The following is a 288,358-nucleotide window of genomic DNA, read 5'->3' as shown; positions in this document are numbered from 1 at the left end:
TGTCTGGTATAGACATATAGTTTGCATATAAATTCCTATCTCATTCCGTACCATCAATGAGCTATTTAAGAAAGAGAGATACTAAGGTGGCCAATATTGAAATTCATAATAAGTATAATCATAGTAAATAGAAGGTTGGGGTCAAGTGATAGAATATTGATTAAGGGACCCCTCAAAACTTGTGTGGTCAACCTCCCACATCCAGCAGCGGAAAAAGCTGAGGCCCAGAGATGTGAAGGGTCCTGCCCAAAACCACATAGTGCCAAGATTAAAAGTCTGGAGCCCAGCGTATAGTCTCATGCTAAACTATAAGATTAGTCTAAGGTTGCAGGTGATAGAAATGTACCTCCATAGCATCATATCCTCTAAGCCACAGCTGCAGCTGTCATAGGACAGTTTCACCTCAAATGTACCCCTGCCTTCCTCTGTTCTTCCCTTTCAAGAGTTTCTCTAAAAACCCAGGAGCCCACTCAGCCCTCGCACAGGTTCTGTAGGAAGAGAAAGTGGTTAAAGCCCCTGGAAGCAACTTTCAGCCAAAGGGAAATGGGAGCCATTGGACAGATGCCCCAACCTCCTGTCTGATGGATAGACAACTCTGGAAGCCATTCTGTAGGCCTCAATGGTCCCTGCAGAGTTCAGCCCCTGTAGCCAAACTCAGTGACTTTGATAATGCACACTAGACTGACTTTCCTTCTCCCTGTGCACATATTCTCTCAGGGAATTATTTGGAATCACTTCCCAAACAATTAGATCCCTATCTGAATGCTTGACTTGGGCTCTTCTTTTGGAGAAACTTAAATTAAGAGATCAAGCTATTAGTAATATAGAAAAAAAAAACTGAATATGCCTTAGTTATTCAGAGATTGGTCATTTAATCTCTACCTGCAGAAGGTAGGGATTAAGTGAGATTAAATATAAATAGTATCTCTCTGAGTCCCTAACCATGGTAGATGCTTCCTCCTAAATTTTATCTATTCTAAGACATACCTTCTCTTTATTTTTTTTTATTTTTATTTTTATTTTTTTTTAAGATTTTTCTTTCTTTTTTTTTATTTATTTATTTGAGAGAGAGAATGAGATAGAGCATGAGAGGGGGGAGGGTCAGAGGGAGAAGCAGACTCCCCGCCGAGCAGGGAGCCCGATGTGGGACTCGATCCCAGGACTCCAGGATCATGACCTGAGCCGAAGGCAGTCGCTTAACCAACTGAGCCACCCAGGCGTCCCCATACCTTCTCTTTAATATTTAGCATTTCTAAAGACAAGATATATCTTAAAATCAATGAAATCTTACAACTATAATTAGGAGCACTTTTTTCTTTCTTAGAAATACACAAATATTGGGTGCATCTTGGATTTATCATTTTAGAGCCTTTGGAATTTGGTAGTTCTCTCTCAGTTTCTTCTTATGGAATCTGGAAATTAATTGGCAAAATGCAAAGAAAGTATGTGCAACAGAGCTGGTCAAGAGACTCATACTCTTCCAACACCTGATGAACCTAAATTTACTCACAGCCAAAAGGGAAGGAGACAGGGAGGATCCAAAGGTCTTCCAGACGGATGTTGGAACTCGTAGCTCATAAAATTAGACTGCATTTCATTCATCTCTAACACCTGAGCATTTGCTCAAGGTGGAGGCCTTGTAAATGTTTATTTATAGAAATAAAGTGAGTGGGATGCCAAGGTGATATGTCCTACCTGTCCTGGAAGCACACATAGAGAGTGGGGTAGGTAGGGCCAAGAGGGGCATCTTTGGAATTTAAGGAACACTAAAGTGCTGGTCCAACTGAAGAGGGTGAGCCAGCCCATCAGAGTGCCTTCTCACACCTGGGAGAGGCTCCATTCGACTGGGTACACATTGAGGGATGCACACCCTCCCAGGAGTAGATAACTTGTATCTACTTCATGACCTGCCAACTTGCCTTCACTTCCTGTGGCTCTGGAGGCCCCCCATGCAGAGCTCTCACTGCTTTCTCTTTCTCCTCCTGGCAAGCAGCCCTTCCTCCCCACCCCCCCACCCCCGCCAGCTCTGAGTCCCATAGCACTTTATAACCTGGGCTTTATCTCCTTTTCCCTCCATGCAAATTGAACCATCCTGTGTTTCATCTCTTTAGGCTCAGACCACTCTCCAACAAACCAGATAGATGCATTTGGCTTTAGGGGTTGATAGAATGATTTATATCTTAACAGAGACTTTCTGTGGCTTCAGTCTACAGTGACAAACATGTGCCAAGCATTCCACAATGAACTCACAGGGGTACTGTGGGACATTTTAAAGTTTGGAGGGAAAAAGACATTTGCCAGACTCAAGATGCCCAGCCTTGTTGCCAAATTCTTGGTCATAACCTAAGTGACATCTGACTCCTGTACTGTCAGCCCCCTAAAAGTGCAGCCTAACAATGGCCCCATGGACAAAGAGAATATGCTTAGGCATCATGAGGTTTGGTAGTCAGAGATGGGAAGAGCCTGCCCGGTTAGCCCTTCTGGTTGGTGGAAATGACCAGAGCAGAAACCAGCTGCGTCCTGGATCCATTTCCAGATGGTCTGGCCTTCCTAGATCATGTTAATGTCCTCCCCTGCCCTTCTACTATCCAAATTCCATCCCTTTATTCAAGACCCAGGCAGATAGCATGTATGTTCTTTATATACATATAGAGTGTATGTGTGTGTAAGCTCCATGAAGCAGGGACTTTGTTTTCACTGCTGGATAACCAGTGCCTATAAGAGTACCTGACACATAGTAGACATTCAATAAATATATTGAATAAATGAACTGTGGTTCCATGCGAGAATTAAGTCCTAATGCCCCATCATCCACCGTATGAATTAACTTGTCTCCCAAGCATCACCAACGACACTAGCTATGTACCAGTCTTAGAATGAGAAAACATTTGATAAAACAGTCACTCAAATCAGTTCAAAAGAGAAACCCTGGTTGAGAAAGGCCGAGTTCATGAGGAAATGAATGGATCAAAATCCTACATCCTCCACATTGCCTCCTTTGACCATCCCATCTTAGGGTCAGTTAATGATATGTTAACACAATAAATAGAACTTTTTATTTCCACACAGATTTGGTAGCTCTCCCTGAATCTATTAGATGTGTCTTGGGTTGGAAATGGTTAAGAGTGAAAGGCTCCTGCTTAATGACTGGTATGCACTTAGGAGAGGGATGCTCAGCCATCCCTGTAAGGCGACTTTTGGGACCCCGGAGTAAATGGCTCTGCAAGCAGATCTAGCCTCTTAAAGGCTTCACAAAAGGGCACACACACAGTTGAGGCTGCAGTTCTGAGTACTGTCTGGTCCTGATAAGGCCGGCTGGGAATGCCCTGTTCTATCCTTTCCCCAAATCAAATGCTCTTTGAGAGCTGGCCAAGCATTTGAGACAAACCAAGCAGTACTAAGTGCATTATCTTGTCGAAGCAAAGCATGAGAAATAAATTAAGATCCTTGCTGGCCTCACCAGCTTAAAAAAAAAAAAAATCTCTGCTTTTACCTAATGTCTGGTCAAAGCCCTAAAGAGAATCTTCTTCCTTCCCTTAAATTGTATTTAGGCTAAAGAGATTTGGTCTTTTCTGCAGTAAATCCCACTGTACAAGGACACTTCTGTTTCAGCTTTCTCTGGTCATTTCTAAACCAATCACTAGCAAAGGGAATGGGATTATCATAAGTGGCTTAGATCTATAGGATCTACCCCAGGAGCTGGAGATGCAGTTCCAGAAGTCATAGAGGGAAAGAGTAGATACCTGAAAAGCAAATCCGGGTTTTCTTTCTGAGTTGCATACTCAGCCCCGAGTATGCAACCTGTAGTGTCCATTATGAAGGATTTCAGAGATAGAACAGATTTTAGGGTGAAAATACTTTAAGTACTAAATAAAAGAAAGAAAAATTATTTTGCTAGGGTTGCACTTCCAGATGTTCTCTGTCAGCTGCAATGATCCAACGGTTAAAGGAAAAAACATTTTTTAAACTAGTTGCTTCCCTGAGGTGTTGCTTTTTAACTACTGCATGTCACCTATGTGTGAGGTACGCGTATCAGACTTCATATACCTAACCGCATAAGGAAAATTCATGACGAATGAGTGATTATACAGCAAGCTGGAAGTGCAAAGCTATGGACAAAGCACAGTAGCTGGTTAGAAGAGAAAGGAATTCTTTCCAGCTGGGAGGACTTGGGAGGCCTAGCACAGTCCCTGCTACACAAGACTATAACATATTGGGCCTCTTTTCCTATCTCATCCCTTTTCACCTTCCTTTTGGATTTCTTTTGTTTATTATTTTATTTATTTTTTACAAAGTTTATTGGGGCACCTGGATGGCTCAGTGGTTAAGCGTCTGCCTTTGGCTCAGGTCATGGTCCCAGGGTCCTGGGATCGAGCCCCGCATCAGGCTCCCTGCTCCACAGGAAGCCTGCTTCTCCCTCTCCCACTCCCCTTGCTTGTGTTCCCTCTCCAACTGTGTCTCTCTCCGTCAGATAAATAAATAAGATCTTTTAAAAAAATAATAAAAAGTAAAAAGTTTATTAAGATCCTAGCACTTGAGGTGAGATGTGCTGGGTCCTGGGGTGACCAAGACATTTAAGATATAATCCATGTTATTGAAGAGTTCACAGACTAATAATGGAGGAGACCAAATGTAAATAAACAATTGCCCTGCCATGGGAGACATCCTATCATAGATGAAGTGAGATAATTTTATGGGAATCCAGAAGACCAACATACCCTGCTTAGAAAAGTTAAGGGATTAACATTGAGTAAATCCTGCTTTGTTCATGTGGCTTAAAGTCCTTCATGGGGTTTTCAAAACCTTTTCCAATCTGCCTTCTTGTTCATTCACCTGTCCAATCTACTTTCCTTCTACTCCCAGCAAGAGAGATATTAAATCTTTTCAGGCTGAGCCAGGTGGCCCAAGTTATTGTCCCTGCCATTCCATTGGTTCCTTTCCTGAAGTGAGGCTGGCATATTATCATCCTGCCACTGGACGCATTTGGTACAACCTCAGAGTCCTTGCATGTGCTGTCAACATTGAACAAATGACCAGATATCCTTTCCCTGCCTTTCACTTTGAGCCTTCCTGGTGAATACCCAACCCAGACCCACTTCAAAATAAACTCTTCAGATTGTTCCAGCTTGACCTAGACCCTGCTGAATCCCCAGAGCAGTTTTCTTCATATTTTCTTGCATCTTCCTTTACAATTTTAAAAAAAATAATCTATGTGCACCCTACATGATTTTGAACTGATATGGAGATGTGTTCATCACATGTTTAATTTCCAACATATTCTATCATATTTTTTGATGTCTATGGGCTCTGAATCTGTTTTTTGTCAGAATCTTGGAGCTGCATGCTTAATTCATTTAATTTATAGACAATATCTATCATATAAATTAGAAAATCCAGTTCTCATTGTCAAACAAATGATCCCAATCAGAACCACTTTCTGTCAGAAAAAGTCTTACTTTATTTTACAGTTCAAATAAGCTCCATGTTAATGCTCACTGCTGTGACAACCATCTCACTTTTGAATTTTGACTAGAAGATGGATGGATGGATAGATGGGTGGATGGATGGATGGATAGATAAGCAAGCCCTCAGCTTGGCAGGAGTTTGTCTCTTGGATGAAATAAGGACTGCTTGCTCCCTTCAGTATTTCCTGCTGGCACTCACAGGACTCCCCTCAGGAGCAAGGTATCCTGAAACTGTCCCCTTGTTTGGTACCCTGGGGCAATATACATTCATAAGACTTAAGCTGGGTAAGAGATTTGTCTTTCATTTGCAAGAAGGAAATTTAAAATAAGAGGTGACAGGGCGCCTGGGTGGCTCAGTCAGTTAAGCATTGACCCCTGACTTCAGCTCAGGTCATGATCTCAAGGTTGTGAGATGGAGACCCGCATCAGGCACCCCGCTCAGCAGGGAGTCTACTTGAGATTCTCGGATTCTCTCTCTCCCTCTCCCTCTGCCCCTCCCCACTGCTTGCTCACGTGTTCTTTCTCTCTCTCAAATAAGTAAATAAATCTTTAAAAAAATAAAAAATAAAATAAGAGGTGAGAGGAATCAGTCAGCAGAACACAGACTTGGCAGATCAATTTTAGAAAAGAGTACAGTTGGAAATTGAAGATCTAGAAATTGTTTCACTTAAAATTAATTTAAGGGCCCCATGGAAACTCACTCATTCTTCTCCAGTGGGTGGCATTCCCTGGGATATACAGTGCCATCTTGAAGTCCCCCAAGGAGGACCAAAGTCTAATTCTACACATGGACTTGGTTGCATTAGAGTATTGATCTTGCCAGCTTTCTGATCCACATTTTGGTTTTCAGAAACCCTCTCAGTGTTATACACTCAGTCCTCTCAGTTTCCTGTTGCCCATTAACTGTGACTTATTTTCATCTTCATTCCTGAACGGAGGTCTAAATTTCCTGAATGAAGTGAAAACTTATTTTAGCTTCTCTTTTCCTTCCATCTGAAAAGAAAATCCTGGCTGGGGCAATTCCTTCTTGGTTGAAAGTTATCAGGGAAACCACCTTGGAAATTTAAGGGTGGGTTGGTGAATGTAGAAACTGAATTTGGAGTTGGATGGTCTTACTTACGAATGATGGTCAAATAACTTAAGAATTTGAAGTTACTTGCTGCAGCTGTGGAAAAGCTTGAGCAACTTCGCCTGCCCCAACACAGACCACACACCCCTCTGTAGTGACAAAAATATTCATAGGGAAATACACTTCTTATTCCAGGGTGATTTTCAGCCTCCCATTTTGTGAAGGTTTCCTATTGGACTTGCAAGAAAGTAGAAAACATTATATTCACTACCGTCTATGGTAGTGGGACATGGCCAGCCGTCCACTGAGTTCAGTTCAGTTCTGTTCAGTCACGTTTATTACACTCTGTACACCTACTAAATTAATGAAAGAGACAGGATCTCTACCCTCAAGGAGCTCAGATTATAGGTGAGGCTGAGGTTCATACATACAATTGCAGTTATCATAGCTGCTACCCGATCCATCTTCCCAGGGACTGTAAAATTTCCAAAAACTTGAAAGTGGTTTTCATGAGACATTGGGAGTGGGCCACTGGGTGCTGCTCTCTGGCTGTTGCCTGGTTCTTGCCAGGCTCTGCCCACCCTGAACCAGGGTCTGACTAGACTTCTTTCAAAAGTTAATCCCTCTGAAAAACGTCACGGTGGTCTCATAGTGCTGCTTCATGACATGTTCCTGGCAAATTAATCTCTAAACTAATCTATCCTGATACAAGATATTATGTCTTTACCATTCCATAAACCAAATCCAGATTTTTCATCCCACTCTATTATATATCATGAGTTAAGCATTCTATGTGATTTCTGAAGCATTTTCCCTTTCCTGAGGGCTTGAGAGAGGCAGCTCTGGGACACAGTTCCAGAGCTTCTGGGATAAGCAGGTGGTCCTGGGCCTAGGTTTTGAAATAGTGACAGTCCTGTGGGCCAGCTCACAAGAAGTTTGCTTCCTTCCAACTAGGGGCACTTGGCTGTCTTTTGAAGTAGAGGAAGGTTTAAGGAAGTAAAATCCTCTTATTTTAAGAACCTAATCAGAATCTGAATCAAAATACCATCTGGCAATACTTTCATGCATGATTCTGTAAGGCTAGCAAAAAAATTTTGAAGAAACAGGTGAATCGTTTATACTTTCCATCTAGATAAATTTAAAAAAAATACTGGAGTCATAGTGCAAAGAGTAGAATACAAGTATTTATGACCCTGGATATCCCATATAAAACAAGATTACTACTGAGGGCAGGAAGGGATATTTCTACCTGGAAGGTCTGAAACATCAAATGAATGAGCCAGATCTTGGGCCTTCATTCTGGCTGCCTCTCCCCACCACCCAAGGTATCAGATATTTCAGGGTAAATTTGATTTGGTTCAAGCAAAGTGGAAAAAGTCAGGAGGAAAGATATCTCCTGGCAAAGATCTTAGCCTTTCACCAGAAAGACAGTCTGAAAGCAAAAATGGGATTTTCCCTCATTTCTTGAGAAAAAACATGTGTATCCACAGGAAGAAAAAAAATGAAAGCATTCTCTTAACCAGCACAGCAGCTGAGAAAGAGCCAGGTGCAAGCTTTGGCGACAAGACAAGCTCTCTTTCTCTCCTCCTTTACCTCCATCCTTTCCGAACACCTGCACCCCACCCTTCACTCACACACTTCCCCCTTCCATCCCCTTAAAAATCAGCAAAAACACTGGCTATGCTTAATGACTAAAGGATGAGAGCAGATGTGCAATCTTCATACATTTTTGGTTTGGATCAAACTGACTCTTCTGAACTCCCCTTTCTAAAACCCCCCACAATAATCCTTTGCCATCCGTCTCCCTCCTCCCCTTTCTTCCCTGAAGCATGCTAATTAAAGTTCCACCAGTGAAGGAGGACTTGAGCTGGCTCTCTGCGACAGATCCCTAACTGTGTCCTGCCCCTCCTTCCTAATTGGACATGCCAGCAGAAATCCGTGCAAAGCAACTTTTGTGGGAGCAGCCGCTGAGGCTGACCCCTGCCCCCATACCCATCAGCCCTCCTCCAAAGAGGATATTTTTCTGTCGTCACATCTTGGGCAATATCTCAGAAGCTTACTCCTCCCGCCGCTCACTTCCCCCACCCCTACCCCGCTGCACCCAAACAAGACATTAGGAGAGAAACATGAGATTTTATTTTATCCTAATTGAACAATAGCCCTTACTTCATCTCAAGGAAGATAAATGGGCTGTCCAACTTCACTCCTCACTTTATCTGTAATGAGACTTCTCTCTCAACTGTTTACTAGTATTAAAAAGCACTTTGCAGCACCTGCTGGTATATTCCATCAAAGAGAGTCAATGGAACAGATGAAGACATATGAGAAAGTCGGAGAGATACGGTGCCTTTATGAAACTTCAGATTCCAGACCTATTAGAAAGAACTGCTTTCCCCACTATGAAGTCAGTGGCAAAAAAAAAAAAAAAAAAAAAGCCCTTTTTCTTCTTGGCAGCAAAGTGGTTTCTATTGGGCCAGGACAGCACTTGGCAGGTTTTTCCCAGGGTCAGACCAAGGTGGATAACTGATTGCAGCCATTAATGTCCAGGTGGTAAGAAATTGCTTAAATTTCGAGATCCTAATAAGTCATTAGCATTTCTATATGGAACGCACTTTTGTGGACCCTTCTCTCACCCACAGTGATAAAACCGGTGTCTGCTCTTGCTTAGGCTCTGTCTCTGGCTGTTCTTTGAAGAGATGGGCACTTTCAGATGTTGATGGCTACAACGGTGAGCACGCAGGATGGGGAGCCCAGAGAACAGAGCCTTGCTAGGGTTTTGACACTGAATGCTGTGTGACCTTCCGCGAGTAACTAAACTTCCCTGCTACATAATTTCTTCCCTTACAAAATAAAGAGGCAACATGTTCAACTGATAAATATCCTGGTACAGGTAATGAAACGTCATCTGCTTGATGTTCTGAGATTTTTAGGTAAGAATTAAGTGTGGATATTTGATTGCGTTATAGCCACAGTCCTGTTTGAAGGCTGCATTCAACAATTTGGGGGCCTACTGTGCACATACGTGGTGGGGGGGAGGATAAGGCATAGAAACGTACAAAGTGGAATAAAGGCACAGCTGTATGAGTCAAGTTTCTACTCCTCCTCCGAGACTCCACCAACGTCCCCTCCTGACTGCCTCCTCAAGTAACTAAGGTAAACCGTTCATCCCGTAGCAGAGCAAGCCTTTGTCACCTCGTCCTGTCATCTGCCTTCATAGTCTCCCCTGCTAGCCTGTTAGCTTCCACAAGAAAGGACTGTGTCCTATTCATTTCTCTGGCCCCAGTCCCTAGTGCAGCTCCCAAAAGTTGACAGGCATGCCATGTTTGTGCACAAGTAAATGGATGGAGTGAATAAATAAGTATCAAAATCAGACCCTAAGTTCTAAAAGAGAACTTTTGTCCTGTAGTGGGGAAAGTCTTAGACTAGGAGCCAGAAGGCCAAGGTGCAAATCACCAACCTGTCGTGCTATAAAAGTCAGACTTTGGGCTCTCTGAGCCTCAGTGTCCACATCTGAAAAATAGGTATACGAATACTCAAACAAAACAGGGTTATTGTGGGCATTAAATGAGATAACAGAGGGGAAGCTCTACTAAATACAGTTTTACTCTCTTATCCAGTGATCCTTCCTTTTCCCTAAGCAGTTGGAATACAGCACTGGAGTTCAAAGGAGAGACCCAGGTGCAAGAGTCAATTTCTAGGTTATTGAAGAAGTAAGAAGTTGTAAACCATAGGTATAGACGAATTCTCAAGGAGGAAGGGAAGAGAAAGAGGCTGATCACAACATTCAAACACATTTCCACAATTACAGAGGGGGGTGTTAAAGAACAAGGTATTCTGACACTTGTTAAATGTTAAAATAAGGAAGACTTTATTCAGGACTCTTGTGATAGGTGTCAAGACTATCACCATAGGGGAGAGCCTCAATCTGAATGCAGCAAAGGCAGCTGGGGATTCAGAACCCAGTGCGTGGAGGACATGCTGGATGGAAAATTAAATCGAGGGTAGGGGGATTCTTGCTAAATGGACTCAACAGGATTCTTTCCACAGCTGGACCAGGCAGGCCAAAGACAGGGCCCAAAGGCAAGGCCTATTGGAAAAGAGCGCTCTCTCGCTCGCTCCGAAGAGCCTACTCAAGTTTGGTCAAGGAGAGAGTCTTTGCCAGTGGGGAAATCATGAGCTAAAAATAAGATTAAAGAAAGAGAATGTTGTGTCCTGGAGGCAATTCAAGAACAGAATAGTGAAATCTGTGGAATGTAATGACAAGATCCGGGAAAAAGAAGACCAATCTCTATCCATGAGTATTTTGGCTCCTGGGTCTTATGACTGGGTCATTGTTTAAAACTTCTGTTTGGGTGATTATAAAAATCCTCAGTGCGTTCTCAACAGTCTATTTACCAAGAAATGAAAGACATACTTTATGGAGGAATAGGGAACTTATGACTATATTCTTCTTAAACTGGTGCTGCTCAAAACCACTCGTGATTCTTTCCAAGCAAGACTAGACGTGAGGGGCGCCTGGGTGGCTCAGTTGGTTAAGCGACTGCCTTCGGCTCAGGTCATGATCCTGGAGTCCCTGGATCCAGTCCCGCATCGGGCTTCCCGCTCGGCAGGGAGTCTGCTTCTCCCTCTCCCACTCCCCGTTTGTGTTCCCTCTCTCGCTGTGTCTTTCTCTGTCAAATAATAAATAAATAAAATCTTTAAAAAAAAAAAAAAAAGACTAGACGTGAGCAGTTAACAGTGGTGTAAAGGTTTCCCTTGTTCCTGCACATCCTCTAGCTGCCCTCATGTCTGGGGCAACCACATCTTGCTCCTAGCTCAGACTGAGCCTGTGGTTGACTAAAACAACCTTACTTTAAAAATAAATAAATAAAAAATAAACAAATCAGAGATGGTTTAACAGTATACTTGCCCAATTATTATTTTGACTCTAAGTTAAGGTTCAACTTGGACATCATTGATTCGGATATGTCAGAACGTTTAAAAAGTACTGATTCAGATATCCAACCTTTTAGTTACCCATCCAGATTTTTGTCACCTAAAAATTTGATAGTCGTGCCTTCTGCGTCTCTATACCTTTGATTTTTTTTTAAGTCGAATAGCACTGTACTAGAAATAGAAATCCAGTGAACTCTTCATTAATCCATCTACCTTTGCACTATTTGTGTTTAACTGCTTAGAATCACTCTAAACAAAAATCCGCTACATTGAGAGTTTCTTGAGGCAAGAACTGTGTATTCTTTGTATTTCTTCTCCTAGAAAGAATGAGAAGAAACACATTTTTGTATTTCTTTGTATTTCTCATCTTTGTATTTCTATCATCCTTCAGCCCACAGTCTGGCAGACAATTGTCTCCCACTCACATTTCTCTCCCTGTGTCATTCAGGAAGTCCTGCCCAGCTCCAACACCCAGGCCTGCTGGGTTTGCAACTTCCCAGTCTCTAATTAAGCAACCAACTTTTTTAGTAAAGGTATAATGTGTCTGCCATGTTCACGCTTGCTCTGAGATGGACCGCTTTCTTTTCTTGGTCTTCATAAAACATCTGCTTAGCAGTCATACTAGCCTCCTGCCAAAACTACGGGTAACCTAATACCTGTAGATATAGACAACTCAGAAATATTTTTTAAGAATGAATTACTTCCTAGCTTTATACAGTTGAGCCCAAGTTTTTCGGGGATTCCTTACTTTGTTTTACTTACTCCCCCAACAACATTCCTCACAGCTACCTGCTCATCCTGGGCTTAACCCATGTCTGCAGAGAAGATGGCAGCCAGTGGGCAGTTAGAACAGGGCATGTGAAGGGGACAAATTTCATGGTGCCCACAGCACCCTCTTCTGCAGAGCCCTCAGCCCATCCCTCGCAGTCCTCCCCTGGGGTTAGGATGAGTGAGGACAATGGTTTCCCGGCTCCCCTTACTCCCACTGTCAGATTCTGCCCCAGCACTATCTCCAGGCACTACCTCATCCCTGGACTCCACCCTCAGCTGCACATGGACACACTAAATCATAGTTGCTCATTCTGCTCATGTCCTAGGGGTCATGGACACACGTCTGCTCCAAGCAGAGCTCATAAGCAGGAGCAGACGTGGGCACTTCAGCAACTCCCCTGTCAGGCCTCTTTGGCCAGGTTCTCGTGGCCTAACTTAGAATTTCAGGCCTATCCCTGAGGCCAGCTCAGCATAGGCAGGGAGTGACTTTTTCTGGACACAGCCTCTACCTTATCTCTCTTTTGGAAGTAGAAAAGCAATGTTCCGATTACTCATCAGGTACAATAAACCATTATAACTGACTTTTATACAGGAATGCAATTCAGCTGGAATTTTCCACAGAGTTGCAATATATTCATACAGTGATTTAATTTCCATTTTTCAGGTATAAAAACTACTCCACTGCAAAGTCAATTGACCTACCCAAAATCACCTAATTGGTAAGTGGCCAAGTGACTGACTCTGATCTGTTTGACTGCTGCTACCTTGTTCTTCCCATAACACTACCCACATTACTATTCATTCAGCAAATATTTACTGGGCCCTGATGATGACAGGCCCGAGGCTGAGTGCCAGAATATACGAGTGAACAAGCTATAGAGCTCTCAGTTAAACAGGAGAGACATACAGTGAACAACTACTTGTAATTGTTCTATGTGCTAAGAAGAACAATTACTACATAGTGGTTAAAAATTTAGGCTCAGGGGCGCCTGGGTGGTTCAGTTGGTTAAGCGACTGCCTTCAGCTCAGGTCATGATCCTGGAGTCCCGGGATCGAGTCCCGCATTGGGCTCCCTGCTCGGCAGGGAGTCTGCTTCTCCCTCTGACCCTCTTCCCTCTCATGCTCTCTGTCTCAAATAAATAAATAAATAAATCTTAAAAAAAAAAAAAAATTTAGGCTCAGAACCACATATCTGTGATTGAATTCTTACTAGCTGTGTGATCTTAGGGAAGTTAACCAGCTTTTCTATGTCTTGATTTCTTTATCATAAAATGTGGATGACAATATTACTATCAATCTCATAGGCTTTGAGGACTAAATGAATTTATACATATTAAGTGCTCATAATTTGTGCCCAATTTATATTAGCTGTGATAACAGAAAGCTCTGGAAAAAAGGGGATCTTAGCCTATGGGATGGTGTGGGGTAGGGGTTAGTGAAGGTTAAGAAAAGTTTCCTGAAATAAATGGAGTTTAATCTGAGGCCTGTAGGATGAGTAGGAGTAAGGCTTGTAGGGCGGAGTGATGAGAGAGGGAGAGAGAGAGAGTGGAGTGGGATGAGCAGGGGTCAAGAGAGAGCAGGGCAGGCAAAGGGAACAGCACATACATAGGATTCATCAGACAGTAACTGAGCCAACAGTTGCTGTATCTTATGATTGGCCGCATTCCCAGATCTTACTAAAATATTTGTCAGGGTAAATACTAGGGAGTTTATTGGGGAGAGAAAATATAAAGCTTTTAGCCCTTGCCCAATCAATCAATCAATTCCTTTCTCTCTCTCTCTCTGTCTCACTCTCTTTACCTATCTCAGTAACACATAATGGAAAGAGCACCAAACTCCAAAGGAAACACTGGGCTGATTATCTGGGTCAACCTCCTACACATGACTCTGGCCATCCCGCCTCATCTCAGGGCCTCAGATTTCTTCTCTATAGAAAAGTGGCCACAATTCCTATGTCAAGTGCTGTGAATTCACTTTAATATATTAAAATTGTGTGAACCTACTCAGGTTGAATTCCCAGCTTTTCTATTGTGTGGCATAGAGTAGGCTGCTAACCACTCTGACCCTCAGTTTTCTCATCTGTACGGTGAAATGGTAAAAATATCTTGACACTGGTGTAGCCACTCTGAACAACAATACAGAGGTTCCTCAAAAGTTAAAAATAGAACTACCCTACAACCAGCAATTGCACTACTAAGTATTTACCCAAAGAACATAACAATACTGATTCGAATGGATACATGCACCCTGTTATTTATAGCAGCATTATCAACAATAGCATATATATCAATATACATCACATCTTCTTTATCTGTTCATCAGTTGATGGACACTTGGGCTCTTTCCATAGTTTGGCTATTGTTGAGAGAGAGACGAGAGAGAGAGAGAGAGAGAGAATGGAATATTACTCAGCCATAAAAAAGGATGAAATCTTGCCATTTGCAATGACATGGTTGGAGATAGGAGCTAGAAAGTATTATACTAAGCAAAACAAGTCAGTCAGAGAAAGATAAATACCATATTATTTCATTCATATGTGGAATTTAAGAAATAAAATAAATGAGCAAAGGGGAAAAGAGAAAAAGAGAAATAAACCAAGAAACAGACTCTTAACTATAGAGATCACACTGATGGTTACCAGAGGGGAGGCGGGTGGGTGGGTGGGTGGGTGAAATAGATGATGGGGATTAAGGAATGCACTTACTGAGATGAGCACTGGGTGATGTATGGAAGGGTTGAATCACTATCTTGTACGCCTGAAACTGATATATCATGGTATGTTAACTAACTGGAATTTAAATAAAAACATTTAAAAAAAAGAGTACCTTGGGGCGCCTGGATGTGCAGTTGGTTAAGCATCCAGCTCTTGATTTCAGCTCAGGTAGTGATCTCATGGTCATGGGATTGAGCCCCATGTCGGGCTCAATGCTCAGCATGGAGTTTGCTTGAAATTCTGTCTTCCTCTCCCTCTGCCCCTCCCATCTGTGCTCTCTCTCTGAAAGAAAGAAAGAAATCTTAAAAAAAAAAAGAATATCTTGATGAAATAAAATGTCTCATAGGGTTTTCATGTTTTTCTCCTCAACTTTTTATTTTGAAAAATAGATCTATGAAAAGTTTCAAGAATACCTTGATAACCTTTATATAGATTCACCAACAGTTAACATTTTGTCACATAGTTGCTCATTCTGTGGGTGTGTATACTGTAGATTATGACATTTCCCCCTTAAATATTTTAGCATCATCTAACAAGCATACCTTTCTACATATTCACCATGTCATTGCCACACCTAAGATATTTACTATTGATTTTAAATAAGCAGTAGATGTCCAAATGTCCTCCATTATTCTCAAAATGATTTTTATGGCTTTCTTCTAAAAATTCAGAATCTAATCAAGCTTCATGTGTTGGACTATCATATCTTTTGTCTCCTTTAAACTAGAATACTCTCTCTGCTTTTTTTGAGGGTGGAGGAAGATTTTTATTACATTAACACTTTTGACATATGCATGCTAGTTGTCTTCAGATTGCCCCTGGATCTGTTGGATTATTTCCTCATGTTTAGATTCAGGTTAAACATTTTTAGCAAAAATACTGTGTAGGTTATGGAGTGACATAGCAAGATGGCAGAATAGGAAGCTCCAGACCTTGTTCCCCTATAAAGACACTGACTTAGGGGTGCCTGGGTGGCTCAGTCAGTTAAGTGTCTGCCTTTGGCTCAGGGCATGATCCTAGAGTCCAGGAGCCCGCTTCTCCCTCTCCCTCTCCCTCTGCCCCTCCCCCTGCTTGTGCTCTTTCTCTCTCTCTCTCTCTCTCTCTCTCTCTCTCTCTCGCTCTCTCAAATAAATAAATAAAATCTTTAAAAGAGAGAGAGAGACACTGGCTTAACAACAACTTAGCCAAAAAGCCTTTATGAGAACTCCAAAATCAGTTTGGAAGTCAGGGTACCCAAGGAAAGTTCAAAGCCAAGAACAGCCACATTGAAATGAGCAAGAAAAGCTGTTTCATTTGAACCAAATCAGCAAGTATAGTGATGATGAATTCACTCAACTTTTGTTTATCTGGGGAACTTCCTTGTATGTGATGAGTTGCTTTCTCAAGAAGACAAACTGTCCTTCAAAAATGAAGGGGATGGGGTGCAGTCAGTTGAAAATCTGACTCTTGGTTTTGGCTCAGGTCATGATCTCACGGGTCATGGAATTGAGCCTTTGTTGGGCTCTGTGCTCAGCAGGGAGTCTGCTTGAAGATTCTCTCCCTCTGCCCCTCCCCCTGCTCATGTTCCCTCTTTTTCTCTCTCATTCCCTCTCAAATAAATAAATAAATCTTTAAAAAAAAATGAAGGGGAGGGGTGCCTGGATGGCTCAGTTGGTTAAGCATCTGACTCTTGATTTTGGCTCAGGTCGTGATCTCAGGGTTGTGAGATGGAGCCCCTTGACAGCCTCCATGGAGGCTGCTTAGGATTCTCTCTTTCCCTCTGCCCCTCTCCCCCCCACCAAAAAAATGAAGGGGAGATAAAGAAAGACTTTCCCAGAGAAACAAAAGCTGAAGGGATTCATCATCACTAGACTGGCTTTTGCAAGAATTGCTAAAGGGAGTCCTTCAAGTTGGAACCAAAGGATGCTAGACAGCAACACAAATGCATATGAAAATATAAAGGTATAAAGCTCTCTGGTGAAGGTGAATACACAGACAAATAAAGAATATTATAATACCGTAATGGTGGGCCATAAATCACTTTTAATTCAGGTATAGAATTTAAAAGATAAAAGCATATAAATAACTATACCTATAGAACTGTTAATTGATACAAATTGTAAAAAGATGATCAGTTTGCACTATTAGTGGTGATTCACTGTTCGTTTGTCTTGCGTTGGAGATAAGGTGCGTTGATGCTCGTAAAGAACTATGCTGCCGCAGCCAAGACTCTTTTTTTTTTTTAAAGATTTTATTTATTTGAAAGAGAGAGTGAGAGAGAGAGAGAGCACAAGAGGCGGGAGCGGGAGAGGGAGAAGCAGACTCCCTGCCGAGCAGGGAGCCCGATGCGGGACTCGATCCCGGGACTCCAGGATCATGACCTGAGCTGAAGGCAGTCGCTTAACCAACTGAGCCACCCAGGCGCCCCGCAGCCAAGACTCTTTAAAGGACAACTGTTACGATGACAAGGATGCTTTTGAAGGCTTCCCTGGGTGAAGTTCCCCACTTCTTTCCTTCCATGACCATGGTATAGACTCCTCAGGAGGATTATCCATAATCATGTGGTTGTGTAAATCAAAGTCCTTGGGTTTTGCCTACGCATGTCCGCAAAGAGGCTCTGAAACATTCTGGTAACAAGAGAATAAAGATAGCTGAGCGGGAGCCTGGGTGGCTCAGTTGGTTAAGCGACTGCCTTCAGCTCAGGTCATGATCCTGGAGTCCCTGGATCGAGTCCCACATCGGGCTCCCTGCTCGGCAGGGAGTCTGCTTCTCCCTCTGACCCTAACCCCTGTCATATGCTCTCTCTTATTCTCTCTCTCACAAATAAATAAATAAAAATCTTAAAAAAAAAAAAAAGATAGCTGAGCTACCTTTGCAGCTGGTCTGACCAGTTGGCTATGGGAATAATTGATCTGGCAAATGCCTTGGGTTACTTGGATGCTGGCTGAGTTTTTACATGAAGCAATCAGTCTTTCTTAGCCATGTAAATTTAGAATCAAAGACCTCATCAGGGCTAGGTTAGGAGATGTCTTCATCCCCTCAGTCAGCAAAAGTGTATCAAGAACCAGCTGAAGTCTGGCACTAGGGTGACAGTGCCTACCCTCAGGGCCTCCCCGTCTTGTGAGGGAGACAGACTTCTCACGGGGCCCTCCCAGCAGAGCACAAGTGCTGAAGGCAGCTCACGTGCCAGGGTCCAGGGGCTGAGGGACACAGGCAGGGCGCTGGTCAACAAGCACCCACCGCCCCTCCTAGGCTCAGCCCTGTGCTCATATTGGTCCTTATATTCCCCTCTAAGGTGATTCCCTTAAATAGGAAAGAGACTTAAATAAACAAGATGCAAATGAAGACCTCTCATGGAGATAAAAGGGTCCAGTTATGGAAGTGCCATGGGGAAGTGTCAGTGGAGGATGGGGAAGAAGAGCTTGAAGTCAGAGCTGTCTGGTGTCCTGCTCACTTAATCTTTCTGTGCTTCAGTTTCCTCATCTGTAAAATGAGACAGCAGGACCTCCCTCACAGGCTTGTCAGGAGGTTACCCGAGCTACTGTGAGAAAACTCCTCTAGCAAGCATAAGCACTGGTTGTTAAACGTTATTTTTATTATTGGGGTCTCGGCATGGTCCTTTATCTAAATTGTAAATAATCTAAAATAGTAAGGCCCTGGGGGCACCTGGGTGGCTCAGTTGGTTAAGCATCTGACTTCAGCTCAGGTCATGATCTTGGGGTCCTGAGATCAAGCCCCGAGTCAGGCTCCATGCTCAGCGGGGAGTCTGCTTCTCCCTCTGCCCCTCCCCCCTGCTTATGCTCTCTCTGTCTCTCTCTCAAATCAATAGCTAAAATCTTTAAAAAAAAAAAAGTAAGGCTCTGGCTTCCTTTGGAGACATGTAGAGAATTTCTCATGCTAAAATGCAGAGCTGGCCAATGCCTGTATAAAGAGCCGTGGCTCAATTCCTTCCCCGGTGCAGAACTGAAATCTTTTTATTTCTGATTCATGGGTGATTTGGGCGTAATTTTCTGTCCCTTATTATCCCCTGCAGTTGAAGACAAAGCTGCTCTTCCCACAGCCCCCAGAAGCTCAGCTCAGTGGCTTTATCCTTTCCTGGAGCTATGCTTATAAAAATAGCACCACCACACCTTTCTGTTTCAGTCCAGATTTCCTTCCGGTACTAAATTTTGCTTTATCAAATTTTGCTTGAAATAAGTAAGTATGCACTGGAACCTGGATATCCTGTAGCTATTTGATTGTTTTGGTGATGAAACTTGACCAGGAAAGAACTTGCTAGACCACATTTAAAAATCAAGTCATACAAAGTGATGAGAAAAACAGTAAGATGAAAGAAACAGACTATCTAGTATTTTATCTATTGTCATTTTACACAGGGTAATGGGAATAAATGGAAGGTGCTAACTTTCAGAGAAAATCATACAGGTTAAAGAAAAATATAGGGAGAAAAGAAATGTTTAAGGATACATATTTCATATGTAAATATGAAATAAACATCAAAGAGTTTGATAAATACATGAGGTAAAAACAATTAAAACTGTATTGAAGAATTTAAGAATATTGGAGGGAAAGAAAAATATAAGAATATTGGAAAACTAGATAAATAGATTTATAAAAATAAATTGTTATTAAAGCAGAAACTTCCTACATTAAATCCAATACTGAGGAATGACTTCTCTTCAGAGCTTTCCAGGAGGAAATTAATAACAAATCATTTTTGAATTAGCAATTGCAGAAGATTATATTTCTATTTTGAATACAAATATGATGTTTTCAAAATTAGGAAGACAGTCAAAGTTTGGATTACTTAGCTAAAAGACTGTGTAATATTTTTTAAAATCTAAAACTAGGGGGGCACCTGGGTGGCTCAGTCATTAAGCATCTGCCTTCAGCTCAGGTCATGATCCCAGGGTCCTGGGATCGAGCCCCACATGAGAGTCCCTGCTCAACGGGGAGTCTGCTTCTCCCTTTCCCTCTCCCTCTGTGTACTCTCTCTCTCTCAAATAAATAAATCTTTAAAAAATAAAATAAAATCTAAAATAGGAATGAATTCTGAAAACAAGAAAAACGTGTTAAACACTAGCTTAAGAAAAATCTCACTACATTAAAATAGAACAATTAAAAAATGAAATTTTTTTAATAAAAATCAAGTCATAAATCTGAGAAGGCACTTAAAATTATATCAAGTCCATCACATTACCTAAATAGTGCTCTAACCTTTCAGAAATAATAGTACCAGAAAATTTGATAAGTTGGACTTCATCAAAATTAAGAATTTCTGCTCTTTATAAGAACTGTTAAGAGAGGGCGCCTGGGTGGCTCCGCCGGTTAAGTGACTGCCTTCGGCTCAGGTCATGATCCCAGGGTCCTGGGATTGAGTCCCGCATCAGGCTCCCTGCTCCGCGGGAAGCCTGCTTCTCCCTCTCCCCCTCCCCCTGCTTGTGTTCCCTCTCTCGCTGTGTCTCTCTCTGTCAAATAAATAAATAAAATCTTAAAAAAAAAAAAAAGAACTGTTAAGAGAATGAAAAGACAAGACACAGACAGACAGGAAATATTTGCATAGTAGATCTGATAGAAGACTTATATCCAGAATACATAAAGTACTTTCTTTTTTTCTTTAAAGATTTTATTTTTAAGTAATCTCTCCACCCAACACGGGCATGAACTCACAACCCTGAGATCAAGAGTCACATGCTCCATGGCCTGAGCCAGCCAAGCACCCTATTATTTATTTATTTACTTATTTATTTATTTATTTATTTTTTAATTTTTTTTTCCAAAAACTTTATTTATTTATTTGACAGAGAGAGACACAGCGAGAGAGGGAACACAAGCAGGGGGAGTGGGAGAGGGAGAAGCAGGCTTCCCGCAGAGCCGGGAGCCCGATGCAGGGCTCGATCCCAGGACCCTGGGACCATGACTTGAGCTGAAGGCAGACACTTAACTGACTGAGCCACCCAGGTGCCCCAGTAGCTTTATTTGTAATAATCTGAAACTGGAAACAGCCAAATGTCTATCAATAGACAAATTGACAGGTTGTGGTGTAGCCACAAATGGGATACTACTCAGCGATAAAAAGAATGAACTACTGACACACACAACCACGTGAATAATACGCTGAGTGAAAGAACTCAGATTTTAAAAAGAGCATATAACGTGTGATTCTCCTTATGTGAAACTCTAGGAAGTCCAAAATAATCTTTAGTGACAGAAAGCAGATGAGGTCACCTGGGGACGGGGAAAGGGGTGTGTGGAAGGGCTGGTCACAGAAAGGAGGGCTTCCAGAGAGGAAACTTTTGGAGGTGATGATCCTGATTGTGGTGATGGATATGTCAAAATTACCAAATTGTACACTTTAACCATGTGCAGTTTATGTCCATTATACCCCAATAAAGCTGTTCTCTAAAAACAAAAATTATCAGAGGGTTTATACTATTTCTTTTTTTTTTGATACATGTCTCCCTCCTTTTTTTTATTATGTTATGTTAATCACCATACATTACATCATTAGTTTTTGATGTACTGTTCCATGATTCATTGTTTGCATATAACACCCAGTGCTCCATGCAGAACGTGCCCTCTTTACTATTTCTATTGGAGAATGGGCTTCACTATGTTTTCCTTAATACTCAACCTTTTTGCCTAATGTATAATATATAATGTACTAGGTACCCTAAGCAGAAATCAACCCCTCCCTTTTTTCTCTTCTTATTGTGCTGATATTGCCCTCAGTTAGTAACCAGACTTGTAGAGATCTGCTCCCACTCTCACAGTGTATCTCAACAGCTGCTGGGGGTGGAGACCACTTGAGCCCTTGAGCAACTGCTCAGACAGCTGAGGGAAGCAGGGGGCTGGGGGCTTGGTGCAGGAGTTAGTGAGAGTGGGGGGGACAAGAGTGGCACACACCTGCCACAGGATCCTGGACCAAAACTCAGCCCCCACTTGTGCTCAGATAAGGATGACTTACGTTCCACAGTAAAGATGCGGAAAACCCATCTTTGATGGCATTTCGGCTCCTTCTCTTTCCGGTCTGATTGACCTCTTGGACTTTATAACCTTTTAGGGGGGAGCCCGTTATATATATATCTGTCTGCCATTCTCAAAAACTTGCTCACAGATAAGGGCTGGTTAGCAAGCCTGTCCCTTTGTTCCTTCAAGTCAGAGAAAGAGGATCTTTGACCTCTGTTTCTAAGCACTGTAAACAAAGATCTTCTTGGCAGCCAGTAAGCTCAAAGTGCTGGTTAAGCAAGAAGTTTTCTGGCCAGTGGTTGAAATGACATCATGCTTCCTCCTGGAATCCAACTAGACATAAAAATCAGGTCATTCAATATACAATGAGAAAATGCTCCCTTCTGCCAGGCTTCAGGGGTTGCTGGCTTTTAAAGAGATCAAGGAAGAGAAGAACCTATTTGAACTCAGGCTTTGAGAATGTCTCCTGGACTACCTCCACTTAATTCCTGATAACATGCAAGAAAGTTTTCCACTATAAATTGCCTGGTGTCAGAGAGCAGGGGTGCTCCTCACTGATCGTTTCTGAGTTTTCAAATTGAGTGTTTAACCAGACTCAGCAGTGGGCAGGTGGGATTCATTAGCTGACAATGGCCCCCTTCAGGGCTAACAAAGTACAGGGGGAGGCAGAAATTCATTATCTTCATCTTTTTACATCATTGACCACAATTTGACATGGGGAAGAAGAATGTATTGTGAATCCATTCAGATTCCTTTAAGATTAATCCAAAAAAAGAGTACAATTTTCAGAGGATGCTGATGTATGTCCTGTGATATTTCTTTACTTTTTAGACCACTATAAAGATCTTACTGGCGTTGTTCAACTTATGAATCAAATTGCATCCAATCTAGCAGACAGAAATTCAAGAAGATACATGCACCCCCGTGTTTAGTGTGGCATTACTTACAACAGCCAAGATACGAAAGCAGCCCAAGTTTCCACCAATAGATGAATGGATAAGGAAGATGTGGTATCTTTATATGATGTAATATTACTCAGCCATAAAAAAGAAGTTTATTTGGGCAAAAATGGATTTGAATTGGGCAGCACCAAACCAGAAGTGGTTAGGAGTACTCCACAGATCGGAGCTGGGGGAAAGACTTTTATAGAGAAAAGGCAGAAGCCAAGAGAAGGAATTATTTGATAAGCTATAGCTTAAGTAGTTGCATTCTTTGGGAAAGCGTAGTTGGCTATTTGTGATTGGTTGTCTTTAGTTTTTTATCTTAGGTAGGCTTGAAGCATTGCAGCCTTAGGTTTTGGTTTGCTTACATGGGCCACTAAAGTGTTAGAACCTCTCTTTAGGGGCATCTGGGTGGCTCAGTCAGTTAAGCGTCTGTCTTTGGCTCAGGTCATGATCCCACAGTCCTGGGATGGAACTCCACGTCAGGCTCCCTGCTTGGAGGGGGAGGTCTGCTTCTCCCTCTCCCTCTGCCCCTCCTCCCTATTTGTGTTCTCTCTCTCTCAAATAAATAAATAAAATCTAAAAAAAAAAGAATAACCTCAGTCTAATGGCCTCCTTGTTTAATTAGAGTGAATCATTAACCCTACTACCATCGTGAGTGATGGAGCTTAATCCCATAAGGAAACTGCAAGAAACATTATAAAATACACATGTCAGAATTATCCCACCCAAGGAGGCTCAAGCTTGGGTATTTACACACCACTTTCTGTCAGTCATTTATTGAGGACTATTCCTGGGTAGTATTAATTCTCCAGTACATCCTACCTGCTAAATGGCAGTTGGCCTCAGTTCTGGAGAAAGTTCTCAGGCACGAAGAGACAGACACAGGCAGTTGGAAATCTTGGAGTTCCCTGCAGTGGTAGAGTCCAAGGCCTTGGGCAGGGCACTTAAGGACTTTTTCTTATTTTTTTAAAAAAAGCATTTCCACTTATCAAAAGAAATAATGTCATCCTCAAGGTAATAGAAAACAAGATAAATGCACCAACTTCCTCATAAAACAAAGGAGCTTTTATTCTATGGCAAAATATCCAGATTTGAATCTCTTCATCAAAGAAATTTTCCTCAAGATTAGTCAGATTCCAAGTATTCAGAGCACAATACAGCTGATTTTCTAAAAGAAACATCTATTCCCAAACCATTGAGGATTTTCATGTAGTGCATTTGCCATCAGAAGTAAACTCAACTACATAAAATAGTAGATGATCTTTTTGTACCATGAATGGAAATTTCTGGTCAAATATTTCATTATCAGTTTTTTATAGAGTGTATTTAGAATTTCCCATAATTAAACAAAGACCTTTAGAAAGTATTGTCCCAAATTACTTTTTAAAATTAGGAATATAGTGTGGCTTTAAAAAAATCTAACAAATATCATTCACCTTAAAAAAGGGCTTCTAGATACTACTTCTAGTTTTATAAAAAGAAACGTCCTATCTTCTCTGATTGGTAGAAAATGCCCTTGTGAGCTTGCGGGAACTGTACTATGGTCCAGCTCAGCTGCGCTACTCTGAGGCTTTTGGAAAATCCACCGTGAGGCCAACTGGCAAGGTAATGTGTCCCATGGACCCAGAGAGTTAGCAAAAATACCCCCACTCAAGTGATGTGGAAACAAAATAATAAATGCTTAAATCCTTGCCTGGTATGTTTTTGTTTGTTTCCTTAACACCAGATTGTCTGGTTCAAATACCGGGCCTCCAGCCTATGACTAGAAAATGAGATTTCTTTACAGTTCTGCCCAAATTACAAGGGCACACATGAACGACCACCCCACCCCTTGCGTATACACACACACACACACACACACACACACACACAGAAGCAGGAGCTCAGCCCAGCCCTTCCCCTGAAGTTCTTCCCCTTTCCCAAGTATTTCTAAAAGGGGGTCCCAGGTGGTCCATGAAACCCTCTATCAGCTGCATCACCCACAGCAGCCACCATGTGCTTTTCCTGCTTGGATCCCACACAATTTCCTGTGAATAGCTGGCCTCTGGCCTCCACCCCCCTCCCAAGCCTCACAAAGACTCGCAGGAAAATAATTCTTTCTATTTCTTTCAACCAAAGAGACCACTTGGGAGGGAGATCTCTACCATCCATCCATCTTTCTTCCTCCTTCACTTCCCCTCCCCCTTCTTCTCCTCCTCATCCTCTCCTCTTCTTCTCATCCAATTGCCTGTTCACTATTCTGTACCCTTCATCAAAGTTGTAGCCTCCTTAAAGGCAAAGACTGTTTTATTCATTGCTATCCTATTCCAAATAGAGCGTTTGATATATCATAGGAATTCAAAAACTGTTTTTTGAATCGTGGTAATAGCTGTACTTACTGTACATTGTATACCCTAAGAGATAATTACTCTTTTATGCCCATTTTAGAGATCAGAAGATTAAGGTGCAGAAAAGTTAAGTTACTAGCCCAAGATCACACAGGTAGTAATGACTAACCCAGAAGTCAAGTCTATACAATCTGGCTCCAGGGATCATGCTGTCAATCATTGGGTCCAAGGCCTCACCATGGTTACCAGAAATAAGGCAGGAAGGGGATGGAACATAGCCCCTGTTCTTCAGTAGCTTCCCGAATTATTTTCAGTCTTTCCTGTGGTTTTTCATGTTTTGGGTGATACCCATTTAGTACTTTATCTTATACAGTCACATCTAATATCTCTTATATTCCTCTCCCATATTGTTCTATTTATCCTATAAATGTCTTATCTTCCCAATCATATTGGAAGCTCTTTGAGGGCAGGGACTGAGACTTACACTTCTTGTTAGTGCCCCTGCTTTGATCAAGACACTCTTATCTGCAAATAAGAGAAAACCCAACTAAAACTCGTTTACACAATCAAGGGATTTTGTTGATTTCATAGCACTGAAGGCCCAGAAGTAGGTCTGACTTCGGGTAAGTCTTGATTCAAGACAATAATGTCACCAAGGTCCCTGTGTCTTTCCTTGCCCCATGTCTGCCTTTTTTCTTAAAGATGGCTTTTTTAGTGGTCCCAAATATCTGCCAGTAGCAACTAGGACTTCTTGCTTCCTTAGTCACATGTAGCAGAGAAGAGAAAGTATTTGTTTTAAACGCCCTAGAAAATTCTTGTCATTTAATGTACAGGGACATGGCCAGTAAAGACTGAACTAATCATAGGTGTGTGTGGGTGTATGTGCGTGTGTGTGAGATGAGCTAACGGGTATAGCCCAGGCCTCCCACTAGCTCACACAGAACGGACTCCCAGAATCATGCGGGGTGTCCAAACCACACTAGGGGGTGTTGAGAAGAGGAAGGAAGGGAACAGAGCCGTGGCACCTCTCTCCTTTGCTCTTTACAGAATCTCAAGATTGAAAGGGACTTTGAAAGTTGACCAACACGACCTCTCCTATGATGCTTCTACTTCCAAAGATAGTCCTTTTCTTTGACAAGTCAGCTGTTTAGAATACAGCTGTGTATTCTAAATACCTGCGGCCCTCAGGGGCCAAGTTCATTTGGAACAAACCTAATCTCTTTTCTTCCTAACAACACTTTTCTCATTTGAAGACCACTGTTCTGCTTTCCTTCAGCTGTTCCAAGTGGCAGAGTTTTATGTTCCTTCACCACCTGCTTGCTCTGCTCAGAAGTCAAGAAGCCCTTGTGCTGGGAATACTGGAGCCTCCATCGGAGTGAGCTTCATCTGCCCTCCCCGCCCCCAGCTCCAGGCCCTGCTTTTGCTGGAGGCAGGGAGAGTTCTTTCTCACTGCCCTGGCCCCTGAGGTTCTCCCTGGGGTTGTTGATATCCCGACTAAATCCTGTCAGGGCTGGCAAGTGTCAAACTTTCAGAAGCGTATCTGTGTGGCTTTAGGAGCCGCTTGCAGGGGGCATGAGGGTAAACACACATTGCTTAGGTTCGTAAGCCCAACCAGGTCCTCAATTTTTCCCAAAACTGCTCCCCTCCCATGACCTTACCCTAGGCTGCAGTCAGAGCAAGGCGGGGCAAGTGAACATACAGATGGGAGTGAAGGGTCGTGCCGGGAGAGCAACAGGTCGCCTGGAGTGGGGGACAGCTGTGTTTTGTGCCTGGGGCCACGGGGACTTGCCAGCAAGATTCTGCGGCTGGAAGCTGAAACTCTTCTGGATTCCAGAGCAGACAAGAAGGGGAGAACGGGGCCTTTATCAGGTGAAAGGAGATAGCAGACAAGGTTTGTTTTGTTTGAAGCATCCTCATTCCTTACTTGCTTTTTTTTTTTTTTGCTTTTTTGCTTTTTTAAAAACTGAAATATAACTGTTGAAGACAAGAACCAGGTTCTAGCTTAAAAACTGGGGGACGGCAGGCAGGATTCCACCCGTTTTCACAGCCTAGAAAGCGATGGAATATGGCCTTGCCATATTCTGCTTACACTGGCTTTTTGAGGGGGACTCTGAAGAATAATGTACGAGTCAGCCAGCTGCTTAGGATTCAGAGGACTCATAACCCAAATTGATCCATCCGGAAGCAAATGATGACAGGGCTCTGGATGGAGTCCTGCTGTCTAGGGAGGACTAGAGCCCAAACATAGGCCCCTCTCTCACTGAAGAGTAGAAAATTAGATGGATTTCTGGATTTATGGTTGGTACCTTCTCATCAGCTCCATTTTACTTTGTTAAGACCCCCCCCCCTCCTCCAGGAGCCTTCACTCACATTCTAGACACACCTATTACTCTCTGCCCTTGATTCTATTTAGCATCCTGGCCTCTGAACCATCTTTTCTAATTCCTTCTCCTTACAAAACCTGTAAACTCCCTGAAGGGAAGGGGCTAATATTTATTGAGCACTCCCTATGGACTAGGCACAGGGCTTGGTACTGTTAGATCCATTGTCTCTTTTCGACAACACCTCTGTGAGATATTTCCTCTTATCCTGATTCCACAGAAGAGGAAATTTTAAGGTGTTCACAGGATTCTTACCCAGTCCCCAGGGCCTTTCTCTCCACTCTTCCAGCAGGATGACCTCATGTTCTTAATATTCTCTTCAGCATGTCTTAGGTATGGAGTAATACTTAACCATTGTTTATTAACTACACATTTACCATGCCTATTTGAAAATTCTGAGTTGTAGTTAAGAGTCTTTATAAATGGAAGAGGGTAAGAAATAATCTTCATAATATCTAAGGATGTCTTAGAACTCATTTCACATTATTTACTTGCCTAGGTAAATTTTTGTTCATATCCATGAGTTCTACCAACTTAGTCTATTTCCAATACCGCAGAGGAAGATAACAAACCTGGATGACTTCCATTCCTGATCTCTGCATTTTCTTATGCCTTTATTCTAGTTGTTCCTGGGAGTAATAGAAATGGCTCTCAGCTATCCTACCCTAAAGATGAAGGATGGATAGTAACTTCACCAGGATGCAACAGACTACAGTAGACTCTGTGTGTGTGTGTGTGTACATGCATGTATGCATGAACACGTGCATGTATATGTAGCTACAACCCAGAAAGCAGTTACTATGGGCCATGCTAGGGTCTTCACCTTGACCTTTAGCTGTGAGGTAGGTACTGTTGCCTAATGTAACAGTTGTAGAACCTGATGTTCAGAAGATTTTAACTTATTTAAGGTCCCATAGTTAGGAAGAGGCCATGCCGACTCAGACCCAGGCCTGCCCAATTTCAAAGGCATGCTCTTAACCGCTGTTTATATGGCTACCTCATTTCCCACAAGTAGTGGTCATCAATCCCTTCAGACAAAAGACATTGAGAAGAGTCAAAGATAAAGCAAAACATCACAATAGAAGAGGTTGACAGACAGCATATTTAAAACTAAGAGTGTAGGAAAACATTTCCCATGTGTAAAAATATAAAATCACCTTCTGAATATTAAGCCTTGTACAAAGAGTTTTGTGAAACCAGTAACTGATAGAAAACACATTAACATGTAGGACAGGCAGCAAGTTAACCTGCATTTTAAAGAGGCACTTTTTTTTCTGATAGATCAGAACTGTTTTATAAATTTTTAAGAAATGTTAATAGGTGTCTGACATGAATGATTAAAGGGGAACTATTTAGGATTGCAAAATGAATTAAAGCTTTAAAATGTCTCTACACAATTATGAGTAGAAGCAAAACTGCCAGAATTGGAATAATGAATTGGGAAATTGCCACTTCAAAAAAGAAGAAGAAAGATCTGACAGTTCTCCCTCTGTAAATAAAACACTCTTAAGTGGGATGAGCCTGGAAGATGTGGCATTTAAACCTTAACATGAAGCATTGATAGAAAATGGAGCCCAGGGGCGCCTGGGTGGCTCAGTTGGTTAAGCAACTGCCTTCGGCTCAGGTCATGATCCTGGAGTCCCAGGATTGAGTCCCGCATCGGGCTCCCTGCTCAGCAGGGAGTCTGCTTCTCCCTCTGACTCTCCCCCGTCTCCTGCTCTCTCTCTCTATCTCATTCTCTCTCAAATAAATAAATAAAATCTTGAAAGAAAAGAAAAGAAAATGGAGCCCAAGCCTTCTAACAGGCACCATGGTTTGTGCAAAGTTTCGGGGACAGCATCTTGACTCACTACCGTGGCCTCCTCTTTCTCCTTCTCTTTCTCCTCTTCTGGCTCCTCAGCCTTTCTCTTCCCTCTAGAAGTGCACTTCTGTTGAGAGTATTCACTGCTTCTCACAGGCATGATGACTCCATCATATATGTAATGCTGTTTTCCAAAATTGCCACCTCATAAATGTAGTGCGTTTGGAATCATCGTTCTCCACGGAGAAGTACTCATGATGGGACCTACTCTATAATAACTTCATTCTTCAGAGAACATGAAGTGAGCTTGAGTAAATGGTTATAGCACACGGTGTTTGTTCTCTTCATTTTCTTCATCTGTAGCTAACTGTATAATGTAGAAACATTGCTGATACCAAGAACCTCATTCTGCAATCTAGAACAGAAAAAAAAAAAACCAACCTCCCAATGCTCCAAGTTTCTTAGGAAAACACCTTAGAATTGTTCACTCTCTGCCTTTGGAAGGAATATAGATATTCATCCACAACTCTGAACTCATAAGGAGGAGCAAAAATGGCAGTTATTCATTAAATGTCACTATTTTCTTTCCCCAAGTGGTTATTTTTCATGGAGGTGAATTTTATAAATTAATTGATAGAGAAAGAAACTGAGGTGCTCACAGGACCAACAGTCTTAAGGAGTCTTTAGGAACTGAAGAGTTTTGGATTTCATTCTTGTAAAAGAAACGTGACAGTGATGGGGACAGTGAAAACTCTCTCAGCTGATGACCTGTTGTTGCCCTTTCCCAGATACGTCTCTGAAGACAGACCTTGTCTGATTTGGGGCGGATAGTTTGACCAAGTATGACCCGTCTATAGACTATGAAGCCATTAAACATGAAGATGCAGAGCAGTTGTTTTCATGTCTTTTTAAAGCAGCTCTGTGTACCCCACTCAAAATCTCATGCAGAACCCTAAATGCTAGTGAAAATTAAAGGGAACAGCTCTGGTGTGATCCAAGTGGAGGATCTGAAACACCATCCATGTATTCTCTTGGGTGCTGCGAACTAGACGTGTCCGTGTTCTGAGGAGCTCTCTCAGGCAATTTGACAGGCACATTATACATCAGAGTGTGATTAACGGTTACCTATGGAAAGCGAGATGAAAGGTGATTTTTATTTCATTTTTTTCCTCTATATCTTTTTAAAATTTTTCACAAAATGTATTTTTATTTTAAAAAATAACACTTAATTTTAAAAAACACACTAATAAAGAAACAAGGAAGTATAGAACTCGCGTTTTTTACTCCTAGTGGGGGACAAGGAAGTGAGAAAATAAAGGTCTCATTTTGATCACTTTTGGGCCACTTGAGAATGAGGAATGCTAGAGAGAGAAGCTTGGTCTTCCCGTGTTCAAAGGCTCATGTTTTCTCTTCCTTCACCTGGACATGTCATTGGTAAACAGACAACGTTTACTTTGACTCTGGCCCGGATGCCCTGCAATGGCCACGTCCGCTCTCCTGCTCTTTAACATCCAAGTGTACGTCCGACTTCATGCTGGGAACTCCAGAGCTTTTGTTCCTTAGCCTTATAGGCACCAAAGCTGATCACGTTGGGGAGTGGGGTGTGACCTGCCTGCAGCTTTTTCCAGCTGAAGGCTGTTCTGCCCTTTCTTTTGTTAAGATACCACCTCTGACTCTGTGCCAACCCTTTGTTTAATCAGACTATCTCATCTCCGTGCTGTTTCCTGGGCAGTTTCCCCCTCGTCCTGATTTCCCAGCTGCCCCGGCCAGACCGCATCTTTCATGTGATGAGGTTTAGGTTGACAGAAAGCTCCAAGAGTCAGTAGAATGATGGGGTCATCCCACCAGCAAATAACCCAGTAGTTCTCAAAGTACCAGCTCTGGAGTCAAGCAGTCAGACCCAAATCCCTGCTCTGCTGTTTCCCTAATGCAGGACTTCTGCTGGGTAACATAAGCTCTGTAAGATTCAGATTTTTCATTTTTAAAATGAGGATAATAAATAATACTTGCCTCACAGTGTTGCTTCACAGATATGCTGTAAGGATTCAATAAAATCCTTTATGTAGAACACTTAGCATGATGTTTGGCATATAAGAAAAATTCAAATGATATTATTATTATCATTATATGTTTAATATTTAGATTCTAAGGGTGCCTCACTGGCTCAGTGGGTGGGGCGTATGACTCTTGATCTCAGGATTGTGGGTTCAAGCCCCACATTGAGAGTAGAGATTGCTTACAAATAAAATCTTAAAAAAAAAAAAAGTAGTTAGAATCTAGATTCCAGAGCAAGGGTGGTGATGACAGTGGGGGTGGAAAAGGCACTGGGCTAGTCCAGGAGACTTGGGTTCTAGCTTCTGTGAAGTGAAAACATGGTTCTAGAAGAGAATCTCATCACACAGGGTCTCAGCAAGACAGATGATGCCCTCCAAGGGTGACTTAAAGAGAGTTTAATCAGGGAATTATTTATAGAAGTGTGGGCAAGGTGAAGTGAACCAGCAAGAGACAAGAAGCATCCAGGGACTCACAGCAGCAGGAAGCTATTACCCCCACAGCCTGAAAGGGGCAAGGGTAGGGAATGATGTTCCTAGGAGCTGGTGAGAGCTGGAGCCCTGGAAGAGAGGCCAGCCCAAAGGAAGTGGGGGTATGGAGGAATTCGGACGCTACCAAAACCCTAGCCCAACAGGACACAGCCAAGGAATAAGAAGTCCTAGACTTCTCTCTCTCCCAACCTCCAATCTCCTTTTGGTGCCTCTTATTCATTAAATCCAACAGGAACCCACAGGGCATGGAAGCCAATGTGATGCACAGAGCTGGACAGAGAAGGGTAGAGAGTGCGTGTACAGGAGCGAACAGAATAACCAGCCCAGCAGGTTTGTAATTCCACAAGTCTCAGAAAGTCCTCCACTGTGTTGGCCAGATCAACCTGGCCTGGAGGACTGAGTTAAGTAGATGTATTTTGCCTAGGCATAGATGCTCTCACCCGCCCTGGAAAAGTGAAAGCCCAATTGCTGATCCATAGTCAGGAAAGGAGGACCCGCATCCTTGGATGTGAATGATGACTGACAGTGATCTGAGAGGCAGTTTTGACAAGGCAAAACCCAAACTACAAACCAGGCAGATCATCCCACAAAGTTGTCAGCCTGAAGGAACTGAACAGAGAGTCAGAATCCAGGGAAGAGAAACAAGAAGAGCCCTTCGGCAGCTGGACTGACGACGAAGTTTGAACAGAGGTACGCGCTGGGACTGAGGACTTTCTGAGATGCTGAAAGGCAATCTTCAGGGGACTTCTGGGGCTCCTGTAGGTCAGGCACAGATGGCATGGGATTCATTCGCTCCCTCATCAATCCATTCCATCACAAGTATGTATTGATGACCTGGCCTGTGCTAGGCAGAGTGCCAGGTGCCGAGGATAGACGATGAGTAAGTCAACCTGTCCTGGAGAGCTCAAGTCTAGTGGGGTCAACAGCCAGTCAAAACCCAGTCTGTACGGTAAGTACAGAGGGAGCACAGGAGAGGGATACCCACCTAGGCTGGTCGGTGTGGGGAAGCTTCCCTGGGCGGGGCCATCAAGGCTGACCCTGAAGACCTAATGGGCAGAGAGAGCAGGGTGAGAGAAGAGAGGTGAGAACAGCTAGAGGAAGCGTCTCTGTATTTAGGGGATTGCTACTAGTTCAGTGTGGACCCGTGGGGAGTGATGAAAGTGATGGAGGGACGGGCAGAGGGCGCTGCTAGTCAGGGTGGAGCACTGAAGACAATGGGCAGCCAAGAGGAGTTGTGGGCAGGGGAGTGGGCTGATCCAGAGGGAATTTCCTCGGGATCAGTCAGGCTTTGGTGTCAAGAGCAGATCAGAGCAAGGCGGGCCCAGCAAGGGCAGAGAGACCAGCAAGGAGGGTTTCAGCGATCTGAGAGAGGCGGTGGTGGTCGGGTAGAGCCAGGGGACAGACGCCAACACAGGGAAGGTTTGGCAGGACCTGATAACTACCTGGACGTCCCTGGGTAGTGGCAAATGCTGGTCCCTGAGATTGGAGCCACAGATGAGTGAGACACAGCTGGGCTTAGGGCAACGCAGGGAAATAACTCTGCTAAGATGTGTCTCTCTTTCTGGTGAGTCTGCGTGCCTCATAAGACTGAGACTTAATAGTTAGATTACACTTTATATACGTGCAATAGAGCTGCTGGGTCGGGGAGAAGGGTCCCCATCCTATAAGATTGGAAAACCATGAATTAAATAAAATGAAACAGGGGCACCTGGCTGGCTCAGTCAGTAGAGCATGTGACTCCCAATCTCAGGGTGGTGAGTTCCAGCCCCACAGTGGGCATGGAGCCTACTTAAAAAATTAATTAATTAGGGCGCCTGGGTGGCTCAGTCGTTAAGCGTCTGCCTTCAGCTCAGGTCATGATCCCAGGGTCCTGGGATCGAGTCCCGCATCGGGCTCCCTGCTCGGCAGGAAGCCTGCTTCTCCCTCTCCCACTCCCCCTGCTTGTGTTCCTGCTCTCGCTGTCTCTCTCTGTCAAATAAATAAAATCTTTAAAAAAATAAAAATAAAAAATAAAAAATTAATTAATTAATTAAAAAAATGAAATGATGTTTGTTACCTCAGAACTTCTCAGAGTCCTTAACAGTCTAGGACCCTTGATGGCCTAAACTAGAAATATAGTCTACCATATTTATCAAATCTATTTCATTTCCTCTCCCACATACAACATCTACCTATAATTCCTATAATGGTGTTTCTAGAACACTCTTACTCAAAGTGTGGCTCACCGACCCACCGACCAGCACTGGTTCCCAAGCTGTTAACAGTCCATAAGTACAGAAATCAAGACCATTTAGAAACTTAACAGCAATTATGTGACTTTCGATCTAATAATTAAAATATCTGGGCTTGTATTTTTTATGTCTGCTCTTTAAATCTCATTTTTTCTAGTGATGCATTTTTTTTTAAGTAGGCTCCATGCCCACTGTGGAGCCCAACACGGGGCTCGAACTCACAACCCTGAGATTGGGACCTGAGCCGAGATCAAGAGTCAGATGCTTAACCGACTGAGCCACCCAGGCGCCCCTCTAGTGACGCATTTTTATTGTATTTTACAAAATTATCAGCAAAGAATGAAAAGTTAAAAACAAACAAACAAAAAAAAGCTAGTCTTTCACCACAGACAGCTGAGAAGCACCATTTCAGAAGACACTGGGAAACACTCAAGCTCAGTGGTGGTCAAACTCAGCTGCCCATTTTAATCTCCTGAGGAGCTTTAAAAAGATACAGATCCCGGATCCCATCCCCAGAGACTATGATGTAATTTACCTGGGGAGCAGCCTGGGCAGTGGGATTTCAGAAAGATCCCTAGGTGATTCTATTGTGTGTCAAGGGAGAGAACCACTGTGCTGAGGGAAAGCGTATGCTCCCTGGTGTTCCTGGTTTCATCCTCACACACCCAGACAAGGACAAGGGTGGGGATGGTGGTTCTCAGCCCTGGCTGCACCCAGGAACCCCAGGGCCACTTTCAAATGGACTTGGGCCTGAACCCCACCTAAACCAATTAAATCAGAATCGGTGGTGGTAGTTCCTGGACACTGGGATTTTAATAAAAACGATTCTAGGCAGCCAGAGTTGAGAACCACTGGGTTGGGAAATCTGGTTGCAAAGGAGACAGTTAAACGTGGAGAGGTCAGGTCATTGCTTTCGCCAGGGCCTGGAGTGAGAAGTAGCCCTCGGGATTTCTAATCCTTTACCTTTCCTGGGTCTACACAGCCAGGCAGCCATGGCCGAAGCAGGGGACCCTGGGGGTGGTGGTGGTGGGGTTCACCACAGAGACCGGCGAGAGGCTGAGTTCTTGCACTCAGCCCCCCTCCCGCTCCTCGCTGATGCTGTGGCTTCTGGAAGGCAGCACCACTTCTGTTCCTTATCCACCGAACCAGAGTGACCCCTGAGAGGCAGATTTTCTGAGAGAGGGAAGAAAGTATGGCTCTCTATGCTCAAAGTTGTAGCCCTTTGTGCTTCCAGCCCTTGCAACAGCTGTTTCACCCTGTTCCCTCACTTCCTGACATGCCCTCTGAGAGAGTCCTGCTGTTCATTTCCATCAGTCACTGAAAAGGACGCCTGTTCTCTGGGAAAGCACGAATGCATTAGGACGGAGAGGCTGAGAGGAAACACAGAGGGGAGAAGGGAGGCTCTGTAGAGTTAAGACTGTCTTTGACATTGGCTGGCAGAAGCTGGGGACAAATAATTACAGTTGTTTTTTTTTTTTTAAAGATTATTTATTTGACACAGAGAGTGACAGCGAGAGAGGGAACACAAGCAGGGGGAGCGGGAGAGGGAGAAGCAGTCTCCTGAAGATGGGATTTGAAGCAGGGGGCCCGATGCAGGGCTCGATCCCAGGACCCTGGGATCATGACCTGAGCCAAAGGCAGACGCTTAACGACTGAGCCACCCAGGCACCCCTACAGTTACTTTTAAAAATGCTTGTAGGAGAATGATGGGACAGGCCTGGCATGAAGGAATACGCCCGTTGTGTTGGCACAATGCTAGGTAGGATGGCGGTTATTTCTCACAACGAAACTCTGGAAGACTCCATTGTCTTGCCTATGCTGCCAACATCAATTCAACCAAATGCTGCAGGACAATGATTTTTGAAATCGTCTTATAATACTACTTTGCATTGAAATGCTTGTTTAAAAAATCTGTTTGAAATAACAGTAGAATCCAAAACCAAAGAAATGTTTAATAACAATAAAGTCTCAATAAATGGGATCTCTTTATCCCGGGGCACTCAGACGCAGAGAAAATTCTAAGAAGCAAATTTATTTAAGGTGTCAATATTTGGTTTCTAGTTGAAAAAGGTCACAGGTGATTTGGGCTATGTAGACACTGGTAACTGTTTAGGTGGTGGGCCCTTGGTTGTGTTATAAACTGTTCAATATTTACAATTTTGCTCTTATTGCTTTACATGACTTAATCATTTATTTTAAAATATGTTAAGTGCCTACTATGTGATAGGCATTGTGCTAGGCCTTGGGGATTCAATCCACAGTGAGCAAGGCACCCATGGTCATTGTCTCCATGGACTTTAAATTTTAATGGAGAAAATAATATTTAAACAAACAATGAATTACAAGAGTGGTAAATAAGAGATGACCATTAAAAATGTGTATAACTGTCTTTTCCTCTTTCCCTCCCCTCCCGTCACTTAAAAAAAAAAAAAAAATCCCTGCAGGTGTCTTTCTTTTTTCCTTTTCCCCCAAAAAGCACTTAGGCAGATACAAACAGGGTGAGCAGGCTGAGGGGAGGAGGCAGGCCTGAGCCGGGATCGTGGTCTACACAAAATGGGGAGCTCGCTGTAGCGGGGTCAGGAGATCAACTACATACAGGAAGATTGAGCAAATAAACCACGTAGATTGAGGGTGACTCAGTTTTCTCACAAAGGCAGCATAAATATGCAAAAAAGAAAACCTAAAATGAATCCCGTGGTGGTAAATTAGAATTGTAGACATCATTATGAACTCTCGGTTTTCACTCTTTACAGGTAGACAGAAATAGAGAAATGTAAATGTGTATTTCCTAGCTCTGCCCCCTGAAAGGAGTTGGAAGCAGTGATATTCCAGTAACAATGAGCACATGTACTGCCCAGATCTTGGATTCTGAGCATTTCTCTCCACTAGAAGGAACCAGGGCTCCTTGGAGAAATGGCTGATTTCAGGGTTGGAGCAAAGAAATGACAAGATGAGCCTGGACTATCTACTTTTAATAGAAAGTAAGGAAGAGCCCAAAGAATGACAGGGAATGTTAAAAGGACATAAAAGGCAACTTCAAAAGGCTCCCACTGGCCAAATCCGGGACAAATACCCATAATAATGGATCCTAATCTATGAAACAAAATAAGGAACCTAAGAAGTCCACACTGATATAAGTAAGTGAGTGAATGGATAAATATATAGAGAAAAGAGAAAGCATCCCCTTACAGTAGAACACCAACTAATAAATGTGGAAAGGATGATAGAATTAGAAAATCATAGTATCAGTAATAACTATAGTAATAATTAATCAGGCAAGAAACATCAGTGGATGCTAAAACTCAGGGTGAAAGTAGGATAAGTAACAGAAGTTTCCATAGTCTCAAAATATCTCTCCATGAAATATTGATTAATTACCACTGGAGGCGGCATTAACAGCCCCTCAAAGACATTCACATACTATCCCAGAACCTGTGAGCGTGTTTTCTTACACGGCAGAAGGTACTTAGCAGATGTGATTAAGTTAATGATCTTGACATCAGGAGTTTATCCAGGTGGTCCCAATGGAATCACGAGTGCCCTTATAAGTGAAAGGGAGACAGACAAAGAGGTATGAGAGAGGGAGCAGGGGTCAGAGTCAGAGAAAGATTTGAAGATGGGAGGAAGGCCCATGAGCCAAGGAATGCAGGTGGCCTATAGAAGTTGGAGAAAGCAAGGAAACAGATCCTCTCCTCAAGCCTTCGTTGGTAACATAGCCCTGCTGACACTGATTTAGATCCAGGAAACGCATCAGATTTGTGGCCTCCAGAAAGGTAAGATAACACACTTGTGGTAATTTGTTACAGAAGCAATAGGAAACTAATGCAATTATAAAAAAGAGTAACTTCACAGTAGAGAAATCTGACAGATACTCTTAATGAAAATGACCAAAACGAACACCATCAGAACCGATGAATAGACAGTGTGCCAGCAGATAGGATACAATGAAAAGACATAGCATGTGTTCTATTTTAGCCCCAAATGCATAAACTGGGTTTTATCCTGAGACAACATCAGATAAATGCCAAATTGAAGGACAGTCTACAAAAATGACTGGCATGTAATTTATTTAAAAATGCCAAGGTCATGGAAGTCATAATAGACCTTCAAGGAAAAAAAATGAAGAATGTTCCAGACTGGATGATACTGGAAAAACATGACAACTGGAGCAACCTGTGATTCTGGGTTGACTCCGTTGTTATAAAGGAGCTACCGAAACAACTGGGAAAACCTGAGTGGGGCCTCTAGGAGAAGGATATAGGGGACTTCTTTTACTATTCTGATAACTTCTCCAGTGGAATGGTTGACCACCCCCCCCCAAAAAAATTCATAGATGATCATCTTGGTAATCTGAGTCTTGTGCAAGTCATTAGTGGGGATGAAAGAATGTCAGGGAGGTTGGTGGGAGATGGGGGGTGGGGTGGGGTGAAGGGGGTGAAACACCTGGCCCCAGAAACGATGGCACAGCTGTAGGATGGGAGGAAGATTCGTTTAGGGATAATGGTTTGAGAGGTCCCCTGCCTTCACCTGTGAGGTGAAATAAAAATTCACCTCTGTGTTCCTGAGTGGGAATCTGCTGTCAGCCCTGTTTGCCTGAGCACTTTAGCCGGAACTGAGGCCCGCCAGGGCTAGCCCGGCTGGTGGGTCCGCTCACACTGCGTCTGGGGGTGGCCCCTGTGCTGAGAAACAGCCGGAGCTTCCTTCGGGAGCTCGGAAAACATCAACGCGGTTATTCTAACTTAATTTGGCCAGCAGATGGCAGCAGGCAATTCAGGGAACGAGCAAAACCGAGCGCCCTCTGGAACGGGGAGGTCCGACGCTGCTGCTAAGTCGGCCGGCAAAGGGCAAAGGCGGGGCGGGCTCACGCAGCGGTTGGCGGTCTTGCAGTTCAAGGGCTCCTGCCAGACAAAACCTCAGGCGGTCCGACCTCACTCTCTGGAAATAATGGGGGAAGGAGGAGGAGGACCGGAGAAAGTCTTCATTGTGTTTTTAAAGAAAGAAGCTTTTATTTCTTCCTCATAATGCAAAAGAGAAAAAAGAGACGCCCTCATTGAACAGACCCTGAATTAGATGCCTTGAGGGGCCCAAACCTTAAAAAGAAAAGAAAGAGTTGGACTCACAAGTCTTGGGGCCTAAAGCAGCATCACGTATTTAGATAAATGAATTGCAGCCCTGTTTTTATTATTATCTGTAAAATGGGGAAAGGGGAGGGTTGAGAATTAGGTGAATGAATATAGAGAATGTTTAGAATAGTGATAGATACATTGTAAGCATGCAATAGAAATTAGCTGCAAATATTATTTACTGAGCACTTACTGTGGGCCAGGCATTGAGCTAAGCGTCTTATATGTATTGTATCCTTCATTTCTTACAATAGTCTTGTATATTATCTCAGGGTTTTTTTTTTAAAGATTTTATTTATTTATTTGACAGAGAGACACACAGCGAGAGAAGGAACACAAGCAGGGGGAGTGGGACAGGGAGAAGCAGGCTTCCCGCGGAGCAGGGAGCCCGATGCGGGGCTCGATCCCAGGACCCTGATTTCATGACCTCAGCCGAAGGCGGACGCTTAACGACTGAGCCACCCAGGCGCCCCTATTATCTCAATTTTTAAAAAAAATTCAGGCTTAGAAAACTTAAGTCATTTGCTGGGGCGCCTGGGTTGCTCAGTTGGTTGAGCGTCGGACTCTTGATTTCGGCTCCGGTCACGATCTCCTGGGTCATGGGATCAAGCCCTGTGCAGGAAGTCTGCTTGAAGATTCTCTCCCACTGCCCCTCCCCTCACTTGTGCACATGCACGCTCTCTCTCTCTCTCTAATAAATAAATCAAGAAAAAAGAAAAGCAAACTTAAGTCATTTGCTTAAATTCATTCAAGCATTTACTGACTGCCTCTTAGGGCCATTGTAGATTCAGCAGGAATGAGGACAGGCATGGTCCCTGCCATCCTGAAGCTTACTGTATAGCTGGGGTCGTGTAACTACTTTAGGAGCAGAGTCAGGATTTGAACCCACTTCTGTCTGATTCAAAAACCTTGTTTCTGGGGTGCCTGGGTGGCTCAGATAGTTAAGCATCTGCCTTCGGCTCAGGTCATGATCCCAGGGTCTTGGGATTGAGCCCCGCATCGGGCTCCCTGCTAGGCGGGGAGCCTGCTTCTCCCTCTGCCTCTGCCTCTCTCTCTCTCTCTCTCTCTCTCTCTGACTCTCATGAATAAATAAATAAAACATTTAAAAAACCAAAACAAACAAACAAAAAAAAACCCCTTGTTTCTGTGACCCTCCATAATAAAGAACTGATGTTCACTGAATGCGTGTTCTGTGCCAGGAACCTTCCATGTTAGTGTTCTCATATTGACCCAACAAAGTGGGAATTATGGTCATCAGCATTTTACAGATGAGGAAATATTAAGTGACTTGCCCAATGGCCATACTGTTAAGGAGTAGTCAAGTGTTTTATGTATTTGAAGCCCATGTTCTTTCCATGGCAACATACTCTAGATGTTTCCTAGGATCAGAAGAGATCTGTACCAGAATCATCTCATTCTGTCCAAAAGTTACATCAGTTACAATACTGATAGATCATGAAACCAGAGAGGTATCTTTGTGGTTGAGAATCCTCTGAGATCTTCAGATTTAGCACTTTGTACATATTGGTGAGACAGCTTTGGTATTAGCATCATGGATTCAGAATGAAAGATCCAAGATGGAGGCTTTGCTTTCTTTTTCATGAGCTGCATGACTTTAAGCAAGTCATTTAATGTTCCTGGGACTCCATTTCCTTGTTCATGAATTGTGAATAATATGTATTGCATTGGGTAACTAAAGATGCAGTGAGAAATTTGTGTGAAAGTGCTTTGCACACACTGAAGGAAAATCTAAGAATTATGTCCATCCTTGCAAAAATCCTTGCTATTGAATCTAGTCCAAAACCTGGTATTCAAGGTCTTTTGTACTGTGGTTTCAATCTCTCTTTCCAGTCTTCTCACTCTTTTCTTCTACATGTAGACCCAGAAATCCCAGTTAAAACTGGCTTAGGAAATAAAGGGATTGTATTGATAAATGTAATAATTGGTTGGCTAATGGAATATGCAAGAATTTCTTCAGCTTCAGCAGTACATCAGAGATCTGTCTGTCTCTCTGTCTCAAAGATGCTTTATCTTCTCTGCTAGCTTCATTCTTAGATTTTTTCGTTCCCCCTCACTGTCACGAGCTGACTGCAGTAACTCCTGCCTCTACATCCTCTTAACTTCAAATCCAGTGAAAGAGAACTCTCAAAGGTGAATTCTTGCTAGATCTCTGCCACATTCAAATAGAAGTCCAGCATTTGATTCTCATTGATTCAGTGACAAGTATGTAAGCCAATTTAGACCAATCACTTTGGCCCGTGAGCTAGATGTGCTGATTAACTGAGACCAAGCAAGGCCCACCCTAGAAACGGAAGGTTTCAACCTGTCTCCCATCTAATCAGATAACACTAGGGAGGGTTATTCTCGAAGTATAATATGTAGAATCATTATTTACCACAACTACATGAATAGCTGTGGTTGTTGAGTGGTTAAAATAAGAGATGTCTCCCACACGTGCATTATAGTCAAATAGAACTATTTATAGTGTTTGAAGTACATTCTGTAATTTCCTGCTAGTGAGCTTATGGTCCTGCTCTTCTCTTGATCTGGAACACTTCTCTCCCTCTTTCAAGCTCTATCAACCAATCCTCCCTGGCCCTACAATTCAAATATTATATCCTTACTGTCCTTCTTTCTCTGAGCATAATGCTTCTCACAGTTCTCCTATTTCTCCGTTATTTTTACATTATTTTAAATTCTTTATGTATTTGTCTTAATCCAACTAACCCTAAAATTTTATACTGAATTCCTTAATGAAAAAGGCTCTGATAATTTGCAGAGGAAGGAATTACCATATTTAGAAATTCCAATCAGTGTGAAGATGAATATTTTAATGAATTAAAATCTAAATCAGTAGAATCCAAATGAATGAGAATTCATTTTAGAAACCTATTATATATTAACAGTAAAATTTATTTCCAGAGTTGCTAAAGTTAACCAGACACATTTTCATTGCAATCCTTATTGAAAGATTGATTCTGAGGGGCGCCTGGGTGGCTCAGTCGTTAAGCGTCTGCCTTCGGCTCAGGTCATGGTCCCCGGGTCCTGGGATCGAGCCCCGCATCAGGCTCCCTGCTTAGTGGGAAGCCTGCTTCTCCCTCTTCCACTCCCTCTGCTTGTGTTCCCTCTCTCGCTGTATCTCTCTCTCTGTAAAATAAATAAATAAAGTCAAAAAAAAAAAAAAAAGATTGATTCTGAGCCGTCTTTGATGCTGCAAGATATCTCTGCAAGTCTGAAAGCGAATCACGAATATGATAGGTAAATTTACCTCTTTCCTTCATGGGTCTGTAAAATCTCTGACATTTGTGCTGAGCCTATATCTCCAGAGACAATCCAAATGCCTAGAATACAGGTACGCCATAATGTTTGTTAAATGGAGGAGTTAAGAAATAAAAGCAATAACAATTGGGAAAAGTATGTGCCTACTCTTTTTGATATTTGGAAAGAAATCCCCAGATGTCAGTTTATTTTTCTATCTTTAGCCTAGTTCTGCTTTAAAAAAAATTTCTGATAAAGGATTTTGAGTCAAAGGCTGAAAGAATGGTAGAGCTAGAAGAACTATCCAGTGTCAAGTGTGCCTGGCATTTAGCAGACATTTAAGTGGTGTAGGAATAGATATGGGGTAGGTGAACCTAAGTTTACTATGCATAGAATCATAGATTAGATTATACAGTCAGGGTTCTAATGGCCCATTCAAAATGGACAAAGGAGGAATATTTAAAGAAGGGGCCATTTACAAAAGTATGGACATAGACACATTTTTTCTTTTTTTTTAATTTTTCTTTCTTTTTTAATATTTATTTGACAGAGACACAGCGAGAGAGGGAACAAAGCAGGGGGAGCGGGAGAGGGAGAAGCAGGCTTTCCGCGGAGCAGGGAGCCCGATGTGGGGCTCGATCCCAGGACCCTGGGATCATGACCTGAGCCGAAGGCAGATGCTTAACGACTGAGCCACCCAGGCGCCCCGACATAGACACATTTTCATTGCAATAGGTTTCCCAAGGATGGTGATGTACCCCAGGATTAGCAACAGCAGTGAGCCATTACCACCTCTAGATCAGATGGGGCCATAGAATGACACATTCACCCAAATCTGAAGAGGACTACCCGACAGGAGCTGTAGTCTTTGAACTTAGCCACTGAGAATTAATACCCCAAACTCTATCTCCTTCCATCATTTGTTTTTCTGGTACTCTCTTTTATTGGCCAAACCCAGTAGGAAGCCAGAGGACAGGGAACCTGTTGGTGCAACCCGTACAGATGAGTCTCCCAGGACATAGAGCAGGGTGGAGAAAAAGAGGGGATTTGCAAAAACAAGCAGAGAATACTGGCAGAGATCTTGGAGATCTACTGGTCTCATGGTTATTTTTTTTTCTCAATAGAAACCTTTATTTTTGTATATTAAGCTTAACAAAAAGCCTGATAGAAAGCAATGGAAATGACGCTATGGAATGAGTATGGAGGGAGCATCCCTTCACCCACTATTGCAGACTCTAAGGCATTGCCATGCAAGCCTTTCTGCTCTGTAGACCATAGTTCTACGTAGTTCTAGTAGTTGAAGCTATTCATGACAGATGAGAAAACGGAGATTCCAAAACCTCAGTAAGTAACTCGTTAAGTCTCCCAGTGACTTAGTGGCAGAGCAGTCCACTAGAACTCAGGCCTCCTCATCCCCAGTTCTGTACTCAAGTATTATTCAGGCACTGAGGGTGTGATAGGGGTTTCTCAGAAATGTGAGGATCTACCAGGCTGGGAGGGAATTCACAACTCAAGTTCAGAGTTTGATAAATCTAGGTTCCAATTCTGCTGCTGGGACTTTTAGGACAAGTTGTGATTAAACCTCTCCTCCTTAGTTGCTTCATTAGTAAAATGGAAAAGACCTAATTTTTAAGATTTTTTTTTTTTGACAGAGACACAGTCAGAGAGGGAACACAAGCAGGGGAAGTGGGAGAGGGAGAAGCAGGCTTCCCACGGAGCAAGGAGCCCGATGCGGGACTCGATCCCAGGACCCCGGGATCATGACCTGAGCCGAAGGCAGACGCTTAACCGACTGAGCCACTCAGGCACCCAAAAAGACCTAATTTTTAAGAGCTGTTGGGAAGATCAATGAGGATAATATTTATTAAGTGCTTAGAATAGTGTTTGGTGCTGGAACCTCATCAATAACAACTGGTTGTTATTACTAATAATTCTTTAAGTGTCTATGAAATCACAGAAAGGTCTCGGTGACAGGCCTTGAGAAATGTCCAGGATCAGAATGTGCCCAGCCATGAACTGGAGGGAGAAGTTTTGTAATGGGCATTTGTAGGTTTTGCCTTCCTAGCATCTTTCCCCTTGGAGAGCCTCTCCCTTGTTCAGTCCCTGTGGCTTGGACGTGGCTGACCCAAGCCCAGCAGCAGGGCTAATGATATGACCTAGGCCTAAGCCAATCAGTGTAAATCCATCCTCTTAGCCTCAGGCATCAATCCAAGGGTGGGAAACTCCCCAAGCTGTCAATTGAGAGTAAATCCTAGGACTTTTGCAAGAGTTACTGGAGTTGTTGGGGACATATATGATGCCCAAAAGTTAAACCATTTCAGACAACTGTCACAGCCAAGAGATAGAGAATCCTAATGACATGATTTGAGCCCCAAGGCCAGAGGCTGGCAAACTTTTCCTAGAAAGGGCTACATAGTAAATATTTTAGGTTTTGCGGGCTATCAGGTCTCTCTTGCAAGTACTCAATGCTGCTGTTGTAGCTTGAAAGCAGCCATAGAAAATATGTCTGAGAACAAGCATAGCTGTATGTCAGCAAAACTTTACTTACGGAAGCGGACAATGGGCCATAGTTTGCCAACTTCCGCCCTACGGCCAAGCCTAAAGTCAGACAACATTGGGGCTTCTCAGTGAGGTTTGCCACTAAATTCCCTTTTTGGCTTAGGCTAGTGTGAGTCAGATTTATAGCAATCCAATGGAAAGAGTCCTGATAAAAGCTTCTATTTGATCAAATATGACCTTAATTAATCTTGTGTGTCACAGATTGATTGCCTAATGGTAGAGAAATTGGTCATTTCTGTCATTGAGCAGAAACTTGGGGGGGGGGTCGGAATTCCCTTTCTAAGTCCATTCTGCAGTTGCTAGTGGTTTAGGGTCACTGGTGAATATCAAAGAGCTGCCAAGTAGAAAACAGGTTAATTTCTTAGCACAAGGAAGCATGAGGTCTTTTAGAAGCCACTAATGCATTTTCTTTTTTTTTTTTAATTATTTTTTTTTTTAAAGATTTTTATTTATTTATTTATTTGAGAGAGAGAGAATGAGAGAAAGCACACGAGAGGGGGGAGGGTCAGAGGGAGGAGCAGACTCCCTGCTGAGCAGGGAGTCCGATGCGGGACCGATTCTGGGACTCCAGGATCATGACCTGAGCCGAAGGCAGTCGCTTAACCAACTGAGCCACCCAGGCGCCTGCCATTAATGCATTTTACCTGATTGTTTAATTTCAGGAAATCCTGACTCACTCTCCCTATAGAATAAGTAGCAAAGGCTGGTCTCAATTTACAATCCTATAAACCAGCTTGGAGTGGAGCAGAGATTATTCTTGGCAGATATAGGTCTATTTGTGCCTATTTTAATTTGAAAATGTTCTGGTATGTGTATGTTTTATTTTCTTTGAGAAAAGGTAGGCTTTATTTGGGATGTTCTGGATATAGTTAAGATTCCATGGGCAGGGTAACCTCTCCAGGCTTAACTTTTGAATGGAAAATGGGAATACCATTACCAAGTCTATATAATCAGACAAGCATGCCCTTGAAAATGGCACAGGTGAAGCTTGAATAAAGAAAAAGGAGTTAGAACTAGTTAGCTAAACCAGGGTACTAGTGTTGAGTAAATCAAGAAACAGGGGGTGCCTGGGTGGCTCAGTCAGTTAAGTGGCTGCCTTCGGTTCAGGTCGTGATCCCCGGGTGCTGGGATAGAGTCCCACATTGGGCTCTGTGCTCGGCGGGGAGTCTGTTTCTCCCTCTCCCTCTGCCTGCCTGTCTGCCTACTTGTGATCTTTCTCTCTGTCAAGTAAATAGATAAAATCTTTAAAAAATAAAAAAACAAGAAACAATGCTACTAATGTCACTGAAAATTAAGCCATTTTCTTTTTTTTTTTTAAAGATTTTATTTATTTATTTTTAGAGAGAGAGAGAACACATGAGAGGGGGGAGGGTCAGAGGGAGAAGCAGACTCCCTGCCGAGCAGGGAGCCGGATGCGGGACTCGATTCCGGGACTCCAGGATCATGACCTGAGCCGAAGGCAGTCGCTTAACCAACTGAGCCACCCAGGTGCCCCTAAACCATTTTCTTATTTAATCCTCACGGTAATGCAGAGTGTTCACATAGCTATCATTAACCCTATTTCACAGATGAGAATAACACGAAAAATAATTAGATAATGTAGCCAAACTCACATAGTAGGTTAGTGAAAATACAGGGTTAGACTCCAAATAGGAAGATCAATGCAACTCTAGATCTGTCCTCCATCTGCTATTTCTTCTACTTTCCTCAGCAACTCTTCCAAACCTTTTTTAACATATCCACTATGTGTTTTGGTCTTCTTTCTCAAATCCTGATGAATGCCCTGGGCCTTCTATGTCACCGAGAAAGCAGAGGTCCCTAAACTTTCCATACTGTCTTCCTACCACGTTGTCTATGTGCTTGCTTGTTCTTCTCACTTGTGGTCTAGGCTTTCCCTTCTGGTCGAAGCCAAGCCTCTCCACACATTCTCTCATTTTACTTCTTCACAGGCAGCTTCCCCTCTGTGTATAAATATGCTCAGGTTTCTCTCACATTACAACAGAACAAAACAAATCCTCCTTTGAAGCTCCAATCCAATCTTGCTCTTTCCTGTCTCACTGAAGTTTCTCCAAACAGTTCTACTTCCCACCTCCCAATTTCTCAACTCCCTTCTTTCCTTACCTGCCTTGAAAACAGGTTGCTGACATTGTTATGGGCTGAATTGTGTTCTTCCTTCCTAATTTATATGTTGAAGTCTTAATCCTCAGTACCTTGAAGTGTCATGAGAGCATGGAAGAGATAAAGCTCTTATGCACCCAGCAATCAAGAAAAATCAGTATGAGGCCAAATATAAAAAGAAAGGGCAGAGGGGCCACTTTCATAGATGACTGGCACCAAGGAGTGTGAGACTGAAGCAGATTATAGTCTAGACCAAGGGAAGTCACAGGGCGGGCAAATAAAAGTCAAATACCAATGGAAAAAAAGATAGGGAGTAAGGGAATCTCCAGTTGTCTGTACTGTTTATTTTATTTAAATTATAAATATAAATATAATATAAATAAAAATATAATATAAAATAAATTTACAAAATTTTCTTTAAATTCAATTTAGTTAACATAGACTATATTATTAGTTTCAGGGGTAGAATTTAGTGATTCATCAGTTGCATATAATACCTAGTGCTCATTATACCAAGTGCCCTCCTTAATGCCCATCACCCAGTACCCCATCCCCCCATCCACCTCTCCTCCAGCAACCCTTGGTTTGTTTCCTATGATTAAGGTGGTTTGTCTCCCTCTCTGATTTCATCTTGTTTTATTGTTCCCTTCCTTCTGCTATGCTCCTCTCTTTTCTTTCTTAAATTCCACATATCTGTGAGATCATATGATAATTGTCTTTCTCTGATTGATTCATTTCGCTTAGCATAATACCCTCAAGTTCTATCCACGTCGTTGCAAATCGCAAGATTTCAGTTTTTGATGGCTGTGTAATATTCCATTGTATATATATACCACATCTTCTTTATCCATTCATTTATCGATGGACATCTGGGCTCTTGCCATAATTTGGCTATTGTGGACATTGCTGCTATAAATACTGGGGTGCATGTACCCCTTCAGATCACTACCTTTGTATCTTTGGGGTAAATACCCAGTAGTGCAATTGCTGGGTCATAGGGTAGCTCTATTTTTAACTTTTTGAGGAACCTCCATACTGTTTTCCACAGTGGCTGCACTAGCTTGCATTCCCACCAACAGTGTAAGAGGGTTCCCCTTTCTCCGCATCCTCGCCAACATCTGTCGTTTCCTGACTTGTTAATTTTAGCCATTCTGACTGGTGTGAGGTGGTATCTCATTGAGGTTTTGATTTGTATTTCCCTGATGCCGAGCGATGTTGAGCATTTTTTCATGTGCTGTTGACCATTTGTATGTCTTTTTAGGAGAAACATGTGTTCATGTCTTCTGCCTATTTCTTGACTGGATTATTTGTTCTTTGGGTGTTGAGTTTGATAAGTTCTTTATAGATTTTGGATACTAGCCCTTTATCCGATAAGACATTTCCAAATATCTTCTCCCATTCTGTTGGTTGTCTTTTTTTTGCTTTCGTCGACTATTTCCTTTGTTGTGCAGAAGTTTTTACCTTGATGAAGTCCCAATAGTTCATTTTTGCCTTTGTTTCCCTTGTCTTTGGTGATGTGTCTAGCAGAAGTTGCTGTGGCCGAGGTTGAAGAGGTTGCTGCCTGTGTTCTCCTCGATGATTTTGGTGGATTCCTGTCTCACATTTGGGTCTTTCATCCATTTTGAATTTATTTTTGTGTATGGTGTAAGAAAGTGGTCCAATTTCATTCTTCTGCATGTTGCTCTCCAATTTTTCCCACAGCATTTGTTGAAGAGACTGTCTTTTTTTCCACTGGATATTCTTTCCTGCTTTGTCGAAGATTAGTTGACCATAGAGTTGAGGGTCCATTTCTGGGCTCTCTATTCTGTTACATTAATCTAAGTGTCTGTTTTTGTGTCAGTACCATACTGTCTTGATGATTACAGCTTTGAAATATAGCTTGAAGTTTGGAATTGTGATGCCTCCAGCTTTGGTTTTCTTTTTCAACATTTCTTTGGCTATTCGGGATCTTTTCTGATTCCATACAAATTTTAGGATTGTTTGTTCCAGCTCTGTGAAAAATGCTGGTGGTATTTTGATAGGGTTTGCTTTGAATGTGTAGATTGCTTTGGGTAGCATAGAAAATTTAACAATATTTGTTCTTCCAATCCATGAGCATGGAATGTTTTTCCATTTCTTTGTGTCTTCTTCAATTTCTTTCAGAAGTGTTCTGTAGTTTTCTGAGTACACATCTTTCACCTTTTTGGTTAGGTTTATTCCTAGGTATCCTATGGTTTTTGGTGCAATTGTAAATGGGATCGATTCCTTGATTTCTCTTTCTGCTGCTTCATTGTTAGTATATAGAAATGCTACAGACTTCTGTGCATTGATTTTATATCCTGTGACTTTGCTGAACTATGTACAAGTTCTAGCAATTTTTTGGTGGAGTCTTTTGGGTTTTCTACATAAAGTATCATGTCTGTGAAGAGTGAAAGTTTGACTACTTCTTTGCTGATTTGGAAGTCTTTTATTTCTTTCTTTTGTCTGATTGCTGATGCTAGGACTTCTAGCACTATATTGAACAACGGTGGTGAGAGTGGACATCCCTGTCATGTTCCTGACTTTAGGGAAAAAGCTCTCAGTTTTTCCCTGTTGAGGATGATATTTGCTGTGGGGTTTTTGTAAATGGCTTTTGTGATGTTGAGATATGTTCCCTCTATCCTTATATTGTGGAGGGTTTTTATCAAGAAAGGGTGCTGTATTTTGTCAAAAGCTTTTTCTGCATCTACTGAGAGGATCATATGGTTCTTATCCTTTCTTTTATTAATGTAGTGTGTCACATTGATTGATTTGTGAATGTTGAACCACCCTTGCAGCCCAAGAGTAAATCCCACTTGGTCGGGGTAAATAATCCTTTTAATGTACTGTTGGATCCTGTTAGCTAGTATCTTGGTGAGAATTTTTGCAACTATGTTCATCAGTGATATTGGTCTATAATTCTCCTTTTTGGTGGGGTCTTTTTCTGGTTTGGGGATCAAGGTAATGCTGGCCTCATAGAATGAGTTTGGAAGTTTTCTTTCCATTTCTATTTTTTGGAACAGTTTCAGAAGAATAGGTATTATTTCTTCTTTAAATGTTTGGTAGAATTCCCCTGGAAAGCCATCCAGGCCTGGGCTCTTGTTTGTAGGGAGATTTTTGACTACTGCTTCAATTTCTTTGCTGGTTTTGGGTCTGTTCATGTTTTCTATTTCTTCCTATTTCAGTTTTGGTAGTTTATGTTTCTAGGAATTTATCCATTTCTTCCAGATTGCCTAATTAGTTGGCATATAATTCCTCATAATATTCTCTTATAATTGCTTGTATTTCTTTGATATTGGTTGTGATCTCTCCTTTTTTGTTCATGATTTTATTTATTTGGGTTCTTTCTCTTTTTGATATGTCTGGCTAGGGGTTTACTTAATCTTCTTAGTTCTTTCAAAGAGCCAGCTCCTAGTTTTGTTGATCTGTTCTGTTTTTCTGATTTCAATATCATTGATTTCTGCTCTAATCTTTATTATTTCTCTCCTCCTGCTGGATTTAGACTTTACCTGCTGTTTTTTTTTTTTTTCCAGCTCCTTTAGGTGTAAGGTTAGGTTGTGTATTTTGAGATTTTCTTGCTTCTTGAGGCTATATATTTCCCTCTTAAGACTGCCTTTGCTAAAAAAAAAAAAAAAAAAAAAAAAAGACCACCTTTGCTGCATTCCAAAGGTTTTGAACTGTCGTGTTGTCATTTTCATTTGCTTCCATGTATTTTTAAAAATTCTTTAATTTCCTGGTTGACCCATTCATTCTTTAGTAGGATGTTCTTTAATCTCCATGTATTTGTGGTCCTTCCAATTTTTTTTCCTGTGGTTGACTTCAAGTTTTAAAGCATTGTGGTCTGAAAATATGCATGGTATGATCTCAATCTTTTTGTACAAATCAGGTGAGTCCTGATTTGTGACCCAGTATGTGATCTATTCTGGAGAATGTTCCATGTGCACTCAAAGAATGTGTATTCTGCTGCATTAGGATGAAATGCTCTGAACATATGGTAAGTCCTTCTGTTCCACTGTATCATTCAAAGCCCTTGTTTCTTTGCTGATCTTCTGCTTAGATGATCTGTCCATTGCTGTGAGTGGCGTGTTAAAGTCCCCTACTATTATTATATAATCAATGAGTTTCTTTTAATTTTGTTATTGACTTATATATTTGGCTGCTCCTACGTTAGGGGCATAAATATTTACAATTGTTAGATCTTCTTGTTGGATAGAACCTTTATTATGATATACTGTCCTTCATCTCTTATTACAGTTTTTGGTTTAAAATCTAGTGTCTGATATAAGGTTGGCTAATCCAGCTTTCTTTTCCTGTCCACTAGCATGATAAATGGCTTTCCACTCCCTCACTTTCAGTCTGGAGGTGTCTTTGGGTCTAAAATGAGTCTCTTGTAAGCAGCATATCGATGAGTCTTATTTTTTTAACCATTCTGATACCCTGTGTCTTTTGATTGGAGCATTTAACCCATTTACAGAGTAATGATTGAAAGATAGAAATTTAGTGCCATTGTGTCACCTGCAAAGTCACTGTTCCATTCTGCTCTTTGTTACTTTTGGTTCTCTATCCACTGAAAGGGTCCTCTTTAATATTTCTTGTAGGACTGGTTTAATGTTCACACATTCCTTTTGTTTTTGTTTGTCTTGGAAACTCTTTTTTATCTCTCCTTTTATTCTGAATGACAGCCTTGCTGGATAAAGTGTTCTTGGCCACATGTTCTTCTCATTTAACATGTTGACTATATCATGCCAGTCCTTTCTGGCCTGCCAGGTCTCTGTGGACAGGTCTGCTGCCAGCCTCATGTGTGTACGCTTGTAGGTTAAGGACCTCTTGTCCTGAGCTGCTTTCAGGATTTTCTCTTTATCTTTGTAATTTGCAAGTTTCACTATAACATATCAAGGTGTTGACCTATTTTTGTTGATTTTGAGGGGAGTTCTCTGTGCCTCTTGGGCTTGAGTGCCTGCTTCCTTCCCCATATTAGGGAAGTTCTCAGCTATAATTTGTTCAAATAAACCTTCTGCCTCTTTTCCCCCTGTTCTTCGTCTTCTGGGACTCCTATAATACAGATATTAATTTGCCTTATGGAGTTGCTGAGTTTCCTAAGTCTGCCTTTGTGATCTAATAGTTTTCTTTCCCTCTTCTTTCATCTGCGTGATTTTACATAATTTTATCTTCTATATTACTGATTTGCTCTTTTGCTTTATTATTTTTAAAAAAGATTTTATTTATTTATTTGACAGACAGTGAGAGAGGGAACACAAGCTGGGGGACCAGGAGCAGGAGAAGCAGGTTCACTGCTGAGCAGGGAGCCCAATGTGGGATTCGATCCCAGGACCCTGGGATCATGACCTGAGTTGAAGGCAGATGCTTAACCAACTGAGCTACCCAGGCGCCCGACTTCTGCTTTGTTTATCCTCATTTTTATGGCCTTGGGACTACATCTTGGTTATAGCATTTTTAATTTTGGCCTGACTAGATTTTCGTTCTTTTATCTCTACAGTAAGAGATTCTCTAGTGTCTTCTATGTTTTCAAGCCCAGCTAGTATCTTTATAATCATTGTTATAGATGTCGTTCAGACATCTTACTTATATCTTATTGATTGAATCCCTGGCTGTGAGTACTACCTCCTGTTCTTTCTTTTGGGTTGAATTTCTCCATCTCATCATTTTGTCCAGTAAAGAAAAGAAGAAAAAGAAAAACAACAACAACAAAACAAAACAAAAAAACCCCTAGATTCTGGGTGTGTTTTGGTCTGCTTGTTAAAAGAAACTAGATCCCAAAATAATAAATAAATATATATATTTATATATAAATTTATATGTATAAATTTACTTACATATATTTATACACATATATATTAATATATAAAAATATATTTATAATAAAGTATAATGAAAGGAAACAAAAATAAAATATATATAAAATAATTTAAAAATAAAAAATTGAAAAAAATCACTGAAAACAGTAATAGTGTGACTAAAGAATAAAAATAAAAGAGTGCTATATACTGTTTTCCCTAAGAGCTGAAGCTTTGCAGAACTCTGTGATCAGTAAACATGGTGCCAGCGAGTTGTTTGTGCTGGTCTTCTGGGGGAGGGGCCTGTTGCAGTGATTTTTCAGGTGGACTTGCCCTAGTGGAAATGCAGCTCCAGTGCATAGGGAGGCAGGGCTTGGTGTAAGCAGCTCCAGACTCCACTAAGTGGCGCTGCTTTGTGCCCTGAAGTCTCTCAGCACTGATGGGTGGGGTATGGTGGTACCCCACTCTCTAGCTCTGGAGCTGAAAATTTGTGCACCCCACTCTTCTTTGAGCCCTCACAGAAGAGCAATCACTCTTGTCTCCCTGGTTTCTGTCAGAACTCTCTATTCACCCTGGCTGTGTCTCAGCGTTTTTATTTCAGGTACATGACTGAGTTTCAAAACTCCAAATTTTAGGGAGTCCCTGTGCTCTGTGACTGCTTGACCTATAGGATATGATGGAAGTGACACCATGTCATATTTGGACCCAGGCCTTAAGAAATGGGCATTTTCAGTTCCTGCTTCTTAGAAGGATGCTTGTTTTTTAGCCCAGGCACCACACTGTGAGGAAGCCAAAGCTGCCTAATGGAAAAGAATGGACAACCAGGGCCAGTTTGTCAGGTGTATGAGTGATCCATCTTGGAAGTGGATCCTCTTGCCCTAGCTGATGCCTGGTGGAGCAGGAATGAGCTGTCCTCACTGAGCCCTGCCCAAAGTATGTATTTGTGAGCAAAATAAATAGTTATGGTTTTAATCCATTAAGTTTTGGAGTGGTTATGCAGTAAAAGAAACTAGATGTTTGGCTGGGATCTGGGCTGGGCCTGTGGGGTAAGATTTAGCTAACACCAAGCGGATAGGCAAGGAGTAGAGATGGACAGAGATTTCCTTCCGTATGGGAAAGAACTGAGAGTTCTGTATTGTTGGACTAAGATGCAGAGAGAAAATATGTGGATTTAAAGTAGATGAGTTAGTCAGGAAAAGACAGAAATCAGATCAGAAAGTCTGGGTTAGCGGTGCCTGGGTGGCTCAGTTGGTTAAGCATCTGACTCTTGGTTTTGGCTCCAGTCATGATCTCAGGGTCATGAGATTGAGCCCCATGTTGGGCTTTGCGCTAGGCATGGAGCCTGCTTGAAATTCTCCCTCTGCCCCTCCCCCTACTCATGTGCATATGCTCTCTAAAATAAATCAATCTTTAAAAAAAAAAAAAAAGTCTGGGCTATAGATGAGTATCTAGATGTTCAAGCCAGGAAAGAAGAATGGAAACACAATTCAGGCCAATAGTAGTAATTTCAAAATCTTGAATGGCAAACAAAATAGTTTAGTTGGGCATTTGTGGGCATATGGGCATTCATGATGTGAAAGATTAGGCAATAGGAACTGGGGACTTAGGTCAAAAGTCTGAGTATAGAAGGAGATCAAACCAGTCCCACCAACTCTGGTACTAGTTACTATACAGGTGGTGACAGAAAAGACCATCTTAGATGTTGAGTCAAATAGTTCTAAGACTGGAGCTCCACAATGGAACTAGAATGGAGATTGGTGCTTAAAGATGGCAAGGAAGAACGCCTGAGTGTGGTATGAATAGTCACTTCCTATTAGTTCACCTAACTAGTGAATATTTTAAGAATCCACTTAGTAGGTATACAAATGAATATTGGACTCTCATAAAATTTAACATTTATGTTTAGGCTTGTCTTTTTTGTCCTAAAAGCAAGTTGAATAATTAATTTTTTTGTTTTTTTTTTTAGGGGGGGTGAGGGGCAGAGGGAGAGGGAGAATCTTAAGCAGGTTCCATGCCTGGTGTGGAGCCTGACACGGGGCTCCATCTCACCACCCTGGGATCATGATCTGAGCTAAAATCGAGTTGGACCCTTGACTGACTGAGCCACTCAGGTGCCCTGGAGAAATAGTTTTAAAAAGCAAGTAATATACTAGAGGTTTCTGAAGCGGTTATTAGTCTTAGTTAAAGCACAGATAAGGTATTTGTTTACATAGGCATAAATGAATATTTGTTCATTGTTCATGACCTTTAGAGTTGACCATACTGGATTTTGTCTTGCCCCTGCTCAAGGTTTTATTCTGAAAGCAACTTAGGATACAGTTGAATTTTTAGGATGATATCTATTAGACTTTCTCAGCCTACCTTCACAACTTCATTTCCTACTACCCTTTTCCCTGGGTCACTAGTTTCCAGACACACGGGCCTTCTTTCAGATATGTGAAGTTTCCAGGCTTTCTACTAAGTCAGAATCTTTGCACATGCTCTCCCTTCTCACTGGAAGGCATTTTAATTCACTTTACCTGGATAGTTTGTTTATATTTAAACTGAGGCCTAAAATATGTTCTTCAGAGATCCCTAAGCTCATTAGTTCCCTTTGTAATTCTCTTCTAGTAACTTTTTCATTACTTTTACCGTAATTGATATATTTGTTGCAATTGTTGGCTTTCACTGGAATGTGACCTTTACTAGACATGGGGATACTAGGCATTAAAATTTTTTTTTTTTTTTTTTTTTTTTAGAGAAGGAGTGTGCGTGCGTAAGCAGGGTGGGTGGGGAAAAGGAGAGGGAGAGAATCTTAAGCAGACTCCATGCTCAGTGCAGAGCCCTCCCGAGGGCTCAATCTCATGACCCTGAGATCATGACCTGAACCAAAATCAAGAGTCGGACACTTAACTGACTGAGCCACCCAGGTGCCCCGGGGACGTTAGTTTTTTTAATAACTAAGGTCGGGGAAGAGAAAAATGAAATCCAGTAAGGTGACAATAGGCAAAAGAGGCAGGTAAAATTGAGAATAAAATATACATAAAGAATTAAACAACTGCAGTCTGATGACCAGTTAATGGAAAGCAAAGTATTTAACACATCTCAGTAGCCCCTGATGAGTACTCTTAATGAGAGATCAAGAAACTTAGGATGTACAGACATTGGACTCCTGTACATGGCTGGTGGGAATGTAAAATGGTGTAGCCACTTTGGAAAAGTCTGGCTGTGTCTCAAAGAGTTAAACATAGATAGTATGACTCAGCAATTCCCTTCAGACTATAGCTGCATTATTCATAACAGCCCCAAAGTGGAAACAACCTGGATGACTACCGAATAATGGATAAAATGTGGTATAGTCATACAAAGGAAAATTAGCTATCAAAAGCAATGAAGTACTGACGATACATGCCGTAATATGGATGACGCTTGAAGACCTACTAAATGAAGGACCCCAAATGATCACATATTGTATGATCTCATTTATATGAAGTATCCAGAATAGGCAAACCCGTTGGGACAGAAAGCAAAATTAGTGGCGGTCAGCGCTGGGGGTAGGTGGCTGTGGGAGTCACTACTAATGGGTATAGATAAGATTTCTGTTTGAGGTGATGAAGATGTTCTAAATTTAGATAGTGGTGATGGTTGCGCGGCTCTGAATATACTAAAACAACATTGAATTGCATACTTCGTGCGTTTTAAATGTGAATTGTATCTCAAAAATGTAAAAAGTTATAGTCCATTCTCAGTACTCAAAGTAGTTCTATGAAGTTGCTGCAAACACTGAACTTTAACAGACCATTGCTCTCAGGGGACATACAGGGAGGGTTAAGTTCCTGGAAGCCCCTGGTCACAATATTTTTGTCAACCTATCTATCATCTTGTTTTATGTGTTTCTATTTAAAGACACTTTAATGTATATTGTTGATTTATCATCATTGAACTCATGGCCCACAAGTCATGCCTCAACAAAACTAAAATGCGTTTTTTTCCATAAAGCGCATCCTAGCCTTCTTGCTCTTATTAGGAACACTAGACAGCACTTTAGCACTATGCTTGGGAGCCATTTTAAAAGGCTAAATCACCAACATAAAGCACAAAAATGCAAAAAACTAGAGCATGAAAGGATATTTGTTTACAGCATGAGAGCTGAAACAAGGCAGTGTCCCGTTGTTTGACTTTAGCTGGGAATGTGTGCACTGAGGGACTCAAATTTTTTGTTCTGCGCCCACCTGCGAATGACTTCAAAAGTACCCTGCGTATTATGACTGTGGGGTTACAGATAATTTTAATGAGTATGTGTATTTGTAAATATGGAATTCATGAATAATAAGGATTGACTGTAGCTTAGTTTTTCTACTAAACTTTTTTTAGGGCTAAACTTCAATCTCTTCATAATGCTGGACAGATAAAATGGCTGTATTTGTAAAATACGTTTCAAGAGTGGCTAAAATGAAAAGACTAGTTATAGAGGCTGCAGACGATTCTTCTTATTTCCTCTGCGTTTCTAAATAACCATGTCTCATGTTACTGATTTCTGGCAAAGGGGCAGTTTGAAGGTAAAATGTTCAGCAAAAGCCTACTCTGAATTTTTGATCACAAATGCAGGCCTTTTCCCAGAGCAAGTCCTCTGTCACCACAGAATATAATTAAAAGGCATTTTAATTTTCAAGTAAAAGAAATACTTACCTAGTTGTGCTCATATCTGGAATCTCTACTCCTCCTTCCCATGTATTTGTTTTCACATATAAGGGAAGGCCAATTTTAATTTCCAAAGTTTTGCAGGATTTGCTTTCACAAGTGTTTTTTTGCATTTTATTTAATTTTAGACTAGCTTTTAAGCCTCAAACCCTCTTAAAACAGGAAATAATGTTTGTGTTCGTAGTTCCTTTTAAGAGGCTTTTGCCAAATTCAGGAATTTACAGATCAATTAACTGTTTTACATTATAAGTAACATTTTGGCAGGGGGAACAAATTTATAATTATCAAGTATTACATATCCTTATTTGTGAGCCAGAATAAGCTTAATCAAATATCAGAACTGGGCTACAAAATGGCCCTTTTTGGATCAGTATTTCTCTCTCCTGGTAATCATTTGTCTTTTTTAAAAAGAGCTTTTAGGTATTCTTTGATTGGAACTAGTGAAAAATAGTTGGAATTGACTGATTTGAACCTCCCAATTAAAATAGTAGAGCTTGGTGGATACACGGTTATTCATCAACTCAAGAACTTCAAGCTCTAAGCTACTATGGGGGTTCTTTAGCCTCTTTTGCTCTCTCATAATAACTTGAAGAGTTTTTAAGCTTCCTTTCACTTTTTTTTTTTTAAGCCAATGCCAGCACTCATTTAACTGGCTCTTCCTGCCCAGACAGCCGTCCAATTAGCTTCCTGTGCCAATCCCAGAAGTTTTGAAGTTTCATCCCTTCTATCCTACTGTTCATCTGTATGTGGTGGCCCCTCCTCATGCTATTTTTCCCACTGTCCCTGACCAGCTTCATCTCCCTCTTGTTCTGATAACGGCCACGGGGATAGTGCCACACCATCCGGGGTCTTGCACTATCAAAACGATGGCTCGCTCCATTACTCTAAATAAAAATAGAACCTAGTCTGCTTGCCAAGACTTCTCATAGTGTTTTATTTTGTTAACCAACTTGCCTAGGGTTTATTCTCTTCATGGCTTTACAAATATACTTAATTTAAAATATGACATAATACAAAATGCTAGTAATAATAACCAATCTCTTAAAAATATTCTATAAACATTTCCTGGTAGTATCTTTGAGGACTTCCAAATATCCTTCATTAATATGGTTTAATTCTAATTTATTTCTGAAGTTTCTAGATTATAAGAATGTATCCTGAGATTAAGCAGACATAAGATTAGACCCATTTGATAAGAGGTTTAAATGACCTAAATTCATTTGGATGAATGTTGTTCTTAGTGAACCACCAGAGGGTCAAGCAAGAAAAATAATTTTTAATAGCGCAATAAAAATTCTGCATTTTAAGAGCTATTCCTTAAAGGAGATATCAATACAAAATGTGTTCACAGATAAAAGCACTTTGAGAAACTGCTAGACAAGTATAAAGTAATATCACCCACAATAAGTTTGAAACACTATAGCCATTTTAACATTTTGGATAAAATAGGGCTTCTATGAAAAAATAAAAATGCACTGAGAAATGTGTCATTTTTAAACACGAGAGGACAAATCAGAAGAATTTCAAATTCTTGATTTTTTTTTGAAACTTTATTTATATTTTGGTCTTAAACAAATGATCATTTTTTATTTTTCTGTAAGAGCGTGAAGCACAAAAGTTTGCTAAATATCAGAACCACACAAATCCTCCTGAAGGTTTTCTGTGTAGTCTTCATTAATGCAAATCTCTGTGAATGTTTCATTCTTACTGTAGATCTTGAATCTGTTTTACAATAATGAAGCCATAAAGTTTTAATGCAACACATTCATTATGAACTATAACATTTCTATTAAAAGGAAAGCTGGGAAAACGAGAAGCAGGCAATCTGTTGAGGCTCAGTGGCTCATACTTTGTAGTTTTTGCTGTTGCTTTCAAAGAGCACACAGCACGTGCATGAGGCACAGTAGGCATCTCCCTTATCACCCGCCTACTCTAAACATCTGCTGTTCCTAAAACTGGACCAATTATTACAAACTATCATTTGCATAATTAGCCAACTATTACAAAGCATTTCGTTAGTGGTATCAACAAATGGGGAAGGATGGAAATTTATGAAAACTGGGTTTTGTTAAGCTTGCCAACTCCTCAGATACCATGGGCTGTGCTGCCACTTCAACTGTTAATGAGCTGTTTAATGCCTCACAGAAAGAAAGATCAAAGGAAGGAGGCAAAACTAAAATATTCTCTAGGTACTGTAATATTTCATTTGATAAGGTAACAAAAGGATAGGACAAAATTGAAGCAAGATTTATATGCGTTCCAACTTTTCACTCAGGAATTCTTCCACACTGTCTGTGTTCCATTTGAGGATGCTTAATTCTTCAGCAATGTTCCCGTTGTCATCCAAGAGCTTTAATACAGGATCTGAACCACGAACATACTACAAAAAGAAGGACATCATTTTTATCTGCTTAGAAGAGCCTTCTCAGCCTCAACCAAAAACCAAACAATTTAATCCAGCTTTACCCTATAAAAAAGGCATGTAGATATAACATAATAGGTCTTATAGGATTTCAAAAAAGAACTAAATAATTACATTTACCTCTAAAAAGAGAAACACCTGTTGGTATCAAGACTAAGATATAAGATTATTGAATGTAAACAAACATTTATTGTATATACAACAAAGTCCACATGAGCTTAAAACCTAATGGAGGAGACAAGTTCAAAATGAGAATGACTGTGCACACAAATTATCAAAATTCTGTATTGAGTTTTAAATTTTAAGAAATCAATTATTTTTTATTGTAATTAGTTTATAATTAGGCTGGATTCTGAAACTTCAGACTCACTAGTTGACCCTAATAATATGACAGAGAACTGAGGAAATTCTAACAGTGACCAACATGATCAACAAACATGATTCCAATTCATTAAGAAATCCATCTTCAATGCTAAATTAAGTTGAATCACATATCTAAAAATGCAGCAGTGATGATGAAGGCAGCTCTCAGAACTTCTTTCGGCAATTTATGCCTCAGGTGTCTAGTCTGTGAACTCTACAGAGCTGGAGACAAGCTCTGGTGTGATTAGCACCTGGTATAGTCTCAAGCCATTTGTAACGAATCAATACCATTAATAAACCATTTTTGGTTAGATTATCTACAAACTATTTTAAAAGATTTGACTTTTCAAAAACTCATTTTAGTCCACAAAAAGAAAAATTTACATAGAATATAGCTGTAAAAATCTTCAAAATATTGTCAAACCTAACTGTATGAAGGAATTACATACCATGACCAATTAGGATTTATGCCAGGTATACAAGCCTGGTACAACGTTTGAAAATCAGTTCCTATAACCCCACCAATAGGCTAACTAAGAAAAATATTATCAATAGATGGAGAAAAAGCATCCTGTCACACGCTTCAAGGTAGATGAACCTTGGGGGACTCATGCTAAGAGAAATAAGCCAGCCATGAAAGGACGAATACTGCATGATTCAACTCGTATGAAGTATCTAAAATAGTGAAAATCACAGAAACAAAGCAGAAGGGTGGTTGGTCAAAGGGCTGGGAGGAGGACAGGGGGAATTAGTGTTTAATAGGTATAGACTTTCAGTGTTGCAAGATGAAGAAATTTCAGAGATCTGTTGCCCAACAGTGAATATATACATATATATACATACATATACACACATATACACACACACATACATATACATATACACACATATATACATATACACATATACATATACACATATATATGTGTGTATATATATATATATATTTTGAAAGATTTTGACAGAACGAGAGACAGCAAGAGAGGGAACACAAGCAGGGGGAGTGGGAGAGGGAGAAGCAGGCTCCCCGCCGAACAGGGAGCCCGATGCGGGGCTTGATCCCAGGATTCCAGGATCATGACCTGAGCTGAAGGCAGACGCTTAACCGACTGAGCCACCCAGGCGCCCCCAACAGTGAATATATATATAACACTGCTGAACTGTATGTTTAAAAATAGTTAAGATGGTAAATTTAATATTATGTATTTATCACAATTAAAAATTTAAAAAGTGGGCTAAAGATCTGAACAGATACCCAAAAGACCTACAGACGGCCAATAGGTTTATGAAAAGATGCTCAATTAGGGAACTGCAAAATAAAACGATGAGATAATATCATGTACTTATTAGAATGGCTAAAATGCCAAGCACTGACAATACTTAATGCTAGTGAAAATGGGGAACCACAGAAACTCTCATAACTAGTAGGAATGCAACATAACATAGCCAATTTAGAAGATAGGTTGGGAATTTCTTACAAAGCTAAACAATCTTACTATATGATCTAGCAATTGTGCTCCTAGGTAATAAGTTGAAAAATGTGTATGGCAGCTTTACTCGTAATTGCCAAAAACTGGAAGCGACCAAGATGTCCTTCCATAAGTGAATATAAAAACTATGGTACAACAGAATGTTCATATTATTTAGTGTTAACAAGAAATGAGCTACCTAGCTGTAAGGAAGATATGGAAAGAACCTTAAGTGCATATTGCTAAGTCCAAGAAGCCAATTGAAAAGGCTACATACTGTATGATTTCAACCATATGACCTTCTGCAAAAGGTAAACTACAGACAGATCAGTGGTTGCCAGGGGTTTGCGGGAGGGGGTGAGGCAGGAAGAGGTATGAAGAGGTAGAGCACAGGATATTTTTAGGGCAATGAAACTATTCTGTAAGATACTGTAATGGTGTATACGTGGTATTATATACATTTGGTAAAACTAGAACTATGCAATACAGAAAAAATCCTAATGCAAGCTATGGAATTTAGTTAATAATGTATCAGTACTGGTTCATCAATTGTGCCACATAAATGCAAGATGTTAAGGGAAACTGGTGGGAGGATACAAGGAGGGGGTATATATGGGAACAGCGTACTTTTGGATCAATTTTTCTGTATACCTAAAATTACTCTAAGGTATTAAAAAAAATACTGGAAAAAAGGAATTCCATTAAAATCCTCTTACCTTGATTTGTAGTCCTCTGAATAGTTTGGGTTTATCACTCCTGACAAAAGCTTAAGAAAAAAGATTCCAATTATTCACTCTGAAACTCAAGCTAGCTACAAAGATTAATACAAAAAGTACAAATACACTCAATAAAACATTAGATCCTACATAAAAAAAACTAAGGAAATTCAAACATATAAATAAATGGAAAAGGCATATCATACTATTCAATAAGAATAAATATTTTAAGATGTTAATTGTTTCAAACTTAATCAAAATCCCAAATTCTAATGGGATTCTGAGGGCTTGGTAGTAAAGCTCTGTGATAAGAGTAAATGTGTAAGAAGTCTGGGTAGTTTAGAAAAAGTGAAATACTGGAGGGGAATTTGTTCCATTGTTAATAGACAATGTCATACCAGAATAGATAAAACAGATTAGGAGATCTAGAGATAATCAAATATCCGCATGCATTGTTTAATATGGTAAAACTATCAAATCAGAGAGGGAAGGAGAAAATGATTATGTGTTTGTGTCTGGGGGTGTATGTGTGAATTATTTAACACACTGGAGAAAATCTGTCAAATTATTAGGGAAAAATAGGATCTAGGTACCTGTTTTTCTATCTTGTATCTAAATGAATTCCTGATGGATTAAGATTTTCAATTCATTCAACAAATATTTATTGCAGACCTCACTGTACGCCAGACGACAGAGATAAAACACGATTCCTGCTCTTATGGAGCTTACAGTCCAGTGAGGAAGAAAGATGCTAAACCAGTAGTCACACTAATAATTTCAGCTGTGGTAAGTATTACAGAGAAGTTAACATAGACAACTTCAATACGGAATATAAAATTCTTCTTCCTAAGTATGACCATAGAGGAAATGCTTTATGGATATGCCTATACAAAAATGAAAACTTCAGGACAGTTAAACACCACTAGAAACAAAATTAAAAGTAAAAATCTCTAACAATGTATAAAAGTTCTCATAAATTATTAAATACATAATAGGTGCACAAATGGACTAAAGAGAGGAGCATGTAATGTACAAATATACAAATGGTCAATAAACATTTGAAATAAATGTTCATCCTCACTAAAAATCCAATGTCAAAACAATGAGATACTCTCACTCAGAGTGCCAAAAGTTAAAAGGAATATTTAAGGTTAGAGAGGGGGTGAGGAGAGGGATTTTCCTGGGAGTTACTTGCGGGAGAAATATAAATAGACATGTATTTCCAGAGAGGTATTTAGCAAAATGAACACAGTCTTAAAATGTACATATTCTTCAAATCTGAAAGTCCCCTGCTGGGTATTTCTTTATTCTGAGGAAATAAGTGTACAATATAATGCAAAGATACATAATATATAAGGTCCCGCTAACCACATCTAGAAATTTGGAAAAAATCTAAATGTGTAAGAAGCTACAGGTTAAATAAATTAATGTGGACCATACCGCAAAATGCATACAATCATTAAAAACTAATCTATTTACTGACATAGAAGCAAACTCATATATAAAAAGCAAGTTTGAGGGGCGCCTGGGTGGCTCAGTCGTTAAGCGTCTGCCTTCGGCTCAGGTCATGATCCCAGGGTCCTGGGATCGAGCCCTGCATCGGGCTCCCTGCCCCGCGGGAAGCCTGCTTCTCCCTCTCCCACTCCCCCTGCTTGTGTTTCCTCTCTTGCTGTGTCTCTGTCAAATAAATTAAAAAAAAAAAAAAAAAAAAAAAGTAAATAAAAAGCAAGTTTGACATCAGTTTGTTTCCTCTGGTTGTTACAAAAAAATATTTCAATATATTTATTCAAATATCTTTAAAAAATTAAGCTAGAAAATATAAAATACCTGGTACAATACACATAACCTTTAAAAAATGTTAACTATTATTTTAATAGGGGGTTATATGTGGAGCACGGGGTTTGGGAAGTTTTACATTAATTTTTTTTTTTTTAAAGGTTTTATTTATTTATTTGAGACAGAGAGAATGAGAGAGAGAGAGAGCACATGAGAGGGGGGGAGGGTCAGAGGGAGAAGCAGACTCCCTGCCGAGCAGGGAGCCCGATGCGGGACTTGATCCTGGGACTCCAGGATCATGACCTGAGCTGAAGGCAGTCGCTTAACCAACTGAGCCACCCAGGTGCCCCCCCAATTTTTTTTTTTTAAGATTTTATTTATTTGACAGAATGAGAGAGAGGGAGAACGAGCACAAGCAGAGGGAGAGGGAGAAGCGGCTCTCTGCTGAGCAGGGAAGCCCGATGTGGGGCTTGATCCTAGGACTCTGGGATTATGACCCAAGCTGAAGGTAGATGTTTAACCCACTGAGCCACCCAGGTGCCCCTTGGGGAAGTTTTAAATGAACGTTTTCCCTTTTTTGGACTATTGATCTACACTCTACCAATTTTTTAGCAATCATCATATAAAACTGTTTAGTTAAATTTAGAACACATTTTTCTAAAATAATACTTGATAGTTCTTAGATTTTATGGTGACATACATGCTTCTGAGAACTTATTTCTTAAACTTACAATTAACTAGCACTGGAATTATAGACATGTTTCATTATAAAGGTCCTTATTTACTATTACTCTTTGTTTTATTGTCCTAAATGCAAGTATATAGTTTTTCTTTTTAAGATTAAGAACTTGTGGGAAGAGACTCAGATATCCTATATCTATAATTCCCCTACAGAATTCAGTTCAAAATAAAGCTGATTGTTAAGTCTTTTTATTAGAACTTCTTATTAACTCCATCCTTTAGGATTTATCCAAATACTCTGCAGACTCTTGAATCCCCAAGCAAAAAAGATCTCATGATACCTGTTGCATTTTATACCATCCCTTTGGCAAATGCTATATGTATACTTGTACAAAACACCGGTTAACACTAAGTGTGTTGTCTAATGCATAAGAAACTACTCTAGGGGAAAAGGACTGTTCTTATATATTTTTTGTATCCCTTAATAGAACCTAGCACATTTAATAATTTTCATTCAATAGATTTTTAATAGGCTGAAATGAATAAACTTAATATGAGTCACTAATGACTATTTTCATCAGTTCTTTGCTTTTTAACCATAGATCTACAAAGCCCCCTAGTCTTGAATGAGGGGAGTATCTGTTCAATACCCTGTAGTAGCGAATCACATTTTACAAGCCGTGAATTAATCTTCCAACAGATACTTGGGTGCTGTTATGTACACATGGCACTGGGACAGGCTATATGAGAGTATAAAACTTGCAAAAAGACTCCTAGTAACTTCTTTTCTAGTTTACTTTCTGCTGTTTTAAAAATAGCTCAATAACATCAGTTTGATTATTCCCAAAGAAATCCAGTCACTGGGACTCCTGGGTGGCTCAGTCAGTTAAGCGTCTGCCTTCGGCTCAGGTCATGATCCCAGGGTCCTGGGATCAAGTCCTGCATCAGGCTCCTTGCTCAGTGGGGAGCCCTCTTCTCCTTCTGCCTGCCACTCTCCCTGCTTGTGCTCTGACAAGTAAATAAAATCTAAAAAAAAAAAAAAAAAAAATCCAGTCATTCCATTTCTAGAAAATGTTCTTATGCCAACTTATTTGTCAGTTATAAAGGCAGTTTTGTGACTAGTACTTTAAAGTGATCAAATATACAGAAGTGATTAGAAAACACATGAAATGTTTCAGCTTTTCACTCTGGATTCTATCAGCAGGGCATTTGCACAGCTCCCTTGGAGAGGAGCTTGGTTTTGCTATATGTAGTACTTAGAAACTAGTAGGACTCTTCTTCTAATTCAGACTCTTCAGAGGTAATAAACAATATTAAAAACAAAATCTATCCTCCTAGTTCCAAAGAGAGGGTAAAATTGGGGATGATGAGATAACAGGAAGGGTATGTCCTGAGGTTAAAGGAAAATGTTTGAATTAATTTATTTTCAAAATAAGTGAAAATATAAATGAAAAAGACAATATACTTGGCTAGATGTAATGATATACTCTTGATCACATCACAATTAGTCAGTCATACAATGTACTTTACTGGTTTTAAGATTTAATTTGATTATAAGGGCTTATAGAAAGGATGGTTAAGACTTGTGAACTATCACATAAAATTATAAGAAATGACAGATGTTTTCCTGTTGATAAAAATAAACATTTGAATCAGAATATATTCTAAATAAAAATGTCGTATATCACACCCAGAAACAATACAATGAGAACGACCAACAACAACAAACAACAGAACTGAATTCTCAACAGTGCTCCAGCAAGCTTCTGGGTACCTAAAAGAGTATCTCTAAAATAAGAAAATTTACTCTTGTATACAAACCATCTGGAGTGTAGAATTATGAGTCATGTGGGTCTTCCCAACAAGACCATTTAAAAGCACTTGAAAAAACATTCAGAAAAGAGCAACTTAAATAACTGAAAGAATCTGAGGAGACTGGAGGTACAACAACGAAGACAAGACAAACTAAAAATATGACTTCTTAGTGTGGAAAGATAAAGAAAAAGAATGTTTGAAGACTATAAATCCATCAGGGATATATTAACCAACACAAACACAGGCTTTTCACCCGATTCCCATTTGTCAAAAGTGGGGGCACCCTTGAATTAGATACATTTTGTAATTCCATTCAATAAATATTTGAATTCCTCTTAATACGAGGAGTAGTGTTAGATAGATTCTGGGTAAATTAATGACAAAAAAAAAATTCTGGGCTTTAGGAGTTCCTAGTTCGGTAGAGGCAAAAGACCAATAAAGCAAATAAGTACATTATAATATTATGTATATATTATAATATTATGTGGCAACTGTGGAATATAAAGGATAAAGTGAAAAATTCTGTCTAAAGTCCACAAAAAACGTTTGGACTAAATTTTGAATGAACAGCAGTTTGCTACAAGAACTGGAAGGGGCATAAGTCAGGAGGAACATGCGGTGTATGTAAAGTCTTAGAGATCAGAGTTCAGAGAAATGCAGATAGTTGTGCACGTGAACTAGGGGTGTGAATGACAATCAAGAAAAGCATGTTGTGATGGGTCTTGTACTGTGAAGCTATTGAGTTTGACAATTTATTCTGTAATGGGGAACTATAGAGGGCCACAGAAATCAAATATGTCTACCGGAAAAGGTCTTTTTGGTAGTTGTGTAGAGGACACAACAAAAGAAAGAAAAGGGAACATAGATACCTAGACCAGATAACAAATAACTAATCCTTCTAGAGAAAGATGCCAAAGGCTTAATTTAAATCACAGAGAAGGCCAAGGATGTAAGATTTGAAAGTTCTTAAGGAGGGGAAGAGATACCATTTGGTAACTGAGTATAAAGTGAAATAAAGGTTAGTCATGATTCCTGTGTTTTATGCTTTTGCTTGGTGATACTGCCATTTGTGGAAACAGGAAAGAAGATGGTATACTTTTCTAAGAGAAACCCAGCAATTCAGTTTTTGGATATGCTGGGTTTAAGGCCTCTCTACCAAAAATGTGGGCCACAGCCTGGAGGATTACTAGAAATGCAGAATCTCAGTATCCACCCCAAATTTACAGAATTTACTCTATATTTAACAAGATTTTCAGACGATTCATAGGCTTAAGGTATCTACGAGATTATACAAATGAAAATGTCCACTTGCAGTCAGAAATGTGATTTCTTTTTATTTTTTTAAAGATTTTATTTATTTATTTGAGAGAGAGAACACAAGAGGGAGGAGTGGGAGAGGGAGAAGCAGACTCCCTGCTGAGCAGGGAGCCCGATGCGGGACTTGATCCCTGGACTCCAGGATCATGACCTGAGCCGAAGGCAGTCGCTTAACCAACTGAGCCACCCAGGCGCCCAGAAATGTGATTTCTAACAGAGAGATGTGACCTAAAGATACAGATTAGGAGTCATCAGGTAACTAAATTGGTACCGAGGGAGTAGGACATTCAAGAGAGTAAGAAAGGAAGGAAAATATAAAGATAGACCCTGACTATAACTAACATTTGAAAGGTGGGTGGTAGATGAGATGCTAGGAAAGGAAAATGGAAAGCTTGTTAGTTGTAGGAAAAACTAGGAGGTAACAAATTCACAGAAGTGAAGGGAAGAGTTTCAAATACTAGAGTCGAGTAAGATTTAAACATCAGGAGCTAAAATGGTAGAAACAGAAGCCAGAATGTCATAAGTAGAAGAATGGCTGGCAGCAAATAAAATTCTGCTACGGCTTTAACTGATATACTGATTTGAGCTGTTTTTATTTTTTAAAGACGGCAAATAAAGGAGTACAGAAATGCCTGATGGTTACTAATGGAAATTTATTACCTGAAGAGAGTATGTTATAAAAACAATACCCACCATTTAATATCCTTGGTACTGAAATAGTGCTTGACACACAGTAAAGCACTCAGTAAGTATTCACAGAATTAGTGAATGGTTTACTCTGTATTTGGTGGTGCCACGCACATACTAAGTGATGTAGGTGTGTTATTTAATCTTCAAAACAATCTTATAAGGTGTGTTTTTACTGATTTTAAACCATCTATTACCCATTTTATAAATGAGAAAAACTGATGAAGTGAATACTAATGAATGATACTACTTCTAGTAAAACTCTAATGTAGCCTCATAATCCTAGGCATTACTACTGGCATGAGAAGTTCGTAGAAGTGAAATCATCAACGTGCCTGATCTCGTCTGACCTCAGAAGCTAAGCAGAGTTGGGCCTGGCAAAAAAACAAAAAAAAAACCAAAAACACTTTTTTTATTTTTTTTGCCTTCAAAAGTATATGATTTTAATAAGGAATTGGCAAACTATAGTCTGAGGTCCATAGTCTAGGCTGCTGCTTTAGTAAGTACAGTTTACTGGAACAAAGCCACACTTACTTAAATATTGTCTATGGCTGCTTCTATACTACAGAAGTAGCGTTCAATAGTTCTAGCATAGACCTTGGTTGCCTATCAAGCTGAAAAATTTTATTTAGCCTTTCACAGAAAGTTTGCCAAGACCTACATAATTAGGGAAAAAATTTTTTTTGAGACACACACATATGCTTAACATTGTAAGACTCATGCTTAAGAAGGAATTGTCTTTATTACTTTTCATGCTACTACAAATGATAAAACATTAGGTCCACAGGGCCACTCAAAGTGACTCCTGCCCTGGGGAGAGGGAGAGCGAGCCCCTCACCCCAGCATGACTGCAGTTCATGAAGCTGAGCCCCTTAGCTGGTTGAACAGGGAGAAAGCCCTGCTCTTCTGTGTGCTTGCAGCTGTGGCAGAGAGGCTAACTGTGGACAACTAGGATGACTGCTGGCTCCACCCTCCAATGACCCCACATCAGCCACAGGTGGGCCTCAACAGCACAGGGAGCAAACTCTGCCCAGTGTGCCCACAGGAGGCAAAGAGGGTGACTGCCTTCAGTGGGTAGCTCAACCATAATAGGACGACACATGCAGCCCACAGAGGGGATACCCCTGGAGCACTGAGTTCTGGTGAAAAGAATGGATTGTGTTCTAGGGCACCACAAGACCATTTCCTTACAAGGTAACTACTTTCTTTCTTTTCTTTCAAAGATTTTATTTATTTGTGTGTGAGAGAGAGCGAGAGCGCACGCAAGCAAGCACAAACAGGGCGGAAGGAGAAGCAGGCTCCCCCACTGAGCAGAGAGCCCGATGCGGGACGCGATCCCAGGACTCCAGGATCATGACCTGAGCCGAAGGCAGATGCTTAACTGACTGAGCCACCCAGGTGTCCCACAAGGTAACTAATTTCAAGACCAAAAGCTGTAGTTGACCTAATACACACAAACACAGAGTAAGACAAGGTAAGAAGACTGAGGCATATGTCCCAAATGAATGAACATGACAGAAATCACAGTAAAAGAGCTAAATGAAACAGATAAGTAATATGCCTGATGAAACATTAAAGTAATAGTCATACTCAGTGGACTTGAGAAGAGTAGATAAACACAGTTACAACTTCAAAGACACAGAAAATATAAAAAAGAACCAGAGTTGAAAAATTCAATAACTAAAATGAAAAATACACTAGAAGGAATCAACAGATGACGGAACGCAGAAGAATGGATCAGCAATCTAGAAGACAAGGTAATGGAAAGTAACCAAGCCAAATATCAAAGAGAATAAAGAATGAGAATAGGTTATGGGAAATATGCAACATCATCCAGTGTAACATATTCACATTATAGGGATACCAGAAGGAGAAGAGAAAAACAAGGGGTCAGAAAACTTACTTAAAAAAATAGTTGAAAACTTCCCTAACATGGGAAAGGAAACAAACATTCAGGTCCAGGAAGCATGCAGAACCCCTAACAAGACAAACCAAGAGGTCCACTCCAAGACACGTAATAATTAAAATATCGAAGATTAAAGACAGAGAACCTTAAAAGCAAAGCAAGAGAAAACAGTTACAATCAGGGAGGCCCCATTTTTCACCAGAAACTGAGGCCAGAAGGGAGTGGCATGATAAATTCAAAGTGCTGAAAGGAAAAAAACCTTCAAGGATACTCAGTGAGGTTATCATTAAGAATAGAAGGAGAAAAAAAAGTTTCCCAAACAGAAGTTAAAGCAGTTCATCACTACTTAACTAGGCTTACAAGAAATGATAAAGGGAATTCTTAAGTAGAAAGAAAAGGCCATAATGAGAAGAAAATTAGGAAAAAGAAAAAATTTCAAAGGTAAAAAGCAAACATAGTAAAAGGAGTAGATTAAGCCAATGTGGAGATTAAAACACAAAAGTAGTAAAATCAATTTCATCTAAAAAATTAGTCAAGGGATACACAAAAAGATGTAAAATACGAAATCATACATAAAATGTAAGTGGTCATCAACTTTATATAGACTGCTATACACAAAGAATGTTATATATGAACCCAATGATAACCAAAAATAAATCTGTGATATACACAAAAAATAAAAGGAATCCAAGCATAATGTTAAAGCCATCAAACCAAAAGAGAATGAGAGAAGACAGAGAACTACAAAAACAACCACAAAGCAATTAACAAAAGGACAATAAGGACACATCCATGAATACTTAATTTAAATGTAAATGGAATATGGCTAAGTGGGTTAAGTGCCTGACTCTTATAATAAATTTTATTTTTTTTCTTTTTAAGGATTCTTATTTATTGAGAGAGAATGATAGAGAGCATGAGAGGGAGGAGGGTCAGAGGGAAAAGCTGACTCCCCGCTGAGTGGGGAACTGACGTGGAACTCAATCTCAGGACTCCAGGATCATGACCTGAGCTGAAGGTTGTCGCTCAACCAACTGAGCCACCCAGGCGCCCAAGTGCCTGACTCTTGATTTCAGCTCGGGTCATGATATCAAGGTCCTGAGATCGAGCCCTGCTTAAGATTCTGTCTCTCCCTCTGCCCCTCCCTGCCTGTGCGTGCACCTGCGTTCTCTCTCTCTCACAAAGAACAAGTAAATAGACTAAATGCTCCAATCAAAAGACACAGGGTGACTGAATGGGTAAACAACAAAAAAGACCCATCTATATCGTGTTTACAAGAGACTTGCTTCAGACTTAAAGACACATAAGGAGTGAAAAGTGAAGGTATGGGTAAAGCTATTCCATGCAAATGGGAGAGAGAGCGAGAAAAAGGTAGGAATACTTTTACAAAGACTGTAGCAAGAGATAAAGAAGGGCATTACAGAATGATAAAGTGATCACTTCAACAAGAGGACTTAATTATAAATATCTCTGCACCCAAAATAGTATCACATAAATACATAAAGCAATTATAAAAGGCATAAAGTAAGAAATTAGCACTAATAAAATAGTAGGTGACTTAAACACCCCACTTACATCAATGGGTAGATATTGTGAACAGAAAATCAACAAGGAAAAAGTGGCTTTGAATGACACATTAGACCAGATAGAACAGATACACACAGGATATTCCATCCAAAAACTACTGAATATACATTCAAGTGCACATGGTACATTCTCCAAGGCAGCTCCTATCTTAGGCCACAAAGAAGTCCAAATAATTTTAGAAGTCTGAAATCATATCATATCTTTTCCGACCATAAAGGTATGAAACAAATAAATTACAAGAAAAAAAACGTGAAAAAGCAAAAACACATGAAGGTTAAAAAAAAGACGCTACTAAACACAAAATCAAAAAGAAAATAAAAAAATACATGGAGAGAAATAAAAATGAAAACATAATGATCCAAAATCTTTGGGACACAGCAAAAGCAGTTTTAAGAGGGAAATTTATTGAGATACAGGCCTACCTCAAGAAACAAGAAAATCCTCAGAAAACCTAACCTTACACCTAAAGAAACTAGAAAAAGAACAAACAAAGCCAGTGGAAAGGAGGGAAATTAAAAGATTAGAGCGGAAATAAATGAAATGGCAACTAAAAAAACAATAGAAAAGTTCAATGAAACCAAGAGCTGGTTCTCTGAAAAGATAAATAAAATTCAAAAGCCTTTAGCTAGACTCATCAAGAAAGAGGACTCGGGGCACCTGGGTGGCTCAGTCAGTTAAGCGTCTGCCTTCGGCTCAGGTCATGATCCCAGGGTCCCGGGATAGAGCCCCTCTGTGGGGAGCCTGCTTCTCCCTCTGCCTGCCACTCCCCCTGTTTGTGCTCTCCCTCTCCCTGTCAAATAAATAAATGAAATCTTAAAAAAAAAAGACTCAAAATTAGAAATAAAGGAAAAATAACTGACACTACAGAATACAATGAATTGTAAGAAAATATTATGAAAAATGAGTAACTTCCCAGCAACATACAATCTTCCAAAACAGAATCAGAAATAGAATATTTGAACAGACCAATCATGTGTAATGAGACTGAATCAATGATTTAAAAACACCCAACAAACAAAATAAAGTCCAGGACCAGATGAATTCATGGGTGAATTCTATCAAACATGTAAGGAAGATTTAATACTTATCCTCAAACTATTCCAAAAAATAGAAGAGGAGAGAAAGGAAAGCTTCCAAATACACTCTATGAGGCCAGCATTACCCTCACATGAAAAAAGAAAACTACAGGCCCGTATCCCTGCTGAACACAGACACAAATATCCTCAACAAAATATTTGCAAACCACATGCAAAAAGACTTTGAAAGGATCACTCACCATGATCAAGTGGGATTTGTTCCAAGGATGCAAGAGTGGTTCAATATTCGCCAATGTGACATACATTAATAAGAGGAAAGATACAAACCATATGATCATCTCAATGGATGCAGAAAAGGGCATCTGACAAAATTCTACCTCTGCTTATGATACAAACTCAAAATGAGGTGGGTTAGGAGGGAATATACCTCAACATAATAAAGGCCACGTATGAAAAAGCCAAAGCTAACATCATATTCAATGGTGAAACACTCAAAGCTTTTCCTCTAAGATCAGGAACAAGAAAGGATTCCACACTTACCACTTTTACTCAACATAGTACTGGAAGTCCTAGCTGCAGCAGAGAAGAAAAAGAAAGGCAACCAAATTTGTAAAGAAGTAAAACTGTTATTATTTGCAGATGACAAGATACTTTATATAGAAAACACTAAAGACCACCAAACCCGATTAGAACAGATACATTCAGCAAAGTTTCAGGATACAAAATTAATACACAGAAACTGGCTTTATTTCTATACACTAATAATGAAGTAGCAGAGAGAGAAATTAAGAGAACAATCCCATTTAAACTGCACCAAAAAGAATAAAATACCTAGGAATAATTAAACCATGGAAGTCAAACACCAATATTCTGAAAACTACAGGACACTGATGAAAGAAACTGAACATGACAAAAACAAATGGAAAGATATTCTGTGCTCATGAACTGGAGGAATTACTATATATATATTTTTAAGGTTTTATTTGAGAGAGAGGGGGGGGGGAGAGAGAAAACATGAGTGGGGGGAGGGGCAGAGGGAAAAGCAGACTCTCTGCAGAGCAGGGAGCCTGATGCCAGGCTGGATCCCAGGACCCTGGGATCATGACCTGAGCCGAAGGCAGATGCTTAACCGACTGGGCAACCCAGGTGCCCTGGAGGAATTACTACTATTAAAAATGTCCATACTACCCAAAACAATCTACAGATTCGATGAAATCCCTATCAAATAGCATTTTTCACCGAACTAGAACAGATAATCCTAAAATTTTTATGGAAATGTAAAAGACCTTCAATAGCCAAAGCAATCTTCAGAAAGAAAAGCAAAGCTAGAGATAATACAATTCCAGATTTCAAGATATACTACTAAAGCTGCAGTAATCAAAACAGTAGGGTACTAGCACAAAAACAGACACATAGATCATGGAATAGGACAGAGCCCAGAAATAAACCCATGCTTAAATGGTCAATTAATCTATAACACAATATACAACAGGAAAAAGACAGTAACTTCATTAATGGTGTTGGGAAAACTGGACAGGTATATGCAAAAGAATTAAACTGGACCAGTTTCTTAAACCATTCACAAAAATAAACTCAAAATGGATTAAGGACCTAAATGTGAGACCCAAAATCATTAAACTCCTAAAAGAAAACAATGGCTATAATCTCTTGGATACTGGCCTTAGCAACATATTTATGGAAATGTCTCCTCAGGTAAAGGAAACAAAAACTGTTGGGACTACACCAAAAACAAAAAGCCTCTGCACAGCACAGAAAACCATCAACAAATCAAAAGGCAACCTAGTGAACAGGAGAGGATATGCAAATGACACGTGTGAGAATATACAACTCAACACCAAAAACCAAACAATCTGATTAAAAACTGGGCAAAGGACCTAAATAGACATTTTTCCAAAGAAGACATACGCGTGGCAAACAGATACATGAAAAGATGTTATCACTGATCACCAGGTTAATGCAAATCAAATCCCAGTGAGATCACTTCACACCAATCAGAATGGCTAATATGAAAAAGACAAAAAATAACAAGTGTTGGCTATGATGTGAAGAAAAGGGAACCCTCATGCACTGCTGATGGGAAAACAGTATGGAGGTTCCTCAAAAAAATTAAATAGAAAAACCGTATGATCCACTTATTCCACTACAGGGTTATTCAAAGAAACGAAAACACAAACTTGAAAAGATACAAGCACCCCCTATTACTGCAGCATTACTTACAAAAGCCTAGATGTGGAAGCCACCCAAGTGTCCACTGATAGATGAATGGATAAAGTATATGTGGTATAGGAAGGTTCTGGTCCAAGATGGCAACTCAGGAAGACCCTGAACTCACCTTCTCCACGGACACATCAAACTTACACCTATTTATAGAGCATGTCCTCCTGAGGAACTTAGGGCCGACTGAAAGTTTCTGTACAACAAAAGATAGAGAGCACAGAGAGAACGGCAGGAGAGAGGGTGGGAACGGCAGTGGAGAGGGATAGTACTGAGGGTGAGCAGATTCATCTGTCCTGTGGCATAGTCTACGGCACTGGCCCCTAGCCCACTGTAGCCCTGGATGTCCTGGGGCACAGAAAAAAAAAGCTGAGGTTTAAAAGAGCAACTAGAACAGAAAGGAACTAGCCCCAGAACCTTGCCAAATAGTGAGAAAGCTGCTGGAACTCTCTCTGGGTCAAAAGAGCAGGTGAGTACCATAGGTTACATTCCCTCTCTATTGTGACAGTGCAATCAAGAACAGGGCCCCCAGCCCACACCAGCCTGACATCCTGGGCCACGGGGTAGGGGTGGGGAGGGGAATGAGGGGAAAGGTGTTTTAAAGTTCAAGTAGAGGGGCGCCTGGGTGGCTCAGTCAGTTAAGCGGCTGCCTTTGGCTCAGGTCACAATCCCAGGGTCCTGGGATCAAGCTCCGCGTCCGGCTCCCCGCTCAGCGGGGAGCCTTCTTCTCCCTCTCCCTCTGCCTGCCACTCTGTCTACTTGTGCTTTCTCTCTCTGTCAAATGAATGAATGGAATCTTAAAAAAAAAAAAAGTTCAAGTAGAATTTAAAGATCCAGCACTAGAACTCTGCCAAATGGGGGGAGAGCTGCTGGCACTCTCTAGGTTGGAGGGGCTGGTGAGTGCCATGGTTTATGTTCTCCCTCTACCCTGATAACTTGGATGGCAGGAGGGTCCAGATACCCTAACCAGCCTGTTGCCTCAGTGAGTCCTGGGTGCCTCGCCCACATCAACCCCAACCACCCCACCAAGCAGCTCCAGCACAGCGCACACCAGGACACCCCTGGTCAGTGCTCACTGTAGAGCCAGCAGCTGTGCCAATGTGACACAAACACAAAGCACTCCCTAACACTCCAGCCCCACACCTCCCTGGCTCCTAAATGCTTCCTAGGACACCCCTGGCACAGAGAGTACTGGGACCTTCTGGGTCACCTGGTTCAGCTCCGGGAACGCCCAGCCCATGCTGGCCCAGTTCTAGTCCCCTGCCAGGATACTCCCTGCACTGAGCATTCTGGGATACCCTGACCTTACCCACTTCAGCTTCAGCTATCCCACAAGGTGCTTTCTGCCTGGAGAGCGCTGCGACAGCCACAACCCATATCCACTGCAGCTTTAGCTGTCCTCTCAGGGCTCCCTGGGCACAGAGAGCTCCAGGACCACCTTGGCCCATGCCTACTTCAGCTACGGATGTTTTACCAAAATGCGCCCTACAGAGAGTACCCTAGGACCCCCAGGCCCATGCCCCACCTTGCATCAGGCTGCCTTGCCAGGTGCCCTCTAGATGTAGAGCCCCAGGACACCCCAGCATGCACTTGATCAGCTTCACAGTCCACCCAGGGGACAACCATACACAAGACCATTCCTCCAAGTTTAGAAGTAACTGTTCTGCCTAATTCATAGAAACAAGCAGACTGGAGAGACAGAAGAATATGCTACCAAAGAAAGAAAAAGACGTAACTTCAGGAAAAGAACTAAATGAAACACAGATAAGCAATGGTCTGATAAAGAATTTAAAAGTAATGATCATAAAGATGCTCACTGGACTGGAGAGAAGAGTGGAAGAACTAAGTGAGAACTTCAACAAAGAGAAAATATAAAAAAGAACCAGAGTTGAAGAATATAATAACTGAAATGAAAAATACACTGGGGGAATCAACAGTAGGTTAGCAGATGCAGAACAATGGATCATAGATCTTGAAGACAGGCTATGGAATGCAACCAAGCTGAACAGCAAAACGAAAAAAAGAATTTTAAAAGTGAGCAGAGGGGTGCTGGGATGGCTCAGTCTGGAGCGTGTGACTCTTGATCTTGGGGTCATGAGTTCAAGCCCCATGCTGGATGTAGAGATTAATTAAATAAATAATACTTTAAAAAAAAAAAAAAAGATGAGTAAGAGGTGCCTGGCTGGCTCAGTTGCTGGAGCATGTGACTCTTGATCTCAGGATCAGGAGTTCAAGCCCCATGTTGGGTATGGAGCCTACTTAATTAAAAAAAAAAAAAAAAAAAGAGTAGAGTTTAAGGGATTTCTTTGACAACGTCATTTGCATTATAGGGGTCCCAGAAGGAGAGAGAAAAAGGGGCAGAAATCTTATCTGAAGAAATAATAGCTGAAAATTTCCCTAACCTGGGGAAGGAAACAGACATGCAGGTTCAGAAAGCAGAGTTCAAAACAAGATGAACCTAAGGAGAGCCATACCACTACATAAAATAATTAAAATGTCAAGTTTAAGATCAGGGAAAAATTTTAAAGCAGCAAGAAGAGAAGCAAAAAGTTTTATACAAGGGAAACTCCATAAGGCTATTGGCTGAATTTTCAGCAAAAATGCTGCAGGCCAGAAAGCAGTGGCATGATATATTCAAAGTCCTAAAAAGGAAAATGAACCCCTCCCGCCCCGCCCAAACCCTACAACCTACCACCAAGGGTACTCTACAGGTAAGATTATCATCCAGAATTGAAGCAGAGACAAAGAGCTTCCCAGACAAAATTAAAGGAGTTCATCACCACTACACCAGCCTTATAAGACATACTTCTACTAAACAACCAATGGGTCAACGAAGAACTCAAAGAGGAAATAAAAACACAGGAAGACGAATGAAAATGGAAATGCCAATGGTTCAAAATCTATGGGTTGCAGCAAAAGCAATTCTAAGAGGGAAATTTATAGCAATGCAGGCTGACCTGTAAATCAGACAGGAAAAATCTCAAACAACCTTACACTTAAACTAGGACAAGAATAACAAACAAAACCCAAGGTTAGCAGAAGAAAAAAAAACTTTTAGAGCAGGAATAAAGAGAGACTAAAAATACAGCATAAAAGAGTTGGATCTCTGAAAAGATAATAAAAATTGATAAAGCTTTAGCCATACTCATCAAGAGAGGACTCCAAATCAGAAATGAAAGACATAACAACCGACACCACAGAAAAACAAAAGATTTTAAGAGAAGACTATGAAAAATTACATGCCAACAAACTGAACAACCCAGAAGAAATGGGTAATACCTAGAAACATACAATCTTTCAAAACTGAATCAGGAAAGAAAACAGAAAACCTGAACAGCCCAATTAACTCTTAGAGGAATTGAACTGGTAATCAAAAAACTTCCAACAAACAAGATTCAAGGAGTAGATGGCTTCACAGGTGAATTCTATGGAACATTTCAAGATTTCATAACTATTGTTAAACTATTCCAAAAAATAGAGGAAGATACATTCCATTAGGTCAGTGTTACCTTGATACCACAAAAAAGTAAATTACAGGCCAATATCTCTGATTAACATAGATGCAAAAATCCTCAACAAATTATTCAGTCAACCAACAATACATTAAAGGGAACATTCACCACAGTCAAGTGGGGTTTTTTCCTGGGATGCAAGGAAGGTTCAATATTCACAGAACAGTCACTGATACACTACATCACTGAGAGAAAGGATAAAAACCAAATGATCATCGCAACAGATACAGAAAAAGCCTTTGACAAAATCCATCATTCACGATAAAAACTCTCAACAAAGTGGGTTTAGAGGGAACATACCTCAACATAATAAAGGCCGTATTAAAAAAAAAAAAAACCCAAAGCCAACATCATCACAATGGTGAAACACTGAGAGCTTTTCCTCTAAGATCCAAAACAAGACAAGGATGTCCACTGCTGCCTTGCCACTTTTATTCCACATACCACTGGAGGTTCTACTTGCAGCAATCAGATAAGAACAAGAGATAAAAGGCAAAGAAACTGTTAAAGTAAAACTGCCACTACATGCAGATGACATACTATATATAGAAAAACCTGAAGAGTCCACCAAAAAACTATTAGAATTGATAGTGAGGTCAGTAAAATTTCAGGATATACAATTAATATACAGAAATTGGTTATAGTTTTAAACATTAACAATTTAGTAGCAGAAAGAGAAATAAAGAAAAAAATCCCATTTACCACTGTACCAAAAAGAATGAAATACTTAGGAATAAACTTAACAAAGGACATGGAAGACCTGCACTCTAGAAAGTATAAAACATTTGTGATAGAAATTAAAAATGACATAAAAAAATGGAAAGAGATACCATGCTAATGGACTGGGAGAACTCTGTGAAGTTCTTTGTGAAGGACATTGTGAAATGTCCATACTACTCAAAGCAATCTACAGAGTTGACAAAATCCCTATCAAAACACCAAAAGCATTTTTACTGAACTACAAATCATCCTAAAATTTGTATGGAACCACAGAAGACCCTGAACAGCCAAAGCATTCTTGAGAACAAAGCTGGCTGTATCAAAATCCTAGATTTCAAAATATAAGCTATACTAATCAAGAGTATGGTGCTGGCATAAAAACAGACACACAGATCAACAGACCAGAACAGAAAGTCAAGAAAAAACCCCCATGCTTATATGGTCAATTAATCTATAACAAAGGAGGCAAAATATACAAGGGAGAAAGACAGTCTCTTCAACAAACAGTACTGGTAAAACTAGGCAGCTATATGTAGAAGAATAAAACTAAACCACTGTCTTACACCACACAGAAATATAAACTCAAAATGATTCAAAACCTAAGTGGGATACCTGAAATCATCAAAGTCCTAGAAAAACACACAGGCAGCAATCTGTTTGACATCAGCCTTAGCAACATTTTTCTAGGTGTCTCCTCAGGCAAGGGAAACAAAAGCAAAAATAAACTATTGGGACCATACCAAAACAAAAAACTTATGCACAGCAAAGAAAACCATCAACAAAATGAGATGGCAACCTACTGAATGGGAGAAAATACTTGCAAATGATATATCTGATCAGGAGTTAATATCTAAAATATATAAAGAACTTATATAGAACTCAACACCAAATAAACAATCCAATTATAAACTGGGCAGAGGGCCTAAAAAGACATTTTTACAAAAAGACAGATGGCAAACAGACATATAAAATGATGATGAACATCACTAATCATCAGGGAAATGCAAATCAAAATCACAATGACGTATCACCTTATCCTGTCAGGATGGTTCGAATCAAAAGGAAATAAAAAGTGATGGTGAGGCTGTAGAAAAAAAGGAACTCTCATGCACTGCTGGTGAGAATGTAAACTAGTGCAGCCATTGTGAAAACAGCATGGAGGTTCCTCAAAAAAAAAAAACCCCACAGAAATACTATATATTCCAATTAATTCCACTATTGGGTATTTACCCAAAGAAAACAAAAACACTAATTTAAAAACTATGTATTCCTATGTTTACTGCAGAATTATTTGCAACAGCCAAGATAGGGAAGCAACCTAAGTGTCCATTGATAAATGAATGGATAAAGAAGATGTGGTATGTGTGTGTATATATACACACACACAATGAAATATTACTCAGCCATAAAAATGGATGAGATATTGCCATTTGCACAACATGAATGGACCTAAAGGGTATTGTAAGTAAAATAAGTCAGAGAAGACAATTATATGATTTCACTTATAAGTGGAATCTAAAAAACAATAAATTCAAGCAGAAACAGACAATAAATACAGAGAATTGATGGTTGCCAGAAGAGGTGTGGTGGGGAGATGGGTAAAATGGATGAATGGGAGTAGAAGATATGGGCTTCCAGTTACAGACTGAGTAAGTCATAGGGAAGGTAGTCAATGGTATTGTAATAGCATTGTATGACAACTCACCTATGGTGAGTATAGCATAAGGTACAGACTTGTCAAATTACTATGTTGTATGCCTGAAACTAATGTAAAATTTTGTGTCAGGTATATTTTAATTGAAAAAAAAAAAGTGTGGAATACACAATGGAATATTACTCAGCTATAGAAAAGAATGAGATATTTCCATTTGCGACAACATGGATGGATCTACAAGGATTAAGTTAAGTGGAATAAGCCAGACAGAGAAAGACAAATACTGTATCATTTCACATATATGTGGAATCTAAAAACTAAGTGAAATAAATAACCAAAAAACGAACAGATTCTTAAATACAGAGAACTGGTGGTTGCCACAGAGGAAGTGGATGGAGGGGTTGGGTGATTAAAGGGGGTTAAGAGATACCAGCTTCTAGTTACAAAATAAGCAGTAAGTCACAGAGATAAAAAGAATACAGTCAATAATATTGTAATAACATTGTATGGTGTCAGATGATGATGACATTTAATGTGGTTAGCACTGTGTAATATGTAAAATTACCAAAGCTGTACACGGGAAACACTGTATGTCAATTATACTTCAATATTAAAAATATTAAAGGATTACAAGGAAGTATTCATACTTACACAATCAAAACATGGAAATTAGAAGAATCTTAGGAGCTGGACCTGGAATTGGCTTTGGAATATAATCTGGGACCTTTTTTTCCCCCACACTGAGTGGTTTAAGTTCAATAAAATGTTTCAAAATTTAGTTCTCTCTTCTGGAATTATTTAACATTAATTTCCTTTTCTGTCTTATGACATAGGTATTTTAAATTAAGTGAATTAAAAAAATTACAATTAAAAGTTATGATAATCCCAGAGGCTAGTGGATGTTGATGACAAAGACAATGCAAAGATGACACGAAAATTAGCTTGGTATGTGTAATTACTGTAAAAAGTGAAACTGTCCTTTATGCCCTATTCCAGAATATCTTTAAGATAGTGAGTCCGAAAGTGGGAATATAATAATGGTTATACTTAAAATATACCAGCTCCTCATGGACTCAGAAAACATTGGCATTATACATAATTATATTGAATATGGCTACACATTACAGAAATAAATCACTTTCATTTAAAAAAACTTGTATGTTAAAATATTTATACATAGAATTAAAATCCAGCCAGTTGTTTTCAAAAGGAAAAGACAGTATGACTACATGTACCCAAAGTATGATAATTTAACTATATATAAGAAATATATAGAATTAAGTTCCACTACAAGGACTGATAAACTCCACTCAAGCTTTTAAAGACTGAACTTCCAACTGGAGAAATTAGTACCAAAGACATAATAAAATCTGATATCACAAATAAGGCTAATTGTGGTATCAAAGTTACTCTTAACCTCATGAAAATCTAAGTCACAAAAGATTATTAATAAAACAAGTCAGTAAATGTGAATAATATAATTAAAAAGCAATTTCTAGGAATAAGGGTGATCAAACTATCATTTAGAGAAGTGATATAAAAACCAAAACTAACTGTGGTACAATTCTGAGTGTGCTGAAGGCAAAAAAAAAAAAATCAGCATGAGGAATTTTTTTCCCCCAAGCCGAAGTAGATATATTCTGTGCTATATTAGAATGTGTTTATTCTGACAAAGAATGCATTTAATTAGATGTGTATCTGCTTTGGGCCTCATATAAAATGTCCCCAAGCCAAACTATTACTCTATTACATTTCTGTGCCAAAAAGAGCAATATATCATTATAAATAATTCTAGGTCAGCAATAAAGGGCATGTGTGAATACAGGTAATTTAAAAGATACTAAGTCCAAAAAATTCTCTTGCCATTAAGTAAACAAGGTGAGAAACCATGAGAAAGTCAGCAGAAATAAAAACAAGGTATATAAACTGAGCACTTATGTATTCGTTATATAAAAAAAATAGCTTCATTACCTTTATACAATTTCAGTTTTATAAAACTGAATTTCAAATGACATGCCAGGACAGAATAGAAAAGTCTTAGTCTAAGTCTTTCTGGAGATGCAAAGCTCCATTACAATTTGATGTCAACCAGAAGAATACATTTTCACAATTATCCTGTCATATGTTTATCCTTAAAATTCCCTGAGAGGACCCTGCACATGGATCACTGCCTCTCCTCTGCGCCTCAAGCTCTATGGTAATTAATTCTCTTCTTCATGGTTTTCCACTTTGTACAGGTCTATTCTCACTTACTCCAACTGTCCCTTATGAGCATTTTATATAAATCAGTTTACAGTTAAGATGTATTAGAATGGTATGTTACTTAAAGGGATTACATTCATATCTGGTAAAACAAAGCCTCCTGTAGAAGTTACACTTAGGGAAAGGCTCTCCTAAGAGAATAACCACTTCATCATGTGTTGTATCATATATTATGCTTAAAGTAACCTTGTATTCAACAATTACTATAAAACTCTACCTCCATGAAAACAAAATGTGGAAAAAATACATACACTGTTGAGACAGTATAATCCTAAAAAATTTATTCTTGGGAATATTTAATGAAAGTATTCTTGTAAAATGTTGATTTTAAATTAAAGTGAGAATTTACTGGAGATAATTTTACGTACCTTGGACTTGAGGGAACCTCCCCAATTTTCATCCACAAACTTCAAGAATAGCACCTGCATAAAGCTACAAAAGGAAAAACAAGAATTTAAAAAACTGGTATAATTTTAAGATTTTATTTATTTTGGAAAGAGAGAGAGAGAGAGAATCTTTCAAGCAGACTCCACACTGTGAGCCTGATGTGAGGTTCAATCCCACGACTCTGAGATCATGACCTGAGCCAAAATCAAGAGTTGGAAGCTTAACTAACTTTGCCACCCAGGCGCCCCCCTTATAATTTTTAAAATGTACTTATTTCAGTTAAAATAAATATTACAATTAAACAGATAAAGAGAATCAAATGTTCAGAGCTGGAGAGAACTATGTAGTTCCAGCATGACAGAAGAGGAAATAGAGGCCCATGGATATTAAATGATTGAGGAATTTAAGCCCTACTTGGAAAAAGACTGAAGGAGATGTGGAGAACGGACAATGAATTTGAATAGGTAAGATGTCCTTCTAAGTTCTTCACAAAATTCTAAAGATTTCCTATAGTTCTTTAGAATGCTAAATTGAACACAGGTTTGTATTCATCTATCCATCATAGATAAATATCTATGGATATGGCCATGGATATTCTTTCTGGTTGGTTAAAATTAAGCAATCAATGTTTTAAACAAAACAAAACCTCAACACCTTTAAAAATTATAGTATATAATATGTAAAGATATTAAAAACTAGTAAAATATCATTAGAAAGAAATTTTGTTAAAGATTTATTTATTGGAGAGAGAGGGAGAGAGATCCTGCACATGTGTGTAGGGAGAGGGACAGAGGAAGCCCAAGGTGGGGCTCTATCTCACAAACCATGAGATCATGACATCATGACCTGAGCCAAAACCAAGAATGGACGCTTAACTGACTGAGCCACCCAGGCACCCCTCGTTAGAATTTAAATGCAAATATTGTCCCTTAATGAAATTCACTTGTAATGAATTAAATGGTAAATACCGCTTTTCTAGCTATATAGAACCTGCACAATTTATAGTAAAAGCTCGTTATAAAAAAACTCTAATGCAAAAATTTTATTGCAATGAGTTCAGATGAAATGGATTTAATGGAAAAACATCACTTTTTTTCAGCTGTAGAGCCTGCCCATTCTTTTTATAGTGACATGGGGATGCTACGGTTCTAAGAGAAGGCAGGCAATTATAAAAACTTACTATATCCATTTTATTTCTTGCTAGCTTTTACACTTTTTTTTATTGTAGGTCTAAGAGCTAAAGATGGATTTTACTTTTTAAGTTCTAAAATAGCATAAATATCCCATGCACTATGCACTATGATTATTTTAAATACTTCGGAAAACATAAAAAAGTACAGAGTAGAAATTAGAAATTTACTTTAATTCCATCTATACCCAAGAGATGATATATTTTTTTAAACGTTTTGGAGATTCTGAACTCATGGTTTGTGAGATAGAGCCCCCCACCTTGGGCTTCCTCTGTCCCTCTCCCTACACACATGTGCAGATCAATAGTTTTTAAATTTTTGAGGATCACATACTTTTGAGAATCTGATGAACTTTTGCTTTGAGCTATTCATGGACTCTCTAAAACCACTAATGGATTTCAGATTAAGAACTCTGATGATCTCCAAAGATTCTCTGCAGCATTAAAATTTGATATTAGGGGGATCTAATTTTTTTAGTTAATCTTGTTAGACAAGACCCCAGAATATCTTTAAAAATATCAGCTCATATTACCAATAAGGTCATGAAAAGATGTTCAACATCACTAATCATTAGGGAAAAGCAAATCAAAACCACAATGAGCTACCATTTCACACTAGATAGGATGGCTATTATTAAAACAACACAGAAAACCAGTGGTGGTGAAGATGTGGAAAAATTAGAACCCTGGGCACTGTTGTTGGTAATATAAAGTCGTACAGCCACCACAGAAAATAAAAAGGTGGTTCCTTAAAAAATTAAAAATAGAACTATATGATTCAGCAATTCCACTTTTCAGCCCGAAGTTAGAAGCAACCCAAACGTCTATTGACAAATGGATAAACAAAATGTGATATATACATATAATGAAATAGTCTTAAAAAGAGAAAATTACGACACATGCTATAACATGGATGAATCTTGCAGACAGTAGGCTAAGTTAAATAAAGCAATTACAAAAGGATAAATACTGTATGATTCCACTTTTATGAGGTACTCAGAGCAGTCAAGTTGAGAGACAGAAAGTAGAATGGTGGTTGCCAGGGGCTGGGGGAAGGAAGGATAGGAGCTACTGTTACTGAGAATGGAGTTTCAGTTTAGGAAGATGAAAAAGTTCTGGAGATACATGTACACCTAAAGATAGGTAAAATGGTGAAGTTTATGTTATATATATATTACCAGAATTAAGAAAGTTAAAAAAGTAGTAAGGCCAGTTAAAATTTGGTTATTAGATTTAGCTTTTATTTGTAAGTCTGTGATCCCTTGGAAACTCTAAGTGGAGATTCCATTACCTTACATAATAGCATTTCTCTACACCACTGTTTCCCAATAGTCTCCATATCATGACACGTGGAAAATGGTTAACAACTTCATGGAGCACTGGGGTAAGAAGAGGCTGCTTATAACTGGAGATGACTAGCTTGGTGGGCCCTGTGCATCCCGGTCCCTACTTGGCTGTCTCAAGGACTCAAGGATTCTGCATCCCAGCAGACTTGTGAGGCATTCATGGAAAGCACTTCTCCGTACCACAAAACAACTGGTTAAAAATACTAGAAACATGTTCTTTAATGAATAGGCAGCTCAGATGTGACTTTGTCCAGGAAAACGTTTGTTGATTTCCTATCCTGCAGGTACTTTTTGCAAAATTCTTTTTTTTTTTTTTAAGATTTTATTTGACAGAGACAAAGAGTGAGCACACACATGCATGCACAAGCAGGAGGGAGCAGCAGAGGGAGAGGGAGAAGCATGCTCTCTGCTGAGCAGGGAGCCCGATGCGGGGCTTAATCCCCAGGACCCCTGGATCATGACCTGAGTCAAAGGCAGACTCTTAACCGACTGAGCCACCCAGGTACCCCAGAATTCTGTTCTTATAATGTACTATAAATATTCTATAACTGTGGAAAGGAAATGTCATATTTATCATAACTACCTCCAGAACTAGACACAACAAAGCTTCTCAATGTATGTATGTTGAATGCAGAGAATTATTCATTTAACAGAATTAATTACCTTTTTTCATTACATAACTTTAAAAATATTTTGAGTTCCTTTGACATACTTGTAGAATACGTTGTGCTTAGTTTCAGTTTAGGGTAAACAAAAAGAAAATTTATCTCAGAGCTGCCTAACATTATTAATACCAAATTCTAAAAGCATTAGTTTTTTTTAAAGATTTTATTTATTTGACAGAGAGAGAGAGAAAGAGAGAGAGCACGAGCAGGCAGAAGGAGAGGGAGAAGCAAGCTCCCTGCTGAGCAAAGCCCTCCCAGAGGGCCTGACATGGGGCTCGATCCCAGGACCCTAGGATCAACTGAGCCACCCAGGTTCCCCTAAGAGCATTAATTTGTGATGCTAGTTGGCATTTTACTTATGAATTTGTGGTGTTCATAGAAAAACACTGGTTTTTCATGGTGAATAAGTAATTGAAATTAACTACAAATTATGATACGTTTTCAGTGACATAATCATAAGCATCTTTGGCATCACACAAATTCACGTAAGAAAATATATGCTACTTATAACAGGAATTCTCCAGGGCACAAAGGATGAAAGGATTTAAAAAGGTTAAACCTGTAATTCCTTGACTTTCCCCTTTAGCATCTGGACTTTTTAAAGTAACATCACTGGCATAGGAAAAATGCTGACCTTCAACATTTGTGGAAAACTACCCAATGGAAGAGAAATCAAAAAAGTTAGGTAACTTTTATACAGCAAGCTTATTTTTTTTTTTTTAAAGATTTTATTTATTTGACAGAGAGAGACAGCGAGAGAGGGAAGACAAGCAGGGGGAGTGGGAGAGGGAGAAGCAGGCTCCCCGCAGAGCAGGGAGCCTGATGCGGGACTCGATCCCAGGACCCTGGGATCATGACCTGAGCTGAAGGCAGTTGCTTAACCAACTGAGCCACCCAGGCGCCCAGCAAGCTTATTTTTTAAATACCAAGTTAGTAGCCCTCTTTTTTATAGGCCTCAAGAAGCTCATTTGTATAGATAATCTATCTTTAGACACTAGTAGGTCCTTATTCCATTATATTATACTGACCAAATAATTTAAATGGAAACACATGAAAACCCTTAGAAAAATATAAAAATGACATGCAAAATTGCATTTTTTCCCTTGGGAGTCCACACTTATTTCCACATAAGTTATGATTAATAGGTTTTCCTAAACTTTCTAAACCATCCTCCCAATGGAAAGCAAAAAATAAACTACTTCAGCTCTGTAACTGATTTGCCTTATTAGTAACATGACTTTTGAATCCCCTAATTTCCACCTCATTTAAAAATAAGTGGTTTTTAAAACTGAATTATAATTAACATAGTGTTATATTAGTTTCAGGTGTACAATACAGTGATTCAATTCTATACATTACTCAGTGCCCATCAAGGTAAGTGTACTCTTAATCCCCTTTATTTATTTCAGCTATCCCTCTACCCACCTTCACCCTCTGACAGCCACCAGTTTGTTCTCTGTATTTAAGTCTGTTTTTCTTTGTTCATTCATTTTCTTTCTTAAATTCCACATGAGTGAAATAATATGGTATTCGTCTTTCTCTAACTTCTTTCACTTAGTATTATATCCTCTAGATCCATCCATGTTGTAGCGAGTGGCAAGATTTCCTTTTTTATGGTTGGGTAATATTCCACTGTGTGTGCGCGCAAAAGTACGTGCCTGTGTGTATACATACACCACATCTTTATCCATTCACCTATCGATGGACACTTGGGTTGCTTCCATATCTGGGCTATTGTAGATAATGCTGCGATAAACACAGGGAAGCGTATATCTCTTTGAGTTAGTGTTTTCATTTTCTTTGGGTAAATACCCAGTAGTGGAATTACTGGATCATATGGTAATTTTTTCTGAAGTTTGAGGGAAACTTCATACTGTTTTCCACAGTGGCTACACCAATTTGTATTCCCACCAACAGTACATGAGCGCTCCTTTTTCTCCATATATTTGCCAACACTTGTTATTTCCAACAAGAGGGTATAAAAATTGTAAGTATCTATGCACCCAACATAGGAGCACCTAATCCATAAAACAATTATTAACAGACAAAGGAAGAAATTTATGGTAACACAGTAATAGTAAGGGACTTTTTTTTTTTTTTAAAGATTTTATTTATTTATTTGACAGAGAGAGACATAGTGAGAGGGGGAACACAAGCAGGGGGAGTGGGAGAGGGAGAAGCAGGCTTCCTGTGGTGCAAGGAGCCCTATGTGGGGCTCGATCCCAGGACCCTGGGATCATGACCTGAGCTGAAGGCAGACGCCTAACGACTGAGCCACCCAGGTGCCCCGGTAAGGGACCTTAATACCAACTTACATCAATGGACAGATCATCTAGACAGAAAATCAACAAGGAAACAGTGGCTATGAATGACACATTAGACCACATGGGCCTAACAGGTGTATTCAGAACACTCCAGTCAGAGGAATACGTTTTTCTTTTTTTTTTTTAATTAAAGATTTTATTTGAGAGTGTGCGTGAGGGGCAGGGGCAGAGGGAGAAGGAGAGAGAATTCTAAGCAGATTCTGTGCAAGAGCCAAACCCTATGTGGGGCTGATTTACATGACCTCGAGATCACTACCTGAGCCAAAATCAAGAGTCAGATGCTTATGCAACTGAGCCATCCAGGCGCCCCTACACATTCTCTTCAAGTGCACAGGGAACATTCTCCAGAAAAGATTACATGCTAGGCCACAAACAAGTCCAAATACATTTGAAAAGACTGAAATTGTATCATGCATCTTTTCTGACCACAATGGTATGAAAATCATTCAAGAAAAAATCTGGAAAGAACACCAATACATGGAGGCTAAATAACAACATGCTACTAAACAATGAATGGATCTACTAAGAAATCAAAGAAGATATCGAAAGATATATGGAGACATTGAAAACACAATGATCCAAAATTCTTGGGATACACTTAAACCTAAAGGAGACAGAATAAGAAGAAACACAGCCCAAAGATAGTAGGAGGGAGGAAATCATACAAATTAGAGCAAAAATAAATACATGGAGACTAGAAACCCAATAGGACAGATCACTGAAACCAGGAGCTGGTTCTTTGAAAAGATGAACAAAACTGATAAATCCTTAGCCAGACTCATCAAAAAAAAAAAAAGAGAGAGAGAGAGAGAGAGGACTCAAAATCAGAAATGGAGGAGAAATAACACCATAGACATACAAAGGATTATAGAAATTATGAAAAATTATATGCCAACAAATTGGACAATCAAGAAATGGATAAATTTCTTGAAATACATAACCTTTCAAAACTGAATCAGTAAGAAATAGAAAATTTGAACAGACCAATTACTAGCAATGAAATTGAATCAGTATTCAAAAAACTCCCAACAAACAAGTCCAGGACCAGATGGCTTTACAGATGTATTCTACCAAACATTTAAAGAATTAATACCTATTCCTCTCAAACTATTCCAAAAAACAGAAGAGGAAGGAAACCTTCCAAATTCGTTCAACGAGACTAGCATTACCCTGATACCAAAACCAGATAAAGACACTACAAAAAGGAAAACTAGAGGCCACTATCTCTGATGACCGTGGATGCAAAAATCCTCAAGATATTAGCAAACTGAATCCAACAATACATTAAAAAAATTATTCACCATGATCAAGAGGGATGTATTCCAGGAATGCAAAGGTGATTTGATATTCACAAATCAATCAATGTGATCCACCACATTCACAAAATGAAGGATAAGAACCGTATTATCTTCTCAATATGCAAAAAAAGCATTTGACAAAGTACAACATTCATTCGTGATAAAAACTCTAATAGGCAGACTTAGAGGAAACATACCTTAGGCCATGTATAATAATTTTTTCCCTCTCATACAAACCTGACCAACCTCTTGTTTTAAATTTTTAGGGCTAATGAGGTTTTTACATATAGCCAACAGCCAAAATCTTAATTTTGTGGTGTTAACTTGCTGTAATTAAAGTAAAACCATGTGGCTACAAAATGGTTCAGATTAACAGGCAAGACAAAACAAAACAGGTCTATGCAGTTTCTTACCAGATAACTAGATTACAAAATAAGTTGATTTAGAACACTGAACAAAGGTGACACTTTTGAGTCATGTAAATTTTCTGAATTAAAAAAAAAAAGGCATTGCATTTGTTAACTATTTTACTGTGCCTTCATACCACCACCACAAATCTGTAAACTTGCTCCATGTCAGGCCAATTAAATTAGGATACTCAGGGATAAGATCCAGGTATCAGTACTTTAATTACCATTACTGCTTTTAAAGGTACCCAAGTGATTGTAATGAACAGCCAGGGATGAGAATTACTGCCTTGGACTATACTCCAGTATTAATAAGGCAAATATTGCAAAACAAACAAACAGTAAGCTTTTGCTCAAGAGACTAACCAATTCTAAAAGATAAACCAAGTAAGCATTGACTAGAGCAAGACAAATGCTGTAATATTGTTTACTTCCCTTATGAAACATTGCTTACAACCATATACTCTTATTTTCGAAATCCTCTTTTATTTAAAGGCAAAACTTTAACATTAATAAAATTCAGTACTATCAGAAAAAATTGAAAAAACTTTGAATATTAAGTAGCAATATGAAGAAAATGCTCTAATGTTAGGTGAACAAAAGGAAAAATTTTAACTGTTGAATAGAATTCAGATATTGGGGGGGGGTAACTATTTTATAGGTCTACTGAAGGCTTGCCCTTAAATGTAGGGATTTAAAAATAAGGAAGTATGGCTAGAACATGACAAAAGCAGAATATTACATTATTTAGAGCTCTTAAATAGAAACAATTATGATGCACTCAAATGTGTAAGTGAGCCATTCTTCCAACCATTAATTGCATCCAGTGAAATTTCTTAAAACCAACTTTACTCCTTTTTTATAGTAGAAAAATACATCACGCAGAAGCTATTTTTTGCAAAATTTGGCCAGTTAATTCTTAGGGAAAATGTTTTCAACCAAAACTGTATATTTAGTAATCTGCTAATGTCTTAAATTTTAATTCATTATTCATCATCAAATCATTCCCATCTTTTTGGGGGTGCCTGGGTGGCTCGGTTAAGCAACTGCCTTCAGCTCAGGTCATGACCCTAGGGTTCCAGGATAGAGTTCTGTGTCAGGCTCCCTGCTCAGGGGGGAGCTTGCTTCTCCCTCTCCAGCTCCCCTCCTGCTGTGCTCTCTCTGTCAAATAAATAAAATCTTAAAAAAAATATCATTGTCATATTTTTAAGTATTTTTTAAAGTGCATAGAGTGCTAGAAGTAACAAGCTACAATTACAGATGGACAATTAGGGCACTAAATTTTTTGAGATCTAGTAGTAAAGCTTTTGTCAAGATTTCACTTCAAGTCACTGAAGCAGCAGATGTGTAAGGCATTTGGTTTATCTGTTGACACTTCCATATACTTCGACTAATGGCATTCTTGCAAAGGAACAATGAATGAATATGGAGGATTAGGTAAATAAGTTCAGCTTTACAATTTTAGCAAACGAAGCTGGTAAATATAATTCTCTAATATTATATCCTTGAGATTACACTATTTTTAAGGTGCTTTCTAATGAACTCTGAATAAAACAAAGGAATGACTGTCTAAGGAAGCTTAGTTTAAAGCTTATTCTACTACATTATGAAAGTGCTCTTTAGTTTTGTATTTTGTATCTTTAGTTTCTGCCTTGAGATTGAGAAAGCTACTAAACAAGCAAGGTAACATCTACCTTAATTTAAATTAAGTTCTGAGAAAGTAAGAATACACTGGGGGAATCTGTCATTAAGATACAATCACTGTTCCATTAAAAAGCTCATTGAAAATGTTTTAAAATAAAGTACAACAAAATGAAACAAAAACCAAGAAATAAAATGTTTGTTTGACATCACCACATTCTAAATTAGACAATTCCAACTATGAAATCTGAGGGAAAACAGAACAAGGTTTCTTCCAATATTGTGATGAATAATAGAATTTGTTCATGTACCTAAAACAAAGAGAATTTCATAACCAAGACTTAGGACTGTAATGATTAGACTTTCACCTGAAAACAAATACACCCACCGATATACCCCCCTCCTCATCTATAGTTACTGGTGTGAAAAATCCAGGATCATCACCTGGGAACAATGCATTCAATTCTACTGATATTTAGGAAATATCATAGAATGAAAGGAAATAACCTGACACATCACCACTATATTTCCTGAGGTCAAAACATCCAAAGAGTTGGTAAAAATGACCCTGAACTTGAGTATTTTTTTTCCCTAAAGATTTTATCTACTTATTTGACAGAGAGAGAGAGAGAGAGAGAGAGATCATAAGTAGGCATAGTGGCAGGCAGAGGCAGAGGGAGAAGCAGGCTCCCCGCTGAGCAGAGAGCCCAATGTGGTCTTCATCCCAGGACCCTGGAGTCATGACCCGAGCCAAAGGTAGATGCTCAACCGACTGAGCATCTAAGTAGTTTTAAAATAAAACCAATTAGCCCCTTGGTAATAAGTAAAAATATTTTAGAAAATGGCAAAGTATTTAGTGTATGGTACTCAATAAAAATTCAATGTCTTTTTGCTCCTAAATGTTTGAAAAATACAACTCATTTTCCTCTTAACTTGAAAAACTGAGATCCAGACACACTATGGTTCAACACCCAAATATTCAATAGCCTCAAAAACAGACCATAGGGTGCTATTATATGGCAGCAAAAGCTGCTTTTCAAAAGAGAATTCAGTTCTATTAGTGTTACTACCATACCAATACTGAACATCATTATTTGTCACGAAATGGGCAGTTATGATTAAGAAGGTTGCAAATATCTGAAATAAAAAACAAAACCACCAGCACAAATTACATTATGGTTGCTCTCTATTAAAACTAAAGAGGGTAAGCACCTAATATATACTAAGATACAAAAATAAAGCTATAATAACCCAAAAGCTTAAATTTCTTAAATATTAAGAGTGTCAATACGAAAGTAGAACAAAAGACACTAGGCTGTTCCACACATTTTTATTTTTTGCCCATTTTTTGACAAGCACACTATCAATTTTAGAATACATTATGGTACCCAGATAGGCTTTTAACACTTAATTCTTCAAAAGGAAAACTGAAAAGGCAGTTTGTACCAAAGGGGTATGCTTTTATGAAAAGTTATCCTCCTTAATGCCCCTTCTCCCATCCCCCACTGTTGCATTAAGGGGCTACCTTGTAACTAGTTGGAAGTCTCCTGTAACCTTCTTTCCTTGAGGCTACTAGTTTCTCAAACATCTTTACTCACCCCTTCCAACCAGTAAATTGATAAATCCTGAAGGTTTTATTGCCTAAATCTGTCTGCTCCTTCTCTATTTTTACTACCAATATGTTGGCTTAAGCCCTTTTATCTTGCCTCTGGAAAACGGCAATATAAGTTATTTTTCTGGCAACAGTATTCCCCTCTGTCCTATCAACTATCCTTCATACTGACAAAATTCATTGAAATACAAATCTGATGCCAGTTCATTGTTTATAATTTTTTAATTTTGTTCCCTGCCTACAGAATAGAGTCCAAACTTCTTATCAAGACACACAGGTCCTACCTTCCTAACCAGCATCATCTCTCATCATAACCAAGCTATGTGATTTATCTAACATGGCCATCTTTTTCATGACTTTGCCTTTTTGCTAACTTTTCCTTCTGCCAGAGAGAACTTTCTCCTAATTATTTTCCAAGTTAGGATAAACAGCAACTTCTATATAAGCAAGTGGTGATATTTACCCCAACTGTCAAAAGGTGGTATGTCCCTCCTTCTGTGTGCTTTCATAGCACCTGAGTATATTTTATTTACAGCCTACTTCTCACTGAATTCTTTCTTTTTCTTTCTTTCTTTTCTTTTTTTTTTTAAAGATCCCATTCATTCATTTGAGAGAGAGAGAGAGAGAGCACACGAGAGGGGGGAGGGTCAGAGGGAGAAGCAGACTCCCCGCCAAGCAGGGAGCCCGACGCAGGACTCGATCCCGGGACTCCAGGATCATGACCCGAGCCGAAGGCAGTCGCCCAACCAACTGAGCCACCCAGGCGCCCCTCACTGAATTCTTTAAAGAAACCAATGCATCTGGAAATAATAAAGAAACTGTACAGAAGGGTATAAAAGAAGTAAAAACTTTCCTCTGCCTCCCACTCAATAATTTTTGAACTGTTTTTAGTTCTTCTGTTGGTCACTTTCATTGTGATTAATGTGGTTATATCTATGGGTCTGAATACATCAACTTTAAGAGATTTATTGATTCTGTCCTCTTTTCCACTTTTATTTCTAACTCTTTTAGTGAGTACCTTCCTAACACTGAATATTATGTTTTAGCCTAATAAAATATCCTGCCAACTGTATTCTAGTTCCATGCCTGTTTCTTCTACTGGACTCCTTGAGGGCAGTGACTATTGTCTTACTTTGACATTCTAGAAGCCTATAACAAGAAGAAATATTTAGTATATAAACAAAGTTTATTTTGACTCTTAGGTAGGTATGTCTAGGAAATATAATTGTAAGGCAGCCTGGAAACAGACCATGAATTACTTTAAGGGTTTATTTCCTTTTTAAATATTGTAATCTGCAAATGTGATAAAATGTTTTAATATGCTTAGATAGAACCTTGATCCTAATTTGTAAATACCTAAAAAAACCTGATATTTAAGACAGATAAATGCTACATTTAGAAAATATTAAAAAATTAAATATTACCAATTCAATTAATAACTACATAAAATATTTTAAGACTTCTGTTACATAAATATGATATATTTATAACCATTTACTAGCTGAATGACTTTAGGTAAGATCTCTATGCCTTAGACTCAACTATAAAATGGGGATAATAATGGTACTTACCGCAGGGTTGTGAAGATTATATAAATTAACTCAGATAAAGGAATAGCACCCTTCATATAATAACTTAACAAATGTTACTGGCTATTATTAAGTAAATATTTGTGTTGCTATGCAGGAGTCTTAAGTGATTCTTTCAGTGAATTAGAACTGTTGCCAAACATTATTCACATCTTTAAAAAAGCTTCTTAGTGAAGAATGTTTTATATTATAATTAGAATAATCTGTTGAAGACTTGTATTTGTTTCCTTTGAAGAAATCAGCTCATGTATTGATGCTACAGACATACTACAAAAGTGAAGCTATTTTAAGCAACTGTGAAATTTCTTTAGTGACTACAATTTCACGCACAGTTAGCTTAACCTCCATTTCATCCTTCTAAGTTTTACACTCCAGTAGCATCTCTACCAGTAGTAGATAGGCTAAAGCTTAATACATGCCACTTTCTTGAATAATGCTGCTTAAGCTGACTTCTAAATTACTCTGAAATTGGCTACAGATTTTCCATGTAAATTGAATAGAACTAAATGTTTTGATGTTCTTTTACTTGAATTATGAAATGCTATGTGACTTATTTAAAATGTTTGGGCCTTAAATAAGCCAAATTTGTTAATATACCCTCAAAAAACACCAAGTAATGGGAGTCATTAAAGTCTATGGTACACTGAAAAATAAAGATTAAATAATTTAAAATAAAAACTAGTGGTCGAATTGTGTTAACTATAAATGCAAAAGGGACCTTCAAAGAGTCAGACTGGTGTTTTATATTTAACTCACTCATTTTCTTCCAGTAAAGTCTGTGAAGTAGGTATTCACATTTTCAAGATAAGAGACAGAATAGAGGTTTAAAAACTTGGGGCTCTAAGGTGCCTAGGTGGCTCAGTTGATCCCAGGGCCCTGGGATCAAGTCCTGCTTTTGGCTCCCTGCTCAGTAGTGGGGCCTGCTTCTCCCTCTCCCTATCCCACCCATTTGTGCTCTCTCAAATAAATAAAATCTTTAAAAAAAAATAAAAACTTGGGAATCTGGAGTCAAACAGACTTGAGATGAAGCCAGGTTATGGCACCCAATTGCTTGGGTAACTTTGGATAGATTAACACCCTAGTTTCCTCTTCTGTTAAATAGGGATAGTAGTATTACATTATAGAGTTGTTGTGAGGATTAAATAATGTAGGTAAGATACTTTAGCATATAACCAAGGTACAATAAACACTGAAAGGTGAGCCAGTGTAATTACAACAAAACTGAAGATTCCAAAGTAATTTGCTAACTCAAAGTCACAAAACTAGTAGCTAAGACAATAATTTAACTCTTTCAAAAACTTTTATAAACAGAGAGAAGGGGATAAACTTCTAATAAACTATACATATATTAATATTTCCTCTCTACTGTCTCTGGCTTGCTGGGAGTGCATGTAAATGTGAAGGAAGAGTATTACACATAGAAAATGGGAATGCTACTATATGTTACATAAAGTGGGACAATTAGCATTAGTCTAATTCCAATTAAGTAATGGAATGGGAAGTGGAAGGGATCTAACTACATTCTTAACCAACTGAGCCACCCAGGCGCCCGGATCTAACTACATTCTTAAAATTATTTTATGCACTATGTAGGTCCATTTATTTAAATCTAGTGTAATACAATCATTACCAAATATTTTTTAAGTTTTAATATTATCTGAGTAGTAGATCTTTAAGTGAAAATAAAAGCCCTTTATCAAATACGTGAACTGTTGAGCTATTTTCCAGAACCAGTAATGGTATAATTTGGTGATCTGCAGCCTAGGCTTCTACTTGTATTCTGTGAATGAGACCAAGATGTTCCAAAATTCAAATAAAAAAAATAAAAAATAAATCACTTTTAAGTGATTTCTCTTCCAAAATTTTCTTAAACCTCTGAAACCTGTTACTATGTATTAGATTAAAAGTATAAGCAGCAGAGGAATGTCAGTAGGAAAATAATCGTAATTAGTCTGACAACTTGCTTTTTTCACGAAGTGATCATTTTTATATTACAAACATAATTTAATTGCTTTCAAAGAAAATCATAGCTTCAAACCGATGTGTCATCTGAAAAAGTTTGAAAACCAATAATATATTTTATTCTAAATTTACTTTTTTAATTTTATTTTTTTAAAAGATTTTATTTGACAGAGAGCGAGCGAGAGAGAGCGAGCGAGAGCGTGTGAGAGAGCACAAGCAGGGGGAGCGGCAGGCAGAGGGAGAAGCAGGCTCCCCCCTGAGCAGGGAGCCCGATGTGGGGCTCGATCCCAGGAGCCCGGGATCATGACTTGAGCAGAAGGCAGACGCTTAAGCTGCTGAGCCACCTAGACGCCCCCTAAATTGACTTTAAAAAAGGGTCTCATTTAATTTCTGGAATAGGTTTGTCCTAAGACAAAGCTCCACTTTATCAATGGTTTTTTGTTTTTTTGAGATTGAGGGCACTTGTGGGTGGGGGTGGGTAGGAGGGGGAGAGGGAGAGAGAATCTTAAACAGGCTCCATGCCCGGCACAAGTCCAATGAGGGGTTCAATCTTACAACCCTGAGATCATGACCTGAGCCAAAATTAAGAGTCAGATGCTTAACCGACTGAGCCACCCAGGTGCCCTGGTTTGAAAATTTTTTTTAGTAAAATCCTTTCTTTCCAAATGAAGTTTTCATATGCATTTAAAAATGATCAGAATGCTACATATTTTTAAAATTCATTTTTATAGTATTCTTATTAAAATATGTCAATCAGCAGGACTAAAAAATTTGAAATCAGGGTTATGTCTGGCATAATTTATTTCTGTATTTTGTTCCACATAAACAATAGTTGCAAATGGTGAAAAGTTTTCATACTACTAATTCTGTTATCATATTTCTTCTTGTTCTTCTTGATTCAATTGATTCAGGAGCTCGAAAGCAGAGTAACAGAAAATTTTGTTCCAAATTTTTAAGACTGGCAAGTGTAATAGTTCATGTTATATCTCATCTATTTTTTTAAATCCTACTTTGCCAACAGCAATTATTATTATGCTATTCTCCGAATTTTTTGTGTTTTTAATCAGCAAATCAGATACCACCACCAACCCCAACTATTCACCTAGGATTTATTATACACCAGGGACTATTCTAAGCAGTGTACGTGTATTAACTCGTTTAATCCTCATAACCACCCTATAAGATAGTAACTATTATTATCTCCAATTTATAAGTAAGGAAATAGACACAGAGTGATCAAGTAATTTGTCCAAGGCTGTCAGCTGAGTAAAGACTTTTTTTTTTTTTAAATGTATTCATTTGAGAGAAAAAGAGAGAGCGCGTGCGTGCGAGCACAATGAGTGAGGGGGGAGAGGCAGAGGGAGAAGCTGACTCCCCCACTGAGCATGGAGCCTGATGTGGCACCAGATCGCAGGACCATGACCTGAGCCAAAGGAAGCCCCTTAACCATCTGAGCCACGCAGGCGCCCAAGACTTTCTGAACCTAGTTGGGTTCCAGAGCCTGTGCTCTTAACCACTACTCTAAATTCCCTCCTGATACAATCAAGACTGAATGAACAGCAAATTAAGTTGAAATCATTTGCTTATTGGTTCATATTTTTGACTAATTCAGCTAAGTCAATTTTTTTTCTCTCCGAAGGTACTCTGGTTTCACCACTAGCCAAACCTTCAGAATGACAGCTCACAGATAAGGCAGGTATAAATGGGAAAGAATAGGAAGTACTAAAAACCAACTAAATAATTGATAATTAATTAAAAAAAATATTTAGAAAGAAAAAGGAAAGCAGTGGGACTACAAGGATCTTGATGAACCAAGATCTTAAAGAGAACAGGTGCTAGCTAAAGAAACAGGAGCATACAATTAAGGAAAAATACAAAAGTCCTATAACTATGTCCAGAAGAAGTTGAAATCATTAAGATATGAAAAACTTAAATGAATGAGGAGACAGGAAAAAAGCACCAACCTGCCTTAATCAAGTTCAAATTCACAGAACTGGAAAGATTATAAAAAGAGGAGAAAAATAACCCATCTATTGAAATACTACATTTAATCTTATAAATCTTAGATAATAGAAGTTAAAAAAAATCTTAATAGAAAAAAATATCTGATTTATGCTTATCCCCAGGAAAATTCCAGGAAACTTTTAATCTGATAGTGGTGTACTGTTTGCAAAAATACCTATTAAGGTTAGCAGTCAGACCTCAATCTCAAAATGTGTGTTAAAAAATTAACTTCTCTTTTTAGACCTATTTGGGATGCTTGCAATATCTTTATAAATAAAATATACAAATGAGAGATCTATACTTAGATGAACAGTTGTAACAAAAGTGTTATTGATAACTGCCAACATAAAGACAAATCTTATTTTTATATTCAGCATAAGTGAAATATATGAAAAAGGTCTTTCACAAGTGTCTACAAAGTTCAAGTATATTTTCAACATATATATTTTTAAATTATCTTTTCTATGTCTACCGGTAGTTGATCAGTTACTCCCTGGCCTAGAAACTTCCACTGGTTCCCATTCCCTCAAGATAAAGTCCAGACGTCTTAGCATGGCTTCTGAGACTCATGATGTCCTGGTTCCTGCTTTTATCTCTAGACTCCTCCCTTGCCATCTTGCACTCTGGGTCCCAGTCTTCTGTATCCAGAGATTCCATTTTGATTCCCTTTTCTTCTACTCACCCGGGTACATTTTCTGTCAATTCTCAACCCAAATCTTAACTCTTCAAAGCTTTGTTCCCTCTTCCCCTAGCAAACCACACCTATCACTCTAGGCTTACTTGCCTGCTTACTGGTCTATCTCCCCATTAGACTATAAGCTCCTTGAGGGTAGGGACTGCCCTTCAATTTTTTTTTTTTTTAAAAGATCTTTTTTATTTATTTGACAGAGAGAGATACAGCGAGAGAGGGAACACAAGCAGCGGGAGTGGGAGAGGGAGAAGCAGGCTTCCCGCGGAGCAGGGAGCCCAATGCGGGGCTCGATCCCAGGACCCTGGGATCATGACCTGAGCCGAAGGCAGCCGCTTAACGACTGAGCCACCCAGGCACCCCAATTTTTTTTTTTTTTAAAGACTGTATTTATTTATTTATTTAGAGAGAGTGAGCAGGGGGAGAGGAGGGGAAGAGGGAGAGAGAGAATCTCAAGCCAACTCTGCACTGAGCGTGGAGCCATGCAGGGCTTGATCTCACGACCCTGAGATCATGACCTGAGCTAAAATCAAGAGCTGGATGCTTAGCCAACTGAGCCACCTAGGTGCTCCAATGCCCTTCAATTTTTGTATTAGCAATGCCTAGCTTGGTGCCTGGTATATAGAAAGCACTCAAAAAAGGTTTAATGAAAAAAAAAGATCACCTTTTCCAACTTACTCTTAGTAAAAACAGCCTCATTCAAGGACAAAAACTTATGAAATACTATATGCTGAAGGCCAGGGATTCAGAAAAAAAACTGTCCTAGACTTCAAAGAGCGTAATTTTATGGGATGAGAAAGAAAAGCAAAACAATAGATACAGTATAGTGAAGGTAAGTGCATGTCAAGGTATCCTCAGTGCTTTGGGAATATAGAGGTATAGCTAACATAACCTGGGAGTGCTAGTGGTGGAGAGGTAAGGGAGCTGAAATTAGGGAAGCCTTCCCAGAAGGGTGGACACTTGAACTAAATCTTTAAAGACAGCTTAAGTAGAAGTTATTTACGGGCGCCTGGGTGGCTCAGATGGTTAAGCGTCTGCCTTCGGCTCAGGTCATGATCTCAGGGTCCTGGGATCAAGTCCCGCATCGGGTTCCCTGCTCAGTGCAGAGCCTGCTTCTCCGTCTCCCTCTGCCACTCCCTCTGCTTGTGCTCTTCTGTCTATCTCTCTGTCAAATAAATAAATAAAATCTTAAAAAAAAAAAAAAAAAGAAGTTATTTACTCTAGTCATTGGTGGGGGGGAGTGACAGTTATCTATGGGATTGCTTACCTAATATCTGCTCTTTAGTGCTTCATCTCTCTGTACCCCAGGGCAACATTCCACATAGCTGCCGTGGCAGCCAATGGGCCTTATATTATTCTCTACCTTAGCTAACAATTGGTAGTGATCTAACTTGAGCTAGTAACAATCCCTGCCTAAAATATCTCAAAAATAGTCAACGAGAAAGAATTAATCCTTTTCTCATGGGAAAAGCTAAAAGATACAACACTCAGAAACTGGCAGTTACTATGCTGTCCCACCACAAGGAAGAAGTCAGTCGGTAGTAGAAAAAAAATGGTCCCTTCCCTTCCATCTTAAGATTCTATACATTAAGCTGAAGTGACTCATGCTAACCGTATAAAATACCAACTGTATAAGAATAGCACCAAGATTTAAATATTTAAATTTAAATATTTTTTCTTTCATTACATTTTTTACATTTTTCTTCAAATTATAAATTATTACACTCTTTACAATTAAGCCAACATCCTAATGTTTATAAATGGTACCTAGATACATAGTTATGAGCAAAACTAGTAGTAAAATAACTTATCAAAAAATCTCATTCTAGCTAGTATTTGTGATGCTTACTAGTAGGTCCTTTATGAACAGAATGGGTGGGGGAGAATGAGACCCAGTAAAAATAATGGAGCATGTATTTACAGAATAAGAGATTTCAAACACATTTTCTGCTATTTTTTTTTTTTTTAAAGATTTTATTCATTTATTTGACAGAGAGAGCGAGAGAGCATAAGCAGGGGAAACAGTAGAGGGAGAGGGAGAAGCAGGCCCCCCGCCAAGCAGGGAGCCTGATGCAGGGCTCAATCCCAGGACCCCGGGATCATGACCTGAGCTGAAGGCAGATACTTAACCATCTGAGCCACCCAGGTGCTCTAGCTTTTTTTTTTAAAGCAAATTTTATGCTTCTGGCTATCAAAGACTAAATTCAGCCTGTTATATGAGTAAGCATTACTAAAAATGATTAGCCTCATCTCTGGAGAGGCCTATAAACCATATGACTAAGCAAGAACCAAAATGAGTGATTCTGGTTACACTTTTTTCTTATATATAAATTGCTAAAACACTCCTGTATATAATTTTCTTTTCTAAAGAATTTATATTCACAATGATTTACACACACACACACACACATATATATACACAGAGACATATTTAAGTACTTTTAATGTTTTTAATGTAAGGCACTAGTCTACATATTGCAGATTTTTACTTTTATTAAACTAAGCCTAAATTAAACTATGATTTCAAAATTAAGCCTTAAGCCAGGGCTGAAACAGAAAAAATATTGTATATAATATTACATATGATCATGTACCAATGAGAGCAGTACTGAAGTACTGCTTCTATACCTGAATGTGGTTTGCATCTGAATGGAGGCTTGTCCGACATGCCATACTTTTGTATGTCCAGCAATATTTCTAAGTGTTCCTGACATGTTTCGGTTCCACCATTCATTGATTTTGTGCAACAGTATGCTAAGCAAATGCTTAATGAAAAGTACATTGTAGAGATGATGGGCAAGGAGTAAAGAAAAAACAATGGAGACAGCATAAAAGTTATATTAGGATACAGCCTCACTTGTACTTACAATTATTTCAGTGTATAATTAGTTAGGCATATATTAACTGGTAGACTACTTGCTGATGATTATCGCCGAACTGTTAAGTGCTGAGAAGTGTCAAGATACCACACAGAGCTCAATTAATAATTAAAACCGAACGGGAATATAATTTGAGAAGTGTGTGATTTAAGCTTGGTTCTAGTAAAAGTATAACATAAAAATGGTATGCTGGGTGCCTGGGTGGCTTAGTCGGTTAAGCGACTGCCTTCAGCTCAGGTCATGATCCTGGAGTCCCGGGATCGAGTCCCGCATTGGGCTCCCTGCTCGGCAGGGAGTCTGCTTCTCCCTCTGACCCTCCCCCCTCTCATGTGCTCTCTCTCATTCTCTCTCAAATAAATAAAATCTTAAAAAAAAAAAAAAAGGTATGCTATGAAGGATTACTGAGAAAGGGCAGTAAGTAAAAATAGCTTTTATATGCACTTGATTTACAATTTAGGAATATCTGATATCACTTAAAGGATAGAGCCTCTCAATTTACTCTAATTACAAGACGTTGCATATGATAAACATTGTTTATTATTATAAAACACCCCTTGTTATTCAATTCCTTTAAGTTTGGTGCCTTGGGAAATAATCGTCAGCGAAGTAGTAGTATGGACCATAGAATAACAGCATTATGATTAGAGGATGACATACAGATTCCTTTGGCAATTCGTCCCATATGAATATCTGATAAAAAAAAAAAAATCAAAAACAAACCCCAAAAATTAAGAGGGAAGGGTCATGCTAAGCTAGTTAAGTCCTACATCTTAAATCTATTTAAAATCAAGTTTTTAAAACTTGTTTAGATATGACCTTACATGCAATGAAGACTAACTCATATGTATAGAAATCCTTTTTTTTTTTTTTTTTTTTTTTAAGATTTTGTTTCTTTGACAGAGAGAGTGAGAGAGCACAAGCAGGGGGAACGGCAGAGGGAGAAGCAGGCTCCCCGCTGAGCAGGAAGCCCAATGCGGGGCTCGATCCTAGGACCCTGGGATCATGACCTGAGTCGAAGGCTAACGCTTAACGACTGAGCTACCCAGGCGCCCCTAGAAACCTTCTAAACATGAAAATATATCAACAATATTTGTGAACCAAGAAAATGAAAAACACAGAAGACTCTGAAGCTATTGTGGGGACAGCAGAAATTTCAGGTTCACAACTGAGAAATCAAATATTAAATTTTGGTTAAATATTAACATTTTAAAGCTTTGCTTATTTTTCTTTTAGAACGATAAAACTATACTTGGTGTTAGAAATTAACCTTTTACTATCTATAGGGTACAATTATGGAAAGCTTTACAAACTGTAACACCTCAAAACAGAATTCATTATGTACAAGTGAAAGAGAATATGAAAAGGAAACATAACAGAGATGCTAACTTTTTTTCCTCATTCCAAACACAGGGGACTCACTGATTCAGTTTTATTTGGCTTATATAAATGATCTTTTCAGGCCGCTTCTGAATTTTAAAAAGTGTAGGGGCTTAAAAAAAGATTTAAAAATCGAGCAAGTTAACTATTAATTTGAACATTGGGACAAAACAGATTTTATCGGACAGTCAGAACTACCTATCCTTGGCTGTTTTCAAGTGTTAAAGAGATTACGTGTCTATAAATATTAGTAAAAACCATGTAAATTAACAGACGATATTCTTTGTAAACTAGATAAAAAGTTATAGTTTATTTATCACCTACAATTATGTGAAAGGTAGTAGGTGCTATACTTTTTTTTTTTTTAAAGATTTTATTTATTTATTTGACAGAGAGACACAGTGAGAGAGGGAACACAAGCAGGGGGAGTGGGTGAGGGAGAAGCAGGCTCCCCACCAAGCAGGGAGCCCAAAGTGGGGCTTGATCCCAGGACCCTGGGATCATGACCTGAGCCGAAGGCAGACGCTTAATGACTGAGCCACCCAGGCGCCCTAGGTACTACAATTTCATCTCATATTTCATTTCAAGACTGAGTTCTTATTACAAATGAATAGAAGCATCTTCATGTGGCCAGAACTTAGGAAGACTGGAGAACTTTAGGATCCAAGCATGCTATAGTAATTTTGCAACCCCTCTGTTAAACAACCACGGTAGAATGGGGTCCTAGTATATAAACCTTAACTTTTCCCTCCTAGTTGCTTTAATTGATCTAGTGGGCCAGAAAGAAATCAGTTGACTTCTAAAACTACAAAATGTAAAAGCTAGAGACTTTATATTTAAGCTGATGAGGCAATTTAACATTTCACCTTATCTTAGCTACACCAACTAATGGAAGAGAGATACTAGAAAACAATACCTTTTTTGTTTCAAATTGTGCTTCTTCCTGACAGCATCCTCTACAGTCAGGATCGAGCTGAAGCAGGTTAAACTGTCCAAGAAGATCACAAGAGCTGCAGAGCAAGTTGCTGGAGAAGCCTAACTCTCTGCAAGCCTCTGATGAAAACTCTGCCCCGAATGCAGATACCTGAAAATAAACAAAATGAGAAATAAAACACTATTACATATTTATATTGGAAAGCAGTAATTCTTACATAAAATAGATTGAGGTAAGATGAATGAAATTACTTATGCAACCAATCAGAACAACCAGCAAAAGCAGGCTTTCAAAAATATCTGTTCTCTTCCCTTATCCATTCTCTCATGCATGTCTCAGTGAATATGGTATACCTTCATTTAAGGTCAATCCCTCTACTCGTGCTTTGGAGCTTACCTTCTGCCATTTCCACAGGGATTTAACTTAATTGGTAACTCAGTTCTTCAGTGTATTCAAACCTTACCGTTCTAATTGCTCTCCCCACATTCTGTCATTTCTGAATTGTTACTATAGTCTAGCTTCTGATCCTACCATTTAACTAAACTTGCCAAAAACCACTAAATGCAAAGGTATTCAAAACTGTTCTGGCTCCAGCTGTTCTTTCCATGGGCTTGTCCTCCTTAAGTGCTGCTGTTTCCCACTTCTGTTTCTGGCTCTGTCTTTGCTTTACATATTTTCTATAGATGACTGCATCTTTCCCAAGGCTTCAAATACCCACTTATTTAAAACTCCTGAGTCTTTTACTTAAGCTCAAACTTCCAAAGCCAACAGCCTGCCTGACCTCATTTATATGTTCCAATGGCACTGCAAATTCAAAAACTCCAACAGTGAAACTTACCTTTTCTGCTTAAATCTATTCCTCCCAATGTACCCAATATCTTAGTAAAATGGCACCATTTTCCCGGGCCACTAGTTGCCCAGGTCAGTCATCCTAAATTCTACATTCTCTGCCTTCTTATAGGCAATTAATTAACAAGTTTTGACAATTCTGTTTCTTAAAGAGCTTTCAAATCATTTCTTGCCTCAGTGGCTTAAATGGTCACTGCCAGTCCTACCTTTCTTTACTTCTCCAATCCCACTCTACTTTTCAGCTGTAATGAATTCCTGGAAGAATAAAATTCCTACTCATACATTTGCTCATACTTTTCCTACATCCAAGGCTCCCTTTTCACCTTTTTAAATTTCTACTTATTTCCAAGAACCTGATCAGTATCAGTCTTCCAGGAAGCCTTCTCTGGGAGGGGGGAGGGGGAGATCAGATCCTAACCTTTAGCCATAGTTCTTTTCAGATAAATAAATTTGTGCATAGTTCTAAGATAGCACCACTCGACACTGTACTATGTAAATGTAGAGTTGTCTGATTCCCTAGTACTGTGAACTCTTTTGAGGGCAAGCATTAAACTATTACTACTCTGTATTTAAAGCTAGTTCTCATCTGTGCTGAACAAATGAAAACTACAGCCTCAAGTAGCGGGAATTTCAGACTGTTTGCAATTGGTTGATCTTCTAGACCAAGGGTATGCAAACTTTATGTAGAGGGCCAGAGAGTAACTGTGTTAGGCTTTGTTGGCTAAATGGTTTCTGTTGCAACTACTCAACTCAGGTATGGCAGCACAAAAGCAGCATAGACAAAAATAAATGAGTGGGTGTCTTCCAATAAAACTTCACATAAACAGGGCCAGGTGGATTTGGCCCACCAGCTATAGTTTGTCAAACCTTCTTCTAGACAAACCAGGTAGATAAAAACACAAGTGCATTTGCCAATGTAAAAAAGGAGTGCTGGCATACACTCCCAAAATGCTGATCATCCCACTGGTCTTGTGCCAATCAACACCTTAATTTGATACGTTACACATCTTTCATCTTTTCTCAGTAATAATGTGGAATGTATGTAATATTCAAAATAGATCCCAGTGTTGTGGGAGGCACCTAAGACACGTATTACTGTACTAGTACTTTGAGTAATTTCTTGATTAGTAAAGCGATATGCTTGATCTATTTCACAGGTTAATCTGTATTTTCCAAAGATGGCCACACCAATATGTATACATCATCGCACATGGTGTTCTTACAATGTGACTGGCAGTCCTCTCGTGGGAAGTAGGAGGCTGTTTTCCCTCCCCTTGAATCTGGGCAAGGGCTTGTGACTGATTCTGATCAACAGAGTACAAAAGAAGGGATACTGTGTGGTTTTTGACAGTAGGTCATAAAAAAGGAAACAGCCTCTGAATGGCTAATGCTCCTACGTGCTGTGTCTTTGCCTCTCTCAGAACACTAAATTTTCGAACTTTGCCACCACGCTGTAAGGTAACCTAAATTAGAGGGACAACATGGAGGGGCCCATGTAGAGAGCAACTGAAGCCCCCAGCTGACAACCACCATCAATTAGTAGACATCTGAATAAAGAACTTCATATTTCAGACCTTTCAGCTGAGACATCATGGAACACACAACTCACCCTGCTGTGACCTGTCTGAATTGCTGACCCACAGAATCTAAAAGCAAAATAATTGTTTTATACCACTAAATTTTATGGTGATCAGTTTTGCAGCCATGGTAACTAAAACAGGCAATAAAAGTGAAATCACTTTGAAACCATGACCTGCTTAACAAATATAAGAAATTGTTATTGCCAAAGCATGTTTCAAAAAACAAAAATTTCAAATGAATGATCATGCAATCATACTATTTGATTTTATTCTGGCATTTATTGAGCACCTACTGACAGGTGGCATAAATATGCAAAACATGTGTTTTGGAGTCTGATGACATCTTGATTCAAATGCCAGCACAGAGCAACCTTACTTCTGAATTTCTGAATAGGAATAACTACCATTTATCTCACAAAGTTTTGAGGATTAAAGGAGAAAAAGTACAGGAATCATCTAATTTTTTACCGAGGACCCAGTGGGTACCTGATAGATGTTTGCATTATTCACTTTCCAGTACTCTTAAAAACCCTCAAGAGATACAAAACACTACTTATGTTTTAATTATTAGAGATGGGATAAAGGATAAGTGTGGTGGAGATACAAGGCTCACTTGAGTTTCATGAGTGAACTACTTCTTTCTAGCTCTTCTATCATTAGTTTTGCAGACTCAAGGCTCTGTGTTTTGGGGGGAGGGGGGAGGGGCAGAGAGAGAGGGAGCCAGAGAATCTTAAGCAGGCTCCATGCCCAGCACGAGCCTGATGTGGGGCTCCATCTCACAACCCTGAGATAATGACCTGAGCCGAAATCCAGAGTAGGACCCTTAACCAACTGAGCCACCCAGGTGCCCCTCAAGGGTTTGAATCTAAGGATATCAGAACATATTTTTAAGTACTTCCCTAATAAATATCAATTGCTAAATAATATAGATGTTCAAAATTTTAATTTTTCCATGCAGTACTCATTTATTTTTCTGGTATTATTATTTCTTTGTAGATGAGGGTTGTTGGCGGAGAAACTGGATTAACCATATTGTAACAATACATTTTCAGGCAAAAGTCTGGTATAGATATACATTTTATTATACATACATGATTAGTTTTCTCTTAACTGGTCCTTAATCTCAGAAAACTCATAGGTTTCTCATGTAATTGTGAAGAGATTTCAAATCTGAGACTAAACCAAATAGATGGGTTCACATACGAACCCCATGAAAATGACTACCAGAAACACTGCCATGGCAGCAGGCTCTCACAAAGCACCAGATATTTCGCTAAGCACTTTACATCATTAATCCATTTAATCTTAACAACTCTATGAAATAGGTTTTTTTTTAAGTTTTTTAAAGATTTTATTTATTTGACAGAGACACAGCGAGAGAGGGAACACAAGCAGGGGGAGGGGCAGAGGGAGAAGCAGGCCTCCCACTGAGCAGGGATCCCAATGTGGGGCTCTATCCCAGGGCCCTGGGATCATGACCTGAGCCGAAGGCAGCCGCTCAGCCAACGGAGCCACCCAGGCCCCTATGAAATAGGTTTTACCCCCATTTTACAGAGAGGGAAATAGAGGCTTAAATAGGATAGTTAAGGTAATCTAAGACAACACAGCATAACGGATGGCAGTATCAAGATTCTAATCCTGATCAGCCCTCAAAACCCTTATTATTAACTATCGTATCTCACAGAATCCTTCATGCACCATTATCATATGTACCACTAAGAATAATAACAAAAACGCTGGCAATTATAATTGTGCAGCCCACTGTAATAAGATGGATGGAGGTTAACCTTGAAGGAGGATAAGGTGTTGTGTCTCAGAATCAAAGATACACAGTATCATTCTATACTGCTTTCAGTACAGTGCCTCTTTTTTTCCCCAAGATTTTATTTATTTGTCAGAGAGAAAGAGAGAGAGCACAAGCAGGGGGAGCAGCAGGCAGAGGGAGAAGCAGGCTCCCCGCTGGGCAAGGAGCCTGATGTGGGACTAGATCCCAGGACCCTGGACCTGAGCCGAAGGCAGATACTTAACTGACTGGGCCACCCAGGCGTCCCCGTATAGTGCCTTTTTGAATGAAGAAATATTATGTATGAGCTGAATGAAGCCTTGAATGCCACTTAGTTCTGGGGTGCTCCAGAGAACAGCTCCCATAGGCCATACTAAGATATTACTTTTCTAATGCTAAAGCATACTCACAATGTATTTTCAGATTAAATTACTTTATATCCTCCCAGTTGTCACCTCATCGGAATGCTGAGAACTACGCATTGCTATTAACTTTAAATTAGGGCTACACAGCAGCACAGTGATAAAACTTGTCTAGTCTAAGGACTCAGAGGTGTAAATTAACAAAGTAGGAACTAAGTCCTCTATCCATCTTGGTAGCTCAACCTCAAGGTGCCAAGAAATTCTTCCCTCATTCCCTTCTTATTCACCTGTCAGGTTCCAAAGATTTGGCTTTTTTTTTTTTAAACCACTGCCAACAACTTATTCCACCTGGTCTTTTTCCCCTCCTTCAGACTAACAGTGAAATGCAGTTTTCTAACTCTTTAGTGTTTTTCCAACAATCCTTCATACTACCCTTTTCTTTCTCAAGGAATTTATTGCCTTATTTTCTTAAAAACACCACTCATTACCCAAGAAAGAGACAGAAATAAATGTTCAGGAAGTGAAAATAGTTCAACAAGGATGAACTGCTCAGGACTCTCTATTTTTGGAGTCATTTTGTATTTGTGGGAGCGAGTGGGGCTCATCACCAATCTGCACAAACTACAGATATCCTGAGGATTCTGATAGCAAGGAACAAACACAAGTGAACTATGAGGCCATTCACACCTCTGAGAGATTTTATTTTTTAAAGATTTTAATTATTTTTTTGTGTGCATGCATGAGCATAAGCAGGGGGAGGGGCGGCACAGAGGGAGAAGCAGACTCCCTGCTGAACAGGGAGTCCGACGCAGGACTGGATCCCAGACCCTGGGATCATGACCTGGGCCAAAGGAGGACACCTAACTGGCTGAGCCAACCAGGCACACCCCTGAGGGATTTTAGTGAACAAATACATATGAGGCACAATATATTAAAAAAAAACAAAAACAAAAAACAAAATAAGGTCTCTGTATTCCCTTTAGCTACATTCTTGGCACAGGAGTGGGGGAGTGGAGGGATACAAACACATACACAGAGGTATGGTGCTGTTAAGATTGTGGATCCGTGTAATACAGTGTAAGATATGATGATGGAATATACAAGGGAGAGAGTATATCTGACTTTGCATATCTGGAGGTGGTATGTAAATTAAGCTTTGGATTTTATCTAAATACTTTACTTTGGGCCTGGTGAGGGAGAACATGGTATGTGAGATATGTTAAAACAAATGACCCCAATTCTTCACCTTACCTTTTGGCTCTTGCAGTAGAGGTAGTTCTGGGAATTAAGCTGGCTAAACAAATAAGTATCAGGTGAAACAGGCCTTGTTAAGGAATGTTCAGGAGAACAGACTTCACCTTAAAAGCAACAGGGAACCACTGAAGAATTTTAATAATAAACTTCTAAAAAAGATGACTGTTGATGTACTGTAGAGATTGGATTAGAAAGGGAGAAAATGAGATATGGAACCCAGTTTAAGGAAGCTGTTGTGGGAATTCCAGGCAAACAAAAATGGTGGCCTAAATTTAGGTACTGCCTGTGGACACAGAATTAAGTGGACTGGCTTGGAGATTTTCAAGGGTTTAATGACTGATTGGATTCAGAGACTGAAAAAGAATTTTAAAATGACTACTTGCTGGCTTGGGCAATTGGGAAGCTGACAAAGCCAACCATTTAGGTTGAAGCTAGAAGAGTGATAGCTAGAAGAGTGAACCAGGAGGTTATTAATGCTAACGAAAGAGATGTTGGTGGCCTGAATGAGGGATTAACATTAAGTGCATGGATCTGAGAGATATTTAGGAAGTAAAATCAATAAGACTTGGTAATTGCCTGATGTGAGGTATGTTAAAAAAAAAAAAAGTCAAAGATGATTAACCGACTTTTTGACTTATGTGGACAGTCACGGTGGTAGATTATTTAATGGCCCTAAATTCCTTCTATCCTGGTATGCACATTTCTTTGCTGAGTTTGTCACTCCTCCTATACAGAGATGGAGTCTGTTTCTCCATCCCTGAAATCTAGGTTGGTCCTGTGATTTGCTTTGACAAAAATCGTGAGGTGGAAGTGGTATCTGTGATTTTCAAGGCTAGGCTTCAGGAAGCATTGCAGCTTTTGCTCTTTAGGAGCGCTGCTCTGAGACTGCCATGAAAAGAAGTCGGGCTAGAGGATGAGAGGTCACACGGAGGAGAACCAAGTCACCCTTGTTGACAGCACCAACTAAGAATGAAGCCATCTTGGATCTTTCAGTTCAGGGGACCTACTAGCTCAGTGCAGCTCCGTACATGACCCAGAGGAAATCAACAGAGGAACTGCACAGCAGACCCACAAAATTATGAGAAATTGTTATTTCAAGCCACCAAATTTTGGGGTGGTTACACAACATAGATATTTAAAGACAGAGAAATCAGGAGAAGTCAACATGAAATGTTACTCCTTATCTCTGTATGGTGGTGGACTCTAATTATTGAAGATTAGCAAAGAAAAAAAAAGGAGAAAACCTCCAGTAGAAAGTTTAGAGAGGGCTCTTTCAGTAATTTCTAAAGGGCCCCAAATGCCTGCATAACAGAATACTATGATACTAATTAGAGAAGTTAAAAATCCACCTTTAAGGTATGGTTGCAAACAAACAAACAAACAAACAAACAAACAAAACCGGGCAGGAACTTCAAACTCTTTGAGGAAAGAAAAGCACGGGCTGTTTATGGATGTCTTCGGTATAGGCCCTAACTTCCTCAAACCTTGCTTAAGTCAATGAAACCAGGTCTCCTAGGAGAAAACTTTTCAGCTGGCTCAGTAATGAAAATATCTGAAGAATTAATCTGATTAATGAAACGTGTAAAATCTCCCGCAGTGCCTAGAAAAAAAGAAGTTATTCATAAGGCAAAACATGGATCGCAAGCTTCTTAGGAGGAATCAACCAATATTAAGTTGTACATGAATGAATAGAAAAATAAGACCAAATTAGTCCTTCCCCATTCAAAGATTAAGAACGCGTCTGTTGTGTTAAGAACTAATTTAAAAAGTTGGTTAACACTGCCCGATTTTAAACGAGATGAAGGCTATCATTTTAGAAAATGGATTTCAAAAAAAAAAATTATGCTTTAGCATAGAGTAGCTCCTTTTATTGCAACAAGGTTGTTTAAAACCACAAATGGCACTGAAATGCACCCAGCAGCACGTGAATAACAGAGCTCGGAGATAAAGAATTAGAGACCACTAACAACTGAGAGAAAAAAGTAAACAGGAAGTGTACCCCAGACCAAAGACTTGGGGGCTTTCTTCTAAGATTCAGGGAGCCTTATCACAAAGAACGGTAGTTCCTTGTATTCTGCCCGTTTAAAAACAATCTTCATTCCTTTCTAAGATTCATTGCCTCTTCCCCTCCCCCCCGCCCAATGTGTGGTTTACAGGTTGTTTTTAGCTGGAACTCTGCAAAATGTAAGTACTACTCAAGATATTCTGAAGTCAGGAGAAAGAACCGCTAGAAATCCGGGGCGGGAAAGGAAAAGCATCAAACGAGGAATGAAGCCACGTAGCATTCCGGCCGCAGCAGTCGCTAAGGAAGCCCAGTCCTCCCAGCCTCTCCAAGTGTGGCTACCATGCAGGGTCGAATGTTTCGTATTCCTCAGCGCAACATTCCCCACTCGCCCTGGGCTGCCGCGGAGATGATCTCCACTCACCGTTTGAAGTACAGCAGCCAAGAGCAATCGCAGCCCAAACGCCAGCGGGAGCAACCCACCCGGCCCAGCCGCCATCGCTACCATCTTTCGTAGGTTTCCGACTGCCCGGAGGACCCCTCAACTAGGGGCGTCCACTCCAGAGCCTGATCCAAAACAGGATGTTAAAGGTCGTTGTCATCAAGTCTCTTACTCTGCAGAGACAGGTATTACCTAAGGGTATGTTGAAACTTAAAGGTGGTCAAATATCTTTATATTTGACATAAATATAATGTCGCTGGGTCCTTTCGAAACCCCTATCAGGCATTTTCCTAAACTCCCCAAATCTGTGCCGCTCTGAGCCCCTTCCTTTTATTCACGACATTTCGTCCAGCCACCAAGAAGCCGCGCCTTCGCCGGCTTCAGCCCGCCTTCTCCAAGTTTACCCAATCGAATGCCGCTTTGGTTGACACCCATGGCAAAGGAAACCAACCGTAACACGAACCAAGAGTGAGGCTCCGTGTTTCTTCGGTCCAATAGGCACAACAGAACGAAAGCAGAGGGTGGAGCCTCTGGTTGCCGAGCAGCGTACGTGGATGCGTGCGCGTGGGGGTGGCGGGGGATGGGCAGGGGGCGGAGCCGAGGGCGGCGCAGCCGCAGCCGCAGCGCTGGTGGAGGAGCGCGCGGCCGCGAGCAAAGGAGGGAGGGAAGGAAGGAAGAGAAGGAGGCGGGCAGGCGGGCGCGGGGGTCGGGGACTGAGGCAGTAGAGAGGCGAGAGCCCGGCAGCCGCTTCGCACTGTGTTTGCTGCGCGGGCTTTTGGAGGGGGCGGCCGTTGAGTCGGTCCAGGAGAAGCGGGCACCGGCGGCGTTGGTGCTGGCGCCTGGGGGCGGGGGAGTGGGGAGGCGAGAAGGGGGGTCGCTGCGGTGGTTCTCTCGCTGTCGCGCTCTCCTTGCCTTTCTCTCGGCTCGGTGGGCTCCCCCCGGCGTCTCACTCGCTTCCGGGGCCCCGCTCCCCGCCCCCCGCGGTATGTCTTGATCCCGAGCAGCGGGTTTCATGGGGCTCCTTAGGATTATGATGCCGCCCAAGTTGCAGCTGCTGGCGGTGGTGGCCTTCGTAGTGGGGATGCTCTTCTTGGAGAACCAAATCCAGAAATTGGAGGAGTCCCGATTGAAGCTAGGTAAGGAGCAGAGCCACTCCGGGGTGAGTGGTGTGGAAGGGGCCGGGCCGAGGAGGCATTGCGACCGGAGTAAATGGGCTATCGTCTAACCTGCGGTCTGGCTCGGGGGCAAGAGGGTGAAAGAGCTTGCATCGAGAGCTGGGACTGGGGGCATCGAAAACACAAGCTCCAAGAATGGTGTGAATTAAGCTTGAGGGACGTGCTGGGCTCGCGAGGTCACCGGGCAGAGGTTGCTAAGGTGGGCTTTCCCGTGCCTAAGGGTTACCAGAAGTAGGCATTTCCCCCGGGGAGACGGCAAGAGAAGACCGAATTCGGTGGGGAGCGGGAACTGCTAGAGGAGGCAGGAACGCTTAGCCTTGTGTGTTTCCTTGAGTCTACGGAAAGCCCTGGCAGTGTCAGTCGAGGGGTATTCTAATTTTAGGTGTGGGTACCTGGAGGCACATCTTTTGGGGACGGGGAGCTTCATGAAGGGATAGATGCCCGGAAATGGAGGGAGATACTGGGAATGATGGTAAGAGAAATACACTGTAGTGAGTTGCACTCTTGTGCTGGGGGCAGCAAGGGACCACACAACTGATGGGAGAAAGAGGCTGCCAAGGTAGGACAGGAAAGCAAATAAAAAGCTTCAGCGTGGTACTGAAAGGAGGCATCGAGGCATTTAAGTACTTTTTTTTAGTGGAGCTAAATTTTATTAATATTGTGGGTTTACGAAGAGGAATGTTTGCGTCTGTGGCCCCCGGCAATATTGATGTGCATTTAGGAGAGAAGGGAACGCTGAAGGGGAATTATAGTGAGATTTAAGTTGGTGGAAGGAAAAGTAAGATTATGCAATAAATAAACCATATGCTTAAGTACCTTAAGGAGTTAACAGTGCTTACTTTAATGAGAGAAGGGGTCTGAAGTATATAATGTTGGAGTCTGAAGTTGTGAAAGACCAGAAAAATGCAGATAATAGGTGCTTTCAGATTAGTAGGGAACTTTGGCATTTGGGAGGATTTTGGGGTGGGGGAGGGAGTGTTAAAAGAATGCGATACATTTTGATTTAAAAATGTACATGGCATTTAAAAATCAGCTCGAGGCTGTAATTTGAATATGGAAAAGTAATGTGAAGTGTGTTTGTGTATATTCTTTCACCTCAGTATTGTTTTAAATACTTTTTGAGAAGCAAGCAATAAAATACCATCAGCAAAATCATTTAGACTAAGTAACAGCTAGATTCTGCTGTGCGTGATAATTAACATTACGGAAAAATGTATTAGTAAATAATTGTAGTATTAGAAGGATAGCTGCCTATTTGCAGTTTTGGCAGACTTTGCAAAAAGCCTTGGAAACATTTTAAAGATCAGTCTATCAAAGAGTATCAAATAAATCTAATTGAAGTGCAGCTAAAGTTGAAGGAGGAGCTAAGGATAATTCCATTCCTCAACTCTAGGGTAAAACTTACCCTGTACAGTTTTGAAGAGATATCAAATTTATTTACCATGACTTTATTAATTATGTGTCTTGTGTGATGGAAGAATTATTCACCTTAAACATCGAATGTTGGCCAATACACGTTTCCTTTTTGTTTGGATCCACTTAGCATTCGGGGTCATTTTTCTGGCCTCTTTAACGATCCAACTTTACAGAAAAAAAATGACTCCTTTTAGAGAAATTTGAAAGTTATATTAAACATAAGATTCGTATTTCTTCTTTGTTGTATCGCTATTTATATTTCTTGAGCACGTTTCAGTGGCTAGGATAACTTAAATTTTTATTTTCTTTTTTTGCCTCAGATTTTTTTTCATAACACTTGAGAGTGGTTTCCATAGACACAAACTAATTGTTCTTCAAAAGAGGATTATCTTAACATGTAGAAAGCCACAGGTAGAAAATAATGTGTTTTTTTCCCCATGATTTTTTACAAGAAACCTTTAAATTCTATCAGAAATAGTAAATATAGATCAAATCACATACTCAAAAATGAGCCAAGAAAAGGAGCTCAAATACAAAACACTTGAAGGACTAATAATGCTCTGGAGCTGCAAAAATATGGCAAGTAAAATGTTTAACTTTATGTCAGCAGTCTCGATTTCTTAAAAAGTCTTACAAAAGACAGTACTAAAACAGATGTTCCCAGTTAGTAATCTTACTTAGGGAAGGAAGGCAGAAGAAGGCATAGTTTGACACTCAGACTCTGTACTAGGCACTTCCATATGCGATATTCTTATGTGATCTTCCAAGAACACCACAGAAAGCTATTTTTACAAATGCAGGAATAGGCTCAAAGGTTGTATAACTTGACCACATAACTAATAGTGGCGGAGTCAGGATTGGAACCCAGGTATGTGTGATTCCAAATCATGTGCTTCTTTAATTATACCAGGCTGCTTGGACTTTATATTGACATTACACTAAGATTTAGCAGTTTGAATAGAATTTTTAAACGGTAATATCAATGTTTAATTGCACTTATTGCTAAGAATGAATATAATTCTGGGAAAATCTTAATTTCTGACTCAAAGAAATTGGTTTAGTGTAATGTCTGCTCCTTGTTTATATCCAAATAATGAACATAATTATTTTACCCAATGAAACGACTGAAATAGGTTATTTCTGTTGTAGGAAAAAAAAAGGATGCAGTTGTTTTCTGTAAGTGTAAAGCTTTCTGTAAGCTTATGCATAAGTTACAAAATTTACACAGTCACATCTATCAATTTAGGCAAGTAGGTTTCTTCTGTTATTTGAGAAGACTGTCCCCAACCAAGATTATGTACATTCTCTATATTTTGTTATAGTATCTTATAATTTTATTATATATAGATATATTTATTATATATCTTAGAATTTTTATTTTTTACATTTAGTTCATTAAAGCATTCATATATTTATAGAGATTTATTATAGTTTCTTCCAGTGAATAGCAACTTATGGCAAATAATATACTAATAAATCATTTTCCACTGTATGTTACAGTTCTTTTTTCATATATTACAATTCCTTTTTTCATATATTAAATTTTCCTATGTTTTTGATTGATTTTGGACTCCATTTTTTCTACTAATTACAGATTCTCTAAACTTGCAGGACCTCTATATAGGCTTCAAGACATCCATGAATTCCCTGAAATTATATACATAGCTTTCATCAGATTTGCAAAGGCATATGTGATCCCTTTAATGGTAGGAAACACTGACTTGCAGTAGATGGTTTGTATTTAATGAAGCACGTTTTTTATTTCTTTTTTTTTAATATTAATATATTATAACATGCAGCTTGAGAGTTACATTTAGGATACAAACACATTAGTTATGAACATGTTCTCTGGGGTGTTATGTTGAAAAACTTCATTTTATTAAAATGTATACTTAATTTTTCTAATGGAAGATACGGAGTCAATGAAAACTGTTACTTAGCTTACTACTTAGCCGTTAGAATTGTATATCAGAATTTGTTGCTTTTACAAAGTAGTTTTTTTCTGAATCTCAAGAGACACCTGTTGCTAATGCTAAGATGGAATAGTGCAATGAAAGCTTTGTTACATAAATGTAATAATTCATATGCTTGATTATTTTATTTTCTATAGGGTCTAAGGATTTAAAATAATATTTGCTGTTCAAATGCTTCTAACACCACCCCTACATGAGTCTGTGAATAGCTTAGGACATAATCTTTTAAATGAGGACAGTAACTCAGAATGGACTATTTAGTCCTCTTCACTGGTGAAAATTATGTTATTCTCTCTGTTCTTAAAATCCTCCTAAACTAATGAACTAACTCCAGGACTAAGGTTGAGACTGAACTTTGGAATTTGGTAGTATTTAAAGTGCCTGAAATGATGCAAGAGTATATGCAATGTTGCCAAGAATGATAGATTTCTCTACTTCTGAAATTGTTTGAAAAATGCACAGGAGCTACTGTTTAGAAGACTTTGGATTAATTGGAATGCAGTTATTCTAGAATTGCTAATTAGTGCCTCACTTATGAGTCCTGGATAGGGTGTCTAGTGCCATGGAGTAGTCACTAGAAACAAATTGGTCTCAATTAAGGTAATCCCGAGATGTCTGTCTCCCACTCTGTGAAGACTTCTAATAGCTTTTTGGCACCTAGTGGAGTTGAAATAATAGTGAATATTCAAACACTGCACTCCAGAAGACCACTTTTCAGGGATGTTCTTATAGATATCTGGACTTGACAGTCACTATAGCCTAATTATTTACAATTATCTACCCACCTACTAGTAACTGTGTTTAGCTACTCTACCTTTCTGCCTATTAACAATAGATTATCTGCCTGTCGGATCACTTGTGCACCTGATCCAGTTTCCTAACCTGCAAGGCATGGTTCCAGAAGTTTTCCTTCATTCTCCTATAATCATTACTTCTCTTTCTGCTTGGGTATTCTCACTAGCATATGAACATGCTATTATTTCTCCCACCCAAAAACCAAAGCAATACTTTGTCTTTTTTTTCATTGAAGCAATACTTTGTCTTGACTGCCCTTTTTTCAGACAACCTCTGTTCCATATTTTGGCTTCCCTTTGCAGTAAAACTAAAAACTTGTCTAGTTTTGCTGACTCTTAATTGTCAAATTCCACAGTAATTTCCCTAAATCCTGTGGTCAATTTTTGATCTTTATTTTATTTGACGTATCAGCGGAATTTGACACAATTGCTCATGTCCTCTTTTTTGGTAGGTTTTCTTTTCCTTGCTTCCAAGATACCATACTCTTGGTTTTCTTCCCACCTCATTGGTGGTTACTTTTCCAAATCCTGTGTTAGGTTCTCCTTTTCTCCTCAACCTCTTAGCATAAGCATAACCCAGGGCTCAGTTCTTGGAACTCTTATCAATTTACTCTCCCTTAGTGGGTGATTTATATGCTGACAACTTCCAAATATATATTTCTAATTCAGGCCTATTTCCTAGGAATTTGGCTGCCCACTAGAGTTTGTCTTTGAGTAGTTAATAGACATCTTGAGCTCATGGTGTCCAAAATGGATCTTCTGATCTCTCTCTCCAGTGCCTTATTCAACCTGAATCCATTTTATCTTTGACCTTCCCTATCCTCAGTTGATGGCAGCTCTATCCTTTCAGTCACCAGGGTTTTACTTGACTTCTTTTTTCATACTCTGCATCTAATCTGTCAGAAAAAGCTTGTTAGATTTACCTTCAAATATTTCTAGAATATGACTACTATTCAACAGTTGCACTGTTATCACCCTAATTCAGGATGCCATCATCTTTTCCCTGGATTACTGCCATGTCTTAACTAGTTTGCTTCCACAGTTGCTTTTCTACAGACTATTCTTAATATAACAGCTAGAGCGATCCTTCTAAGATGTAAATCAAATCATGTCACTCTGCATAAAACTCTTTGGAAGCTTCCTGAGTTAGAGTGAAACTAGCTGCTTTTAAAACAAAGCCCCCAATTTTATTGGCTAAACATGGCAAATGACTTTTTTTTCCATTCACATATTAGGTGATCATTTTGGTGGATGGTTTTCTTCTACATGGGTGATTGATTCAGGGTCTTGGGTACCTCCTGCCATATAGGGTATGAAAAGGGTGAGGAGGCCCCCCTTTCTAAACTTTTTTGGCCTCTTTTATCCTCAGTTTATTGATGAAGACTTCACTATATGCAAGGGAGGAGGTTGGGAAATGGGGTTTTTATCTGGCAGTTACTTATCAGTACAACTGTGTATTATGGAAGGGGGCAGCATATATTTGAATTTTTGAATCTCTGCATAAATCCTAAAATTTATTTAGATTTGTTTTATGCCTCAGCTATAAACTGTCTCAGTAAGTGTTCTGTGTGAACATGAAAAATGTGTATTCTGTTGTTATAGGGTGGAGTATGCAGTACATGTCGATTAGGTCTAGTTGGTTGGTAAAGTTGTTCTTCTATATCCTTGATTTTCTTCCTGCCTACTTGTTCCATCAATTATAGAGAGAGGGGTTTTGAAATCTCTGATAATAATTGTGACTTTGTCTATTTTTGCTTGAAGCTGTTACTTTTTGCTTCATGTATTTTGAAGTACTATGATTAGGTGCATAAATGTGTAGGAATGTCATGTCTTCTTGACTAACCCCTTTTTCATTATGAAATGACCCTTTTTATCATTGGTAATATTCTTTTCTCTGAAACCTACTTGGTCTGATTAGCCACTTTAGTTTTCTTTTGATTAGTGTTAGCATGATAGATGTTTTCCCACTCTTTGATGTTAACCTGTTTGTCTTTTTATTTAAAGTGGATTTCTTGTTGGCAGCATGTAGTTGGGGCTTGCATCCAGTTTCATAATCCCCCTTGTAAATGGTGGCGTTTAGAACACTTATTGTTAATGTAATTATTGATATGGTTGGGTTTAAATATGTGCATTACTATTTGTTTCCTATTTGTTCCATCTGTTCCTTGTTTCCCCTTTTCTCTTTTTCTGGCTTCTTTATGATTGTTTTGTTATTCCATTTTATCTCATTTGTTGACTTATTAGTGGTGCACTTTTTTGTGATTTTTTTTTTTAGTGATTGCTTTAGGGTTTATGGTATACATTATACTATGTCATATGTAAGAACCTTAATTTTACTTCCATTTCCTCTCCCTTAGCTTTTTGCTATTGTTATTATAGATCTTATTTTTTTTTTAAATTTATTTATTAGAGAGAGAGAGAGTGAGAGAGAGAGCGCAAGAGGGGGTAGGGCTAGAGGGAGAAGCAGACTCCCCGCCAAGCAGGGAGCCCGATGTGGGACTCGATCCCGGGACTCCGGGATCATGACCTGAGCCCAAGGCAGTCGCTTAACCAACTGAGCCACCCAGGCGCCCTATAGATCTTATTTTTACATGTAGGTTCTATAACACATTGTTATTTTAAACAGTTATCTTTTAAAGAGATTAAGAATTCTTGTTTTATATTTACTCATCCATTTTCCATTCCCAATGCTCTTCATACCTTTGTGTAGATGCAGGTTTTCATCTGGTACTATTTTCCTTAATCCTGAAGGATTTCTTTTAAAATTGGTTATACTGGGGTGCCTGGGTGGCTCAGTCTGTTAAGGGTCTGCCTTTGGCTCAGGTCATGATCCCAGGGTCTTAGGATCGAGCCCTGCATTGGGCTCCCAGCTCAGTGGGGAGCCTACTTCTCCTTTTTCCTCTGCCTTTCCCCACTGCTCATTCTCTCTCTCAAATAAATAAAATCGTTAAAAAAATAAAATTAGTTACAGTTAGTCTACTGGTGATGCATTTTTTTTTTTCCACTTTTGTATGTCTGAAAAAGTCTCTACTTTAGATATTTTTGCTGGGTATAGAATTCTAGGTTAATATATATTTTTTCTTTCAGTACTTTACAGATGTTGCTCTGTTGTCTTTTGGCTTATGTTGTTTCTTATGAGGCTACATCATTATTACCTTTGTTCAGCTGTACATAATATCCTTTATTATTTTGACTGCTTTTAAGACTTTCACTAGGTTTTAAGTTAACTGAAATGGACCTTGCTGTTTTACTAACAGCATGTTTTAGTATGTATGTTATTTTAATTAATTAATATTTAATTAATGTTGATACAGTATATTGCCTTTGTTCAGCTGTACATAATACCCTTTATTCTTTTGACTGCTTTTAAGACTTTCACTAGGTTTTAAGTTAACTAAAATGGACCTGGCTGTTTTACTAACATACATGTTTTAGTATGTATGTTATTTTAATTAATATTGTTGATACAGTATATGTGTTATTTTGGTTAATAGTAACTTTTAAAAGATATGAATTAAGAAAATTTAGCTGCACAGTGTAAACATCATAACTGAAATCCTACTGCAAAAATGAATTTTTATTTGGTCTTCAGTAAAGAGAGTTGTAAACTCGACCCTCTTTTTGTTCTTCAGAAAAGAGCTTAGTGGTTAATTAGGGCTGTCTATGGTTCTTTCAATTTCTAAGATGTGATGTAAAAGGACAATATCTTAAGTGATAAATATAATATTTTGAATATAGGGAGGAATGTTGGAGCTTTGAGCAAATTGAGTTATTGAATTAAAATCGATAGAAATCCTCCTTCAGCCTTGCATTTGACTTAGTTGTTTTAGCTTTGTCCATATCATACTGAAACTAGTTCAGCAGTTGGTTTTGACGTGAAGATTGTTGATCAAATACAACTGAGAAATTTGTGATTATTTTGTATTTAGATTTTAGGAAGCTGCCTCTAATTGCCAGCATTTTTTATTTCACCATAGTATTTTTTTTTTTTAAATAAAATACAGCCATCTCCAATAAAATGTTGCATGTTCCCTGTGTGTTATACATCTCTGGCAGAAAGCCAGTTTAACTGAATTGTTTCCTCCATAGAAGAGCTGATTAGAAAAACTGGCTTGACATGATCTTAAGGTATATTTTAGGTATATTTTTCATTTTGTTAAATAGGATAGAATAAAAACCATCATTGTCCTCTAGAACATAAATTTTTTTATCTTCCCTTCATGTTTTGAAGATTAAAACAAAAGAAGCAAACACCCTTCTAATGATATTTTAGTGTCTCAAAATAGCTTTCTAAGCAAGGAAAATTAGGGGTATGTGTGACTTTTGCTCCTGAACCTGGGAGTTGTTCGTGAAGTCTCTCTCTGATTTGGGATGAACCCATCCAGGAGTGTCTGATTGGTGAGATACCGTTATGCACCCTTTCTGTTTTGTCCTAGGTTAGAACTCTGACTAATTAAGCCTGTGACTAGCTACAGCTAGTCTTCCTCATGACCACGCTGACTTCCCTTTGATTTTTTTTTTTTTTTTACTTGATTTGAATCTCTTCCTTCTTTACCACTGGTCCCATGTTTCTTCAGTGGTTTTCTGCTTTTCCCACCAGTGGCAAGCCATCATGATCTGTGAACCTTCATCTATAACAGACAATAATAACTAACACTTGTTGAATACTTACTGTAAACTAGGCATATTTTAAGTGTTTTATATGTATAACTTCATTTAATATAAATGTTGCTTATTTCTGCTGTCCTCAGAGAGTGGGAAGATAAAATGATCCTCAAATGATGTAATGAATGTGAAAACGTTTGTAAACTATAAAAACTACAATTAAAAAACTGTAATTATAAGTTATTAATAGTGATGATAATATATTTATCTTTTTGTTGCTGTTGTCTTTTTGGTTTAATGTAGTTTTGAGTTTATGTTTTTTTGCTGCTGTAGGCTTTGTCCAATGCTCTACCTCATAGGATTACACTTGTCTTACAAGTGTTTAGATAAATCAAATGATATTACATGAGTTAAACTTTTGACATTCAGATTAACTATTTCTTTCCTCTCTTAGGAAGTAGTAAAAAATCACTGGCAGTTCATATTATTATTTGCTCCTAAAGATAGACATCTATTTACTTTCATAAAAGTTACAGAAAAGTCTTGGCTCTTTAACGTGACTGAAGTTCCTTCACTCTTGCCTACTAATCTTTGCCAACTTGGCAGTTTAAGGATAGATTTTTATAAAATGCACGTTAAATTTGAATTGTGACAAGGGAATTTCTGTGTGTGTGTGTGTGTGTATGTAAAATAGTTTCTTAGCTTCCAAATAATTTTTTTAAAGCGTTGATAGTCAAATTAGTGGAAGAAGAAAGAACCCAAGCCTATTTCTCCATTATGGAAAAAGTTTTATGTGATAGTTCCTTTATTGTCAATTTTCCCACAGTGATTCATTGTCATATTCTCAAATAGAGGGGAAAAATGTATTCTGTATCCTTTATTTTAATTGGGGAATTTCAACTTTTTCTTTTTTATTTGAATATGGAATAGATTGTATTGTAGGCTTAATGCTGAGATCATGAGAATCCTAAAGAACATAATTCTTGAATCTTACACAGCATCAGAGACTTTTCAACTACAATTAAATATAATGCTTACTTCAGCTTCTGAGGTAAATTTTGGAGAAATAGCATCATTGCTGCCTTTTATTTAAGGAGTCAGGGAAACAATCCATACTTGCATTTGGTTTACACAATAAAAGTGAAGTGGAAAGGTCTTATTAGTTAGTATTAGTAATAACAAAGACAGTTTGGGAAAATCGTAAGAATTGAGGTTATATAAGGTTGTAGCATAAATGCTTTGTGATACTGCTCTTCTTGCTATGATATTACGGGCTCTGACTGTGATTTAAGGTTTTTACTGTCTACCCATTAAGGGTAGACAGAATTTAAGACCACATTGTTGATTATTTAGAAAAAAATTATGGTAAGTAAGTTATCTTTCTATTTGGTTTTTAATTTAAGAAAATCTGATAAAATAGTTTATAACTTATTCATATAGCCGTGCTAGCTAAGAAAAATTAGACTAAGTTGACATTTCTAAGCTACAGTTTTCAAATATGATTTAAAATTAGTATTGTTAGATTAACATTAAAGGATAAAAATAAATTGCGAAAGCTTAAAGATAGTTTTGAGGAGAGCTGTTGCCTTAATTTTTTTTTTTTTTAACCATTCCTCTGGTTGTTCATAGTATAGTACATACAGTTTCACATACTTGGTGTAATATACTGATTCATTTTATAGTCCAAGCAGTAGCTACCTAATTATCTTGCCTGGTGATGAAGATATTCTTGAATAAATAAAGTGATGCACAAAAGTCATATAATGTTTTGTTTTAGACTAGGGTCATGATCAAATATATTAACTTATGATTTATAAAATTGAAATTACTGATTTAATAAGTAGTAATACCTATAGTAATAGTCTTCTTTCTATATTAGAACAGCATTAATAATAGGTAAAATCCTGGTTACTAAGAGCACATGCACCATTAGACATAAGAAGTGGGAGCTCTTTTCAAGGGAGGAACAGAAGAAGGCAGGAAAAGTACAACAGTCTAGGTTAAGTTAGTATAATGAAGCTATCTTCCTTAAAAGCTTCTGAGAACAGTTCTGAAGAAAGTAATGCAGTTATGGTATGCTTATAAGATAATAGGACCCCAAATAATACTCTTTTTCAAAGTAGTTACCTTGAGAAAGTTATACATTAAAAATAATGTGGTTGCCAAAAATATTTTGGAACTGTGTAGAATTTGGTGTTAGAAGTTTTAAAACTACACAAGATCAATTTTATTTCCTTATAGACATAGCTTAAAATTATAATTTAAAAACTTAAATTATAAAAGTAATTATGGATTATTTGGAAAAAGGGGAAAGAAAAGGTAATCTTTGTTTTGCATACTAACAAGCCCATTATTCTTTGCAAGTTTCTTTCATGTAGGTTTCTTGGATAAAAGTGATTATAATATTTTATCTGTACATTTAACATCAGATCATAAACATGTTCCTAGGTTATCACAGTAGCTAACATAACAGTGGCATAATAAGCCCCCTTTTTGAGGTGGGGAAATAGGAGTCTTTTAATAGTGTTTCAGCTTTTCATTATGGTAAACTATGAAGTAACTACTATGAAGTACTGATTTTGTTTCATTTAGCTCTAATATCCTAAATATAATAACATAAGAGTTTCAGAATCTCCTTAGTTGGATTGAAATTTAAAATCCCAATCTAGAATGCATTTGACTTTATTCTGCTTTCCCTTGTGGGTTTCATCCAGAGCTTATCCAGGTTTTGTGAGGCCTCTAGGTTTTGTAATTTCGGGGGTCCTTTTTAAGAAAAAGTACAAAATTATAAATATAAAATCATGCCTACGACTTTTGGAAGGGGCCCATGCCAGGTGTATGAACCGAAAGTTTAAACTTTATTAGCTTTGTAGTGTAAATCCAATGTGTAATTCCATCCTTCTGATGCCTTATGATACTCAAAGTCCAAGAAGGAAAGTGCTCTCTAATATACTAAAGAACTGTTCTTTTTTTCTTTAAAGTGAATTATTTATCTTTCCATCTATATATTTCTGTCTCTATACCTTGTGAATACCTTGGTTTGTAAAACATTTAGATGAAGTTATAAAAAAACATGGTTGCTGTTGGAGATAACTGCTTGGGTCTGGGGAGCAGATAATTAATCCACCCCCCCCATTGAAATTCTGTACCAGTTGAGCAAATACATAAGGGAATCAGATGGAGATCAGAAATTTGCAGGTGGAGATCAGAATTTTGGTTGGATAAAGCTGGATTGGAAGGTTTGGCTTAGATGTATCACCACAATGGCCTTCTCAGTACTCTTCATCTCTGAATATGATTTATCCAGCCATTTACTGCACTAAACAACTATAGGCCTCTTGACAGGGGCCAGAATCTAGGCTTTCCTTTAAGTCTACAGCACAGAACAGCAAAAACTGTGTGCATCTTCAGATAAAGACTGGCTCTAAATGAAAAAGAACTTATGCGACACTGAAAAAAGCATGCCCAGTTCTATCTCCCAAATTCACTAGAGAAGTTTATCTTTTACACTCTCTCTCCCCACACTATGAATGTTGTTTTTTTTTTTTTAAGGTATTAAGACTTTTAACGTCACAATTTTCCCTAGATAGTAGTTGGCTTTTCAGTTTGGTTCATGGTATTTTTATGTATACCATAGATTTTGATTTTGATATAATTAAAATTAGTCATCCTTTAGGGTTTTTGCCTTTGGTTTTTTATGTGTGTATACATATATGTGTATATATTTAAATAAAGATGTAATAAATATATATACAGTTTTATTTAATTGAGTATGTGCTTAATGGTGTTCTGGTTTAATCTTCATTTAAGAGTTTTCATTTCTTTATATAAATTTAGTTTCTAACATCTATAATTTTTTTTTACCTCTGAAGAACTTTTAACATTTCTTGCAGTCAGGTCTACTGGTAACAAATTCCCTCAATTTTTGTTTCTCTTAGACAATCTTGATAATGTCCTTTGCCTTTGAAGAATCATTTTGCTGGATGCAGAATTCTAGGGTGATGTGTTTTTTTTTTTTTTCGTTCAACACTTCAAAATATTTTACTTCAATCTCTTGCTTGCATGGTTTCTGAAGAGAATTCTGATATAATTCTTAATGTTGTTCCTCTTAGATAAAGTGTTATTTCCTCTGGTTTCCTTCAAGATTTTCTCCGTCTTTGCTTTTCTGTAGTTTGAATATGATGTGCCTAAGTGTAGATTTTTTCAGTATTTTGTTTGATGGTCTCTGAGCTTTATGGTGTGTGATTTGGTCTGTGTCATCTATTCTGGAAAATTTTCAGCCATTATTCAAAGTTCATCTGTTTTTTTCTTTTTCTTCTGATACTTCTATTATGCATATGTTACACATTTTGTAATCGTCCCACAGTTCTTGGATATTCTGGGTTTTTTTTTGTTTATTTTTTCCTCTTAGTTTTTCAGTTTGGGAATTCATATTGATATATCTTCAAGCTTACTGATTCCTTTCTTGGCTGTGTCCAGTCTGTTAGCCCATTAAAGGCATTCATTTCTGTTACAGTGTTAATTGAATTTTGTCATTTTCTTTTGATTCTTTCTTAGGGTTTCCATATCTCTGCTTACATTGCTTACATTATCCACCTGTTCCTTTATGGTGTCCACTTTTTCCATTGAAGCCCTCAGTCTATTAGTCATAGATATTAAATTCTCAGATGTGATAATTCTAAAAATATGTTATATCTGATGCTTGCTTTGCCTCTTCACATGTTTTTTGCTTTTTAGCATGCCTTGTGATTTTTTGATAGCTGGTCATGATGCATTGAGTAAAAGGAACTCAGGTAAATAGGCCTCAGTGTGAGGTTTTATGTTACCTGGCTAGGAGGCCATATTTACTGATTATTTTAACTGTGGTGTCAGAGGTTAAAATTTCCTCTAATGTCCTTGTCTTTGGGTTTCTCTAGTAACTCCTGAGGCTTGTTTTTCTTTCAACTATTAGATAATTATAAGGTACGAGCCTTATTGTTAGTAGGTAAAGTATGGGAAGAAAGGAAGCGTTCTATTATCCTATAATTAGGTCTAAGTCTTTTTTTTTTTAAATTTAGAAATTCTGTTTAATCCACAAGCTTTATATAGCTTTAGTTAAACAAACAAACAAAACAAAAACAATGAAAACAAGACACTATTTCAAAGTCTGGGCCCTTCTAGCCTTCCAAATACGAGAGCTCTGAAAGTTGTATGTATCAATTGGAAGAAAAGACAAAATTATGAATGGAGCCATGACATTTCATAAAACAAACTTTTTTTTATAACTTAAGGATCCTTCCTGGTCTAAGTCTTTTAGTGAGCCTGTGCCTCTTGGCGGTGACTTTATGGAGTGCTTGTTAGCTCCCCTGCCCTTCTCCCCTCAACACTTAGGTGAGACAAGAAGTCTAGAGAGGATTGAAGTTAGGTATTTCCTTTACTCTGGGTTGGTTAGGCTTTGGTAAAGTAGTTTCCTTTTATGGAGACCAGAGCGAGCCCTGGGCTATTTCAAATGGCTGCTTTTCCCATCCCTCTTTGGAGGTATGAGGGAGTTTTTCTCAGATCTTCATAGTGTGAACCTGTTGGTGCACCTGGAGGTAACACTTAGGAAAGTCCTCCTCCCCAAGCTGCCATTCCCAGATTTTTTGTTATTCTCAAGTTAGTCCACACTGAACTTTCAGTAATTCATCAATTGTAGTTTGTGTTCCCAGGGATACTGGCCCCACCTGTGGGCTTCACAGCCTCTCTAAGCTGTGATTTTCTGTATTCACCTATCTCTTCAATTTTCAGGGCAGCAGTTTGCCCTGGTCCTCAATTCTCTGATGGATCTAACGAGAGTTGTTGATTTTCAGGTTGTTGGCTTTTTTCTTACTGTGAGTATGGTAGTAATGACTTCGAAGCTCTTTTCACATGTAACCAGAAACTCTCTTAGTGATATTTTATAAGTAGTCATACAGTTTTATTCTGTTACTTTTATTTTTTGACTTCTGTGTTTTAGTCCATCTGGAATTTAGGTTTGTAGGGATATAGGGAATAGGGTATGTATCTGGGCCATTTGTTTGCACTACTTTGCTTAACAATTCTTGGGTGTTAGGGTTTTCTGCTTTTAATTATTTCTGATGATTTTCTTTAGTACCTGGTAGGGGTAATCTTTCCTGCATATTCTTTGCTTTACTTATTATTCCAGTTCAACTTCAGAATGATGTTGCTAAAAAAAAAAAAAGGCATTAGGATTATTAATTGAAATGCTTCAGATTGATTAGAATGATAGTGTAATGTTTGGACTTCGCCATCTGGAAATATTTATCTTTCTTTATTCAGGTTTTCTTTTACATTTGGAAGTTTATAATTTGTTTTCAGTTATACAGGTTTCTTGTGAGATGTATTTTATGCATTTTTAAAACTTTTGAAATAATTTTATGCACATGGAAGTTGCACAGAGTACACAGAGTTCCCGTGTACTGTTTAATGTTACCTAGCTTCCCCAATGATGGCATCTTATCAAACTGTAATTGACATTAGTGTGATACTATTAACTATGGACTTTATTTGGATTCCATAATTTTTTACATGCATTCTTAAATATATACATATATACACGTACACACACATATCTGCTAGCTTTACTACACACGTCTTTTACTACACACGTCTTCCCTGCCCTCTCATTCTTCCTCAACCTCTCCTCCCCCTCCCTCTCTACTGGAGAGTGAGAATGATAATAATTTTCAGGAAGCTGCTTTGCTAACAGATTTGAAATTCTAAAAGCTTTTCGGTTGCTTTCATTGAGGTTTTTAGTAATATAATCTTCTCATTTACTAATAGTGTTATTTTTGTTTCTTTCTGTATCCTGTCATACTGCACTGGCTAGATTTGTAAGTTATACTTATTTTGTTCTGATTTTTATGTAATTGTCCTTGGGCTTCACATTTAAGAGGAAAATTAGCTGTAGATGTATATTATTAGTTGATTTCTCTAATATTTGGTATTAAAATTAATCATTGATATGCAATAAGTGCTTTGCCATGTTTCTGGAATTCTAATCACATTATACAAATTATCTCATTTAATCTTCACAACCTCCTAAAACAGGTGTCAATATTGTTTCTTTACAGGTGAGTAGTATATTGGTTTAGGTTAAATAATTTACTTAAAGTTACATAGTTTGGCTCAAGCTCAAGTTTTAAAATTTTTTATTTATTTTGCATTTAACCATTCTTCTTTGTTATCTCCTATAGCAATACAAAAGATGCATTTTCAACTATTCAGATGAATTTGATTCTGGGGCATGTGTTTATTCCATGGGAGTGGTATTCTAGAATAAAATCAATTAATTTTGTAAAATTCAGATTAAACACTTCGCAAACTGCTATTCCAGTGTTTAATTATACTTATCAAAAAAGTATGTTCTTTAACGGGTAGGAGTACTAAGCGGGTTCCTTCCTCCCTTTCTTCTGCAGGTATTCGTTTGGAGATATAGCCATTGTTGAGTATTTAAATATGTCAAGATTGCTTTAGTTAGATGGATATGAGATTAATTGTGGGAGTACAAAGAAATTAATATTTTATACTTAATTATAGAGAACATTAACTTTTTCAGGAACATCAAATGTTAACTCCCCTGCAGTTAAGTTTAGTATGCATTCTTATTTCTGATGACTTTAAGATGATGTCAGAGTTTTACTGTGACTTAGCATTAATGAATCATAAAATAATAGACTGTTTTATTTCAAATAAGTCTTGAAGGACATTTTACTGAGTTTCCTTCCCATTGTAGGAATGCTTTCTTTTCTTTTTTAGTATGTTATTTGTGGGGAAAGGGTTAATTTTTTATTCTAGCTGCGGTCTTTAATAATTTTTAAAATCCCCAGCCTTCTATCTTGTATGTATATATCTCTTTCAAATTTGAGCCAGTTTTAGTGTACCTATATTGTTTTCTTTAGGCACCTTTATCTTTTGCATTGACATTCATTGGTTCCTTCTCTTCCACCTCATACTTATTTCAGTAACTTAATTAGGTAAAAGCTGTAAAACCATACTTGTGCTTATATATCATAACAATAATAAATTCTTTAAAATGAATTTTATTTTGTCATTGACTTTGGTTACATGTGTGCTCAACAGTTATTCTCTCATATCTAACTAGATCACTTGTTAAATGTTTTTAGCTTGCATTCCTTTCGCTGAGCTGTTACTGTAACATTAATTCTCTGAAATCCTCTGGAAGGAAAGATAAAGATTGTATGTTGATTTCTTCTGGTCAAAGGAAAGGTACATTGGTAGAACAGTGTGTATAAAGTATATTCTGTTTTGTGTTTGAAGATGGACTACACAGATGTCTTTTTTCCAAAAGTTCTTTGCTAAGTTAATGAGAAGGTAGGTGAGCTTATTAGGGGTGAACAGCTTGAAATTTTGAAATTAAAGTGTACATAGATTTTTCTGTTTGGTGTTAGGGGTATTTTCTAGCACCACTGCTTAATTTTTAAATTAGAATCTTCTTTCCCAATACAGATATCAGTCACTTTCAGTTAAGTTGCTGTGAATAATTCCTCCTGACCATTTCTCTTTTAAGCTCTTTCATTCTCTTCCCAGTTGAGTTCTTTATACTCAGTCTTTTTTGACAGCGTGTTTTTTTTTTTTTGGAAGGCAAGGACTCCCTACGTAGCTTTTGTGATAGCCCAGTTATGGAAAGCAGTGGGATAAATGTTCACATTATAACTTCCTTTTATTGGCTGAGGTGGTGTGGATTAATAGAAAAGCAGAAACAAAAAATAGTGAATGTTGGCAAGTGTTCAGGTATTTCTTCTTTTGTATCCTTCACCTTTGGCTCAGATCAGTAACTGCTTATGAGTAAGTTTTTCTCAGCCTTAGAAATAAGGAGTTGGGAAAAAAAAAGTAAGGAGTTGAGAATAATGTGTGGGTAACTGATTAGTATCCACCTCAGAGAGGTGTTTTGTGGATTAATTGATTCTTAGCCTAAGAAATGTCAAAGCAGTATAAATGCAGACTACTATTATGATACAGTAAAAGCTGTTTTGAAAAAAAAAAGTAATTGAAGTGGTAGAAGAATCTTCCTTTAAGGGAGAGATTGGATTTGAGTTTCTGTATGGTCTTTCATTCTGAATACTAATTAATCCTTGAGCATATGTAAAACTGAAGTTTTTTTTTTTAAAGTTGTGAAGTGTTTATGCAAGTAGGTTCAATTTAAATTTCTTGCCATATAAAGTGTGTAGGAGGGCTTCTTGAGGTTTGCTTTCAGACTGGGTGATTTCTCATCGATAGAGCTAAGCCATTTTCATCATTAACCTTTTGGACTTTTATTTCTGTTAAGAACAAGAGTTAAATATAAGTCCTTAGGAAAGATAAATAAAAATTGCATCTCACATGTACGGTACAGACTAATTGCAGCTCTGTGTAATGATCGGTTGTAAAAGGTGTTTCCATTCCTCCCGGATCTGTGGGTTATCTCTTACCTGATCCATTTGCTCAGTTTGTTTTTGTGATGGAAAAATTAATTTGAGCTGAAGTATGTCAGGATCACTTAGAAAAAAGTTACTGCATGGTGTACCACAAATAAAGACTTAGTTTTTTTTTTTTTACTCCATATCATTTATGTGTTTGCATTTTTTGTTTGTGGAATAGTGAATCAAGTTTATACTGTTAGAATTTTAGAGTGGTGGTTCTCTATGTTAGTCACTTGTTGGAGTCGCCTCAGAAGCTTACACAAACAAATGGTGCTGGCTGGGTCTCACCCTCCAAAGATTCATTTGGTTGCTTTGGGGGGTGGCCTGGGCTTCAGTTCCCCAGTGATTCTCACGTGCAGCTAAGGTTGAAAGCCTCTGTTCTAGGGACTCAGACTGAATCAACTCATTTTGAGCACACGTTAATGTTTTTTAGAATTAGCTCCTAAAAATTCTTGTCATAGTTACAGGACTATTATGAATATTTTAAATTATGTTTTTGAATTTACCATGGTTACCTTAAAATGAGCATTGTTGATGCTACCTGTATTTTGCAGGTTTACCAGATTTGGCCAAAAGATTAAAAGGCTTAATAGTTAAACTGCCTTTCATAGTGAGGTATTATTTCCTTCAAAATATAAGAAAAAGAAAAGTAGAGAAATACTGTTTTTTGGTTAGTTTCATAACTTTTATAATTCAGGGGGATGAATAAAATCCCAGTTAGTACACTTCCTGTTAGCAGTATGTTTTCACAAGGTGTTTTGTAAATCCACCATGTGCGTTTTAGTCCTTTTTCTCTCATTTTCAAAATTGGAACACATTGGTGAAGTTGTATGTGCAAACGTTATTAAAATAGATTCATCATTCTAATAATAGTTAATTACTATTTACTAAAGCTGCATGTTTAAGAGCTTGTTTAGGTGACTTCGTATAGGTTTCCAAATTCTATAGGCTATGGTAGGAAGTCCAATTAGATTTAAACTGACATTTAATGTTCTGTTCAGAGTAGCTGATGTCACTTGGGGAAAGGTGACTATCTTATTTCAACATGTTTAGGTATGGGAAAATAATTAAACAAGCATTCTCATGATTTTGGGAAATGATGACTATTAAAAACACATTGGGCGGTAGATAAGCTGTTCATACACCAATCAAAGGTGTGTGACTCAAACATGTGTAGTCTGCTGTAGAACTGGAAAAAGATGATACTAAGGATAATTCTAGAAGCATCTCCATGGACAGTTACTGATCAAGGCTGATTGATTCTTGGCAAAATTATGTCATTGTTCGTATTTGGTGCTTACCTGTTTTCTGGAGTCTTTCCTACTCTGTCTCTTGTGCTGTGATACTATTCTTCTCAGTTACCTTTTATAAACTTTCTGGATTTATCTTCCTATCAAATGTAGAGTATTCCCCAAATTTCTTCTCTCCTTTTGACTAAAATTTCTCTTATCTGTAGGGTTTTTACTGGAGGTGGGGGTAGGAATGGTGGGTTGAGAGACAGAGAAAGCAATTCATAAAATTTTCCTCCTGACCATTTCCTTACCATATAGCCTGTGTACCCACTACTTGGCTTTATTATTAATATATTTCCACATTTATACTAAGACAATACAGATATGTCAGAGCCTCTGGTACTTCTAACTGAATCCATATCCCTCTTTTCCTCTGCACAGGTAAACACTGTGTGGAGTTTATCTTTTTCAGAGGTATTTTCATAAACCAGATCAGTCTCTTAAGTAATAAATCAAAATGAGTGAAATTTGGGAGGGAAATGTTTATGAGCAGAAACTTGATACCCCACTTAGAAGTTATTAATAGTGATAAAACCAATTCTGCGTCTAGATATTTTTTTCATCCTGACTCTGAATGTTCTATACTGATCGTTTAAAGACTTTTCTGTTGAAAACTTGTAAAAGCTTGTGAACCTAGGCTGTAAGGGGACACAAAGGATTAATTCTACCTTGTTAAAATCTAGTAATGTGTGTAGAAATGTGATTATGACTTGTTGACAAGGAACCATTGGATGAACAGAATTCAGTGTTTTTGGGACTAGGTTGTTGGCGGGCACAATTAACAGTGCTAGCATCATCGAAACAAGCCAACTCTTTTATCTCTGTCAAATAAGAGATCAGTCCCTTTAAATTTTAGATAATGAATAGAATTCATTCAGACTGTAATTTACAGTGCATTGCTGAAATAGGTTATTGTTGATTAGATTATCCTGATTCTTTATGCTATTCTATTTGGTTCACATGAAAAGGGCTGAAGTAATTCAGAAGAGGGTAAAACAAAGGTTATAAACCTTTTTAGAGTTCAAAAATATAAGTAAAATTATTTCAGAAATAATGGAAATATTTTGTATTATTTCTAAGAAAATCAACTTTTTGGAGGACTTTTCCTGGGGCACTAATTTACCTATTAGTAAATTACAGTATTAGTAAATTAGTAATACAGTATTAGTAAATTTACTAATTTAGTAAAATTTAGTAAATTTAGTAAATTAGTAAATTTACTAATTTACAGTATTAGTAAATTAGTAATACAGTATTAGTAAATTTACCTAAATGAAAAAGGATCCATGTATGTGTTAGAGACAGATTTCCTGCTTCAAGCTGAGGCAATGAATGGCCTCTTCTCCTCCACCCCCCTGCCCCCATCCGTCCCTCTATGAAGAAATATGCTTCCCTTCATTGATAAGGTAAGGTTAGAGTCATACTCCATTTATTTAAAACAACAAAACAACCTTTTTTGCATTCCACTCTTCCTGCCCCCAGTTAGTTTTCCTTTTGAACTCTGCTTTGGTTAGTGATTCCTTAATATTTCCATATTTCTTAGACTTGAAAACCAGGAGTGATCCTTGACTTTTCTTCCCTTTATGTATAATCAGTTACCAAACTTCTTGGGACTCTGTTCTTTTCTTCTAGGCTTACTATAAGGTTTTCATTTCATAACAAGCATGAGATGTTTGAGGTTTCTTCCAGCTTTCAAATACTATGATGACCTTTAGATTTAATCTAAAATTAAATGTTAGAATGTCATATTAAAGGCTTGTTGAAGGAATATTAATAAATTTTGAACAAAAAGTACTGATTTTAGATCAGATTGATCTAACTAAAAGGATCCTAGAAATTGAGAACTTTGTACTTACTGTGAAGTCTTAGTATTAATATTACAAAGGAATCATTGAGTATTAATAAGGCTTAAATGTTTGATACTGAGCTTTGTATCTAACTTTTTATGATGAAAAAACTTTGAGTTCTTGTTGAAGAAAGAAGAGTAAATTTACTCTAATCTTGTATTGATCAGCATCTGGGCAAGTGGGAGAACCTGGTCCCCAAAAGAAAAAGTTTTAATTCAAATTTTTATTTCTGACGTCTTCTTACAAAGGATTTCAGAAGTCACTTCGAAAGATTTATTGTATTGTGCATTTCCTTTGGAAATCATACACTGTGAAAAGAGGCTATTGGTTGGTCTTAGGAAAATACTAAAAAATTATGAAAAAATTTATTTGATAGTGGAAGATGTCTGCGAGAGTAGATAGGAAGCCTGAACAAAGTTTTGAGGACAGGTAGCTGCTTTTGAGGATTTGACTTTTGAGCTAGAATGGGAAGTAAATTTGAGTATAATCAGAAAATGTTGTGTCAAAATGACATAAAATTTTTTGACCTCAGGGATTGAAAAATGAAGTATTAGTTAAAATTGACATTTTTCTCGGTGGTATCTTGATATTTAGGTTTTTTTGTTTTTTGTTTTTAATAGTGGAAAGCATATTTGCTTAAAGGCTGTAGTGGGCCTTTTTCTCTAACATGTATCCTAGTTCCTGAATCTTCATAGAAGTGTGAAAAATAAAATTTTTAATTTTCCAGGCTTTTCCCCTTATGTTCATTAACTCAAATGTTCATGAAGCAACTCCTGTGTATACTGGACATTCTGCTATCTTTGCCCCACTTTTGCTGTAAGTTTAGCTTCAAAGTGATCTATTCCTTTGGCTTATTTCTAATATTCAGGCTGCTAGTTTCTTCCTTCTACAAAGCCAGCACCTGTTATCTCTTAGAGCCTTCTAAATTTTCTTGGGGATTAATAATTTGTTTCCCTTTGAGCACCAGCTGCAAGCACCAGCATTCTGACTGACTTTCTGAAAGGAGTAGGTATTTGAAGTTCCTTTGAAGGAGAATGGAATTTGATCAAGGATTTTAAGAATGGATAAGAATTTGACAGGGAAAATTCAGGCAGAGAGTATAGCATGATCAAAGGTATGAAAATGGAAAAAAAAAGTATGAAAATGGAGGCACATACAGTATATTCAATACATGAGATGTGATATGGTATAGTAAAAATGTACAGTATTTTTAGGTTATAGGAGGGGATACCATTGGGAAGATAGGTAAAAGATCATGGAACTCAGTGAATTCCAGGTCATTTAGTAATATTATCTATCAGTTATTGACCACCTACTATGTATCCAAGTCTGCTAAGCCCTTTATGAAATAATCTCATTTAATTTTTACAAACAGCATTCCTATGTAGCTCATAATATCCTCTGAAGAAACTGGGGCTTAGAGAGGTTAAATAGGTTGCTAAGACTCAAAGAGCTAAGTTAGATTTGAATCCACATCTCTCTTAAGATATGTGGCCATCATAGGCCTCTCTAGCTAATTAAAATTGCTTTGTACTGACCTTTAGATTTTATACAAGAAATTTGCAATGGTCTTGAACTTTGTTCTCATAGACTAGGCAATTACTGCCCTACTGGACTGAGTGAGGAGCCATGATTATTAATGTGCCAAAACTGTGTTCTTCTGAAAGAACTTCAAATATAAATCCGCTAGTACAGGATCATGAACTCATGGCCCCAAAAAGAAGACTGTGTTTATTTTGGATAACAAAATAACTTCTCGATATCCAAGGCTCTTTAAAATAATAGAGGTCTCTGGGACAGATGCTCCATCCGGTACGTTCATAGAGACGCTCATCACTAAGTATTTGACAGTTTAGGTCTGGGCCAGAAAGCGTCTGGTTTTACTAATAATGTGGCTACTTACCTTTTGGCTCCTTGAATTTAGAAGCTGATTCATACATGTTTAATTTTTTTCTACCCCAGAAGTGGCATTCTTTGTATTTTAAAGGAATACAGAAGTACTTTTATTATTGTTGTAGTAGGTGAATATCTTCCATTGAACCACAACAATTTTAGTAACTGATAGCGTGAGAATTAGAGAACTTTGGAGTTGAAGGGATCTTAGTAAGTGTCCACTAAAGTCTTCCTGTACAGGTAAGGCGGATGAAGCAAGGAATTAGATGATGTGGCTGCAGCTACTTAAGGCTGTTAGAGCTAGAACTCTTTTCACCAAACGGCACTACCCTAGTGCAGCTGCCCTCTTAATATATGTAGACCACTACCGTAACTGTCAGTCTCTTAGTGGTTATGAGGCGGGACTCCTAGAGCGATGGGCTTAGCTGGATGAGATATATGTGGTTGTATGTTAGAATCTTCTGAGAATCTTTCACAAAATACATATACTGACTCCTCTTTGAAAACCACTTGGCAAAAGAGCCCATCATATTAAGAGCATCTTTAATCAGGAAGCATAGGCCCTGTGTCTATAAAGCATGCAAAATATTCTTGTGTTTTGTACATAGGTGTCTGAAAACATGTAGCTTAATAACCTAATGACTGTATTGCCAATGGATACCATAAAGTTATCCTTTCCAGGGTTCACAAAAGATATCCATATATGTTCTGAAAAATGATAAGTAAAAAAATAAGATTTGTGAGACCTCTGATTCTTCCACATGATTACTTTTATGGATATGTAAATTCTGAAATTTTATTTTAAACCAATAAATTAGACTGCCATAATTTCATGGATGCTGGTAAGAAGCCTTGAGTATTCGGCATTTTGTACCAGTTTCCTGAGTACCACTTAATGTATGATGGGCTAGGAAGCCCCATGAAGTGGGCTGGATGACAACTGCACACCCAGTGAGAGTTACTGGAGAGCAGTCCTGGGTTGAGGGGGCCCAAATTTTTGCTCCAGAAGGAGACATTATCCCCATCTCCCAAGGCTTTACAGCCACCTTTGAAAAAGCAGTCTGGACCAAAGAGCAATCACTGCACTGCTCACAGAGCGTGCAGAAATGTGATAGATCAGTGGAAAACTGTCTCCCAATAGACATCATATCATTTTAGACAAACTAGGCCATTGTTTATTCTCAATTTGAATGAAATACGTTAAAAAATAAACAGGGTGTCAGGAGTCTCTGACACTGATCTCTGCGCACTTTTTTTGAGAAAAAACTTCTGTTTGCATATTACATACCCCTGCTAGTATAGTAACATGAAAATTAACTTACTTAGTTTTGTTGAAGGATGTTCTGTTTACTGAAGGGTGTTCTGTTTTACTGAATTTTCTTTTAAGATATTCATATTCTTGTATGCTGAAAGAACATATCCTATCCCTTTAATTCCCTTCCCTTTTTTTACCCCAAAACATTTTTCCTCTGTGTTGTTTTATTTCAGCAGATGCTTAGAGTGTCCCTGTCATGGACTAGGTACTGTGTGCTAGCTGTATGTAGAGCTAGGAAAGATTGCCCTTTATTCAGAGTTGATATATGCCAGACATTTTAATTTTTATGCCATCCCCCCACACCAATCTATGCAAATTGAGGGAAGGAGAGAGGGTAAGCTAAAGGTTAAAAGCGTATTCCTGGGAGAGTGAACAGCATATAGACAGAGTTTGGAGAAGACAGCAAAGGCTGTCCCAAGAAGAAGAGCAATATATGTTGAAGTTCCAGAAGAGAGAAAGAATGTAGAATTGTGAGTACTTCATGATACTGATAGTAAACTGTTAAGCTAAAGTTACAAATGTAAACTGTTGAGGTTTTTGCAAATTGTCCTCTATCAGGGACTGAAGTTCTGATTTTATGGATCTCTGTGGTTGTGTTTATCATATATGAAACCTTCCAGGCAGACTTTTCAGATCTCTTTTTTGAGGCGGGGAAGAGGACAGGGGAAATATTTCACTACATACCTTATAGGTATAAAAGGCATCTGTTGGAAGGAGACCGCTTGTGATCTTGCCGTTTAAAGCATAGTTTTCATTCCTCTGTCAGTAATGAAATTTTCACAATAGCTTTATTTAACCAGACCTCTCTATTTGCTTATTGACTGGAATCATGGGTTTATTTTACATTTGAAAAACTTATCACTTCCTCCAGGCACAATATGGTCCATATTCTTAAGCTATTATGACATTAGAAATTAAATAAAGTTTTCCCTCTGCCATTTTTTTAACATCAGAATAGTAAAGATGTTGTTAATTTTTTAAAAAGTCTAGCAATTAGAGTTGATTTCCTCCAACTAATGCTTTTACTTTTGTATTAAAATTTTTAGCATATTAAAATACATATCCAATTAACAGTTTAACGGACCCTAGACTTTCTAAATGCATTTTGTTAAAGAGAACTATGCTCTAATTACATGGGTAATTTCATTATGAAACATTTCTCAAAATGGTATACTCTTTTTTTTCCCAAAATGGTGTACTCTTGATTAGAAGGTCATAGTGAGGATTAAATGAGAATACCTGTAAAGCACCTTATGTAAAACGTGGCATTTAGAAAGTTCTCAAATGATAGTTATTACTCCTCTTACCGTATTATTATTTTTTAAAGCTGCTTTTTTTATGTTACGTATATTTGCATTTAAGTGGTAAGCTATCCCAGAAAATGATGATACAGATTTTAAAGTGGAGATTCTCTGAGCCTGTGTTGTTCAATACAGTACCACTAAGCCACATGTGGTTATTTAAATTTAAATTAAAAATTCTGTTCCTTGGTCCTACCAGCCACATTTCAAGTGCTCAGTGGTTGCATCTGGCCAGTAGCCGCTGTTGATGGTGTAGAACATTTGCATCACTGCAGAAAGTTGAATTGGATGGTGCTATTATAAGCTAGTGGTTTTGGTATTTTTCTCCCAACTAGTAGAACCCTTTAATATCATGAAATTTTAAACAGAATCCCATATAACAGGTAGTAAGATGCAGAGATGCTCTTCAGGAGACCCCAAAATCACTTCATTTAACTTCCCCTTGGCTGTCAAAACACAGGCCCTTTAGGTCAATAGTTGGAAAGTGGCCATTGCTCTTTTTTTAAACCAACTACTAAATGTAGAAAGAATTACAGAAATAGAAAAATCTGTAAGTAGAATAAGCACCACAGAAATATTTGATTATGATGAGATGCTGAAATCATTGGGTGGAAGGATTAATGGGACAGGATATGGAGAAATCTTAGTAGTTTTTATATAGGTTATCAAACTTAACATTATAGGATGAACTGATATTAAATGTTTATTGATGTGATGCATCAAGAGGAATGCAACTTCACTTATGTAGTACTTATGCTATCTTTTTAAAAATTATAATTTAATGAAAAAACATCAAATACAGATAGGAAATCTACAAAAAATTGGCCTACACTCTTCAGAAATACAGGAAAATTAAAGGAGACTACAAAAACATGGCAATTAACTGTGTGCTAGATCCTTCATTGGGTCTTGGATTGGAGGTTCAAACAGATAAAGGACATTTTTGGAGTGATGAGAGAAATTTGGGAATGGATAATAAATCATGGATCAATGATCATCATGGATTTTTCTGGGTGTGATAATTATATTGATTTTAGAGGAAAATACTCATGTTCTGAGGATATATATTGACATATTTAGGAGTAAAATGTCATGATGCTGCAGGTAACTTTAAAATGGTTCAACCATAAAAAAGTGCGTGTGTGTGTGTGTGTGTGTGTATAAAGAGAGAAAGCAAATGTGGCAGAATGTTAACAATTGGTCAGTCTGGGTTTCACAACCTTCTTGTAATGTCAGATTTTTTAATCCTCAATCAGTTTTGCCCCCATTAAAACTTAATGATTGGATGGAGGATGTATAAAGGTCTTCTTCATTGTACTTTCTTACAACTTATTGTAGGTTTGAATTTTCTCAAAATAATAAGTCGGAGTAAGAGAGAAGTCTTCTTGTTTTGTTTACTTTGCAGACAATTCCAGGAAATGCCCCCCCCCATCTTTCCTGCTATATGATTACAGTGGAATAGATTTGTCAAGTTTATATAGCCTTTGAAAGAGAAAAGGTGCAACATGCAAATGATAAGTGGAAGGTGGTATTGAGCCGAACATCCTGATCAGGAGTTGTAAGTTGGTTCAGCCACGTAACAGGAAGATAGGCATTTTAGGCAAGGAAACAACATAAGTTAAAGCATTTTTTAGTAGTTTATATGTTTCTTTTTTTTTTTTTTTTTTTAAGATTTTAGTTTTAAGTAATTTCTACCTCCAGCGTGGGGCTCACACCCACAACCCTGAGATCAGGAGTTGCATGCTGCATCAACTGCGCCAGCCAGGCACCCCAGTGGTTTATGTTTCAATATTTATTTCAGCTGTAATTTATTGACAGATTAGTCAGATTTGGTCTTTCCTTTTATGGCAAATTGGAATGCATATGAGAAGTATTTGCATATAAATCCTGTCTTTAAAAATTTAATTAATTAATTAATTTAGAGAGGGGGGCAGGGGATGAGGAAGGGAGAGAGAGAGAGAGAATCCCAAGCAGACACTGTGCTCAGTGTGGAGCCTGATATAGGCCTAGATTTCACAACCCTGAGATCATGACCGGAGCTGAAATCAAGAGTTGGTCGCTTAATTGACTGAGCTACCCAGGTGCCATCTGCATATAAATTCTCTTAATAGCACTTACTGCTAACATGCTGTCGGTGTCTCAACTTTTTAGCATTGCCCACTTCGATTCAGATATTTATTATAAATAATACCTGCTTGAGATTCTTGAATTTGGATTTTAAGATAAAAAGATTTATTTGAGAATAACATGTTAATAGATTTAATGCATGTTAATAGATTTATCAAATTGTTTAATTATACACTATTCAACTAATTATAAATAGCCTGTATGCTGTAAGCAATCAGTATGAATTTTATTCCTCTTCTCTAGGAGATGGATAATTGACTGGTCAGGATTGGCTGTCACAGTTCCAGTCTGTTCTGCTTTCTTCTCATGTATGTTGTATGACCTTTCCAGCTTACCTCTGTATCAGTGGAAAATAAAATAGATGGAAAAGGAATCAAGTTTTAGGATCGGGTAAAATATAAATTAGAAAGTCAAGACTACAGGAACAATTAGGACACACATGCTGTCTTAGAGTCCTTAATCATTTCTTAGTTTGACGTGAAAAAAATTTTTTTGAGTTATAATTTACAATGTATAAATCTAAGTGTACAGATTGATATATTTGATCTGAGAATTTGGTTCTGAGAGTTTTCTTCTCGTCTAAAGTCAAAAAACACACTAGTTCCTTGGAAGGGGTAAAAACTTTCCTAGTGCATATTTCTGAAAGAAAGTTCTTGAATGGGGCTTCATGTAGGGAGTACTGAATGATGTGGTGGGTTTCACAAAGCTGTTTTTTTTTTTTTTTTTTTTTACAGTGTCCTAAGTGAAAGCTGAGGTCATGATGCCGAGGTGTAATTTTTATTGGAGGTGGGAGGTGGGGAATCTAAATAAGTAGTCTTGGGGCACCTGGGTGGCTCAGTGGTTAAGTGTCTGCCTTTAGCTCAGGTCATGATCCCAGCGTCCTGGGATTGAGCCCCACATCGGGCTCCTGGCTCATCGGGGAGCCTGCTTCTCCCTCTCCCTCTGCCTCTCCTCCTGCTAATGCTCTCTCTCTCTCTTTCTTTGTGTCTCAAATGAATAAATAAAATCTTTAAAAAAAGTCTTTATCTAAAGATAAAACCTAGAGTATATCAAGAAATGATTCATCTGTATATCCTTCAGATAAAAGTTCTTTCTCTCGTTCTCTATATATGTATGTACACACACATTTATAAATTATGTATATGTTTGTATACATATCCATGTGTAATACATATATATAATTTCTTTAAATCTCTTTGTTGATAAGAACTGGGTAAGGAAAGGGCTTGAATGACAGTTATTTTGGGTTATCAACTAGGTGTGTATTGCTTTAAGGAATAAACATGCGAGTGATAGTTTATGTAAAGGAAAAACTCACTTTTCCACCTTCTGTGTAGAGGAAAAACTCCGTTCTTCCCTACTAGGTCTTTCTTCCCTCTGAGTCGTCTTTACTACTTACATGGAATTCATATTTTTGGTCACCAAATGTGTGGGATTTTTTTTTCCCCACAACAGGAAATTCTCTGTGACACTAGCTGAATCTCCTACAATGTAACTCAATTCTGACACTTACCTGCCTGGAGATAGCATCAAATCCCACAGGTTAAGGGCAGTCCCACAAAAATGCCCCCGCTGCCTTCAGAGGACAGTCACACGCCCAGTTACACCTGTACTTTATCCAGCAGCCCATCAATAGCTACCTCATTAGAACAAAAGACACTTTTATCACCCAGGAAATTATAAGGGATTTAGGAGCTCTGTGCCAGGAACTAGGGGCAGAGACCAGTATATATTTTCTATTATCTCACAATTTCCTTTTCTGAAAATTCAGGATTTAAAAACATTTCTTTTTGAATCCAAGGTTGTCCCACATTCAGAGGAAAGTAGGCCAATAGAGAACCTGCAGGTAAAGCCAGGATTTTTCTGAAGGAATAATTCTATGATACAGTGCTGAAAAGGAATCAGTCAAGTCCTTAAAATTCTTTAAAACATAGCATGGCCTAGATACTTCTACCTGGAAGATAGTTTCAAACAGTATTCCCAGTTGTCCACCGTGGTTACAGAAAAATATCAGTAGTACTCCCATGAAAATCTGGTTTTGGGCAATGTGAACCTATCCAAAAGGAACTAATAGTAGAAGGAACTTTTTTTTTTTTTTCCTTCAGGTTATCTCCTTGTGATGCCTTTACTTCCAGTTTGTAAGATCTGACTTTTTGCTCTGCTGTCTTGACTTGTGATTTTCTTACAGGAAAACCTACAGTCTCTGTAGAAAGGATTGGCTTCTTTATAGGGTTCCACCAAAAAGATTTCCCCACCAGGAAAAAAATACCACCTTCCTCTATGGTGCTTGATACATCTCCATTGTAAATTATCCTGCATTTAGAAAGGTTTATATTGCTTCATGATTTTCTCTGTTTAGACTTTGAGTATCATTATCTTATTAGTTTCATACAGATCCTTGCTAGTTGAATTTAAGGAATTAGGGAATATATTCAGAAACTGTAGATTAAGACTCCTCATCCCTGAATCTCTGGACAATAAAAATGAATTAGATTTAACATTGAAATGTGTCTAAAAAGTCATCTCCAAACTCATGGTCATCTAGATTTTCTCCTGTGTTTTCTTCTAGGAGTTTTATAGTTGTGTGTGTGTGTGTGTAAGTTTTATTTATTCAAATAATCTCTGCACCCAAGGTGGGGCTTGAACTCATGGGCCCAAGATCAGGAGTGCATGCTCTTCTGACTGAGCCAGCTAGGCACCCTGAGTTTTATAGGTTTGTGTTTTACATTTAGGTCTCTGATCAACTTTAAGGTAATTTTTGTAAAAGATGTAAGATCTATGTTTAAACTTTTTTTTTTTGCATGAGAATATCCTATTGTTCCAGCACCATTTGTTGAGAAAACTGCTTTTCCCATTGTTGCTCCTTTATCAAAGATCAGTTGACTGTATTTATGTGGGTCTATTTCTGGGCTCTTTTGTTTCATTGACCTTGTCTGTTCTTTCACCAATACTACACTGTCTTGATTACTGTAGCTTTATCTGGAAGTCCAGTAATGTCTGTCCTCCAATCCCCTTATAATCTTGAATCTGATTTTTGTCTCCATGGATTTGCCGATACTGAATATGTTATGTGAAAAAATCATACAGTATGTGACCTTTTTGTCTGACTTCTTTCACTTAGCACAATGTTTTTAAGATTCATCCAAGTTGTGGCATGTATCAGCACTTCATTCCTTTTTATGACTGAATAATAATTCCGTTATATGTATATACCATGACTTGTTCATTTATTTATCCATTGAGGGACATTTGGATTTCCACCTTTTGGGAATTATTAATAATTCTGCTATAATTATTCTGTACATTTAGTTTTATACAGTATATAATGTATGTAAGATATAAATGTAATAATGAAAAAGTAAGAGAAGGAAAAAGATCTCACTGGGACCATATTTACTGTCATCAGTAGCATTGTGCTAAATGTTGAGAGGTACAAAGATGAATTAAGCATGGTCCCTAATCCCAAGAAATGTAAACATAATTCAGCATGTGGAATTTTACTGTGTCATTATAAAAGCAGTAAATGAACAGTACACATTTTAAAGAGCCACAGCATAGAGTTGAAGCTACCCATGAAGTAATTTTAAGATAATATAGATTAATAAAATTATAAAATATGAAATTTGCACACAGATGATTGGTTAGGATATTAAGCTCACCTGGAGGCTGTGGTCAGCTAAGCATTTGTGATTACAAGTGAAAATCTGATAATTGACTTTTCTTCCAAGGTTATGATTCTCCTCTGCTCCCCAGCCCCTGGCTAATGATGGCGGTGTAGGAACAAGTGGTTTTTGCTGTATTTATTTTTGAATAAAAGGTAGAGGCTGAAGTTTTAGCTTAAAACAAAGAGTCCAAAGAAATTTTGAATGCCTGTCTCATTTTTTGTCAAAAAGTGAGAAAAATTGTTAAAAATTTAAATCTTAAAGCTAAAATACCTTTCAAAATACTCTTCAGTAATTTTATTTGTATTTTTAAAATAATGAACAAGTAACAGTTCAGTGCCAGCCTTTGGATGTTAAGGGCATAATTCTTTAGTTCAATTTATTGTTTTTAGTAGGCAGGGATATTGGTAGTAATAGATCTATTGTCTTCATTTATAAAGAATGACAATCTCGGGTGCCTGGGTGGCTCAGTTGGTTAAGCGACTGCCTTTGGCTCAGGTCATGATCCTGGAGTCCCGGGATCGAGTACCGCATCGGGCTCCCTGCTCAGCGGGGAGTCTGCTTCTCCCTCTGACCCTCCCCCCTCTCATGCTCTCTCTCTCTCATTCTGTCTCTCAAATAAATAAATAAAATCTTTAAAAAAAAAAAAATGACAATCTCCCATATGCTTCGGGCAATTTTTCTGATCGTCAAGATGGATTTGTACTGGTAAACTCACACCTGGACTCCTTTTGAGTATCATGTATTTGTAGTATTCCTAATAGGGCTTATAAAGTACTAAGTGATCCAAGAGCAAAGGTTAGATGAGTCTGGATCATATTTTAATTGATTCCCTTAATCTCAATCTCATTTCAAAAAGGATTGTATTCATTTTTCACTGATACAGTAAGATAGAGTAAGTAGCTCAGGAAACCAGGATGACTGGAAAATGAGCATAAGGAAGATAATAGTTCTAAGGATAATGTTAATACACAAAAATGTATGCCATAACATGCAACCTTCAAAGACTCAGAAAAAAAAGGTTCTTAAAAGCTCTGAGTTTCCTAGTGGCCAAGGAAAAGAAGGATTAGTTTGTAAAGTAAGAGGTTTTTTTTTGTTTTTTTTTTTTGTTTTTTTTTGCCAAAATAGATACAGGTTATAAATAATTGTAGGTAAGTGTCTGAATTGGAACATCGGTTTTTTTTTCAAGCATCCTATAGGGGAAGAGGGATATGAAGTCTTAATACTCATTGCTAAAGGTTCTGTAGTTTCTCTTTTAAAATGAGTATATGTTCTTTATTATGGAATACTCCGACATCTCCTATTCTTTATATATGTCGTCCAAGATTTTTTTAAAGCTACCTGCTTTATGCCTAAGTTATTCTACTTTTGTGAATTCCAAAACCACCTCTCAAGAGTCACACTATTTTTCTGGTTCATCTGGGACTGTTATTGTTGAAGATGGAGGTTTCAAGAAACTCTTCTAGCCTCTGTCTTCTTATTTTGGAGAATTACCTTCTGCTTGCTAGTGAATCTATAACTTAAACTCTCCATCCATTAAGTGGTCTTTTCTGTGTCAGACACTTCTCTGACATTTCCTCTCTCTCTCTCTCTCTCTCTCTCTCTCTCTCTCGTTCCTTCAACTCCTGTTTGCTGGCTTATCTCTTGGTTCCTTACCATTCCTTAGTTCCCAGTTGAGGTGTGGCATTTCTCCCAGAGCACTTGAATTTCCATGGGGTCTTTCCCTGAGGACAGCTTCTTAGTACCTTTTTTCCATGTGTGACTTTCCATAATAGCTCCTTGCTGCCCTCTTCTGGCTGTGACTTTAGGGTGCCATTGAGTATAAAATTTTAGTTTTAATCCTTAGAATTTTAGCACTATCTTGTATGGACTAGTGGTTCTCAAGCCTAGCTGTACATTAAAATCACTTTGGGAAGTTTTAAAGAAACTGCCAGTGCCTGGGCTCCACTTTTGGAGATTCTAATCTAATTGGTCTGGGGGCAAGTTTGGGGGGGGGGTTGGGCATTTTTGTTTTATTTTGTTTTTTTAACTCCTTAGGTGATTAAAATATCCAGCCGGTGATTAAAATCTAACTACTTGGGTAGATGACCCTTGAAATACTGTAGGGCTTGAACTACTTGGAAATAATCCTTAGATTTTTAGGTATCATAATGAATTTTTAAAAATAGCATTAAAGTGAGGAATATAGGATTATTTTTCTACCCTCTTTAGGAAAAGGTGTAGTTTAAACAAGGATATGATATGAATAAGTGATAAAATATAAGGTCTGTATGATATCTACTAATACCAGAAAAGATTTTTGCGTGTATTTTGTGTCATTATTTGCCTTTTAGCTTTTAGATTCATTTGTGAATTTTCACTTCTATCTCAGGGGCTGATCCCATAGGCTTCTGCCTAGATTTAGCCACTGGGAGATATTCATACTAATGAGTATAGGGGGAAAATTCTTACTAATATTATTTCTCAGTTGGATTAGAAACCTGATGGGAAGAGAATTTATAATGAACTTCTTAAATAAAATTTATTATTAAATACATTTGTAATCATCTTTTTTTTTAAAGATTTTATTTTTTTGACAGAGAGAGACACAGCGAGAGAGGGAACACAAGCAGGGGGAGTGGGAGAGGGAGAAGCAGGCTTCCCGTGGAGCAAGGAGCCCGATGCGGGACTCGATTCCAGGACCCCGGGATCATGACCTGAGCTGAAGGCAGACGCCTAACCGACTGAGCCACTCAGGCGCCCCCTTGTAATCATCTTTTAAGTAATACTTCCTGTCCGTTAACTGTTGGTACTGCTTTTGTTTTTTACATTTTAACCCATGGTATAAATCTCTCTTACTATAATTTGGATTATTTTAAAAAATAATAGAATGTATTCCATTCTTTAGGGATTTAAGATCAGCACTTTAAGGTACAAGGGAGTTATTTCAACAAGGACCTTTATTGTTTTTATGAAAGGAAGAGTAGTAAATTATATTGCCTTATTTGTTAGAACATATTACTGAGAATTTAATTGATTCTCTTGATTTTTTTTTTTAAACCATTAGGAATCTTGGGAACACAATACAAAAGCAGCTAACACTTGAGATACTTGCTAAGTTTATCAATATAATTATAGTTCTTTATGTAGTCTTTGAACAAGTTTTAGGATCTAATTCACTAATAGGTGGCCACTTCACTGTATTTCTTTCTCTGGAGATTTATTTATTCGGATATAGGCTTTTCTTGATAGCCAAAGCATATATATGTATTTGGTAGCAATGTTTTTGAATCCTGGCAAAAATATAATGGATCTTTGTATGGTTTTGGCTTAGGTTACCTTTGGATTACTTATCTCTTTAATCTTTGAAACACAAGCGGTTCCTCTAACCTTTATTTCTGTGCACTGTTTAAGTATCTTTGGTTTGCTTAAAAAACAAACTTCATGCTGCTAGATTTTAAGATCTAAGATGTTAAAAATCATATATTTGGAAATTTAATTTCAACCCTGTTGAAAATAAGAGTTATAAACTAATTTTATTCTCTATTATTTATGTTGAGACAGGAATATGAAATCTTTAGTACCACTGAGTAGTGTAGAAAATTGGATTTTTTGCTGGAAGAATGGGATAAAGACACTTTCATCAAATTCTTCTTTGTTTTAATTCCATGTAAGTAAGATTGTTCCAAATACATGATTTTTTTTTTTGATATGTGTATCCTTTAGGTAGGAACATGTATTTCTCACTTCTTTTTGGAAAAACCATAAAACTTATTTTTTCAACTTTTCCTTCTCATTTATCCCATGACCTCATCATTTCACTCCCCTTCCTGATTATAGACTTCTGTTCTCCAACTGCTTAACAATGTCTTACTCCAAAAGCAGGGCAAGCACTTCCTGGGTACTACCAGTACCTACATATTCTACCCCTGTTCCCTAGACCAGGTGTAGGGTTTCTGATGCTATATAAGCATGTGGGATAAGGAAAAGGAGAAAAAATACTGTCTTGGTACCTGGCAACTGAGGAAAAGGTTTCCTGACACTGAAACTCTCAACATTTTCTCTTAGACTTTAAAAAAAAAAAAAAGACTGTGTCATTGTCATTGCAGCCTATAATTCTCATGTGAAGGGTGTTCTTACGGAGTCGTCTAGGAATCTGATCTATTCATCATTTATAACTTCTTTGGTAAAATGTGTTTTAAGATCTAAACAGCAAGTTTCCAGCTGAACTTTTTCTTTGAAGATGAATTATGTTTGTTTTCAGATTTTTATCAAAAACATGGTGCTAGGGTTGAGGGTGAAGAGTTAATGGACCATAGATCCTCATACCATATCTTATGTGTTTTGGGGGGTTTGGTTTAATTTGGGATTTTTAAATCTTTTTTCTTTACTATGTAATTGTCTTGAACCAAGATGATGGGACTTAAGATTTTTTTCATTTCTGGAAATGATACAGATTTCTCTACTTACCCCTAATCTCCCCTCCCTCCCCTTCTTTTCCTCTCTTCCTTTTCTGCATTCATATACCCCAGTCTGATTTCTTTTCATTTCATAGATGCCCCAGTACTGTCCGTTTTTATTTGGTCTTTCTTTCTGTTTTTACTACTTCTGGTATATTTTTTTCCTTTACCTGAAGAAAATCTTTTATTTTGTTTTCTTAAATGTAGGTCTTTATTTTGCTTTCTATTTATTGGGCTCCTAGGATATGTGGACTGATTTCTTACTACTTTTGGAGTATACATAGCCATTATCTCTTCATATATTGTCTCTGCCACGTATTTTTTCATTCCTCTGAACTCCTCTTAAATGTATATTAGAATAACTCATTGTTTTCTCTGTATCTTTTCTGTACTTTCTGTTACTTTCTCTCTCCCTTTCTCTGCTTCTTTCAGCATAGTTTCTTCTGACCTTTTAGTTCGGTAAAGCTCTTCAGATGTATCTAATTTGCTACTCTACTCATCTGTTGACTTCTTTAGTTACTGTGTTTTTCCACTGTAGAATTTTTGGTTGTTTCTTTTTGAGATCTGATTAGTTGCTTTTTAGAGTTCCCTGCCAAGTTTTTCTACTACTCTTTTTAAAAAACTCCTTGAGCATAAGCGTAGTTGGTTCATAATCAATGACAGTTTCAATATCTGGAGTCCTGATAGGCTGTTTTGGCGCTTATTTTCATTCCCTATTGGTTCTTAGAGAGTGGTCTCATCTCCTTTGATTATATGTTGGGCTTTGTACTTAAATTATTTACAGAGATAATTTGAAGCCTTGGACATTGTTACTTTCCTCAAGGGAGGATTTTCCTGTGTTTACCTGGGTCAGGTACCTTGAGAGTACTAGCAATCAGAATCACCTTCAGTTTGGGGACTTGAGATTTTCTAGGCTGGGGAGATGACTTAAAGCCAGGGTGCTTGCTGCAGGTTGCATAAGGGCTGTTTTATTTCGATTCACACGGTTGCTCCTCAGGTGTGGACCTTTAGAGTCCTAGCCCAAAGCACTGCCTCCTATTCTAAAGCTTTCTTTCACATAATTTAAGTTTTTCTTATGTCAGGCTGAAGGGCATTCCACTTTTACATTCCTCCCAGTAGTTATCCAGTATCCCAAAAAGGAACCCTGGCATCTTAGCTTGCTCTTATCCGAAGGATAGAGCACTGATCACTGATTTTGGAAGTAGTTGCTTCATGGACCTTCCTCCTTTTTGTTACTTTTAATCTCATGGCCTTGGTTAGTTCTAATTCTTGATTCCAGAGGTGTTTTTGTTTTGTTTTTTTGTTTTTGTTTTTGGCCATTGTTTCCCTTATCTAATGTTTGCTAATAGGATTCTTGATTGTTGATAAGAACTGCTGAAAACTCATGTAAATATCTCCTCCCCTCAAGACTCTTATTGTTGAAAGCTGTGGATCTCAACCTTGTCTCCACCAAGAATTACTGAGGAATTAAAAAAAAATTATGTCTGAGCCCCATTCTCAGAGATTCTGATTTAATTGGACTATGATAAGGATGACTCTTAAACTAGAACTCTGGTGGTGGGACCTGGATATTGCTATGTTTTAAAAATGTCCAAATGATTTTTTAATATTCAGCCAAGATTAAGAGCCATTGACTTAAAAATTGTTAAACCTTTATTGGCCATATCAAAGTGCTGTGAAAAACATCTGTATACTGTCTTTCTTTGCTTTGAGTGAACATTTGGAATAGATGTTGCAAGCAGAGATTAAAAACAAAACAAAAGCTCTCCACAGGTATAGTTGACCCTCAAGCAACACGGGTTTGAACTGCATGGGTCCACTTAACAGATTTTTTTCTAATAAGTACAATACTGTATATGCATTTTCTCTTCCATATGATTTTCTTTTTTTTAATTTTAAATTTTTTTTGAAGATTTTATTTATTTATTTGACAGAGAGAGAGCAAGCACAAGCAGGGGGAGCAGCAGAGGGAGAGGGAGAAGTAGGCTCCTCGCCGAGCAGGGAGCCCAATGCAGGACTGGATCCCAGGACCCTGGGATCATGACCTGAGCTGAAGGCAGACGTTTAACCTACTGAGCTACCCAGGCACCCCCATATGATATTCTTAATAACATTTTCTTTTCTCTTACTCTATCGTAAGAATATATAACACATACACAAAATATGTGTTGATCAGCTGTTATAATAGATAAAATAGCCTACTGTTGACCAGTTTTAGGCTGACTTAACTATAGTTAAGTTATATGCAGATGTTTGTGGGGGGGTTAGGTTACCACCCCTAACCCCTGTGTTGTTCAGGGATCATCTGTACTGAAGATATGGCCCAACCCAATCAAGATAGTAACCGGAGTTTTTGAGTTTTTGCAATGTTAGTTTCATAGCCTATGGTTAAGAGCATTGGTACTGGAACTGCATGGGCTTAAGTCTTGGTTCTTTCTCTAGTCATTTGATTTAGGGTAGGATATTTATCATTTCATCTCTAAAATGGAGAAAATAAAATGATCTACTTTACAGAGTTGTGGATTAAATAAATTCATATATGCTAAGCACTTAGAATGGTGCCTGGAGCTTAGTAAAGCATTATGAAAATTGTTAGCCATGGTGGTGATACTCATTTGTGTTATTATTTTAACCAGTTCTCTATTATTAGACATTTATATTTCTAGTTTTTCAATATTATAAGTAATGCTGTGACAAACAACCATTTAAACAAGTTTTTATAAATCTCTTTAATTCCTAGAATTAGTTCATTGATCTTATTTGAAAAATTTAGGGTGGGAGTAACTGTTAAAAGGAGCTTCTTAGAACTACCCCTCATGAGAATTATTTTGCCAGGTTGGTATGGTTAATCCAAGGTTGAGCTTTAAATGAGGACAACTAATTGGTCCTTAGAAAAATGCCACAACGGTGTGTTTATGTAATGTAAAAAATTTCCCTTACTTTATCTAACAGTTTTTTAAAAATTACTAGCCTATATTGAGGTCTGTGTGCCAAATACAGTTCCAAGTTTTTTGCGTGTAATATTACATTGATATTTACAAACTTCTGAGGTGTTTACAAATCAGGAAGTTGAAACATAGAGAAGTTAAATAATTTACTCTAAGTTATACAGCTGATACAAGGTCAACCAGGATCGAGGGAATTTGATTTCACATTTTGTGCTCCAAAATCCTAAGTATACTTTTCTTACTTGACATACAGCAACTTTACTTTGATCTACCTATAGAGATTTTTTCTTAAAAGCCTGTTCATAAACAAAGTTACATTAATCTTTTAGGTTTAAAATTGCCTTTCAGGTTTAAAATTCTGTGCCTGGTCACAAATATCTAGTTAGATTCTTCAAAACCTCAATTAGGTTTTCTTTTAAGGATAAATTTGCCTTCTGTGTCTTCTCTTCCTGAAGCAAACATCTTAATTTATCTAATGGAGCCCATTTCTCTAATTCTAACTTGCTGAAGTAGCTTTTAAACAATTGTGAATGCATACAAAATGTTGAGGGTGGAGGGGTTGCAGCTGCAAGTCATTCTTTCTCAGATAATTTCAGATAATTCTTCTCAATTTGAAGGTTGGAGTGATTTAATGGTTTTCTTTCTAAAGGCTAGACTTCTATAATAGTGTTACATTTTTTTTTTTTAAGATTTTATTTTATTTATTTATTTGAAAGAGAGAGAATGAGAGAGAGAGAGAGCACATGAGAGGGGGGAGGGTCAGAGGGAGAAGCAGACTCCCCACCGAGCAGGGAGCCCGATGCGGGACTCGATCCCGGGACTCCAGGATCATGACCTGAGCCGAAGGCAGTCGCTTAACCAACTGAGCCACCCAGGCGCCCCTAGTGTTACATTTTAAAACACATATTATAAACAAATAGGTATTCTGAAATTTAGAATTATCATATGGAGGAGCTAATATTATAAATTTATAAATATAATTTGATAAATTAATCTTTGTTTAGTTGGTTTTTGCTTCTGAGTTATAACAATTAGATTAAACCTGTTTACTGACAAGACTGAGTTACATAAAAATCTTAAAAAAAAATTTTTTTTTTAAATTAAGAGTATTCAGTAGAAGATAATTAACATTTCATAACAATGATTAAACCTTGTTTAGGTTATTCATTCTACCAATGCACATTTTACAAATAAATATATTAATGTAAATAAACATGATTAAGATAATTTTCTGTATTAGTAATCTAACAGTATGGAGAAGAATCTGAAAGAAATATAGATCAGTTATGAATCAAAAACTGATGAAAATCTGCTTAATGAAATCCAAGTTAAAAGATTTTAAGCCTAATTTTAGCATTTATGCTTTTTACTCAGTTTTGCCAGTAGTGCCATGGGTGATCGTCCATGTTTAAAGTTATTTTGATTTGCATGTTGTTTTTGAGAAAAAGCATAAGAAAATGAAGGAATGATAGAAATATGCAAAGTTAGAGGCCTTTAAACTACATAAAAATGCCTTTCTTTGATAGAATAATTTACAGTAGTGTTCTAATATTTGTATATCTAATAGGTACCCATTAGCATCATTTACAAGTGTCTCGTTTATGGAAAAGGCCCCAAAATGGCATCAGCTTATCTAGGATCAAGGGGCAGGGGTGCCTGGGTGGCTCAGTCGTTAAGCATCTGCCTTCGGCTCAGGTCATGGTCCCAGGGTCCTGAGATCGAGCCCCGCATCGGGCTCCCTACTCAGTGGGGAGCCTGCTTCTCCCTCTCCCACTCCCCCTGCTTGTGTTACCTCTCTCGCTGTGTCTCTCTCTGTCAAATAAATAAATAAAATCTTTAAAAGAAGGGGGGGCAGATTCCTGAAATAAACTGGGCCAATGACATTTTCTTATTTTCTTATCCAGGAATTATTTTAGCTAATTTTATCAGTTCATTCAGCAAATGTTTTTTGAAGGCCTATTATATGATAGACATTGTTTTAATTGCCCAAGATACAATGGTGGAAAAGACAGATAAAATAAAATTCTTGCCCTCCTGAAACATTAAATTGTGGCTTGACGTAGAGATGGTGGCATTCAAGAGGAAGGCACATAAATATACAGAACTCCCCTGGTTCTGTCATTCTGATGATTTCTTTCTTTCATTCTGTGAGCTTACCCCAGTATCCTTCCAGTCTTTCCAATAAAGCTGACTGCTTCCCTCTTATTTATAATTTCTTCTATTTGTTTTAAACCAAAAGAGCTTAACTAAAATATAATTGGACTATAATTTTATGATGGACTCTGCTTAGGTCAGATATCTACCCCAAGACTGGACAGACAGCTTGTCCATGAAGATGTGGGATTTGTGTACAAATGATAGCTTCTTAACAATTTCAATCTTAAGAATAGGGAAATGAGCATTTTACATCAGAAGTTTGTTTCATTTTGTTCACTACAGATGAAACAATGTCCCTACAGCATGTATCAATCATATATGTTGTGTTTTGTTAGGATTTTCAAATTGTATTCTATCGTATCTCATGTTTTTATTAAGAACTTGTAGGAATTTTCTGGAAGTTAGAATCTAATACTTACCTTATATAGTTTCTGAAGTTGATTCTTTATTCTTAAAAGATGAAAAAGCAAAAATATTCCAGTCTCAGAAGATACGAAAACTATTACTTTTCAGAATAAGTGGTTTTGTGTTTTGAACCAATGCTTTCAGGATTTTGACCTTCAACATTTTCTATTTCTCTCTCTCTCTTTAATGATTTTATTTATTTGAGAGAGAGCAGAAATGGGAGGGACAGAGGGAGAGGGAAAAGCAGACTCCCTGCTGAGCAAGGAGCCCAGCACGGGGCTTGATCCCAGGATCTGAGATCGTGACCTGAGCCAAAGGCAGATGCTTAACCAGCTGAGCCACCCATGAGCCCCTCTCATAGCTTACTTATTAAATCCTAAGTGGCTTTAAGGCAGTCACCATGTCACCACATTCTGTACCATCTTACATAGAGATGATGTTCAATAAATATTGGTATGTTTTGAATATAAGAAAAATTGACCATATATAGTTTTTTGTTTTTTTTTTTAAAGATTTTATTATTTATTTGACAGCGAGAGACACAGCAAGAGAGGGAACACAAGCAGGGGGAGTGGGAGAAGGAGAAGCAGGCTTCCCGTTGAGCAGGGAGCCCGATGCGGGGCTTGATCCCAGGACCCTGGGATCATGACCTGAGCTGAAGGCAGATGCTTAACGACTGAGCCACCCAGGCACCCTGACCATATATAGTTTTTTTTTTTTTTAAGATTTTATTTATTTGACAGAGAGAAAGACAGCCAGAGAGGGAACACAAGCAGGGGGAGTGGGAGAGGGAGAAGCAGGCTTCCGCGGAGCAGGGAGCCCAATGCGGGGCTCAATCCCAGGACCCTGGGACCATGACCTGAGCCGAAGGTAGACGCATAACGACTGAGCCACCCAGGTGCCCCCATATATAGTTTTAACACAGGTTTGGTTTAAGTGCATTCATTATTATAAGATTTTGAAGTATTTTTAGGTTGCAGAAAAATATTCAAGGTCCTCCCTTTTCTTAATTTTTTATTTGAACTAATTTCAGACTTAACAGAAAGGTTGCAAAAATAGGACAGAGTTTCTCTATATCCCTTACCAGCTTCATCTAATGTTAATGTCTTGCATAACCACTGGACAGTTATTATAACTAGGAAATTAACATTAGTACAATACAATAGTATTGTAGTAAACTGTAGGCCTTATTTGAATTTTACCTATTTTTCCACAAATGCTCTTTTTCTGGTCAGGATCCAGTCCAGGATCTACATTGGATTTAGTTGTTATTTCATCTTTATTCTTCTGTAGTTTGTACTAGTTCCTCAGACTTTGTCTTTCATGACCTCAGTTTAGTTGTTCAGTATTTTCTCATGATTATATTGCCGGATCATTGAGCACTAAGGTCAAGAAAGAATTCCTGGGGCACCTAGGTGGCTCAGTCAGTTAAGTGTCCAACTCTTGATTTTGGCTCAGGTCATGATCTCAGAGTCATGAGCTTGAGCCCCGATTTGGGTTCTGTGCTCAGCACAGAGTCTGCTTGTCCCTCTCCCTCTGCTCCTCCTTGCACTCGCTTGCTTTCTCTTTCTCTCAAATAAATAAAAAATCTTAAAAAAAAAAAAAAAGGAAAGAAAATTGTTGAGATGTTTTTTCATGGCGCTACTTAGTAAGTTTATTCAAGTAGCACGGGGACGGGACCCATGGGCAGAAAGAGCTGTACTTTTGCTGTATGAAGCCTGTGGCTTTATGCTTAGTGCTCAAGGGGGAGGGCATGTGCAGGGAGTATTAGATCATAAATGTTTTCTTCAAATTTCTACTCATAAAACTACTTTCCCAAGATGTCTCTGATGCTTATCATTCTTTTTTTTTTTTTTAAAGATTTTATTTATTTATTTGAGACAGAGAGAATGAGAGACAGAGAGCATGAGAGGGAGGAGGGTCAGAGGGAGAAGCAGACTCCCCACCGAGCAGGGAGCCCGATGCGGGACTCGATCCCGGGACTCCAGGATCATGACCTGAGCCGAAGGCAGTCGCTTAACCAACTGAGCCACCCAGGCGCCCCTGATGCTTATCATTCAGCTTGATTCTAACTATTGGTGAGAGATATAGCAGTCACGAGACTCTTTAAGAATATAGAAACCGGGGCGCCTGGGTGGCTCAGTTGGTTAAGCAACTGCCTTCAGCTCAGGTCGTGATCCTGGAGTCCCAGGATCGAGTCCCACATTGGGCTCCCTGCTCGGTGGGGAGTCTGCTTCTCCCTCTGACCCTCTCCCCTTTCATGCTCTCTCTCACTCTCTCTGTCTCAAATAAATAAATAAAATCTTAAAAAAAAAAAAAAAGGAATATAGAAACCAGCACTTAATTTGATTCTCATAGAAACTATGCAGGCTATAGGTCAGCCTTCTGGGTTAAAGGTGAATGTTTTTCTGCTTCTTTCCCTCATCAATTAGACTAAAGCTATACAGGTTTGACAAAAATATCACAAAATGATATGGGTTCATGAAGTCAGTATGTTTTATTTACTGGTGATGTTGATTTTGTTCACTTGGTTAAGGTGGTTTTTGCTGGTTTCTTCACTATAAAGCTATCTTTCCCTTTAATAAATTTCTTGGGGGATACTTTGAGACTTTGCAAATGACAGTCAAGGACCCTTTATCTTTCTTTTTTCCCTTTCTCAAGACCTGATTTATCATTCAAAATGGATCTTTTTTTCGTTGGGTCCCACCCAGTGCAGGTCAGTTTCCTTAAATTCAGTTCTTTTTTCGAAGGGTCAGGTTTACAAAATGCTAGGAATGTAAAAATGAACAAGACCCAAATCCTGTAGTATCATTTAACAGTATGCTTTGGCATCAGAGGGACCTGATTTTAGATCCTCATTTTGAATCTTGGAATTGTGTGAAATTGTGAAATTTGCTTAACCTCACTGAGCCAAACATTAATCTCATGGAATTATTAATGAGGAATAAATATGAAATTCTAGAAAAGGCAGAACTAATCTGTAATGAATAGTACATCATTAGATGCCTGGGGCCAAGGATGGGAAGTTGAGTTCAAAGGGGACTGAGGAAGCTTTTTGAGATGAAGGAAATTCCTAAATCCCAATTATTTTTCCAAAACTCATCGTACTGTACATTTGAAATTAGCATATTTTATTGTATGTAAATTATATGTCAGTGTAGTTAATTTAAAAACCGAAGTTCTTTTTGAACATGGTTTTCCATTTAACGATGCAGGATATGATTACTTGGAATCCATAAAAGTCTTTGGTTTTCAAAATCATCTAGCTCTCACCTAGTTCAGAGGAGCCTTGTGACACCTTAGGCATTTGCAGAGCAATCTAAAAGTTCATTCAGGTCTGTAGTCTTTATATTTTAGTATGTCTTGGGTCTAAGACTCTTAAGTCACTCTTAAGTGGATTCCAAACCCTTAGGATCTTTGGTGTGCTTAGAATCCAGAGCCTTTAGTCTTCTTAGAACTTTTTAGATTAATTATCTAGGAGGGGTTTGGGTTAATTATCCAGGAGGTCAAGTTGACTAAAATCAACTTCTTGAGACATTTTGAGTGCAGAATTTTCTTTCATTTGCAACTCCAGAACTCGCCGGACCCTGATGAGCCCCTAGAAGTTCTTCTTACTTGGTAATCTGTAGTTTTTAAGATTGATTTTGTCAGTGTTCCCATGTATGTATAGACATATGAGCCTTACGTTTTATTTATTCTTAGAGTGCTTAAGGACTTTGGTAGAGAAATAATTTTTATATGTTTATTTTACATTTTTTAAAGATTTATTTATCTGTTTTAGAGAGTGTGTGCATGCGCAAGTGGGGGAAGGGACAGAGGGAGGGGAGGAGAGAGAGAATCTCAAGCTGACTCCCCACTGAGTGCAGAGCCCAACGCAGGGCTCAATCTCAAGACCCTGAGATCATGACCTGAGCTGAAATCATGAGTCTGATGCTTAACCAACTGAGCCACACAGGCGCCCCTTATATGTGTACTTTAAAATCTTGTTCCTTTCTGTGTAATTTAAGCGTCATATTCTGTAGAAAGTAGATCAGTATAATTCTGGCTCTTCTTATTTTGATGTTAGGCAAAGGAAGCAGTGCAGTTGGGATTTGTAGTGCTCAAAATGCTAATTGGCATTATATCAAATGCCGTTTAATTTTGTTTTACTCTGAAGTAAATTCACTTGGTAGCTCTCCCTCTAGAAGGATCAAAGGCTGAGAGAATAAGTACAAACAATGACATATAGTTTTTTAGATAGTAATATATTTAAATAGAAATTCTGAATCTACAGAGAAGCTACTAAATGATAGACTGTGTAAAGGCAAGGGCAGAGCTTTTGACTTACGTAGTTGGTGCTTAATATAATTTTGTTAGTGATATCAAGATGACTTTGAACTATGCTGGATAAAATACAATTATGTGTTGCATTTACATTGGAAGTAAAAAATCAGGATTGGATTTTTACCTCAAATTTAGGTTCATTTTAAGGTACTGTATATTTTATACCTTCTGCCAAATATTATGTTGCGTTAAATGTAACTGATGGCATTTATTAATCTTTATATATTATATTATTTTATGTTATACATATGTTATATTCTACTAGCTATTTCTATAGGCTATACATTTTGAAGATTTAAATAGCTCTCATGAGATCCAGCTTTATAACCCCAAACTTAAAAAAACACAGCAAATGTGTATTTGGGATGTTTATTTGTCCTAATTCTCTAGAATAAAACCAAAGTACACTTTTATTAAACACATGATTAAGATTAATCTCAAATCCTGCAATTTAGATATCTATAGCTGAAACATAGTTTGGAACAATACATTTTAAGCTTCTGTATCTGTTCAGTAGCGGATATTGTTACACATCCTAAGTTGGAAACTCTCATGGTAATAGATTTTGATTGAGAACTTGTCAGTCACTGTAGCAGCTGCTTTAGATTGCATTTATATTTAAATAGGAGAAAATGATCTATTGAGAATTTTAAAAGTTGTTGCCATGGCAAAGTAACTTGCTATCTCATCTTTTATCTTTGCCATTGAAGTGATCTATCTGGCTGCTTATTCCCATGAGTAGGAAGGATGAACTGTTCTTTTAGAAAGCTTTCATTGGGACAATGCTGAATGCTTCCTAATGGGATGTAAGTTAGACTAAAGCTTAATAAAACCATTGGCTTTGGTTAGATATAATTAGAATGGATTCTTCTCAATTAAAAACAGGCAAGATAAAGCTAGACCTATTTAAAGAAGAAAAATATGAGCCTAATATAATATTACTTTTGACTAATTCAATGAAACATATCCAAATTGTATGTTATGAAAGGGTTTACTTTTGAGTATTATTTCCAGGCCATGAGACAAGTGCAAAATTTATCTTTTTAAAATAAAATTGTATATCCATATTTTTAAAAGAAAGTAACATGTCCCAGCACCTCTTGCTCCACATAGCCCCTCATTTTTCCACTTGTTCTTTTGAAAACCATGGCAGTATAATCTGGTTGGTATAAGTGATTTTTGAAGACTAACTGAATATTTTGTTTTACATTACCTTATATATAGGAAGAATGGTAGTTCAACTCTTGCCAGACTAATAATTTTCTATGTATTGGATATTAACCCCCAACTAAAAATCTAGTCTTTTTCTTTATGCATTTTTTGTCATCAGACAGTGTAGAAATACTGGAGAGAATCTTCTCACTCCATTGTGTGTATCTCAGTGAGTCACGATCTTTTATTTGGGAGAGAGGCCTTTATTGGTAAATGACTGTTTCTATTTGCCTTACCCTCAGTTTCTGTGATTTTGGTTCTTAATATACACACTGAGCTATGTGCAGTGTCTCAGTATATTGTAAGGCTAACAAACATGTCTTTGATTAATTTGATGTATTTTGTATCATATCGGCTTGGCAGCTTTAAGACACATTACATATTTGTAATGTCATGTCCTGAGATAATGCAGCTATTGTGATATTTACTGAGGCAGAATTATGATTCTTTGGTCATTTGAACATGTGAAAGACCATCTAAAAATACTAAAAGTTTTGTATTTAAATGAGGATGCCACTTAAACTTAACCTTTCAAATAGGAAAGGCTTTTTAATCTGAAGCACAAAGGAAAGGAAGACAGTGTCACCAATTTGAGTTTTGTTTCTCTGTTCTTTTGGCTATTTGGTAATGTTTTTAAGGCTAAGTACTTGAGGGAATGAATATAATAGCTGAAGGCCACACCTGTTGTTTTTGCTTTTGAGACATGTGGAAACATAGAGATGGGCATCACGGAAATTTAAAAGTAAAAAGAAAAGTTCAGAGCATTGTTTTGTGTGTTGTTCATACACATATAAATTAAAATGTAAAATTTAATAAAAATCTAGGAGAGCTTAAGTATTTTTAAATTTTTAGAGAATTTTAAGAATTTATCAACTATTATGTACCTTGCCTGTTTTAGTCAATAAATAATATTGGGCAATGTCAAAAGGTGGCACAAATTCAAATGTCTCTGTACTAGACAAGTTTAAAAGATAAGAATATGTAATATTAAAGGCGGTTTTCTATCTTGTTTTTAAGGTGTAGAATATCAATTTTAAATTCCTTGAGAAGTGTTCTTTTTTTTAAAAGATTTTGTTTATTTGACAGAGAGTGAGAGCACAAGCAGGGGGAGCAGCAGAGGGAGAGGGAGAAACAGGCAAACCGGCTCCCCAGTGAGCAGGGAGCTCGATGTGGGGCTCAATCCCAGGACCCCGGGATCATGACCTGAGCTGAAGGCAGATGCTTATTATTTTTTTTTTTTAAAGATTTTATTTATTTTTTTGACAGAGAGAGACGTAGCGAGAGCAGGAACACAAGCAGGGGGAGTGGGAGAGGGAGAAGCAGGCTTCCGCAGAGCAGGGAGCCCGATGTGGGACTCGATCCCAGGACCCTGGGATCATGACCTGAGCCGAAGGCAGACGCTTAACGACTGAGCCACCCAGGCGCCCGAAGGCAGATGCTTATTAACCAATTGAGCCACCCTGGCGCCCCTGAGAAATGTTCTTTTTCTTGTACCCTATATTCATATAGCCAAGGGGTCAGACTTAATATTTAAATAATAGCATCCAAGTCATCAGATGATATTATAGTTGAATGTTTAATAAATCTCTGGTTGTATGATTTGGCATGTTGCAGAAGATCTGAACATTGAGAATATGTGATTTGTCATAATTACACTCCTAACTGAACAATTATACATGCATAATAATAGAGAGGAGTTATTTATGATTGAGAATATAATATGTCGATGATGGTAAAATGGGTATTGAAGTATATCTTCGTTCCTTTTGACCATGTTACCTAAAAGTTGAAATCTTTTAATTGAAAAACATTGATTTCCTGGCTTGGCTGGTTGGTTTGTTTTACTATGAATTTTTATCTTTATTAGTTTCTGTATTTTATTTTTTGTTATGAAATACATTTATAACATAAAAGTTTGCCATTTTAACCATTTTTTTTTTTTTTTTTTAAGATTTTATCTATTTGACACAGAGAGACATAGCAAGAGAGGGAACACAAGCAGGGGGAGTGGGAGAGGGAGAAGCAGGCTTCCCGTTGAGCAGGGAGCCCGATGCGGGGCTCGATCCCAGGATCTCGGGATCATGACCTGAGCCGAAGGCAGACGCTTAACGAGTGAGCCACCCAGGCGCCCCATTTTAACCATTTTTAAGTGTATACTTAAGTGACATTAAGTACATTCACATTGTGTGCAACCGTTGACATTAAGTACATTCACATTGTGTGCAACCGTTACCACTGCTTTTGCCAGAACGTTTTCATCGTCCCAAACTGAAACTCTATTTCCCCCTCCCTCCAGTCCCTGGTAACCACTGTTCTAGTTTTTATCTCTGTGAATTTGACTATTTCAGGTATCTCATTTAAAAGGAATCATGCCGTATTTGCCTTTTTATGCTTAACTTCACTTAACATAATGTCTTCAAGGTTCATACTTATGTATCAGAATTTCATTGCTTTTTAAGGCTAAATAATACTCCACTGTATGTATATACTGCATTTTGTTTATCCATTCATCAGTGGACACTTGGATTGCTTCCACCTTTTGGGTATTGTAAATACTGCTGCTATGAACATGGTGTACACATATATCTGTTGGATTCCCTGCTTTCCCTTCTTTTGGGTATATACCCATCAGCGGAATTGCTGGATCATATTGTAATTCTGTGGGTAACTTTTGAGAAATAACCATACCGTTTTTTCACAGTGGCTGCACCATTTTACATCCCACTAGCAATGCACAAAGGTTGCAGTTTTTCTACATCTTGCTGATACCTGCTGTTTTCTGGTTTTTTGTTTTGTGTTTTGTTTGATAGTAGCCATCCTAATGGGTGTGAAGTGTATCCTTATTTGTTTTTACTTCTACTTAGGATTATCCCTCTCTTCACTGGATTTATTATGTTTTCCTTAGAAAATTTTGATCAATATAAAAGATTACTACACTGCATAAGCTGTTGCTTTAAGGACAAAGAATTATTTCACAGTACGAGAATGGCTAAATACATTCATTTACTCATTTATTCACAAATATGTATCAAACACCTGCTTCATGCCTGGCACTGTACTAAGCAGTGAGTATGCAGTGATGAATCAGAAAATCAGAGCCCCTAACCTGAGGTAACTTGTGGTTCAACGGCAGAGCCAGACAATAAACTAATGAACACAAAAGTAAAACATAATCACCGTTATGGAATTTATTTATAAAACGTGGCTTCAAAGACAATATTCCGGGTAAATGGTTAACATGTTAAAGCATACATATTACAGCATTTTATGTTGCATATATTCCAATTACAACCTCATTTTTAAAAATGCTTCTGGGGGCGCCTGGGTGGCTCAGTCGTTAAGTGTCTGCCTTCGGCTCGGGTCATGATCCCAGGGTCCTGTGATCGAGCCCCGCATCGGGCTCCCTGCTCCGCGGGAAGCCTGCTTCTCCCTCTCCCACTCCCCCTGCTTGTGTTCCCTCTCCCGCTCTCTCTCTCTCTCTCTGTCAAATAAATAAATAAAATCTTAAAAAAAAATAAAAATAAAAATGCTTCTGAAAAGACACTGTTAGATAATATCAAAAAATGGTAATAGTGGTTCTAGGATGATGAGCCGCTTCATTTTTTTTTTCTAAATTTCCTGAAATTTCTACAGTGTGCACCTATTATTATTTTAGAAATTACAGATAATTACATATCGAGTAAAGGAAGAGAATTTAGGGATGCTCTTTAATTCTACTTTTTCTTATGTTGCTCAGTATTAACATTTTGTCTACCTCGAATTTATGCCAAGTAAATCCAGAGTTTATTGTGATCAAAGAAGAATGTTAATTTTAGCTAGGAAGGTAGTTTTTAGTTTTGGTCAATTTCTGTCCAGCAGGATCCGAATATTCTAGTATAAATAAGGAGTATTACTTAAAAAACACCTTAATTTTTATTAAGGGGAACTTGTCATTTTAATCAAGAAGAAAAGAAAAAGTAGAAAATTCACTGTAGTCCATTCTTTCTGGCTGAAAGAAATACGCACTGGTAATATATAAGACCATAAAATATTACTGAATTTTGAATAACCTTGTTATTATCAATTGATGTCACATTCTGATTTGAAGAGTACCTCTCAGCATAGCAAGTACAGTAGATTACCTAGTAATAGAATAATGTTTCAGAAGGGGGCTCTGGGGAGGAAGCTGTGTGTTGCTATGGCAGAGGAGCGGGGATGGAAGCTATGGCAGGGATGAAGCTTCAGATGCCTTTGAAGGAAGAAAGGAAGAGGGCCAGTCAGTCAGCCTTGACCCTTGCCTTCTCACTCCCTTTTACCCTGAACTCTGGCCTTCTCACTGTTGAAGACCACCAGTGCTAGAGAACTTTTCAGTGAACCCTTCCTCTCACCTTTTCCTGACCAGTCCAGAAAATGCCCCTTCTAAGGAAATAAAGAAATTGCAACTGAGTAATAGCCACTTACTAGACGCCTGATATTTACCAGGCATTACAGAGCATGCAGTGTCTCTAACCCTGTAAAAGTAGATATTGTAGAAGAGAAAGTTGTGGCCTAGCAATGTTACTCAGCTTTTCCAAAGTCACAGTTAATATTGTATGTTTCAGGTTTATAAAAACAGTAACTTAAGAAACTAGATAAAATGTCCAGTAAGGCCTAGAAATGGATGTATTCGTAGATTTCTGATGTCTGATTCAAAATTCCTAGCTACATATTGTAGCTGCCTAGTTTACATATCTGGCTTTGAATTCATTTTGTCACCTTAGCTCTCAAGAAGTTTTTCTCAAAAGTCATTGTCCCCTGTTGTCATTCCCACCCTCCACCCTGCCTTGAAATTAGAGAAATGGAGGTAAGGTGATTAATTAGGATTTGAAAAGGAAGGAAAATGAGAGATTTAAGATATACTCAGCTTAATCCTATATTCTTTTGGGATTTTCAAAGCTTCATTTACAGTTAAATGTTTAAAAGAAGTAAATTATGCAGTATCTTACAGATAACAGGTTAATACAGTTGAATACAATAAACTATTAAGTATCCTGTTAACATTTGCTAGAAATTACAAGATGTATAAATCTCCCTCAATTCCCTAGATGTTGGTATCCATTTATTCTGTTTTATTGCTTAGTCACTGATACTAATTACTAGTTAAAAATATTTTAGCTATGTTTTTTTGTAGGGAGATACTTATTGAATGGTTATTGACAAAAAGGGATAGGGACTCCTGTGTCTTAGTTTTTCCCATTAATTAATACTGTAAATAGGCATTCTGGTTTATAAATCAGGGTCCTTTTTAATGTGAACTAGTACCCCAAAGTTACTTATGAATCTGTATAGTGCTAGTTCTTGGCTAATTTTAAGCCAATTTGTTTTGATCCAGTGTTCTTTAGGTAAAGGTGTTGAAGTTGTTAATTTACACCTAGATATTCTAGGGGCGCCCGGGTGGCTCAGTCGTTGAGCATCTGCCTTCGGCTCAGGTCATGATCTCAGGGTCCTGGGATGGAGCCCTGCATCGGGCTCCCTGCTCGGCGGGAGGCCTGCTTCTCCCCCTCCCACTCCCCCCTGCTTGTGTTCCGTCTCTCGCTATGTCTCTCTGTCAAATAAATAAATAAGTAAAATCTTAAAAAAAAAATAAACCTATTCTATAGTGTGGTTTCTGGAATTTGTGGTCAAATAGTTTTTAAAAGTATATACCTTTTTAGCAGTATGATCCCATTTCTAATCTTGATATACATCTATAATTGATTTTTTAAAAGTGTTTGAGATTAAATTTCCTCCAAAAGAAAAAAATCCTACATTGTTTACTTGACAAAATCTCTGACATCCTAAGTCTTGTTAGTTTAGGGAGATTTTATCGGTAAAAAGAACATATTTTCAAAGGCCAGAGTTTCTAAATCTTTTACAATATTTTACTGCATGCTTGTCTTCCTTACTTCTACCTTAATTCATAATACTAATAATTTTTTTTAAACATCCCTTGCCACACATAATGACACGTTGTTTTTTCTTGTGATAACTTTTAATGTTTTAGCAACTTTCAAATATAAAAAACAGTATTACTGTATCCACATGCTGTACATTATATATCCAGGACTTACTTATTTTATAACTCCAAGTTTGTACTTTAGACTACCTTTACCCATTTTGCTTACCCCCACCTAATAATTTTGATCTCCAGCAACCATACAAAGGAAATCAGATCAACCATTTCTGTTAACCTAGAAGGTAGGAATTGGCACCTGGTTTTTGGAAAGTAACACAAATTATTTTCCTTTTATAAAATCCTCTTAAGTTTATGTACTTTGCATGTCTATGGCATGTTAAGGTATTCATTATGTTTGTAATGCATTAATGAGCTTGGCTTTATTTCTTCAAAAATTGAAAAAGCCTCCCAGATTTTCAGAGTAGCCCTAATTTCATACAATTAAGGATTATTTTGTCTGTTGCATTTGGTAAATAGTGTTTTACTTCTAAAGTTATTAAAAGTGATTATGTGATTTAAGGTTTGTATCATGTAGTGAGTTTTTAAAATAACTTTTTATATAAATATTTATATATATAAATCTACAAAGTAAAAACCCTTTCCTGGCCCGTGTTTGTTACAGTTACCTTGGCTATGTACTTTGTCAACTTCAGGGTTGAATTAGTTCCACTAGGTTGGTATCTTACTGCTAAACAAGGGTTCCAGCCTGAGTACCCTATTACCCAGCCAGTCTTTTGATTCTTTTGCCTATGGTAGGTATGATAAAGGGGAATTAAGGTGGCAGATGAAATTAAGGTTGGTATCAGCTGACTTTAAAGATTGTCCAGCTGTACCCAATGCAAACACAGGATCCTTAAATGTGGAAGAGGGAAGGAGTGTCAATGTCAGAATGATGCCATCTGAGAAAGATTTGACCAGGGTTGCTGGCTGTGAAGATGAAAGGGGTTATGAGCCAGGGAATGAGGGTTCTAGAAAGTGGAAAAGGCAAGGAAACATTCTCCCCTAGAAGCCCGTTGACCCCTTGGGTTTTGCCTAGTGAGATCCATTTGGGACTTACCTCCAGAATTTTAAGATAATAAATCTGTGTTGTTTTGAGCCACTAAATTTATGGTATTTTTTTATGGCATCCATAGAAAGAATACACTCCCATGACCTTTGCTTTTTGTTAGTCACTCTTAGGCCTAGTCGATGCTCCCTAATCGGCCTGGGAGGGCTTTTCCCCCTGATGACTTCAGAGCTACAGTCCCTAGGCTCTCCTTCTATATCAGGGTTGAATTTGACAGGATACTTAGTCACAGATAAAGAATGCAGTGTAGCTACGTTTTAACATAGATTTTTAAAAGGTTTTGTAACCTGGGTGATTGTTGGGAGGGCTAGAGGAACAGGTTGAGCTTCCTGGAAGGGCTCTCAAAACTGTACTGCAAAAATAGATAAACTAAGTTGCTACTCCCTCTGTTTTCCTCTGGAAGCCACTGAATCTGGATGCCACTACCACAGCTGCTTGCTCCAGGTCCTTTTGCCTGGCCATGACCTAAATCTTACTGTGATCCACAGTGCCATAAACCATCTGTCCCTACCATTACCTTTCTGACCGAACCTCCTGTTCCTTTATCCCCATTCACTTTGGTCTAGGAACATTGTCTTCTTGCTTTTTCTAGACTATATCGTGCTTTTGCTACAGGGCATCTGCATTTGCTTTCGCTGTTCTTTTCACCTGGCACCCTTGTCTCTGATACCTGCGTGATTGATTTCCTCACCTTTAGCTTTTCCCTTAAATAACACTATTGACCTTCCCTGCCTATCCTGCTTAAAATTATAGTTCTAACCCATCTCAGTACATCTAATCCTCTTAGCTTTATTTTTCTCCTTACTCTTTATCACCTTTTAATATGCTATGTAATCTACTCATTTGGTTCTTTAAAAAATTATGTTTCATTCCACTAGAGTAATTATTTTTCTTTGTTGATAGATCTCTTGTACCTATAACAGTGCCAAAATATTATGGGTTCTCAATAAATATTTCTTGAAGAAGTAAATACACATTTCTGAAAGTGCTTTTGGTTTTTCATTATATATTTTTCAATCTCTTGAGATTTTTTGATTCTAAATAAGACTTTCTTTGAATGTGGCTTTATTTATCATTTAATCTGCAGATTAAGTGATTATTGTGAAATTTAAATACCTTACCAGAGTGTTCTGGTAATTCAGAGGAATTACTTTTAATTTCATTCTATATATTTACTGCCGTGTGCATGTGTCATGCACATCTAAATCTTTAACAGACTGGGATCACTTCTCAGTCTTTCCTCACAATTCTTCACTAGGATTGTATAAATTCTAGTGTTCATCTATAGTAGAATTAAGAAACTTTTTACTGACATGATTTATCCAAAAATAATAGCACTTGAACATAAATTTCAAACGGCATCTTTATTTTTGATTTTGCAGAGAGATCACTATTATTAGATACATATATTTTTTTAAAAATGTTTGCTTGCCGTGGAGGAGAAAATAGACAATACCGATACTCATTTCAAATTGGACATATGAAGTGAACTCACTGTTCATTCAGAGTGGTTATCCGAATTATAGATTTTTTTTTAACAGAACCTCTCATTTCTATTACCTGTCTTTGTATGTTCTTTAAGATTTTAGAGGTTAGCAGTGAATGATAGTAAAGGTTGAAACAGTCTCACCACTTCTTAGCAACTGAAGAAAAGTTTTCAATTGCTAAGTTAGAAGATAACAATCGGAATTAGAGGGTTTTGTTTATCTGTATTTTCATTTTTCAATTATGTTATGCCCTATTATGGATAACTGAGTAGGTTGCAAGAAATCCGTATTATGCTCTCTCTTTAGCTATGTATTAAAATTCTCTCAATTCTTTGCCCTTTATATGTTCTCTAGTAGGAGGAACACTGCTTTTTGCTATTTGTTTTGGTAAATGTTGCTTGCCCGGTAAGTGATCTTGAAGGAATTAATGATAAGGAGCAGGTTTATTTCAGATTTCCCTAAACCATCCACATGGATCAAATAATTAAGCATTTAACATGAAAAGCTATTTATTTTCCAAACTAGTCAGAAGAGGAAAGAGCACCAACTATTCTTCCCTTGTTTCTATCAGTTTTCAAGGCTAGATTATATCGACCTCAAGATTATTACTATTAATAGATGTGGCTGATGGTGGATACACTGTCAAGAAAGCTTGCACCAGGATTTGACTGTATCAAGGCCCCTGTGAGGGACTGTGGTGGATCTCAGGCATTACTCATACAATAAATATTCAAAATTAATAGATCTACTTCACATTACTTGCAGTCCATACTCTGACCATGCTCTCCTTACTTTATTTTCCCAGATATCCTCAAACAGAATTCTGAGAAATTCCATAGTACAGCTGTTATTTTTTAAGAACACATGTTTATACTTCTAAGTGTACCTGTTGGCATCTATATATATTCTTTCCTCTTCTCTTCTGAGACCGTACAGGTCATTCTTACTCCCTGGAATATTTTCATGCTACTCAGAATACTCTTCTAGTTAAGTCTTAAGATTGTGCTTAAGAGTAATTGCACATCTCTGCTGCATAGTAACAACCCATTTACTCAACGTATAAGTTTTACCCTTAGCCAAGCACACACACCTTCTTCCTTTAAGTTTATAGCATTATTCCTCCCCGTTTGCTAATTTCCACCATTTCCGTTTTTGTCTTTTGAGTCTGTGGCCACTGGGTTGCCATCCTCCCCTCCCCCTTTCCAATTCAAATTTCCAGGACGAGAGACTCCCTTCTCCAGCTGATCCAAATAAGAGTTGCTGGTCTCTCTCACTTCTGCTTCAGTTGCAGTGGGGATGAAGGCCTGGGTGAAGATCAGAGGATGGCTGTTTGTCCTTCTGAGGTCACATTAAGAAGATGGAAATAAGATTAAAAAAAATAGTCTCCTAAATCTTCTAATGATGTGATTAGAAGGAAAGGTGATGAGGATGGTGGCAGGGTTGGTAAGAGACATCACTGTTACTGCTGTTGAGGACTTTTTCCTGCAGTACTCCTGTGGGAAGAGGAAACTGCAGGTCACAATATGACATTGCAGAACACAAATGCCAACGAAAGAGATCTCAGCAAGTGTTTAGACTCCGCTGTCCTCTCTGTATTGTATTTCCTCTATAATATCTCTCTTGCCTACACCTCTGGGGTGTTCATTTCCTCTAGTAGGAGCCTCCCTCTTTTTTTTTTTTTTTTAAGCACTTCTGAAGTCTTTGCAAGAAACAGTTCATTTTGCTACTCCTTTGATTTTTTTCCATCTTTTTGCCTTTATCTCTGAATTTGTTTTCCCCTCCTATCTCTTTATCCCATTCTACCTAGATATGCATTATTCTTTATTTTTCATTTTGTTCTTTAAGTCAGTTAATAGATCAATCCCAATCCTTTTGGGATGAAGGATTCAGAAGGACATGGGCCCGTTGTCTTAAAGACACTTGCAGTTTAATTTATATTACAAATATATTTTACGTTTTGTTTACACTAAGAAATATAAGGAAATAGTAGAATATAACATAACCTCTATTTTCCACATTTTTCAAGATTTTGGCTCTTAGTATATAGTGTGCCTACCTTTGCTATTGAAGCTGTGTTTATGCATGTCAGGTAAAAAAAAGCTCTGTGTATATGTATGTCAGGTAAAAACCACGGTGATAGTTTTTTTTTTTTTAATTGGGTGAACAGCTTATTTTGAAAAGAGCTTGTATGTGGAATAAAACATGCTTGAGGGTAAATCCCAATAATGCCACTTCCTCTGACAAGAAACGTGTCCAAGGCTCTATTTTCTCATTTGCAAAATGGAAATGATAAGACCTGTCTCAGGGAGCTGTTTTATGGATTAAATGAGAAAATCTATGAAAATTTCCAGCATAGTTTGGCCCTTTGGTACCCATATTAATGTATTGTAGGCTAGGAAAAATAATTTTCCCTCTATCCATGGGAGTTCTCAGTTGAGGCCCCTGTAAGAAAAGATGGATTAACAAGAAAAAAACAAAGAAGTTTATTCACATGTATGCCTCATGTATATGTAAGAGATACCCAGGGAAAAAGAAGTTAACTCCCTGAAGTGGTTTAGACTTAGTTACCATCTTAATAGGGGAAGGGGCATGGAGACATTTTAGGGGGAGAGCAAAGGGTTTTTAGGAAAGGTAAGTGGGTCCTTACAGAATAGATGTGAGGTATGATAATGTGACAGAGTTTGTCAGGGTGTGGTGTTGGCTTCTAGTCTCTTCCCCTGTGATAGGAGTCAGTGCTCTGCTTGATGCAGCTGGGAAGGGGATTTGTGACAGTGGAGTTCCTTTTAGAGGATCTGTCTTTAGGCAGATAAAGCTTCTCCCTGCATTTGCTGTTTCTCAAGTTCTTACAGCTTGAAGTAATCAGTAACCGAGGCAGCATATATTAGGGTGGCATGTCCTGAGGTTCTAGTCTTATTTTGTGGTGGCATATTCTGCCAGCCTTCAGTATCAAGAGGATAAAGTACATCCAAAACACTCTAAGAAGGAAGATTTTAGTAACCAAAATTATTAAATATTCTTTGAGTCTCAAGGAGATTAGATTTCAGTTATCTGGAAAACTATTTCTTTTGAGTAACTAATACTCTGAAAGTTAGTTGGAGTTTTGTAATACTTTAATTTTCTGTTGCTTTATGTGTACTGGCCTTCATTTCAAAAGCTTTTGAATCCTCTGTGATAAAAAGTCCTGTTGGTAATTTGTGCAACCATACTTCAAAATCCAAAAGCTCATAAGGGTATGGGGAGGTGGTGCCCCTAAATCTACACGTGCTTTTCTGGTACTTAGATCAAAATTGTTTTCTCTTTACAAAAATACAGTAGTATTTTTTTGTCTCCTGTGTTCATGTCTGCGAGCACATGCTATTTTGAAGTTTTGTTGTCTTGGGGCACCTGGGTGGCTCAGTTGGTTAAGCAGCTGCCTTTGGCTCAGGTCATGATCTTGGGGTCCTGGGATCCAGCCCCGTGTCAGGCTCTCTGCTCGGCGGGGAGTCTGCTTCTCCCTCTCCCTTTGCCTCTCCCCCTGATTGTGCTCTCTCTCCCCCTCCTTCTCAACTAAATAAAGTCTATAATAAAGTTTTGTTGTCATTATTTCTAGATAATTTAAAAGCTGATTACATACTATACAACTATATTGATCCTTACTGTTTATAAATGTAATGTTTTCAGAAGTATGTTAAAGAGGGACCTTAGTCCCATTTCTGTATGAATTATATTATGTATAAATTATCATTGCACATTTACATTAATTAACATTTGTCAAATTACACCAAGAGGGAAAACTTAATATCATCATTTCATAATCATATATCCTATTCAATATGATTGCATTCTCTCTTGATGCGATTTGATAAACTGGTGTTTGTATAGATACAAACTAATGTTCCACAGAATATGCAGTTTTACACATTTTGCTTTTTTTTTTTTTTTTAAGATTTTATTTATTCATTTGAGACACAGATAGAGAGAGAGCATGGGGGAGGTGGAGGGGAGGGAGAGGGAGAAGGAGAAGCAGGCTCCCCGCTGAGCCAGGAGCCTGATGTGGGGCTCCATCCCAGGACCTTGGAATCATGACCTGAGCCGAAGGCAGATGCTTAACCATCTGAGCCACCCAGGCGCCCCTACATTTTGCTTTTCAGTGCTCTTCAGTGGGTGTATTTATGTGGTGTGTAGAGAAGTTGGATGGGGTACTTATTTTCTCTTAATTATGGACAGCAAAATTGTTTTGTTACAGCTTACTAGGTCTCATAGTGAAAACAGCTCCAAGTTGACTGTTGGCTAATTCTAAAATACAAAAATATTTGTGGTAACAGCGGTAAGGTGAGGTTGAAATTTAAAAAAAAAATTTTTTTTAAAGATTTTATTTATTTATTTGACACAGAGCACAAACAGGGGGAGCAGCAGGCAGAGGGAAAAGGAGAAGCAGGCTCCCCGAGGAGCAGGGAGCCCAATGTAGGGTTCGATCCCAGGACCCTGGGATCAGGGGACCTGAGCCAAAGGCAATCGCTTAACCAACTGAGCCACCCAGGCGCTCCCGAGATTGAAATTTTTAACCCAAAGATGCCTTCCCCTGCTTTAGAAGATTTAGTTTCTTTTAAAAAAATTGGTAATGGTTTCAGAAGGAGAATGTGAGAATGTCCTGTAATCTTTGGGAGATGTGAGACTTTGTAGGGGGATTGCAGTGGTTGAACCTAATGCTGGATAAGTGAAGCTAATGCTTTAGGCTCTGTCTTTTATTCCAAAATGGAAGCTGTATTGTTTCTTGCAGAATTAGTAGACTAAAAATGCATGCTTTATTGCTTAACACTCTAATTTACAGTATCTTGCCCATGGACCTTCAATGAAGTTTTCTGGGGCTCTGTTAACTGAATAAAGGTACTTTAGAATAGGAATGTGAATATTACAAATTTCTAGTTGTTCTTTTCCGTTGACAGAACTTTTTTTGTAGCATTAATTATACTAAGAGTAGAGAATAAGGTTAGTTATTGTTTGTTTAAAATATTTTTAACATAAAAGATACTAAATATGTTAAAAATTAAAAATTCTCAGGGGCGCCTGGGTGGCTCAGTTTGTTAAACATCCCACTCCTGATTTTGGCTCAGGTGGCTCAGGTCATACATGCGTTGTGCTCAGTGAGGAGTCTGCTTGGGATTTTCTTTCCCTCTCGCTCTGCCCCCTCCCCTGCTCCCCATTCACACAGGCTTGCATATTCTCTCTCTCTCTCTCTCAAATAAATCTTTAAAAAAAATTAGGAAGTGTCAACTTAGGAAGTTTTTCTTCCTTACTTAACTCTCATCTTATTGTTACGCTTTGAGATGAAAGAGTCCAAACCTGTATGGTTATTTAACTGTTGGATTTCTTGTTTTTCAATTGGAAATTAAAGCAAACATTTACAGTTGGTTTTGTAATTGACCTCTTTGTTTTCAGAAGTATATATTTAAGTGTAAAAATTTCAATCTGTTGCATACCATTTACCCTAAGCATTAACATCTCTGTGTAAAACTAGCTGCTGGTAATGCATGTATGATTACCTTAGCAACTGGTAATGCATGTATGATTACCTTAGCATTTAAGAGTTCTGATGAGTATTAATCTGTTTACCGGGATATGATCCACAGTCATTTTCACAGTCTGATACTTGAAAGCTCTTAAAAACACCAACATTATATTTTTCTTCTTTTTTTATTAGCAGTTCCTTGGCAACATAGAGATGTGATGGAGAGTTAGATAGAAGGGATTAGATTTGGTCACTTGGGACTGAGCTGTTAGAAACTGGAGTTTTATCTAAAGAGAGAAATGGAATGAAAGATGTTCTCTACCCTGCCCCCCCGCCCCCCCCCCGGTCTCCCTTGGCCTTACTACTTTATTTGGAAATTTCAATTTTGTAACCCAGTTTATTGGTTTAATATATTCCTTTAATATGTATTGGACAACTATACCATGTCAGCAACTGTGCTAGGTAAATTCTGGAGTTATATTGCTATATAGGGTATATGGTAGACTTCCTGTTTCATTGGAGCTTGTGTTGTATTCAGGGATAGCAAAAAATAAGTAACAAGATTATTTCATAAACCAATAAGTGCTATGAAGGAAACAATAGAGGATAGAGTGATAAAGAGTGATTGGGGGAGCTATTTAAATTCAGTGCTCACAGAAGGTCTCTGTGAAAGGGTGATAATTAAGATGATGAGAGAGTACCAGTGGGTCTGGTTTCTTAAAATGGTAAGCTAAATTATTCAGATCAACTTTTTCACTGAGAGTAAATATACTGGATAAAATATATTTTTAAATGCTTTAAAAATACTGAAGCTCTGAAAAAAATAGCCACTTTTTACATAACAGCCTGTAACCAGATAGGAATATTTGAATGCTGAGCAGAGTAGAGAATTAAATGGAAAGATATTTTTAAAAGAAATAACTGGTAAGTATGGCCACCAACTGCCTTTCATACGTATTTGTGTTGCAGATACATGTAGCCCAGCTTGGCTGGAGGTGGTCTAATCTGGTAGTGTCTCACAAAAGCAAATGTAAAGTTCTATAGACGAATCACATTATCTTACAATGAACTCTTACAATACACTTTTGAGTGGGTAGTCAAAGATCACTCACAAGGCGATTGAACTAATCAGAACCAGCAGGAATAAACAGAATCAAAACTGCATATACTTCAGATACTGAAATTATTAGATGCAGATTTAAAATAACTGCTGGGGCACCTGGGTGGCCCAGTTGGTTGAGCGTCTGTCTGACTTGTGATTTCGGCTCAGGATGTGATCTCATGGGTCATGGGCTCCGTGGGGTGTCTGCATGAAGAGCATGAAGAGTCTGTCCCTCTGCCCCTCCCCCTACTCTCTCTCTTATAAATAAATAAATCTTTAAAAAAAATAACTGCTTACAAATTGAGACACACATGAAAATATCTGTAAGGAAACCATAAAAAGCAACATAGCTTTGAAAAGAAGCCAGACTTAGAAATGAAAAACACAGTAAGTAGGTGAGCCCTCCGGTTCAGGCTGTGTTGGTTAGTTTATATCAGATGAAGGCTCCTACTGAAAGCAGTTATAACAGTTGGGCCATGTATGTAAACTAGTTGAAGGCCTTGGAGAGCAACCAGTGTAAGCTTAACTTGAGGGAATATGCTTCTTTGGAAAAGGAAAGTTCATGAATGATCTCCATATTTATTCTGGTTTTTCCTTTGAGGAAATTTTCCACTTCTCAATGCCTGATAGAGCTCAGGCAGAAAGCATTTTTACTGGGTGAAGGGTCCAAAGAAATGGAACTGAGGCCAAATCCCTGAGACAAGAAAGCTGTAGGGAATTGAATATTCTGCATATAATATCTGCATGTAAACTCTTCCTCAAGTGTGGCAGTTTAATAACTACCAGGCCCAGAGCAGGACTTTGAAAACCCATCAGACAATGCTGACTGTGAGGATAAAGAGCTGAGCAGAAATTTCAGCAACCCTGGGGATAGAGATTAGAGTCAAGTCCATCAAAACTAGTAAGTGGCACACTTAAGCCATTATCTAAAAAATATACACCTGCAGGGATATATTCACCTTTGTATAGTCACTTTGTTTTTGAGAGCTAAAGATGAAAGAGAATCTCTTTAAAGAAATATAATAGACCAGACATTGTGATCTTTTGTCTTATAAAATAGAGAAGAGTTAGGCTATGTCCCAAATGTAAATATTGCTTGAGTTTTTAGAGGTTAAAATATGAAATTAATACATCTTTGGGTCATAACTGCACATTATCTGAAAAAGCAGTATATGATTCTTACTAACTTTTCATTTGCTGTACTTGATTGTTACAGGAGGTAAGTACTTAGAGGTCATGGATATCCTTGTGTTGGTCTGTATGTAATTCTTTAAGTCATTTTTTTATTTGCTTTTATTTTGCTAAAAGTTTTCAATTTGTCTTTGCTCTCATATACAGCCGACTTTTAGATGGTTAGGGAAATTTGATGTAAGCAGTAAAATGTCCTCAGGATTGACCGGCACACTTAATGCATGACCAAATGCATTCATTCAGCATCCACAGGAACATAAAGCACTGAGGAGCATGTTTTTTTTACAGGCCAATGAATTTTCTACAGAACTATTGCTGAGAATTATTTTTAAAGTACCTTCTCAAATATGCTTGTCTAAGTCAATAAGTCTAGTGCACTAGAAAGTTTTCGAGCAATATGTAAAGAAAAGCACTAAACAAATTGTTCTCTCAAGTGACATAATGTCTCTGTTAATGTTCACAGTAGTTATACTACAAAAGTACAAAAGTCATTCCTGTTTTCTCCTTAATGGGAATTATTAATTTGTTGGGGTATTTTTTTTAAGATTAATTTTGTTAGGTCTTGAGGAGGTCTTCAGTTTTCTTAAGTTTCTTTTCCTATACATGTGTGCATGCACATACACACAACACAGTTTTTTAAAAAGTTAGTGTTCTTTTGATCACAATGTATGTTTGTTGTTGCCATGTGTCAAGCATCTTCAGTTGAACTTTTCAGTAAAATTCACAGATATGTGAGATAGTTACTTCTTTCCCAAAATCTAATCTCATGGCCCATTTTTAGAAATTCATCTAAAACCTTGCTACTCAAACTCTGGTCCTTGGAATGAATTCTATGGCCATCACCTGGGAGCTTATTAGAAACACAGAATCTTGGGTCCCATTCCAGATTTATTGAATCATAATCTGCATTTTATTATATTTATTTATTTAAAGATTTTATTTATTTGACAGAGAGCATGGGGGGGGGGTGCGGGGAGGAGCAGAGGGGCAGGAAGAATAAGTTCCCTGCTGAGGAGGGAGCTGGATGATGCTGATGCGGGGCTCGATTCCAGGACTCTTGAGATCCTGGGACTGAGCCACCCAGGTGTCCCAATCTGCATTTTAATATGCTCCAATGATTTTTATACACATTAAAGTTTGAGGAGCACTGATCTAACAGCCTGTTTCCTAGCGTTTATATTAAATCTATCTAACCCTTAAAGGGAAAGGGCCCTGTACTTTAAAAAATATTCAAAGCACAAAGATCAGCATTATTTATTTATTTTTAAGATTTTTATTTTTATTTATTTGAGAGAGAGAATGAGAGACAGAGTATGAGAGGGAGGAGGTCAGAGGGAGAATCAGACTCTCTGCTGAGAGGGGAGCCTGATGTGGGACTCAATCCCAGGACTCCAAGACCATGACCTGAACTGAAGGCAGTCGCCTAACCAACTGAGCCGCCCAGGCGCCCAAGATCAGCATTTTTTAAAAGCTTTTAAGGAATATCTCAGAGGCTGATGTAATCTGTACTTTTTTTTTTTTTTTTAAAGATTTTATTTATTTATTCATGAGAGACAGAGAGAGAGGCAGAGGGAGAAGCAGGCTCCCAAGGAGCAGGGAGCCTGATGAGGGACTCGATCCCAGGACCCTGGGATCATGACCTGAGCCGAAGGCAGATGCCCAACCATCTGAGCCACCCAGGCGCCCTGTAATCTGTACTTTTAAGAAAATAATATTTATTTTGTTTCTAGTGGTTTTACTGTGCTTTTTGTTATATCCCCATCCTTTCTTTTTGCTAATTTAATCCAGTCACATCTTTAGTTCTCAGGTCTTTGCTGTAGACTTTTAAACCACTATCAGCCTTAAATTCTCCATCTTGGTTCTTATCTTACATTTCTGACATTCATCGTGACCCAGATAGAATATATTACCATCCTTTTCAAACAGTGCTTTCATTCCTAACTTCCTTTTATTATATATCTGTTTTAGACTCTCAAATTCTCTGAGTCTTTTCACTTTTCTTGTATACAGATATTTCCCCTTTCTTCTTTATTTCTGTAACCCCCTTTCATCCCTTCTAGAAGATACAGAATTGGAATTCATGTCTTCAGTACAACTTCCTATTTTCACATTACTTCTACTTCTATAAATAAAGTTTCTGACAGAGAACGGTCTTTGAAATGCATCTTTTTAACTTAAAAAATTACTGTAAATCATTAAGTTGAAAATAGTATGCCAGCAAGTACACTTTGCCAATTGGATGATTGTGAACATTGATTTTTAAGTTTGTGTTTTACAGTTAACGAGGTTTCCATGTTATGCAGTAACCAACCCTTACCAAATTTGATTTGTCCAAAAACTAAATGAAAATTCCAACAATAGAATGGTTTTTTTTTTTTTTAATATTTTATTTATTTTGACAGAGAGAGACAGCGAGAGAGGGAACATAAGCAGGGGGAGTGGGAGAGGGAGAAGCAGGCTTCCCGCTGAACAGGGAGCCCAATGCAGGGCTCAATCCCAGGGTCCTGGGATCATGACCTGAGCCGAAGGCAGACGCTTAAAGACTGAGCCACCCAGGCGCCCCTAGAATGGTTCTTACAAAGCAAATACATCAATGCAGTCACCCTTAGTTACCTAAAAAGAGGAATTAACATTTACATTTGATTGCTTAGTATAAAATGGACAGGTAGTTATTTCTTAAGGGTAAATTAAATTATACAAATGTAAACTAATTAATACTAAAACAATTTTAGAGTGGAAGAACATTAACGATCATAGCCCCCTTATTTTATAGTAAAGGAAATAGCAGTTAAATGTTTATTTTTATTTCATGCCAAATAAGTATGCAGGGCACATCTCTCAGCTTTTGATTTTTAGTCTAAAGTCCAGAAGCTTGAAGGTGTAAGATTTCCAAATTATGTGTACTTCTAATTTGGAATAAAAGGTTAGCACTTGGATTAAATGACAACATTTGGCATCAGACTGTGCATGTGAGTAGTTTTAAACATAAAAACTTCATGTTCTAAAAAATGATCTAAAGAGTAGGATGTGCTTTGGTAGTTTGTGGTTAATGGATTGTTGGGGACATCTACAATTATGTGTTTAAAAGCCTGTAAGATTTTGCCAAGTTTCGCTCTTTGTATTTTTTTCCCAACTGTCTTTTTCTTTATTAAGGCGTGGCAAGCATTTTATAGCTTTTGTATGCTTCGACTACAGCATAGTGGGAATGTATTCAGTTTTACACTTAGGAAAATAACTCCCTTGTTTTCTGGGTTATAACTACTGAAACAGTTTTAACAGTTTTACTCTCAGTTTTTATTGAAGAGTAGCTAAATATTCCTACTATTTTAAAGATATTTAAGATACCAGTCACTCAGAATCACAATTAATGTCTGCAGTGTATTGGTTTCCAGAGTTTATTACCTTTTTGTTGTTTTGATGAGGTGGGTCAGTCTTTATTGGTGAGCGCTTTGGTGGGTGGGTTGAGGTTTCCCAGGTGAGCCTGGTACTCTGTGAAGAGTAAGAGAAGCCTCATCCCCAGTTGGGGAGAGGTTTTCTGCAGTTGACATGAGTACAGATGTGAAACCGGCCTGAGTCACAGTAACTTCTGCTCACCGATGGTTACCCAGACATACAGCCCCCTTCCCTAAGCATGGGGAGGGCTGGGTAGTGAGGGGTCCCCAGTGAACAGCCACCCAGCAGCCTAGTCTCAAATATAATGGAAAATTTTTGTGTTTATTGAAATGGGCATATCCCTGATAATCTTACTATATTAGTTTGGAGAATTGGAAAAATAGATAGATGAATAGCTAGAGCAAAAATAGTCTTTAAAACTATTTTCCTAAAATGCTAAAATGTTTGGTGAGAATGGTCAGGAGAAGAGAGTCACTGTGGATTTACTGTACAGGCTATTTCTCATAATCTGTTGTTTATCTTTTTGAACCAAGTTCCTGTCTCCAAAATATATCCATACAAGTTTCTGGGTTAAATTTTGTTAGTATCAAGAAATTCAGATCTTTATTGCTGTTTGAAAAGTAAAGTCTGTTTTAGTGGTTGTTTTAGAAATCTTCCTTGCCCCATCCTTTTCTTGATGGCCTATCTGAAAGGAGGATATTTGAGATCTAAATTTAATGGAGCTTTAAATATTTACTTTTAAGTGATTTTTAAAGATTCAAAACAGTTATGCTCTGAAATTAAGTGAAAGAGCCTTTTAGAACTTTAGAGCTTAGAATAAAGAACTTTATAATTTTAAAAAGACTAAGAGAAGTTTTTATTGTAATCAGTTCCTGTTGTATTTTTTTAGTAACACTTGCTTCTAAATCTTTGGTAGGTGACAACTTTACATGTAGCTGCTATTTAGACTTAAAATGGTAAGCCTGTGTATCTTGCTTATCTCGGTGTAGTTGTTAGGTTATTATTATATAAAATTCTTACTCTTTTACATACTTTTTAAAAAAGATTTTATTTATTTATTTGACAGAGAGTCAGCGAGAGAGGGAACACAAGCAGGGGGAGTGGGAGAGGGAGAAGCAGGCTCTCCCGCGGAGCAGGGAGCCCAATGCGGGGCTCGATCCCAGGACCCTGGGACCATGACCTGAGCCGAAGGCAGGCGCTTAACGACTGAGCCACCCAGGCGCCCCAATACTTTTTCAAGAAAATACCAATTTCTTTTCTTTTTCCCACTGAATGCTTTGGTCCACTTTTTGGTTACCAACAATTCTGAAAATCCTTGTTTTACCCCTGATTGGATGTTTTGGGGATCATTGGAGGCCTTTTGGGAATCATTGATCAGTCTAGCCTATAGACTAGGGCAATAGCTCCTCAAACTTTTCAGCAGTGGAACTCTTTAAAATTTTTCATAGAAGCTTACCATGTATAAATGTAAGACACATTAATGTATTGTTCTTTTGAAGCAGTAGGTGCAGAGGTGGGGTTTGAACTCCATGTACTGTGTGAGCTAGGGAATCCTGGGGGTCCCAGGATCCCAGTCCAGAATAGGTCTTTAATAAATGATGGGTCAGATAAAGAAGGATCTTTCAAAAGGGAAAGCAAAGTGTGTTGTCTCCAAAGTTTGAGTAATGGTTGGTTGGTTATGGTTGATTTCCTTGAAGTAGGTCATCGGATTAAATGAACAACTGTTTAAGATGCTTTACATCTGTTTTGTGTTAGATATGAAATTAGTTGAGCCTAAGGTTCAGGAGAAAAAAGAATAATGTTTACACAGTCTTGGGGTTGGGTAGGAAATTATCATAGTATTCGTACTAGATGGGATTTTATATACAGTTAACCAAAGTTAAAAAATAAACTTTGTATAGTGTTCACAAACAAAAAAAAGCTGTTGAGGTGTTCTCCCCCCCCCCTTTTCATGAAATGGCATCATAGAGTTAAATGTTTACATTACCATTGACCCATTTAATCACATGTGCTTAGGGGTGCGTATTCTGGGTTTGTGTTAGAACAAAAAAGAGTCAATTTTTATAATTTTGTGCTTGTCTTGAATTTTGGTTGATGCTGTTACCTTTATAGGACTGTCAGATATGTAATAGTGTGGATTTTAGTCAGCAGCTTAGTGTATTTTGTGTTTTTTAGCAGTAGGATTCTTAGTATGTGGCTAAGGAAAATGTTTACTTATGCCACCGTAGTTTCCAAATACGTTTTATTATTTATTTATTGATTCAAAAAATATTGAATGCCAGCCATACATCTCAAACATTTAACTTCAGGATCTGAATTGTTACTGTATGTCATTATTTACTAAGGAGATGCTTCTCTATCAGAGGAGTGCATCATATAGCAAATATTGTTTATAAGCTTTTATAAAAGAAATATTTACTTCTGTATTGAGTCACTGTCATCTGAAGAATGGCCAAATAAAAATTTATGCACCAATTTGATGTGTTCCCTGAACTCATTGATACATAGTTTGATAGAATATAAAAGAAAATTATCCTATCTAGCAATATTGGCAGTGGATTCATGGTGAACACTAAACTGCTAAAGAGCCCTTGTATTTCAAAGAATATTAAGCATGGAACAAGAGTTCCATGGAACTGGAAAATTCCTTATTAGTTAAAGGTGCCTCTTATTTCCCATTCTGTCATATCAGTTTTGACTTCTGGAGTTAACAAAAAAAAAATTTTTTTTTTGAGTTACCAGTTTAAGTCTAATCTTATCTAGAGTTCCACATGATGGCAGTTGACCTGTTTAAAAATATTTATCATGTTTCTCCAGTAAATTTTTAAAAAATATGTAGTATATATCTTTTGCTATAACATTCAAATTCAGAAGGATCATTTATCATGTATAAATTCCCTTTTGCCCATTTATAGGCAGAGTCTCTTCTATGTATGTTGGCTTTGTCATTTTTCTTGAGCTTTTCATGTTTTATGCCTTGATAGTTTGAGAAACTTTGCACAGGAAGGGGGGGTACCTGACCCCGTAATTTTTCTAAATGTTCCAGTCAATCCCATTAACTTTTAGGCAAAGAAAATATTTTAATCTAGTTTCATGTATTTAAAAAATTGACTCTTAAGAATCACTGTATTTAATGATACAGTGAATAGTAATGTATATTCTTTAAAAAGCTAACTACAGTAAAAGCCAAAATTGACTGATATTAGAAGTTCTGTGTTTAGATGTCAGTGATTTATACCAGTTGAAAGAATAGTTAACACTTATACATGATCTCCTTGTAAGCAATCTTGGTTTCAATAATTAAAGGTTAAATGAATGTGTATTTTAGTTAGCCTCCATTAATGGAGAAAACTAGGGAGAAAAAAATTTTAGGAAGATGCAGAGTAGCTATAAAGAGAAGAATCTTAAGAAAATTATAGTAACAAGCAGAGGCATTAATGGCAAAATTCAATACATTTGCCTTTAATGTTTTTTCAGCCCATTCAATCATGGATTGTACAATAGGAATGGGATAAATATTTTTAAAACTCTTCCATTACAAATCATTACTTGTTGGATAGGAGTATTTAGATTGCTTTTGTGGTGTGTTTAAGAGATTCTCTTTTATTAGAAGAACTGAGTTGTTTCTAAAATGAAATTAGTGAGGGGCGCCTGGGTGGCTCAGTTGGTCAAGCAACTGCCTTCGGCTCAGGTCATGATCCTGGGGTCCCGGGATCGAGTCCCACATCGGGCTCCCTGCTCGGCAGGGAGTCTGCTTCTCCCTCTGACCCTCCTTCCTCTCATGCTCTCTGTCTCTCATTCTCTCTCTCAAATAAATAAATAAAATCTTTAAAAAAATAAAATAAAATGAAATTAGTGAAAGACATCACATGCCAATCTTTGTTCTCCTCTAATTGCATCACTAAAACTTAGTGTATTTGGAAGAATTCTCTTCTAGTGAAATAATCTTTTAGTCCAATTTTTTAGAATGGGTATGTTTGCAGAAAAGAGTGCAGTTTTGGGTATACTTGCAGAAAAGAATTAGCAGTTTGGCAAGCAGTGGAAGATTACATTACCTTTGCCTCTACTTTCAGGTAAAGAAAATATTGCCAGAGCCATATTATTTTTGTATAAAAGTAGGGGTTTTCATAATATTTTAAATACCAGATAGAACAGGAAAGGTTCTTTTCTAATTTGTTATGAAAACAAAATTTTAGACAAATGTTTTTATGAAATTCTTAAAACATGCTGGCAAGTTTTGTAATAGGCTATTTAGCATCCCAGTGAGAGTTGAGAAGTACTTACTGTTTTCCTTATGATGTTTTCCATTACCTTAGAAATGTACCACTAATGTCTAGGGACAGTAGTGAATTAATGAAAAATTTTAGCATTGACATAACCCACTCAGCTTATTTTTTTGTTGTCAAAATATCCAGGAGAAGACATTTAGTAATGCTGTGAGCCATAGGAGTTGCTGAGCTAGTTAGCTGTTACAGCACTACCGAAATATGCAGGGAATCCTTAAATACAGGGTATCAAAGTGAATAATGCACACAGAGCACTTCGTTAACAGGGGCTGGTTTGCATATATAAGCAATATCTGCCTACTGATTGATGAGGCCTATTACCATGAGATTGTATTTATTAAAGGTAACAATTCAGTAATTCTGTGCACAAATGACTAATAGCCAAATGATTATAGATTTTAATCAATTAAAATGGTCAAGATGAAAATTTTGATTGGAATAATTGAATCATTTTATTCTGTTGACTCATTCTACTTGAAATTATTGAAGTTTAAAATTGCTACTTAAAAGGTAGCTCATGCTACGAGTATTCTAAGTAAAGTTTGAATGATTTTAGTTAATTTTTTCTAATGTTAACATGATTAATCTGAAATGAATCTTCAAATATTGGCTAACATAAAATGTTGGCTTAATCCCTTTTATTAGCAATAATTTTTGTTCACTAGCAGCTGCTGAGTTCGCGTTAAAGACGTCATTATTAACATGCTGTTGTAGAATTTTTCTAGTCCTTTTATTATGTGGTTAATAGTATTTTTTTGGAGATTTTTATTTTTTAACATAATCTCTGCATCTGATGTGGGGCTCAAACTCACAACCTCCAACTCACAGAGCCAGTTGCATATTCCACTGATGGAGCCAGCCAGGTGCCCTGATTTTATTTTTTTTTTCAAGTAATCTCTACACCCAACATTGGGTTCTCACAACCCTGAGATCAAGAGTTGCATGCTCTACTGACTGAACCAGCCAGGCACCCCTGTGGTTACTAGTATTTTTTTAACTTGAAACTTTTTTTCCCCTTCTGTTATGTAGATTGATTGAAATAACAATCTTATAAAAGGGAAAGCATTTTAAAATGGTTGCTTTTCAACTAGGTGGATAAGGATATCCATTGTGTAGGAAGAAAGTTAAATTCTTTTCTAACAATACCATAAAAGTTCGTTGGTTAACAAATTCTGTATGGATTTTACCTGAATATCCTCTTTCTCTTCTTCAGGCCTATGGCCACACCAAAAGCTGATGGATCTCATCCATTTAGGAACTCCAGTTCATCAGAGTTTATGAGACTATTTGCTATAGCTTAAAAAAAAAAAGTTTTATTCTCAAATACACTTTCATACATACACCCTCACATACATACATTCATATAAAGTCCTAAGAGATACACATATATGTACATGCATATTTCTGTCTCCTTTAGATTTTGTGGTCTTTGGCTTCCTAGCACACTGAATAAAAAGATCTACCAAATACTTAATTTGTAGATCATGCCAAGATTCCCACAGTGATTGGCACAGGCCTCTGGGTCTCAGAGAACACACAGAAGGATGTGAACTGAAGTGCTATGGGATAGTTACACTGGTACCCATGCACTGCAAGTTGGTTAAAATGTGGTAGAGAAACCACCTCTTCTGTTTAACTTCTCATCTATTATTCTCCATTCAGAGGTTTTTTTTTTTCCCCCCACTTCAAAATATGTGGCACTCCTTTGACATCTCCTGTTACACACAGCTGATACAGTGTTTTATTAATTCTGAGCTTACTCCATGATACATGGCTTCTCAGTGTTTTTTTAAGTGGTGTGTTACTATCTCTATCACTTAAACACAGTGGCATAGAAATCTCCTTTAAATGCTGTACTTAGGATTTTTTGTGTACTTCTGTGCATCGAGTTTTAAAACTGGCAATCATCTCAATTGTTATCTTTATTTTCAGTGTAATAAAATGGTACAAATCATTCTGTCTTCTAACCTTATTAGCAGAATTCATCTAAAAGTAAAAATACTTCTTTAAATCGTAGCCTGTAATGGCTAAAAGAGGTATTCATATTTCTTAATTGTGGAGAAAAGAAAATACTGTATCAGAAAATTACTTAAATCAAGCGTTCTTGATCACTGCTTTAGGTCTAGGCTTCCTGACAAGTGGTTTCAATCAAATAACTCCTGTCTCAGAGTCAACTTATATAAAATCTTCCCTAAATAGTCAACATATATGGGAGGACTAAGTAATTATAAGACAAGTTCAACAAGTCTTACATGGAAATCTGTCTCATTTTTCTTTTCTTTTTTTTTTTTTTAAAGACTTTATTTATTTATTTGACAGAGAGAGACACAGAGAGAGAGGGAACACAAGCAGGGGGAGTGGGAGAGGGAGAAGCAGGCTTCCCACGGAGCAGGGAGCCCGATGTGGGGCTCGATCCCAGGACCCTGGGATCATGACCTGAGCCGAAGGCAGACGCTCAATGACTGAGCCACCTAGGCACCCCCTGTCTCATTTTTCTTTCCACAACTCATGTTCTCAGAGCAAAAATAATGTATGATATGTTGAAGGAGGTATATACCATTAGTTAATGGCTCACATTTGACATTTGATAATTAAAGTATATCCAGCACTCAAGCAGAAATGAAGACTGATTGCCTGTGCCATGTTTTGACAAAGCATTTATATATTGTGGTATTTTGAAATATAATTGCTGAGCAAAAATGACATGCGAATGCCTTATTCTGTAGCATTCATTCCACTATCAGTTATCTGAAAGCTTCAACACATTTCTCCAGTGAACTTTCTAAACTCAGCAGTATGTAACCTTTTAGCCCAGCATATGAATTAACGTTTTGACAAGCCTTTTAAAATTGCAAGTAGTTGAATTTATTACGAAACAATGCAGAGTAGAATTAAAAAGACTTTGAATTGATGTAATGACTGTTTATATTTGGCTAGCTATATCTTAAGAAGGTTAGGTAAACTCAATTATATTCAAAATCCCTCACACTAATGTTAAATAGCTAATTCTGTAGCTACCCAAATGCAAAATTGAGGAGGAGTTTGAGGTCAGAAAATTCCTAGACTGATTGTTAATGTCTAGCTGGCTCCTACCACCTCTGTTGTGGCCAGTGTGCATTATGTTTTTACCTTTCCCTGTCCCTTTACCCTGTGTGTAATATAAGAAGTGTGATTATTGACTTTCTGTGATCTTTAGAGAGTGGTAGAAAGAAAAGGTAAGTGGGCTCAAATTAAATGCAATGGCAGACATCAGAGGGACACCCTAGAAAATGGGAACAGCTGGCCTTGTTATGGCAGTCTCCTGACATTTAACTAGACTCCTATTTAGGAATACAGAAATGGGCTTTATATTGAGTGGTTGTCATGGATATGTACCATTTGACGCTTTAATGTCTGTATCTGTAATATTGGGTACCTCTCTCACTTGCCATAGATACGGTGTATTAGAGAGCTTTTGCTATATTGTGATATTATACAACTCTAATGCTCTGAGGCTTAATTATTCTCATGTTAGCTATACTTTGCAGATCTGCTGTGGCTCTCTGCCAATGCCCTCCTCATTCTGAGACCTGAAGGAGAAGGAAAAAATGATGGAACTTTATGATGGGTCTTAAACTGATGCTTGTCACTCTCCCATTTCATTGGTGAAAGCAGCAAACAGAGGCAGGAAATATAACTCTCCTATAGAAATAGACCCAGGAATGAGGGGCAGCTAATATTAGGACAGTAATAAAATCTGTCACATAGGTCTTAAAATTTCTATCTCCCCACCCTTACCAACCAGCCCTTACCCTTAACTGTTCATTATAGAAAAGTATAGACATTTTTTTTAACTTTTATATGATTCTTGACTTTTTTTCTTAACTACTATTTACATATTATTGAACAAGAATTAGGAAGTAACAGTAAAATCATTGACACTAGTGAGTGTAGAGAGCTTAGTTTACAGACCATATGGTGTTGTTCATATCCTTACTGGTGACCTCTTCTGAGTTATTATTAAAGAAAAGTTGACAGTAATATAGAAAAAAATGATTTTTTCCTCCTATTTTTGATAAAGGACCTTTTAGGGGATTAAGGAACCAATAGAGAAATTTAGAATAACAAATTAATTTTATCATACATTTTTATATCTTATATTAGGGAATTTTCATAAGTAGACTAAAAGTCGATGTTCCGCTTTTGTATTCATATGGATATAAATTAGAAATATTTTGAAGTACCAAAGCTTTTAAAGTTTCTTATTATTTAAAATTCAATAAAAGTGCATAAATTTCAAAATATATTTCTTTGCTTTCACTTTGATAAAAGCAATATACATTTTCTAATTTTTACTGTTAGGTATTTGCCAACCTGGATTCTGCTTAATACTTAGTTATTACTGTAGAAATGTTACTGTGGTAATATGAACTGACTTCTGTGTATTGTGTGCATATCTTAATGAAATAGTCTGCCTGGTTCTGATCAGAAAGGGAATATATTTACATAATGTTAATCATGCATTTGTTGTTAGCATTTGGAAAAGAGCCTTACTGTAATTTAGTGGGTTGCAAGTATCTGTCACACAAATTTAGCAACCAAATGCTTAAAATACATATTACACTACCCTGGAAATTGTCAAGGTTAATTATAAGTTGTCCCTTTTATAAAGCATACTTTTTGGTATATCCTAAGATATATTGGGTCTTACGTCATTTGTAGATTGTGGAGTTTTGGTTTTTACTATACCAGAATAGTTCTCTGCATTCTTTGTTCTGTCATTTGCTGCATCTGATTGGGATACCTTGACTTTATTTTTAATTAAAAAATTATTTTAAAATTTTGCTTGGTTTGTATTTATTTAAAACCAACTAGTACATTTTAGATGTTAAAAAAAAGTTAAAAAAAAGTCTATACTTCTCTATAATGAACAGCTAAGGATAAGGGCTGGTTGGTAAGGGTGGGGAGATAGAAATTTTAAGTTGCCTTAAAAAGCAAAACATTCATTTAGCAGACTATTGACTGATGATTATAATCTTTTAGGTCCTGGGTTGTTTTGAGAAAGACTGATAATAAATAGACAATATAAGTACTATAATGGAGGTTTGTCCTAGTGGTTTTATTTTATTTTTTTAATTTAATTTTTTCAATTAAATTTTATTTAAATTGTCCTAGTGGTTTTATATATTATAAAACCATGTTCCATTTCAGTTATTAAACTGTTTTGGGGTTTCGGTAACGTTATAATGGCCTTACACTTCTGCATAGGCTTCTTAAGACCCACTCCTTAAAACAAACAAACAAACAAACAAACAAGCAAACAACCCACTTCTTAGAGACTGCCTCATTAGGAACTTAACCAACACCAGATCTAAAATAGTATTCTCACTAGTGTTCAGTATATTTCTTTCCCCACTGTAAATGGAAAGAATGCTTCTCTTATCCAGTCAGATTAATGGGATTGTTGAGCTGAAGTCATCCCATCCGAACCAAGTCCAACAAAACTTGAAGGGTGGTACTCCTTCAGTATAGAGTGATTGGGACTTGGTATTGATGTGTTTTAGATTTTCCAGGCTTTTTTCCTGCCATCTTTCATTAAACCGGTTAAAAAAACAGTGCTTCTGTTTCTTAGTCTTTTAGGCAGCTTTCTAGGATTAGAGAAGAAAATTAGTCTTAGGATAGTTAAGTATAGACAAAGTTGGAGTAGTCAGAATAAACCTTAATAAGCCACATTTTAAATAGATAGCTTTTCCCCCCCCCCAAATCCTTGATAGTTTTGGTTAAAAAGTTGTCAGCACATTTCAAATGTTATGATTGTAATAATAAATGCTGTGTTTAGTTGATAGAGTAACTGAAACAGAATTCTTGGTTTACTTGATGCAGTCTTCTCTAAAATCGCTAAATTCTAACTCTGCATCACTGCAGAATATCATTCATTCAACCCAAAATACTTGTGGAAATTAAAAAAAAAGTTTCCGAGCAATTGATTCGTTTTGTTTTTAAGTGTTATTTTTAAACATTTTTGTATAACTTTTATGAATACCCAGAGAATTTGAGGCAACTTATGGGGAAGGGAGAAGCAATCTAGACTAGAAAAAATAGGAGGTAAAGATGAAAGGAAAAGACTAAATGCATATATAAACCTTCAAGTCTACACTGCCTATGATAAATAGTTTTTAAGAGAATAAAAAGGAGTCTAGAAATTTAAAAAATGGGCTTTTGTGTTAACATGTTAAGTGTTAATGTATGGTATTAACAGTGCTGGATTTTCTGGTTAGAATTAGAAACGTATCATTAAAGGAATGTTTGCCATGTAATGAATGCAAGGGACTTTGGATTTTAGGATATGGAGTTACAAAATGATACGAGATAATGACAATATTTTACTTAGTGCCCATCTGGTGTCATATGCCTAGTGTTAGCAACTTTGTGTGAAGAGGATTGGTACAGAAGATTGGCTATATAAGGAAAAATAATAAAATGCTAGATAAAATAAATAAAATAAATATTTTAATAAAAATAAAATGTTAATTCAGCTAGAACGTAATATACTAAACACTGATTAAGTTTCACCTTTACGATTAAGTAAACAGAAAATAATCTAACTGAATTAGTATTTTTTGTGTGATATAAAGCTATCCAGATGGCTGAGATTATCTGTGTCATAAAATAACGTAACAGATTACACTAGAAATTAGCAATATGTAAATATTGCTATGTATTACTAAACTATTAATATGTAACTATATAAACCTATATAGCTCTAAATAACATATCCGACTTTATAGTTTACCATGCACTTTTATATGCATTGTCTTATTTAAGAGAATGTTGGGTTTAGGGTGGGGTTTGATAGTTTCTGTATGGTCCCAAATTATTTTTTTCTCTTACCCATGCTAGCGCTTAAGAGTTGATATCCTCAAGCTTGATATGATAGGTTTCACTGCTCTCAATAAATCAACTTCCTTATTAATTCTTGGCTTAGATACTGAAGTAATGTTTGTTTCTAAGAATTCCATCAAGGACTTTGACTCCTCTCACTTAAATACCATACAGAATCTGGGATATCAGTTCTCATCTCCTGCCTCTCACCCCTATGGGTGGGTGGGTGTGTGTGTGTGTGTGTGTGTGTGTGTGTGTAAGATTTATTTATTTTAAAGAGAGAGGGGAGAGAGAGGTCGCACACACACGAGTGGATGGGGGAGAGAGATTCCCAAGCAGACTCTGCACTGAGCAGACTCTGCAGTACCCTGAGATCATGACCTGAGCCGAAACCAAAAGCCAGACACTCAGCTGACTGTACCACCCAGGCGCCCTGCCCCCCCCTTTTAAAATTTGTGGCTACCACACAGTGACAGTAATCCCCAAGCTCCTTTCTTTTCTTTTCTTTTTTTTTTTTTAAAGATTTTATTTATTTATTTGCGAGAGAGAATGAGAGACAGAGAGCACGAGAGGGAGGAGGGTCAGAGGGAGAAGCAGACTCCTGGCTGAGCAGGGAGCCCGATGCGGGACTCGATCCCGGGACTCCAGGATCATGACCTGAGCCGAAGGCAGTCGCTTAACCGACTGAGCCACCCAGGTGCCCCCCAAGCTCCTTTCAAGGGTACAACCCTATTGGTCAGAATAGATTTTCCTTCCCAGTTTCTTTCTGTTCAAATTTTAAGTATGCTTCCTTGTGTTTACATATCCTAACTTACGCTTATTAGTAACTTGACACAGTCTCTATTCTGATTAGTATTCCCACTTTGGAAGTTGTATCTGCTTAAAATTTTTCTCTTTGTAAAATTACACATTTCAGTCCTAGCAACCTGAACCACGTGTTAGTGGTTGACCTAAATATAGCAAGCTCTTTGCCTTTTCCTAAGATAGTCTGTAATACCCCCAAAGACGTGTCATCAGCACTGTAGTGTTTTTGTTTTGTTTGTTTGGTTTTATTTTGGTGATAAAAAGCACAGACACGTAACATGAGAGCTACTTTCTTAAACTTTTAAGTGTAATGTACAGTATTTGTAACTATAAAGCACAGTGTTGTAGAGCAGATCGTTAGAACTTTTTCATCTCGTATGACTGAAACTATACCCAGTTGCACAGCAACTGCTCATTTCCTCCCACCACCCCCTTCCTCTGGCCACCACTTCTACTTTCTGATTCTGTGAGTTTTACTACTTTGGATACTTCATATAAGTGGAATCATACAGCATTTGACCTTCTGTGACTAGCTTATTTAGCAGAATGCCCTTCACATACATACATTTTGTTGCATGTGACAGGATTTCCTTCTTTTTTTTAATTTTTATTTTAAAGATTTTTATTTATTTATTAGAGAGCGTACAAGCAGGGGGAGCAGGAGAGGGAGAGTCAGGCTCCCTCTTTTTTTTTTTTAAGATTTTATTTATTTATTTGAGAGAGAGAATGAGATAGAGAGAGCATGAGAGGGGGGAGGGTCAGAGGGAGAAGCAGACTCCCTGCTGAACAGGGAGCCCGATGTGGGACTTGATCCCGGGACTCCAGGATCATGACCTGAGCCGAAGGCAGTCGCTTAACCAACTGAGCCACCCAGGCGCCCAGTCAGGCTCCCTCTTATGCAGGGAGCCTAACACAGGGATCATGACCTGAGCCGAAGGCAGTCGCCCCTCCTCTTTTTTTTTTTTTTTTTTTAAAGACTAAATAATATTCCATTGTATGTATATACCACATTTTCTTTATTCATACGTCGATGGACTTTTAAGTTGTTTTCATCTCTTGGCTCTTGTGAATCATGCTGTAATGAACATGGGAGTGCAAGTATCTCTTCAAAATCCTGATTTAAATTCTTCTGGATAAAAACCCAGAAGTAGAATTGCTAGATCATATGGTACTTCTATATTTAATTTTCTGAGGAACCTCGATACTGCTTCCCATACAGCATTTTACATTCTTACCAACAGTGTACCAGGGTTGCAATTTCTTCATATTTTTGCTAGCATTTGTTTTGTTTTGTTTTGTTTTGTTTTTTGGATAATAGCCATCCTAACAAGTATAAGGTAATATCTTGTTGTGGTTTTGATTTTCATTTCCCTGATGACGAGTGATATTAAATGTCTTTTCCAATATACAGATGTATTTTGTATGCCATTTGTATGTCTTTTTTAGAGAAGTGTGCATTCAGTCAAGTGCTTTGCCCTTTTTTAAATTCAGATGTATTTTTGCTATTGAGTTATAGGAGACCCCTATATATTTTGGATATTAATTCTTTATTAGATATATGGTATGCAAATATTTTCTTCCATTCCGTAGGTTGCCTTTTCATTTTGTAAATTGATTCGTTAATAAGAAGAGTCATTAACAGAAGATTTTAGTTTGATGTAGTCCTGCTTGTCTATTTTTGCCTTTTGTTGCTTGTGCTTTTGGTATCCTGTCCAAGAAATCATTGCCAAGACCAATATCACGAAACTTTTCCCCTATGTTTTTTTCTAAAAGAGTTTTATAGTTTCAGGTCTCAACATTTAAGTCTTTAATCCATTTTCAGTTGATTTTTATGTATGGTGTAAGACAAGGGTCTGGTTTCATCCTTTTGCATGTGGATATCAGTTTCCCAGCATGATTTCTTAGAGACCATCCTTTCCCCATTGTGTGGTCCTGGCACCTTTGTAGAAGATGATTTGACTGTATATATGTGGGTTTATTTCTGGGCTCTGTTGTGTTTTATTGGTGTATATGTCCATCTTTATGCCAATACCATACTCTTCTAATTACTGTAGTTTTGTAATATGTTTTGAAATCAGGAAGTGTGAGGCCCTCAGCTTTGTTCTTTATTCTCAAGACTGTTTTGGCTCTTTGGGGTCCCTTGTAGTTCCATGTGAATTTTAGGATTCTTTTTTTCTATTTCTGGGAAAAAAAAAAAGTCATTGGGATTAAAATAGGGATTGCATTGAAATCTACAGATCATTATCGGCAGTATGGACATTTTAACAATATTAGGTCTTCTAATTGATGAACATGGGATGTCTTTCCATTTTTTGTGCTGTCTTTAATTTCTTACAACAATGATTTGTAGTTTTCACTGTACAAGTGTCTTTGGTTAAGAGTTGGGTGTACAGAAACTGGTCCCTTGGGTATTCCTTCCAAAAAGCCAGGATCTTGGATGCATACTACATTCTTCTCTCTCTCTACCCCCAGGGAGAAGTTCCAAGCCAGGACTATCTCCTGGTGCTGATCTGGCTTGGTGGAGGGATTGATGTGGGGATAGTGAGATTTTCTTTTTATCCATTTCAACACAGCTCTTTTTGGCCTTGTGTTGCCTGGGGTACTGCAAGTTTTTAACTGGACTCTGGAAATCTTATGAAGTATTTTGGTCTTTATGTTGTTAAATTGATGTTTCCATGGGGAAATAAGGGCTGGGACTTCTTATTCTACGGTCTTGCTACTGTCACTTCAGTATGGTACTCTTAATTGCTTGAACAGTGAACACTAATCAAGTACCTACTGTATGCCAGGCTTTGGATTACAAGTTTGGGTTATAAAGATGAACTAGACCTCTGGGTGGAAGACAGACATACAAATAGTGAATAACTGTAAAATATGTTCTTGCTGTATTCTAGATGGAAGCAAATTATTGTAACTTAATGTCTAGAGACCTTCCTCTGATGTTTTCAGGGAAAGTGGGATTTTAGCTGGGCCTTTTAGACTGAGTAGGAGGTTTAGAGGGGCATCCCAGGGAGACGGAACAGTAGTTAAGAGTGAAGGGAACTATACAAGACTGTGTTAAATAGAGAATAGGGAGAAATCCACTGTGGAGAAGGAAATGGGGATAGATAAAGTCGAAATGCTTGTTTTGGGGCTTGATTACCGCAAGTTTAGTTTGCCAACCTAAGGAGTTTGGATTTTTGCCATCAAGAATTTTTTTAAAATAGGATAAAATAATAACCTCCCTCCAATCATAAAATCCTATCTCCTTTGTGGAACGTGAATAACAATGAAGAATTACTGCATTTAGGGGAATCAGTTGTTAACATTCATGCTAGAGATTTTAAAAAGTAAGTCTATGACAGTGGCCTTGTAGATGGAAAAGTTAGGATCTGACAGAGATTTCTGGGATAAAGCCAAGAATTAATAATCAAATAAAAGTAGGAAGCAGGAGAGATGTTAAAAAGTACCCTGTAGGGCCGTAGGTTACTCGAGGCAGAAAAATGGAGGATAAAGTAACAAATGGAAATTTTAACATATCAGAGACAAACATTAGACAATACTCAAATTTGTGTTACTTACTCTAATTCTTGAGTTTTATAAAGTCTTCAGAATAAAACAGGATGAAATGAGGGCCTGGGTGGCTCAGTCGGTTAAGCCTCTGCCTTCAGCTCAGGTCATGACCCTGGGGTTCAGTCGAGCCCCATGTCAGGCTCCCTGCTCAGCGGGGGGTCTGCTTCTTCCTCTCTCTCTGTCCCCATTTGTGCTCTCTCTCTCTTTCTCAAATAAATAAAATCTTAACAGGATGAACTGTGAATTACTAAGTATTTCAATCAAACTGGATTGAATTATATGCTTGCTAAGCTCAAAAGCTTGTGTTATTCTATAATGCCACCCTGCCTGGCTCTGCTCTTCTAGGCTCCTGTGAGAAATCTACCTGTGCTTTGCTCCCTACGGTACTGTTGCCTCCGAGCTGCTAGGTGTGAAATACAGAAAGAGGTCCCAAGTTACAGAAAAGGTTTTCTTCTGTAACATTTGTTCTTTATTTATAATTCAGAATTGGTTTTCCTGTGGAAATTGCATTTAGCTAATAATACCAGCTCACCTAGAAAACTATCAGGAAAATGGGAGGGATAGAAACCAAAACTTTTCTATTCTCTTTTAGGCTTTTTATCTCAGCTCTGTTCCTCACCAGCTTTGCCATCTTGAACAAGTTCCTAAACGTCTCCATGATACAACTTCTCATCTATAAGGATAGTACCTATCTTGTAGCATTGTTGTTAAGATTTTTGAGGAGATTTTTAGGCAGAATAGTGTTCTGGTGATAACCAAGTGAGATTAAAAAAAAAAATTAACCTGAATAAAAACATATTAGGATGTGTGGGAATAGTGGCAGTCCTATAACCTAAGTATTTTTGAGGCTTCTTCGTATCTGTTACAGAGAAATACTCTTGTTAATGAACAGCAAATCATGCTAAACATAAAATAGGGATTCTGAACTTCCTTTCTACCCCCGGTTTCATTATGTTTTTGTTCTGTGGTTATTAATATTAACTTTTTGCCAAAATTGTATCCCCAATTTCCTTCAGTCTAATGTCCTCCCAAATGAGCTATTTCTGCTGTTCTCCCCAGTATTCTTAGGTTTAGTTCTATAAACTTATTCTCTTTCCTTTTCATTCCTCAATTCACTCATTGATAATAGAATTAGGGCATTGTGTGTTGTTACTTTATAGGACAGCCATCTGTCTTACCCAGCAAAATCAGCATAATTTAAGTCTTAATATCATATTGAGCACCTCTATCAGGGATAAGAATTTTTCTTACTTGATAGCAGTACAGTCCAAAGCTAAAGGCAGTTTGTCAAAATGACAGATTTAGGTCTTAGGTATGTACTTTGAGGAATTGATGCTGTAACTTTCTTCTTTATACATGATTTTGGAGATGCAAGTAGCATATCTAGGACATACTAATTTATATATTTTTAGTGGCTAGGAAGGTTAACTTGAATTCTTGCTCAATTCATTTCTTTGTATCTGGTATCTTGGTAATTATCGAAGTTTTCCTTCAGTATATGGGCAACGAAATTATTCATAACTGATTGATTCACACCTCTCCATAATATTGTCTTGCAGTGCTTTCAGAGAATAGAAACTGCCAATAATGTTTAGAAGTTGTCCATTTTTTTTTTCTTCACCTGAGAATTACATCCCCATCGGTATTTTTACCTTTTTACTGGTACTTGTATCCAAATCATAGATTTTTCTATCACTGTCAACATTCATTTCACAAAGTGAAATTTCGGAATGCCTATATTATGTGCCTTTTCTCAGTAGTACCTTTCTTTGGTCTCAGACTTTAGGTGTTTTCTAGAAGGGCATTTGGAAGGAAATACCTTAAGATGGCCTATTCTACTCTAGGTTAAATTTCATGGCTTGGAGTGATACAGTTTTGGATTTATATCACAGAGTTGAAAATTAACACCAATGAAAAATAATTTAGCTCTTTTTCTCAAGGAGAATGAAAGTTTTTCTAAGTATTATATTTTTATTTAACTCAGATTTTAAAGCCAAATGTGTCAACCCACTCTGCATAGACCCAGTTCAAAACAGAGTGGCATAGCTTCTGGAAATCTTAGTGTATCATCAGTGATATTTAATCTTCTAGTCATTCATTCATTACCTCTTCACCTCCTGTTAGAAACCTGGATGGGAGAAGTCGGTTTCAGGAAAGTTAATGTAATATGATCGTTTTCCAAATTAGTAAGTTAATTACTCCCTCTGTTTTTCTCCTTTCCTCTCTCTCCTTACTTTTTTCTTTCTCTGCTCCTCCCATACTTCCCTCTTCCCTCCTTTCAGTATAATTTTTTTTCGAATAAAATGTTAGAGAAACACAGTACAGTCTGTTTTGTTACTCTTTCATTTGGCATATACATAGTTGGTAAATAAAGGAACGATGTCAGTGTAATATGGAAGTAGGGTTGGTTTATAGTGGTATTTCTCAGCACCTCCAGGTTGTAGCAGTTGAATAAAAACTTCTTAAACTGAATCCTGAAACTGCCTGCAGCTCATTTACCCCACATTCTGCCTTTTGATTTTGTTTAACCACATGCTATATCTTAAAAGATTTTGTTCTCTGTGCTCCACAGTTTTCATTCATTTTGCCCTTTTTCTCATAACCCAACTGTTACACCTCTTCTGTCAAGCTCTCTTCAATTTTATTTTTAAAATAATGCCATATATTTACTATAGTAATTATTTATAATTATTCATTAGACCCTTACCACATCTTTTTATTTGAGTAGTGATTATGTCTTTTAGTTCTCTGGTTCAAATTACATAGCATTTGAATGGCCTATACTAACCCTGTTTTTCCTCCCAAGGCCAATTATTTATAGTGTGTGACTTTGTAGACGACAAAAGGTTTTTTCTTAGGACTCATATAATACCTTACAGCTTAAATGCCTGTATATAGACATAGAAGTAGAGTGGCACTGATTTACTAGGGGGAGTACAATCCCACCTTGTTCTACTTTGTGCCCTAGATCAGCCTGCCCTTTTTGGGACTCTGGGGGAACTACTTGGGATCTGAAGAATAAGATGTAGAAACATTTTGTCGAAAGAACAGGCAATCCATTCTTTCCTTGGGCACTCTAAATCCTTTCCTTAGATCCATTTGGATTCCTAGGAGAATATGTACTTGGACCAAATCACCCTGGTGTTCTGTAAAATTATTGAGCTGTATCTCAGTTTTATATTTTTCATTTTTTTTTTTTAAGTATTTGGAAAAACCAGCTTTGTGAATTCTTTCTTTACTGGAAAACTATTGTTGAGGACACTGTTCATTGTATTATATAATTTCACACATGACAAGTTTCTTTTTTTTTTTTTTTTTTAAGATTTTATCCATTTATTTGACAGAGGGAGAGAGAGCACAAGCAGGGGAGAGGCCGAGGCAGAGGGAGAAGCAGGCTCCCCGCTGAGCAGGGAACCCGATGTGGGGCTTGATCCCAGGACCCTGGGATCGTGACCTGAGCCAAAGGCAGATGCTTAACTGACTGAGCCACCCAGATGCGCGCCCCCTCGCCCCCCATGACAGGTTTCTAAGAGAATTTATTTTGGGGTAAATCTTATAAGAAATGGCATGTTTCCTCATTTTTGGTAATGAAGATTTCTGTGAAAGATTGAATTTTCTTTTTTGCCTTGAGTGCTTAGAAGCTTCACAGTTATGGCAGTATGTTGACCCTTAAAGTTGACATAGTTGTTTTCTTTTTCTCAACTCTCTTTTTTCATTTTTATTCCTTTTTATCAGTCATGTTGCAGATGTCTTTTTAAAATAAGTTTTCTCTTTTGGAAGAGAAGGCAAGTATATAAAAACATTCAGTACCTAAAAGTAAAGGAACTGGAGGCAGGGAGACTCACAGTAGACTGTAATAATCTGGGCATGAGATGGTGAGGGTCTGTATGGGGGCAAAGAATCAAGTAGAGTTGTATTTCTATTCCAGTAACCAAGGCACTCTGGAGGTATGATCAAGAGGAGTTCTAGGGATGTCGTGTACAGCATGGTGACTACCGTTAACAATATTTTATTGTATATTTGAAAGTTGCTATGACAGTAAATCTTAAGTTCTTATCACAAGGAAAAAAGATTTTTAACTGTGTGAGTGATGGATGTGTTAACTTAAACTTATTGTAGTGATTTCACAATATATCCATACATCAATTCATGCTGTATACCTTAAACTAATATAATGTCATATGTCAATTATATTTCAGTAAAACTGGAAAAAGGCTAAGAACGGTTTATCCTAGGAATGATAGGATAGTTTATTAATTGAAAACCTCAGTAAAACTTATTATGTTAATAAATTAATGGGAAAAAATTACTATTTCAGTGCATGCCTTGGTTTTATCTAAAACCCAAATTAGTAGCTTTGGCTTGAATTGCATTCTTCCTTCTGTGTTGTAGGTAATCAAATATACACATGTAAACTTTTATACAGTTCTTTGTGAGCTTTCCCCTCTTCCTCTCTCTTCTCTCATCCAATTTCTCTTACACCTTATAAGGTGCATGTTTTTGTTTTTGTTTTTTTGTTTTTTCACCATTTTGTTTTTTTCCCCCCGGCTTAGCCTGATTTCAGAGGAAAACAGGCCCCAAATGATAATCTTCAGTTCTGTCTTTTATCAGTCTGTCCCCCTCGAATGAGTCTTAAATGTGAATGATTTGTTCTTTCATTAGTAAATTAGGGAAATTGGGATTCAAGGAATGAATTTTATCTAAGATTCTTTTGTCCTTGACTCATTCACTTATATCTTTTAGTTCTGAAGGTAAAATGTTATAGCATAGAATTTTAGCTGAGTGTCCCACTCATCAGTTTATTACTTCTCAACTCCATATTCACTTTGCACTGGCTGCTCTGGAAAAATTGAGGTGAACCTTTTAAATGTTTAAATGTTTTTCCTTTTCCAGTTGGCACAGTGTCCAGTTTTGTCAACTGAGGGTGTTGGCACAGTCCCATTGAAGGAGGAAGGGAGCTTCTTTCATGGTTCTGGAGGGGTTGCAGCTTCCCTGGCTCCTGCAGTGCAGAATGGTCAGCAACCCCCAACAACCAGCAGCTTCCTCCACTGAGTCCTTTAGCACCTGCATCTCCACCCACCGTGCAGTTTTGTAGCAGAGTACTTCTGTTGCCTGTAGTGCCTGCAGCAACAGCGCCCAGCCTCTGCAGTTTCTGGGTGGTTTCATAACATCTCCCCAGGAATGGTTTTCTTTAACATTCTCAAGGATAGATTTCCAGCATGTTCTGCTGGTGCAGTACCCCAGCCACTTCTCTACCATCCAGTGAACTATAGCTGTGACCTTTCCAACAGTATCTGGATCTCAGCCAGGCATAGGATATCGGATTGTCTCTTGGTCACTCTTTCAGTCCTGTGGGTAGTGGTTGCTCCTTGTATCTACTGTTTTTACTCTTCAGAGTTCTTGTCTTGGTAGCCAATCTCCTATTACTCCAAAACCCTGTTTGGTTAATAATTTTTTATATTAAATTTTCTGTTGGGACGCCTGAGTGGCTCAGTCAGTTAAGCGTCTGACTCTTGATTTCATCCCAGGTCTTGATCTCAGGGTCATGAGTTCAAGCCCCATGTTGGGCTCCACGCTGGGTGTGGAGCCTACTTTAAAACAAAAACAAACAAAAACCAAAAACACTTCCTCTTTTCAAATTACTTTTAATTCCTAATTGAACCTTGACTGAAATACTATATGTTTGCAAAATGTGTGCAGTCTAATACATATGAATTTCTCATTAAGTTGTTTCTTTAGATTGCTCTTCTTGAGCATGGGAGTGGAATATTTCATCATAATGTTAATTTTGATGACTGTTGATTTTTTAAACTGTAATTTTAGATATTTGCAGAATTTTAGATATATGCATCAGCAGTATGACCTTATGTCACGCGGTGAATAGATGGACATCCATTACTGAGTTACAAAAAAAAACCTCCTCTATGCAGTTTATAGTATGCTATATAAATTTATTGGTTTCCTTGGTAATTTTATGAACTAGGTTGCAAGTATTATCACCCCATTTTCCGTAAGAAGAAATTAAGACTCTGAAGTTCAAGGGTATTCCTTAATACTCTTGGATATTTCTTAACCATCAAATGGTAAGTTCACTGGAACATATATCGCTTGATCAGTTAAAACTATTATGCACAATGCCAGGCAAGTCTATTGTAGATATCTTACATATCACTCCTTCCCCAGGTCTGCCCCCACACATCACCATCTTGACTAACTTTGTGAAGTATCATTTTAGTATTTTCTTTTCCCTGGATGCTACAGTACCTTAAATTGAAGGCTTTTCTATTCCTGTGTCACATTAGCATCACTTTAGCTTACTAGATAGTATTTTGTTTTTAGTTGATTGCAAGTGTTGATTTCTCCTTTTTCAGTTTGCAAAACTATATGACAGGAAATCTGTATAGCTAAATATCACTTTATGATTTCCATCTGTTCAAGTACAATAGTGTTTATGGCATAGTCCAGATTGTAGGACATAGAAATGTCCTATTGCAGCAAATAGAATTTGAAATGATCATTGTATATTCTAATGAGAAAACATTTTTAAACAAGTACTTCACTTAATTTCAGAGCAGAGTAACTGAATACTACAGTTTGATGACAGCATCTGTTCTACAGTGTGTGTTTGTGCTGTCAACAACTTTTTCTGACTCCCACAGAAATTGATCAGTTTGCTCATATGTATACTAATAATGGATGCCGGGCAGGCAGGGAGAATAGTGTTGTCAGTTTGAATATCCTTGGAAAATATCTTTTTTCTCTTACCATGGAGAATATCTTCCATTATTTTTGTGTGGTTTAACTACAGGAGTGAGTAGGATATTGAGTTTATAATTATGTGACGGTATAATTTTTGCTAAATTTTATTTTGGGAATGTGTTTGCATTTACTGAATAAAAAACAGTTCCCCTTATCATATGGAACTCTAACCATTTCACATCTCTTTGGCTCTATAGTTGAGAGAAGAAGAAAGGAGATAAAAATGGTCCCTGGAGTATATAAAGTGTTGAGTAATTCCAAGTGATTTTAGTTCCCATGGTGCCTGCTGCCTCTGTTACATTACTGCAGATGAGCCTCTCATTCTGAGCTCTGACCAACTGCTTTCTGGTCATTTTCTTATCTGTTTTATGTGCCAGCAGATGCAGTGTTACAGTAAGTGAGGAAAACCATACTTCCGGCCCTCAATGCATTTTTTTTTTTTTTAAAGATTATTTATTTATTTATTTGAGACCGAGCGCACGAGCATGAGTTGGGGGGAGGAGCAGAGGGAGAGGGAGAAGCAGACTCCCTGCTGAACAGGGAGCCCGGTGCAGGACTCGATGCCAGGACCCCGGGATCATGACCTGAGCCGTAGGCAGACACTTAACCAACTGAGCCACCCAGGATCCCCTCCACTGCACTCTTAATTACCAAGTAGCACTATGTTGCCTGAGTTTTAAACACATTTTAGTTACTGTTCTTACTTTGATTAATTGTTTTCATTGTCCCTTTTCTTTATGTCTGTATTAGTTTGTTAAGGCTGCCATTGTAAATTACCATAGATTGGGTGGTTTAAACAACAGCACTTTATTTTCTTATAGTGCTGTGTGCTAGAAGTTAGATCAAGGTGTGTTAGCAGGGTTGATTTTTTTTTTTCCTGAGACTACTCTTCTTTAGTCACACACACATAAACAAATCTCATAAAAATTTTAACAAATGTACATGTTAAATGGTTAGACTATAATAAATACGGCATTTTACCCTGAAAAAGACCTGAAGCTTTCTTGTGGAAGGGGACCTTGGAAGAGTAGCACCTTGTGAGTTATTGTGAAGTGGCGGAAGAAGGTTACCTGAAATGGATTGGAAACTTGTAATATCAGATGTGAATGGCTGTGGCTCATGACACAAGCAGTAATCGGAGGTAGCTGGTCTATGTTTGAGGTATGTGTGACTTGTGTTTTCCTACCCTGCTTGGTTCTGCTGGGTGCATTTTTCTGCATTTATCAAGTTCTTAGGGATCAAATCAGTCCACAAGCAAACACAAAATTTGTGTTGTGCTTACATTGTACCCCAGTATATCAGTTGTGTTGAAACAAATACACATTTCAAAGTGAGTGTTACAGCAGAGTTCATGAAATTGGCATAATTTTTATAGATAGTAATTTGGGAATATGTATCAAACTTTAAATGTATATACCCACTTACCCACAAATTCTCATTATTCTAGAGATAGTAAGTACTTGCAAAATGATGTATTTACAAGGATATTCATTGCAGCAGTTGTTTGTAACAAAAGAGATTAAAACATCTTAAATGTCTACTAACAGATCAGTGGTTAAATAAGTTATGGTTCGTGCATTTTGAGGAATACTGTGCTGCCATTAAGGATAACCACTTACACAAATTGGTGTGTAATGTTCCTCAGTATATGTTTAAAAGCCAGAGTTTAGATCAGTATGTATAATATGCTATCACTTGCATAAAAATTATTATTTTTGTGTGTGTTTATGTGAACAGAATAAAACTGAGGCCCATGCTAATATCTTGATAATACCAGACTTTGAGTTCCTTAAAGACAGGAACTATGTTTTATTAATGTTTCTCTCCTCAACAGGATGCATAGTACCTAGCTCTTACCAGCACACAAATAAGGATATGTTGAATGAGAAAACAGACATATATCTTAATATTCATATCTGTAAGAAAATTTGATACACAGAATACAAAATGTAAAACAGACTGACGATGATTGAGTTACTACGGTATTCTTCATATTACTGCTTTTGTTTTGTTTTCAAGCAGAGAGCTTTCCCTATACTTAAAACATGATTCTGCTATCAGGATTTTGGTTTAAACGTATCTTTTAGGGTCATGCTACTGCACCATAATCCATTGTAGAGAAACTAAGTAATGTAGAGCCATTGAAGAAATTGGAGGAGGAGGAAAACAGGATGAAGGGCAGACACGTTAAGTTTTTAATATTTGAAGAGCTGTCATCAGGAGGCATTATTTCAGTTAGTTCTGTGTTTTCCAAAGGAGAAAAACAGGGCTATAATAGATATGGAAGGTACAGGGAGATAAATTTCAGCCCAATATAGGAGCATGCTAACAGCTATTAACATTTGAAAGAGCATTGTTACGAAGTCTTTTGGTAGCAATTGTTTGTGCAGAGGTTCCTGTCAGGATTAATGGTAAAATGGAGAGATTTGTAGTCCTTTTTTAGAACCAAGGGTATTAGGGTTGAATGCTGTGCCACTTAGGAACTACTGTGACCTTGGGCAAGAAACTTAGCTTTTTAAATTTCCTTAACTATGAGACAAGTACAATAAAATGTATCTCATGGGATTGCTGTCAAGATTAAGAAAAGGCAAAGTACCCAATACCATGTTATATTATGCCCTCAATAAATGTAACTGTTGCTGTTGAAATAGGCATGCTTTTGGATACAAAGTTATATTGTTTGGTTTCTGGGGTCCATTCTAAAGCTGATATTTTTGTAAGTTTTATTTTATGTATTGTTTTGTCTGTGATTGAATTTGTATATGTCTATAATTGAATTATCATAGCAAAAATAAAATTTTGAACTGGGAGAATTTAGTAAATGCCCCTGTAGTGTGCTAACCATGCTTAATGTATATTTTAATAATTATAAGATATGTTTTGCAGTTAAGGTGACTACCTAAGGTTACATAGGTACAAATATCACTGTACAGACTGTATCAGCCAGAGTTTAAAACAGAAATGAACTGTGCATTTCCACAGAGGTAACTTAATATAGGGAACTGGTTAAATAGGTGTTGGAGGGCTGAATGAGTGTAAGTTTACACATCCCTAACTCCAGGATCACTCAGCAGAGTATAGAAGGGTAAATTTGGAATTAAGAAACAGTAGGTGTTAAGAATGGCTCAGAGAGGGGTGCCTGGGTGGCTCAGTTGGTTAAGCGTCTGCCTTCGGCTCGGCTTATGATCCCAGAGTCTCAGGATCTCAGGACCGAGCCCTGCATTGGGCTCCCTGCTGGGCAGGGAGTCTGCTTCTCCCTCTGCTCCTCACCCCACTCGTGCTCTCTCTCTCTCTCTCAAATAAATAAAATCTTTTTTTAAAAAGTGGCTCAGAGACCTCTCAGTAGAATCTCTGTTATATTTTTAATACATTTATGTATTTTTTCATGTTGAAAACTTGTGTTTTGAAATCCTTTTTTCTCTAGAAGGGACTTACTGTACACACACTTTTCATCAATGATTTGAAATGTGTTCATTCCAGAAAAGACTGAGTTCACCAAGAATTCCAAACAAATTACTTTTCCCTCAACTCTTTGTTAAAAATTTGATCTAAAATCTCATGAGTCTCTAGAAAACCTTTCCCTTCTTTATTGTATGTGATTCTTTCAGGAAGTAATATTGCAGAATGTAACATGAAAATGGTAAAATTATAACCTAAAGGATGACTTCATTTTTGCAGTCACAGATTTTATCATTTGAGTAAAATTACTAGTGTGGGTTTTTTTGTTTTTTGTTTGTTTCAGTTAGAGCAGGGTGGATTTATAGGGATAAGGCTGTCTTTATGATTTAAAACATAAGTTCTTCTTTATGGAAGTGAACCAATAGGTCACAATTGTATTTTTTATTAATAATAGTTTGGTATTTTTGAAGACAGTAATTTTTTTTCCCCAGATACTGGAATCCATACCAGATGTGCCTGATACAAAGAAGACATGTTTCAACTGGACATGTCCACTACATTCCAGTTAGTTATACAGTTCCCAGTGAAGCCACAGTTGTCTGTTGGCCCTTGCTGTCACTGAGATATGTTCCTGTCTTCTAATGAGCAATCTTGTAGTTGCTGTTAAGCATGCTTTAGCATGCATCTCTTGTAAAAATATCGTATGACCATACTTTTGAAACACCTTTTCTTTTGCCCGAGGGAATGCTTTGGGTGAATTGTGTGACTTGGTTAGAAGTTACATAAATGTTAGTAAATAGTCTTACTGCCTTTAAAATACCTCAGTTCCTTTATTTGAGGAAGGGAGGTTTTACAGTATTAAAACAAATATTCTAAGCATTTAACAAAATTACTCAAAATTTATGGTTTGGTTGCAATTGTTAAGTAAGGAATATCTGATTAAATAAAAAAACAAATTGGCAAAGTTTCTTAGAAGTTCTTTTTGATCTTTCCGTGTCATCAGTTATGAGCTTAAGATTGTATGCCTAACGTTAAAGGCATTTCAGGGGTGGAGTTTAGGGGATATTTGGCAGCTTAAATGTGTGAAGCCTGTACTACAGCCTCTGGATGAATGGCAGCCTAAAACTAGACTCTTCAATTGCCAGTTTAGAAGGAAAAAAAAGATACTAGGTACAGAGATCAGGAAATTCTTGATTAAAATAATCCTAACATTTAATGGAAACCATTTATTAGTATGTTGATTTTAATAGTGAGATTTAAAATCCATTTGTTTTTCTGATTTATATTAATGAAAACCCTCCACAGCACTGTTATCTGTGTTCGTAATAGTCTGAAACAGACTGAAAAGTTTTCACCAGCTATGAAGATGAGGAAGGTCAATTAGTTAATACTAGTTAAGGGGCATCTGGGTGACGCGGTTGGTTAAGCGCATCTGACTCTTCATTTCGTCTCAGGTCTGATCACAGGGTCATGAGATTGTGTCCTGTGCTTGGGTTTCTCTCTCCCTCTCCCTCTGCCCCTCCCCCCCCAATGAATAAATAGATCTTTAAAAAAAAATACTAGTTGAGAACAGTGCAGATTTTTGGTTATAGCATACCATTAGAATGCCAGTGTCAATTTTCAGCACTGTACACAGCTCCATGTGTTAACCCTTTTTTCTCCAGCGGGAATTCTGTCTAACCAGTATTCTCATGAGCTGCTTTCACATCCTTTCTTTAGGGTCCGCTTTCATTTATCAGATAAGGATAATTGCTTAATTAAATTATTGTGGTTTTATGCCCTGAGTTACTCTGTGTCTTGGAGATTTGTAAAATAAGCACTGTAATTAAATCACTTTACTACTGATCAGTGGAAGGGAAGCATACAGTAGACAACATGTTTGAAAATTGTTGGAAAGAGGCATGATTTTAAAAACCTGAATGAGAAGTCACCATATAGCACTTAGATCATTCTTTCTCAACTAGAATCATATCCTAGGATAGATCAAAATAGGTGGTGATACTGTTTGAAAAGCGTATTTAACATGATAGCATAATTTTATGCTGGGAAAATGAAAATTAAGAAGATAGTGTTTTGTAATACAACCCACAGGAGTAAAATTCAGTAACTTCTGGGGAAGAAAAGTTAGATTCTCAACTGAGAAGAATGGGAAAAAAATCTTGTGGTTATCAGAATGGGACAGAAGTTTTTAAAATATTAAATACTGCCTTACATTATATCTGGCTGTTTTCTGGCATTAACTTACCTCCCTCCTACTTCTGCCAGGTCTAATAAGATTCCTTTGAAGGGCTGAACAATACAGGATAACACTAGAGAATAACCAAAACTTTAAGTAGACTGTTCAGATATCTCCACCAGTCAGATGATTTTCATGTCAGAAGTCTAAATGAAACTCTCAGCTGAGGTAGATCTGCGCAGTGATTTCTAGATCGTGTACCAGGTAACCTCAGGGTCCTACAAATGTGCTTCACCGCCAGTCCTGAGAGCCAGGGTAGAAGCCTGTTGGGCTTTGAATCACCCTTCAAATCAGAGCACTTCCACATTTTCCTGTCTTTTATTTATTTGGTTTACCTGCAAAAGGCTTTACCAAGGGAAGAAAATAATTCTGTTCTAAAAAAATAATTTGGATAGCCATGGAAGAGCCTTCCCACAAATAACACCATTTGCCCTTTATGGTTGGCATACTCAGTTTGGGGAATTTTTCTAAAGAGATTTTGCTCTCTGTTCTCTCATGAAACAGACAACGTTGTTTTGTTCACCACCCTATAAATAAATGGTGGAAAGATTAGAAGGTGAATTAAAACTTCCCTTTTGGATATTTTTAACAGTGGGAAATACACTATATATTGGATACATATACACACCTTGTAGAGCCTAATTTTGGGAGGATAGCAACATATTTTAAAGGATTTCCTAAAGAGCATATACTGTATTTGAGTGGAATATCCTACAGACTGAAATATTGTTGCTCTTTCCAGGGCTAAAGGTAATATTGGCCCATCATTTTTAGATTCCATGGTTGAAAAGGATTATATTGAAAAGAAAAACTACTGTAAAAACAGGAAAGCTTATAATTCTGAAGTTTACTGCCACCATTCTTTTATTATTTTTCTACTGAAAAATAAGTTTCAGCTAAAAAGTATAGTTGGTGGGTTTGTTTGTTTTTTAACCTCTACTGAAATCAGAAGCTGTTTCCTACAAAGGTAACAAAATTTGCTCTGGTGTTCTATTCCTGGTTGAAATAACTGGATTATACTGTCTTCGGACATGAGAACTAAACCTTCCCAAGTGTTTTGTTTTGTTTTTTAATATTAAATTCATTGTGATGGGGGTGTGGGGGGTGGGTACAAGGGGTACTTGGTTGTTTGTTTTGTTTTGATGGTGATAGGATGAGGATGATGATGTTTGAGAGAAGTCAATCAAAAACAATGATTGTGAAACAATAAAGTATCCAAGGAGTCCTTATTCCAGATTTTCAACTTTCAGGTTGTTCTATAACTTCCTTAATATCTGATACAAAATTACAGGTTACAGTGTGGTTTACATCTCAATTCATACCTATCCTTAGACCACCTCAACTCCTGAGTCTCTAGGGCCCCTGTGTACTAACTATGGGCACATGTTGGTTTAAAGTTGTTGGGGGTATTTTTTGTAACTCTTACTGCAAGCCAAGCTTTAGTTTTGCCATGCTAGTCTTTTTTTTAAAGATTTTATTTATTTATTCATGAGAGAGAGAGGCAGAGCGAGAAGCAGGCTCCCAAGGAGCAGGGAGCCCGATGCGGGACTCGATCCCAGGACCCTGAGATCATGACCTGAGCCGAAGGCAGACGCTTAACCATCTGAGCCACCCAGGCGCCCTTGCCATGCTAGTCTTAAAGAGTGTTTTCCTTCTGTCACTGCTTTGGTCTGTAACATTTGGTGTCTCCTTATTTCTAGCATAGTCAAATCTTAAGCTAGCTTTCTAGGTCTTCCATAATCTGATCCCATTCTTTATATCCCTTGAATTTCTTGGGATTTATTGTATCCTAAGGTTCATTGGGTCTAAAGAATCAGGTCTCTGCTTCATTCCATTAGCATGCCGTATTTATTATCACCTCAATGCTTTCACTAATGTTATTCTTCTCTGATGGAATACTGTGCAACGGACTGAATTGTGCCCCTCCAAAATTCGTATTTTGAAGCCCTAACCCCAGTGTGATTATATTTAGAGATGGGGTGTTGGAGAGATGATTAGTTTTATATGAGGTCATGAGGGTAGGCCCTCATGATAGGATTTAGTGCCCTCTTAAAAATAGAAAAACACACCAGAGAACTCTTCCCATCAGCAAGAAGATGGCCATCTTCAAGCCAGAAATAGAGCTCTCACCAGGAACCAAATCAGCAGCACCTTGAACTTGTACTTCCCAGCCTCCAGAACCATGAGGAAAAATGTATATTGTTAAAGCCACACAGTCTGGTATTTTGTTATAGCAGCCCTAGCAGACTAATACACCCTGCTTCATTGCTTTCCTCCATCTTAAAATTGTACTCATTTTTCAAAGCCCAGGTAGGAACCCATCTTCATGTACAAGGCAGTCCTAGTTCTTGTTGGTCCCCCTTTCTTCTGAAATGTATAACTTTTACTGTCTGAACCATACAGTTGAATACTTGTACCTTGTATTCTTCTTTAATGGTTGCATGTAGCCTCATTAGAATGAGATAACTCTCTGTATATTGGAGGCTAAAATGAAAAGGAGAGATGTATCCAGTTCCTCTAGGGCGGAAAGATGATGTTAGGAAAAGTGGCTAGAAGATTTATCCAGATTAGGAAGCTGAAGTTCTGAAAGGTGAAGGAACATTTCTGAAGGACACATACAGATGGATAAAGACCAATTTTAAATATACTGATCTTATAAGTAGAATTCTGTTTCACTTATAATATATACACTACTTTTTGGTTTCATGCCCTAGAAGAAAAGTAATTCAGTAAAAATGAAAACAAATATGTATACAGTTTTATTTTCAAATGCAGAGGAAGCAGAGCATTCCTGCAGTTACAAATATTTGTTCTAGCTTGTTCCCATCTATGCTTTTGCTGGTTTATAGGCCTTACAGGAAGAGTTACAAAGCCCTGGGGTCCTTACTTAAAACATCCTCATCAGTGACCAGGATGAGCTGGCTGGCTGTTTTCACAGTGAGCATTAAATCAGGAGAGAAAGAAAAAAAGTCCATTTGCCTTTGATGCTCATAGGATCTTTTCAAATTAGAAAAAAAAAAAATGTTGTTCATTTGACATTAAAACAAGTTAATTTGCTAATAGGTTGCTCAAGAATTAATAAGTCAGTATTTTAAAGAAAAGCCCAGAGTATTTAATTTAGTCATACCCCTTTTGGATTTTTCTCTGGTAACAGAAATTTATTTGTATCTTAAGGTAGATAATCTAAGTTTAACTTAAATTTAGGTAGCCTAAATTTAACCACGTCATGCTTCCCTTATATTTATTATCCTTTATTTCAATAGTAAGAAACAAAAAATTCACAGATGTTACCATTCTTAAAATGTCCTGAATGTAAAATGGTGCTATAATAATTGTAACTAATCTTATGTTTGGGGTGTAGTGGAAAGTATATTGTAATGTTAGTTCTTTGATTCTCAGGTCTCATAAACGGAATAAGTAGTTCTCTAAGCCTCAGTGTTCTCATGTGCAGAATGGGATGAGCCTAGATCAGCAAAAATACTTATGCCCCAGCCAATACCAATTAAATCAGAATCTGCAACAAAGCCCAGATGTTGATGTTTTCTAGCACTTCCTAGTTGATTCTCCTATGGGTTCAAGATCGAGAACCACTGAACTAGATGATCTATAAGACAGTGCAACTTGGTGTGGTCCACGGATTGCCTGCCAGTCTGTTTATTACCAGTCCAAGAGGACATGTGGAGCTTGTGCCAGAATGTAAATCAGCTAGAGCACTAGTGCACTATTGAATTAGGCTGAAAAAAAATTTTTTTTGGTAGCGAGAGTTTGTTGATTAGGAAGTAGTGAATTTAATTTACACTGAGGCACAGGGTCCTTATCTGCCTTCCTTATCTGCTCTCAAATGAGCACTTCCAGTAGCACTTTCTCAATGATCTTTCCTAGTTCTTGAATTGTGGCTGAATATTCACTATATAGTTGTCTAAAATTTGCTTTTGCAAATTAAATTGCTATTGCAATATTGATTAAAATTGCTATTGCAATATTGATTAAAATTGCTATTGCAATATTAATTAAAATTGCTATTGCAATATTAATTAAAATCATAATAAACAGAAGAATGTTATTTAGATAATGGAAATGGTTAAGTTTGAAAGGTTAAAAATACTGGGTGACAATTTTTTAAAGGACAAATGAAAAAGGTTAGGTGTTAGTCCTCTAAAATGGAAAATGTTCCACTCTGCAACCATGATATTATAATTCTAATATTTTATGGCATAATTTACTGCTTCAGTGCACCATTCTTTCTTCATTGTCACAAGAGATAATTGAATTACACATGGTTAATTATTAAAAATGATTGCAGGTCAGTTTTAAAGTGTAAAAAATTCTGTGATCTATTGACTAGGACTCCAGTAATGACAGCTGAGGAAAATTAAGAAAATAGTTGCTCTTAAATGTATCAGTTAATCAATAGCATTATTCTGCAAATAACTCATACCAAAAGGATTGTTCGTGAGTGGACTGAGAATACCAGGCTCATGAGAAAGCTTTGACTATTACAGAAAAACTAAAATTGATTGTATGACATGAAACTTATAAATTTATATACTTCTTTATATTTGAATAAGATATTAGTACTATAAATAGTATTGGAAAAAAATTCATCTGTTTTAGAGTAACTGTGATATGTCAGTTCTCTTTCCCAACTCTGTGTAATTGTATATGTTCAAGGTAAAAAATGGAGCTGAATATTGAGCTCTAATTTGAACTACTAACTTTTTTTTTTAAATTTTATTTATTTGACAGAGAGAGAGCGCTCAAGCGAGCACAAGCAGGGGGAGCAGCAGGCAAAGGGAGAGAGAGAAGCCTGCTCCCCGCTGAACAGGGAGCCCGATGTGGGGCTTGATGTGGGGCTGGATCCCAGGACCCTGGGATCATGACCTGAGCGGAAGGCAGACGCTTAAGGGACTGAGCCACCCAGGTGCCCCTGAACTATTAATTTTTAAGACACAGAGTTAAGGTCATCTCTGTTTCTGTTAAACTGATACATTTGAAACTTTGTTACTTTGATTCTCTTATAGATGTTTATGGGAAATTATTTGCTTTATCTCAGAGCAAATATAGATTGTTGTAGGTTATTCTAGATTGGCTAGGATAGCTCTTTACTATCAGGGGTTAATTTCCAAAGTAGTTAGGATTTTTTTTTTTTTTAAAGATTTATTTATTTATTTATTTGAGAGAGAGAATGAGATAGAGAGAGCATGAGAGTGGGGAGGGTCAGGGGGAGAAGCAGACTCCCTGCTGAGCAGGGAGCCCGATGTGGGACTCGATCCCAGGACTCCAGGATCATGACCTGAGCCGAAGGCAGTCGCTTAACCAACTGAGCCACCCAGGCGCCCCAGTAGTTAGGATTTTTTTAATTTGTGGTCCTGTTGTTTATCTATTCTGAATTCTTATTTTGAATAAGAATGCATTTTCCTTTTCCTTTCATTTTGTTGCTGTTTTTTCCCCAATTATTTTGATAACAAAGGTAGTCCCAATAACACATATTCTTGGCCTAAAAAGCAATGAAATGTATATATTGGAAGACCAGTGTAATTAAAAGTTTTGAATAGGCTCCAGATTAACTCCCACAGATTTTATGGATGAACAGCTGGTTCCATTTGACCATCTGTGATGACTGCCCTTTATAAAAATAATTTTCTCCCTTTCATCTGACTCATTCTCAGTCTTTGGTTTTTCTAATCCATTTAGTGTGTTGTAAACACAGTCTTCTAATTATGATGAGCCTCTAGATTAAAAAATAATAATGATAAATGCCATTGTTTAAATGTTTTAATAAATTAGGAAAGCTGAGATTATGTATATTTTTGAATCGTTTTGCATAGTAAAATGAAGCCCTGTTTACTTATCACCAAGTTACAGCAGTATGAACTCAAATACAATCTTACTTCATTTATACCTCCCCCGTAGCATATCTCAGACATTGTATCATTTTATTCATAAATGTTTTTCAAGGGAGTTATTGACACACATTTGGCAAACTAGAATGAGCTACAACAACCCCATCAGATGTTCAGAAATAATAAGTAATGAAGAATCTTTGCTAGGGGGGAATATGAATTTTCTGCTGGAGTTAAATGACTGAGTCATATGGTAATTACATTACTAAGACCCTGCAGTATGAGTACGAAGTGCCCTATGTACTCATTGCCATGTTGTCAATTGTTTTCTGGTTGTGTTTGTAGTTATCCCTTTCTTTTTTCTTTTCTTGCTCTCCTCCCTTGTGATTTGGTGACTTTCCTTAGTGTTATGTTTGTATTCCATTCTCTTTATTTTTTGTGCATCTATTATATGTGTTTGATTTGTGGTTACCAAGAGGTTCATATATAACATCCTGTGTATATAGCAGTCTATTTTAAGTTGGTAGTCTCTTAAGTTCAAGCACATTCTCAAAGCACTACATTTTTACTGCCCTTCCCTTACATTTTATGGTTTTGGTATTATATTTTACATCTTATTTTCTGTATTCCTTGACTAGTTACTGTAGATCTAGGTATTTTTACTACTTTTGTCTTATAACCCCCATACTAGCTGTATAGATGCTTGATCTACCTTTTCTATGTGTTTACCTTTGTCAGTGAGATATTCTCTTTCATAATTTTCTTATTTATGGTCTGCCCCCCCACCCCTACTGCCCATTTAATAGGTCCCTTTAACATTTCTTGTAAGGCTGGTTGGATGTTGAACTCTTTTAGCTTTTGCTTGTCTGGGAAACTCCTTATCTCTCCTTCAATTCTGAGTGATAACCTTGCTGGGTTGAGTATTCTTGGTTGTGTTTTTCTTTCAGCATTTTGAACACATTTTGCCACTCTCTTCTGGCCTGTAAAGTTTTCTGCTGAAAGATCAGCTAGTAGTCTTATGGGGATTTCCTTGTTCATAACTAGTTGTTTTTCTCTTGCTCCTTTTAAGAGGGAAGTAGCTCTTAATCTTGATTAAATCTAAAAAATGAGTAGACCGCCTACATTTAATTTGCTTCAAGGTGTTAAAACAAAAATAGGATTTGTTGTAAGAATGACTTAATGAGATACCAGTGAAGACAGTCATAGTAAGTTACTATTCCATGACAAATGAAAATGTAAGCTCTTTGAGATTGGAAATACTAGTATTATAGGAAAATAACCAGTATATATTGTACACTTGGAAAATCATTATTCTAGAGCAGTTAGGGTTCCCCCCCCCTTTAATTTCTGTGATATGTGGCTTCCAGGGTAACTATTATGTATGGTTTTCTCAGATTCCAAAGGGGAGAAAATAAATTAATAATGGATTGATAATTTTATTCTTCAAGCAGTTGTAATTCTTTTCATTATGGGATTTTAAATTATTCACTAAAATTATCCTCAAGTTGTAAATATGCTAATAAGTGTGACCACTTAAATTTTCAAAAATGCAAATATAATGTGTCAGGCTAGTAGAATAAGGCTTTAAGAAATCAAAATCTTTTGCGAGAATCTTGAACTTTCAAAAGCCTTTTGAATTCTATCAGTTGAGAAACTATTAGTTTTACCAAGTATTTGTAGTAAGTTTTTCCTTTTAGAAGATTATTTAAAATTGGATCAAAGAATTAAAGTGTCAGTAATCTTTATAAAAATAAAGAGATAAAAATATCCATTGTGGTAGATTGAATAATAGGCCCCAGAACCTGTGAATATGTTACTTTACATGACAAAAGAGACTCACGGGTATGATTAAATTAAGCATTTTGAGATCTGGAGATTATCCTGTATTATCTAGGTAATCTCAGTGTAATTTCAGTGATCCTTTTAAGAGGGAGGCAGAAGTGTCATAGAGAAAGAGATGAGAAGGTAGAATCAGAGGTCATAATCAGATATTTGAAGATGCTATGATGCTAGCTTGGAAGGGGGAGGTAGAGGCAGAGGCCGAGGCCATGAGTCTAAGAATGAATACAGAGAGCTCTTAGAAGCTGCATGAAGCTTCTAGGGAGTGGATTTTACCCTAGAGCCTCCAGAAGGAATGTAACCTTGCAAACACCTTGATTTTAGGACTTCTAATGTCCAGAATTATAAGATAATAAATTTCTGTTCTTCTGAGCCACTAAATTTGTGGTAATTTGTTATAGCAGCAATAGGAATAATTTTCAACAGTGGCATCGACCTATTCGTATTTTAAGCATTACTTCTAAACATTTTTTAAAAATAAGTTTTTTCTTGAAAAACTTATTCTCCTTTAGGATTCAGACCTTCCATGTACTCAGATAGATGAGTGAGCCCCTATTGCAAATTATTTTTTTCTATTAGACATACTACCTAGTTGAGTTCCATGGCCCAGATTTTCTAATGGTCCTACATGCCCGTGAAAGAATGATATTGTCGTGATAATTTGGCAAGTAGCTTCTCGATTTGGTTTTCCATTTGTAGTGTAGATTATATTTATCAATTTTTTATGCATCTAGTATATACCATTGTTGCTATATATATTACAAGTTTTATAATAACTTTGCCAGTTTGGCATTATATATATTTTGTAAGTGAGGATCCTGAGTGTGACCCAGTGACTGATTAGTTTGAAATAAATGAATAATTTGTTGTGTAAATCTTTTTTCCCAGAAGGATTTAAAATTCAGCTTCCCAGGGTGCTTGGGTGGCTCAGTTGGTTAAGTGTCTGACTTTTGATTTTGGTTCAGGTCATGATCTCAGAGTTGTGAGATCGGCTTGCGCTGGGTATGGAGTCTGCTTAGGATTCTCTTTTTCTCTCTCCATCCCCTCCCTCTCTCCCTCTCCCCTTTTCCGTCTGCCCCTCTCTCCTCTAAAAAAAAAATTAAAAAATATAATAAATACAGTTCAACTTCCAGTACTGTTATTTAGGAAATAAAACAAGTTGTTGAGGAAAGGGAGTATCTTAGATTTTTAGCACTGTTGATTTAACTGGGAAAATAAGAAATACCATTCAAGTATAGTTGGACTTTGAGATGGTCTTTGAAGGATGAGTAGGTTCTTGACAGCGGTTGGAGGGACAGTATTCCAAGTGGAGTGAATATTGAGCAAAAGCTCAAGGATATGAAAACATGAACTAGGTTATGGGGACGTAACAGTTTGGCTAGAAGATTTATTTAGGGAAAGAGTGGAATACTGAAATGAAGTGAAAAAGTGCTTAAAAATTTCTATTATGTAGAATTTTATTTTTAATTAAGTTGATCAATAGTAAAATTACTTTAATCAGACTATTTAATATCAAGATTAGAGTATCTAGATTGCAAATTCTATGAAGACAGGTCTGATTTGCTGAATAAATGAGTGAATGAATGAATGCTGACCTGTAGCTTTCAAAGAAAACTTTGGTTATGTTCAATATGAATATAACTTGGTTATATTCAATGTGGTTTTAAACCATAGGGAAGTATGTAATTTTTGAGGGATTTTCATCAGAATGGTTAAATTGAAAGGTTTTGATTTTACAAGGTTGAGTTCTAGTTATCTGGAAAATTCACTTGTATATATATCACATCATTTCCCAACACTATTTGTTAAATGACACATTATACATGTTGGTAATTGAAGTGGTTTTTTCCTCTTCTAATGAAATGAATAATATAAATTGATTTATTTCTTTGATTATTTATCACATTCACAGATACTGACATTTTCTTTATTTGCTCACAGCTTCTGCTTTTTTTTTTTGTCATTTGAATGTCCTCATTTTCTGGTAAAAGAGGTACCTGAATGTTTACTAATTATATAATATTTTGAAGAGTGACTATCTTGGTGATAGTTTGCTTATGGTCCAAAAGTGGAAAATGTCTCCCTGGGATGTACGACAGCCACTGGAGGATGCTAAGGTGGTTTGTGCATTGGATAACTGTTGTAATTATTCAACATAGCTTGCTGTTGAAAAGCACAAGTTAAAATGTTTTCTATTCATTCTATTTATTCTGCATGTTTGTAATTGTAAAATAAAACTCTCTGGCCTAATCTGTACATAAGTTTTACTCTATATTTTTCTTTAAAAAACCTTTTAAAAATTAAAAGAATACAGAAAAGTATGAATTAATAAATTACTTCTATTCTCTCAGAATTATGAAATATTAATGCTTCGGCATACTTCCAGACTTTTCGCCGTAGTTACATTTTTTTTTTTTTAAGGATTTTTATTTATTTGACAGAGAGAGAGACAGCAAGAGAGGGAACACAAGCAGGAGGAGTGGGAGAGGGAGAAGCAGGCTTCCCACCAAGCAGGGAGCCCCATGCGGGGCTGGATCCCAGGACCCTGGGATCATGACCTGAGCCAAAGGCAGACGCTTAACGACTGAGCCATCCAGGCGCCCCCAGCTATAGTTACATTTTAAAAATTACATAAATTATTTCTTAAATTTAGAAATTTCAGATAAAGCTAAAGTTCCTTTTGATGACCATCTCTAATTCTGATCCCCATCTCCCTTTTAGAAGTAATTATATATTGGATGTGTATTTATCTACTATTTTTTGGTAAATATTTTCACTCACATGTTTGTAACCATAGAAAAAATGTTTTTTATTTGCAGAGATGTTTATCATACTGTATGCATCATTCTGTATACAGCTTGCATTTTCACTCAATTCTGATAGCTAGCCATGGTGATATTTCTAAATCCAGTTTTGTTAGCTATGGTGGAGCTTATATATACTGTCTTTCATTTATTCTCCCTCTGATGGACTTTTAGGTTATATCTTTTTTTTTTTTTTTCTTTTTACAATTATAAGCAGTTCAGCTGTCAGCATTATTGTTCATGTTTCTTTGTATACATGAGCAAATGCTTTTCTAGTCGGTGCCTAGAAATAAAATTGCTTGGCACAGGATGCACATCTTTATATTGCAAAGTTGCCCTCTGTGATTTGTACCAGTTTGTACTTACAACATATTGTGTGTGTGTGTGTGTGTGTGTGTAAAAATTGAGATACTACTGTTTATATATTTTTGTGGCCTCTTTTCTCATTTAACATTGGGAGCTTGTTTCTTGGTCAGTGTTCAATTTATCTAGTAGAATTTGATTTTGGATGCTTTTATGGGAGAAGAATGATAGACAAAATCTTTGTAGCATTAGTGATCAATATGCTTTATTTTAACCAATGGTGTTTTAGTTATAAATAGATGTAAACTTTATTCTCTCTTATTATTATGGTTTAAAAAGTTATCAAATTATGTTTGGTTTTGTCATGATCATTCTTTTGATCAGAGGGTCTTTGGTCTGTTCTATGACAATATGCTGTGCTCTTAACATCCAGCAATTATCTCATAATGAGTCTTCTATGACAAAGGAAAATCGTGAAATGTATTGAAAATATGGATGTGTATATCCATCACTACCACTGAAATAATTATCTTAAGCACATACCGTAATTAATAGTCCATGCATTTTATATTGGGTTTGGGTGTGCCATCCTGGAAGCTCAATCTACATGTAAGTAATTAAACTATTCTTGTATATTATTCTGACATTTACTTTTAAGGTTATTGTCATGAAAAAATTCAAAATTGTGTCAAATGAAAGCATAAGTTCAAGAAAATTAATTGAAGTTCATAAAACTAAAGCTAAAAATATTGTATGTGACAGATGTTATGGAAAGTCCGGTAAAAATTATAGAGATCGTAGAGCTATAATCCAGCCCCAACCCTCCATTTTATAGATAAGAGAAAAAATTTATTGAAGGGTTTCATGAAAAAAGGGTTTCTGTACCCAAAGCTTTCTATTGTTCTTAAGGATCTGAAAAGTTCCATAACTTGATGTATATGCCACATTATACCAAGATATTTTTATTATGACTAAAAAAACAGAAATCAGCCAAATGCCCATCAGTAGGATTGATTGAATAAATTATGGTACATCTACATAGTGAAGTACTGTGCTGATTTACAAAGGAAACAAAAGAAAACAAAGGAACAAGGAAGGTCTTTGTTTTGATATGGAAAAATCCTCAAGATATGTTTAAGTTAAAAAAGAAATAAAGGCAAGGTGTAAAGTATATATTATCCTAATATTTGTGTCAAAAAGAGATACTTGTTTTTGCTCCTATTTATATAAGATCTCTGAAGGGATAACTAATAATATTGCTTACATATTGTGAAGAATGGAAATTTGGCAGATGGAACAAGACCTCTCAAGACTTTTTGTTGTTCTTAATATTTGAACCACTTGAATAAATTGCTTTTTCCCCCCTCTCAAATTAATCTATAATTTTAATAAAATTCCTATTGTATACAATTGTAAATTGTTTTTAAATTTCCAATGGAAAAAGTGAATTGGCAAAAATAATAATGAGCCTTTTTTTTTTAACCCTCATAACAAATTTTTGGGTGTGTAGTACATTATTGTTAACTATAAGCATGATTATTGTATTCCTGATCTCTAGAACATTTTTTTATCTTGCATAACTGAAACTGTGTACCCACTGAACTAAAACGGCCCATTTTCCCATCTCCCAGCCCCTGGCAGCCACCATTCTACTTTCTGTTTTTGTCAGTTTGACCACTTTAGATGCTTGATATAAGTGGGAATCATGCAGTATTTGTCCTTCTGTGACAGGTTTATTTCATTTAGCATAACATACCCCAGGGTCATCCATATTGTTGTGTGTGACAGGATTTCCTTCTTTTATCAAGACTAAATAGTATTCCATTGTATGTATATACCACATTTTCTTTATTCATTCATCCACTGATGGACATTTAGGTTGTTTCTACCTCTTGGCTATTATGAATCATGCTATAGTGAACGTGTGGGTACAAATACCTCTTCAAGAACCTGATTTCAATTCTTTTGGATAAATACCCAAAAGTAGGATTGCTGGATCATGTGGTACTTCTCTGTTTAATTTTCTGAGGAACCTCAGTACTGTTTTACATAGTGGCTATACCATTGTATATTCCTACCCACAGTGTACAAGAATTCCAGTTTCTCCACATTCTCATTAACACTATTTTTTTTTTTTTTTAAATTATGTTCACCCTAACAGGTGTGAAGTGATACATCTCTGGTTTTGATTTGTATTTCTCTGATGATGAGTGATGTTGAGCATCTTTTCTTATACCTCTGGTCCTTTTGTATGTTTTTGGAGAAGTGTTTATTCAAGTCTTTTGTCCATTTTTTAATTGGGCTTTTGTATTTTTGCTGCTGAGTTATAGGTGTTCCTTTAGATATATGGTTTGCCAAGTAAATTCTTCCATTCCAAAGGTTGCTTTTTTACTCTGTTAATTATTTCCTTTGCAGTGCAGAAGATTTTTAGTTTGTTGTAGTCTGGCTTGTCTATTTTTGCTTTTCTTCCTTTTTTTTTTTTTTTTACAGAGAGAGTGCACATGGCGCGCACGTGTCCGAGTGGTGGGAGGAGGGGCAGAGGGAGAGAATCTCAAGCAGGCTCCATGCCCATCACTGAGCCCAGCGTGGGGCTCAGTCTCACAACCCTGAAATGACCCAAGCTGAAATCAAGAGTCAGACACTTAACCGACTGAGCCACCAAGGCGCCCCTCTATTTTTGTTTCTGTTGCCTGTGCTTTTGATATTGTAGCTAAGAAATCATTGCCAAGACCAGTGTCATGAAGCTTTTCCCCTAAGTTTTCTTCTAGGAGTCTTATAGTTTCAAGTCTTATATTTAAGTCTTTAATCAATATTTTGAGTTGCATTTGCTTTTTACAGTAGTTATTATTATTTTTAAAGATTTTATTTATTTTTTTTAAAGATTTTATTTATTTGACAGAGTCTGAGACAGCAAGAGTGAGAAAACAAGCAGGGGGAGCGGCAGGCAGAGGGAGAAGCAGGTTTCCTGCTGAGCAGGAAGCCTGATACGGGGCTCGATTCCAGGACCCTGGGACCATGACCTGAGCCGAAAGCGGATGCTTGACGACTGAGCCACCCAGGTGCCCAGCAGTTATTATTTTTAAAATAAAAATGGAAAGCCCATTTTCTTTTTATTTGTGCCTCCTTCTAGTATTTTTTGACAGATAGGCATTAGCTGTGTTAAATAGAGAAAAAGTGCCCACCAAATATGCCTAAACAGATAAACCTTTTTCCTTCAAAACAAATTAACTTCCTGAAGAGAGCTTGTGTATTACTTAGTTCTTCTAGAGAATCAAGATGATAAATATATCATCCATTGGACATTATGTATTTCCATCATCATCATTGAATAGATTATAATTGGCTAAATTTTATAATACTGTATGTTAGGGAATATGTTAAATGAAATACTGTGTAAAAAAAGTCTATGATTCATAGGAATTCCCTTTCCAGACTTTTTTTTTTCAGCTTTACACCACATGAAAAAATTAAATGAGTGCATCCTTGCTAATAGAATGTCTAAAACCCAGCTCTTTTCAAGGTGGCCATTTAAAATGAAAATGAAGAGGAGCCATGTTACTGTTTTTTCTCCCCCTTTTTCACCCTTCAAGATTAGATTTTGCCTGTGGAAAGCAACATATTTGTATAAGGGGACATGTATAACAAATCTTTCCATATAGAGAACAGTTCTGTTAATTGTGCTTTCTAACTCAAAAGATGCTGCAAAGCAAAGAAGTAATACGAGGGAGGATCTTCATGATAATTTAAACACTGTTTTGTATGGATTGGGACTTATGGGAAGGAATAATAACCTAGATCTATATCCTTAGAATTAATCCTATTTTTGGGTATAATGTAAAAAATTTTGTAAATTCAAGAACTGTTAAACTTTTAAAGATGAGTATTCTAAAAGACTAGTCTTTAGTGTTACTTTATATGTGGCTCTAAGTTAAGCCTTTAGATTGGATCATTTTATGAGACCAAGTAAACCTCTTTAAAGTGCCTTTTACTTTAAGTAACTGATTTAGTAATCAGCAAAAAAAAATTATTCTAAATTTATTGTAAAGCAAAACAGTTACTGGATTTTTTTTCCTTTCTTAAAGAAACAAGTGATGGAGATTTGTTGTTTATTACATTCTAATGTAGTCAGAAGTGAAAGTAAAGATTTTATTGTTACAGTCTTGCCTTATATTCTGCATGGTTAGTCCATGCCCTGCTGTGAGTATGGTCATTTGGAACTAAAAGACATCTTTCTTACTGGAAATGTGGATGTTTATGTTCTGAAGTAAATAAAAATGCTTCTGAAATAGGACTTTACTAAATGCATTATCTCTGAGTCTATATATCAGCTTTAGTGTTTATCAACAAAAGTGTATATGTAGCCACAAAATGCATGTATAGAAATATGTAGTAGTTTGTATCTTAGCTGAGTGACTATATTTGTGCCATAATATATTCTATGAGAATAAATTTTCTTTGGATTCCAAAAGTAGTGCTTATTTTAGACAATTTGGGAAATAACTGGAAAATACTCTTCCTTATATTTTAAGTTTCAGAAGGCAGTTAAACTTTGAAATTTATGTAGAATCATGAAAGTTGAGCTTAGAACAAATTTTTGGTAATCAACAGGCTAAACCACTTGGTAGGAGAAGGGTTTTGTGGTATTGAATACTAGCATTATTCAGTCATATAATTTTGAAATGTGCCATTACTCTTGTTACATGGAACTAGAGCATAAGAAAATGAAGGCCACTGGGGCTCCTGGGTGGGCGTCTGCCTTCGGCTCAGGTCATGATCTCCAGGTCCTGGGATCAAGCCCTGTGTCGGGCTCCCGGCTCCTTGGGGAGCCTGCTTCTCCCTCTCCCTCTGCCTCTCCCCCTGCTTGTGCTCTCTATCTCTCAAATGAATAAATAAAATCTTAAAAAGAGAAAAAAGAAAAAAAAAAGAAAATGAAGGCCATTAAATAAACAGCAATTACAGGCAGTACCCACATTTTTGGACATTTCAGCTGTACTTGTTCTTTGCTTCCTAGTTGACATCATTAACCATTCCTGTCATCTTTATCATATTTATTTCATTGATTCCCTGGAATGCAAACATAGGAAAGTGGCAGTTAGATATCAGGCATGAGATGTCAGAATATATTTCTGTCTTGACACATAGATGAGGGTGTTTTAGGAACTCCATATAGGTAATTGTTTATACTGTTCTCCTTTGAAGTGGGAAGTGCTTTGATAATGCCACAGGTTATTTGAGTTAGCAGCGATTTTCTGGTTGTCTCAGTCTTTCTGAGAAGCTGCTGTTGTAGATTTAAGTAAACTGAGATAATAAATGAGAATAAAGGGGAGAAATAATAGGGCAGGCCTTGTTTTTAAAGTAGCATTTATTTATTGTCTAGGATCTCTTAGGAATCCAGTTTTTAGCTTTTCTTAATGCGTATTATCTTTAATTTCTAATTTTCAATTCAGGAAGAGAAATAAATGACTCTCTTTTTACCTCAGTATGGATAGCCGTTAGTATGTACATGTGTGGCTTCTGTAATTTTAAAAGCCTGGGCCAGATGCAAGTCTTTGAAATAGCAATTTTTTTTCAGTGATATGGGAGAACTAACATGTTTGTAAAGTTAAGGGGAAGAGGCAAATACAATAGTATTTATATGTTAAGATTACTGTTTAATAAAAGTATAGGAAAAAAGTGAATAAACATTACTGGATATTTACAAGGGTTATATTTGGATGGCGAGCTTGTATGGTATTTTCTTCTTTCTGGTTTTGTGAATCCATCTTTTTCAGGGGTGTATCAGGAAAAAAGTAAACTCAAAAGACCTCTATGGGGCGCTTGGGTGGCTCAGTCATTAAGCGTCTGCCTTCAGGTCAGTTCATGATCCCAGCATCCTGGGCTCAAGAGCCCCACATTGGGCTCCCTGCTCAGCAGGGAGCCTGCTTCTCCCTCTCCAGCTCCCCCTGCTTGAGTTCCCTCTCTTGCTGTCTCTCTCTGTCAAACAAAACAAAACAAAACAAAAAAAAGACCTTAGAAACTCTTCTTATTCATTGGGGCTAAGCTCCTGTTTTGTTGTTTGATGCATATGGGAATTGTACCTTAAATATTTTAAGTTAGAATCTGTAAGTGCATTCATTCATGCACATATCAAAAATATAAAAGAAATTTTTTTCTTTGACTATGAATCTATTTATGGGAGTTCCACATTTGTTTTATAAAGCACACTTACGATAGTCTGTATTTTCCACTTTGGGCTTCTTTAATATGTAACAGAAGAAACCGAATACCTTTGCAAAGCAGCCTAGATCTCCAGATTTTTTTCTCAAGTTTTTTGCAATTGTCTTGTCAATATCTAATTCAAGAGCCATTTTTACTTGGTCTTCCCAGAGTATCCAATTTGATTTTCATGGAAGCAACAGCCCTCTTACATTTGCACTCATGTATCATTGATTTATACAATTACAATATTAAATATAACTGGTTGTAAACTAGTTTGGGGATGAACAGTTGACCAAAAGGTGAACTTAATAAAACTAGCATCTTTGTTCTTCGTTACTATATATATTATATAGTATGTATTCTGCTGGGGGGCGGTGGGCGTCTGGCTTCTGTAACTTAGCATAGTATTTTGAGATTTATTCATGTGCATATATCAGTAGGTCTTTCAATGAATAAGTAATTGATTGTATAGATGTACTACCATTTGTTTAGTCATTTGATGAACTCATTGATGTTTTCTGTTTGCAACTATTAAAAATAAAGGTGAAGATTTGGTCACAAGACTTTGGATATATGTTTTCATTTTTCTTTTTGTACTTGCATTTTCTTTTTGGGTAAATACATAGGTATGGAATGACTGGGTTCTATGGTCAGATGTATGTTTGACTTTTTAAGAAACTCTCAAACTGTTTTCCAGAGTAGTTGTCCAATTTTGTATTCCTACCAGCTGTTCATGAGAATTCCAGTTTCTCCACATTCTTGTGAAGACTTGGTATGGTATGGTCATTTAATTTTAGCCATTTTAATATGTGTGGTATCTCATTGTGCTTTTAATTTTCTTTTCCCTAATGAGTAGGAATTTTGAACATCTCTTCACATTCTTTTTTTTTTTTTTTTTTTTTAAGATTTTATTTATTTATTTGACAGAGAGATATAGCGAGAGCAGGAACACAAGCAGGGGGAGTGGAAGAGGGAGAAGCAGGCTTCCTGCCGAGCAGGGAGCCCGATGTGGGAATCGATCCCAGGACTCTGGGATCATGACCTGAGCCGAAGGCAGACGCTTAACGACTGAGCCACCCAGGCGCCCCATCTCTTCACATTCTTATCTGTTATCTGTATCTCCTTTGGGGTAGTATCCAAATCTTTGTCCATTCAGAAAACTTAGGTTGGTTGTTTTCTGCATATACTAGATGCAAATCTTTTGTTGGCTATATATTTTACAAATGTTACCTCCTCTTCTGTGGCTTTCCTTTTAATTTTCATGTCTTTTGATTTCAGTGAAGTTGAATATATTAATTTTTGCTTTTGTAGTTCTTGCTTGTGATATATTTAAGAAATATTTGCAAACCCACAGTTACTAGGCTTGTATTTTTTCCTAGAAGTTTTATAATTTAGTTTCTATGTTTAGGTCTCTGATCCATTTTGATTTTGTTTTTCTATGTAGTGTGAAGTATGTTTTTAAACATATGGCTATCCTTGTTCCTATATCATATATTTGAAAAAGTTATCAGTTTTCCTATTGAACTGCCTTGTTAACTTTGTCAAAAATCAATTGATCATGTATGTATGGTTATATTTTTAGATTAACTGTTCTGTTTCTTTGATCTTGGTGTCTGTCTTTACACCAATACTACACTGTCTTGATTACTGTAACTTGATAATATTCTTGAGATAAAGTAGTGTACGTTCTCTAATTCTGATCTTTTTCAAAATTGTTTTAGCTGTTCTAGATCCTTTGCATTTCCATATAAGTTTTAGAGTTGAATTATACCAAATATTTATACCAAAAAGCCTGCTAGAATTTTAATTGGAAGTGCATGGCATCTATATATAAATTTGGGAGAGAATTGACATCTTAACAATAGTCTTTGAATCATGAACATGGTGTATCTATTTAGGTCTTATTTAATTTTTCTCAGCAGTGTTTTGTAATTTTTACTGTATGTCTTATATATCTTTTTGAAAATTTATCCATATTCCTATGCTTTTTTAAATGGTAGTTTTGAAACTTTTAATATTTGATTGTTATTGGCATATAGAAATAAATTGACATGTGTTACTGATTTTTGTATACCGTAACCTTGCTAAACTCATTAATTCTCCTAGGTCTTTTGTAGATTCCTTAGGAATTTCTGCAGAGACAACTATGTTTTCTGCAACAAAAGGCAGTTTTACTTTTTGCTCTTTAATTTGTGTGCCTTTATTTCATTTTCTTACCTTACTGCACTGGCTAGAGCCTCCAGGACAGTATTTCATAAAAGTGGTGAGAATGGACATTCTTGCTATATTACTAATCTTAGGGTAGAAACATCCAGTGTTTCAATAATGCTGTTAGCTATAGAGTTCTCAAAGATATCCTTTTATCATTTTGAGGAAATTCCCTTCTATTCCTACTGTGCTGAGATTTTTATCATGAATGGATATTGGATTTTGTCAAATGCTTTCCCTGCATGTATTAAGATGATCATATCGTTTTTCTTTTTTAGTTTGTTAATATGGTGAATTGCATTGACTTTTTAATGTTAAACCAACTTTGAATTCCCACATGGGTTTGATGATTATCCTTTTATGTATTATACTCACTTAACTAAATTTTGCTCTGTGTTCCTATAGGATTTGGTCTATAGTAGTTTTTTTGGGGGGGAGGAGGCATATGATCTTTATTGAGCTTATCCACTGGAATGGAAATAATGTCTGTATGGAACCAAATGTTTGTTACTATAACTTCTGCCCACAATTAAAATCCAAACAATTTTTTAAAAACAGTCAACTCAGTCAAAATGCACTACTTAAGAATCAGTAGCTTCTTTGAAGCCATAGTAACACAGTAACATGGTTGCGGCGCGAATGCAGAAATTTGGTTGGTTGGAAAGCTAATTAAATTTCCAACTTGCTCAAATAGGATTCAGAAAAGCGAAATTGTGTTTTTCACAGAAATAGAGTCCCCTGGAATCACAACACTGGACAGCTGTTAAGAGTATTTAGAGTCCTGAGATAATAAGGAATCCAGGCATCCTTTCAGCAGTCTTCAGATGTCCTTTCCTCCCAATCAGAGATTTGTGGATGTGTGGAATGACACCACCACCAGCAATTGTAGCCTTGACCAGAGAGTCCAACTCTTCATCTCTAGGAATAGCAAGTTGCAAGCGAGCAGGGGGTAGTACGCTTTACCTTCAACTCTTTTGATGCTGTCCTGCCAACTCAGGTACCTCTGCAGTGAGATACTCCAGGCTGGCTGAGCCGTACGCCACGGCAGGTGTTGGCCCGTGTTGATGAGTATGGCCCACCGGCAGCTGCAAGCCAGCTCTCTGCAAGCAGAAACTGCCTTTGTCTTGGCCTCTCCAGAGTCACCCCAGCCTTTCTGCCAGCCATTTCGAATTCTGCTGAAACTCAAACAAGCAAGGCAGAGCAAGGACTAGTCAGGCAGCCAGCGAGATCCTGCCACCTAGTCCTCTGTTGTAGTGTGCTTTCCAAATATCTGTCTCTTTCTGGTATCACAGTAATGGTGGCTGCGTAGAGTGAGTTGGGAAGTGTTCTGTCTTCAGTTTTCTTTAAGTTTGTGTTGAATTGGTATTTTTCTTAAATGTTTGGTAGAATTTCCTAGTGAAGCAATCTGGGCCTATTGTTTTATATGTAGGAAGGTCCGTTTCTTTGCTTTGTGGGAAGGTTTTCATCTACAAATTTGACGTCTTTAGTAGATAAAAGGTTATTCAGTTCAGTTACCTATACTTAAGTGAGCTTTGTTAATTTTTGTTTACCAAAGAATTTGGCCATTTCTTCTAAGTTGTCAAATATATTGGCATAGAGTTGTTTATATAATGTACCTTTATTTTGTGTAGTGACTTCTCCTTATTCCTGATGGTGATAATTTTGTCTTTTCTTCTTTCTTCTTATTAGTCTGGCTACAGACTTGGTTTTTATTCATTTTTCTGTATTTTCTCTTTTCTATTTTGATTTCTGCTTTTATTTACTGTTTCTAGGTTTTTAGGGCAAAGCTTAGTTCATTAATATTAGACCTTCCTTCTTTTTAAATATGGTTATGTAGTACTGTTAAGTTTCCCTGTAAGCACTGCTTTAGCTACATTTAAAGAAATTTCAGTATATTTCAGTTTTATTAGGATCAAAATGCTTTTCTATTTGCCTTTTTGGTGTTTTCTTTGTACTTGGGGTTACTCGAAGCATGTTGTTTAGTTCAAATATTTGTAGACTTTTCAAATACTTTTTCTGTTACTGGTTGTTAATTTAATTCCATTGTAGTCAGAGAACATCCTTTGTGTGATTTGAATTCTTTCATATTTATCAAGCCTTGTTTTATGACTCAAAATATGGTCTATCTTGTTAAATGTTCCAGGTGCACTTGAAAAGAATGTGTATCTGTGTTCTGGTTGGAGCGTTCTGTAAATGCCAATTGGCCAGTTAGTATTGGCCAGATAGTTGTTCAAGCTTTCTATATCTTTACTGGTTGGTGAAATCACTAATTATATTTGTGGATTTGTCTATTATTTTGAGTTTGTTACTTGTGTATTTTGAGACCTAAAGGTGCACAGGTTTTTAAGGTCATGTCTGCTTGATAAATTGACCCCTTTATTATTATGGAATAACCTTTTTTCTCTAGCAATATTCTTCTGAAATCCATGCTATTAATATTGCAGCATTTCTTTTTCTTTAGTGCTCTCGCGGTTCTTGGTCACGCCACTTCGAAGAATGAATGAAGAGGTAGACCAGACCAAGAGTGGTGGGCAGCAAAGTTTATTGAGCAACAGTACAAAGCTCCTGAAGAGGGAGGGAGGGGACCTGAGAGGGTTGCCACTGGAGTTTCTAGGTCTAGGGGTTTTTATGGGCTTATTGGTGGGCTGTTTTAATCTGATTAACCCTCCATGCACCTGTCACCCACCCAGATTTTTGTCCACTTGCTCATCTACATATCAGGTAGTTGTTGGTGTGGGAAAGGGTGGAGGGCTCCTTCCAGGGTGGTGTAAAATCCTTTTAAGGGTGGTTTCCTCTTAGGATGGGGTCCCTGCCTACCTTTCTTCCTACTATCCTTCATTGTTAATATGGCCACTCCAGATTTCTTTTGATTTATGTTAACATGATAAATGTTTCATTCCATCCTTTTCCTTTTAAATCATTTGTTTCTTTTATTTAAGGTGGGTTGCTTACTGTAGGCAGAATATAGTTGAATCTTGCTTTTTTATCCAGTTTGACAATCTCTGCCTTTTCATTGCATTTTATGTATTATTAACTCTTAAGCAAATACCAACTTTCCAAAGATATGAAGCTATAAAATATAAAAATTAATATCAAAACTCTGTTATTAAAATATAAAAATTAATGACAATAAGTAATGTCTAGTTTACGTGTAAGAGTGGAAACTATAATCTGATCAGAATTTCTTCATATACAGGGGCGCCTGGGTGGCTCAGTCGGTTAAGCGTCTGCCTTCAGCTCAGTTCATGATCTCGGGGTCCTGGGATCCAGCCCTGTGTTGGGCTCCCTGCTCAGTGGAGAGCCTACTTCTCCCTCTCCCTTTGCCCCTCCCCTCTGCTTGTGTGCTCTTTCTTTCTCTCAAATAAATAAATAAAATCTTAAAAAAAAAGAATTTCTTCATATATAGTAGAATCTTTCAAAATGAGTACTTTTAACATGGTTCTTGAATTAGTGGTTGTGTCCAAAAATTATTTCAGACTAAAAGGATGGGAACAGCAAAGGTCAGTTAGAATCAATAAATATTCCATTTAAATGCATTTGTTAACAGTTTATTCTCAAGAACTTTTAAGATATTTCATGTATCTGAAACAAATAATGCAATATATGTTAAGAAAAAAAAAAAAGAAGAGGAAGGTAGCAGTGGGGGGAATGAAGCGGGGGAAATCGGAGGGGTAGATGAACCATGAGAGACAAATGGACTCTGAAAAACAAACAGGGTTCTAGAGGGGAGGGGGGTGGGAGGATGGGTTAGCCTGGTGGTGGGTATTGAGGAGGGCACATTCTGCATGGAGCACTGGGTGTTATGCACAAACAATGAATCATGGAACACTTCATCTAAAACTAATGATGTAATGTATGGGGATTAACATAAGAATAAAAAAAAAGAAATATTTCACGTATGCGTCCCATAATGATGGTTATAGCTTCCTTGAAGGAGGAATTGCCTAGCCTTTGAAGACCTAATGGTTGGTGGGGAGCAGGGAAAGAGATGGGACACACACCTAGCTCAGAAGAATCAGTACCATGAATGGCTGTCTTGACTGGAACACCCTTTCAACTAGTTTATACCATGAAGTTGAATAGTGTTATTTTTCACAGCTCTAAACTGTTTCAAAAATTACTGTAAATTCCAAATGGGGATACCAGTGAGCTGTTTACATAGAAAAAAGACTATTCTATAACTGTCTTCTTAATAAACCAAAAGAAATACTCTATAGAACTTGAATTCTCAGTTCCTGGACCATCATATCAGCATCACCTAGGAACTTGATAGAAATGTAAATTCCTCGGGCCCTGAATTAGTTAACTGGAAAATAGGGAAGGCAGGAGTCTATATTTTACAAATCCTGCAAGTCATTCTGTACATGCTCAAATTGAAAACCGTTGCTCTACAGAATGATATATATATATATCAGGCTCTAGTGAAATAACGGCAGGTTTTCAGCATCACGAATTCTAAATCTCAAACAGCTGTTGAATTAGGTTTTAATGATCTCCAAACCCAGCTGGAGTTGAGTCCTAGTTTCTCCTTCTTTTTTACTTACTAGTCAATGGAGCATCAGGTGCAGTTGTTGAAGTGTGAAAATAATTCAGCTTTGTAGACAGTATTGGCATTTCTTTCTTGATTTTGAAAATGCTTTAATTTTCTTGGTATGGTATTTTTTTCAGTAATCAAAGCACATCTATTTTAGTGGCAGTTTGGACTTACGCTAAAATATGAGGAAATTTCTGAATCTTCCTGCCAGTTTAATATTAAAATTAATATTTTAGCTGGATTACAAAGTTTACATATAATTGAGTCCCCCCTATTGTATTTTTCCTCTAGTGTTTACATTATGCTTTAGGAACAATTTTTGTCTTCCCTGAATAACTTTCTTTCTACCTTCAAATCTTTCATATTATCTTATCTTTATTTTACTTTAAAAAAGAATGCTAGAAATTTATTTTAATAAAGTGCATTCTGTAGTAATAAGGCCCAAATATATGCTTTCTGAATTAGAAAACTCATCAAGCCCTCAAAAAGCATTCCAAAGGCATATCAGTAAGATGTAAAGCTAAGGGTATAGGCCTTACAACTGCTTTACTTGTTGAAGTGCACTAAATATGGATATTTAAAAGTGGACAGTGTGGCCAGAAGCACTTAAAATGTTTATTAGTAGGTAAACACATGATCTTGCAGTAATATTCTAAGATTGGTTTTGGTTGTATTGCACATATGGGTAGTGTTAGTGAAAGAAATCTTTAGATTGAAGGCTGATGGTCTTATATTCTATTTGATGCTCTTTATTTTTAACTTTCTACTTTTCCTTCATGATCCCATTCACTCCCTTGACATCTGTTGCTGCCTTTGGTTGTGACTCCTGAAGTCCTGTCTCTAATTCAGAAATTTCTCCTGAGTTGTATGTCTTCAGCAACCTACACATTATTGCCTGGACATTCCATAGGCACCTAAAACGGACTATGTCTAAAACTGGTAATCCAGGTTTTCCTCACACTAGCCCTGTGAATGTTTATGGAATCAGAGTTACATAATAGCCTGTTCTTCACTTGGTCTTGACCCCAGATGTTTGCGTAGGACCTTATTCTCCAATGAAATGTCATTCTGATTCTTCTGGAAATCTTCCAGAGGTGTCTCAAATGTGGTTAAAAAAAAAAAAAGGTAGAATCCCGTCTACCTCCAAGCATCTGCCCTATCTCCTTTTTGTCAACTGAGCAACCGTCTCCGATCAAACATCATTGTCTCTGCTGCTTCCCCAAGAGAAAATGTCAGAAAGTACTAGAGCCTCATGGTGCTGAGACTGATGCTAAGTTCCATGTAGAAATAGAGAAATTTCTTATATCTGTCCCCCATCTGTGTCATACTTTATCACTTGTGAATCTGATTTGTGTGCCCATATAGGGAGATGGCTAACTATATAACAACTGTTCATGCTTTCCCTCTCATAGTATGTCTTTATTGCTAAGAAGCAACTGCCCACCCAAGGCTAAATTTTTTTTACTACCATCCCTGCAGCTAGGTGTAGCCATATGACTAATGTTTGCCAGGATAGTTGAGATGTTATAGTGTTTTCTCCACCCTATCTTGCCACATCTGCTAACTGGCTGCAAAATACTTTGAGTTCCTGGAGGAATGTCAAAGTTATAAGAAGGAAGGAAGCTGATTCCTTGAATCATTGTATAAAAGGCCATCTACCAGTCTGGAACACTCACACTGGTACTTGAATAAGAACTAAGCTTTTGTTATGGTAAATGATTGGAATTTTATGTGTTCTAGTACTTGATGTTTCCCTAACTAGAATAATACCCCTGTGTATTACAGAGCCCTTCTTTAAAAACAGCTCCTTTATCATTGTCCTGCATTTCCTTTCTCCAACAGCTCAAACATATGGGTATATGGCTCTCCATGGGGCTAGGAGAGAACAGATGCCATATTACACTCTGCAGTCCAGATCTTTTCTGCTATTGTGCTTTCTCTACTCTGTCTTCTAGACCTCTTGGACTTGGTTGTAGTATTATATAAGCTCAAAAAGCCCTTATGAAATAGACTCTTCAACATACCACATATTTGATTTCTCAGTTGGAGCTTCAATGTAGATTACCACATATCTTGAATTTCTTTCTTCTCCTACCCAGGTTGCTCTTCTTCCTGTTCCTAATGCTCACACTCAGTGAATGGCACCATGCTCCTCCTCAGTGCAGAAGCTTAGAGAAAAGCCTTAACCTCTTCCAGCTTCTCATCTACTTTTTTTCACCTAAGCTTTTATTAGTCTGTCTCCTACCAGTTCGAAAGCTTCATCCTTACTGCAACTACCTTCCTTCAGGTCTTTATCTCCATTATGTCTTCAGAAGATTAATAGTCAATTCCAGGGGTATCAGTCTATAAAGTGATGCCCCATGGAAACTTGCATTGTGGAGGTCTTACGTGGACTGTTACTTAAAACTCTTCAAGAATGTGTCCACATTGTTTACAAAGAAATTGTTCTCAAGGTATGGTCCGTGGATATCAGGGGTTCTCAAGACCTTTTCAGGGTGTTCACAAAGTACTCCACAACTATTTCCATAATAATTCTGAGTTGTTAGTTGCCTTTTTTCACTAGTTTTCATTTGTAACTCGTACAAAGGAATTGTGACATCAGATTGTACTAGTTATCTTTGTATTCTTTACCACATTGATTCATAGTTACAAAATGAAGCCATTTTCAGTAAGAATGTCCTTCATAAAGCAGTCAAAACCATTGCCTTTATTAAATCTTGACTATTTAACATATGTCTTTTTAATATTGTGACAAAATGGAAAGTACACCAAGCACTTCTGCATACCAAAAGTACAATGGTCGTCTTGAGGGAAAGTGCTTGTGTTGGTTGAGTTATAAGCTCAACAAGCCACTTTTCCATAAGTTACTGTTTTTACTTGAAAGAAAAATCAACAGATAAACTGTGTTTATTCAGAGTGGGGTAGACATTTTCTCAGAAACAAAGTGAACTTGTCACTTCAAGGAAAACCAGCTGACAGTATTTATTGCTATTATAAAATTTGACAAACTTGTGGCTGCCACCACAAACATGACAGCTTCCCAGAACTTAAGGACTTTTCTCGTGAGAATGGCAGTGATATAATGCTTGTGATTTTTTTGCACGGGGGGTGGGATTGTATCATTAAATGTGTTAACATTTGGAGGATCTGTATAACACCATGAACCAGTATTTTTCAAATGACAGTATAGGGTAGATCAATATAACAGCGTATGAAAAGTTTATTAATATGGCTTTATATCCCATTGTAATTAGCCTTTAAGAAACTGACACTTGTTGAGTTTCAGCATAGTGTCAAGAATATTCCCAATTGTTTGCAAAAGCTATTAAAATATTCCTTTTTCAACTGCGTATGTGCATGAGTCTGATTTTCTTCATAGGCTCCAATCCAAAGAATATATGTCTTCATTTTGAATGGAGAAGCAGGTATGAGAATCTAGTTTTCTTTCATTAAGCCAAACATTTAAAAAGATATGTAAAAACTCTTTACTAAAAGGGTTTTTTTTTTTGGAAAAATACAAAAATATGCCATTTTAACATGTTGTATTATTTTTAAATGAATTAATATTTTTAAAGTTTTATAGTTTTTGTTTTTACTAGGATGATGATAGATATAATCCACATGAACAAAAACTCTTTGAAGTCCGCCATTTTGGGGCTTATAGAAAAGAGGTTCTGAGATCAGTAAGTTTGAGAACTGCTGACTTCCAAGTTCATATTCCCAAAATGGTGATTAAGACACTGTGATCTGGCCTCTTCGCACTCGTTTGTGTCAGGTTTTACCTTGCCCTTACCCCTTCTCCCATGTTCTAAGCTTATCAAGAACCACCTTTAAGGCCTACATGCACCATTCAGTATTGTGCCTCCAAGCCCTTTTCCATCGTCACAGCATTTTCTATTCCCACTAGCAGTGCCTGAAGGTGCCAATTCCTCCACATCCTTATTGTTTGGTTGGTTGGTCTGGTTTGGTTTAATTATAGTCATCCTGGTAGGTGTGACTGGTTTTGATTTGTATTTCCCTAACAACTAATGATGTTGAGCATTTTTTTCTTACGTTTGTTGGTCATTTATGTATCATCTTTGGAGAAATATCTATTCAGATGCTTTGCCCATGTGAGTATCTTCTTCACAATCAGTATGTGTCCATATGAGTAAGTTTACATTTCCCCTTGAACATATAAGAGAAAGGAAATTTTAAACTGACGAGAAGGAAAAAAGAGCACTTAGGAGGTTAAAAGTTAAAATGAGAGTTTAGATACAAAGTTTACATATAAACATTCCTCTGAAGTTTTCACCGTCAGCTCATTTTTTGGATATGAATGAATACTTGTTGCTGTGGCATTGCAGTACTGTGTAGTGAAATATCCGGAAGAGGTAAACCCATGGGGACAACACGGACTGGTAGTTGCCAGGGGTCAGGGGAGAAGGCAGCGTGGAGCACTTGCTTGCTGGGTGTCGGATTTCCTTCAGGGTGAAGACGTGTTCGGAGCTAGATAGAAATGGCAGTTGCCCACATTGTGAATGTGCTAAATGCCACTGAATTGTTTACTTTAAGATGATTAATTTTATGAGAACTTCACTTTTAAAAATTACCAAAAATAAAGTACTCTCAAGATCTTATTAAATGGGCTCATTAATATTAAAACAAAAGCATTTATAAGACACTCAACAGTGTATAAAGTACTCATTTTTTTAGAATTTTTTTTTGTTCATTTGAGACAGAGAGATAGAGCAGGAGCAGTGGGGAGAGGCAGAGGAAGAGGGAGAAGCAGACTCCCCGCTGAGCAGGGAGCCCGACGTGAGGCTCGATCCCAGGACCTGGAGATCACAACCTGATCCGAAGGCAGACGCGCAACTGACTGAGCCACCCAGGCGCCCTAGCACTCATTTATTTTTAATTTAACAAATACTTACGGAGTGCCTTTACATGCAGTGACTTCTCCTAGGCCTTGCAATACAGGTTTTACATATACATTATTCTTGTGCATTAATCCTTAACATTAATGAAAATACATTATAAAAATCAAATTTTCTTTCCAAACTTCATCTCACTGATGAACTACCACTAAAAATATATTGGTTAATGCTCTTGAGATGATTAGGTAAGAATAAGAAAGTAGCTGTTAAATATCACATCAATCCAGTGACCACCAATATAATTCTTTTTGTTGTTAGGTTACTAAGTTAAAGACATATGAGTTATATTTTACTTAATATACTTGCTAAGCTGGATTGTAGTTTTTTACAGTTATTACACAAATTAAAAAATGTGAAATTCTCCTAAGTTATAACCTTCTTTTATTATCAATCTAAGAAATACACTAATCACCTATATAAAATAATAATATTGGTAGTAGCTAACATGGAGTTCTCACTATGTATTTTAAATTTATATGCATCATCTGTTATATGCATGCTCTGTGGTAAGTTTTTATATGCATTCTCATGTTTTCAAGAGGCACCATTATTATTACCATCTAGATGAGGAAACTGAGTGTCAAAGAAGTGATCCCCATTTGTTAAATACTGATGTTAAATACTGATGTCAGGATACTGTTCCCATGTGCTCCACATTTAACTGGTTGTCTGAGATTGATTGATTGATTGGTTTGTTTGTTTTTTTAAAGATTTTATTTATTTATTTGACAGAGAGAGACACAGCGAGAGAGGGAACACAAGCAGGGGGAGTGGAGAGGGAGAAGCAGGCTTCCCGCTGAGCAGGGAGCCTGATGTAGGGCTCGATCCCAGGGTCCTGGGATCGTGACCTGAGCCTAAGGCAGATGCTTAACAACTGAGCCACCCAGGCACCCCTGGTTGTCTGAGATTTAGTCTGTTTCTATATTAGTATAGAGTTGAACCGCACAGTTAAATACAGAATGATAATATTATAGATGTACTTTTTTTTAGGTACTTATTTTTTAAATATAAAATATTATAATTAAAAATCATAGGTAAACCAACTTTAAGACTTCATTCTTTATGCATCTCCATCACTCGAAATGAATAATTTGATAGAAAATGGGGACTCAAGCATATCTATTCCTATTTTCAATTTCCATCAGTGAACAGAAAGAAAGAATATTTAAAATTATAGTCAGAGGAATGAAAAGAAAAACTAGTGAGGAAAGGGAACAGAGCCTAGGAACCCTAAGGGACATGATCAAGTGGACCAACATAAACTGTTAATCTTAACTGCAGATCCTTTGTATGTAATAAGTGGCTTTTTTCTTGCTGCTTTCGAGATTCTCACTTTGGCCTTGGCTTTTAACAGTTTGATTTAATTTGTCACTGTGGATTTCTTTGAGTTTATCCTTCTTGTAGTTCATTGAGCTTGAATGTGTGGATTCATGTCTTATAACAAGTTTTGGAGGTTTTCAACCTTTTTTTCTGCACATAGTCCTGTATATGTTTTGTTAGATTTACAACTGGGTATTTTGTGTGTGATTATAGATAATACTGTAATTTTCATTTTTGTGTCTATGTGTTTATTTTTAGTATAGAAATACAGTTGTATTTTGTATTTTTTTAATTTACTTTTTTTGAGGGGGAGGGGGGAGCAGAGGGAAAGGGAGAGAGAATCTTAAGCAGGCTCCACACCCAGCATGGAGTCTGACGCAGGGCTTGATCTCATGACCCTGAGATCATGACCTGAGCCGAAATGAAGAGTTGGACATTTAACCTGAGTCACCCAGGTACCCCTGGATTTTGTATTTTTATTTTATATCCTGGAACTTTGCTGAACTGACTTATTCTAGGATTCTTTTGTTTTGTTTTTGTAGATTCCTTGTGATTTTCTTTGTAGAAAATTATATCATCTTCAAACAGGGTTGCTTTAATGTACTAGCTAGAACTTCCAACACCATGTTAAATAAGAGTAGTGAAACTGCAGTAGCCTTGTTCCTGATCTTAGAAGGAAAGCATTCAATTTCAGTTTTTCACTATTAACTATAATGGTAGGTGTAGGATTTTTGTAGAGGAACTTTTTCTATTCCTATTTTTCTGAGAGTTTTTATCATGAACAGAAGTTCACTTTTGCCAGATCCCTGGGTATTTCATTTTCAGAAGTTTCAAAACTATGAATTCAATTTCCTTAATGGTTTTAAAGCAGTTCAAATTATAAATTTCATATTGAACGAGTTCTCAGTTTGTTTTTCAAGGAAGTTGTCCATTTTATCAGGCTGCCAAATTTATGCGTGTAAAGCTATAGTATTCTTCTATCCTTTTGATGTCTGCAGAATCTCTAGTGATGTCTTGTTTGCTCCTAATATTAATAATTTATCTTTATTTTTATCAGTCTTGCTAAAATTTTATCAATTTAATTGTTTTCTTTTTTTCCAGAGAACCAGTTATTTGTTTTATTCATTCTCCCCCATATTGTTCTGTTTTCAGTTTCATTGGTTTTTGTTCTTTATTATTCCATTCCTTCTTGCTTTGAGTTTATCTTGCTCTTTTTCTGGTTTTTGAGGTAGGAGCTTATGATTGGTTGGAGACTATTCTTTTTTGATGTATGCATGTAGTGTTGTAAATTTCCCTCTCAGTCCTGCATTAGCTGTATCCCACAAATTTTCTTTTAATTCACTTCAATGTCTTTTTAAAATTTCCCATGATACTTTTATTTTTTGTTTGTTCTCTCTGGTTTTGTTGTTTCTGTTTTCTTCTTTCTGCATTCCTGTAGGTTTTATATTTTTTTTAGAATTGTGATTTATCTAGTGTTTTTGAGTTTAAAGTCTTCATATAGCTTTTTTCATGGTTGCTTTATTTTTATATTTATATAAATATCACTTGTCACAGTCTACTGGTGTCATAATTTTACCAATTCAAGTGAAGTATAGATACCTTACCGCCTTTTACATCCCTGTACTATCTGTCATTTACAATATAATTGTCTTAAATACTTCCTCTGTATATATTTAGAACCACATCACACAATGTTTAGATAACTTTCTTTAGCTAACTTTTAAGGTAGATCTACTGGTGGTAAATTCGCTTAGTTTTCTTTCAGATGAAACTATCTCATTTATCTTTTTCATTCCTGAAGATTATTTTCTCTGGGTATAGGATCTTTTTGTTTCAGCACTTGAGAAACATTGTGCCACTTCATGCTGTTATTCTACTATTCCAGTTTTCTCCTATAGTTAAGGCTTCATGTGCTCTGGCTACTTACAAGATTTTTTTCTTTGTCTTTATTTTTCAGAAGTTTAATTATGATGTGTCCTATTATGGGATATCTTTGGTTTATCTTGTTTGGAGTTTGCCCAATATTTTGAACCTTTATGTTTAGGTCTCTTGTCAGAATGTCATGTTTTCAGCTGTGAATTCTTTCAGTACTATTATAACCCTGCCTTCTTTCTCCTCTCATTTCAAGACTCTGTGACAGAGGGGTGCCTGGGTGGCTCAGTTGGTTAAGTATCCAACTCTTGGTTTCTGCTCAGGTCGTAATCTCAGGGTTGTAAGATCGTGACCTGCGTTGGGCTCCATGCTCAGCATGGAGTCTGCTTGGGATTCTCTCTCTCCATCTGCCCCTTACCCCCGCTTGTGTGCTCTCTCTCTCTCAAATACATAGATCTTTTGTTATATCCCACAGTTCCCTCAGGCTCTGTTATTGTTGTTTGCAACATATTTTCTCACTGTTACTGCTATTGGGTAATTTCTTTTGTTCTGTCTTCCAGTTTATGAAACTTTTCTCCTTTCTTACCTACCATTCTGCTGTTGAGCCTATTCAGTTTTTTATTTTGATTATTTTAATTTTGAGTTCTGGACATTTCCATTTAAGTCCTTTTTATATACTTTTTTATTACTGAGCCTATTTGCTGAGGCTTTCTGTTTATTCATTTGTTTCAAGCTTGTTCATAATTGTTCATGAAAGCATTTTTATCATGACCACTTTAAATCTTTAATAATTCTAACATCTCTGTCTTCTGAATGTTGTTGTTTCTTGATTGTCTCTGTTCATTGGGTTTGAGATCTTCCTGGTTCTTGATATGTTGAGTAGTATTTGATTGAAACTTGGACATTTTTGTATTCTGATGTGACTCTGGATAGTATATAAATCTGTTTCAGTTGACTTTTTCTGACGCTGCTCTGGCAAGGGGAGGGGTGCTCCTTTTTTACTTCCAAGTGGAACTGGAAGTCCAGGTTCTCTATCAGCCGCTGTCAATGGCTGGTGGACTCGTTCTTACTGCTGGGCAGAGGTCGGAGTGGCTTTAGCATACTGGAGGACGGTGCAAGTCCTGACTCTCCACCTGTCTCCTCTAACCCTGCCAAGAAGGGGAGAGGTAGGGGCCCCACATCACTGCCCTGTGGAAGTAGGTGTGTTTGCATGGTCTCCCTGACACTGTAGAGGTGGCTTGATACCTGCTGCCTGGGATGAAAGTCCTGGCTCCCTGCTTGGTCTTCTTTGACACCACCCTATCAGGGACATTGAGTACCTCATTACAACCTTGTGAGGGTAGAAGTCTGGGCTGCCTACTTGTCCTGTGAGGGTGGAGAGGAGACCAGTTTTTTCTGTAGGGTTTGACTAGAGCTGTCCTTGTCTAAGAGTTTTCAGTCTTGCTTTGCTGTCACTCCCTTGGTCCTTTGGCTAGAGAATAGGCTATTGTTTGGGTTCTTCCTGTGTGTGCCCATTTCTGGGCTGCCAGCCACTACTGCTCCAGAGCTGGGATATGTGACGGGAACTTGCCACTTTGTCGTTCCTGAGTCCCAAGAACCCTAGCTAGTTGGCCGGCTGCCTTCTCTCCTACCTTCTAGTCTTGTGCTTGTCTTATAACATCCAGGGTTTTTCGTTGTCCATAGTGGAAAGAATAGCAAAACATTGGTCTACTCCATCTCCCTTGAAGTGAAAGGTGCTATCAGCTCTTTTTTTTTTTTTTTTTTTGTACAGGATGATCCACTTAGACATAACTTTTAATGATAGCTCAGGCACCCTTTGTTGACTGCCTGGAAACCACACAAGAAAGCACTGGCCAGTGTTCAGTGTCCAGCCTTCAGCCTTTCATGTAGAAATTTATTTTGCCAGTCCCCATGGTGGTTGAGTTCAAGAAGACTGATACAGGCTGAAAATATTCTTAAGAAAATGATGTATACAACGAGACAGCCATATTTAATTTATAGTGATTGCCAAGTACTATGTCCGTGAGGATCAGGTGGTGGTGTTTTTTGTTTGTTTGTTTAATGATTTTATTTATTTGACAGATAGAGGCACAGCGAGAGAGGGAAACACAAGCAGCGGGGAGTAGGAGAGGGAGAAGCAGGCTTCCCGCCGAGCAGGGAGCCCATGCGGGGCTCGATCCCAGGACACTGGGATCACAACCTGAGCCGAAAGCAGACGCTTAACTGAGCCACCCAGGCGCCCCATGGTGGTTTGGTTAGATAGTACATTCACAGCAAGTGGTGCTGAAGAAAGAATCAGTTAAATAGCTTCATAATAACTTTCTTTTGGTGCAACTTTGTCCCTTCCTACTTTACATAGTGTATACATATTTGGGGAATAAATTATACTTCATAACAGGGTTGGGGATTTACACAGTTCAGGGTTAATCCCTAGACAATGCTGAGGATCCACTTTAATTCGGATATTTGATGGCAGCAAGCTGTTAGAGCCCAGTTTATCTAGCTGTGCAACAGGCATACTTGCATTGCCCAGACAGGTCAAGTTTTGTGCCAGGGCATCCTTACCCATAGACATTTCTCAGGTGGACACTGCTGCTTTCCTCAGTGATTTCTCTTTGCCTACAGTCCTTACTAATGAGTAACCTATTTTTATAATTATCTATACTCTGCCTTAAGGCAATTTACTGTTAGGTTAGTTGTCCTTGGAGCTTTTTTTTTTTTTTTAAGTAGTTAATCTGGGGTCACAGAGCCCCCTCCTTGAAATGCCCAAGTCAGTCTTTCTGGAGAAAGGGTCCATAGTTTTTATCATACTCTTATGACCCAAAAAGTCATGATGCCACTAATACTTTTGCTCTGCCCTGTCATGCATATATGGTTTAAATCTCTTATGAACCATCTCAGCTTATTATCTCCTGAAGTATTAATAGTGTCTTGCCCATTTCTGTGTTTTTCTTATAATTGTAAATACTAAAATCTGGTAATTTTTTTCTTAGTATTCCTTACCTTTTATTTATTACGTATTTACTTGTATTCTTTTTTTTTTAAAGATTTAATTTTATTTATTTATTTGACAGAGACACAGCGAGAGCAGGAACACAAGCAGGGGGAGTGGGAGAGGGGGAAGCAGGCTTCCCACCGAGCAGGGAGCCCGATGCGGGGTTCGATCCCCTGAGCCAAAGGCAGACGCTTAATGACTGAGCCACCCAGGCACCCCATGTATTCTAACTATATATTTTTTACTTTAACATGCAGAAGTTTCAGTATTTGAAAACAAGGCAATGTATTGCTCTTTCCTTCTGTTATTTCTTTTCTCCCTTAAGTCCTAATCTGTTATCCACAATACAGAGATATACTACACATTTTGGACATTTGTGAAGTATTTATTTTCTGCTGAGACCATTTTAAAATTGAGCTGTGGCAGGGGGAGAGGGTTATATATGCATGGGTCCTTTAATTTATATAAAACACAAAACTTACTTCTCTTATTTCTCTATAAATGTATAAGTTAAATTATTTAGTACATTGAACATTTAATAACATGTTCAAGGAGAAAAGGTGTTCCCCAAAACAATAATCTTAATGTTAAAAAAAATTGTCATTAAAAGATGTGTTGTGATTTAAAAAAAAAAACTTCACTTCTGTTTTCTTTTGTTTTTCTGTAGTCTGATACATCTTTGTGACTTTAATGCTGTGCAGGATCTGGTTTGGTGTATTTAGTGCAATGTTTTATATTTAGCTTGATCATTACATTCTGGCCCTAAATAAGGCCTTTAATGCCCTGCCAATGCAGAAATAGGTAATTACTGCTGTTATGAATGGTCTTTTAAAAGACTTGAGTTTGTTGATAATTTGCCACAAGGAAAGGTTTCACTGAGCTGAGATATATGCCACCCTGTGCAGGAGCCTAGAAGAACTAGAATCGCCGTGGAGTTCAGTGTCTGTCTTCAGTGTTGTGCACGTTCGTGCCACTGGTGCCTGGCTTGCCTGTAATTTCATGACTCTCGGATCGCACCCCATGTTGTTTGTAGGCTACCCGTTTTGTGGTGGTTCTGAAATAGCTTGCGTAGCAGATTCTTTATAATTCATTACTCAAACATGAAGAAAAGCATTACTTCAGAAAGCATCGTAAGTATTTTAAGTTCCTGCCTACATTCTCTAAGTGCACTACAAATGTGCTGTAACTAATAAAGCTTCCCCATTGATTTAAGAGATCTCGGAAGAAGCTGTACTAACTAGATGTAGAGCATCTTTGATAAAAAAGAATTGGAACTGTCAAATACCTGGTAAGTAAAGAATATGGCTATATTGCAAACACCCTTACTGATTTCACATTTGTCACAGGTGGAAAGAGATAGTATTTTACCCTCAGCAGTTATTACTATTATTCAACTAAGCGAGACTTGATTTTTTTAAAAAGATTTATTTATTTATTTTAGAGAAAAGAGAAAGCATGAACAGGGGGAGGGAGAGAGAGAATCTCAAGCAGACTCCCCGCTGAGCATGGAGCCCAACTCGGGGCTCCACCTCAGGACCCTGAGATCATGACCTGAACCGAAATCAAGGGTCGGACACTTAACTGACTGAGCCACCCAGGCGCCCCGAGACTTGATGTAATAAACAAATATTCCTAACAAAAATGCTCTTGACATTCCACTGTTTTTATCTTTTTATGTAGTTTTAGGCATGACACTATGTTAATAATTATCCTGTTTGTTAAAGCAAAGTAAAAACACTTGAAAAATAGAAAATGCATATAAATATGTTACTGAATGAGGAAAGTATTGACTCCCATATTTGCACTGTTGCATAGAAGTCTTTTTAAATTGTTTTAATATATACTGAATATAATTTAATACCATGATGAACCAAGAACTGTGATTAATTTTTACAACATGTGACATGGTCTGGCTAGAGTTTTATCACTACAAAAAAATTTTAAGAATCCACAGACTAAATGATCACTTCTTTTTAAAAATATTTTTAAGGGGCTCCTGGGTGGCTCAGTTGGTTAAATGTCTGCCTTCGACTCAGGTCCTGATCCCAGGGTCCTGGGATCGAGCCCCACATGGGGCATCCTGCTCAGCGAAGAGTCTGCCTCTCCCTCTTCCTCTCCCTGCTGCTCCCCCTGCTTGTTTGTTCTCTCTCTGTCAAATAAGTAAATAAAATCTTTAAAAAAAAATTTTTTTTAATTTAGTAGCTGATTTTCCCAATTTGTTGGGCATATAAAATTTTATTAAGTAGATAATTATAAATACTATTAATGTTGCAGATTTTCTTTAGTCATTAAGTATTCTATAGGTAAAAGGGGTACCCGTATATGAAATAACACATGAAGTCTTCTTTTCCAAGTACTTGATTTCAGAAAAACCAGTTAAAGTCAAGTCAGCATTGTTGCTCGTAGGTGAATCTTTTAAAGGCAGTTTGTTGCACGTCTGGGCTGCTAGAGGAGACCTCTCACGCTTCTGTCAGCCCTTGAATGACAGCGGAACTGTTTTATTTCCCTCTGTGGAAAGAGGATGGTGTATGTACCTAACAATATTGTAATAGTTTTGGATCTGATGACAGTTTGAGGTTGTTTGGGAGATAAGAGTCCTTAAAAATTATTGAATATAATAATGTATGTAGGTTCTCAACCTGAGATAGCTTCCAGATCTTATGTAGATGCTTGTAACCTCATATATTACCTTGATTTATAGGTCCATTTGGAAAGCACTGTCCATTTGAAAAGTATTATGCTTTCTATCATGTAGCATGTGATTCTTAAGTCTGCCCTGCTTCCTTTCTCTTTCTTCTTAGCCTCCTTCTATAGATTATCTCTACTTGCTACTTAAATTTTGGTATTTCCTGAGATTCTGTCCCAGAGTCTCTTTCCCATGCTACATATTCTAGATTATCTAGGCAGTTGCATTCATTTCCATGGTTTTCCCAGATATCTTCTACTTGAATGTTTATTCTCAACTCTTGACCTATGTGCCCAATTATCTACATAACATCTCCTGGATATCCCAGGCAACCCAACAGTGTGTTCAACATTAAGCTCATTTCCTTCTCTGCACATTCTCGTCCAACTCTCCCAAGGGGAAGAAAAAAAAAAGGAAACATATATGCATATACATATAGATAAATATATGCACTACTCCTCCTGTTTTGGAAAGCCCACAGGCCTGGAACTTTTATTCTAGTCTTGTGAATGTGAACCCTCAGCTCAGAGTGTATTTTTATAATGTGGTGACCATATATCTTCTGAACCAAAATATAAGATTCATGGTTTGACAATATTTAAAGCCTGCGCTTGTTACTGTAATTATACCTCATTGCTTTTTCATGTCATTGTATTAAGTCATGGTTTATGGTAGACAGATACTAATAACACATACAATATTTAAAAATTGCTATTATGAGACTTGTGGTATGTGGGACATATGCATGCATTGTGTGTGTGATTCTACCTAGTTAGGGAGATCAGATAATACTTCCCCTTTGAGCAGTGATGACATTTCATGTGGAGGTTGAGGAATTCACCAGGCAGCATTAGGGTACAGGAGAAATGGAAGAGTGTGAGAGAGCTGCACAAAGATCTGGTGGTAGGAGGGTGCACGGTATGTGTCTCTGTGCAAGGTAATTGTAATCGTGTTAGAGGTTTTTATCCCCTCATTTCTCTCTTCCCCCTCTCTTGCTTCCTTATTCTAAAAAACATTCAAAGCTAAAGCTTATATTAAATAAAAAATAATAGTAATAGGATGCAAAATGCTAACTGCTTTTCAAACTGCATGGTAGTGATTTGAGTTAGATGAACCACAGAATTTAAGGAGTAAACATAGCCAGGACTGGTACACCTGGGTGGCTCAGCCAGTTAAGCGTCTGCCTTCAGCTCAGGTCATGACCCTGTGGTCCTTAGATCGAGTCCCACATAGGGCTCCTTGCTCAGCAGGGAGCCTGCTTCTCCCTCTTCCTGCAACTCCCCCTGCTTGTATGCGTGCTCTCTCTCTCTCTCTCTGACAGATAAATGAAATCTTAAAAAACAAAACAAAACACAGCCAAGACTTGCAACACCAAAAAGAAAAAGGATTTGTAATGGTATAGTTTCTACTCTTGTTACTTAAAATCACTCCAGCATTTATAAATAACCATTGCCCTGCTACCTTTTGATAAACGAGGGAGTAATTAAATCCTAAGTATAAATTTCAGAATCTTTGCTTAAATTCTAAATGACTTATTTTCTAAATGTACTTTTTACCGTGAAGTTTAGTATTCCATGCAATCTGTCTTTGTGTGTTTGAGAGTTAATTCAGGCTGTAGAAATTCTATTAGAATGTAGTGTGGGACGCCTTGGGTGGCTCAGTTGGTTAAGTGTCTGCCTTTGGCTCAGGTCATGATCCCAGGGTCCTGGGATTGAGCCCTGCGTCGGGCTCTCTGGTCCTTGGGGAGTCTGCTTCTCCCTCTCCCTTTGCCTCTCGCTCCCCCTGCTCGTGCTTGCTCTCTCTCTCTCTGTCAAATAAATAATAAAATAAAATATTTTTAAAAAAATCTAAAAAAAAAAGAACGTAGCGTGACTTTTGAACTACATCGGTCTCCGGTCTGTGGTATTCTAAACTTGATGACTGTTTATTATGTTGTTCTGTATATGCACGTGTATTATATTTCAAAGAGTAATTCTGAATGTTCGGTCTTCAAAACATTTCAAGTGCTCTTACTCATTTCTTGAATAGGAAAATTATGTTCGAGGAATTGGAAATTATTTTCATTGTCTTTAAAATGAACTCATAACTTTTTCTTTGCAGAAAGGGCTATTGCAAGACATGAAGTTCGAGAAATTGAGCAGCGACATACAATGGATGGTCCTCGGCAAGAGGCAGCGCTGGATGAGGAAGAGGACATGGTGATCATTTATAACAGAGTCCCCAAAACTGCAAGCACCTCCTTTACCAATATTGCCTATGACCTGTGTGCAAAGAATAAATACCATGTTCTTCACATCAACACTACCAAAAATAATCCAGTGATGTCACTACAAGACCAGGTAAACACGTAGGGGATAAGTAAATGTTTTCTGACACTTTCTCATTCATATTTTGTATCTCAAGAGGAAAAAGCATTTTAAGGGGTATGTGTACTGACCCTAATGAATTGTAAGTCTCTTGGGGGACAGGACCAAACAAACTTTTTTTTTTAAGATTTTATTTATTTGAGAGAGAGAGAGAGAGCGTGCATGAGTTGGGGACGGGGGACGCAGAGGGAGAGGGAGAAGCAGGCTCCCTGCTGAGCAGAGAGCCAGCCGTGGGACTTGATCCCAGGATCCTGGGATCATGACCTGAGCCGAAGCAGATGCTTAATTGACTGAGTCATCCAGGTGCCCCCCCCCCCAACAAACTTCTCTATAATTTTGCATTTTTCACAGTATTTGGTATATTTCCTTGCATATTATATGTATTTAAATATTTTACAAATTAATGAACTTATTAAAAGCTTGAATTTTTGAAGAGAAAATGATGCTCTTTAGTATGGTATCCTTTTAAAAATATGAAATATTTTTAGCAAGATACCTTGCAACAAAAATCATTCTGTTGTCTCATTTTATGATAAAGAAATCTTTATTTAATGAATACCTGTGTTCTGTATCGCTCAGTTTTGTGACTAGCCTCCTAAACTTCATCTTATCTTTACTAGTAATTTATATAATATTAGCTATAAACTCCTGGAGAACGGGAATTGTGGCTTATATTTTTAACATAACCTTGCCTTTAAATTGTCAAGAAACTTTAGATAAACAAATGGATAGATATGAAATAGTCTTAAGAAAAGTAGAGGAAATTATCTCATGAAATAAAATCATATATCTCTTTAGCAATAGTAGCACACATTTTCTCCACACCTGGCGTTCTCACTATAATTATAAATAAATAGAATTCTCTGTAAATATTGAAGGGAATGGGAATTGGGGCCTATGAGGAGAAAAGATAATATTTGAAAATACTATGTAGAATTAAATATCATGTTAAGGTAGCCTAGGTTTTGTGATAGTCATACAGTTAAGAATGTATTTATCTGTTTGAAAACAGCTGAACTTGTTTATTACAGAACTGACTCTTATCCTACTCTTAAGCAAACTTATAATCCTTATCCTGCAGCAAGAGAGTAACACTGATACATAAGGTTAAGGTTTGCTTTCTTAGCTGTTTGTAAAGGCTAATAGTATATGGTATATCATCTGCCCATATAATCCTTGGCTCTCTGCAGTATCCTCAATTACTCTTTTTCATAAAACCAAAAATCTACATCCAGCAGCCAAACTAAATAACTCTTCTGTAAATGAGAAGAAACATGAGCTTATTTAGCTAAGTGGGTCATAAAAACTATTCATTATGTAATATTGTATATCTCAAGGGGCAAGTATCCTAAATAATCCATTTTTACATAGTGTGTGGTAGATGTTAAATTTCTTTGCTTGATTGCTTTTCAAAATACATCTTGGTTTAAAAGGAACATCTCTTAATATTCACATAGTAATTTTAGATTTATTCAGTAGTATTTTTTTCAGAAAATATAAAGTTACCTTGCTTATTTTGTGTCCAGCATTACAAAGTTGTGTGGCAGCTATAAGATGTCTGACAGTGATATTTGCCATTTTTTTTTTCATGAAATAAGAGTCTCTGGAAGCTCTCCACATATGACATTTACAAGCATCATGTAGTGATACATTTTCCCAGTTGCATTTGGATGAGATAAAACTTCTGTTTTTCTTTCAATAGCTTGTTAGTTATATATAGGGAAAAAAAAAACCCATTAGAAGAGAAGCATAAACGCTATCTTAAAAGCAGTTGGATTACATAATGAGCAGCACTTACAACATATTTGTGTGGGACAGAGTAGAGAAATAGTCTCTAGCTCCAGCTCTTTCCTGGATGTATTTTGTACATACTGTACTAGGCACTGTGCTAAACTGTTCACATGCTTAATTATTCTCAGATTTTAGAGGCAAAGTCCAAATATTTTGAGTCAGGTATGAAACTGTTGAGTGGATAATAGCTATCTCTGCATATTCTGCCATCCTTAGGAATAGTTGTGAACTCTGCTCTCATGTTTTCATTTATTTATTGAGTATGTAATATATACAGAGACGGTGCTACATTCTTTTTTTTTTTTTTTTAATATTTTATTTATTAGAGAGAGCACGAGAGGGGGTCAGAGGGAGAAGCAGACTTCCTGCTGAGCAGGGAGCCCGATGCGGGACTCGATCCCAGGACCCTGGGATCATGACCTGAGCCGAAGGCAGATGCTTAACCAGTGGAGCCACCCAGGCGTCCCTGGTGCTACATTCTTAAAGAAATAAAAAGCAAGGCCACATCTTTCAAGAAGCTTACTTGTAATTTACTTGGAACATAAAGCATAGATGTAGGAACTATGAAGATTATTTAAAGAAAACATCATTTTATGGTATTCTTACCAAATTATTTAATCCAAAATGTTTCTCACCAGAATGTTTAATCCAGACCTAATCTTGAACAAACAGGCAAATCCATCTTGTTAGAGCATTCTCCAGAATAATTGTCCTGAACTCCTGTAAAGTATCAGCATCATGACAACCAAACAAGGTGAGGTGAGGAGACTAAGAGTTATGAAAACCAAATGTAATGTGCGATTTGTAATTGGATCCTTGATCGAAAATGTCTGCTACTTGTTTTCAAATGGTTCAGAAAAAAGCGTGTGTGTGCATATGGAGAGAACAAAGAGAGAAGCAAAAAATGGCAAAATGTGAAGTTAGTGAATCTTAGTGAATGGGTATACAGATGTTCACCATATTATTCTTTCAACTTTTCTGCAGTTCAGAGATCTTTCACAATTCAGAAATTGGAATAAAATAAGAGGAAAAGTTAGAACAAGGAAATGAAAAGATAAGCATTTGAGAGTATGAGGCATGGGAAGAGTAAGCAATGAGAAGGAGACAGACTCAGTCATGGGAGGTATATCTGTGAGGTGTGCTTTACTCAGTGAATAGGCAGGGATTGTCAGGAGACAGGTGATTAGTTAGCTCCTGTAGTTAGAAAATGAAGTTTACTCTGCTATCATGAAAATGTCTGTTGTAGAGAACATCTTGTCTTTAAAGTAACTGTCAGATAGTTGTTAAGTGGCAGGGTCTTTTAGGATCTTTCTTAATTCTTTTCTGCTCTTCATCTGTTTAGGTTTGTGATCATATTTAACCCCTTTCTAAGCACTGGAAGTATTCCAGAATTTGCATTCTCTGTTACATTACATTACATTACAACATAGTAATTTTTTTCTTTTAATTCACTGTTAGGGCACCTTCTGGTCTTTTGCATTAGAGCCCATGATTTGATGTTAGTTGCAGATACTGATATTTCAGAGCATCACTTTAGATGAGTGCTTCCTAACTGGTAATGTGTGTATCAATCATCAGTTAAAGTACAGATTCTGATTCGGAAGGACTAAGATGGAACCTGATGCCAAAACTGATTCTTCTGGTCCTTGAACCACAGTTTGAGTAGCAAAGATCTAGAACCTAGTTCTCAATGGGTTATGAGAAGATGCATATTATAGTCTTCCTAGGATGATGAAGTACTTGTCTTTAAATTCATATTCCAACCTCCCCATCAAAATCCATATTCCTTACCTTGGCCACCAGGCCCTTTTAAATCTAGCCCTTGTCCATTACTCCATCCTCTTGTTTACTAGCCACATTGGCCTGTTGGTTCATTGAATGTACCAAGCCTTTCCCATTTCAAGGCCTCTGCACTTAACATTATGTCTTGGAATACACTTCTCCTGGTTTCTCACTATTGTCTTCATGTTATCCTTTTAACATCCTCTCAGGAAAACCTTACTTGTCTATCCTATATATTAAATACTTCTTCCAAGTTACTGTGCACCATCATTCTTTCTGTATCTTTCCTGTTACTGATTTATTTGTTTCCTATTGGTCTTTTCCTCCGTATAAGCTCCTAAAAGGCAGGAACCTTGTTCATCATATTATTCACCACTGTATTCCTTGTGTTTAGAATGGTGTCTGAGACATAGTACATATGCTCCATAAATTTTTTGTTGAATGAATGAATGAATGAGAGAACAAATGAATGGAATTAGGTTCTGAAAGTAGTTCTTAAATGAGCACAATGCCAGTGATGATAATTACTGGCAGAATGAGCCCCTCTGATTGATGGTAATATGTTCTCCCCTTACCTCAAGTGATTTGGGACACACCCACCCTTCTGCAAAAAGGACTGAACAATACAGTTCTGGACTTGGGTGAAATATGTTCTGTTGCTGCTGAACCTTTCTTGTATTTTATCCAATTGTTATTCACTTTTCCTTTTTGTGTAGAAAACTTCCTCTCTAGTCTCATAAAACTACCCAGAGCTGTACAGTGGATGTTTATTTTAAGTATAGGCATGAGTAGGAGTTTGGTATATAGTAATTACCCAAGTTAATAGTAGTATTCATTCACTAGATAGTAATTACAAAGCTGGAATTTGGCCAGGATTGTCAGGATGACATTCCTACTTATAGATAGTGAAAGCAAGTTCTTTCAGATAATTAATGTTGAGACGAATCTTATTAGAAATGTACGTCTAGGTACACTGTTATGGTGCTTTCTTAGCTTTTTTCTGTCGCACTGGTTCAGGTCTGAGTCTACTAACAGATAAATCACAGCACCAATCCCTACATCGCTTGTATTTTCCCTAAAGGTCTCCTTTGATGACTTGCTAGCCTGACTCTGCTTGAGTTATAAAATCTGACAGAAATCACAGTTTCGGATCTGCTCCAGGCTAGCTATAAAAACATCTCTTTTCATGTAGTATATCTAACAACTACTTCTGAAAAGTCCTTGATAGCCTATTTCAATCAGAGTATGGAAATACTCTTTGAATAAGTTCACTACAGTGACTTTATTTCTTCTCCCCGAGCCACTGTGTTCAGTGTCTTCTGTCTCCTTAAATCCATTTGCCACTATTATGCTTTGCTCCTTTCACCTACCACTTTCCCTTTCACTAGTGCCAAATGTAGTCGGTGAGAGTCCATACAGTGAATGGCGTGCAAGTGTGCTCACCTAATCTCCACTTCCACTCACTCCTCTCTATTCCAGAGCCTTATCTCGAGGTCTTGAGCAGGATGCCCCACTGCAGTGGAAAACCCGAAGATAAGCCGGAAGACTAGGCGAGTGGTGCAGGAGAGGTGAGAGGGCAGAAAATCGGAGAGCAGGAATTAGAGTAGGGCTGACTGATGAAAGGGCGAGAATGGGGATGGAGGGAGGAGAGGCAGGGAGAACTCTGCAGGGGGCACTCTGAGGGAATCAGCTAACATGGCTAAAAGGAGAAATGGCTAAATTCAGACTTTGAAAAGGAAACTTTTTATTTGTTTGTTTATTTTAGGGGGGTGGGGCATGAGGGGGGAGGGGAAACAGACTGCCCGCTGAGCGTTGCGCCAGACCCTGGGCTCATCTCATGACCCTGAGATTGTGATCTGAGCTGAAATCAAGAGTCAGCTGCTTAACAACCCAGCTAAGCAACCCAGGAACCCCAAAAAGGAAACCTTTTAAAAAGGTTGCTCTTCAAAGGGGGTCAAAGGATGGTTATAGAATTTCAGCAGTATGTAAATGACACTTTTTTTTTTTTTAAAGATTTTATTTATTTATTCGACAGAGAGAATGAGAGAGTACAAGCAGGGAGGAGTAGTAGAGGGAGAGAGAGGAGCAGGCTTCCAGCTGAGTAGGGAGCCCGACGCAGGGCTCGATCCCAAGACCCTGAGATCATGACCTGAGCCGAAGGCAGACACTTAACCATCTGAGCCACCCAGGCACCCCTGTAAATGACACTTCTAAATGCTCCCTCCGCCTGTTCTCCAAATTAGTCTGAACCACTACTTGAACCTATTGACATCATTTGTTTGCTTAGCACTTTTTTCTTTTTTGTAAAGGGAAGGTCAGTCTCAGCTCAGCATCTTTTGATTATTGCAAATTGTAAATCAGCCACAGCTTTATTAATGAGACTTTAACACATTGCCTTAAATGTTGATGAGATGAAAGAAAAAAACAAATGCACATATATGCATATGTGCCTTCAGTATTCTCGTAGTTGGAGATTAGAGAAAGATTCTGTGTGTTTTGAGAGACTTTAACAGTAATAGGGTAGAGAATTTAAAAGCAATAATAACCCATGTGAGTTTACCTCGTAATGAATTTAGAAAATAAAATGCGAAGTCCTATATAGACATTTAAACCAGGTCTCTCAGTTTTGACTAGCAGTGTTCAGCAACCCCCAAGGTTACCCAAAATAGTAAAAAGGCAAGAATAAGTCAGCGGTCATTGTTGCAAAAATGGTTGTCCAATACAAGGGTAGTGAACAGGGTGGATTGGACGTGGAGGTTATAATGAATGTGATGAGGAAAACAGTTTTGAGAGCTGTATCTACAGAGCTTTTAGATCTTGTGATAAGTTTCGAATGACTAGATCTGAGGGGTTTCCTCTGCAGCGGATAGATAAAACCTAAAATTCTCAGTGCCCCAGTTTGTTGATCAAAATCATGATACAAATGCTACTCACCTTTCTTTTCACATCCTTCTGGGTTTTTTTCCACTTTGCTTCAACTGAACAATAATAAATTAAGGAAATTAGCTTGTGGTATAGAAGGATGAGTGGACTAAAATCCAAGGTATGTGGTTCTTGAGCTTCCTTTTAATCTATAAAATAAGAGTACAGGATATCCTAAATCCCTTCCACCTCTAAAATGCTGATTCTGTAAACAAGAGAGCTTGAGGTTGGTGACAGCAGTGGAAGATTTCATGCCTTGTTCTGTTCTCCCCCATCACTCAACTCTTCCCTGAGTCCCAACTGGAAACAACCCTTTTTCTCATTTCATTTGTTTTTAAACTGTGTTTCTAGGAATGCTTTAGTTCCAGTATGCTTTAGGCATCACTGTGTGTGGGTAGAAGGAGACGGAGTAGGCAGGGTTCATTCTGCTCCTGTCCTCACTTCGGTTTTATATATTGTGGCTTACAAGGCAATCTTTAAAAATCTGTTCTACTTCAGTACACTTTTTTTTTTTTTTCCTTATCATGAAAGCAGTGAATATGAGAGTGTATCTTTGCTAAGAGCTTTTATAGACCTCAGGGACTCCTTTGCAAAGCACTACAATAACAAGCTTCATGTAAATAAAACCAAGCAGTAGCTCCTGGGCTTACCTATGCTGAAGCCTTGCTTCTCAGCGTGGTCCACTGATCTGCCATCCTATGGAGACTTGTTAGAAGTGCAGAATCTTGGGCCCCACTCCAGACCTACCGAATCAAATCTCATTTTGACCAGAGTCCCAGGTGATTGAGTTTGAGAAGCCCTGTAGCAGTCCAGACATTATCCAGCTTCCTGGGCTCTACACCTGATGGTGAAGAACACATGTTGCATGAAGTGTGACCTTAGGAGGGTTCAGTTTAATCCTGACTGTCTTGAGGGAAGGTGGGAGAAAGAAGGATCCTTGAAGTTTATGTTTATAGCTAACTCTTATTTTCACCTGAGTCTTTTACCACAGTGTACTCTAAGTTGGTACTATCGATCCTCTCTAACATGTGGCTTCTAGAACACCATTTTCCCAGATTTCAATCTGCCGTCTCCTCTCATTTTTCTCCCACACCATCACATCCACATTAAATCTGGGCTTCTGGAAAATAGAGCTGAGTTGCTAAATATGCCTTAAGTACCCTTAAACCACCACCTCCCATTCCTGTTCTCTTTTCCTTCTATTTCCCATCATTTTTGGCTGAAATAATGGAATTGATTTTCACAGAACCAAAGGCTTATATGAAATAATTTATCAGTAAGTGGCAGTTTATAAGGACTTTCCATATTCAACATGTGAACTTTTTTTTAAGGATTCAGTTTTTGGGTTATTTAATTTTAATTTTCTGTTTCTTTTTCATTTGTCTTTTGATACTGATTTTGATTTTGATATTTTCATTCTATTTGGAACCTTCCTTAAAGAACAGACCTCTCTAATTTTATTAATCTTTTTTTATCAATGAACTTAACAATATCTGCTCTTTGTTCTTTAAAGCCCTCTGATAATCATCTTTTCTTTAATTATTTTGGTTTAAGGATTACTTTTTGTTTTATTTGTTGAGCCGCTAATAAGTATGAGTTTTTATGAATAACATGTCTCTGGGAGTAAAAAATAGACTTGGGCGTGTGTTGGTACCCACCCTCCCCTCACTCATGTGAATTACTCACTGTGCAGCATTGTAAATGATTGCACTGTGTGGGTTTTTCTTTCAGGGTTCTCTCTCACTCTTTTCTGAGTGTGGTGATAATGGCTCTCTCTGTGATGAATTGGTAATTACAGATCACACTGTGCTCTCCTTAGTTGAAACCTGTGTTTCAAGCTCTGTAATTGTCAAACTTGTGTGATTTGTTTTAAATGTCTAAATGGAAAGTATTTTACTATCATCAGATTTCATTTTCCTTTATATTGAACTTCAGTAATGAGTGTGTTCTCCTGTTTTAGGTACGCTTTGTAAAGAATATAACCTCCTGGAAAGAGATGAAACCAGGGTTTTATCATGGACATGTTTCTTATTTGGATTTTGCAAAGTAAGTTGTACCAAAATGACACACTAAAGAATGCTTTGTACTTTAGCAACCTAAAAAGAAACACATTTATTAAGTTGTTATGATTTTGATTCAAAAAAAAAATGTACTGGCTTGCCTTTGCCACTTTTTAGAGATGTAATTTAAATACACCTTCTAATGTTTTACTGCCCTCTAGTGTTCATAAGTTGATTACTGTCACATTAATTTTAGAAATTTTAGAAATTCAAAGCAGACTAAATGCAGGTAGTTATTTATCCTTATTCTGTTTATGCATCTGTATAAGCAAGTGACACTATTTTAGGAGAGTGCCATGTTTTAACTGAGAGGCCAATCAGATTCTGACTTACCATATCACTGACTGAGGACCGAGAAAGCAAAGAACCCCATCACCTAGTTATTGGTTACCCATGCCTCTGCTTTTCAGCCAAGAGACAGTGAAGTGTACACTTTCTTTTGGGCTACCTTGTTTTCGCTTTAAAGTTGTGATATGTTCAAAAGAGACTTTTTAAAAAATAGTGATTTTTCTTTATAGTGATTTGCCTGAAACTGGAGATAAATAACTCCGATTTTCCATATTTTGGGGGGCGTGGATTCTATCATAATTCTCTCAAGAAAAGTTCATAGAACTACAGGCCTACGCATGGTATCCACGCACTGTGTGGCTCCCCCTAGAGTCTGTGCCACACTGAAGTACTATTCAGACAACTGGGCAAAAGGAATATTCTAAACATAGGTTATTTTGTGAATCCATTTGAATGTTTTTTGTAGCACATAGAGTAGCATTATGGTAAAACCTCAAATCCAAATCTTTTCCCCAATAACTGTACTAACTTCAAAGACATATTTAAAATGTATTTTTAAAATGATTTACGCTCAGACATGTTCCCTCAGTCATTTCGTTAGCAGTCATGACTTCAAAGTAATATACGCTCATGTATTTGTCAACTCTAGAGAGCATTCTGTGTCAAATTTGAAAATTAAATTGATATCCCAGTCATTTTAACCTCCTAAATTTGAAATGAAAAAGAATTGAATGAATTATTACTGATTTAGATACTAACCCTTAACTTTTTGAAGAGCTTGTAATTAAAGGGGAATCTCCCAGATATTACATACATGAAACAATATATGTTTATTTCTAGTTCCACAGTACTCAAGATGTTTCAGTAAAATGGCAGCTTTAAAGTTTGATGTACATTTTTCTGTAAATAATTCATACTGCAATATTGAAAACATTTTATAGGCAGCTTTAAAATAAACTAATTATTTTTTCCTTACAGAGGCACTGAACCAATTTCATAAACTCCATTCATATGCATATTTTCCCTCAGGGCTGCATTATCCTTCAGTTGAATGTTTGTTACCCTTTCACCTAAATGATTTATTTTTTCCACACACAGCTTGGTTTCTAATACTTGAGGTTTCCGTTATTAAAATAATATATTGAGTGCTTTTGCTTTTGGCAAAAGTCTTGTACTTGAAGCTCTGGTGTTTGCTGGGGTTCTTGCAGTTGGAAAAGTATAAGGTTTCTTGAAAAGATTAATCTCATTTATTAAATACTAACATGAACATTTAAGGTTTGAATATTTCCATAATGGGTCTCATGTTACTGGAAGTGAAAAATATTGTGAAAATTTTCAGTAGACTTTTACAAGATTTAAAACAAACGCCTGAAAGAAATCACCTAGAGAGAATGTATTTTGAGGTATATAGTCAAGAACTATTGTAGATGTGACTAGTATCTTTTAAAATAAATTTTAGTTTGACAGGCATACTGACCGTGAAGGAGTAAGGAAGAGGAAACAAAAATCACCTCACCAATTTTTAGAATACTTTTATTCTTCAAAACATATTCTTGACTGCCATGGTACTTTGTGGAATCCATTAAAATACTTGCCTTCAGGAGAAAATAGTCGGATTTGGTGAAAGAAATGTTTAATCACTTAAGACAATCACCTCTTGTCTTTCTCAGAACAATTGAGGTGAATCAGTAAAGAGCAGATGCGTCAGGACAAGAAATTTTCAGTTGCCTTAAAAGAGTCCCTAAACAGCATATAAACTCAGTATATCCCAGGAAACCCAGGAAGCAAGATAAAGAAAATTAAAAAAAAGTGATTTCTGGTTTAGACTGATCACTAAGAAGCACACATTTTATTTGTAAGCCTATATATATGTGTTCAAGCCATGTTCAAGCCAAATAAAGCCAAGCTTTATTTTTCTGGTTTTATTCAGAACTTTAGCATAATAACAAAAACATCTCCTTGTTCCAAGTTTGTATTCCTGTCCTGTCTTGGTCCTTTTTATTTTAGTCTCATTCTCGTTTTTGTTTGTTTGTTTGTTTTAGCACATTTCCTAGTTCCTTTTTCCATTTCTCTCTTTAGTGTTCAATTTTTGTTTTCATTTCAGTTGGTGGACAGCACAATTTTTAAAATAATATAGATATCATTAATGTCATAAATTTAAAACTTTTCACTAAAAGAAATTGTATAGGTTGGACATTTTCAAAATGTCCTAGAGTGCAGGCAATATAAAGTTGAATAAATAAGTTGTAGTTCTTGTCCTCAGTGAGTTCACTGAAACCCCATTTTTTTCTGTAGTTATCAGTTCATTATGTTTCATTATAAACAGTGAAAATATTACAGATCATCCTCCCTTTTAAATTCATACTCCTTTACCAGCAGCATCTATTACCTCCACTTTGATTTTCTTCAAATTTTACAAAATAAAAACATTAGAACACCTCTTTCATTTATTTCAGTGACATTTCCCTTTACAGTGAATAATATTGAGCTGAAAGAATACTGTGTGAATGCTGGTTTCGATCAGAGTCTGCTGAGATTTTCTGTGATCTAGCTATCTGTGGGTGACATGTCAGCATCTGTCTTAGATATTTGGAAATTATTTTTGATACAGCAGTCTTATTCAGGTGCATGTCAGGTGTATATCTTTGTGGTTGTCCCCAGAAATGAGTATGGGTCTTTGTCGCTGTCATTCTGGGTTCTCCATATCACCTCTTGTCTTTCTCAGAACAATTGAGGTGAATCAGTAAAGAGCAGATGTGTCAGGACAAGAAACACATAACTGAATGCTTCAGTAGGTCTGAAATATCCTAGAGAGTAATAAAGCGACAATATTTTAGGCCTAATGTAGTTTGTTAGTCTATAGATTTATGTGAGATTGTCCTTTTTATCTTGTACTTCTCTGCTGAACCAGTTGAAGTTTGCACCATTTTCTCTCGCTTTCAGCAAGTATGTCACAACATTATAGAAACATTTCTTAAGTTATTGTAATCATTACAGGCGATATGCAAGAGTTGCCTTTTTATTGACCTTTTAACACCAGCTCTTTCTACAGCACTGATCCTCTAGACTGCTTAGGAGCAGTCTCCAAAAACCAGACGGGTCTGCAGTTAAATCCTCCCCGTTCCTTACTGGCTCTGCCGTTTCAGCCACATCACTTCTGATCTGCGTTTTCCTCATTTGTGAAGTGAAGATAATTAAAGTAACTACTTCCTGGTGGTTGTGAGGATTAAATATGATAATGTATGTGAAGCAGTAGGTTCCATGTCTCACACAAAGCAGTGTTATGTTCTTTTATAATTCTGTCTTCTCTCAGTTACCACGTTGTCTTACTGGTGTTTTTCTTCTCTCTGTCTGAATCCATGCTGGCCCTTCTTATTCCCAACTCTTAATAAGGTATTGCTCAAGACTCTGTCTTTGCCTCCATTATTCCCTTTGGGGAAGTTTGCCCATTTTTCTTTATCACGACATCGAAGCCACAGGGCACCTGGGTGGCTCAGTCAGTTAAGCGTCTGCCTTTGGCTCAGGTCATGATCCTGGGGTCCTGCGATCCAGCCTGCATCGGGCTCCCTGCTCAGCGGGGAGCCTGCTTCTCCCTCTCCCTGTGCTGCTCCCCCTGCTTGTGCTCCCTCTTTCTCTCTCTCTCTGTCAAATAAATAAATAAATTCTTAAAAAAAAAAAAAAAAAAAAGACATCAAAGCCAGAAACTAGAGTCATCTTGGACCCCTGTCTTTACCACGTACATTTAATCGGTCACCAAGTCTTTTGGATTTGACTTCTTTCTCTTAGTATAAGGCTTTTGACATTCATTCAATGTATGTATCGATCAGTAGTTAGTTCTTGGATGACTAGTATTCCATTGTGTGGATACACCATAGTCTTCATCCATCCACCAGTTTGTGGATACTTGGATTGTTTCCAGCTTTTGGTGATTATGATTAAAGCTACTAAAACATTTGCACATAGATTTTATGTGGACATACCTCTTCATTTCTCTTGGGCAAATAGAAGCGGGATTGCTGGATTGTATAGTAACTCTGTAAGACACTGCAAAACTTTTTTCGTGGGAACCTGCCACATGGGGAGGGATTTGAAAGTTTCTATGAAACTTTAGGGCTAAGAGAGTCCAGAATAAATATATATAAGATATCAGTGTCCCCAGTGAGACTGCTGCTTCCCTAAAGAGGTTAAATCTAGTATGAAGCAGAAATCACAAAGCATCGTGCTTCCCAAAGGCTAGTCAGCCCTCTTGCAGCTTCATCATGTTCCATGTAGGCTTTGTCCAACTAGACGACAAGGTTACTTTCAGATGTTCTGAGTATGCACTTGTTCTTTTAACCATTCTCGACATTTATTCATTTATCCAAACTATATAGAGTGTAGTTGTAAAGACATGTGCCCAGTTCATGTTCCTTTCTTTGTCTTACCACATATGTTGATGGGGCAAGAATAAGGTTTCTAAAATATCTTCTTACCAATCTGCTGCTCAGATTATATTTTTTGCCTTTTGATCTTTATAGAACATCGCAGATTCCTACTAAGTATGATGGGGCAATGACTCCAATCTTAAAATTGTGGGATTCCCTGGGAACCCCCTTACCATCTCCATTATTAGCCAGTGACCACCCTAAGTCATTCTCTCGGGAATTACCTCCTTCCCCATCATCTCCCACCACTGCTATTTAACCTCTTGATCATGTTCTAATAGGTCAATAATAGTTTGTATTTTTGGGATGAAGATGGATTGTCTTTTTTTCATCTGAGCCCTTCTGAGGAACAGCTCAGATGCCCGGCTAGGTTTAAAGGTGGAGTTCATGACCGTAGAACACATTTCCCCCCTGTACAAAACTACCTGGTTGGCTAAAGAATTAAACCTACAAACCTAAAAGGATGCTTGTTTCCTAACCGGCTGAGCTGAATGGCTCAGGTGCTATTTTTATCATGCCTGTTTTCTGTTAGAATCTCTTGCCTCCATGTCTATGTAACCATAACTAACATATAAATAATAGTCTTATCCATCTTCAGAATGAGTTACATGTTAGCTTGTTAAAATCATACTTCATACATATAAATGCCACCCAAAGCCATGCCCAGAAAGTCATTTTCCAGACAGCAAAAAGAATTTTGTAAAGTGCCATATCCCCTTTTTAGTGCCACTTGGTAAGAATTGCTGTCTGTCCCACATGTCAGGGACTTGGGGGGAAGGAAAAAAGAGGAAGCAGTGGTGGGAGATGATGGGGAAGGAGGTAATTCCCGAGAGAATGACTTAGGGTGGTCACTGGCTAATAATGGAGATGGTAAGGGGGTTCCCAGGGAATCCCACAGTTTTAAGATTAGAGTCATTGCCCCATCATCCTGTGCGTTCCCCTCCTCGTAGCTTCCTATTACAAGACTCTGCTCTCTCAGTTAAGGTAGCAGCTGTGTTTTTTCTTTCTTTCTTCCTTTTTTTTTTAATAGACTTTATTTTTTTTTTAAGATTTTATGTATTTATTCATAAGAGACAGAGAGAGAGAGAGAGAGGCAGGCTCCCCGCTAAGCAGGGAGCCCGATGTGGGACTCGATCCCAGGACCCTGGGATCATGACCTGAGCCGAAGGCAGACGCTTAACCATCTGAGCCACCCAGGCACCCTGTGGTTTTTTCTTTTCTCTTCTCTTCTCTTCTCTTCTCTTCTCTTCTCTTCTCTTCTCTTCTCTTCTCTTCTCTTCTCTTCTCTCTTCCTTTCCTTTCCTTTCCTTTTTAAAGATTGATTTGAGAGAGAAAGACAGCATGAGTGGGAAGGACAGAGGGAGAGGGAGACAGAGAATCTGAAGCAGACTCCACACTGAGCATGGAGCCTTACTTGGGGCTTGATCTCACGACCCTGAGATCACAACCTGAGCTGAAACCAAGAGTCCAACTGTACCAACCGAGCCACCCAGGCACCCCTCAACTGTGTATTTCTGATGCCCGCGCCCCCCTCCATTCTTCTCGTTACTGAGTACACTGTCCCACAGAAAGGCTTCCTAAGTGGTTACTTCCCAGCAGTCTGTTCCACCTCATTCTAGAATATTCAGCAGCTGTGTGTCTGGCACTGTGCTGAACACTAGTGATAAAGCCATGACTAAGAGGGAAGCAGTCCCTGCCCTCGTGGAGCTTCTACTGTAATGCCTAATGTGACAGTGCCATGTATTTGGCAGATACTGTTTCCTCTTTTGAAAACTTGGGAAAAAATTGTTTACTGCATTATTGGTTTTATGAATTGAGTGAAAAAAAATGCATACCAATTCTGATTAACCAACTCACAACTTTAATATTATGATAATGTTTGACAGAAGGGTTCTCTGTAGTTTGCAGTATTTCTGTATGTACGCAGAATTTTAGAGACCTTGAGAAAAGAACTAGAAGTCAAGACAGCTGACCCCTTCTCATACAGAAAGTGGTTCTTATAGAATACAACCTATTTGTAAATTAGGAATTTCCTGGTTAGTTAATTTTCAGTAACTCAGAGGCTGAAAGAATCGAGTTATCCAGGCACCTTGCTTTTTCTCTTGTATAGTCTCTTTTCACTACTCACTGCTTAAGAACCTAGTAGAAAGCAGTTATAGAATGCCTGCTGATGTGTAAGACATTGATTGCAGTGGGCAGAAGTAACGGGGAAATGTGGAATTGGTTAGTTTAGGTATATGCTTTTTAATACCTTTGGAAACAGATTTGAATAAGAAGGGAAATTTAAGTTATAAGCTGTGAGCTAAAATGGAAAGTTTCTGTGGACAGATGAATAAACACATCAAGAGTGGTTAAAAGAATAAGCAACTTTCACTGTCTCTTATCAGAGTCACACAACCTAAGCTTAGGTCTATCATTTCTCATTGTGATTCCTATTTTAGGAGAGATTGCTAATATATTTTTTTAATCTTTCAAATTAGTACTAATCAGTAGGCAAGGATGTATATCTCCTAGGCCCTGTGAAATATATAAAAGAAGTGTTCGGTACTGTGCCTGTTCTCAAGTGGCTTATAATGGTCCTGGGGAGAGAAGACTTACAAGAGAAACACTAATAGGACAAGCAGTGAGTGGAATCTCCTGAGAGCAGTAGCCCCTGGGTGCAGGTGTTAATGAAAGCAGACAGCACGTTGTGCCCCAGGCTTCCTAGGCTTTACAGGATTTCTTTATTGCCCCTCTGCATTGTATTCCCAAACAGCAGCCCGTGGTGGGGTTTTTTCTTTCCTGCTTGAGATACACTGACATATACATGGTGTAAGTTTAAGGTATACAGTGTGATGATTTGACACACATGTATTGTAAAGTGTTTACCACAATAAGGTTTGTTAACACATCCTTCACCTCACACAGTTGCCATCTTGTTGCTATCCTTATGGTGAGAACATTTAAAATCTACTCTCCGTAGCAACTTCAAGTTTACAGTACAGTGTTGGTAACTATAGTCACCCGTTTGTACATTAAACCCATATCGTGACACTTCTCTGATGACTCAGGCTTCCCTCCTGATGCTTATAAAGCTCTGTAGGGCCCACATGATCTGCACTTCCTCCACCCCACTTCCTTCTCTTTACTCACTTTCTGATTCTGCTGCAGCCAGGCTGATCTCCTTGCTGTTCCCTGAAAATGCCTGGCACTTAGAGGCTGGGGGGCCAAGGGGACAGGGACTTCATACTCCTGGAATTTCATCTTCCTGGAACATTTTCCTCCAGAGGCCTGCCTGGAAACCCCTATTTTGAATTGTACTCTCCCCACTTCTGGCAGTTCCTATTCCCTTTCACTGCATCATTTTTTTCCTTAGTACTTTTTACCATCTCACATATTTACTTACTGGTTTATATTCCCCCAAATAGAATGTTGGCTCCACCAGGACAAGAAATTCTTTTTTTTTCTCACCACTGTACTCCTAGTATTAGAATAGTGCTGGCATGTATCGGGTGCACAAAAAAGTTTTTTTAAAACGCATTAATGTAATAGAAAGAATAGAAAAATGAGAATGGCATTCTAGTGAAGGAAGACAGAATGAGCAGAGGCACGTAAGGAGAAATAAGAATAAGTGTGATACGCTGGGGGAGGTAGAAGAGGTGAGCCTAACTGTAACAGATGGTTTCTTCTTTGAGGACAGTTAAAAATAAAGTTAGGTCAATAAGGTGGTACCTGAGAGGCCAGCAGGCATCAGCAACCAGGCAAAGGAGTGTGGGTTTGATGTCAACATAAACAGTAGAGTTATTCCAGATTCCTAAGAAGAATGATTTAATAAATGGTGTTTTAGTGATATCAGTTGGGAATTGGTCTGGAAGACAGATTGAGAAGGAGAGACACTGATGCAAGGAAACCAATGAGGTTATTGCAGCGATGCGAGCAAGAGGCCCCGGGAGAGGGCGGTGGTGGAGAGGAAAGGGGTGATGAGGACAGGTCAGATCTGTGGGGAAGCCAACAGCAGAAAAATCAAGAGGACTTGGTAACTGGACTAAATGCAGAATAAAGAAAAGTAGAGATGAAAGTAACACAAAAGTTTCAAGACTGGGACAAGTGAGGATATTAGAACAGGAGCCAGCTGGATGATTCTAGGGGCTGCAGATGTTGCTAAAGTAAAAGCCTTCTGTCTCCTCTAATCCTTCACCTCTTTCTCATTCCCCAAGGAAACAGTGCTGGAAACTAAATGTCTTTCACTGTTGTCTTTAAAATCAGCACTAGCAGAAGGTAGACTCCAGTGGTCACGCTTGTGTGGATTTAACACTGTATCTATTGATAACGTGTGTCTGGTTTGATGGGCCAGAAGTGAGAAATCATTGCTACATGAAATTAAAATGCTTCATGTAATTCTTGCCAGTAAAATATAAAATTGTCTTTCATTCAAATTTCCCTTCTCTTCTTTATCTTCCGCAGTGATTTTTAAATTCTTACTTCCTTTTTACTGTATTGTAACATAAATAATCATAAACTATTTCCTAATCTCTACATATTCTGTTATTTAAATAAACTCATGTTCTTCTTTCCATATAGAATCTATACCTCAAACTTCTAATTTCAGGACACCCCAAAACAGAACAAAAATATAGATTTCACCTTTTATGTTTCCTTCTGCTTCAGATTTGGTGTGAAGAAGAAACCAATTTACATTAATGTCATAAGGGATCCTATCGAGAGGCTAGTATCTTACTATTACTTTCTGAGATTTGGAGATGATTATAGACCAGGGTTAAGAAGACGAAAACAAGGAGACAAAAAGGTAATGTTTTAGTTTTAAGATGTTTATAAAGATAATTGTTTATCAACTGCAATGAACAGTGTGCTTTTAAAATTTTTTTGCTAATTCTAAATGTACTACTTACTGTGGAAATTTTGAAAAGAACCCAAAAGTATAAAGAAACAAAAGTAAAACTTATAGTTGATATTTTGATGTACGCATAATTTTTTGTCATTTAAAAAAGATATTTTACTTTAGTTCCAGGGCTGAATGTTTCTCTTACTATAGTCCTAACGATTTTCTGTGAGACCATTATAATTACTCATTCATATGAGGTTTTGTGTAAGTACTTTGGTTCTTTTAGTCTCCATGGTGGCAATTTATATTGAATTGTAATCATCGGTTTAGGAACACTTTTTTGCTAAAGCAGCTGTTTTTTTTTTTCAGACAAGATGAGAATAGTAACAGTTCTTACTTATCGGCAGGTTCAAATTTGGGTTGTCTTCTATTTAAGTGCATCCTCTAGAGTAGCACCAGTGTTATTTTTCTGAGATACCAACTGATTTGTCACTTTTCTGGTGGGACACCTTTACTGGGACCCTATTGCTCACAAGTTTGCCCAAGGCACAAGAGACACAGTCTGACGCAAGCTGAGACTTAACTTCTCCTGCCTTATTTTCCCTCAGGTGCCCAGTGCTTCAGCCACGTGAAGTGTTCCTTTCTCCAAACTTAACTATTGCCTCACACTTCTGACTTAGAATGTCTCTCCTTCACTCTGGAAAACTGTCCACTTTGTAGGTCTAGCCCAAATGTTAGCTCTTCGATGAAGTCTTTTCTAGTGCCCCATAGGCAGTTAGTCATGTTGCTTTTAAAGCTCCCAGAGCGCTCCATCCAAACCCCTTTTTTAAAGCATTTATTTGTAGTAATTGAGTTATTTGTTTCCATATATGTCTTCTCCAAAAGGTTGTGAACTTCCTGAAGCAGGGGCTATATTTCATTCTTCCTTGTTTCCCTAGTGTTTAGCACAGTTGCCTAATTCATCTGTTAAGTGCTTAGCAAATGAGTTGAATGAGTGAATTCTGCACCTTTTGAGCCTAAAGTGTTGTGTAATCATGATGCTAGATACCTGATATAATAATAAACATCTGACAATTTCTCACTTAAGTTACATGTGCCTTCTCTGTCACATGAGGAGGTGATTTTTTTGTTGTTTTATTTACTTTTTTCTCTTTTCTAGAAATTGCTGTTTCTTTCCTTAGTCTCAAAGCTTTAGGCCGAAGGTACTGATCCAAACACAGATAACTGACCAGACCTTTTTTTTTTTTCAAGTGTCCACTGATCTCTTAGTATCAATCTTCTAAAATATATATATATATACTTAGGATATTATGGTGATTCTACAACATTTTATAAAATCTAATAATAAAACTCTTTTGTGACCTAGTACTTCAGAATTTGTTGATAGTTATTTCTAAATTCACTCCAGCACTTCTTCCTCCTTTCCTCTCTCCCTTCCTTCCTTCCCTTCCTTTCTTCCTTCCTTCCTTTTTTTTTTTTAATTTTAGCCCTTTCATTTACACTGTTTTACTCAGTAAATGTTAATATCCACCTCCCATGTTGACCAAAAGAATATTAATGTGGATAAGGAAAAGATTTGCAGTCACATCGGTTCCTACATACACCATCTGTCACTGTCAGCCCTGGATACCATGGTTTAGTGGTTGCTGCCCTATGTAGTTTGGGGAATTAGGTAATAATAATACTTAATATAACACTAATAGTTCACATCTATTGAGTGCTTATTGTGTATCAAGTACTGTTTTAAGTTATATATATATATATGTATTTATTTTTCCAGGTAGCCTGTGCAATGGTTCTGTAGGGTAGCTGCTGTCCTTGTCTCTATTTTACAGATAAGGAAACTGAGGCACAAAAGGTTAAGTACCTTGTCCAGTGTTATACTACCAGTAAGTGGTAGAGCTGGAATTTATACACAAGTACTCTAATTCCAGAGCTCACCGTCTTAAGCCCTCTATTCCCTTTAAAAAGGAGGGAGGGAATGCAACATGCTACCCAACATTTGTATATGAGAGATGTTCCCAAATTACATTTTCATACCCACAGAAAAATTCAGGCAGATATTTTAACATTATTTTCCTTTCATATTTGAAAGATTTAAGTAGATATGCTCTCCAAGCCTGGAGACTTAACCATTCTTCACCCAAATAATGATAGCGCTTGGTTTGTTTTTGGTTTTGTCTTTTTATGTCATTATAAAATACATATTACTACGCCCGTTTATTTAGATATAGTACTAGTAACATCGGAAAAATACTTTTGTATTACCTTAATTCTCATGAAGACAGGGCCATCTACAAATGCTTTATTAAAGTGAACAATTATTTTGCTTTATGATAGGCAAAATGGACCCTTTGGTCTTGAAACATATTGAAACATACACATTTTTAATAATTTGGCTTGTTTCTCATGACACAAGTGTTGGCAACATTCTGGGACCTAATTAGTTAAGTAATATTGTTTTATTGCAAATAACTTCATACCTTTAACTAGGAAGGGCTTTCATTCATTAATAAACTCATATCTATAGAGTTGATAACTGCATGGCATATAACATTTTTTTAAATGGCAGGGTATTTGAAGATAAGGGTGATTAAAATGTGGCTATGATGATGTAGGAAATACCTGGCAAAGGTTGGAAATACCTTGCATTGGCTTCATTTCCATTGAAATTATATATTAAATAAATGGTGATTCTATGACATTTTATAAAATCTAATAACACTTTTGTGACCTAGTACTTCAGAATTTGTTGATAGTTATTTCTAAATTCACTCCAACACTTCTTCCTCCTTTCCTTTAAATGTATATTGTTTACACATCAGGTGATACTTGGAAGCCTATTAGATAATATTTAGTTCAGCACTCATGGCAACTATTGTGTTTTAAACTGCAGTAACTCATAATCTAAACTGCTTCCTCCTTACACTGTCAAACAGTAATTTCAAACACATTTCAGGCATATGTATACCTATGATAGCTTTCAGTTGATCTTGTAAGGAACAAAAGATTGGGAGATTTCAAATACTCTGTTCTTTATATTTGTAACTGGAGGTTTATTTAGTATAATCTTTGCCCAGAACCTAGAAAATAATACAGAGGTCAGCATTAAAGAACTATATAGAGAAATCAGTGATTCTCAAACTTTATAGTCTTAGAACTCCATTTACTCTTAAGTTATTGAGGACCGACCCCCAAAGAGCTTTTGTTTGTGTGATATTTATCAATATCAATAAATACACCAATTTACAGGGAAATTTTAAAAATATTAATTTAAAAATAACAGGAAACGCATCATATAACATAAATAATATATTTTAATGCAAATAACCATTTTTTAATGCAGATAACCAAAAAGTATAAAGAGATGTGTTTTACATTTTTGCAATTGTTTTAAATATCTGGCTTAATATAGAGAGTTGGATTTTCATATCTGCTATTGAATCCATCTGTTGAATATGTTCTTTTGGTTGAGGTGTATAAAGAAAATCAGGTTTACACAGATATGTAATTGGAAAAGGGAGGATTTTAAGAGCCTTTGAGAAGATTGTGGATGTTCTTCTTTAATATTGCACTAAAACTTGACAAGTAGTAGTTTCTTAAAGTTGTTGAAGTATGGAATCTGAAACAACAGCAGTGAACTTTTTATGCTCTGCTATATTAAAATCCATTGATGATATATTTTACACTTTGAATGGATTTTTTAACTGAGCATAATTGTATAACCTCATGCATTGGTCATTGGAAACATATTCATACACTAAGTTATGTGGACCATCCAAATGTTGACATATTTTATTATACAGTATCAGAAATTCACATTCATCAATATCACCACTGATCTCATCAGAGAAGTCTTTTAAGTATTGGGAAACTGTCAAACTTAAGGTGGCAGATTGGGTTTTCCAAAACTTTATTTTTTCCTTGAAAGCTTAACTTTTTTTTTTTTTTTTTTTTTTTGAGAGAGAGAGAATGAGAGACAGAGAGCATGAGAGGGAGGAGGGTCAGAGGGAGAAGCAGACTCCCTGCTGAGCAGGGAGCCCGATGCGGGACTCGATCCCGGGACTCCAGGATCATGACCTGAGCCAAAGGCCGTCGCTTAACCAACTGAGCCACCCAGGTGCCCGAAAGCTTAACTTTTGTCACCGGCTGCCACAGGATTTCTCAGCCTCAACACTATTCTTGTTTTGGGCCAGAGAACTCCTTGTCATGAGGGGCTTTCTATACACATAAGATGTTAACCAGTATCTCTGACCCCTAACTAGTAGCACCCCCCACACCCCCCAATTGTGAGAACCAAAAATGTCTGTAGACATTGCCAAATGTCACCTGCTGGATCAGAACAGCTCCCTTTGGGAACCACTGGGCTACTAACACTGTCACTGTTTTCTGCCAAGAGGCAGGTACACTTTGTTCATTTGAGAAAATATCAACCAAATACCCAAGTTTGAATAACCATAGCTTGTCTCTCAGTCCTCCTTTCAGTGTAGGGCTTCTTACAACTTCTAAGTAATATTAACTGTGCCTATAATTCTCATCACTCCCATTTTCTAAAATTATAAATAAGTATTTTGGCTTTGAACTGCCCTATAGATTATTAAAAATTTTTTATTAACTATTGTTTTGTTAGTGGAACACCAAGGGGGAGGGGTCATATATCTAGAAAGAGTAAATAGTTACATGCTCTAAATAACAGTCTAAAAGAGAATCAGTTTATGTTTGTTAAGAAGTACTCATTGGTCCCAGGGATTATAATGCCTACCCCAATTTGTATTCTTTTTATTTCTTACTCTAAATTAACTAGACTTATTGACAGCTCTAAGTATTATAGTGAATTTAAAGTATTCTACCTAAAAATATGTATTAGTTTATACAAGGGAGTAATGAGGTTAGAAGAAATTCATACTTAGTGCTACCTGATTCTGTCATTAACTTAAAAAATACTGCCTCCATATTTCTTAGCAATTCACAATCCCCTGACACTGGTGAATTTTACAATTCTGTCTCACAAAGGCATGTGAAAAAATTATTGTTTGCATAGGTAGTATTTTATATGTAAAAAACATCACAGGAAAACAGTATAATTCTTTACAGCTCATATTTATTTGAAAGCTTCATATAGACCAGTATTCTCTCAGTAAAAAGTGCACAACCCAGAGTCAGCCTTGACTTGTCTTCTTCCCAGGTTTCTGATGGGACTGTAGGTGTTTCCTTTCATCAAAAGAGAGAAAACAGAAGAGTTGTTATCATGGAGTTGAAGAAAGATGTTGAGTTCAGATTGGATATTATTTTTTAATCATGTATAAGTAAGTGGAGGTATCCACTAGAAATTATATTTGTATCTCAAGAAATAGGTCTGAACTAAATTACAGATTTGGGAGTCATCAGCATTAGGTGAGAGTTGAAACAAGGGATTGAATGAAATTGCACTTGGAAGACCTAGAATATAAAAAGAGGACCAAATGAAAAAGGAAGAAGAAAAAGAAGGGGAGCCAGTATGTAGCTCTGGGGCGTGCTAGCATTTAAGGAGTAGACAGAGAAAGAGGAGCATGGCAAGGAGCCTGAGGTCAGAGAATCAGAAGACAAACCCGATGAGTCTAAATAGATGGAAAATAATTTCAGCTGCAAAGGAGTTAGCAGGAATTGAGGATTTAAAACTGTCCCTTAGATTTGTCACTGGGGAGGTCATTAGGGTTGTTTGAAAAAGTAATGTAAGTAGAATCCAAAGGGTCGAGGAGTAACTGAGAAATGAAGTTAAGACTCAGAGGAAAGACCACTCTTGAGATAGAGGTTTGGCTTTAGAACGAACAAAAAACATCAGGCAATGTTTCTTTAAGATGATAGACACTTGGGCATATTATATATCTAAAGAGAGCAGGGGTGATGGCTGATACAAGAGACTAGAGAAAAATTGATGGAGCAGGGTCTCAGAAGGGGGTGAGGATGGTATTCAAAGATAGGAGAAGGAAATACCTCTTTAAAGATGAGGGCAGCAGGGGGCTAGAGATGCAGATAAGCTTTTGTCTAAGCAGGAAATCCTGGGAGCTTACTCTTAGCTTCAGTTTTCTGTATAAAGTGTGAAGCAAGATCCTTTGCAGAAAAGGATTTGAATGTAAATATAATTGCCATCACTATGAAGCATCACATTTTGATTGCTTTTTTTAAACTTCAGTTTTAGGGAGTTAAATATCTAAACTAATAATCTAAATAATCTGAAGAACATTTTAATATTTCATGCTTTTTAAAAACATCTGTATCTTGCTCACAATGAATTGTTCTTTCTAAATATAGATGGTTTTTAAGTGAAAAAACTGTTCATAATTTTTTTTTAAGATTTTTTATTTATTTGACAGAGACACAGCAAGAGAGGGAACACAAGCAGGGGGAGTGGGAGAGGGAGAAGCAGGCTTCCCGCTGAGTGGGGAGCCCGATGTGGGGCTCGATCCCAGGACCCTGGGATCATGACCTGAGCCGAAGGCAGATGCTTAACCATCTGAGCCACCCAGGTGCCCCTAGAAGCCCAAATAATTTAAATAAGATTATTTTATTTTTTTAAGATTTTATTTATTTGAGAGAGAGAGCATGACCAGGGAGAAAGGGGCAGAAGGAGAGGGAGAGGGAGAAGTAGACTCTCCACTGAGTGTGGAACGTGAGGGACACAGAGCTCTACATGGGGCTCCATCCCAGAACCCTGAGATCATGACCTGAACTGAAGTCAGAGGCTTAACCTGCTGAGCCACACCAGGTGCCCCTTAATAAGATTATTTAATTTTATCATACTTAAAAGCCTAAAAGTGAGGGGTCTAGACTCTTAGAGCAACTTTGCTCCACACATTCAGGGACCTGGTTTCCTTCCATATTGTTATTCTGCTGTTCTTTAGGAGGTTGTCCTTATGTGCTTATTGAATTTGGGTCACCACTACTTCTGCCTTCCAGCCTGTTGGAAAGGAAGGAAGTGGAGGGCAAGCAATTTCCTTTTAACCAAGTGACCCAGAACCTGCTCATATCACTTCTGCCTTTAGTCTGCTGACAAGAACTTGGTCACATGGCTATACCTAACTGCAAGAGAGGCTAAAACTCTGTGACTCTGGAAGAATGGAAGAGTGAATTTTGGAGACTGCCAGAGTGGGCTAGCAGATTTAAAACTACTGGCCAGAAAAAGACTTGAAGATTATCTACACATTGTTTTATTTGAAATGCCAAAATACTTCAAGAGCACAGGAATTAGGAGTTGGCTAACTAGAGACTAATTTAATGCATGCTTATTCTTTAATCAGTTTTTATTCTAGTAGTGGATATTTAAATTCCCCGAAATTGAGTAACTCTATGGAAATTTTTAATATTGCAGCATTTTAATATCCTAGTTTCTTATATTTAAGCAGAATCTTTTCAGTGTCTTTGAATCTTACACACACAAAATGGTAGCAGAGATTGTGTGTTCACCCACAATCACCTTAATAATTCATTTATTTTCTATCAGGACTCTAATCAGGTAGAGGGGTAAAGAAGCAGAGCACTTCTTCTGAGCTTCAGAAGCACTACTATGATCTAGGATCTTTTTTAAATTGGATAGGCATGGAATCAGAAACCTTCTAATATATCATCACCCAGATCATTGAGCCAAAGATTTCTTGGAAATTGGAACATGGTAGAGTTAGATACATACATTGGTTGTTTTATTTTTATGAGCTACAAGTTGCCATAAATGATAATAAAACTACTTTTTAGAAAGTGAGTCAGACCATCTCATAAAATTCAGAAATAATGTTATGGCCACTGACATGGGGTTTATTGAGTCTTAAGAGTAAACTGAGGTGTTTTCACTTTACGTGTGTGTGTGTATACTTTATGTATGTAAATCTAGCTAGCTACAGAGAGATCCTAAGAGAATTTGAGAGAACTCTAAGGACTATGAAAATGCTTCATGAAAAAATGTTCCTGCCCCTATCTTCATCTTCACTAGAACTGTGCCTTTAAAATTTATGTAAATCCCTGAAATGCAGTCTTTCCAGTTATTTCCACTACCAATTGTGCAGACAGTTTGAATGGCAATAGATTGTGTGCTTTGGAGGACACAAATGCATACTGCATGATCCCTCAAAGAAGTTTTCATTGTAGTTGAGAGAGAACATAATACACATTAAAAAAAAAAGTATATGAAGCAAGTTCTTCAGATAAAGATGTATATATAGATATACATACCTGGATCCTAAAAGCTGGCTATTACCAGGCAGTATACAATTAATTTATACGAGCCCAAAGAAAGTAAGAGTAACTTTGGGCCAGAATCATTGGAAAGATAGTCTTCATGTAAACAAGATTGGTAGAAGGAAGGCACTTTTAGAGAAATCAGCAAAGGTATATAGATTTAAGGTCCATATCACATGCTTGAGAAACTACAAAACAGGCTAATCTGGTAAACATGGAAGTTACACATAGAGATAAGGCTAGACTAGCATTTCGAGGTCAGAATATGAAGCATTTTTTAAAGCCAGGATAAAAGTTTGGATTTTTTTGTTGTTGTTGAGACATTGGAAACCATTGAAGGTTTCTGAGTAGAGGATGTTAGAAGTGACTCCTTAGACTAATCTGGTAACTGTACAGAGCAGGTTGAAGGAATTGAAGGAAGGAGGGAAGGGAGCCAGCCCATTAGAAAGTGATTGTAACAATGGAGACACGGCATGTGGGACCCTGATAGAAGCAAGATTGACAAAAGAAAAGATGGATTGGAAAGACATTACCTCAACGATGTTAGGTGAGGGAGAAGAAAGATTCGTAAATGTTCTGAGATCTTCAGTCTGAATTACATGGGCAACGTAATCCTTTTGCCAGAAGTATTGAGCATGAGGTAATATTGGAAATTCAAATGAACACGCACACTAGGTATTAGAAGATGAGAAGTGATGGATCTGGAGGTACAGATTTAGAAGTCTTTTGCCTAGAAATTATAAATGAAGCCAAGGAAGTAGAAAGTGTGAATAAGCTAAGGAAGGCAGTGGGCAAAGAGAAGATCATGGAGATGAATTTCCATACCTGGTGGAAGGACCAAAACATGCCTTCAAAGAAGATAATGATAGTACATTCAGAAAGGCACAGAGCACCAACAAAGCCAGAAAGGGGAGTGTCCAAAGAAATAGACAAGGATCTATTAGGGGCAGAGAGACCCAAGAGATTTTCAGAAAGGAGAGGTGGTCAAATGCTGTGAAGGTCAAGGAGAACAAGAACCAACAAAACATTGTATTTGACTTGGGGAGGTGGGGTGGTAGAGAGACAGGCACAGACGTAGACACATTCCCTTTATCAGATGCCTACAATGGGCAGTCACTGTGGTGGATTCTCTTACATCCATGATTTTATTTCTTCCTCAAAGTAAGATCATGTCCTCCTTTTTTAGGTAAGGAAACAAACACAAAACTTAAGTTTTCTGGGTTCAGGATTCAAACCCAAGTCATAGACTTTTTGCTATATCATGGAGAAGATCATCTATAAAAGGAATGGGTGAATTCTGGGCTGTGTGTGGTCTGCTGTTGTCTTTTGAATGTTGCCAGAATAAAGAGAATCATTCCACTCTAGCTCCACCCAACACCAGGTGTAAGGATTTTTTGGCTCTATTCTCATAGATTTTTGGTTAAAGGGGCCCTTTGAGTTTATCTAATTGTATAGGTTAGAAACTGAGGTTTGGAGTCCTTAAAGACTTACTTACAATAAGGTCAAACCTGGTTCCAGAAACCTAAGAGCCTTGACTCAGCTCTCGTGCTCTTTCTATTCTTTCACACTTTCTCTTCTCAGAAATAACAGGTAGCATTTGTAGATGTCTCACCACGACAACCAGAGCTCCCACGTTTGTTCTCTGGGATCTCAGTATCATTTCAAACAGGTAGTGCCTACTGTTAAAATGCCTGTGACAGACAGTAAGTATTCGAGGAAGTGAAGCTGATTAATTTTAGATTTGTAACCTGTGAGTCTCTTTCCCTTTTAATTAATTCAGTCCGATGCCCTGGACAGGAGGGCACACAGGTCATCAGTATCTGCTTTGTACAATGAGTTTTTGTTTGTTTATCACGAAAAGGAGAGAAGGCTTTTAAGTGTAGTCCTCCTTTATACTCTTTTCAAATGATTATTTCCCATAAAGTATCTTTAGCCTTGTTTTTATTTCCTTTGTAAGGGGGCTAGAAAGTACAAATACACAGATTCAACATAAACCAGTACTTACTCTCAAGGACAAATTATTATCTGAGTGGGGGAGGGTATATTTCATCAGTTAAGAAAACAAAACAAACAAAAAAACCTATACACATCAGCATTAAACAAAGATGGGGAAAAAATCCTTTAACTTTCCCTAATATCTCAAGTGTGCTTTCGTAACCCACCTACCTCTTTAATTACTAGCTCATCCCACCCGCTGCGGCCCATGTATTTAATAACTTCCCTGTTAAGGTGTTTGGTAGGTGAGACCCGCGTCTATGACTCATATGTGCTGCTTTGTGTCTGTTCCAGACCTTTGATGAGTGTGTAGCCGAGGGCGGCTCAGACTGTGCTGCGGAGAAGCTCTGGCTTCAAATCCCGTTCTTCTGTGGCCACAGCTCCGAATGCTGGTAGGGACATAAAGTTAGCTCAGTTGACGATCTTCTTTATTATCTCTATAATCTGTTTTTCACAAGTGTGAACATAGTAATCAAGGGCTAGCTATAGGGAAATTAGTGAAAGACCAGGCTAAAAATAACATGTGATTAAGTAATACCTAGTTTTATAGTTACCTTTAAGCGCATTGAAGAGATTCTTCATACATCATATCCTTGCAATGTTTTCTCAGATGCTGGTTTTTAATTTGGGTTTTTTTTTCGTTTTTTTGTTTTTTATTTTATTTTATTATTTGAGAGAGTGCGAGCGAGAGTACAAGCAGGGAAGGGGGCAGAGGTAGAGGGAGAAGCAGGCTTCCCGCTGAGCAGGGAGCCCGATGCGGGACTCGATCCCAGGACCCTGAGATCATGACCTGAGCTGAAGGCAGACGCTTAACCAAGTGAGCCACCCAGGCGCCCCGTAGTTTTTTGGTTTTGGTGTTAACATGTTTTGCTATATTCCAGCAAAGCTCTTAATTAGAGGCCAGGGATCATTTCATAAACCTCATTTTCTCCTAAGCTTTTAGCCATTCAGTTTAGATCAAGAAAAGGCTTAGTGGGTAAATTATTCACCTGGTTTTACTGTTAACTGATTTTTTTACTTTGAGAGAAGTCAAGGTTATGGTTGCAGTTTAGTCTGCTAATAAATGTGGGGTGGAAAATAGATATTTTATCTTTAATAAAGAGTTTATTTCCTCAGAATGTGCGGAGTTTTCAGTTTTTTAAAAAAATGGTACATTTTCAAAAACTAATGATGCAATGTATGGTGATTAACATAATAAAAAATTTTAAAAATGGTACATTTTTATACATATTTATTTGTTCTAATTGCTTTAATAGGTAAAGTAGAAACAGGAACTCATTCAGAGTTAGTGTCTTCCTTAAAACCATGATGAGAAGTGCAAGGAATGCCTTCATTCTTTTTCTCATTATGTGAGACATGTTATTTGGATCACTGTGAACCTTTTTTTCTTTTTTTAAAGATTTTATTTTTCGACAGAGAGACCGCGAGAGAGGCAACATAAGCAGGGGGAGTGGGAGAGGGAGAAGCAAACTTCCCGCTGAGCAGGGATCCCGATGTGGGACCTGATCCCAGGACCCTGGGATCATGACCTGAGCTGAAGGCAGATGTTTAACGACTGAGCCACCCAAGCGCCCCAGGATCACTGTGAACCTTAAGGGTCCTACTCAATAGATTATACCAAAGCATAATAACAGCATAAGAAGAACTGGAAACAAAGGAAGAACATCTTCTCAATTTTTAATCATATCCTTAGAATGGGGATTGGCAAATTACAACCTGGAGGCCAAATTTGGCCCATCACCTGTTTTTATAAATAAAGTTTTATTGGAATACAGCCATCTCCATTTATTATTGTCCATGACTGTTTTCATGCTTCAAGATCAAAGTTAATATTTGTAACCAAGAACATATGGCCTGCAAAGCCAAAGATACTTGCTCCCTGGCACTTTACAGAAAAAGTTTGCCAACTCCCGCCTTAGAGCAATAAAAGGGTATTGCTCTTTTGGACTTTAGTGAGGAGATTTTAATTGAACTGCTTTAGTATATTTCATAGATTCGTTGAACTGGGAGGGACCTTCGAAATCAAGTAATTTACTTCCCCCTCCCCCCCCACCGAAGACATTAATAAAAGGGCATTAAGGCTTTGGATGGACACGTGTTTATTTTCTCCATAATATATAGTGTCAGAGGCATCAAAAATACTTAGCAGATTTCGCAGCCAGGTTTTTAATTCCTTTTCTTTGGTTTTAGGAACGTGGGAAGCAGGTGGGCTATGGATCAAGCCAAGTATAACCTAATTAATGAATACTTTCTGGTGGGAGTTACTGAAGAGCTTGAAGATTTTATCATGTTGCTGGAAGCGGCTTTGCCCCGGTTCTTCAGGGGCGCTACAGAACTCTACCGAACAGGTATATAAAGGACGGGTTTCTTTTTAAAGCTGTCCTTAGCTTTGTTTGTTTGCAACTTGAAAAATATGTGTGATTTGACATTTCTTGAGTAAAGCACAAGATATAACTCCAGAAAGGCAGGTATATTGCCTGTTTCTTCTTAGCATTTTCAGTACAAAACAGAGCCTGGCACACAGCTGGTGTTCGTTCAGTATTTTTTGAGCAAATAAACATGCATTAGATGATAATTAGAAGGCATTCAAGGAATAGTGGAAAGATACGATCTGCAGAACCAGCCTTCGTTAGAAATGTGTAATATTAACTAATGCCAGACACCAAACATTATGACCGTATTGCACCTGAGACCTGCCTAATGCTGTTTGGAGTAGGGGTGGGACGGTGAGACTGAGTCCTGGCCGTGATAATCAGCACGTGCTGATTACAATATACAATACAATATAGTGACTCTTCTAGAGTATGCATATACCCTAGCTTCTCACACGTAGAGAATGTAGGTTATGGTAAATTAGTATTAAGTTTGAAAATAGATATTTTATCATATTTAAAAAATAAACTAGTTAGAGCACCAAGCGTTTGAGATTAGAACAGCATGTAAGGCGATAGCCTACACTTTACTGAGTGGTGATCCTTACTTTTCTTATTTGACATCTCATTCAGTCTTTTAACAGGTTCAGGATTTACATTATAAAGGAATAAATCACAGTTCTAGTATGATTAGGGCACTAGTTTCGCCTGAATGATATTAATGCAAAACACTGTTACTGTCCTTCAAAGTGCCACATTAACTTAATCCATTTCTCCACGTAAGGAAGCATCGCTCTTTTGTGTGTTCTCAGAATTATTCACCTTTTCCTTTTTTCCTTCGTAAGTAGGAAAGAAATCTCATCTTAGGAAAACCACGGAGAAGAAACTCCCAACTAAACAAACCATTGCAAAACTGCAGCAGTCTGACATTTGGAAAATGGAGAATGAGTTCTATGAATTTGCTCTGGAGCAGTTCCAGTTCATCAGAGCCCACGCTGTACGGGAAAAAGACGGAGACCTCTACATCCTTGCACAAAACTTTTTCTATGAAAAGATTTACCCTAAATCGAACTGAGTACAAGGTGTGACTCTTAGGTTCTTGAACTAAAACTTTGACCCTGTCTTCACCTTCGTTCTCGGCCCCACAAGTCAGGTTGCAATTGGTGTGTAAGACCGTGTGTATTGAGCCAAGTTAGGGAACAGTAACACCGAGGAGGTAGATGCTGGCTGGTAAGTTTCAGTGGCCTAAGAGGTTTCAGTTTCGGCCTTTTTTTCTTCTTCCCTTTTTTTTCTTTTTTTCTTTTTTCCTGGTTAAATTTTGGTGGGAGTTATAATCTCCTGCTTGGAAAAAGCCTACACATCACCTAAAATAAACACATAGCAGGTCTAATTGGAGGCTAAATACAATTTTAAACACAAGTTCTGATACTGTCTTTTTGATAAAGCATTTTTTTTCCAGCTAACCATGAGTGAAGATGAATCCATTTGCTACTTCCGCCCTCACCTGGAGGTTTGGGTTATACACCTCTACTGAATAGTGTTATTAACTGTTTGGCAGTGTGTGTTTTGTTTTTGTGAATCATGTCTCATGAAATTCATTGGAATGTTTGATCCTATTTGCTAAGAATGTTTCTGCTGTAGTTGGAATTGCCCACATTTATGTAGGTCGTTTTAATATTCTTTAAAAAAGAAAAACTTATCATTAGTGTTAAAAACCAATTTTAAAAAGAGTCAAAGCAGTATTTCTCATTCCCGTCTCCCCAGTATCTAAGATTGGGGAGATACTTCAAAGAATGTTGACATTGTCAGGAGTTTTAATTAAGGCTTCCACACATTAATATCAAAAAAGTAAGTTTAGTATTTGTTCCTCCATGGGTTATTTGTAGAGCGGTATACTGACATATTGGTGATTCCATATTATAACTCCATTAGTGAGCTGTGGTATGGGTAGGATTTTCCTACTTCTGTACTTTTACTTGTAGACTATTTTTACTAAGGTGCTTTATAATGTGTTTTAAAGCATTGCATTTACAAAAAAAGAAAGGAAATTGCTGTAAATATTGCATATTTTATGTATTTGGACCAAAAGGTTGTAAGTAATTACGTAAAAGTGGTTTTGCACCAGTTTTATTATTCAAGTAAAATCATCAGACCTGTTCTTGTAGTTCTCAATTAACTTTACTGTTAAACATCACTGAAATGAACTTCAGTAACCTTTCAATTTTGATACACAGAACATTATTCATAATTGGGGGCAGTAATTAGAGTGGAAAGAGTACTGGCCGAGGAGTCAGAAAATTTGATTTCTGGTCCTGGCTCTGCCACTTATCAGCCGTGTGATCTTGGGCAAGTCACTTAACCTCTCTTTGCCTCAGTTTCCTCATCTTGAAATGAGGAGACTAATACCTGCTGTACCTACCTCACAGGGGTGTTGTGAGGAATAAATGAGACGGCACGTGAAAGCACTTTGGAAACTGTTAACGCGCTGTAGAACCATAAGGGGTGATGGAAACATCTCTCACGTACAGTTCCGTACCGTTCATTTTTTAACAAAGAAGGGAAAAGTCTACTTCTAACCTGGTTTGAAAAAACGGTTAATCTTGATATAAATTTGTGTTCGATAAGTATCTTCTCTGTTTTATCTTCCCTGTTTGAACAACTATGGAAATATGAAACACCTGTGAACTCTTAAAGATTCATGAACAGCTGCTTGAGTTCAGGAGGTTCCATGTTTGAAAAAGACTTCATTAGCTGACTCAGGGCAGGGGAAAATGTGCTCTTCAAATTTGGGAGATTTGTCTGTTTTTATTTTACGTTACCGTTCAGAAATGGTAGCTATTTTGTACCTCTGGTTGTTAAGGTATATTTTGCAGAGTTTAATTTCCCTGTACCATCTTACCCCTCTTAGAGTAACAGAGATAAAGAATTTTAGGAACATTTTCTAAAAGAATAATCTTTACTATGTTTAGTTTAAATAAATACTGTTCCTGAACAAAGTCTCACCAAACTAGGTAAAGAAACATTTTAGGCAGGCTGCTTTAAAGGTTCTTAATTGTATGGGGGTGAGGAGGGGGCATGACTTATCAAAAAACAAACAAATTTAAAGAAAAGCTGAAGGAAGTTGGCAGAGAATCATTTTAGTACTCCTCCCCCCCCCTTAACAGGAAGACATTAAGAGAACATTGATAGGTATACTTTCCTTATTTGGCTTCCTTTTTGTGTGTGTATTTATTAACTTTTACGGATATTTATTGAAAATCTATACAAATGATTCCCTTGCCCAAAAGGAAAGCACCACTTCAAGGGTGGGGTGTTTGACATTTAATCTGTTAAGGAACCCCCCAGTATGCAGGTTATTCTTGGAGGACACGCTAAAATCTTGAGGTGCATTAACTCTTAGGGAACTAGAGTAGCACGTAGTGCCCTGTGTCATGGGTTCAGTAAACTTCTCCTACAAAGGTCCAGAGGGTAACTCTTTTAGGCTTTGCAGTCTCTACAGTCTCCAGCAAAACTACTCAGCCCTGTCATTTGAACACAAAAGCCGCTATAGACAACACAGACATGAGTGAGCATGGCTGTGTTCCAATAATACTTTATTACCAAGACAGGTGACATGCCAGATAGGGACCATGGGTTGTAGTTTACCAACCCCCATAATAGATGGTTATTTATGGAGAAACCATTTTTTAAATCTGTATTCTAGTGACCTACAAGAGTTTATATACTTCCAAAAGCTCCTAACTTATATCCAAATAGCTTTCTTAATCAGGTGGTCTCTCCCACAGATTGATGAACTTTTATGACTTAGATTGCTTCCAGGTGGGCATGTTTTCTCTCCCAGTTTAACAGTTCGTAAGAGAGGCATGTATTCTCTCATCTTGTAGGATGGGTTAGGGAGTATCCTTCCTGGAGACGGAGAAAGGGTTAGATTGAATTCCGTCTGGTCCAGTACAGTCCTGGGAGTCTGACGAGTGCAGAGTCCTCGTAATACCTAACTTTATAATCAAAAAAATAGAACCACTGAGACAATAATGTATTTTTTTAAAGTGGCAAATGTGGTTTTCTTTTTTCAGCCTTTGCGCTTTTTCAGTATTTTGACCATAGGGAATTTTTTTTTATAATACAAAAGCAAATTAACCACTTTGAGTTTTAAAAGATGATGTTATGTGTGTATGTGTGTGTGTGTGTATATATATATATGCGTATGTTTATTTCCTAAAAGAGGAAAATACTTTTTTTGTTCAACTTGTGTCAACTCCTGTTTTCTAATTGCTGTGAAATGGCAACTGTCGATAAATTATTGTGACTGTTTTAAAATGTAATGGGGAGGATATATTTTGATTTTACGGAGCTTTAATCTGTAAAGTACCGCTTAAATATATCTGATAGCAACACTTAAAATATTGCATGGGGATTACTTTTCTATCATCCATACCCATTTGTGCAACTTTGAACATACTGGGTGCTTCTGAATTCTTGATGATTGGGTTTAAATTATTGAAAATCAGAGAACTTAAACTTAACTGACTTTTAAACTTTAAATTTTATTTCCTATTCTTAAAATTCAGTTAATGCCTATAATTTGAAATCTGTTGCTCTTTCTCAATATTATGTCCTATTGGAAATTCATAAAATTGTTAGTGCCATCAGTGATTTACAAACAGTATTTTGATATTGCAGATGATTTGCTCATTGTATTTGCATAGTTAGAAAGAAAATAGTTTGTAGACAATGATTCTCTTTTTCTAATAAAATAAAATAAAAATTCTTAAAAGCACTAGAGAATTTAAAGGCTGGTTCCCAAGTGCATAGCTGGTATTTTAATTTACATTCAAATTCCACAGAGAGAACATCTGTGTAAGCCATCTATCTGGGTTTTCCCATTGATCATTCTCAAACACACCTAAGGTTCTAGAAGCCTTTATTATGAGAAGTACCATGCTGTACGGTACTGTAAACTTTTATGAAGTTTGTCTGTAAGAGGCCCAGGTGCTTCTACTTTATGATTTGAAAAGTTGCCTCTTCATAAATTAGTGCTATTTACTTTGAGAGGAAGCAGGGCAATGGCTGTGAAATTTTTGCATCCATTTACCCTATGCAGAATTGCTGTACCGTGCCAGCTAAACTGCTGCTCAGGCAGCCTTTTGAGGGAAAAGCATCCCTGTTTCAAATGCACTGCCAATTCAGCTCCTCTGGAGTGGAGCTTACTTTCTGATTTCCTGCAGTGGGAATTTTAGAGATTGAAATGGGCGATCAGTTAGTCAGATTTATCCTGTAATTTAAGTTCATGCAGCTTTGTGACCTTTGCAGTACTATTGATAGAGGGACCCTGATGGTGATGATCTCTTTAAAACACATTACTGGTGAGCCTATGAGTTAGACCCACTGGTGCTGTCTGTCTGATTTTTTAGACAGCTTCCCCAGCTTTCTATTGAGAGTCAGGTATGTGAGCATCTCTAAAGCAGTGTAGAATGTAATTTTGAGAAAACATGGGTTGTCTATTTTGACTTTTATTTTCTGAATACTACAGACAGCTAAACAGTGCCTTTGCCCCATCACAATCCATGTTGGAAGATGCTCACTCCTTCCTCTGTCTCGGCTCTCCCTCTCTTCTCCCTCCCCCATTCGGTTGATTCATTTATGCAATACTGTTTCCAACTTGAAACCATTTGTCACATCTGTTGGAGAGATAATCACTCTTTTCCTTAACATTCTGCCAGCTTTCTGTTGTTGAAGTGTTTCAGTTGATTACCTGATGCAAAAGCTATAAAATAAACACTCAGTGGGAAGGGGAAAAATGGTTTGGTGTCCTGTTTTAATATTTTCTTCCGTAGCCTTGACACTGATGGACGTTTTCCAAGTGGATTCGGTGTTGAATGTCTCAGCTATCACTGCCACCAGAAACCTATGCATCATCATTGATCTGTAATGATTTTCTGGCTTATTTATGACGTGCAGACCGACTGACATGCCCCTGCCACTTTTTGCTTCATACTTCATCATTAGTGTTGAAATTTCAGATAGAAAATTTACAAGGTATACTTAGGGTATACACTTAATTAGAAGAGTAAAGGAAGTTGGGAGGGGTGGGTGGTTAACCTGATTAACATTTATTATGCAGCGGGTACATGCCCATGATGTTTTTACAGAATACACATTGGGCGCCTGGGTGGCTCAGTTGGTTAAGCGACTGCCTTCGGCTCAGGTCATGATCCTGGAGTCCCGGGATCGAGTCCCACATCGGGCTCCCTGCTCGGCGGGGAGTCTGCTTCTCCCTCTGACCCTCCCCCTCTCATGCTCTCTCTCTCCCTCTCATTCTCGCTCTCAAATAAATAAAATCTTAAAAAAAAAAAGAATGCACTTTTTTTTTAAAGATTTTATTTATTTATTTGACAGAGAGAGACACAGCGAGAGAGGGAACACAAGCAGGGGGAGAGGGAGAAGCAGGCTTCCCGCGGAGCAGGGGGCCTGACGCAGGGCTCCATCCCAGGACCCTGGGATCATGACCTGAGCCGAAGGCAGATGCTTAATGACTGAGCCACCCAGGCGTCCCCAGAATACACATTTCTAATAATTGTTTTTTTCACCCTTAACGGAGAAACTCTCAGTTGTGTACATCGCCACTTCCCAGCCACTGGCTCACTGTTCTGAGCAAATAATTGGTTCTTTTTATATTCTATAGTATTGTGGTGAATAACATACCAGTTCAGTGATGAACTTTTCTAAAAGGAGATTTGGTCTGTACCCACACAGCATGGATTTGAGAGTCGGAAGGGCCTGCAGTTAGCAGTGTGACTTTAGTAAATTGAGAGAACAGTGTTGTGAAGGTTGGACATCATGGATATAAAGTGCCGACCTGGGGCAGACTAATAACTAATAGCTTTTATGCGCTCTGTTAGAATATTGTTAGGAAGCTGGCTTGCCCTTCTGACCTGGCAGAGCACTAGTCATGTCCCTTTATAGAAGATCTTTTTATAAATATTTTCAAATGCCACTGAATTTTACTCTTTACCGACAAGTTATTATTGTAATGCCTCCTTGTGTGCCTATAACACAGATAATTGTTGGTTCTGATACCTGCTTTTGTCTCCGTCTACAGATTTCCTATGAGAAAGGTGGGAGGTGGGAGGTGCTAATTGTGCTAAAGGAGACGGGACTTGCATGTTCCAGAAGTGGCTTTGTCCACATACTCTATTTGAACGGTATGTGCTACCAAGAAGTACACGTGTAAAGCTCAGGCTACCTGGACTAAAATGATTGGCCCTCTTTCAACAGGGAAGAAAAACCCAAAACTGTACTCTGTAGGAAAAGAGCATTTGTCTTAGAGTTACGAATCAGGTGATCATGTTAGATTTCCAGGGCTTTAGGACATCTGAAAAACAAACGATACGCAATGATTGTTGCCTAAACCTTCACATTCTCACTGTACTCTTCATCATTCCTATTTTTTAAAATAAAATAAGCCAGTGAGCTTTATTTTTTTTTTTAAGTAATCTCTACGCCCACTGTGGGGCTCGA

The 288,358-nt window shown here is 37.7% G+C and overlaps 2 protein-coding genes across 4 annotated transcripts; one reads left to right on the top strand and one right to left on the bottom strand.

Annotated features, from left to right (window-relative positions):
* Positions 1-59,186: 59,186 nt before the first annotated feature.
* On the bottom strand, positions 59,187-114,719 carry SELENOF (selenoprotein F). Of its 2 annotated transcripts, XM_045897278.3 has the most exons (5): positions 114,374-114,694; positions 106,102-106,269; positions 84,186-84,249; positions 62,629-62,678; positions 59,187-60,038 (listed from the first exon to the last, which is right to left on the bottom strand). In XM_045897278.3, exons 1-5 carry the CDS (start codon positions 114,455-114,457, stop codon positions 59,907-59,909), a joined length of 498 nt encoding a protein of 165 aa, XP_045753234.1. In that variant the 5' UTR covers positions 114,458-114,694; the 3' UTR covers positions 59,187-59,906. The 2 variants fall into 2 exon arrangements, with proteins under 2 accessions (XP_045753234.1, XP_054368737.1); XM_054512762.2 differs by lacking the exons at positions 59,187-60,038; positions 62,629-62,678 and adding an exon at positions 65,102-66,111 and having other exon boundaries at positions 114,374-114,719.
* A 347-nt stretch (positions 114,720-115,066) lies between these two features.
* Positions 115,067-286,640, top strand: HS2ST1 (heparan sulfate 2-O-sulfotransferase 1). Of its 2 annotated transcripts, none has more exons than XM_045897276.3 (7): positions 115,067-115,527; positions 249,911-250,149; positions 258,632-258,717; positions 268,091-268,229; positions 278,763-278,860; positions 280,659-280,816; positions 281,686-286,640. In XM_045897276.3, exons 1-7 carry the CDS (start codon positions 115,404-115,406, stop codon positions 281,913-281,915), a joined length of 1,074 nt encoding a protein of 357 aa, XP_045753232.1. In that variant the 5' UTR covers positions 115,067-115,403; the 3' UTR covers positions 281,916-286,640. The 2 variants fall into 2 exon arrangements, with proteins under 2 accessions (XP_045753232.1, XP_045753233.1); XM_045897277.3 differs by having other exon boundaries at positions 115,071-115,527; positions 281,689-286,640.
* Positions 286,641-288,358: the final 1,718 nt, after the last annotated feature.

This window comes from Mirounga angustirostris, unplaced genomic scaffold, assembly GCF_029215605.1.
Source record: "Mirounga angustirostris isolate CCGP_5_RB_7025 unplaced genomic scaffold, mMirAng1.0.hap1 SCAF_4, whole genome shotgun sequence".
NCBI lineage: Eukaryota > Metazoa > Chordata > Mammalia > Carnivora > Phocidae > Mirounga > Mirounga angustirostris.
Note: the sequence above shows the minus strand (reverse complement) of the source record. Positions and strands in the feature narration are given on the sequence as shown.

Coding starts and splice junctions, on each gene's coding strand:
- HS2ST1 (XM_045897276.3), top strand. CDS start 115,404: ATGGGGCTCCTTAGGATTATGATGCCGCCCAAGTTGCAGCTGCTGGCG. Junction 250,150..258,631: donor TGATGTCACTACAAGACCAG/GTAAACACGTAG, acceptor CTCCTGTTTTAG/GTACGCTTTGTAAAGAATAT. Junction 278,861..280,658: donor GGCCACAGCTCCGAATGCTG/GTAGGGACATAA, acceptor CTTTGGTTTTAG/GAACGTGGGAAGCAGGTGGG.